Source organism: Pteronotus mesoamericanus, unplaced genomic scaffold, assembly GCF_021234165.1.
Source record: "Pteronotus mesoamericanus isolate MK-2021 breed Mesoamerican mustached bat unplaced genomic scaffold, CSHL_Meso_final contig_169, whole genome shotgun sequence".
Taxonomy (NCBI): Eukaryota; Metazoa; Chordata; class Mammalia; order Chiroptera; family Mormoopidae; genus Pteronotus; species Pteronotus mesoamericanus.
The window spans coordinates 2,154,897-2,426,432 of record NW_026555068.1 but is presented as its reverse complement, the minus strand read 5'-3'; the positions used below and the strand labels follow the sequence as shown (position 1 = coordinate 2,426,432).

Below are 271,536 nucleotides of genomic sequence, written 5' to 3'. Positions count from 1 at the left end.
CCTGACCAGGGACTTTGGAGTCCTCTGTTCAACCGACTGGGCCTCGGCAGACCCAAGCCAATGGGTAAACGTGTATGATTCCATGTGAGTCAGCCTAAGACCAAGAACTGTGGGCCCAGCCTCCTCCTGTAAGAGGCGCCTCACCAGTCTGTACCCAGCACACACACTAACTCTCACATGCAAATGTGCACGCACATGCGCACACACACACAAGTGCATGGGCACACCCAAACGTGTTCATGCACACCACACATGTGCATGCATATGCACACACATGTACATACCGTGCACGTGCACACATCGCACATGGGCACACCGCACACAGGGGTGTGTAGGAGGGCATGGGCCCACAGGTCAGAGGACACAGATGAAACCCTTGAACACCTACTGTGGAGGTGAGACATGTCTGCCACCTCAGTTCTCCTCCCGCCCCAGCGATCACTGTCTGGATGAAAATAGGGAGGCTTAGAGACAGCCTGAAACGAGGAGCTGAGATCCTGCCCCAGAACTGGAGGGGCGTGCGTCCTGCAGCGATACTGACAAATGAGCAGATCCCAGAAAAGGCCGCTGTGCTGAGTGCTCATCGCACCCTAGAGGCTGGGTGCTGCTGCTCGTCCCCCTGGACAAGAAGACATCAAGCAAGTACCCTGCGTCACAGCCCTCAAACAGAAAGGCATCCAGGAAGCTTCCGGAGAAACAGCTGCTTTGTCCCTTGGCCGGGGCAGGAGGAGTTTACCTCTGACCCCAGCTCCCTGGGCCCTCGCTGCAGAGCAACTTTGGGCTAAGTTGTTTCTCTGGTTCCTTTGCACCTGGCACTGTGCCACAGGCCAGGAAGGTGACTGGCCCCAGGTCGCCCTTTTCTGCTTGTCCATTGTCCATTCCTTGCCGTTGGGAGTGGCTGGCCTCATTCTGAGCCATGTGCTGCTTTTACTGGCCATGGCGGAACCTCAAGGGCCAACAAGAGGCCCCATATGTTTGCACAGTGTGGCTAGTGTGGTAGTTATATTTTGCTGGTTTAGCAAATAAACCCCCAAAATCAAATGCATGTTTTACTGTTAATTGGGCCTCAACCTCAAGCCTCGGGGCAGTTCTGTTTGAATGCGTCGTCGGGGGGTGCCTGCGGGGGAAGCTAGTCCAGGTTGACCCTGGGTGGGAAGGACAGCCCAGAGGAGCCCTGGTTTGCAGGCAGGGTGGTCATGGCTCATGCCTCCTGCCCGCAGGCTGAGCTCCTGAGAGGTGGGCAGAAGCCAGGCCTCCCTCGGAGCCAGAAACCCTTGAGCGAGGAGACATGTGGGAAAAGTTCTGAGCCTCTGTTCTGGGCCCTCCCCGGTCGGCAGGGCCCCCTTCTGTCCTCACAGAGCCTCTCACAGAGCAGGTGCGGCTGCCTGTGGAGTGTGCGCACAGCCCTGCTTAGCCTACCTCTCCCTCCTGTGAGAGAGAGGCACCAGCCCCAGGGGTGACAAGGGCTGAGGTGAGCCTGGGAGACAGAGAAAGAGCAGATGACCTTGAGGAATCTGTAAACCACAGAGTGGTGAGAACTGCTCACTGTTGCTGCCACAATTACTTGTCTGCTTCATTGTAGAAGGGAAACCAGAGCCCCCAGCCTGCGAGCTCCTGGTGGCTGTCGGAGCTGCTTCTGCCCTGTCTCGGGCAGGAAAGAGGGGGGTGGCAGGGGCTCGGCCAGTGTAAGGCGGACCCGGCAGTGGGCGAGGGTGGAACGGGACGCCTGCACTGGTCAGGCTGGCCAGCAATGAGATGGCCATTTAAATTTAGGAAGGAGTGAAGCCAAGTTGCCCAGGCTGCCGATAAATCTTTCCCCCGGACTTCCCCTTCCGTGGGGTCCCCCGCACTGACTCAGCTTACAGGGGACACGGATGCAGGTTCAGCCAGTGGCATTCTCTGTCTCAAAAAGGCTTGGCCAGTGACCCCTGGTGGTGGCTCCTGGGAGACCCAGGCCTGACCCGGTTTCCTCCTCGGTCCCTGCTCGGCCCCCACCAACTCAGACATCAGCAGATGAGGGAGGGCAACAGAAGCCTCCCAGGGCAGCCCCCCGCCACTGCCAGCCAGGGCTGCTCTCATGCAGCCAACGCCAGCGACGCCAGGTGTGTGTCCCTTCCCTGGGACCCCAAACACCCTGTGGCAATGTCTCCATCTTATTCTTTCCAATCTAATTCTTCTGTCCCAAAGCCAATATGCATTTTCATTGTAGGTAGTATGGGAAATAACAAAAAGTATTTAATTTGTCAATTCATTCCCTTCAGTTTATCAGAATTTGTATATATTTCTCTGAAATGCTTTCTCTCCAGGTACATATGAAGAGAGCTATATATGGAAATAGATAAATACATCTGTTTTACAAAATTGGTATCATGTTTTTTTTAAATAAGTTTTTTATTATGCCACATGCATATTCCCCAATGTCATCCATGAATGTCTATTAAACTCCTCCCAGTGCCAGGCACTGCTCTAAACATTGGGGACACAGCAGTGATAGAAACAAATGCCTGGCCCTCCAGTGGGGGAGACGATAATGGACACCCAGTGCATCTTTATTTACCTACACAAAGTTCCCTAAAAATTAACTACCTCACTTTGAAAAGTGGCCTTCACTGGCGACACCACCCCCGGGCCCGAGCACTGCGCCTCCTGAATAGCATGCAGCTCACCGGGACGGGAAAATCCTAACAGCGGGCCCAGCCGTTGCAGGGGCTTCGCACAAAGAGTGAGGTGCACCTGCGCCAACAATGGCAAACACTTAGAGCAGTTCGCGTGTTTTCAGCCATGACTTGGACAACAACCTACTAAGATGGGTTCTATTAGCCATACCTACTCTGTAGCCCATAAAGTGCTGGGCGCCTAACGGGTAGGCAGGGTTTCCGAGCATTGAGGGGAAGCCAGGAGGGGCTCTAGGGGACGCCGGTCCCTAGCAGGGCACCCGTACTGGCTGCTGCCTTCAGAGGTCGCTGTCCTCGAGCGCCAACCTACACTTGTTGCTGATGCTAACGCTGTTTATCTCTAATGTTTTCCCAAGCAACGCGATATAATGGAGATGCGTATCCTGCAGCAAGCCCGCCCCTTCCTAGAAACCCCGCCGGACCAGGCCAGGCAGCAGCCCTTGTCCAGCTGCGCCCCCTGGTGGTGGTTGCAGCGCAGCACACACACAACCTCTCAGTCTGGAAATCGCCACCATCTGAAATCTTTAACCAAGAGGAGGCAGCAGGGTGATGATTCATCACTCTTAGAAAATTTTAACTCTCATCTAATTATTCACTAGAGTAGAAGCTAGAATGAAAATTCATTGTTGGCTGTCAGTCGGTGGGCAGGACTAGGGGACTTGGCCCAGCCCCACCAGTTCAGGGTTCAGAATTTACACTTGCAGCCCAGGGGTCATGTACGCAGGAAGCTGGCTCTCCCTGCACCGTGGCCTTGTGACCCATGACCACATGAACTCTGTAGAACAGACAGATCTCCCTGGCCGCTCTATCTAGAGAGTCCTGGGCCTCCCGCAGCAGGATGAAGCTAGCTTGTGTGGGAACTCACCTGCCAATTAGATCATCCCCGTGTGACCCGAGAAATTTCACTCCACAAAACAAAAAGCAAAATTCCCTCAACATGCTGACATCCCAAGACCTGTGTGTGTCTTGGTGTCCCTGATGGCCCCAGACCCCAGGGATGTGGGGGCGTGGAAGGCCTGCCTTGGAAGAGGGCGGGAGCTGAGGCAGGATGGCCTGGCCAGTGCCTGAGAGTGGATTTCCTTCTGGGAATGCTGGGGCTGGGCCGGTGGGCCTCCAATAGCAGCTCTGGTGGAGGGTGTCTGAAACCCGCCAGGCCTGGCGGCAGGAAGGGCACTCAGTATCTTACCTTTCCTCCTCCTGCCCTGTGATTCTGCCCTCCCCAGGTGCAGCCTGCCTGAGAATTCCACCCACGTGGCCCGGGAGAAAGGACAAGGGAGGAAGGGCAACTTGCGGGCAGGGTCAGAGCGGGAGCCCTGTGCTAGGTTGGGGAGGTCTTCCAGGTGCTGACTTCTGTAGTGTGCAAAAGTCACCACCACAGGTTATGTGGACTGGACTCTAGGAACCCTGGTGTGGACTGGCTACACTCACCCGGAATCTCCCTCTACATGGCTTGCGGCAGGTTTTTAGGAAAGTGTGGTGTACATGAAGCAGGACGTTTGCCGCCTGTCAACTGCTATGGGGTCACACAGGACTCGGCTGGGCGCAGGACCCTGCCCGGGCGTGCGGGTGTAAGGGTGAAGTTATTTCCATCCTGATAAGCGAGGCGTGTAAACCAGGGCCTCCTCGGGGAGCACGGCATGGCACCCTGTGCAGGAGCAGGACGTAGACGGAGTCCATTCAGGCAAAGCCTCGAGGCTCAGGCAGGGAACGGATGACCCAATTCTACTGATGAGAAAACTAGGGTGGGCAGAGGCAGAGAACACAGGTACTGAGGGTGCCTGGTCACAGTCCTTATTCTGCCGCCAGGGGCCTGGGAGCCCTGGCCCATATCATAGGAACTCCCACTTAGCTGGTCCAGACATTCCCACTGGCCTCCAGTCCCTCATTTGTCAGTGGGAACCTGATCTGGGCTGGCTCCTTCATGACTTTGTCCCCATGTGCTGTCCATCAAAAACACCTAATACCCGCTTTCTCCATCTTCACTGTTCCCTCCGCCCGAAGCCACACGTAACACATGGACCTCTGGGACATGAGCGGTCATTCCACAGGCTGAGTGCACTGCGTGCGAGTGCAACCCAGAACGCTGTGCGCTGAAGGCCTCGTCGGCCTTCCTGGTTCGTCTGGGCACATGCAAGGCTCACCTCTGCCCCTCCTCACAGGAGCCATTCTGTCCTACGGGATGCTAGCTGCCTCTGTCCCTCACATTCCAACTACAGGAAACCCCCATGTAAGGCAGGTCACCATCGAATTTACTGAGAAGCAACTTCACTGCTGTCCATCTGTCAGGAGACAGGTTTTTGTGTCCAGGAGAGAGCCCTGTGGTCCTTCTGCTGTGGGATGCCAACAGCACCCACCTGTGGGGTGCCTTCCATGATGATCTGTGGGAAGGAGAGAGAGAGGGTGGTTGTGTGTTCTTGAAACGGTGGTGCAAAACAAGGGTTCCAGAAAATAGCAAGGAATATTCCCCACAAACCTTGGTTGAGGGATGGGGAAAGTGAATGATACACCACTTAGGACACTTGGCATAACAAAAAGCTAGTTAATGGTTGTGCTACTGTCCCAGGCAAAAAGTGTATGTGACTTTCAGAATGTACAGTGGCTGTGACACAGTTGGGGGAGGTGGACCCCTCTGGGTGTCTCTGTGTCATGGAGTGCTCTTGCTCTGATGAAAGATGACAGCCAAAAGAATGTAGAAAATATGGGGGAACTGGCAAAAGTAGTACTTTGTAGGAGGGGCCAGATATAAGGTCATGTAGAAAGTTCCAGGTCAGCATCTGAAATAGGGGCAGGCAGCCATGAAGGAGCAGCCATGTGGCTTGGAAGGGTGTATAAGAGCCACCCCGTTGGCCATGAGGTCAGAAATAAGTGGCAGCCATGAGGAAGGAGCCGGAAGCAGAAGGAGAACCATAAAGAAAGCGAGTAAGGAGAGAGCTGATGGAGCCGTGCGGGGTCCTGTCAAACCAAGCACGGATTAGTGGGAGATGCCAGGAATGCTGCACTGTGGCCAGGAATGCTGTAGACTTTTGCTTCTCTGAGGGATGTAGAGAGAAGCCACTTTGCCATACAGAGAAGCCACTCTCTTGGGACGTGTGCCTCCCTGGACTCCACCATGATCCCGTGCAACATGGCACATGTTTCCCTGAACTATTACATGGAGGCTGAGAACATTATACCCCAGATCCTGAAGGAGAGAACTGCTGCAAGAGAATGGCGACTCTAAAACCCACGAGTGTACATTCCAGAGGTGACGGAGGACTATTTGCGCAGCTATATTAAGAACAGACAAGGATATGGGGAACTTCTGGGCATGGCTTTGACTTTTAGCCTCGTGGGGAGCAAGAGAATGCTGGGTCTCATGGGAGAACTGGGCTTGAAGCAGAAGTGCTCCCAACCCTCCAGAGGTTGGAATCCTGTAAATAAAAACCTGTTTCCCTCAACACTAATTGCTGGGCCATGCATCAAGGCACCACATGCATGGGCCCTGGTTTGCTCGGTTACATTCTCGCCTTGATGTCATTGAACACCAAACCAGGGGAGGTATGCGTTAACTTTGCCCATGCAAGCTTGTGAAAGGGATTCCTCAGTTCACACCCCAAGAGTCTGGGGAGGCTGAGAGCAGAATTCTTGCTGAAAAGACCCCCCACCCTGCAAATATCTGTCCTGGGGAATTGCCTAGGAAGGAACAGTCTTGCTCAGGCCAACCACACACAATGCCCAGGGGAGGAGCCACTTGAAACATCCCTAGGCCAGGCCACAAACCCCAGTGGCAAGTCAGAACACACCACGTGTGCCTGTCCATCCGCCAAGAATGCCTGGCTCCTCCGCTCGCTTTGGAGCTGCCTCCCCTGTCGGGGCCTCTGCGGACTGGCCCGGGGAAATCTGCATGATGTCCTGGTGCTGTTTACTTTCCAAGGCAGTGCTGGGAATGCCAATCCCTGAAGTCCCAGGGAAGCAGGGGAGGGAGGATGAGGGCACATGGAGGCTTCTCTGCCTACAAGCAGGATCGTGACATTTCATAATACTCTGTTTTCCTCACCCTATGATCCAATTCTGGGCCGTGGGACGCAGCCCTCCAGCAGCAAGACCTGCCCCTTGGCGCCCAAATTATTCTGTTACAATTGGGGCTCCAGCCTCTGTTTGGCATGGTTTTTCTAAATAAATAATTGGGAAATAAATGTGATTTCCCTGGTTTCTTAGATGCCCACATGTCTGTTTTAGCAGCTGGTTTTGTTTGTAAATTGCAAACCAACATTCAACTCAGAGACATGTGATCGTAATGGGACCACTTAAGCTTTCTGCTGCCAAATTACCCCTCCTGCTCCCCTGGAAATGCCCCAGTCAGAGGGGCCTCAGCCCCGCTCTCACCCCCAGGCAAAGTTTAGTTAGCGAGCAATTAGGGATGGGCTTGGGATGGGGGTGGAAGTGAAGCCACAGACACTGTGGCTGTCACCTGGTTGGGGGGTGGTGTGGCTGAGGGAAACAGATTGCGGTGGGAATGCAGGGTGAGCAGGGCCAACATGTGACTTGGGGAATAATTGGATGGATAACACCCTCACCAGGTCCAAAGCCTGCTGGCACCAGTCACCTCACTTCTAGAGAAGGAGGTGTCCTGTGGGAGAAGGCCAGGGCCTGACTCCATGCTTTGCTCACATCTGTCCTCTACGTGAAGGTCTGGGCTCCAGAGGTCAGAGCGGAACATCTGTTTCCTTCGCTAAGACCTTCTCTTCCCACGCAGCTCCCTGTCATTCGTGTGGGAACCAAGTGGAGGCAGTTCCAACACCACTTCTCAGGGCTTCAACCCCAGCTGGGTGTCCAGCCATTGCACTCTGACACTCACTGCCCAGAGGATCTAGGGCAGGCTCCACAGGCTAGGGCTCAGCACCAGCAAGCGGCCTCCGCTGCTGGGGCCACCTGCAGGGGGGTCCCCAGGGCACCCGCTCTCTGCTGGCCAAGTGCTCTGCAGAGCTCCCGTGCCCTCTCCGGGTGGACCACTCTCCCAGCGCCCCAGACCTAGAAGCTCTGGGAGCCTTATGTCCGAAGATGTTTATCTAGGCTTCATGATGCAGGCACGAGCAAGTCAGCCCTAGGCTGTTGGTGACTGGCTCAACCCCAGCTTCCGGCGGGTCACAGGTTTGTTCTCCTGGCTAGAGGCCTCCGGGGGTCGCCTTTTTCTGCACAGACTCAGGTTTGGTAGAGAGGGGCTCCTTATGAGCAAAAACAGATATTCCTCTCTGGAAAATTCAAGGGTTTCAGGAGCTCAGTGCCAGGAACTGGGACAAGACCCGATGTACTTATGATACCGCAACAGTGTCCCTTGGTTTACTGGAGTCTTTAATTTCTGTCAGCAGTGCTTTGTAGTTTTCAGTGTGCAAGTCCCAAGCTCCTTTTGTCGAATTTGTCCCTAAGTAATTCATATTTTTGATGCCAAAAATATTAACTAGTAGGTTCTTTCTCGCTCCTTTCCGTTGCTGGACCCTCCCTGACAGCAGGCACTGCCCAGCCCCCCACCCAGGTTTTTTGGATTCTTGAAGACAAACTCCACCAGGCGAGCGGGCTGAGTCCTTTCAGCAACTTGCAGTCTGTGCAATCCATCCCTCGTTTCTTTAAAATTGCTGTACGGTGTTCAAGGTACAAACGTGTATTTGAGCGGGTGTTTGAGAACCTCACACCAGCCCTTGGGAATGATAAGAGATGACCCCGCTCCCGCAGCCAGAAGCTGGGAGGACAGCCCGAGCCCTTCCCATGGCTGGTCTGGCCCTCTGGGGCTCCCAGCGTCCCAAGCAAGGTCTTACGGGGGTTCTTGGAAGGGCAGGATGAGCGGCCTGCGCTGATAGTCCAGAATTATGGGGAAGCCAGGAAAGCAAAAATCATCCTCCAGCCCCTGGGTACCCCATTATCCCTCCCCGGGTAGGTGGCATGGTACAGTGCTGACGCCTGAGAGACAGTCTGCTGGGGAAGGAAAGGGACCTGGGACCCCCGAGGTGACCGAGAGGCTGACTGAAGCAGCCATGCCTCTGGGTTTCTCTTGTTTTCATTGCCTGCTTGTCTGCTTGACTGTGCCCAGGGACCTGCTCATGTCAGCTAAACACCATCCTCTACAGGTGGAGGTGGAGGCCTGAGGCTCAGCAAGGGGCCCCAAGGGCTGTGGCTGGCGGTAGAGCAGGGACATCCTCTGGCCCAACATGTGTGTTGGTGCACGGGCCAGGGAAACGCTGGGCCTTTGCAGCAAGTCCTGTTGGACTCCTGGCCCCTGGTTCCTGTACAGCACCCCTGGCTCACCCCTAAGTCAGCTACTTATTGAATCTGTCTAAGCCCTTACCCGTCCTGGATGCCATCCTTGTAGGTGAATATATAGGCGCATCAGACGCTGAACTCCTTGTTTCCCTAGGAGCCATCTGGTGGATACTTGACTGTAGGAAGCAGGAATAAAATTGGTGCCACCAGTCCTCCTTCATCAGAGGAGAGAGGGTGGCAGCTACCTATGGCGCGGCAGCCCCGGTCTTATCTGGCTGAGTTTCTGGGACTGCACCACCGACTGGCCCAGGAGGGAGCCCTACATTTAAGCCCTGGTGGGTAGTGGGTGCTCCAGGCTCACCAGCCGCAGCCCTACCAGCAATCCTGCCTCTGCCAAGAGCTGTGGCATGAAAAATGTCCCTAGTGTTAAGTGACTAGGTTTTATGTATACTTTCCTCCAAGCACAGAGCTCTGACCCTCACTTCCAGTGGCTAATCCAGTCAGTTGTTTACATGGGCACGAACACATGCACATGTGTTTTATTCTTGGGTTAGACTCCAGGGCCATCACCACATATTTTGCTGATCACAAGGTCCCATCTGTGGCCACTAGCAGCGCCTTCAGGCTGTGCCATGTGTCCTTTGACAAGCTCTTAACTTTTCTAATTCATTAAATTTGGAAGCACATCCTGGCTTTCTGGCCCCACAGGATGTTCCAGGCACATCTTGTATTTTCCCTGCCCCAGTGGAGCGGTGAATCCACCACTTCTTCATTCAAGGACTTGGGACCCATTCCAAAGTGAAAGCTCACAGAGGAGATCAAAATCAGAAGAGAAAATGACAAAAGAACACTCCCAATGGAAATCGATAAGGGGCTAAGGCCAAGGGCAAATCCGGGGAGCTGCTGCGAGTCCACCAGGTCAGGGGGCTCCATGCAGCTGCTCATCCACTTTGGGGAGACCCTGAGTGCCTCAGGTCCTTGGGGCAGGGCCCAAGGTGAGGCCTGCAGAGGAGCTGTTAGGCTCTGCAGCTGGAAGGAGGGAGGAGGGAAGAGACCACAGACACCAGAGAGCCCAGCACGTGGACAGTTCTCAAGGCCGCGCGGTGAGGTACAAGCTGGAGAAGATGGATGGACCCTGGCTGCTAGCCCTGCATTTTCTCTCCATGGTAACAGCTCTGTTGGTCCTGGACTGGCAGGAGCTTCCCTCCCCTTTCTTCCGTCCCCTCCCCCCTCTCTTGTTTCTTCAGTGCCTCCGTGGGTTACCACCGCCCCTGCCCCATCTCACTCACTTCACCACCTTTTATAGTCATAACTAGAACCAGGACGCCCTGCCTCATGGAAAGTCTCTTTGCATCTGAGGCTGTGGCTCCCGCTCAGTCCCCTGGGTGGTTTTGGGGGGCACGGGCAGCCGTGGCAGGAGCATCCAGGGGTGTCTGAGTGTGCTCTACCTCCCTCGCTCCCCCCCATCCTCACCACATGCTTCAGATCTGCAACCAGAAGGCACTGACTGATTGGTTATTGCTCACAGTAGCATCTGCATTTCCTTCCCGTTCTTTCCTCCTTGACACCTGGCTTCTTTATGACTGGGGCTAATTCCTTTCACAGTAAACGATGTTAAACATGTACAAGCTCTTCAGGCTGATTCATTTGGTCCTCGTGTAAAACTTCTGGAGTACGTATTTGCATTAGGCCTATTTTGCAGATGACAGTCTGGACCACAGAGAGGTCACCACAGTGGTCCAGGACACACAGCACATAAAAGGTCACCTAAGACTCCAGGCCATGAAATCGGTAAGAGCTTGATCACTATCTCCCTGTTGAGGCAGGACTTGTGTTTGTGTCTATTTCACAGCTCAGGAAACTGAAGCAGCCGGAGGGCTCCATACCGGGGCCTGTGGATGCACTAGCCCAGCACCCCTCAGGCATGTCTCCTGAGCCTGTTCTGAAAGATCACCCCATCCCCACTGTTCTCGGAGGTCACCCCTTATGGGCATCACAGGGCTGGGACTCAGCCCTCCTGGGAGGGCTTCCCAGCTACAAGGGGAGCTGAACTTCCCAAGGGTAGAGGGGTGAGCCAGGTGAAGGGTATTTGGGAGGGGTGCTGCGCACTGTGGGTTTCTGAGCTAAAGCAGGGGAGCACTTTGTGTCTCCTGGTTTATAAAGTTCAAGGAGGGAAGTGGGGAAGACTGACTCACAGTGGTGGTTGGTACAGTGATGACAGTCCTTGCCCCAAGACCTTCATCTCTGAATCCCCAGGACCCGTGGCTATGGCACTTCACTTGTGAAAAGGACTCAGGGCATGGGATTAGGGGAGGGCCGCTGAGATGGGAGATTGTCTTGGATTATCCTGGTGAGCCCACCGTAAACACAGGGGTCTTTGTGAAACGGAGGCAAGAAGGGTAGATGCAGAGCGATTGGAAGGTGCTGCACTGCTGGACTTGAAGATGTGGCCACGAGCCAAGGAACGTGGGACGTGGGAGCCTGTCCGTGCTGGGAAAGGTGAGGCAAAATCCCTCCCCTGGAGCCTTCAGAAGGAACCTGCCCTGCCACGCCCTGACCCCTGTCTGACCTCTGATCTCCAGAATTGTAAGAGGATAAAGTAGTGATGTCTTAAGCTGCTAAATCTGGTCATTTGTTACAGCCGCCAGGGGACACACACACTCACAAGCGTGGTGAAGTCATCTCAGCCACCTGGTGGTTAAGGAGAAGAGATCGTGCCAGTCTAGGAGCAGAGGACCTCCAGTATTGCCTTTGTCATGCGGATTAGGAGACCGCAACCAGAGCTGTGGGGCTGCCCTGTCAGCACGCTTGAGACCACGTGACAGGTAGGTGTCGTGGCCATGGCGCAGACAGGATGCCAGCTGTGGCCTTGAGATGGACACAGGCTCTCCCTGTGCTCCCTGTGCCACTGCTCAAGGGTTAGCAGGAAGTTCTGGCACCCGGGACCAGTGATCCCACGCATGCTCCCGGGGCGGCTCTTTCTGCTTAGAAAACAGGCACGTCCACTCGCCCTGGTCCCTCATTGACTTTATTTATTTGGTTCTTAAATTGCGTCTGTCTGTCTCTCTTTTTTTTAATTCTCACTCGAGGATATGCTTCCTGATTTTAGAGAGAGGGGCAGGGTCAGGGAGAAAGGGGGAGAAACATCGATCAGTTGCCTCATATGAGCCCTGACCAGGGACTGAACTCTCGACGTAGGCATGGACCGAACCCACAACCTAGTCATGTGCCCTGACTGGGAATAGAACCTGTGAACTTTCAGTTCACAGGATGACACTCCATTTAACAGTCATGCTGGCCAGAGCATGTCTATCTCTTCTAATTCTGAGCTTTTGAAAAGACCTTTGAACTTGATGAAAACCTACTGTATGTGAATGGCTCTTCTGTCCAGTGCTTCTCACTTGTTGGACTCCTGCGTTCTTTCATCAGTTCAGTACTTCACAACTCTTCTGGATTTTAAGGCAATAGTCAACTTGTGTTCATTTTAAAAGGCACAAGACTTTCTGACTGTGATCATAAGTTATAACGGTGTTGGTTACTGGCCGACTTTGGCACAGAGCGTGGCAAGGGGGAGGCACCCAGGCTGTTTACTGTCTTCCGAAGCCTTGGGGGGCAGCCCTTATCTGCGCCAGGCATTTTGCCAGGGGCTGGTGAGCTTGAGCAGAGAGGAGGAAGATATGAACATGAACACACTTTCTCAGACTCCAGCTGCTCACAGCCTCACCAGGAACTCTGGAGGGCATGGATACAGTTTACCCCAAAACAGTGGTTGCCAAGGGAATGAGAATGCTAGAGGCCAAATTGCCAACAGCCACCAGGTTGGCTGCTGAGAGATGGATGTCAGGGGACCCAGCCTATGGATTCCTCATTAAAGAAGAGAAAAATCTGATTATCTGAGAGACATGTAAGAGGACAATTTGAAATCCAACAAAAGCAAGGGCTGATGGAATCAGGAGGGCTATTCAGTCCCAAAGGCCAGCCACCCCAAGGCGCTGTTTGTCCTGGCCTCGGCAAGGCCCTATTTCACAGCAGGGGAGACGGCAGCCAAACTTTTATTAGTTAAATAGCACATGGGGGCCAAGTTTGCTAGGAGAAAAAAACAATGGCCCTGAGCCGAAGACAGAGCTGTTTTCCCCTTTTTGTCCAAGCAGCTGAAGGTCCTCAGGGCTGAGGCATTGCGGGAAGACAGACGCCCGGGGCCAACGAGGAGGCGAGACCCCAGGGAGGCCAGAGAACCGGCCCCCTCTCAGTGGCCAGGATCTCCCCGTGTGGCTGAGACTGAGGCATGTTAAGATCACTTGTGCCATCAGCATCATCAGCATCAAAGGAGTCGGCTTGACTGCAAGGGGGAAGAATGCCAGGCTCCTCTGAGTGGGTGGGAAGGAAGAGCTGAGAGCCAGGCTTGCCTCAGTGAGATTCCCAAAGGGCCATGCCGTGTCCTCACTGGTGGCAGGAGTAGCCCTGCCCAGGGTCGTGGTGACCTAGGTCCCATTTTAGGATGTGGGTTTTCTTCCTATTACATTTCCCCCCAGCTGGTTTCTGGAGACCTTCGGGGAGGACACCTAGCAAGTGGCACCACATCACAAATTCCTTAGTTCTGAGTTGCTTCACGTATCTGTCAGGACCGATGAGCCTGACCTGACGTCAAAGCCTGGGACGCTGTGAGGAACGGGGAGGCCCATGACTAGAGTCTCACCGAAGGCTGGGCCCAGGTGGTGTGAAGGAAGGTAGGATGCAGACACAGGCAGCGCAGCCGGAGGCCGGCGGGAAGGACACGCTGGAGCTGGATGTTCAGGGACCGCCCAGGGAGCAGACCATGGAGAGATTAGATTGAAATGTCTCGGGTAGCGACAAGCTACTGAAGGCCTTGAATGACAGATAAGAAGGAGGAACTCCACCCAAGCTGGGAGCTGGGAAGATTTTTGGAGGAGGAGGTTGCTATGAAGAAATCTGAAGGCAGAGCCTGCTGAGCTTCAAGGACTCTGCCTGGACAGCCCTGGGAGGGACATTGGCCTTCCTGGACTCACTGCAGAGAACCAGGGAAAGGCAGGGAGGATCTGACCCTGGGCCATCTAGTCCATGGTGTCGTACGATAGACATGATAGATCAATGATGGGACAAAACAGAGATCCCAGAAATAGACCCACTCAGATATGGCTAATTGATTTTGGATGAAGGCACCAAGTCCGTTCAATGGGAAAGAATAATCTTTCAACAAGGATCATTTGGACATTCACATGCAACAAAACAAAACAAAGAAAAATCCTCAAAACCCTTACTTCATACCACATACAAAAATTAACTTGAAAAAATACACAAATCTAAATTAAACTTCTAGTCCTGACTGGTGTGGCTCAGTGGGTTGGGTATCATCCTGCACACTGAAAGGTCACCAGTACCATTCCCTGTCAGGGCAGATTCCAGGGTTGCAGGCCAGACCCGCCCCCGCCCCCCGTCGCTGGAGGCATGCAAGAGGCAACCAACTGATGTTTCTCTCGCACATACATGTTTCTCTCCCTCTTTCTCCTTCCCTTTCCCCCTCTCTAAAAATAAATGAATAAATTTTTTTAAAATAAATTATTTAAACTTCTAGAAGAAATATAAAATAAAATCCTAGTGACCTTAAGTTTGGGAAAGATTTCTTAAATATGACACAAAATTTCAAACTACGTAAAAAAATCAATACATTAAATTCCGTCAACTTTAAATTTAAGAAAGGCACAAAAAGAAAGTGAAAAGACAAGCTACAGAGAATGGGAGAAAATATTTGCAAAACATACATCCAACAAATGACTTGTATCTAGAGTACATAAAAAAGCCTTACAACTCAATAATAAGAAGACTGACAATTCAGTTTAAAAATAGGCAAAAGATTTGAAAGGACATGTCACCAAAGAAGATATATGGATGGCAAATAAGCACACAAAAAGATGCTGAACTTCATTAGTCATCAGGGAAATACAAATTAAAACCATAAGGAGATACCACTATAAACCCACTAGAATGGCTAAAATTAAAGACTGACCAGCACGGTGTTGGCAAGGATGTGGAGCAAATGGAACTCTTGTAGACTGCTGGCGGGGTTGTAAAGTAATAAAACCACCTCGGAAAATAGTTTGGCAGTTTCTTAAAATATTAAACATATGACAATATGACCCAGACATTCCATTTATAGGTATGTCCACCAAAGACTGATACATGAATGTTCATTAACAGCTTTACTTTTCTCTTTTTTTAGTTGAATTTATTGGAGTGACATTAGTTAATAAAATTATATAGGTTTCAGGTGTACAATTCTATCTCTATATTGAATTGAGTGTTCACCAACCCAAGTTAAATCTCCTTCCATCACCATTTATTCCCCCTTTACTTTCCACCTCCCACCGCCCTTTCCCTCTGGTGATCACCATACTGTTGTCTGTGTCTATGAGGTTTTTTTCTTAATTCCTTCACCGTTTTCATCCAGCCCCGCTACACCCTCCCCTCTGACAGCTGTCAGTCTGCTCTGTATCTCTGAGTCTGTTTCTAATTTGTTAATTTATTTTGTTCATTAGATTCCACATATAAGTGAAATAACAGGGTAGTTGTTTTTTTCTCTGACTTATTTCAATGAGTATAATATTCTCCAGGTCCATCCGTGATGTCACAGAAGATAAGATTTCCTTCTTTTTAAAGGCTGAATAGTATTTCATTATGTAAATGTACCACAACTTTTTATCCACTGATCTTCTGAGGAGCCCTTGGGCTTCTTCTAACTCTTGGCTATTGTAAATAATGCTGCAATGAACATAGGGGTGCACATATATAGAATTAGTTTTTTGAGTTTCTTAGTATATATTCCAAGAAGTGGTATTTTTGGGTCATAGGGCAGTCAGTTCCATTTTTAATTTTTTGAGGTATCTCCATACTGCTTTCCACAGTGGCTGCACCAGTTTGCATTCCCACCTAGTGCACAAGAGTTCCCTTTTCTCCACATCCTTGTCAACACTTGTGTGTTGATGTGTTGATGGTAGCCATTCTGATGGGTGGGAAGTGATGTCTCATTGTGGTTTTAATTTGCATTTCTCTGATGATGAATGATGTTGAGCATCTTTTTCTATGTGTATTGGTCATATGTATGCCCTCTTTGGAGAAGTATCTATTCAGGTCCTTTGCCTATTTTTAATAGGATTGTTTATTTGTTTGTATTCTTGGTGCTGAGTTGTATAAGTTATTTATAAATTTTGGGTATTAACTCCTTTTCAGATACATCATTGGTGAATATGTTCTCCCATTTAGTGAGTTGTCCTTACACTTTGTTGATGTTTTCCTTTGCTGTGCAAAAACTTTTTAGTTTTATGTAATCTTGTGTATTTTTTCTTTTGTTTCCCTTGCCTGATGAGATATATCTGAGAAAATGTTATGAGCAATGTCTGAGATTTTGCTGCCTTGTGTTTTCTTCTACAATTTGTATGGTTTCAGGGCTGACATTTAAGTCTTTAATCCCTCTTGAATGTATTCTTGTGTGTGGTATATGAAAGTGGTCTAGTTTCATTTTTCTGCATATATCTGTCCAATTTTCCCAACACCATGTATTGAATAAATTATCTTTAGCCCATTGTGCATGCTTGCTCTACCTATTGAATATTAATTCACTATAAAAGTATGGGTTTATTTTTGGCCTCTCTATTCTGTTCCATTGACCTATATGTCTGTTGTCATGCCAGTACCATGCTGTTTTGATTACTTCGGCCTTGTAGTATAGTTTGATATCAGGTAACATAACTCTTCCAACTTTTTTCTTTTTAGTAGCTCTACTTTAAATAGTCAAAATCTGGGAGCAACTCAAATGTCCACCAGCAAGTGAGTGGGTAAAACAATGGTGATATATCCACACAATGAAATACTACTTAGTATTAAAAAAGAATGGATTATTGAATAAATCTGAAAATGATTAGACAGTGTGAACAAGGTCAGGCAATAGAAACATATATACTGTATTATTCCATTTATAAAGAATTTCAGAACTGCAAATAAATCTATAGGGACAGGTTATTGTTACCTGGGCAAAAAAGTCAGGGAGGAGAGAGGAGGAAGCTTTGGGGATGATGGACCTGTTGTTCATAATCATCTTGATTATGATAATGACTTTATTGTGTATTGATTTGTCAAAACTTACCGAACTGTACATCTTAAATATATGTATTTTACTGTATGTCAAATATATCTCAATAAGCTGAAAAATGAAAATCTCATAGGTTTAGCACTGCACTGGTGCAATTAAATTTAAGGACAAGGGGTAGACACTAACTATGCTAGTGATTTCAACATTGCTGCTGGGCAGTGATATAGAAATAATAACAGAACAGTCACAACTCCCAGTTTTGGAAGCCCTGCAGTTTACAAGTCTGTCCACATCCACCGTCTGGAGGGTGCCCAACAGCAGAGGGGCCACACCCCTCTGGAGTGGTGTTTCTCTTCATCCCCATTGCCCCTCCCTAAATTAATCCTCATCTGCTCTTGCCTGGACAATTCCAGAGTCTGCAAACTGGAGAAAAGAGGGCCAAATCGTGTCACACCTGCACAGTGGAACTCTATCCAGTAAAGAGAGTAACTACAAAATGAGTCTCACAGATGTAATGTTAAAGGGAAGAAGCCCAGCTCCCAAAAATGCACAGTTGGGTTCCATCCGCATGAAGGCACATGATAAACTTGGCGTCCTGGTCTCCCTTGAATGGGGCAAGAGGGAACCCTAGGGGTGCTAGAATGTCGTGAATCTTTATCAGCCTTTCAGCTGGCCATGTAGTACATCCCAACAGAAATGTTTGGTCAATAAATACACAACAACCATACCAGCAGCCTCACTGCTCTCCCTCTCTAATGCACCCTCATGCGCCCAGAGGGCCTCTTGGCATCCCTACCAGTTCTAAGTCATCCTTCTGGTGTCTTTCAGTGGGAGTCACAGTCCCCGCCTGGCTTTGGAAGCTGGCCATGACCACCCTACTAACTTCCCCCCTATCTACCTCCCCTCAAGGCTTGGTCAGCCCATCGGGGCATCAGCTCCTCCAGGCCACTGGCCAGGCCTCAAGGCCCATCCTGGGCATCACCTCCCTGGGATCATCCCAGCTGGGCCAGGCTACCATCTTTATTGCCTTGGTCTTGGGGCATCTCAGGAGCACTCATCCCAGTCTGGCTGTTTTCATGCTGCCCTGGTGATGAGGAGCAGATGGGAATTTACTGTAGAGAGAGGCATGGATCACAGCATAGGGTTCTACAGAGGCCAAGAACGTTGACTGCAGTGGTTTGTGGTCAGTGGCCCCGGATTCCAACTCCAGGAAAACACAGGATCCCCAGGTCCTCTGGAGCCATAGGGACCCGTCAGAGAAGAGACCATGGAAAGAGGTGTGGGTGGCCTGATAGTCACATCCCAGAGTCCCAGAGAGGTCCATCATGGACATCAGAGAGTGATCAGCTTCAGGAAAGAGATTGTGCAGCCTCCATTGTACATATCATCTGTAGTGAATAAAAGAAAACACTATTTGTCAATAGGTATTGATCAAACAGGGGCTATCATTTCTTTTGTGTGATGGGAAAAAGCTAAGACAGGTGCCCAAGATCACTAGGAGATAAACAAGCCAGGGCTTGCTGTGGCTACACGCTCAGCTCCAAAATGCAGAACTCTTTAGAGAAGGATCAAAAATTGCCTCCCCTTGCAGCCCCACACTGCCTGCTGAACACAGGGCCTTGAAGAATTTCCCTGCCAACAAAGGAGGCGATGGAGGGGAAGAGGGGCTTTGCTCAGTGGACCAAGATGATGGTATGAAGGGTGGCAGGCAGGTGGGGCAGGAGCAGAGGTCGGAATTGCTGCAGCAGAGATGACAGGCCCTGCGTTAGAGCCTACCTGTGTGTAATCCCCCAGATTGCTTTTGTTTGGGTACTATTACTCCCACTTTACAGATGAGGAAACTGAGGTTCAGAGAAGTAAGTAACTAGCCGAGGTTAAGATCCCAGTAAATAAATGGAGTGTCATCCAGGTCAGTGGTCCTCAAAGCGGGGTTTCTGAACCAGCAGTGTCACCTCTAACCACATGTTGGGGATGCAAGTTCTCAGACCCTCTGAAGACCTTCTGAATTGCACCCTCCGGGGATTTCAATGCCCGGTGAAGTGAGGGACCCCTGTCTTAGAGGAAGGGGTCCCACCCGGTGCAGCACACCTGAGGCCCACCTGGCTCTGAGTCTCTTTGTTGAGGATTCAGAGAAAACCCTGAGCTCTGGGCCTCAGTTTATTCCTCCACTTAATTTGCTAGACTGCGCATTTATGAGCCTCTGATTTTGTTCTTTGCGTAAAAGACCCATTAAGCCTGGTGGGCAAACTGATCAATGATGGATCCATAGAGGAGAACGTTGTGGGCTCCAGGCCATGTGGAGTGAAGTTTTTTCAGGTCACTCCAGCTTTCCCGGGGAGCTTTCCTGGGAGAGAGGGGGCAGCCTGATGCGGTAGCGAGGTGGGAGGCACAGCCCAACACGGGGCTGCTGGATGGGAAAGCTGCAGAAATGAATGTGACCGATATCCTGTCATGTAAGTTCACTGGGCTGACGCTGCCATTCCGCACGGCAGGAAGAGCCCATCTCCACTGTGCTATAGGTGGGACAGCCAGGCAGAACCGAACCTGGCTTTCCACTGGAGGGGCACAAATTACGTGCAGACGGCCGAGGGGCAGATGGGTGCTATTAGCTGATGCTGCCCCGTGTTGGGAGCTGTGCTAGCCTCGGGGGCAAGGCAGGAAGCTGCAAGGAAGGACAGGCACAACCATTTCTCTTGAGCTGGCTGCAGGCTGCGAACACACATACTCTTGGAACATCGCCTTCTGCCTTTTGTCTTCTTAACTCGGGTGCTGGAATCTTCAGATCTGTGTGGGATGAAGGGTCCAAGGGCAGAGAGTGGGTGGCAGAGAGCCAGAGGTAGGGAGGGAGGAGAGGAGTCTCCAGGCCTGGAGGCTGCCTCTCTCAGCCTCTTTCCCAGGTCTGTGGTTTGACTTTATCTTGCATCAGGCTGTTGGAGACCATCGATTCTGGCTAGGACGGCCAGTGCTTAGTTGCTCTGACCTTGGCCTAAACCCCAGCTGCCCTACCCAACCACATGGACTTCTCTTTGGTGTCCCTCCCTTTCCCAACCTGGACCGAAGAGTGGGGAGCATGGTGACTGAGAGAACATGGAATTCAGTGTCAGCATTAGAGGTTACTGAGAGAAGTGCATCAAGAGCAAGGTAAGAAACAGACCTCGTGGGAAGCTGGGGCCATTAGGGCTCTTGTAGGGTGCATTTCAGGCAAGATAACACAGGTAAGGAGGCTTATAGACACTTTCCGTGTGCCAGGAACTTGCTAAGCACATGTAATGGTGCCCATTTGTGAGGTGGGTAGGCTTCTTGTTTCCCCTTTATAGATGAGGAAACTGAGGCTGAGAGAGGGTCAGTAGCCTGCGATGGCCTCGCTGCTGTTGCAGGCAGAGAAATCACCCAGTGAGCACAGCCTCCGTGGAGCGGGCTGTGGAGGCTTGTGCCCGCCTCGTGTTTCTGTTTCCTTCTTCACCTCTCGGGACTCTGCTCAAGGCTGACACTTTCTCACCTCTGTCTGTCTGGCCTCACGGGGTCAGTTTCCCAGGAAGCTCTGGCTCCTGTCTGTGCGAAGAGGGGAGAAATGTGCGGAGAAGAACGTGTGGGCCCAGAGCCGCTCCACCATGCCCTGCTCCCCGTCCCACATCCAGGCCCTGCTCACCCCCACCCCTCTCTGCAGATAGATAAATGTCTCCCACAGTTCACTCTATCTGCACAAACTTTCTCCCCTCCTTCAGTACCTTTAACAAGCTCCTAAAAATGAAAATCTTCAGCCTCACAGGTCAAGAATGCGATCACCTTCTCCGATGGTACATTCTCGATCTCAGCTGTGGTCTCGGCTAGGACACCCCCCCGCTTCACATGTCCTGGAATACTGCTGAGTGTGCTTCTGGCTGGGAAGACGTGATAAATAGTCACTGCTTACAAGGATAAACAAAAATTCCATTTCCCTTTTAACTACTCTGGGCTACGCTTAGAATTAATGTTTCAAAACATCTGGAGGAATACGGTGGTTTTTCTTCCAAGAACCTCTGCAGAGTTTTTGTGGGTTACCGCACAGTATCGGTGCACATACTTTTATCAGGAAAATGGGCCTGAGATGAACATGATTCTTGTGGACCGCCCTTCTCAAGGAATCGGGGGTTGTGTGTGCACATTTTCAGGAGACTCTCAGGAGAATTGGGATGTTGAGAGAGTTGGACAAAGTGGTTTGACCATCCAAGGCTGGTCAAGCAACTGCCTGCCGTGAAATAACCACCTAGAACCAGGGCGCCCACGGGGGTTGTTTGGCTGGTGTCAGTGCGTGTGAGCTGCACTTGGCCTCAGGAACTGGAAACTCTGGCAAATACAGACATGACCAAATCTTCTAACTTAGTCATCACTTGCTTATTACTTTTGTTTGGTCTTACTGCAGCAAGAATGACTGCTGGGCATGTGTGCCCAGCCCTGGAGCTCTGCTCCCTGCCGCAGGAAGGATGACCGTCCACAGGAGAGTCGTCTGTGGGAGGTGGAGAAGGGGGTGAAGGTCCTTCTCACAAACAAGCATCCCAAGGCCCTCAAGGGACAGGAGGAGGAGGGGAGGGAAAAGGGAGAGAAGGCCCAATCCTACCCTTTGAAGTTTAAGTCCAGAATTAGGAAATCCAGACTTGGGAAAGGGAAGGACGGTGAAGACAGGGTGGGGTGGAGGATGGATGGTCTGGAGATACCATACACTGGGGCAAGCATAACTCTACAGCCTTCCCTTAGAGGCCTCATAGGTCTGCTCCAGCAGCTGGAGCCAGGGAAGAGCAGCACCAGCAGCAGCGTTCGCCGCACATAATAGTGCCTGTCCCACGAGCCCTTGCTAAGGGGTCTTGTTGGCCAGAGCCCATAGCTCCAGCCTCCATAGCTGACAGCCTGAGGCTGTATCCATGGGCTCCAGCCAAGGAATTAATGTTCTCATTGAATAAGTACCACAGGGGTAATATTTTCCTACATAGGTACATGGGATGGTATTTTGTCAACAGGACTGTGCAAGACTCAGGAAGCCAGTAGTGACTGCGGCTACAAGATCCAAGCGCTGACTTCACCCTGGAGGTCAAAGACACAGAGAAAACATGGTAGACATGGTCTGGTGCACTTCAGATTTCCTACGACAGATCAGAAGGTCATGTCTTCAACAACCCTCAGCCACTAGGGCTGATCCAGTCCCTGAGGACCCTGATAGGGAAGCTAAACAAGAACCAGAATGAATGTAAAATGGTTTGCTCTATAAATAGAAATGATGTCAATAACTTGCCATTGCAAATATAAAGGTTCATTCATAAATAAATAAACTCTTTTCTTTTTTTAACATATTTTATTCAGATAAAATTCACATAATAAACAATTTTGAAGTATACAACTTAGTGGCATTTAGTGCTTTCACCGTATTGTGCAACCACCACTTCTCTCTAGTTTTAAGGGATTTTCAAAACACTCATCCCAGAAAAACACCCAATAATCATTAAGCAATCATTTCTCATTCCCCTCTGCCAGCCCCTGGCAACCTCCAATTTGTATTCTGTCTCTATGAATTTGCATATTCTGAATATTTCATAAGAAGGGAGCATACAATATGTGAACTTCTGTGTCTAACATCTTTCACTGAGCATAATGTTTTTGAAGTTCATACAAGTTGTAGCATGTATCCATACATCATTCTTTTTAACAGATAAGCAGTATTTCATTATATGGTTATAGCACAGTTTGTATATCCATTTATATGTTGATGGACATTTGGGTTGTTTCCACCTTTTAGCTATTATGCATAATGCTGCTATGAATATTCATGTACAAGTTTTTGTGTGGATATATGTTTTTCTTTCTCTTGGATATATACCTAGGATTTGCATTGCTGGCTCATATGATAATTCTATGTAACTTTTTTGAGGAACCACCAAGCTGTTTTCCACAGGAGCCACACCATTTTACATTCTTACCAGCAATGTGTGACTTTTCCCATTTCTCCACATTTCTACTTTTCTCAAAAAAAAAATAGCCATTTTCATGGGTGTGAAGTGATATCTCACTGTAGTTTCAGTTTACATTTCCTTAATGACTAATGATGTTGAACATCTTTTCATGTGCTTTTTGGCCATTTATATATGGCCATTTCCATTTTTTCTTTGGAGATATGTCTGTTCAAGTCCTTTGCTCATTTTAAAAATTGAATTGTCTGTATATGGTTGAGTTATGAGTTCTTCATTCATTTAAAACAAAATTTTAAAATATTTATGAATTCCACTGTATCTATTTTTCTTTGTTGCCTGTGCTTTTAGTGTCAAATCTAAGAATCCATTGACATATCTGGGGTCATGAAAATTTACTCTTGTTTCCTTCTAATGGTTTTATACTTTTTACCTCTTATATTTAAGTCATTGATACATTTTAAGTTAATTTTTTATACGGAGTGAGGTGGGGATTCAAATTCATTCTTTTGCATATGATTATCCAGTTTTCCCTGTACCATTTGTTGAAAAGACTGTTTCATCCATTGAATGGTCATAGTGCCCTCATTATAAATCAGTTTCTTCTAGATGTTTGAGTTTACTTCTGGATTCTCAATTGTATTTTATTGGCCTACATGTCTATCCTTAAGCTAGAACAACATTGTATCTTTATAACATTCGATTACTCTATCTTTGTAATTTTTTTTTTATATTGGGAAATGCAAATTCTCCAACTTTGTTCTTTTTCAATACTGTTCAGATATTCAGGATCACTTAAAATTCCACATGAATTTGAAGATTGGTTTTTCCATTTCTGCAAGAAAGGTCATTGGAATTTTTGTAATTTGTGTGTGTTTGATAGGATTGCACTTTAGGAAGTATTTTATCTTAGCAATATTGTCTTCCAATCCATGAACATGGATATCTTCTTTAATTTCTTTCAATAATGTATTATGGTTTTCAGCATGCAAATCTTTCAACTTTTTGGTTAAATTTATTTCTGGGCATTTTATTCTTATAGATGTTACTGTAAATGGTATTGTTTTATTAATTTTCCTTTTGGATTATCCATTGATGTTTATAGAAAAAACTCATTTTTGCTTGTTGTTCTTGTATTCTGTAACTTGGCTGAATTCGTTTATTGGCTCTAGTAGTTTGTTGTTATTGATTTGGGATTTCCTACATATGGAATCATGTCATCTGAAAATAGAAATAGTTTTACCTCTTCCTTTCCAATTTTGATAACTCTTGTTTATTTTTCTTGCTTAATTGCTCTGACTAGAACTTATAATGTTGAATAGCAGTGATGAGAGTGGACATCCTTATCTTGTTTCTGATCTTAAGAAGAAAGCTTTCAATCTTTCTGAGTATGAACTTGGTGGTGGGTTTTTTGTAAGTACCCTTTATTTTTGTAAATATGCCTTCAGATCTTGAGCGCTTTTATCATGAAAGTTTGTCAGATGCCTTTTTCTACATTGAGATGACTGTGCCCTTTCTTGCTACTAATATTGTGTTCGACATTGATTGGTTTTCTTATGTTGAAACACTCCTGTGTTCCTGGAATAAGTTTCACCTAGTCATGGGGTATAAAACTTTTTATGCACTATTGGACTTGGTTTGCTAGCATTTTGTTGAGGATTTTTTGCCTCTGTATTCATAAGCGATATTAGTCTGTAGTTTCCTTGTGGTATCTTTGTCTGGCTTTGTTTTCAGGGTAATGTTGGCCTCATAGAATGTGTTGGAAAGTGTTCCCTCTTCTATTTTTTGTAAGAATTTAGAAGAGTTGGTGTTAATTCTTTTTTTACATGTTTGGTAGAATTTGTCATGGAGACACCTGGTTCTGGACTTTTCTTCGTTGGATTTTTTTTTTTAACTGATTCAATCTCTTTACTTCACATAGGTCTGCTGAAGATTTCTATTTCTTCTTTAATCAATTTTGGTAATTTGTGTGTTTCTAGGAATTTGTCCATTTCATCCAGATTATCAAATTTGTTGGCATGCTATTGTTAATAATATTCTCTCTAAATCATTTTACCTTTTGTAAAGTTGGTAGTAATGTCTTCACTTTCATTTATGTTTTTAGTTATTTATGTCCTCTCTATTTTTTTTCTTGGTATAACTAATTTCTGGTCTCTTTTTAAAAGGCTTGTTAATTTTGTTCATCTCTTCAAAGAACCAACTTTTGGGTTTATTGATTCTCTTTATTGTTTTGGAATCTCTATTTCATTTTTCTATGCTCTAATCTTTATATTATTTTCTTTCAGGTGTTTTGGGTTTAGCTTGCTGTACTTTTTTTAGTTCCTTATGGTATATGATTAGGTTGCTGATTTGAGATACTTAATTTTTTAAATATAGGTGTTTATAACTAAAAATTTCCCTCTGAATACTGATTTTGCTTATCCTAAAGTTTTTCTACCTTATGTTTGCATTTTTAGTCTTTTCTAAGTATTTTCTAATTTCTTTTTTTGTTCCGTTGGTTGTTTATTTAAATTCTACATATTTGCAAATATTCTTGTTTTCATTCTTTTATTGATCTCGTTTCATTTCATTGTGATAAGAGAAAATAGTGTGTATGATATCAATTTTTAAAAATTTACTGAAAATTATTTTTGGCCTAGCATGTGGTCTACCTTGGAGAACATTTTACTTGCACTAGAGAGGACAATGTATTCTGTTGGTGTTGGTTAGAGTATTCTTTATATGTCTGATCTGGTTGGTTTATAGCATTGCTCAAGTTCTTTATTTCCTTCTTGATCTTTTTTTTAATGCTCTGTCTGTTGTTTAAAGGGAGGGAATAATACTCTTTTTCATCTATCTAACAAATGTTGCTCATCAACCCAATGAATTAATTTATATGTTACATGTAGGGTCAACGCTAAACATCCAGTTATTGATTCATTTATGTAGCAACATTTGTTACTGCCTACAATGAATTACACAGGAAATATACAAATTAATGACCTATTTCACAGGCCAGTAGGGTAGAGAAGGCCTGTCCACCAGTAACCATACAACAGGAATAGGATCCTAAGAGGTATATAAGAGAGGTGCAGATAACTGGTGTTGCAAATTTAAAGAACTTCTGGTTAAAGAAATTTTCTGGGCCTCACTGCAAAGTTGACCTTAAAGTCCAGGCAGAAGGAACAGAAAGAAAGGCCAGAAGCCCAATAAATGACACGTGATGGGAGCTCACCAGCTGTTGTCCAGTGTTGGATCAAACAGCATAGAAAGTGGGGACTGAGGGTCCCAATGGCAAGCTTGTGGGAAGCAGAGAATGGAGAGCTCTGGTGGCTGGGTTGTGCCATCTGTGCTGAGATTGGAGGCCCTGGGAAGTGTTTTGAAGAGAAGAGCCATGGTAAGAGTATGACATATTGAGAGAACATTTGCTTATTTGTAATCACTCAGGAAAGCCAGGATCCTGGAATGAGACCAGTGATAAGGTAGTTGCTGTCTTCTAAGCCTTGTGAATTTGTCAAAGTGGATGGGATTGTCATGGGAGCTCTCTTCACCAGGGCGTAGGAAGAAGAGTGAAAGTAAGGGGACTTCAGGATGGTAGGAGAGAGGCAGGGCAGAGCAGGTGAATCATTTCAAGTGGAACAGGGGGATCATTTATTCAGGAGGGAACAGTTTCAGGCTGAGAAATGCCCCGATGTGGAGGATGAAAAGGTCTGTACCAACTTCTGAGGACAGTTTAAACACTAGTGTTGAGGAGGCCAGCCTGTGAGATGTGAAGTGGAAACCTCTCTGGCTAGCTGCACAGTTGAAGGAATGCGGGTATGAGGACAGAAAACTTGGCCAAAGCCCTTCGCTGCTCCCATTTGCCCTTGGCTAATTAGTCAATGCACAATGCATTAGATCTCTCCTGGAACAAGAGAAAAAGAAAACCCCTGAAGCATTTTAAGATTGACAATGCTGCAGGCTTCCTGGTGACAGCAGCTTCTTTCTCCTGTAGCATAGCCACCCGCTGCCGACTGAAGGCAATGATGGGTACATTAACAGGAGGTAGGACTGCTACACGCAGACAGTGTTCTCTCTCTGCACAGGTAAAACTGGCACTGGTCTTTCCTGATAAATTCTCAACTAATTCTTAGTCCCTTTCTGCCATCTCTTGGATGCACTACCTACTCTCTGCTTCTTTTGCTCCCCAAATCTCCCTGTTTCAGACCTGGGTCAAAGTGGTGGCATCAACAGCCTTGGCAAGCTCTTTAACTGCCTTCCAGTCATGGAAAGGGCAGCAAGCTCACATGTTCCCAAGTCCTGACCCCAGGCATGCCTCACGATTAGAGAGTACCTATGCAGTATGAATGGCAATGTGCTCTGTGACAAATGGAAAGTTCTAACCCCAGAGGTACTTAGAGTCAGGGCAGGGTGGAGCCCCTTCAACAAAGGGTTCAGTGTTCATGGAGGAATTAGGTGAGTTAATCCTGCCAGCATCCACTAAGAAAAATAGCCCTTTCACTGCTGAAGGATTGGACACCATGAAAGAATTCATTTGTTTTCAAAAGATTAATAATTTGCCTTTGGAGAAGCCAGTTACTGATCATCAGAGTAAGTTTGATAACATGTTCTGAACTTAACTGGAGAATGTAGGCTGAAATTACATACTTATTTTGTGAAGAACCTTCAGAAAAATCTCCAAGCCCATTTGAAGATTTTTGCTGCTAGGAGGAAATTTACTGGACCTAACATCTATATACAAAGGCCAAGCAGAAACACGTGACTCAACTCAGACAGGCATGAGAGGCTTCCCTGCAGGGTCTAGGGGCTACAGATTGTGGGTACAAACTTCATGAGTGCAGAGATTTGTGTCTGTTCTCATGGATTTGTCCCCAGGCCCAGAACTGTGCTGGTCCACAGTACATGTGCAATGAATGCTTGTATGAACCAAAGACAGTGGTCTTGGGGTGAAACTCTTATTCAGATCAGCTGTGAGTTAAGGACCTAGTACCTTAACTAGGAATGAGTAAAAGAAAACACAACAACCACTTTTTAAAGCTGTTGCTATGGACTGAATTGTGTCCCTCCCACCAATTTATATATTGAAGCCCTATCCTACAATATGATGGTAACAGGATGTGGGGCCTTTGGGACATAATTAGGTGAGGCCCTGAGGGGGAAGCTCCATGATGGGATTAGTGTCCTTATAAGAAAAAGACACAAGAGCTCTCTCTCTCTTTACCATGTGAGGGCACAGGGAGAAGGTGGCCACCTGTAAGCCAGCAAGAAGGCCCTTAACAGAGAACTAAATATGCCAACACCTTAATCTTGGACTTCCCAGACTCCAGAACTGTGAGAAATAAATTCCTGCTGCCTAAGCTGCCCAGTGTATGGTATTGTATTATGACATCTAGAGCTGACTGAGGCATTTGCTGTCCCGAGAGTCAATATTTGTGGTGTCAATTGCTCTGAGAGGATTGTGGTAATTTCCTTTCACAGCACAAATGGAATCAGATTAAGCCAAATGCATCGAGAGAACCCAGAGTTAGGACCAGGGCTTCAAGACCTCTGGATGAGGGATGCTTGGTTAAGTGATCCATCATACACATTTTGCAGCCAAAATTCACTGGTAGCTTTCCAAAAATGCCAATGAGCAGCAAACAATTGAGAGAGGATCTCCATTTTACGAATTTACAGCATCATAAGAGTAAGCAATTTGTTAAGAAGAGAGGAGAAGAAAAACTGTTCTTTTTGTGAAGCTAAGACTACTTTTCACAGGATTTCCTAGCAGATACTTGCTGATGACAATAATAATGGTGGAATTACTTCCTCAGCCAGAAACTACATCAAGTAAAGAAGAACCTTGGGTTTTTTTAATTGCATTTTTTTCCCATTATGATTCAGCCCCCTTTTACTCCCCACCCACTGTCACAATACCATATTGTTGTCCACGTCCATGAGTCCTTTTTCCTTGATCCCTCTACCCCCTAACCTCACCCCCCACCCTAGCTGTCATCCTTCTCTCTATCTATGAACCTAGCTCTGATTGGCTTGTTAGTTCAGTTTGTTCATTAGATTCCACATATGAGTGAAATCATATGGCACTTGTCTTTCTCTGACTAGCTTGTTTCACTTAGCACACTGTTCTCCAGGTCTATTCATACTGTCACAAAGCGTGAAATTTCTTCTTTTTTACTGCCAAGTAGTATTCCCTTGTGTACATGTCCCACAGTTGTTTTATCCACCCATCTACTGATGGACACTCGGGCTGCTTCCAAATCTTGGCAATTGTAAATAACGCTGCAATGAACGTAAGGGTACTTATATTCTTTCGAATTAGTATTTTGGATTTCTTCAGATATATTCCCAGGAGTGGAATCATTGGGTCAAAAGGCAGATCCGTTTCTAATTTTTGAGGTTTCTCTGTACTGATTTCCACAGTGGCTGCACCAGTCTGCATTTCCACCAACAGTGCAAAAGGGTTCCCTTTCTCCACATCTTCACCAGCAGTTGTTGTTTGTTGATTTATTGATGATAGCCATTCTGACATGTGTGAGATATCTCATTGTGTGGTATCTCATTGTGGTTTTAATTTACATTTCTCTGATGATTGTTGACATTGAAGATCTTTTCATATGTCTATTGACTTTCTGTATGTCCTCTCTGGAGAAGTGTCTATTCAGGGGTTTTGTCCATTTTTTAAATCGGATTGTTTGTTTTTTTGGTGTTAAGTTTTGTTAAGTTCTTTATAAATTTCAGATATCAACCTCTTATCAGATGTATCAATGAATATTTTCTCCCATTCTGTGGGTTGTTTTGTTTATTCTGTTCATGTTTTCCTTTGTTCTGAAAAAATTTTCACTTTGATGTAGTCCCATTTGTTTATTTTTTCTTTTCTTTCCCTTGCCTGGGGAGATATATCTGAAAAAATATTGCTATGAGCGACGTCTGAGATTTTGCTGCTTGTGTTTTCTTCTATGATTTTATGGTTTCAGGACTGACAGTTAAGTCTTTAATCTAGTTTGAATTTATTCTTGTGTGTATAAGAAGGTGGTCTAGTTTCATTTTTCTGCATTTATCTGTCCAATTTTCCCGACGCCATGTATTGAATAAACTCTCTTTAGCCCATTGTATGTCCTTGTTTCCTCTGTCAAATATTAATTGACTATAAAGGTGGGATTTTTTTTCTGGGCTCTCTATTTTGTTCCATTGACCTATGTGTCTGTTTTTATGTCAGTACCGTGCTATTTTGAACACTATGCCTTTATAGTATAATTTTTGATATTTGGAAGTGTGATTCCTCCAACTTTGTTCTTCTTTCTGAGGATGGCTATTGTTATGTGGGGCCTTTTGAGGTTCCATATACATTTTTGAAATATTTGTTCTAGTTCTGTGAAATATGTCATTGGAATCTTGACAGGAATTGTGTTGAATCTATAGATTGTTTTGGGTAGTATGGACATTTTAATGATGTTAATTCATTCTATCCATAAACATGATATATGCTTCCACTTATTTATCTCTTCTTCAATTTCTTTCTTAGTCTCTTATAATTTTCTAAGTACTGGTCTTTTACATCCTTGGTTAGGTTTAGTCCTAGGTATTTTATTCTTTTTGAGGCAATTGTGAATGAGACTGTTTCCTTAATTTCCCTTTCTGTTAGTTTGTTATTGGCATATAAAAATGCAACTGATTTATGGATATTGATTTTGTATCTTGCTACTTTACTGAATTCACTTATCAGTTTTAGCAGTTTCTTGGTGGAATCTTTGGTGTTCTCTAAGTACAGTATTATGTCATCTGCAGATAAAGACTGTTCTTTATTTCTTCATTTCCAATTTGGATGCCTTTTTATTTCTTCTTCTTGTCTGATTGTTGTGGCTAGGACTTCTAGTAAAATGTTGAAGAAGAGAGGTGAAAGAAGGCATCCCTGTCTTGTTCCTGCTCTTAAGGGGAATGCTTATAGTTTTTGCCTGTTAAGTATGATGCTGGCAATGGGTTTGTCATTATGGTGTTTACTATGTTTAGGTATGCGCCCTCTATTCCCATTTTGTTGAGAGGTTTTTATCATAAATGTTGCCAGACTTTATCAAATGCTTTTTCTGCATCTATGATATGATCATGTGATTTTTATCCTTCATTTTGTTTATGTGGCGAATCCCACTTACTGATCTGTGAAAGTTGTACCAACCTTGCATTCCTGAAATAAATCCCACTTGATCATGATGTGTGATCTTTTTGATGTTTTGCTGTAGTCAGTTTGCTAATATTTTGTTAAGGGTTTTAACTCCTATGTTCATCATAATTTTCTTTCTTTGTAGTGTCTTTATCTGGTCTCTGAATTAGAATAATGCTGGCCTTGTAAAATGAGCTTGGGAGCTTTCCCTTCTCTTGAATTTTTTGAAATAGTTTGAGAAGGAGAGGTATTAGTTTTTCTTAAATTGTTTGGTAAAATTTACTTGTGAAGCCATCCAGTCCAGAACGTTTGTTTGTTGGGAGTTTTTTGATTACTGCTTCAATTTCACTAGGTATAATCTGTCTATTCAGATGCTCTGATTCTTACTGATATAATTTTGGAAGATTATATGTTTCTGGGAATTTATCCATTTCATCCAGGTTGTCCCATTTGTTAGTATATAGGTGTTCATAGTATTTTATTACAATCTTTTGTATTCTTTTGGTTTCAGTTGTTATTTCTCCTCTTTAATTTCTGATTTTACTTATTTGGGTCCTCTTTTTTTTTCTTAATGAGTCTCATTAAAAGTTTGTCAATCTTATTTATCTTTTCAAAGAAACAGGAAAATCAAATGGTGGAGGAGTAAATGGAAGTCAGACTGACATCCTCCCAGAACCAATCTGGAATTACAACTAAATTTTGGAGAAATCACTCAGAACAAAAAACTGAACAATAGTGAAAGAGGAGTCTTATAACTTTGGACAGACAAAAGAATCAGCTTTAGCACAACCCAACCAGTAAGAGGTGTGGTAGAGACTCGATAAGGTGGGCGGGGCACCTACTAGCAGAAGCACCAGAAAGATATTTAAAAGGCCAATTGGATCCCCCTGAGAAGAGCGGAGTCTAAACCATAAGCGGGATCTCCAGCCTACAACACCATAGCCCCCAAAATACACAGATAACTGCCAACTGCGAAAAGCAGCAGGGTTGCTCTCTGCCAGAGACAGGTAGCTGGAGACACAAAGAGCCTTTAAAAGGGCCAAAGCATAAATTTTTATATGTAGCCACATACCCTGGTCTCTCACAAAGGTGGGGCAGAGTGAGCTAGAGACACCTGAGGAGAGACTAGGGAAGGAGGTTTTGGGGAGAGAACTGAGAGAGTAGCCAGCAGGATCCTGGTGCTAACTCATCCCCCTCATATAGCAGCAGCCATCTTGTTCAGGCAGACCACTCCCCTGAGTGCAGGCAGTGTGAGAGGACACAATAGCTCCACCCCCAGGAGTGACTCTATCTTGGCCAGTGGTGCTAAAGCCTAACTTCTGAGTACAGAATGGCAGCTACAGATAGTAGATCCTTGGCTAAAGGGGACACAGAGTGGTCTAGAGACTTGAGGAGAGACTGGAGATGGAGGCTTTGGGGAGAGAACTGGGAGAGTAACTGGTGGGATTCCAGTGCTGACTCTTCCCCCACACAGCAGCAGCCACCTGGCTCAGGCAGGCCACTCCCCTGAGAGGCAGCAGTGTGAGAGGACCCAATAATCCTGCCCCTAGGAGGGACTCTGCCCCACCCTGTGGTGTCTAAGCCTGAAAGCTGAGGGCAGAGTGACTAGATTAACAAATGAAGGAGAGAGACACAGAAAGTAGATTCCTGGAAGTCTCAAACAGACTGCCTAAAGTCAGAGAGGGTCAACATCGGACATCATGAGAGGCAGATCCAGAAAGAAAAACTGGTCTCCTACCATAGAAGTTCACACCACAAAGTAAGGAAATCAAGACATATCCATTGCAGAAGCAGAAGCAGAAGAGTCTCACAAATAATGGGAAGACAAAGAAACACCCCCCCAGTCAAAGGGAAAAGAGGAATCCCCAGAAAGAGAACTAAATGAAATAGTGGCAAGTAAACTATCAGATGTTGAGTTCAAAGCAATGGTTCTAAGGAAGCTCAATGAGCTCAGTGAGCTCAGAGAGAATTACAAAAAACTACAGGGAAACTCCGAGAAACTTACTGCAAACTATATCAGCATGAAAAAGGATATAGAAACTATCAATAAGAGACAAGAGGAAATGAAGAAGACAATTTCTGAATTGAAGAACACAGTAGAAGGAATCAAAATCAGGCTTGATGAAGCTGAGGACCAAATCAGAGAGCTGGAAGATAAGGTAGAAAAAAGCTCCCAGAAAGAGCAAGAAAATGAAAAAGAGTAAAAAAGAATGAATAGGCATTTAGGGAAATGCAGGACAACCTGAAACATAATATCCAGATAATAGGGATACCAGAAAGAGAAGAAGAGGAACAAGGGATAGAGAACCTGTTTGAAAAAGTAATGATGAAAACTTCCCTAATTTGAGGAGAGAAAAAGTCACACAAGTCCAGGGAGCACAGAGGGTCCCATTCAAGAGGAACTCAATGAAGCCCACTCTAAGACACATCATCATTAAAATGGCAAATATCAAAGACAAAGAAAGACTCCGAAAGGACGCAAGGAAGAAAGAAGTAGTAACATATAAGGGAGCCCCGATATGGCTAGCAGCTGACTTCTCAACAGAAACGCTACAAGCCGGAAGAGAATGGTAAGATATATTCCAAGTCATGAAAAGTAAAGGCTTGCAACCAAGACTGCTCTACCCAGCAAGGTTCTCAATTAAAATGGAAGGCAAAATAAGGATTTTCCCAGACAAAAGAAGGTTAAAAGAATACATCTCCACCAAAACCAGCACTGAGAGATATGCTAAAGGGAATACTTTAAGATGAAGAAAAAGAGTGTATGAATACCCAGTTCCTTTCACAGTCACCAATACTTGGTATTACCCATGTTTTTAATACTTATTAATCTGATTGTGGCATTGATATGTTATTTTAATTGTTCCTTTATTATTTGTTGAAATTAAACCTGTTTTTGTATATTTCTTGCCTATTTCTATTATTTTTTAAAAAGCTTTAAATGACTTTTTTGTATTCTTTATCCATTTTTTATTAAATGTTTGTAGAATTATTTCCCTAAAAACAAAACAAAACAAAACTTTTAACTCTTTTTTAGAAGTGTTGCAAATATTTTCCTATTCTATTACTTGTCCTTTAACTTTTTTATATGTATATTACTGTACAGTCTTAAATGTTTAATATAGTCATATTGTCAATATTTTACTTTATAGCTTCTGGGTTTGAATATGTTACTTCAGGGTAAGAAAAATATTATTTTTATATTTTCTTCTAAAACTCCTTAGATTTTACATATTGATTTTTAACTCACCTGAATATTTTTTTGTAGAATGTGTGGAATAGGGCTCTATATTTATTTTATTTCAAGGAATAGTGGTCCATGCACCTTATTTGTTGAATAAGTCTTATTTTCCCCATTGACTTGAAATATCCATTTAATTATATATTACATTATTAGACAGATATATACATTTGTTTCTAGAATGCTCATTTTATACCATTGATCTACTTGTTTATTTCTGTGCTGGTGTCATGTTGTTTTAATTGCTGAGACTCTATAATGGATTTAAATTTTTAATATTTTATAATGGATATTGACATTAGAAAATAAATAAAGTCAATCTGCATTTCGAAAGAAAGAAAGAAAGAAAGAAAGAAAGAAAGAAAGAAAGAAAGAAAGAAAGAAAGAACTCCTACCTTTTGAGACAACGTGTATGAAAGTGGAGAATATTATGCTAAGCAAAATAAGCCAGTGACAGACAAATACCAAATGATCTCACTTATAAGTGGAATCTATTCAACAAAATAAACTAATGAACAAAATAAACCACAGGCATGAAAACATGGAGCAGACTGAAAGGGACCAGAGGGGATGGGGAAAGAGGACAATGGTGGAAAGAAGGGGAAGGGACTAGACAAAGAGCATGTATGAATGACCCATGGACATGGACAACAGAGTGGGAATTGACTGTGGGAGTGGGGGGTAGGGTGGGATGGGTGGAGGAGGGCAAAGGAGGAAAACTTGAGACAACTGTGATAGAATAAACATGATTTTTTAAAAAGAAACAGCTCTTGGATTCACTGATCTTTTCTATCATTTTTTGGGGGGAGGGGACTCTATTTTGCTTATTTCTGCTCTGATCTTTATCATTTCCTTCTTTGTCCTCACTTTGGGCATTGTTTGTTCTTTTTCAAGTTCCTTTAAGTGTAAAGTTAGATTGTTTGAGCTTTTTCTTGTTCTTTTGAGATAGGCCTGTAACACTATAAATTTCCCTCTTGATTGCTTTCCCTATGTCCTACAAATTTTAGATTGTTGTGTTCTCATCTTCATTTGTTAAAATATCTTTTGATTTCTTTATTGTTAAATGATAGCCTTGCTGGATGAAGTAGTTTTGGTTGTAGGTTGCTTTACATCATCTTGACTGTTTCACAACACTCTGTTCTAGTCTGAAATATTTCTGTTCAGAAATCAGATGTCAATCTAATTGGTGCTCCCTTGTAGGTAACTATCTGCTTTTCTCTTGCAGCTTTTAGGATCCTCTCCTTGTCTTTACAGCTTGCCATTTTAATTATGATGTGTCTTGGTGTAGGCCTCTTCGGGTCCAAATTGTTTGGGACTCTCTGAGCTTCCTGGACTTGTGTGTTTTTTTCCTTCACCAGATGAAGGACGTTTTCAGTCATTTTTTTCCAAATAAGTTCTTATCCCTTGCAACCTCTCTTCTCCTTCTGGTATTCCCATGATGTGGAAGTTGTTACACTTCAAGTTGTCCCAAAGGTTTTTTAAGCTCTCCTCATTTTTTAAAATTCTTTTTTCTTTTTGCTGCTCTGCTCGGATCTTTTATTTTACTTTGTCTTCCAAATCACTGATTCGATCCTCTGCTTCATCTAACTTACTATTTATTCCTTCCAGTGTATTATTTATTTCAGATATTGCATCCTTTATTTCTGACTGGTTCTTTTTTATGGTTTCTATATATTTTTTCATGCTGTTGAATATCCTTATGATCATTATTTTAAATTCTCTATCTGAAAAATTGCTTGCCTCCATTTTGTTTAGTTCTTCTGGAGAATTCTCTTGTTCTCTCATTTGGGGTCTGTTTCTTTGTCTTCCCACTTTAGCTGCTTCTTTGTATTTGTTTCTATGTATTAGTTAGATCTGTAAAGACTCTGGTTCAGAGCTATGTCAGACACTACCTGTGATAGGCCCTGGGTAACCAGTTTGGAGCTATCAGTGATCCATGGCTTGTAGCTCCTTCTGCTGGGTCTGGATGTGTGTAGAAAGAACTGGGTTATGCGCTAAAGCCAGTTTTTACCAGCACCGGGCCCGGGGGTGGGTTGGCTAAAGCCTCAGAGCTCCCATAGATCTGTCTTAGTTGTTAAACTTAATCACTGATATAACCTCAAGCTGTACTCCTCAGCAGCAGGGCTTAAGCACCACAGGGTGGGGCAGAGTGATTCCTGTGGGTGGGCTATTGATTTTCCTCAGGCTGATGCAACTTGAAGAGGAGTGCTCTGCCTGAGAAAGATGCGTTCTGTAGTATCGGGAATGACTCAGCACAAGGATCCTGGTGGCTGTTCCTTCTGTTGTCTCCCCAGAACCACCAGCCCCCAACTCTCCTCACACATCTCTAGTCCACTCTGCCCTCCCTCTGCTGGAGCCCAATGTAAGTGCTGCAAATGGAATTTTGTGCATTGGCCCTTTAGAGGCTCTCTACATCTCCAGCTGTCTCTCCTTGGTGGATAGAAACCCCACTGCTTTTCACAGCCATATGATTTTTGGGTTCCTTTCCCAGTTCTGGTGCTGTAGGCTGGGGAGCCCAGCTTGGTGTTTAAACACAATACTTTTCAGGGGAAACTACCCCAGCCACTGAAATATCCCTCCAGAACATCAGCTACTGCCTATGGGAGCCCAGCCAACCCTCTTGTGCCTCCTCTGCACTCCCTACCAGTCTCATTGTGGTGATGTGACTTCTTCCATCTGTACGTGGTTATACGGCTTCTCTCTAGCTAGTATTCAGTTGGTTATTCAGGATGATTTTCTCTATAATTTACTTGTAATTCCAGTTTAGTCCTGGGAGGAAGTTAGTGTAGCTTCCACCTACTCCTCCACCATGCTGGGTCTATCCATACCTTGCGTTTTGAATCAGAGAGATTGAATTCAATTTCTAGCTCCTGAAAAATTACTTTCAACTTTGAAGTTGGTTCCAGAAAAATTACAAAAATAGACTAAAGGCATTTTCTGATGTTCAATTTATCAGAATATTTATCTCTCCCACATTTTTCTTAGAAAGTTACTTGAGTATGTTGTTTAGAAAAATGAAAGAGGAAATTAAAAAAGAGGAATATCTAGGATCCATACAATAATATGGAGTCCTTCACCTCCTCCAGGAAGCCCAGCCCACCCTTCCTGGATTCAACTCAGAAAAACTGTGATGGAAAGCCCTAAAATTATGCATCAGGTCTAGGAAGCAAATAGTTGATTGGAGCAGAATGATAGTTGACTCCAAGAAGGGCTTATACTGCAGCAGAGGGGGCAGGGCCGGAGAGAATTAGTGGACTTCCTGACCTAATGGTAAAAGGGAATACAAACTATATTAAGGGAATATAAACAAATATGAAAATATTAAAAAGTTAAAACAATCAGGGTGGACAAAGCAAGGGGACAGTGTTTACAGAAGGAAAAATAATCAGTGCTTTACTGGCCCAGCAGTAAATAATATTTACATAGTCATGAAAATGTAAATACTATTTATAGACTTAACTAAAAATGGTTATATAATTGTTGGAATATGGAAATGGGGGAGATGGAGCTCAAACATCTATCACAGCAGAAAATAACTAGATAATGTCTAAAACTGATAAACCAGGCTATAAAGATAGAAGCATGTGATCTAATGATATAAAAGTAAGGACCAGAAGAAACAGCTGTAAAGTTAAAAGTAATTGGTGTTGCAAAAAGGCAATTAAGACAGGAGAGAGACATGTAATTTTCAATTCCAGGTAACCTCTTTGGTCCTGTTGTATTTTACAGTGTGATTGTGTTACACATATACAATTATTTTAATTAAAATTATAATAAGATAAATTCTAAAAATAGAATAAAATAAAATAAAACCTCTGGGTTCTACCACCAGTAGTTTAGCTTCTTCAGGCACCAGTGTCCTCATCTATATAGGTAAATGCCACTCTCACCTTGCAAGAGCTCCTTGAAGATGAGAGAGATGCTGAAGCCACTATTGAGCACCAGCATTGAAGACTCTTGATTAAGGTGATCTCAGTGCCAAAAAGCAAGTGTGAATGTGTTCTCGTGCCAGGAAAATCCCTTTTAAATACAGTATGCTGTAATATGACTTACTCCTATTCTTTCTGCCCCCATTAGCTTCAAGTAGATAGTAATATGCTCCAGGCTATAGATGTGCATGCTTGTTAATTGTGAAACTCAACCCTCCTGGCAGGGCTCTATCCCTGTATCCTTCTGCTTCATCAGAATTCCCAATTCTCCAGGGAATTCCTCGCATCACTGCCTGCTCCTGAGCTCCAAAATGGCAAAATTACCCAGAGAGACAGCTTAGGAAAAGGTGATGTCTGCTTAAATTTTAAAATGAGGACACGGAAGGTTTCTTCTTTTAGTTTTTCTTCTTTGTAAAACACACACACCCATCATTTTCCAAAAGGAATGTGTATCCCTCTCCTGTCACCTCCTCCAGGGAGCCAGCCAGCCCCTCCTGCAGCAACTTTCAGGGCCATCTTATAGGAAACCTGAGCACATTGAGTCATCTAAAAATCACAAAACAAAATTAAAAACCAGCAGAACACGGAAAATATTTGCAATAAATATAACACTAAAGAGTGATACTTATATTACAGATTTTGCATCTAAGGACATGTTCATGTGAAAATCACTCTAAGGAGTTTGGAACACAAAGAAACACACACCAAACTGGGGTTAACTGAGTGAGGAAGGATGAGATCCTGCAGATGCAGCACATAGGAACAAATAAACACAAACAGAAGATTTTCACTAATAATTGAGGAAATGCAAATTAAAACACATATTGCTCAATTTCCATTCAATGTCTCAAAATGTGAACCCAGGGCCAGGAAGCTGAGGCAAAAATTGTAAGCAGGAGATAACAGAAAAGTGAATAACCTCTGGGGAAGCAACTGATAAAAGGTATAGAAGAATATGAAAAATTCACCCCCTTTGACCCACTAAATCCATAGGGAACTAATTCAATGGATGAATTATAAAGTTATCTATATGCAGGCAAAAGTAAAGTAGGAATAAGGGAGACTTCCAGTCAAGATGACGGCGCCCGTAAACATGGCTTGCCTCTTGGCACAAACTCATCAAAATTACTACTAAAATGTAGAATAAACATTACTCAGAACCATCAGAAATTGAGTTGAGTGGAAGTCTGACAACTATGGAATTAAAGAAACCACATCCATCCAGACTAGTAGGAAGGGTGAAAATACAGAATGGCCTGGTCCCTCACCCACATCTGGTGGATGAAAATTTAGGAGGGACATCTTGGGAGCGAGAAGTCCCAGCCCCACACCTGGTCCCCCAGCCCAGGGTTCCAGTGCCAGGAAGATAAGCCCCCACAACTTCTGGCTACAAAAACCAGCTGGGATTGAGATGGGAAAAACTGCTGAAGCCCCAAGCAGTTCCTCTTAAAGAATCCATACATGGACCACCTACTCAGACTCAACCCTCTGAGCTCCAGCACCAGTGTAGCAGCTCGAAAGGCACCCGTCGGATTCAGGGAGAAATTGAAGTGTCTGGCATCAAGGTGAGCAGAGACCAGTGTCGCTTTGCTAAACCCTCCTCCCTCAGAGCTAGCAAGCTGGTGCCATATTGGAGACTCTATCCCTGGCTAACAGTGTTTGACCTGCCTTGGAGATCCCCTGGGGCTCTGCCCCACCCAATTTATGGGCCCACCCAACCTGCTTTTCCATATGAATGGCTGGTCTTGGCTCCTAAATCCTATCAAACAAGCAACAGCTGGCTTCAGTGAGCCCTCAGCCCGCATGCCTCTTACTAAGTGAACCAGGCGTAGCACTAGCAGCAGCCAGCCTAGATTCACAGCTTGGCTTTGCCTGGGAATCTCCAAGCCCAGCACAAGTAGCAACCATCTCAGGTTGCTTTATAGCTCAGGCAGGGTGGCCCTGTGCAAAACACAGGTGGGGTTGACTTTGGTCTGCATCACCCAGGAAACTGCAGAGTGGAGGGGGTATTCCCTGAAGGAGTGAGGGGTGCTTGTGGAGGGAGTCAAAGGGGGGAAAATCATTACAATTCTAACAGCATAACCAATAAAATATAATTAAAAAATAATCACCTAATAAATAGGAATAAGAGAATTCAGTAAATTGAAATATTTATTTTATGACTTATTATCATTGACAAATGGAATATGTAAATGTGTAAATAAAACAATATCTGAAAAAGTCAGAACACTAGATAGTGTATGACCAATATTGAAATTGTGTTAATATATGTATACATATGATTAAACATAAAAGGAAAAAGGAAGACTCAGATTGTGTAAGGCAGGTAAAAAAAAAAAGTGAGCAATATTTGTGTCTTCAATATTTAAATAAATGAAGTGATCCTGTTTATTGAATTATACAATGTGACAGCTGACATTTCATATGAGCTAGTTAATAGCCCCATTTTTAGAAGAGGAAACTTGTGGCTCAGACCACAAGGGAATAAGCCAGAGTAAAAATTCAAAGTTGTAACTCGGCGCCCGTCCAACTCACCAAGCGCAGAAAAACACAACCATCTTCAGACTTCTCAAATGAGACCAGGTCTCTGCCGCTGAAATTTTATGTCTCTGTTCAGTAAAGCCTCACCCACCCCTAATGAATGTCATGAAATGTCACCTCTGCAGCAAAGACTGACCTTCTAACTGTGCTATCCTCCGGGGTAGAGAGGAGAGAACAAGAAACAGAGCGGTGTGTGTGTGTTTGTGTTGGAGACGGGGGAGCTCTGCTTGTTCGGTGTGGGGAGGCTCCTTCTTAACCCCTGGTGCCTGCTCCCTTGCCCGGGCCCTCTCTGCTGCACCCTGAGAACCAGGAGGTGGACAGGAGACGGGCAGGGCATGGACAGGGGAAGCCACCTCCAGCATCTCTCCCTGCCCCTCCCTCTGTCTCACCAGGCCCTGGTACTTGCATCACCCATGTCTTCCTCGCAGTAGGAATAAACCCAGCCCCTTCCTATGATCTGGTAGTCAGTTCATATTTAAATCCCACACCCACCGAAGAATAAAGACGACAACAAAATTTCAGGTAGATTTTTGACCCAAAGGACCTTCTCTTGCTGAGCTCCATTGGCAGGCCAGCCAACCACCGGGCCCATCACACAGAGTTGGTCAAATAGGGACCTTCGCACTTGTCCCTGAGTGGCAGGCCAGCCAGAGTGGGCCTGAGGAGGGTGCGGGGCTGCTGCTGCTGCTGCTGCAGGAGGGGCTGGCTCGCTTCCTGGAGGAGGTGAGAGGAGAGGGGCACACATTCCCTTTGGAAAATGATGTGTGGTTGTTCTTTAAAAAGAAGAAAAACTGAAAAAGGAAGCCTCCCATGTCTTCCTTTTAAAGTGTAAGCAGACATCGCCTTTTCCGAAGCTGCCTTGCTAGGCAACTTTGCCCTTTCAGAGTTCAGGAACTTGGGGGCAGGCAGCCATGCAGGGAATTCCCTGGAGAATTGAGAATTCTGATGAAGCAGAGGGAGTGCGGGGATTAGGAGCCCGCCAGAGGGTCAACTTTCACAATGAACAAGAACATAAGAACACAAGCCTCCAACTAGCCTCCGCCCCAGAGCCATAACTGTGTACTTGAAGCTAAATGGTGAAGGAGGTGGGGGGGGGGTGCAAAAAAGAAGTAAGGCATATTGCAACATACTGTATTTAAAATGGATTTTCCTGGCGCAAGAACATAGTCATGCTTGCTTTTTGGCAAAGGATTGCCTTAATCAAGGCTCTTGGATGCTGGTGCTCACTAGTGGCTTGAGCCTAGGCAGTAACCCACCAACTTTGGGTTGCCGTCCTCCGTGGGCCCTCTGAGTTACCCCTGCGGCTGGTGGAGGCTCCTGGCCAGGCCCCAGTAGCTCCTGCCAGGAGATCCTGAGGCCTCCACCTATTACTGGATGGAGAATCCATTCACGTTTTGTCCTACAGGAAAACCCTCAGTGGGTCGGCCCTGAGGACTGAGTTTAAAACCAAAGGGGATGGTTGGAGATGCTCTAAGATGAACCAGATGCGTTTTTAAATGCTTAGTCTCAACAGTGATGGAAATATTTGGCTTGATGTTAGAAATTTATTGAGCACTTGCTATATGCCAGAGACTAAGTAAGCACTTTCCACGTGTTCACTGCATTAGGCCCCTTAATAACCCTGCTGAGCCGCCATTGCAATGTTCCAGAAGTCAGTTCACATCACCAGCCCACTCAGATCATGAGAAGATGAGCAAAGAGCCTAACAGCCTCTCCCCAGGGCCCCAACGCCTAAACCACTGCCAAGCTGCCGTGTGGCAGGGCTGGAGCAGGGAGGAGTGTCGGTCACATGGACCATGGCAGTCAGGAGAAATGAGGATGCTGACCAAGGTGGCCTTCTGGCCATTGTCTCTTAGGTTACTCAGCAGGAGGAGGAGAGAAGACGATCAGCCCAGACACAGGAATGCACATAATGCACATGGGGAGCCTCAAGGTACTCACTCCTTAAAGGAGCTCTCAAGGTTTAAGACTTGAGGACACACCACTGCATAAAACCAGTGGCCACCGACAGGAGCCCAGGTACACACTTTGGAGAAAGTGCCTGTCTAGTTGACTGATGATGAGGCCAGATGCCACACCTTAGGCCTACCACAGGCTGAGGTTCCAGCAGGTAACTGCCTGTTAGAATCCACACTTATTCCACCCCCTCTGCTATGAACTGGACATCTGTGCATTTTTGCAAGGGGGATTTCCACAGAGCTTCTATCAAGCTGGACAGTTCTGTTAATCCCACTGTTCTCATGAGCCAGTATTAATACCACTAGTCCTTATTACTGTAGCTACCGAACCCGCTTGCTCTCCCTGAAACAGGGCCTTAGAAGTGGATCAATTTTTCTTCAGAGAGAAGCTTGGGCTGAAATATCTGCATCTACAAGCCACTGTTGGGGTCCCCTGTGACCATTCCCAGGACACTGTCCCCTCTGCCTCCTGCTGTACAATAGGTTTATCATGTAGCTCTGTGCATGTGTGAGTGCACATGTCTTTGTGCTGCAATATCTTTACCTTGCAGGACTATGCTCAATACCAGTAAATAGATTCTACCTTCAAAGTCTGCTTGAAAATGCTATCTTGCAACTGTTTCCCAGTATGGCAGTAAGATGGAGCTTAGCATGTTGTCTGGTTAGGTTCTGTGTGTAATGAAAATGAATGAATGGTGGAAGATGTCCATTATGCCTACAAGTACATCAAATATTTCAGCAGTGCCATTTCATATGCACTCAAAAGTTAGGACTTTTTTGAGTGGAACTGCTGGAGACAGCCCAAGCTACCTTGAACAACAATAAGAAAAGAAATTTATTTGTCATATAAAGTATAACAGTAGATCTTATTTGCTACAGGTATGGCTGGATCAAAGAATTAATTTTGACTGTCTCCTGTTCACTATACTCATCTCTGGCCTCTGCCTTTTCCTGAATTAGTTTCATTCTCAGGAAAGCTTCTCATGTGGTGAGAACACAGCTTAGATCACTCTTAAATCAAGCAATGTTGATTGAAGCAGAGAGCTTCTTTTTCAGTATTCCAGCAGAAGTCCCAGGGTAGGCTCTGATTGGCCCAGCTCACTCACATGCACACCCCTCAACTAATCACTGTGGACAGATGAGTAGGGCTCTCTGATTGGCTGGCTCTGGGTCATGTGTCCACTTCTATGGCAAAAGAGGGAAGGGGGGATCAATTTCACTTGAACTATAAAGAAGGGTTTTACCTGACAAGGGACTTCTGAAACCAGAAAAAAGAGAGAAATAAAAGTAGAGTGCCTGACAAAAAGGCCCAAAACATGAAGCTTTCCAAAGACCATGTCTCCAGAGCCCGGAAGCCCTCTACAACTGCAAGAGGATGGTGTCCTAGGGGCTGTTTGGCACAGTAGCCCAGGGGTCTCTCCAAGGTATAGTCATGGCTCTTGGAATCAGAGAACTGGTATGAGTCCCATCTCTGTTGCTGAGAACTTCACAGCCCAGTCTCCCAGGCACAGCTTCCTTTCTGCCATATTTCCTGCTGCACAGAAGGCAGCTCTGGAGCTGGACACACCCGGACTTGAACCATAGCTTCAGAATCAGTCAGTTTAAGCTAAGTTATGCTCAGTAGCAAACAACCCCAACATCCTATGGGCCTCCAACAACAAACAACTGTTTCTTGCTCATGCTATGTGCATGTGGAGGGTTAGCTAGGGCTCTGCTCCATGTCTTCTCCATTCTGGGACCCAGATGGAAACATCACTTCTGGGAAATGGAAATCTCCTGGCTGAGAAGAAGGGGACATGATGGGGCCACACCATGGTCCACAAAGCATCTGCTCAGACATAACTCACATTTCATTGACTAAAGCAAGTCATGCAGCCAGTGGGGTCAAGAAGAGGCAGCGAGTGCTTTGAACAATCAATCAGCCAGCCTACTGTCTAGTGTGACCTGGTTCAGTAATATTCCCAAGTTGGTTTCCTCAGCTGAAATGGGTTCACCTCGTGGAACCGTTGAGATGTCCATGAGACAGCATTTGCTGAAGGGCCTTCCTGGACACCAGCTGCCACTGGAGGATCTCTCACAGCTTTTCCTCTCACATGGAGAGCATGTCCCAAGTGGCACCTTGTACAGACGTAAGGTCTATTATCATTGTGACCTCGGGACCCTTCTGCTTTCACAGAGCCTGTTTTGTGCTTGAATCCCACACAGTGAGCTCTGTCAGACGGGCCTTCTCGCCAACCTCCAGCCTGGCCTCAGGGTGTCCAGGTCATTAAATCCCCAGTGCCCTTTAAGGTGAGTTCTGCAGATAACATTGGCAGCTGCGGCCATGGGTCAAGGTGTTTCCTCCGTGACAACTTCCCTCCCCCTAACAGCGTTTTGGCCCTGTGACCTCTCAGGTGTGATGCACACGCCCTGCTGTAGATAGTGCTCACCCTCCATCCAGGTGGCGGGATGACACCCACCCAGGCCAGGAGCCCTGGCTTCAGACTGTGTCCTCCTTGTTGCTAGTCTCCACGGTGCCTGCTTTTCTTTCTTTTTCTTTTTCATTCATACACTTTGGGTTGACTTCATTGGCAGCGAAAATAAGGATTTTTTCTCTCTTTCCCTGAAGTTGGAGGAGAATAGCCTTTTTTGGTATTCCCTGTCAAAAATGACAGGTTCTTTCAGCCATTATGTAAATATGAAGTGCTAGTTGAGATGATTTTCGACTACTGGATCCAGAAGGAAGAGGAAAATGAAGACCAAATATGGAAACTCCATTTGTGTAATTCACCAAGCCCAGTTGACCCCAGCTGGTGTAACTGTCCTTAAGTCCTCCATTGGGTAATTGAATCCTGCTGTAAGCCTGGCCTTTGCTTGCTAGAAACTTTTCTGAGTATTACCAAGACTTTTGTAAGCTTTACTGTGAAGTTTCCAGATTTTACAAGCACTCTCTCCGTACGGTAAATAAGATGTTGAAAGAATTGGCATTCTCCAAAGCCTTGTTGTTATTGTAGCAGCTCCAGTGAGTACACATCAGTGAGTTTGGCTTCATGATACTGACGCAGACGTGGAAATGCATGGCGCACCTCCTAGGCGGTGACTGTCCACCGCATATCAACCCACTGATGGGGCCACCATGTTATCCCACCTCCTCTGTATTTATTTCCTAGGAAACAGCTCTCCACTGTTTGGAACCACAACTGCAAAGAGGAAAGTCACAGAAATACAGGAGGATTATCGAACTGGCTTGCCAAGGACACGTTGCTCTCCTCAAATCCTCTGGTAGTTTTCTACAACCAAAGCATGAGCCAAAAAACCTTCCGCCATCCAGACAGTCTGGAAAAGACAAACGTGGTAAGGACTTCACTAATTGTCATTTTAGGCTTAGAAACTGTCACTTGTGATGCTTAGAAGAGGCGTCTTGACTGAAAGCGTGAATCGGACATGCGTGACCTGCTCCGAGTTGGAGACAGTCTGCACTGCGCTTTCAAGGGAGCCGGGCCTCTGACCAAGGAGAAAAACTGCAGCAGCTCTTTAAATGCAACCGCAATAAGGAACTGATTTATAGTCAGCCAAGAAGTAAATGCCCTCGATGCTTCTGTGTAACACAGACCAGATGCTGCTGGCACCACCGAGTGCCAGAACCGCGGGTCTGTCCCCAGTCTCCGCTGGTGGTGCCGCTCCTCGTCCGCTCTGTCCGCCCGACCCTCCGAGCGCTCACCCTGCATTCCTAGGCCACCACAGGAGAGAGCATTCTTTCCAACTGAAGGACTTGTTTGAACCAAGCAAGAGTTCTTCTTCCATTAAACACAATTAGCACTTAAAACCCATGTACAGACATGGAAGAGGGATTAAGAAAATATGCTGTGTTTACTCTGTGGGTCCAAAAACAGACACCATTAACTCTTTGATACGCCAAGAGTGCACATGGTTGGCAGGAAAAAAAGATAAACCGGCCGCATCGCCAGCAAGCGGCAGGGGGATACACTGCTGCCCAGGGCCTCCTTCACGGGTTGCCTTGGCCACCCTGCTGAGGTGGGCGTCCTGTGCAGGTCCCTGCCCCCGAGAGTCCTCCAGGCATTCGCTGACCGGTCAGTGCAGAGCACGGGGCCGCGAATCTGAGCCTGGTTCCCGCGCCAGCCTCGTGCCGGGGCGTCACCGCAGGCGAAGCACCCAACATCTCTGTGCCCAAGGAGGAATCTCCTTATCATGTAAGAGGGTGCCACTGTGTGAGTGTTAGGACCATTACAGGAAGATCCTTTGTCCACAAAAAGGCAGAGGTACAGAGAAGCTGTTACTGTGACTCTATGAAATATTTGTCACCAGAGAGCCTAACAGCAACATGCAATGCTGGGCTGGGTGACCTGTATGCACCCCTGGATGTGGCCCCACTGGAGGAGGTGCTGAGGGTCTGGGTGGCTCCCAGGGCATTACAACTCGTCTGAGGTCTGTGTGAAAAGACACAGCCACCATTGTTAACCAAGGGCCAAAGAAGGGGCATCCGGAACCTTCCTCAAGTTCACATTTCTCAGGTTCTACCTGACTGTCCCCTTGGTGCTGATGGTGAAGGGGGCCTGGCCAGACAGTGGCCTGAACTGAGCCAGGCTGCCCTCCAGTCCTGGCTTCCTGATGTGTAACTATGCTCCCCAGTTCCTGCGACCTGTTCTGGCTGTACACGTCAGTCTTGAGGGGTTCCAGGGTGTATCCAGACAGGTGACACCCAGAAGGCCACGCAGACCAGCCAGGTGGGTGGCTGTCCTGGTAAGATCAGCTCAAGAGAAAAATGGAGGGAACAGAGTAAAGAATCAGTAAACCAAAAGCTGAAACAATAAAGATCACCCAACTTAAACAACAAAGAGACCATTATAGACCCTGAACAGTGGGGTTTATTCCAGGAGTATAAGGCTGGTTTAATATTTGAAAGTCATTCAATGTAATCCACCATATTAATGGACCAAAGGGGAAAGAATACCACAGTCATATCGACTGAGCAGGAAAAGAAAAGACAAAAATGAACACCCATTATACATAAGACATCTTTCAGAAGTAATACATGAATTTGGTAGTGTTGCAGGATTTAAGTGTAATGTTAAAAAGAATCAGTTGATATTTACACATCAATAAAAATATACCTACATATACAAGAATAAGCAAAAATAGGTTTATAGTTCTGAATATTGAAAACGCAGAGTTTATTTTTGTATTACTATTTATTAATTATATTATTTTCCATACAAACAATTGTAAACCTACTTTTGCTCACCCCCGTATATGGTCATTTTCAACAAAGGTGCCAATGTAATTCAGTGAAGAAAGGAATGTCTTTTCCACAGATGGTGCTAATCAACATTGACCCTTAACTCACACCACACACACACACACACACACACACTCTAACTTCAAAATGGACCAGAGTCCTAAACATAAAATAAAAAATTATGGAACTTCTAGGAGAAACATCTTTGCAATTTTGGGAGAGGCAAAGATTTCTCTAGATAGAACACAAAAGGCATGAACCATGTAAGAAAAATTTGATAAAGTAGGCTTTATAAAAATTTAAATCTCTGCTTTTACAACGACACCATTAAGGAAACAAAAAGAAAATAGATCAAAAAAGAAAATTTCTTTGGTTTTTTTTCCTACTTATGTTAACAAGACATTGATATAACTTTGTAGCCTTATCTGATAAAAAATGTTGATAACTAGAAATAAAAGGAAACATCCTAAACATGCTTTTGCTTTTTAACTTGAGGGAAACTCTCTTGGGTATGTTTTCCATAACTGCTTTCATTCTTCTCTCCTGGCTGTACATTGAAAGTCGTAAATCCTCTCCATGAAGACAAGCCGGCCTCTACCTGGAAGTGACCCAGATGTTCTTGTCCAACACATGTCAACATCTCTTCAGATTTAGAAATAAGCAAGAAAAAAAAGTAGGGAAGGAGGAGGTAACTCCTACTCCACTCCGGGGTCAATTGTCCAAATCAAATCCTCCTGCCGGAGAATTCACCCTCAGGCAGAGAGCACCAGCCGGGACCACTTGCACCCATGGAACCCGACAGGGTTCTGGACCCTGAGCGTATCTGGTCCTAGAGACCTCCTGGACTTCTGCCAAGCGCAATTACTATAAGGCATTTAAAACTGAACACCTGATCCATGCACCATTGAAAGGCTCCTGACTTTCCCCCAGTCGTGTTCCTGAACTGTGTCAATTATGGAAGCAGCACAGGCTCTCCAAATATGGGGCAGGAGGTAGCTGTGAGGTTTCTACTTAGAGGAACTCTAACAAGGAGCAGGAACCTGAGGCGGGCTGAGGCACCCGCGATGGTGGGCAGATAGCTTTCCTAGTATCATCGGGGCCATGGCACGAAAACCCTCTGTCTCCACTGTTACTCAACATTCCAGGAGCTGCAGTAAGACCCCAAAAAGAAAGAAATAAGAAATATAACATCGAAAAAAAGAAAAGAAACTATTGCTCTTTACATGTGACATGTCTAAGAATATCTGTGTCTAAGAATACCTGCAACACATTTTTACCAGTTATCTCATTTCACTGTCATGCCATCCAATGAAGTAAGGCTCTCCGTGCACAGTTTACGGAAGAGGAACCTGAGGCCTTCAGAAGGTAATGACTGGTGTTGGGAAAACCAAATATGCACGTGCTAGAGAATGAAATTGGCCCCCCTCCATCTTACACCACTCACAAAAATTAACTTGAAATAAATGAAAGACTTAAATGTAAAATCTGAAACCATAAAACTCCTAGAGGAAAACAGGGAAAAACTTTCCTGACATCAGTCTTGACAATGATTTTTTTGAGATAATACCACAGGCATAAGTAACAAGGGCAAAATAAACAAGTGTGCCTACATCAAACTAAAAAGCTCCTGCACAGCAAAAGAAACAATCAACAACGTGAAAAGGCAACCAACAGAATGGGAGAAAATATTTGCAAACCATCTATTTGATAAGGGATTAACATGAAAATATATGAGGAATTAATACAAATCAATAGCAAAACAGATAATCCAATTAAAACATGGGCAAGGGATCTAAAAAGACATTTTTCCAAAGAAGACATATAAATGGCCAACAGGTACATGAAAAGGTGCTCAATATCACTAATCATCAGGGAAATGCAAATCAAAACCACAAGGGAATGTCAAAACCACCTGTTAGAATAGCTATCATCAAAAAGACAAGAGATTCTGCTTGCTTGTTTGTTTTATAGATTAGGTTCCACTTATAGTTGAGATCAAAACAAACAAGCAAGCAAAATATAACCAGAGACATTGAAATGAAGAACAGACTGACAGTAACCAGAAGGGAGTGGGGAGAGGAGATGATAACGGGGGAAAGAAGGGGAAGGGTCGTCAAGGAACATGGACAAAGGCCCCACGGACAAAGACCAAGGGGGTAAGATCGAGAGTGGGAGGTGGGGGTGGGCGGGACAGGGGAAAGCGGTGGCAGGAAAATGAAAACAACTGTACTTGAACAACAGTAAAAAAAAAAAGAAAGAAAGAAAAAAACCCAAAACACAAAAACAAGAGATACATGTTAGGGTGTGGAGAAAAGGTAACCTAGTGCACTGTTAGTGGGAATGTAAATCAGTACAACCATTATGGAAAACAATATTACAAGTCCTCAAAAAAATTAAAAGTAGAACTACCACATAATCCTGCAATCCCACTTCTGAGTATTTAGCCAAAGGAACTGAAATAAGTATCTTAAAGAGATAATCTGCACTCTCATGCTCATTGCAACATTATTCACAATAGTCAAGACATGGTAACAACTTAAGTGTCCATCAGTGGATGATTATCACATTTATGCACATATATCACATTTTATTTATTTATTTATCCATAATTATGTATCTATAATTATATGTCTGTTATTGTTCAGCCATAAAAAAAGGAAATCCTGCTATTCACAACAACATGGATGAATTTGAAAGATATTATGTTAAGTGAAATAAATCAGACAGAGAAAGACAACTATTGTATGATTTTGCCGTATGTGAAATCTTAAAAAGTCCAACTCATTAAAGCAGAGAGTAGATTGGTTGTTACCAGGGGCTAGGAGAAGGGGAAAATGGGGACATGTTGGTCAAAGGGTATAAACTTCCAGTGATGAGATGAATTAATTCTGGGGATCAAATGTACAGCATGGTGATTATGGCTGACTATATTGTACACTTGAAATGTGCTAAGAGAGTATATCTTAAATATTCTTACCACACACACACACACATATGGTAACTATGTGAGGTAATAAATGTGTTAACTAACCTTAATAAGGTCATCATTTTGCAAAATATACTTGTATCAAGTCACAAAGTTGTTCACCTTAAACTTACACAATGTCATTTGTCAATTATATCTCAATAGAGCCTGGGGAAAAGAGAATATGATGACTTGTCTAAGACCTAGATCTAGCAAACGATGTATCTAGAATGCAAACACAGGTCTGGTTGATTCCAGAATCAGAGCTTTGAGCCACAAAACTTCCTCCAACACTTAAAAGAATGGACTTAAAATTAGTAAAACTAAGAGAGGAAATGACAATAATGGATCATAAAATTAATATACAAACCCAATAGCATTTGCAGATGCTAGCAATAACTAATTGGCAAACAATAACTAATCAGTAAGGATGGAGGAAACATTCAAAATAGTAACTCAATCTGTTAAAGACCTAGGATTGTTTAGGTCAAGAAATGTGTGGAGATTGTGTAAGGGACTATAAGAGACAGTTGACTAAATTGAGAGATGTAAGCATAAAATCAAGAGTAGAAACCAAGGATGGGAAGACTGGTAGATCTGAAAGTATAAAAAATATATTATATGTGAAACATATAAAACCCCACCATGCACATGTTCATAAAGCAGATGAAAACATGAACCTGCAGTAAGGGGCATGTGACTAAATGGGGAAACACACTGTGTTCTTAGGGGTTCTTTCATTTGTTGAAATATTTGGTCAGATAAGTGAAAAAAATTGGTTAAAGAGGGGAATCATAAAATGCTAATATGTTGCAAATGTTCCTTCCTTCTTCCTTTCTCTCTCTCTCTCTCCCCTTTCCTTCCTTCCTTCCTTCCTTCCTTCCTTCCTTCCTTCCTTCCTTCCTTCCTTCCTTCCTTCCTTCCTTCCCTTTCTTTTTTTCTTTCTTTCTTTCTTTCTTTCTTTCTTTCTTTCTTTCTTTCTTTCTTTCTTTCAAGAGAGAGAGAGAAGGGAGAAGGGAGGGAGAAATAAAGGGAGAAAAACATTGATGTGAGAGAGAAACATCAATGGGTTGCCTCTTGCTTCCTACCTCTGGTACACACCCCAACTGGGGACCAAACCTGCAACCTAGGCATGTGCCCTCACCAGGAATCCGATCAGCAGTCTTTCACTTTGTGGGATGACTGAGCCAACTGAGCCACACTGAGGCCAGGGCTCAAACATTTCATTTGAACTGAATGTCCACTGGAGCTTATGTGTAAGGGTATCTGTGCCTTGTCGTTGTGAAAAAGTACAAGTAGGTCCAAAAGTCCCACAGTAGGCTACTAGCCAGATAAATTATAATTTCCAATTATAAAGATTTTAAAAAGATAATTTAGAAGAGTTTTAGTACACTTGAAAAACGTTAGTAATATTACTAAGAAGACAAAGCATGTTACAGAACCATACATATAGCAGGAACAAATTTTTGTGAAAATATAGTAATAGCTATATTGACATATTCCTACACTTTCATATGCATTAAGAGATCAAGAAAACGTGTGAAAACCTTACCAATGCTTGTCTCTGGATAAATTTTATTTCCTTATTTGTGTTTTCTTGTATTTTTCAAATGGTCTGCAATATACATGGATTCTTTTCATAATTAGAAAAAACTAATTGTAAAAAATGTTTGAATTTTGGAGTGCCATCTTGGTAACTATTCAAATATTTATGCTAGTCTTACATTTTTCAGTCTTCATATAAATTATGATGCCATCTTTCCATAAGGTAAATTAAGTCTGTTTTGTAAGGAGAAGTCTTATTGTAGTAAGAATTTACTTGGAAGAGGAATTTACCCTAGATTTTAAGTGGGATTTGTCTATGTGTGTGTGTGTGTATTTTTAGGATTTCCCTAATAAAATAAGTAGCACAACATACCAACTTTGTGATGTTTCAGAATGGTTTTGGAACATATGTCAAGTACCTTTTTGGTGGTGAGGGAGGGTAGAGAGCTGTGCTGTTTTCTCTTTTTTGACTTCCCTTATCCATCTATTTATATTCTTTATTAATCAAGCTGTGTTTTCATGGGGGAAGATGGAAGTAACGATCCATTTCCTTAAGTCCCTAAATGTGGAGATGTTATTCAGAAGGTTTCGGATGGCGCCCGGATGGATGCGTTTTTATTGTAAAGTCGATAATTTATTTCAGTGTGTTGTAGAAAAAGGCACAGCCATACAACAAATCTGTGACTTTACAGATATTGTTTTAGGTGGCACTACATCCATTTGAATTTTTAAAATGAGTTTATTACAGATGTTTAAGTAAATAATAATTGTTCAGGTTATACAGATATGGCGAAACTTTAAAATTATTTTGCAGAGGGCTGAAATTTAGAAATATTGCTATATGAAGTAATACTGGAACTTCATACGTACAGTATGTCATACCTGTGCTTTTAGAAACCTTTCATAGTGCCTTCTACATATGCACCATTTCTGTTTTACCTAAGTCCCCTCTGCTTAGGTATATTCTTATCTTTCTTTTTCTTAGTTGATTTCAATATTATTGCAATATGATCTACTGAAGTTTTGTAAAATTTATTAAATGTATCTTTACATCCTAGATTCAGTTATAATCACCTTCTTCTAATTACTACAATTTTGAAATAAAATTGTGACTCAACAACATAAGAGGGGTTCAAAACAACCCAAATGGGTAGATGGTGGGATTACGTGACCATGAGGGCACGTGACCAGGGCAAACTGGGATAATCCTCAGGCCACACCTGACCAGACCCTCCTGAAATCTGATGCCACCTGCTGGAGGGGCTTTATGTTGGCTTCATATCGATGGCTCTTGTGGTTGGCTTGGACTTCCAGGATATCGGCGACGATTCCAGAAATTCCAAATGAGTTGGTATACATTTCATCCTCTAATTTAGAGAGTTGGACCAGGGGAAACTGGACACCCTTGTCTCTTCCCTCACAGAAGGCGTGGAGAAGCTGTGGTAGAAACCTGGACACTGAAGTTCTGCTGAAGAGAAATAAGGGGTGGGGCAGGTCACCAGGGGAAAATCAAAAGTAATGTCTTAGATATGCCACATTTGAAGCAGCTATTGGAGATGTGTAGCTGAGAGGTGATACACTGAAACTCTGCTTCACATTTTCTCCAGAGCATTCTTGTTTCAAAAGTCTAAGGGATGTATTCCAAAATATTCAGCTACTACCTCTCATTTCTTTAGGAGTGTTTATATGACCCTTTTTAAATGGACTTGGGCAGTGCTTTCAGAGTATTATCAACATCGCATCCTGGCTTGATCTTTTAAACTATCTATTATGTTACAAGTTTAGTGTTTGAATACCACTACCCCAGTTACAGATTTTACATTTTTCATTCTCTTTTTAAAATAGTTAGTGTACATTCAGCTATGCTTGGCCAACAGCTTTTAAAATAAGGGAGCTTTTCTTAATCTAAAAACTTAACAAGTAGGTGCCTGAGATTGGAGATGGGGGTGGAACTTTACTTTTAAAATTGTTTTTGGGCAAGTTTTGCTGCCTGTAATATCAATGCCAAGATCTACTTTCAGTCAGGAAAAGTTTCTGGAATTAATTTTTGAATTATTCATTTCCAAATTGTGGGTAAGAGCCTGAAAGTTATATCTGGGTTGCAACGTGGCTCTGCTTGCTTATTAATTACGTGATCTTCTCAGTTTCTTTATTTGTACACTTTATATGAGAATGCCTATCCTGTTGCATTGCTGTGAGATTAAACAAGACAATGTATGAATCACATACATGATCAATAGGGCTATCATTTTCACAACCATTTTCACTGTTACTACTACCACTTCTGCAATTATCCCTAGTATTTACAAATGAAACATTTGTGATCCGTCTTTTTTTTTTTCCATTCTACCAGTTCCTTTGCATCGTCATCTTTATGGACTTGGGCAGTGCTTTCAGAGTATTATCAACATCGCATCCTGGCTTGATCTTTTAAACTATCTATCATGTTACAAGTTTAGTGTTTGAATACCACTACCCCAGTTACAGATATTTACGTTTTTCATTCTCTTTTAAAAATAGTTAGTGTACATTCAGCTATGCTTGGCCAACAGCTTTGAAAGGGCGTTGCCACATCAGCACAGTGGGTCTTTCCCCCATTCTCTCCCCCTTCCTTCCCCCTCACCCCATGGAGAAGTTATTCGTGCCTGGGCCACGGATGGCTTTTTCTCTAAATTTCCTCATTATTTTTGGAGAGTTCCTTGCTGAACTTTTGTTAGCTGTTGTTTTTTTTTAAATTTTTTATTTTGGGTATTACTCTCACTTTGTTTGAGGAGCCCAAGAAAAGCTATCCTTTGACCATCTTCCTGGAAGTGTATTTTCTTCTTAACTACGACAACAGTGGCAGGTTCCAAAGGGCCCCTGATCATTAAAGCAACCGACAAGTCCTCTGTCTCGGACAGTGTGCATATTTGGAAGAAAGTGAGTCCAAAGCTGCAGCGTCTCTCCTCCTGCCAGAGAAGCAGACAATTGGGGACTATTGTTTGGAAATTTGTGAGGACTTTGCTATAGCATGCAAATTCCTTGGCCACCAAAGGCGACCTCATGAGAAAAGTATGCATTGAAACAATGGAGGTGTTTGGAAATGATTCACATTGTTTCCTGGAATGACATTAATAGACCAAAACTATTACGTTCCCCCTGAAGTTTACAGGCGGCGTGCAGCGGTGCTCCAGCCCTGGCAGCGCTCTGCACTTTGGCGGGTTGAGGTCCTTCTCTGTCTGTTTCCTCATCTGCACAATGGGTGAGATATGCAGTTAAGTCATTCATTACCTGCTCTGAAGACACGAAGGAGACGTCACTGCATGCAGGGCCCTGCCCAGCATGGTGGACTCCAGGTCTCCAGGGTGTCATCTGTTTGCCCAAGGAATTTAGAGCGCGGTGGAGAAGGCAACGCACACAAGGGAGGCACCCGAACCACAGAGGTCCGCTTCCACACGAGTGGAAAATACATGCACAGAGAAGTCCATATCTCACTGGGAGTTTTCCATTATAAAATGCTTGTTATGAGAAATTTGGAAAACAAAAAGAAGAAGAAGAAATCACCCAATGTTTCTTAACCCAGAGAAAACCATGGTGAACATTTTTACTGTACTTTCTTTGAGAATTTTATATTGTAGTTCAAGAAAAGAAAAGTTGTTCTCATATACCATATGTATAATCTCATTTCCTTTGGAACAGAATTATTACACAGAACACTTTACCATTACTCATGGATGCATGAGTAAATGTTAACTTTTGATAAGTGTTAATTTTTGTTGCTTTATCATTATTCATTAGGAGAATTTACCACAGTTCACTTAATAATCTCCCTGTAGGATATTTAGGTTGTTACAAATAATACTATCCTATAATGAATATTTTTGGCTATAAAGATTTTTTTTCCATATTTTGAACTCTTTCCTTTGGATAAATTCCCAGAAGTAGAATATTGGAACACTGGATATGAATGTTTTTAAGACTCTATACATGTTACTTGGCTGACCTTACACCAAGCCAGTGCTGTTAAATAAAATATATTCAAATACTGAAACATTTGTATTTTGTTGGAGAGCTCTGGGAAGGAGTTTGCTAAAAAAAAAAAACAACAACAAAAGAAACCAAACAAACCCCACACACATACACACACACACACAAACCTAGTGCATAACTTTGTGTTAAGAAGAGTCTACAGTGAGGGTTATAATTTTTTCTTGTATTTATGGAGCATGTACTATTTGCATCCAATATTCTGGGTGCTGGGAAAGGTGTAAAGAGGGCGTTTGAATCCTCAGTGAGTGAAAAGTCTCCTTTCGGAAGTTCTGGTGCTGCAAGTGAGAGTGGAGCGGGCATTCCATTCTGGAAGAGCCCCGTGGAGTTCCCGAGGCACCTGCCTGGTCAGACAGAACTCCGTGTGGTGGCGGGGACGTGCAAACTGAAAGTCCCATGGCAGGAGCAGCTCAAAGCAAGTTCACCCCGGGCACAAGGGAACAATAAAGAAAACTCTAAATATCTACTGGAGTTCATACTCCACCCCGGAAAGCGAAGGGCTTGCAGGAGGCATGGCAGTGTTTTGCATCTTTTTCCCCCCGGAAGCTCGGGTCTAAATTTTGGTTATTTATTGCTTTCAGGCTGGACAGATTAATATATATGATTTCCATGGAGCAGGAGAAGGGGAGGGGAGTTGGTGAAGTCTCAGATGACAATAGGAGGGTGTGACAGGGGGTGGGGGAGGCGACCTAGCACACAGAGCTGCTGAGGGGATGAGTCTGCTCCCATCAAAGCTGAGATCCTGTGATCTCCAGGGCGGGCCTCCAGCTGGCGGGAGCCCCCGGTCTGGAAGTGAGGTGTGGCTCTGCCTGTGGTCCCTAATCTTAGAGGCGCGGCTTTCATCTTGCTCCAACCTGTGGGTGGTTATGATAAAGCTTATTTTTGCCTGGTTGGAGCCCGAGTTCTAATTAGTGATGACGTATTCTTATTCAGGGCCCTTTCAAGTTTGAAATAAGAACCCCAGGCCTCCCATGAGCCTACAACCTTTGCTTTGTTGACATTTCAGAGCATCTAAATTCCTGCTTTGTTGTAAGAAAAAACAAAACCCCAGACACAAGAATAGAGTTCTAGACCATGCATGAGAATTCTGAACATTCTGCTGTTTGATTTTGGAGCTTCCCCACTTCGTTCCCACACCAACCTTTCCCCTGAGAGGTCAGCCTTCCTGTTAAGGTGAATCTCACAGAATCTGACCGCTTTATCACTGCCAGCTTCTGGTGGATCTCGTGAACACCAGTGACCCCAAGAAGCTTCAAACGTCAGGTTCCTGCATTTCATTCATTCTTCACATATCATTTATCCCAAACCACCCGATGGGAGTTTTTTGTGCAGGCACCGCTAAGGCTGTAGACACAGTTCCTGGTGGTCTCGAAAGTGGTCATGAAATTGGGGCCTGTCATCCCCAGCGTGGGCCTCCCTGTCCCCAGGGTGTTGGGGACTCATCTACACATGGCCAAACAGCTACAGTGCAGCAGCTCTTTCCAGATGCTCTGTAATGGGAGGAAATGATTCGGGATCCTGATGATGCCTCCTAAGAACCAAAACATTCGGCAGAACAACAAGGAGAGATCTTGCAGATACTACACTGCGCGAAAGCAGACACAAGAATGCAAGCTGCGTGCAGCCGTCTCTGAGAAGTTCAAAACCAGATCAAATTTACCTGTGAGGGAAACACCAGGAATCTGGCTGCCTCGGGCGGGTGGTGGAGAGAAGGGAAGTGAGGATATATTCTATATCTTGTCAGGGTTGAGGGTTAGATAAGACTATCAATTTATCAAATTGTATAATCTGTTACACGTAACTTTCTCCTCCAAAAATCCCCACCTTGGTCAGGACAGACAGCCCAGGAGTGGGGGTCGTGACGGGGCTCGAACGGACTGCCAGACCCAGGCCTTGCCTTGAATTCTCCAGGATTCTTTCCTCTTAGTTGGCTTTTCTTATCCAAAAATGAACTCTACTGAAAGCTCTAAATTGTCAGAATTATTCTTTGGAAACAATTCCCTTTCACACAGCTTTCTTCCTCATCTTCTTCACTTTACCTGGGGCCAGCTTTTAACAATTGAAATAAATGTATAACTGCCCAAATAACTTTCCAAGTGAGTAAATCTATAAATCTTCAATCTTCTTCTTCTTCTTCTTCTTTTTTTTTTGATTGTCTGAAACAAACAACGTCCCAGTGGCTAAGACTCAGCAGCAGCGAGCTGGAGTGAGGCGTTTGTGTTTTGTTGCGACTCGGTTTGTCACTGAGCCGTGGCTGCTGCCATCCTAACAGATGGTCTCAGGCACTGGAGCTGCAGCTGCAGACTCCTCTGCCCTCAGAACTCAGCTCCACTGAACGAGAGGCTCACCTTCCAAAGCATCGCAAAAACCCTCCTGTGCTATCTTTGCTGGTTCTTCACTAATTGGATGGAGATTCAGTTTGCATAACAAATCTGCTGTTCCCAAATTTACCATGTTTGGGGTGCTCCTCCAAACACTGCTTCTCTACGCTGGCCGGCAGCGGGGGAGACATGAGTGGGTGATGTGCAAGGTTTGTCCACCTCTACCTATGCCCCTCCTACCTGGGACATGGTTTTTTGTGGGGAGCCCACCTGGTTTGAGTGGTCTGAACAGGGATCCAGAGGTCTCCAGGCGTCCAGGAGCCTCTGGGACTGAGGCTACCCTCCCCAGGTCTTGGAGCTCCTGTCTGGCTGCCCAAAAGGGCCCGTCTGAGAGTGGAACGGACCCTCAGGATCCACAGAAAGGCAAAGGGCCTTTCTGCCCACCCTGGCACCAGCCCACCCTGCCCCTGGGCTTTGAGCTACACAAGCCAACACATTTTCCTACAAGTCACCTCAGCTTAGGTTTTCTGTCACCTGATGAAGTCATAAAAAATGAACTGCAGCCCTGCGTGGTCACCATCCCACGCTAACCACTGGCCACCGCTGACCTTTCTCCACCCGTACAATTTTGTCACTTTAAGACTTATACAAATGGGATCTTGCGTACGTATGTGCCTCTTGAGATCAGCGTTTTCCCCTCAGCCCAGTGTTCTTAAGATCCAAGGTTGGGGGAGGGGGTGTGTTGATGGCTACTCCTCTTCCATTGTTGCAAATGTCCATGGCTTGCTTGTCCATTTGGGGACTGCAGGTCACTTGAGTTATTTCTAGTCTTTGGCTATTATAAGTAAAGCTTCTACAAGCTTTTGTGTGAACATAAGTTCGTTTTCCTAGAGTAAATCCAAATTGCGATTGCTGAGTGGCATGGTGAGTGTATGTTCAAGTTCAACTTTATAAGAAACTGCCCAACTATCCCCAAGGTGGCCATGCCATCTCAACTGCCACTAAGAGTCAGGGAGAGGTTGTCTCTCAGCATCCACACCGGCATTTGCTGTTGTCATTGTTTTTATTTCAGTCATTCTGATGGGTGTGAAGTGATAACTCATTGTGGTTCTAGCAGGCATTTCCCTCATGGCCAATGATGTAGCGAACTGTCTTTTCAATCTCTTGCTCATTTTCTAATTGGATTTTTGTTTTCTTGCAGCTGCATTTAGAGTATTTGTTATGCTTTGGATGCAAGACTTCTGTTAGGCGTATGATTTGCGGAGATCTTCTCTCTGTAGCATGTTCTTTCATTCTCATAACAGGGTTCTTTGCAGAGAAGAACTTTGCATACTTACCTATTCTGATGACTTCTCTCAGTCACCCATGGTTAAACCTTGGTCTGTGTTGACTCCCCACTCCCTATTTTTCACATTCATTCAGTCTTTCCAGACATTCAGGCTCTTTTGCTGAGTACCCACAATGCCAGGGATAGGCCTTCAGAAGTGTGGCCTGATGAAGTCTATACACAAAAACTAGTCACAACCCAAGGACCAGGCACACAGAAGGAAACTGTGAGTCAGTTGTGGGCGCAGGTTCAGGAGACGGTCCCAGTGAGCGAGTCCCGTGCTGAGGTCAGCATGGTGAAACGGAGCGGGGACAGTCAGGGCTGAGGGGGAAGGAGAGTATTCAGGCCAAGGCAAGCACATGTTTGAAGAACCTGGGCCCCGAGAGTGAGGCACATTGGATAACGGCAAGTCATCCAGCTGCTCGGACACCAGGCACACACAGGAAGATATGGAGAGAGGAGAGACTGGAGGGAAGAGCAGGGAACATACCTGCGAGCCACACCAAGGCTCTGAGCCTTATCATTCTGTATCAGCAAGTCTCATTCATCTTCTCTCCCTTCTCAATTTTCCCTACATTTCCCAGGTCCCCATCACAAGTTGGACAGTTGTTACTTTTGGGATAGCCCCTTTCAATGACCTCTCAGGTGCCCCGCATCCTCGTTTGTCCTAATCCATCCTGCACTGGGATGCGTAGCATCATCCTTCACTCCCCAGCTCATAGACTTCCATGGCTCCCTCTGCTACTTGAAATTAGGTTGAGCCAGATGCTGACCTCTAAGGCACTTATAAGTCCCATAAACTCCAGTGACTGCTTTGCTGCTTTCTCGTCATTTTCGGTCTCCATCATTAATCCCACAGTGTGTTCTACTTAATCCGCATGTGTTCCTACCATTCATTACCATTAACCATACTAACTGTAGACTCCTGAGTTCAAGGGCCCATCCCAGCCTCTGGCATGTCACAGGTGTTCACACGTGTGAACTGCTGGAGGAGCAGCAGTGTGGAGAGGAGCCTGGGTGCCGAGGGATCCTGCCTTGTAACAGCCTGCACTTTCCCATCTAGTTATACATGCTTTTTGCATGGGTCAGGAACCACAGATTGTTCAGCTGCTCATGGACATGGACATGATGTCATGTCTTCCTGCTGATTTCCCTCTGTGGAATGTGATGGGTAATGAGAGGAGCGGGCCCTTCCCTGGAGGGCCTCAGTTGGGAAGAATCACTCGTTTGCCTCCTTCTCACCTCTTAGCAAAGCATAATTTTTCCCACCACAAAAGTGTGGGATAAGGGGAAAAAATGTACCAGCCATCAGTCAACTTCATCTCTCCTTTCTCTGAAACAGAAATCTTCCTATTCTTCCTAACTTTTCCCATCTGAATCTAATTGGTATATCCTAAAGAGCAATAAATTATTCTGAAATTAACAATAGAAACTTGTTAATGTCATGGGAAGCCAACTTTGGTGTGGGCTGAGATGTCTGGGATTGTCTAAGAGAGTTTAGCTGTCTTAGTGCCACACATTCCTATATAAACAATGTCTCTTACAAGGCAACTCTAAACCCAGGTCACAGAGGGACCTACTGAGCTGTCATCCAGAGATGAGGCCTGATGGCTGTCTACACAGCTGACAGCTCCAATTTTCTGGAAACTGAACTCAGGGTGAGGTGGCGGCAGCCATATTTGTCATCCTGAGCCCCCCACATCCTCCCTCTGACCGCACTCTGAATGCATGGGAAGGTTCTCAGGCTCAGAACTTTGGGACTAAAGCAAAGAGCTGCTTCTGGCCGCTGCAGCCCTGAGCACAGACAGACTTCAGACAGCAGAGCCATCCCCTGCATCCAGTGTTTGTGTTCTAAAAAGCCACCTTCCTACAAAAAAATTGTCACACCTATTAAAGTCGATGACATTTAATGGTTTATCTGAACTTTATTTTGAAATGTATATTACAACACTAACACCGAATTCCAATAAACCACCTAAAGAAAGAGTGTAGTTGGAAGTGCCCGAATCTACATCCACCTTGGGAATGTATCCCTGATTCATATAATACCAACTTTTATGCGGTTGCTGTGGTCACAGCACAACGCCTCCCTAAGACATCCAAATCCCAGTTTCCAAAACTGATGAATATGTTACCCTGCACACAAAAGGATGTTTCAGGCGAGATTAAGTTGAGGGTTTTGAGATGGGAAATGATTCTGGTTATCATGACGAGCCAATGTAATCTCAGGGGTCCTTGTAAGAGAAAGAGGGAGGCAGGAAGGGCAGAGTCAGAGCAGAACTGGGAAACCCTGTGCTGCTGGTTTGAAGATGGAAAAGGGGCCTAAACCATAGGGACATGGGCCCCTCTAGGAGCTGGAAAAGGCAGAAAGCAGATTCTCCCTGGAGCCCCCAAAAGGAAGCAGTCCTGTGACACCTTTGTTTCAGACTTCTGGTCTCCAGAATGGTAAGATAATACATTTGTATTGTTTTAAGTCCCTACCCTGAAGCTAATTGTTTTCATTCAATAAATACTGGATTTTCATTCAATAAATAGTTATTTACAAGTAAGTATTCACAAGTAAATATAAGTAAATACAAGTAAGCTCCAGGCCAATACTAGGTATCCAGCTGGGAACCAAAGAGGTGAGGTCCCTGTACACTGGAATATAGGTCATAGTTGCACGTAAATAGTTAGAAATTTCCATGTGTCTCCTTTCTGTGCAAACAAGACATTCCATCATGGGATCCAGGTCCTGGGCTAACCCAAAGTCAAACAGAGGGCAAGTTCAGTCATGGGGGCGGGGTAGGTGGAGACAGAAGACTGGCCAGTGGTCCCACACTGGCAGTGGGTTGTGTGTGGGTGGAGGTGTTGGGGTTCGCAAAGCCAGAAACACACATACCCTTGGGAAGAAATGCTTCCACGTTGCAAGTTTCCTGTCAGAACACTTCAACAACCCTGTGGTCTCCCATGAAGTCCACATTCTAGCAGGGTTTCCAAGACCCCATTGAGGGGTCCCAGCCCACCCTTCAGCTTCCACATCCTCTGCGCAGCCTGATGAGCCCTTTTAGATTCCCGTACACACCCTCGTCCCCACATTTTCATGCCTGGATCCCTCCAGGTGGAATGCACTTTTCTTTGTCAGATGCCACCTTACTTGGAAGGTGACCACATTCCATAAGGGCTTGTGTTTGCCCACAGCATGCCCCTGTCCACAGACCTGCCTCCCACAGCACTGACCAGCCCCCCGGGGAATGGCCTGTCCCTCTTCCCCAGTGCTCCCTCGCTGTGTCCAGCCCAGCACCTGGCCTGGAGAGGAAAAGATTAAAAGAGACAAGATCGTAATGGGGAAAAAACCTGAACCACTTAAAAATATTGTGAAACAACCAGGGAAACCTGAACACTAATATCTGATGATTTTAAGGCATCATTGCCAATTTTTATAGTTGTAAATATGGAATTGTGGCTGTGTGGGATTTTTCAAGTTCTTATCTGCTAGAAATACTTTCTGATATGTTTATAGATAAAATAATAAGACGTCTGGGACTAGCTTAAAATAACCTAGGGAGGAAGTGGGTGTGGTGCAGACTAAACAAGGCCAGCACCCGCTGGCCTCTCCGCTGTAGGGCCCAGTACTTGCTCACAGGGCCCAGTGCACTGGTATCCCTGCTTTTTGTGTCCTTGAAAGTTTGAGTAACAAACATCACAAACATGTGAATTCCAAGTTGTTTTGTGAGCTCATTTCCCCTATATTGTCTCTTACCAGCTGATTGCCTGAGCCAAGAGGTGACACATCTCTGATTCCAGCTCCTAAATTAGGGAGACAACTTTGAACCAGGGTATTTGGTACATATTTTTCATCATGAAGAGGAAAGAGGAGATCACAGAAAAGGTGTTACTTTCAACAACTTGCTGCTGTCTGTCTAAACCTTAGGCCATAGCAGGGCATGTATTTTTTAAGGATCTTCTCCATTTCTATCTGTATAATGTTTGCTTTCATTTTCCTCTTCCATAAAATAAAAGCCATCAGTGCTCTTCAGGCACGCCTTCTGTTTTTTAGAAGAATTTAGGAGCAAACAAATGAAGTGCACAATGCTTCAAAAGACCTTGAGTGCAAAAAGGGCTGACAGAAACAGAAGTCTCAGTCATCTGCTCATCTGCATCCTCTCCATCTTCGTAGTCCAAACCCCAAACCATGCATCCCATCCCCCTACCACCAAGGAGGGAGAGGGTCAGCTGGCACCTACGACCTACAAACGCAAGGGAAAGTAACATTGCCTGTTCTGCTAAATCTGGCACCCACCGTGTTTAGCAACACTCCTGCCTACTTCAACAGAGGAAACAACTTGTTTTGATAAGACAGAGCTACATGCTGGTAAAATCAGATAAATGGGGTTGGACAAAAATGTTTCCTTGGCCAGCATTCCATGTTTCTTGCTTGGCCCAAGAGTCTGGTCTCGTTTTGGAAAGGTTAAGAGAACCCAGGGCAACCTTCTCGCTGTTTGCAGGGCACTGCACAGGACCGCGCTCTGTGACTCAGTGGCCTGCATTCTTCGTAGTCACTATCAGAGGAAACACAGCTGTGGCTGGATGCCGGCCCTTCTCAGGTTGTAAAGGCCAAGCCCACAAGGTCAAACAAGCTGTAAAATCTTTACGACCCTTGTTCTCACTTTACACACCATTGCAGCTCTTCCTCTCTGTCTCCTAAGTGTTGGCAAAGGTCAAGTGTCCCTTTATTCACTCTCGCTCAATTGCATTTTATCCATCTCTCAGAAACAGAAACCTGAAGCGTCAAATAGAGATTTGGGTCTGGATGTGACCCTGATTTCTGCAGCCCCAGGGGACAGGCATGACCTGAAATAAACTCTCCCACAGCAGCTTCCCAGATAGAGCCCTAGATTGTGATGCCAGCACAAGCCTGAGGCTGGCGGGAGGCCCGGGGGACAGGGGAGTGGAGGGCCCCAGGCGCCAGAGGAGGGGCCCACAAAGGAGCCATGGTTGCTGAGACGTGGCGGACATGCACTGGGACCGTTGGCATGGATGGAGGCCACAGTAGAGGCCTGGGAGTGTTTTGGTTGTTCCCATGGCCCAGAGCCTGTGCTAGAGAAGTCCGTGTATCTTGAAAGCAATCGCCAAGTTAAAAAGATTCATGAACTCACACACCACCTTCACCACTGTGTAGGTTGGGGTCAAGGCCAAGCAGCTTCAGCAAAGAGGCCCAAATTCATAACAACGGTCAAGGAACTAGGAAGTCTATTTTTTGCTCACATAGTAGGCCAAAGTTGGGGTAACGACTTGATGAGGTAGCTGGTAGACTTAGGCTCCTCTAGTCTTGCTGCTCTGTAATTTCCTGGCCACATGACTATGTTTGCAGAGCAGCTGAGGTGGGAGGGCGCCCTCTGCGCACTCTTGGCCTGGGTCTGATCCTGCGGCGTGGTGGATGCAGAGCCCTCTGCAGATGGGCCAAGGGTGTGTGGGGGATACACCCGAACCTCAGCTGCTTTGAGAACATAGTCACATGACCAGAGAGCGTTGCCAGCTGAGTACTTCTACCTGAGGAGGGAGGGCTGAAGGCATCGAAAAACAGTTATCATTACCGCACCCACATCTTGTGTGATCAGTCTAAAGCCACACGGAGCCAGGGGGCACTGTGTTTATTTTGATTTTGTTACAAATAAATGAGTAGCAAAGTTTTCTAAAGACTGTTTTATTGACTCTTTACATAGGATTGAGAAAATACCGCTTTTCCTTAGACATATTATTATTATTACCACTAGTACTTTTTATTGCATGGGGTTGAGGGAGTGGCCTAAGCGCTGTCTGACCTCCCCCGGAGCGAGACCGTGGCCAGTGCTGGCCAGGCCATACCAAGGCCCGAGACAAAAGCAAAAATATGCTCCCCTATATGCATGCATTTATATGAGTTTTTCTGCAACAATATTTAAAAAGAGATTGAAAAATTGAAAAGCCAGGATATTAAAACAATATTTTAAGTTTATATATTTTATTTATACCAAAAGAAAATTTAATTAAAATTTAATTTTATTAGACATAATGGAATGGACATAAAGGCATCAATAATATTTTCAGAATGCACTCATGGAAAAAAAGTAACTTTAGATAGGAAGAAGAAATAAAAACATGTGTAAGGGAACACATGGAAATAGGAGAAAGTAAAACAAACACACATCAGTGTGCAAAGTAGCATTATTCACACCAGCCAAAAAGTGGTAACAATTCAACTGTCCATCTATTGATGAACAAATACGATGTGGTTCATCCATACAATGGAATATTATTCAGCCATAAAAGCAATGAAGGCCTGACACATGCTACAACATGGGTGGACCGTGAACACCACACTGAGAGTAAAGAGCAGTCACACAAGACATATAATGTATGACTCTGTTATAAGAAATGTCCAAAAGAGGCAAATCCATAGAGACAGAACACAGTTTGGTGGTTGCCAGGAGCTGGGGGGAGGAGGAATGGGCACAGGGTTTCACTATAGTGAGGGAATGTTCTGGAACCAGATAGAGGTGGTAATGGTAACAGCACAAAATTATGAATTTATTAAATGCCACTCATTCATTCACACTGAAATAGTTTATTGTCTGTAAATGTCACCTTAATATTTTTAAAGATGTCACGTGCATACAAAGAAGGAATCAACTTAATATTGACTGGATTGTAGGCACCAATAGTGATATGGAGCAGTCGGCAGTAGGAAATGTTTCCTAGCAGTGGCAGGGAGATTCCTCTTACCCTGAAAGGTGACAGCACCTCGCTGCCACCCAATGGCTCACAGGAAGGACTGGGGTTATTGTAAGAGAACTGTAGAGACACTGGATCCCACAGAACTGGATCCAAACTGAATTGAACCACTTCTGTCTCAGACATTAGACAAGATACTTAGTTTTTCTGAGCTTCACACTCCTCGCCTATATAATATAACAAAGCAAAATAATTTAATTAAAGTGTTCAATAATGTAGTAGACACCCATGAGGTAGCTGTGCACTGGCAGCTCCCTTAGCCAACACCTTGTGATTCTCAGATGCCCACAGATCTCCTGTTCCCAGCACCAACCACAATGCTTGGAGCTTAGTAAGCCCTCAAAAATTTTATTCTGTAGAATAACTTTTTTTTCCCCCCTGGACCTATACATACAGCAATGCATCAAGACTGGGATCATACATACAAATGACAATGACCACCACACACACTAGACAATGTCTTCAACATGTTTCATAAAAATTAAAGCCATTGAACCAGGAGTTCTATTTGACAACGACATGCAAAGGGGGTATACCGTTAGAGCTTTCTTCTGCATTTCAAACATGATTCGACTGGCATGCAGAGTCCAGAAGTCTGTCTGTGCATGAAATCCAGTTTACTTATAAAATCCCTTTGCAAGGCTATGGTCCTCAACAAACTTACAGTAAACAGGGTTGTCGGCCCCTTGTAGTGAAGCCTTCAGGCTATGGGAGGGGAGGCCAGACTCTACCACAGCCCAGAGAGGAGAAAGCAGGCATTTCTGTCTCCTTGGCTCCAGCCTCGGCATCCTCCCACCAAAATGCAGCAGCTTCCAGGGCTGCCTGCATCACACTTGGCAAATCATGACTATAGCGGGTATAACTTCAACAAGTCGTTTATTTTGTTAAATCCCTGGACATCATTAGCTCATTCTCGGCACCAGAATATACTGCTCTCCTTGCCTTTGGGGCCAATGAAATGTGCTCTCCTAAACTCTGCTCTGTGATCGTATAGGATTTGGCAACTCTGACTGATCGTAACTAATTGGTTGTGTTCCTTTTGCCTCTTGCAATAAAAAGCTAGTAAAAGAAAATCCACTTTTGTGTGATGTATAAATCACGCCTGTCCTAAACCCTAAAAACTTGGAGGGGGAGGAAGGCCCCAGCATCTGGAACAGACCTCCTCGTGTGCCCCTCTTCAGGACGTGCACAGCGTTTCTGCACTGTGCGCGCGCAGATCATCGCAAAGTTCTGAAGGCTGCTTCTCGCTCATCCTGGGAGGGTTAACTGGGTGCTGGTTGTTTAAAGGCTAGTAACGCAATACTGTTTGAAGAAAATTCAATGTACTGGCCAGGTGTTCTCTTTGTGCAATTCCTGGGAGATCTCCTGTGTCATGCAAATAGGCGATTATAACCTCGGATTTTGTCAGTTGCAGGGGAATGAAGAGGGACTAAATAGGAGAGCATCTTTGACAAGGAATGTGCCAGGGATGAGAGGGCAGACATCTTTTCTCAGGAGAACAACACTGGTCTGTGCTATGAAGCTGGTTCTACTTTTAAGCCCCAAGACTCCAGTAGGGAAATAGATCCCAAGGGAGCATGAGCTTTACCTTCTGCCTTTAGATAGGCCACGTAGTGTGATAGCCAGACTTGACAGGTTTGCTCCCATGGGAGCTAGGGGGAAGAGGACCTGCGTTCACACTGCTGCCTCTGCTTGCTCGACTCAGGGACAGCCTCATCACAATGTCTGGGTGCCCTGTGTATGGAATATAAGTACATCCCATCAGCACATCATAAATGACAATGTAACAGAGATGGGTTGATTCGCACTGTAAATTCTAAAAACTTGACCAAATATATTGGTCGTACCTGGAATTTGTTTTATGGATGCCATAGTGCCTATTCTTGGCTCCCAAAAAGATATTTCAACAAGAATTTCCTTCTCCTCCATTAAGCACCAAGTAAGAATTGTCCAACAAACTAACCTTTTGTGAAAATGGGTGGTCCCAAGGGAGGCATCTCCAAGCTTATATTGCCTGAATTCACTAAGTGGTCTCACAACTACGTGCTGATATTTGTAAATCTAGAATTACATTGTAAAGGAATTTGGCCTGTGCACAGTCTTTCTTGTTATATATAGTCACTGATTCAACCACTAGTAAAGATCAGATTAAGCACTAATTGATAACACCCTACATGGTAAAAAGAGTTCTCCAAAATATTTTCTGATACATACAATGACCTCATCACAGATAGAGGGATACCATTTTCTCTGTTAAGGACCATCTCCGAACTTGGAGCACGTGGCTGTGTCTCTCCACTGTCATACGGGGACATCCTTTCCCAAGCTCCACCAGGCTATGTCATCATCTCAGCAAAGTGCCTGGTGTCATGTTGCTATTTACTATGAATGACAGATTTAGACTCTGTAAGTTACATGTTAACTCAGACTATTTCTGGTAAAGAGGCAAATAATTTCTGCCAAGAGAAAAACTCAAAAAAAGACACACACACATATACATATATGCATATACATGTATTTATACTTTATGTAAATATATGTATATATGTATATGTAAATACATGTATATGTGTGTCTATATACACTTTATGTAAATATTAAGTATTTATTTATATTGCCCAGTTTGGTATCTGACCCAGCCTGCTTGCTTTCACATTTCCTCCTTTAATGCCTGTGAACAACCTGTTCTTATGATGCTCTTTGAACAAGCTTGATCAACTTCTTAGTTCCCTCATTAATAAGTCAATAAATCTTTGACACTTATTCATTCTGTATTTGAGTGAGAGTCAGGTTTTGAAATCTAAGACAACTATGTTATACCCATAAGACACAAGAATAAACCTCACCTGAAAGAAGCTCCAGGCAGGAGCATCCAGGAGCTGGGTCCACTAGGTGCTTACACCCAGGGGAGACAGATAGCTTGGGTCTCACCTTTGAAGCATGCAGAGGTCTCTTTCACACGTCCCTGTGAGGTCTCTTTCAGCACTGCCATCCTATCACCCAACGTTATGGGTTGAGAATATCACCCCAAATTCATGTGTAAAAGACCTGGCCCCCCAGTATATTGGAATGTGACTTTATTTAGAAACAGAGTCTTTACAGATGTAACTAGTTAAGACGAGGTTCTAATCCAGTATGACTGGTGTCTTATAATAAGAGAAGAGACAGAGAGAACATTGTAAAGACAGAGAGAGATTGAAGTTACCTGTCTACAAGCCAAGGTCTGCTTGCTGGCAGACTTTGAGCTGGAAGAGGCAGGAAGGGTCTCTCCTGAATCTCCAGGGGAGGGCGGCCCTGTAACGCCTTGATCTTGGTCTGTTATGGTGGCCCCAGGACACTGACACACCCAGTGTGCACAGCCTTCTTGAGGAGGGGGTCTGGCTGGCTGCTCTGGGATGGGCGTGGCAGATCTACGTGGGGCCCGCAGCGTCACCACCAGACTGGCTTGTCCTTGAAGGTTAAAACTGACTCTTCATATGTTAAGATAGCTGTGTCAGTTCCAAAGCCTCAGGAGGCTGCCATAATTATTTTGGATACTCCCCAAACTAACATTTCTAGACCTCTTCAAGCTCCCTGTCAGACCAGCTCTTCTTTTTTCCTTAATGAAAGCAGAGCTCTTCAGTTTATTTGAAACTTGGAGGGCTCGGCAAACTTCAGCACTTATAAGATGTGTGCCACGGTTTACTCAATTTCCTTTTAATAACTTTGTTTACGTGTCCCCAGCATTCCTGGTCCAGGATTCGATTTCTGTCGGCACTGGTGGGTGTGTTCCCCACTGAGCTCACAGCATGACTCTGTTCGTCCCAAGACCTCCTTCCATCCTGGTTTCCTCAGTTTTAAGCCAGTCATGGAGGCAGATCAGAGCAAAATGCCCTCCCGCCATCCTCACCGCTGCATTTGTCTTTCCCCAAAGAAGGACCGATCTGGGACACCTATTAGAGGAAAAGGCGGGGAAGTGACATGTATGAAGAAGGCCCAGTCCTGATTTTGTCAGATCCTGCAACCACACTGCCTTCCCAGACTTGAAGGGTAGAGACAGGTTCTAACTCCCTTTCTACCCATTTACTTAAGTTTTCATAAAAACTTTTCCCCGTCCCTCATCAAAGAGGGGAGGTTTGGAAACTCTTAGGGAGTTTCTAAATCTCTTGTTTTTACACTACCCCTGATTTCTTTGAGGTAGACGTTAAATGACAAAGCAGACATCCTGGGCCAGTCTAGGGGAGCTGGCTCTTCCATGATTCTCCCCATGATTCAGAGTGACCCAGCAGGCACTCTGTCTCCTGGTCTTACTAAACATGGGCCCCACTTTCCCTGAGAGACCCACAAAGGTGACAACACACCCCAACCGCCACCTGCTCTCTTATGCTGCTGGGGTTGGGCTCAGGAGTACCATTCAGTGCTTTCTCCAGAAAAATCTGTGTCACCTCCTACTTTCTTTTGTGAGAATTTACGTGCACCAACTCGGTCTTCAGAGACAGTTTGCCAGGGAAGACGGTTATCGGCATAATTTTCAAAATAAATAAACTAAGTTATGTGACTTTTCAAAGATCCTGGTGGCTGTTACAGGTAAGAGAAGGAAATGGTCAGATGAGTAATAAGATAATTGTCTCCAACAACCAAAGCAATCCTAATGACCTTGTAATTAGGTCTTTTTTTAGTCTTAGCCGCCAGAGCATGCCACATGCAGGCGCGTGCACACAGCTGTCCTCGGGACGTCAGAGAGACAGCCAGGGAAGACGCTTTCATCTGAGCATGTGTGACGCTTGTCCACGTGGAGAGCCCCGGGTCCCACATACTGTTGTGCCTCCTCTCATTTACTTAAACCTTCCTAAGTTTCTATCTAAGTTCCTCTTTATTCAACAGAGCATGCTCCCCTTCAGAGGGGTTAGCTGATATTTGTAAATTATACTTGTTTTAGTAATACATGCTCATTGTAAAAAAATCAACAGGTGCAGAAATATTGTCTAAGAATAAGTAAAAAGGGAACTTCCCCTCCCCTTCCCCAGGTAGTTGCCACCGGCAGCTTATCCCCGCGCTGTCTGCGGCCCCGTGGGTCACGGAGACGGTGCTTTCCACACACAGTGGCCCTCAGACATTCTGCGCTCCTCCCTCCTGCTGGCAGCTTTGACTCAGGACATTCTGAGGCCATGATTAAGCTCCTCTTAGAAACGCGTGCTCACAGTTTATCATCAGAAAGCCCCTTCCCTGGAATACGGCATCTCTTTCAGGTTCTGTGAAAACTGCTGATTATTCTAGAAACCAGGGTTCTGAGGCAGTTCCCTTAAGAGTCGAAGCATCTCCCTGTTCTGGGTCAGCGTCTAGGTGAAACTTCACATCATCCATTGCCCTGCACAAGACTTTGTTTCCAGAACTTCCTGAGGCTGGGCCTCCCAGCAGGGGTTCTGCCTCCTTCCTTCAGGTACCTCAGAGAAACCCGAGCAAGAACTTTCTGGTGGGACCCAAATGATGCAGGAGGCCAATCATCCAATACTTGTCTTTTGCCGGCAGGCAGTGAGGGAAAAAACCTAAGACCCCTGTGGAGCTTTGGGTACTCAGTCCTGGTCAAACTTGGGGCTGGAAGGATGGTCCCATCCAGGCCAAAACAGTCCACATGGCACTTTGGTTCCCCCAAGCCCTCGATGGCTCCCTGGTACCATCCAAAGAAGGTCCAGGGCCTTAGCCGGGAACAAAAATCCTTCCACCTTCCTTCTCTACTTTTTTTCCTGTTCCAGAATATATCAACAGAAGCACATGTGCTGCTTCATGTGGAACAATTTCTGTGTGACATTGTCTAAACAAGGCAGGGTGTTCAGCACCCCGACTCTGTCCTCTAATTGCCAGTGATGCTCCCCAATCGCTGTGACAATGGAAATGACTTCTGCACACTCCCCAGCTGCCGAGGGTCACGGTGGTCCATGAGCACCTCTGCGCATCCACATGAGCGATGCCACTCAGCAGGGACAAGGCAGGGCCTTCCATGCACCCGTTTCTTCAGCTCTTCTTCCCAACTCCCCTCACCAACCCCTCGAGTACCAGAAGAAAACCATAAATGAAACGCTAAAGGGCTTCCAATGAGGGAGAGGCCAGATCCAGACTGAGGTCGGGGAGTCCGAAAAGCAGGGCAAGGAAAAGGCATCGCAGGCTGTGAGCAGAGAGTCCAGCAAAACCCAGCTCAAAGTGAACCCAGCTCTCTGGCTGAATGTACATGCTTCATGGTGCGCGTGTGTGTATTTCCCTGCGTTGGCCCAGTCTGGGAGGATCTGGGTCAGAAACCATGAGTCATCACTTAGACAGTTGAGCCGCCTTAATGGAAGGATGTGAATCTAGACTTTGAGGGCATGTGCCACATCCCTTGGGGAGCAGGGACGCCGGTGGAGCACTGCAAAGCACTGTGGAGTGATGTGACTTCCTTCTGGGAGATCCCCCGAGAAGCCTCCATCCCAGAAGGGGACCAGGCTGGGGTGTTTGGTCCTTGGAACAAGAAGCCCGCATGTGTTGTCCTACACCTAGAATGACCAGCTTTGTGTTTAACAGGGACATGTTTTGTCCTCTTCCCTTACATCTCAAGTGAGAAGGATTGTAGCAAAGACATCCCATGGGTGGAGGGGGAGGGTGCTCTGAGGTTCCTTGTGTGTTTTCCTGCTGCCCATCTGCAAACGCGAGCTTAGAGTCTTAATAAAAGGAAGTGACAGTGGCGCTGAGGGTGGCAGGGACAGTGTGGGGCTTCCTGTCCTTGAGAACAGCGCCTGATTTCCTGAGGTCACAAGACCCACATGTCGAGGTGCTGTGGGCCACCCTGGAGAGTATCCAAGCCACGCCTCTGGAATATACCTACTTTCCGTGAGTATCTGGCTGATTTCTCTCCCGAAAGAGAGAGTGCAGAGGCGGCTCAATTCCAGTCAGCAGCCCCGGCCGGGGCCCTGCTCTTTGCTGAAGGGTCTTTACCGAGATTCCCCCTTCCTCTAATTAAGCCCTGGCCATGAGAGCAGGGATCCTGTTACGCTGGCTTTGCCCCATCTCTGGGGTGGGGCAGAGGCCTCGTTTGGCCACAGAGTTTTGTTGGCATCAAAGACCCTCCAGCTGCTTTGACCAACCAGCAAACCAACAAGTTCAATGTTCATCCCTCCTGAGCCTTCATAGAGCCAGACAGATAAGGAAATTCTTATGCTTCCAGCAGTTATTTCACGGCTACTTTGCTTTGATTTGAAATCCATGTGAAGTATGTTCAGAGTTGCTTAGCTAACAAAATTTATTTGGGATGCTAATTGGATACAAAAAGAACATTTTCTGGTTGGCTTTGTAAAATATATATTTTTGTCACAATAATAAAATTAAAAGTCTGCCTGTAGTTATGTGGTACAATGAGTGGGGGAAATCTGACATCACCTCCTCCGTGGTGGGGACATCAGCTGGTGCCAGATGCCACAGTCCAGCGCCCGATGAAGAAGTTTCCTGTGAGCTGTGACTCCATTAGATAGTTGCAGCAACAATGAGTGGATCAACCCTACAAAATAATGTCAGGGTTTCAGGTCTTTAAAATACATTTCTAAGCTGAGTTACAAGTTTTTCTAACATATACTTTTATCAGCCAGAAGGGAAAAAAAATTCTGAAAAAAGTTATTGTCCTGGAAGCTCTAAAAATGTAAGCTTTTATATCACAGTACATTTATCGATACCTCCAATATAAAAAGTTATTCTTCTAGATAAGGGGCATCTGTTGCCTTTTGTCTGCCCAGCAACTTTTTCTTTTTGAAACTCTGCCCCCGCCACACGGGGCTGCTGATCCCATGGCATATTTCCAGTTAGAGCCATGTATGCATGTCCCACAGATCATGAGGGGGAGGCGGCCCACGTAAGGCCCACCCACTCATCCCTGGAATTCTGGCAGGCGCTCGGTCAGACCATGGGGGTGTCCTCCAGATGCGAGGATATTGCAAGATGACAGCAGCTGTGCCAACCCCGCCACTCCCAAAAGGAAACATAACTCCTGGAGAAATCCCAGGGTGCGAAAGGCAGTGTCCTGCATTGCTGGATCCCTGAGGTCAGCGCAGGCCTGGACTTCTCCGTTACCCAAACCGATGTGTTCCCATTTGCACTGTAAGCACTTTCGCATTGGATTTCTGCACACGGAGCCAAACCGGCCCTAAATAACACATTACTGAAATCTACAAGTTTTACTGTAGTTCTCCCTGGGCAATGGCATCATAGGTCACAAGCTTTGTGCAAACACAGGCGCGTCAGGATGACTGTGGCAACACACGTATGCTGTACAATGCCACCTTGGTCACCCCTGCTCCTGGGGTCCCCCCCAGACCTGTAAGTCATGGAGCTGGCTGGGAGCCCAGGGGACCCCGCCTGGCATTATCATCCGTCCGGCCGCACCCGTCCCATGATTCGCAGCTCCCCCAAGGTCCCTCGGTCAGGGGGATTCATGACGGCAGTTCTCTCGTGCTAGGCCCGAGTGTGGGAATGTTTTTGGATTGCACTAATGCCTGGGTAGTAGTAGCCCCTCTACCACAGACACGCTCAACAGTGGGGCTGTCGTCCTCTTCTTCTCTTCGAAGGCCAGCAGGGGGGTCACCAGTGGAAGCTGTGTGGCGACAGCAGGACTGGGACCCACAAGCAGGGCTTCCATTGGGACAGGCCAAGGAGGTCGCACTCACTGTCTATTTAATTATTATACTATGTCCCCACGATTAGGAAGAATCATGCTATTTTGCAGATAAGGAAATCTGAGGTGGAGAATAAAAGCAACTTGAGAAAGGTCACAGTAAGGAGAAGAGGCGAAGGGTATCTATCCAGTTTAAAGGTCCCTCTTCCCACCATGCACCTCTTCCATGTCCTGCCTTCTCCACTCCGTCCCGCCCTCCCTCCCTTTCTCCCTCCCTCCATCTGCTCTGCAAACTTACCGGGATGAGGACCAGGACTCTGGCGAGGGTGAGGCTCTGTGCTTTGGGCTAAGGCGGGGTTAACCAGGTTATGGTAGGCAGTCTTGCCTGGGAAGGTCCCTCCTGCATTCCTAAAGCCACTTATATTTGCCACTAAACCCCACTGTAAGTAACAGGTTGCAGAGGGAGCCCCAAGGGTGCAGAGCAGGGGAGCAACAATCTTCATCTACTGCAGGCTGAGGTGGTCCTGGGAACCAGGACTTCTGATGCAAAACTGAACAAGACAGTCACTCTCAGGAAAGGCCCTGGAGGACTTCCACAAAAGGATTTTCACTGTAATGAGGCCTGACTGCCTTCTTTCTCTATTGTAAGCAGCATTTTTCAAACTTATTAACACCAACCCATAGTAATAATTACATTTTTTTTTTACATCATGGCCCAGTGCACACTCAGAAAATGGATATAGTGGAATAAAAAACTCGCATCCGATAAACTCTGATATCTTTTACCTATTCTGTACCATTAAAAAAAAATGCTGGTTAACAAAATATTAAATTGATTTCAAGACCTATCAGTGGGTTGCAAAACATGAGAGACACCAACTAATTCTATGAGGCCAGCATTTCTGGGATACCAAACCAAATAAAGATAATACAAGAAATGGAAATACTCTCATAACATGAACATGAAGATTCTTAACAAAATTTTTGCAAATTGAATCCAACAACAATTTATAAAAGAATAATACATTGTGACCAAGTGGGGTTTATCCCAAGGATGCAAGGTTTATTTAACATTTGAAAATCAATCAAGGCAAATCATGTTAATAAATGGAAGAAGGAAAAACATATGATTATCTCGATAGATACGGAAAGAGCATTGGACAAAATTCAATATCTATTCCTAATTTCATTATGTTTTAAAAAGATTTCATTTCTTTATTTTTTAGAGAGAGGAGAAGGGAGGGAGAAAGAGAGGGAAGAACATTGATGTGAGAGAAAAATATTAATCCATTGCCTCTGACACACCCCCAACAGGGCACCTGACCCTCAACCCAGACACGTGTCCTGACTGGGAATTGAAACAACAACATTTCAGTTTGCAGAATGCCGCCCAACCCACTGAGCCACACCTGCCAGGGCTCCACTTCTGAGTTTAAAAACTCACATGAAATTAGAAGGGAATTTACTCATATTGACAAAGAGTACCTATGAAAATCCTATAGCTAACATTATACTTAATGGTGAACTATTTCTCTAGGATCAGGAACAAGACAGGAATAACTGCTATTACCATTTCTAGTCAATATTGTAGTGGAGGTTGCTAAACAGCCACAAAGTTAGAAAAGAAGTAAAAAGCACCCACATTTGAAAAGAGGAAATAAAGTGTCTATATTTACAAACATGATCACTTATGTAAAAAATTCTACTGAATCTACCAAAAAACAATGAAACAAAACTCAGTTACACAAAATTGTGGGATAGAAAATAAACACATGAAAATTAACTGTTTAAATAATCAGAAGTTAAAATTAAAAACATTTACAATAGGATGGGAAAAAAGGTAAAATATAATAGAAACAAATTCAAAGTGGATCATAATCCTAAATGTAAAACTTAAACCTATAAAACTTCTGGAAGAAAATCTTTGTAGCCTTGGGTTAGGCAAATATGATTAAAAAAATAATAAACTGTACTTCAAAATTAAATACTCTGCTCTTTCAAAAAGCAGAGTTTTCATTCTATGGAGATGCAAGTCACAGATTGGAAGTAACTATGTGCAAATCACACATATGATAAAAGACTTGTATCCAGAATATTTAAAGAACTCTTAAAATTCAACAAATAACTCACTAATTAGAAAAGCAAACATTCTAAGTTAAAGGGGAAAAATATAAAATTTAAAGACACTTCATCAAAAAAATAGTTGGATAGCAACAAGCACATTAAACAACATCATTATTTATTAACATCATTAATTGTTAGAAAAGTGCATATTCAGCCGTGGCTGTGTGGCTCAGTCGATTGAGTGCCAGCCTGAGAACCAAAGGGTTACCAGTTTGATTCCCAGTCAGAGCACATGCCTGGGTTGCAGGCAAGGTCCCCAGTAGGAGGCGCATAAGAGGCAACCACACACTGATACTTCTCTCCCTCTCTTTCTCTGTCCCTTCCTCTCTCTCTAAAAATAAATAAATAAAATCTTTAAAAGAAAGAAAGAAAAGTACATATTAAAGCCATTAGATACCACTCTGCACCTACTAGAATGGCTAAAATTGAAGACTAACCATCTCAGGTGTTGGTGGGAATGTAGAACAACTGGAGCTCTTATACACTGCTGGAGGGAATATAAAATGGTAAATCACTTTGCAAAACAGTTTGTTAGTTTCTTAAAAAGTTAAACAAATAGCTACCATATAGTCCAATCATTTTTGCTCCTAGATATATCCCCAAGCGAAATGAAAGTTTAGTGCCTATAATAACCTGTATGCAAATGTTCAGAGCCACTTTATTTGTAATAGCCAACAATTGGGAACAAGCCAAATGTCCGTCAACAGGTGAATGATGAACAAATTTTAACATATCCATACAAGAGAGTACTACTGAGCAATAAAAAGGAATAAACTATCAATACATGCAACAATCTAGATGAATCTGAAAATATATACACTGAGTGAAAGACAGACAAAAAAGAAAGTCTACATACTGTGCAATTCTTTTTATGTAAAATTCAAAAAATGCAAACTATTTTATAGTGACAGAAAGCTGGCCAGTGGTTCTGCCTAGTGATGGGGATGAGGGTCTATGTTGAGGAGGGAGGATTTGCCAAAGGCCACAAGGAATACCTGAGTGAGAGGTATTCCTTTAACTTGATTATGGTGGTGGTTTCACGAGGGTATGCGTTTCTCACAGATATATCAAAACTTACGTGTGCAATGTACTGCATTACCAGTGTCCCCCAATAAAGATGGGGAAAAAATCAAACAGATAAAAACCAAACGTGACTGGTCTGGTGAGCATCCAGCGCAGTGTCTTTTAAGACAGTTGACACTTGAACAACATGGTTTGAATTGTGTAGATGGGTCCACTTATAGACAGATTTTTAAAAATAAATATACAGTCAGTCCTCCATATTCCTGGGTTTCATATGCACAAATTCAACCAACCACAGAGAGAAAACAGCATTTTAGATCCACGGTTGGAAACGTGTGGCTGTAGAGAGCCAATGGTGTGCATTGCTCTATGCTATCTTATATAAGGGACTCAACATGCAAAGATGTTGGTACCTGAGGGGGGTCATGGAACCAACTCCCCTCAAATACCGAGGGACAACTGTAGTTAGGAGTCTGGGGAGTCAAAAGTTCACACAGACTTTGGACTGTGCAGGGGGAGGGTCAGCACCATTTCTCCCATCCCAGCCCCACCCATGTCAGTCAAGAGTCAGCTGTACTCAGCTCATGTTTATTGAGTGAATACCTAAATAAATGGTTTGAAATCCACACCCACAGATGTGATGACAGGAGAATGCAAAACGTTCACTTCCCTACAAATACCTCATTTCCTACTCCACCTTCTACCCCACCTCCACTTTATCCTTAGAAAGAGCTGCCCACTTTCCACCTCCTGACCGCAGGCTGATTGTCCACATAAAGCCTCCATTGTCCTGGGTCTAATCTGTCCCTTGTGGAGGTGAGCTATGTACTTCATCATTGCTATTTCAGGGTATATAATACAGTGCTTGACAACCCTTTCCAATTTTGAAACACATTATCCAATTTGTCTATTTTCCATCTCTGCCTTATAGCAAATTTCCTGCATTGGTAACTAGGTTGAAAATGGTGGGCTAAGCTTGAGTCAGACATACTCCGCTGCTCCCCAGAAAGTGTGCTTTCTGTACTCCGTAGTTACCAGAATCAAAATGAGCAAGTGTATGTGAATGCATTTTATTAAACAAAGTTTCTCTATAATGGGAGGTATTGTGATTATTGGGATACCACCTCAGTAGAAGGGGCGAACGGGGAATATGGGGAAAGGGAGTAAGATCCAGGCGCAGATGTCAGTGGACCTGAAAGGCTCCATCCAGCGGAGCCATACTGATGTCTGGTCACCTGAAGCAGCAAGCCGACACCCATGCAGACCCTCCCAGGGGACATGACAGAGGCCGGAATTCTCACTCTTCCTTGAATCAGACTCTGAGAATTACATTCATTCTATAAACTCTTTCCTCCAAACACACACAAATGGAGAAAATAACTGCAAACAATTTCTAGGAGTTCATACCTTGTCTAAAATCTATCCATGGACCGCTGGTTTAGAACCCCTATGAAATAATAGATAGAAGTGCCGGAACCAATGGTCTTTCTGAGCTCCGCAGTGTCTGCAAGGAACATGCATTACTAGGCTGCATTTGAGTGGCTTGCTGAGAAGGGAGCGCCTTGCAATTCTAGTTCAGACACAGGTGCAGATGACTAATCTATTAAATTGTCAATTCTATTTTAAGGTGATCCTCAGGGACATTCATTTCCCCAAATTTAATATATTAATGCTCATTAACCCCCCTTTATATGGATAACCTCAATGCATTGTACCAGCGATGACATTTCATTCTCCTGCTGCGGAAGGGGAGGAGAAGCAGGTCGGGACTCCAAGTGTTGAACCCACCGGGCAAAATGACCATTTGGGGTGCAGGTGACTTGCTATCCCTTTCTCGCCATTTTGAGGTGTGGGGGAAACCCGGACCAGGACCCTCCAGAGGCTAGTCAGCGTCCAGGGCCCCTCCCCCGGCAGGCCAGGCTCACGACGCCTGCTTCGGTCCTCTTTGAGTGGGCTGCTATGTTTTGGTTTTGTTTGTTTGTGTGTTTTTTTTGCTTATGACTTTGCGAAATATTCCAGAAGGAGAGACAGAAAGTCTTGGTCTCTGTGAACAAGTACAATGTTGCTTTCAGCTAAAATACCCACTGGGAAACCTCAAGGTTTTCAATGTCATCATTATGGAAAACACAGATTACAAAAGGAAATAATTTAATGTCACTCCCTGGCCCCCACTGGGATTCAGTTTGACCTCAGTTTATCTTTTCTTTGGTGCGTCTAAGTCTTGAGAAAATCTGCCCAAGGATGAAGAATCCAAAAAGGATACGGTATATTTGGGGGCGGTGGGGTGGGAAAGAGGATTAAATCTGGTAAATGGTCACATTGCAGTATAGTACCTGGTCACGTTGGAGCTAGGTGTTCGTTCTTTCCTTTTACTCTACTCCACTCGCATGAATACACTCCATCGTCCATTTAATGGAAACTCCTTCTCCAGGACGCGGTAGTCGAAGCAGCCTGCGAGTGAAGTAGCCACGCCCCGATGACCTGTTTCCCCTTCAATCTTTGATCTTTCCAGCGAAAACCAGCTGGGGCGCCAGGCAGCTGGTGGGAGCTAGCGGCCCCGCCCGCCCGGCGCGGCCCCGAGGCCAGTCCTGCCCCCGGCCGCGCGCCCCGCCCCGGCCACCCCCGGCCCCGCCGCCGCCGTCGCCTCCGCCCAGACCGGCTGCAAGCCCGAGGTGCCGCTGCCGCCGCCACCGCCGCCGGGATGTGACCTTCAGAGCCGCTTGCACAGGATGACCGGAGCCACCGCCCCGCGGCGCCCGCGGCTTGCCACGGCCTCCCCGGCACTCTGACCGCACGCGCTCCCGGCTGCCCGCCCGGCTCCCGACCCCGGTCCCCGTCCCCTGTCCCAGGCCCCCGGCCTCGTCATGCCGCCGCCGCCCTGGCCCGCCGCCGCCCTGGGCACCGCACTGCTGCTACTCCTGCTGGCCTCGGAGTCCGCGCCCAGTGAGTACCGCGCGGGGGCCGTGGCGCGGGCTGGATCGAGAGACCTTCCCAAAAGGGACCCTGCCACCCTGGGGCCAGGGGCAACGCCAGTGCCTGCACCCCACCCCTACTCCATGCGCTCCCGCCCCGCCGCCGCATCCCGGAGCCCGCGGCTGGGAGGACGGTGCGTGCGGAGCCCCGGTTGACAGCGTGTCCCCCCTCTCTCCCTTCTCTCTCCCTGCTCCTCCGCGCACCTCCCCGCTTCGTCCTCCCGCTGGTGACCGCACAGCCGTGATGCTGCGGGCGCGCGAGGCGGCGCAGTTCCTGCGGCCCAGGCAGCGCCGCGCATACCAGGTCTTCGAGGAGGCCAAGCAGGGCCACCTGGAGAGGGAATGCATCGAAGAGCTGTGCAGCCGGGAGGAGGCCCGGGAGGTGTTCGAGAACGACGCCGAGACGGTGAGCGCGGGGGCCCGGCGCGCGGGCGCCGTGCAGGGGAGGCGAAGCCGTGGGGATGTGTCCGCCGGGCGCCGCGGGATTCCGTGGCTGGGCGGGACCGCGGTGAGGATTTTTAGATGAGCCAGATCACCTCGAGCGTTGTCCCTGCAGCACCGCACTTCTGGGAAGATCCATCCGTGTGCGCCCTTGTAGGGAGCCCCGGGGTTCCTCCAGGACCTCAGACTTCCTTTCCCAGAGTGTGCGGTGAGCCCTCCCTATGGGGGAACCGTGCTGCAAGTCACACTCAGAACTCCTGAATAGGGAATCATTGCGCTTGGGAGCGGTGAAGGGGCCGGGATATAGGGCGTCTGGACCCCGGCTCACCCTCAGGCCTCCTCCACACCTTTTGAGCCCCAGTTCTTAGGTGACTCCCAGGTGCTCCTGTTGAGTGGAGGCAGAAACAGATCTTTGAGCGGGGTCCTGTTGACACCCTGCAGTTCTTTTCAGCAGACCTCTAAAGGCAGCCACCTTAAAGGAAATATGCGATGCAGTAAATGATGCCTCCACCAGAACGGCATAGAGGCCGTTTTTAAAATGAAAAAGAAATACCATGGTTAGAAAACCCAAACAGCTCCCTACCTCCTCTCTCCCGTGGCTGGATTGGAGTGAGGGGTGGGGCTGCCCACAGCCTCCTGATCCGTCTGAAGGGGGAAAGAGGGTTCACCTGAAAGAGGAATTAAAAGATGTGAGGGCTAGAATTGCTTGCAGCAGTAGGTCCCAAAATGTAATTACAGGAATAATGCTGGAACGTATATGGGGGGACGCCTCAAAGGGGACACGACGTCAGGGCGACCTCGGGGTGGAAGGCAGGAAAGCGCCCCTGTGTGTACTCACACACACTCAGACCAGCCCCTTTCAGCAAGGTGCTCTTTTAGAAGTAGTTGGTGATTTTCGGAGCCTGACGGTGCTGGCTCGGGACATATTTCTATTAATAATGTCCTTGGAGACTGTAGGGCTTTGGGCAGCCACGTGCAGGCCGGGAGCAGCCCAGGTGTGGACTTGGCGTCTGTGCAGGAGCCGTGTGATCTTAAGGGAGAGGAGATGTGTAAGAACATTTGTGGGGGTTGTGATCTGTGGGACCTGGTGAAAGCCCTAGATGTGCGTCTGTTCCAGGGCAAAGGACTTTGGAAAGTAGTAGTGATAGAAATGGGGCGGACTTACATTACATCACTTTATGCTGTGAGGTCAGGGTGGTTTCACAGCTGTTTTTGGTTCTACCAGATTTTTTTCTTTTAAAGAATTCTCTGGAATGACATAAATGTCACATGGAATACATGAATGGCCCTGTGTGACAGATGTAGTCTTCTTTTTTGGACTTATGTTTCTGATCGGTTGACTTGACAATCCCTTTTAGGTTCCCTTTGTGAAAACAAGTTCTAAATTGATTGCTTGCCACGGTGCAGTTCTCTCTGGCACAGTCAGTAGTTGCAGTGGCTGAGCTACGACAGGGTTATTTTCTCCAGTGTTACTGCCCTCAGTGTTGGTAGCAGCGTAATTTCAGTCCTGCCTTGTGCAGCAGTTTTGCAGGTCTTTTCTGGCCAACCTGTTTTCCCTTGTCTTCAGTGATGAATTCTGATAGTCCAATGACTCATGCCTCTGCAGAGGATTTCTGAAGGTCCTAGCAGCAGGGCTGTGTGCCTCCCTGGCCACCGGAGATCACTGTCCGGCTGTGGGATTGTGTGACAGGTACAGTGTTCTCCACCCACATGCCTAACCTGAAACATTTGCTTGTGCAGAAAGTGTGCGATGGGGCTTGTACGTGACAAGAGTTGAGAGCAACTAGGCTGCCACCTACCCAGGCACCCCCTTCCTGCTCTGCCTGCTCCAACCCCTGCTTGCCCAGGACAGAAAAACCCTGACTGGTCTTTCCCTTCCTGTTAGGACACACTAACGTTAACCATTTTGCCCTCTCCCTAGAACGCCGATCCCCTCTCTCATTTTAATTGCTTTTGTGTTGTAAGTTTAAGTTTATTTGCAAGTGTATGGAGTGGAGACCAGAAAAAGTGTTCCGGATCCCATAACTTTAATGCAACCACTGTTTTTTCAGCCTGTGTCTGCACAGGGACTTTGTACTTTCCTGTGAGGTCTTGGGCCTTCTCCCTCCTGAGGCACAGCTGAGTTGCTTTAATGTTGGGGGGTGGGGTGGGGTGGGGCGACTCCTCTTACACTCCAGCCCCATCAGAAGATTGTAAATCCTTTTTCATAACAAAGCCTTCTATAATTTCCTAGAATTCTGTTCTCTTTCCCAAACCCCATCCCCAAATAGTGATTACGTTTTTTCCATTGTTTCTCAGCTTCCCAAATTGGACTGGTGACTTCTGTGTCATCTATCCCAGATAGTTGGATTACAAGCCCTTCCTGTTAACCAGCACCTTTTTCCCTGTGTAGATCTTTGTGTAGACTGTTGTGTAGACCATGTGCTCTATTGTCTGGATTTGGCCCTTGGCTTGTTTTCCTTTCTCTTGGGAGGCAGTGTAGAATGCTAGAAGTAGCCGGGTCAGGCGTCAGGGGTCAGGGTTAGGGATTGTGGGCTGATTCCAAACCAGCTGCTCTGGTAGACCAGTTGTCTACTTTGATGTGTCCAGGTTTTGCATTCCGTCTCCTTATTTTGGGGAGAGCCATGTTCCCTGGCAGTGGTGAGATCCTCCAAATACTCTCTGTTCACTGCTAATGTATGTTAGTAAATACAGCACTTTTGAAAAAGGGAGTCCAATGAAATAAACAATGAGTTCCTTTGCTCCAGAAAGTTTGGGGTTCTCACTAGGAAATATTTATTCCTTGCCTTCAAATATAGCTCGCTTTGCATATTTTGATTGAGGCTGATGGAGTGACCCAGGATGATGAGCACTGGCCTCATTTAGTTCAAGAAGTCCCCAGGACCTGGCCATGTCATTGTCATAGGATACCAGCATCCTGATGTGAAAGGCTGCACCTAAATTGGCGTTTCTTGGGGGTGCTTGCAGGAAATGCCAGTCCTCACAGGCCAGGCCCACCCCTGTGGCTGTGTCTACCTGCCCCACTGTGTTGCCTACTAGGTTAGGATGCTAGAAGCAGCCGGCCTGTCCTCTATGTGTCTGGCCCAGTTGTAGTCACACACCCGCCCAGCTTTGGCCCCGCCTTTGGTGGAGTTCACAACACTGCTCTTTCCTGCTGGCAGAGGGGCAGTGCTCCCTGTCCTGTGCCCATTCCTGGGGCTCTGGGGGCACCCTGGTGGAGGAAGCCCGAGGGATGGGGTGGGGGGGACTTGGGCACCTGAAGCTGTTACCGGACCAGACAGGGGCCTGGCCTGAAGGGAGTCTGCCGAGGGCCAGCTGTGGTGTGTGGCTCCTCGACTTCCTGTAGGAAAGATTGCACAACACCGGTCCAGGTGACCATGGGGATCCATTTATTAAATCTGGGAACAGTGAAACAAGGAAGGGCTTAGCACAGAAGAAGCAATAGGAGAGCCTAGGCTGGGCTGCCTTAGCCCACTGGGAAGTCAGAGAAGAGAGTTTTGGGGACAGGTTCAGGGGATCAACCCAGGACAAGCTACCAGCTGCCCATTGCCTGAGAGTTTAGGAGCCGCGTGCCTGTGGGGAAAGAAGTGGGAGAAGAAGGGAAAGGGAATGGTGAGGGCAGCTCCCTGGAGGGAGAGGGCCCATGCTGGGTCCTTTGTCTTGAGGCTTTTATCTCCCTTGGGAACCTTAGGGGACATCTCAGGGAGGGTTTCAGTAGAATATTCATCAGTTCCCAGTTGTGCCCTTTCAGGGTCCTGGTCCCCACTGCTTGGTGAGTGACAGGGCAGGGGGTCTTTAGTCATTGCAGTTGGTTCTGTCATCACCTGCGCACCTGGTTTTGCTGCTTTTCTGGGCCTGGAGCTGAAACACAACTGCGGCCTAGATGTTATTTCCAGGAAGGGACGGCCAGGGGAGGACAGGTTACCCTGGGGGTGAGCTCCTTGTGTTCCCAGTTTTGCCCCCTGCCAGGGGCCTTCTGCCTTGGTGCCCGTCTGCACCTGGCTGTTAATTGCTTGGCCACTGTGTTCAGCTACCTGTCTCAGTTTCCCTGTTCTGGTTGCCAAGGAATTTTCCTAGCTTCCCACTATCCTGTCTCAGAGCAGCTCTCTGGATGCCAAACCTTCTTCCTGAAATTTGCAGGTTTGTATTTGTTGAACATGTGGTATATGCTGAGTGTGTTCTAGGTCTTCCTTTCTGATCTGAATCTTCCAGACTGAGCTGTTTTCCTCTTTTGGGTGAGGGAGGGTGCCTGACCTTCAACGATCCCCTTTCAGCAGGTAGCTGTTACTGCCATGGCTCTTCCCAGTTCCTGAGGTTATCACACACCTTGCTAGAAAGGAAGGGAGCCTGGGGGTGCCTTCCTGACTTCCAGACATTATACATGCACTTCCCTCCTGGGGACAGATGGTCTCCCACCTACTTTCTTTCTGTCCCCAGGAGAGGTCCCACGCCACCCACTGTTGCCACTGCCAATACCTGTTCCTTCTCCCCAGAGCCCAAGGGGTGATTACATCCCCTTCTTATCTTGTTTCCACTCATGTTGTTATTCTCTGTTCTTGGTATTTCCCTCTCCCTTGCTTTGCCTCGTTCCAGGACCCTAGGACCCTGGGTAGTCCAACCCTTAGCTGTCTCTGCCAGGGCTCTCCTGACTCTCTCTGAAAGGTCACCCAGGCCAGCCCAGCAGGTCACCCTTCTACTTAAATCCTTTAAGGCATGTGGGTTCCAGACGCCTTAAAGACACCATCTCAGCAATCACCCTTGGCTTTCAGAAAGGATTCTGGACAAAAGGCTTGTCCCGGCCGCCCTGCTGCCCAGGTACACGTCACCACCTGGCAGCGGCACTTGGCACCTGCCCCTTCAGCGGACCCATGGCTTGTTGGTCGGGAAAAAATTCCAGGCTGCAGTTCTTTCATCCAACCACCTGCTTTAATTTGAGATACAAACAATAATACTTACATTATTTGCAACTGGCTAGTGGCGCACCCTGAAGACTCCACAACACGCAAGACCACCGGCCTGCTCTCGAGCGCGTCTGTGCTTGCCCTCCCCACCCCGGGTCTCTCTCTGTCTCTCTGTCTTTGGCTCTGTCTCTGTCTGTTCATCTCTTCTTGAACTGCATTTGCACCGCAGGACCCCTGTCTTTCTGAGATCTCACATTCTTTGGGACAGCCTGAGGAGGGGCACCCCCCTGCAGAGGTGAGAAAACCCTTCCCTCAAGTTGCTCCCTTTAGGGGGCCTAAGGGGTCTCATGGGGACAGAAGTGGGGTCCCAGCAGGAGGGTGAGGAGGGAGGAGGAAGGGGACTTGGTCAGTCCCAGTGACTTGCCTCTGCAGTGCAGGTCCCCTGGCAGCGGTGGTGATACCGTGGGTGTGACAGGCAGGACGGCTGTGGCCCACGTGCGCCTTCCTGCCTCCACACCCCGCTCTGCCTCTGCCGCACGCACGCACACTCAGACACACACCCACACAGCACGTATAGACAGACACACTCAGATACGTACACCCATGCACACACACAGGGACACAGGCACAGACAGCATGCCCACGCAGACACACATGCTGACACACACAGTCACACAATGTACGTGCTGCAACTGCAAGCCCATTGAGAGGGGAGCCCAGGTCCCTCGCTCTGTGGAGACCCAGCCCCCTCTCCGTTCCGCGGGTTCTGCTGCTAGGCGAGCATCCTGATCCCAGGGCAAGCGGTTCTGCCCCCCTGACCGCTTCGTGCCAAGGCCTCCCCTCCTGGGACCTACCCCACTTGGGCTTTTGCCACCGGAGGCCTGAGGAAGCCCGTCCCAGGGGCTGGGTCGCTGAATTGTTGTTCGACCGGTTATGGCTTCTCTGGACTTGGATCCTGCGGATGGCTGGTTAGACCAGAGCTAGCACCCACAGGTCCCCAGCACCCAGGCTGCTGCTGCCTGGGGATGGGCCTTGAGCAAGAAACAAACCTTGCCTGGCTCCCCCCAGTCGCCTTCTGTTGCCCCTGTGCTTACCCATGCTTGTTTTAATCCTAGGAGTGTGTAGGGGCTTAGAGCCGGGCTCTCGAGGGTAATAACAGGCCAGGCCCCCTAAATCACACCTCAGCCTTGCCAGGGGGCTCAACACCTGTGGAAAACCAATTAAAGACATTTCAAAAAACACTGAACATCTGCCTTTGTTATTTAGGAGCAAAACACCCTTTTTAAGAAGCTGATGCTTAAGGCCTGTTTTCTGAGGTTCCAAGTAGCTGGGGGTCCGGACGTTCAGCCACTTCCCAGGTTATTAGGCTCCAACACCACGGGCACGTGTCCCGATGCTTCGTCTTCATGCTTCATCTTCCCGTTGTTTTTCAAAGGTCAAAGTTGGGAGCTGTTTCTGTGAGGCACAGAGTAGTGGTGGGTGTGTGATGTTGGAAACACTCTGTCTCTTTAGTGGTTACTATAGTCTAATGATTTAATTGTAAACCTGGTGCAAATGCCTTGTAAATTTTGACCCCGACAGAGTAGTTCATTAAAAGCTTTAAATTAATCTTTAAAGAGGAGTTGGAAGTGGAAGAAGCTGAAAAGGGCATCAGCTCTTTATTTCCCTCTGAGAGAGGCACAGATCTGCTTTGATTGATCCTACGGATTAAAAATGTAACATTCATGAGAGATAGTCACATATTATTGTCATACTTGTTAATATCATACTTGTTTGCGTGGACTTGTTCTTTCCAATTGCAGTGAAATTTGTTTCTAATGTTATCGCTTATGATAATAAAATACATTTTTTCCACATCAGTCCTTAAATCCTGCCTTCTAGACCCAGTTTTTCCAGGACCTCTTCTTGAAATGTTTCGCTCCGTGGAAAGCACGTAGCTGGGCTCAGCCAGCTCCTGGGGGCGGGGGTGCACCGGTCACTGCCGCAGCCGCACACTCAGCTCAGCTTCCCAGGGGCCTCCCTGAGGCCAGGCTGGGGCCATCTGCCCAGGGTGCTGTGTGACTGGCGGCTGCAGGTGCAGCCTCCTTGGAACCTTCTGCTGTGAACATCTCTTTAGCACGGTGCGTCCAGAAACAATGGAAGAATGTGCTCAGGAGGTTCCCGTTGGCAGTTGTCGGGGGCCAACACAGGCATGTGGGTTGGTGCTTCCCTTCTGCCTCGTTGGGCAGCAAACTCCTCAACTTCAAAGGCAAAGCCACCGTTTGTGATGTAGGAATCTGTTGCCTGGGTCTGCACCGCGTGCTTGCTGTAGCCGTAATCATCAGACATGCTTCCCAAGTTACTCCCTGTCCACACGGCACTTATCCTGTGCTGGATGCCCATTAATCACATGCACGCTGTGATTTAGCACATGGATCCAGAGAGGCACCACAATGCACTTGCACTTCCCTTTCATAAACCCGGAACAAACAAGAATTTTGCAATAACGTTTGTGGTGGGTGAGAATCTTAGGCATCATCTTGTTTTAGGCAGGCACGTGAAACTTAGGCCCAAGAATCTATTTAGGGACTTGTCCAAGTTAGCTCATTAGTGGGAGGATTCAGGTGGAAACGCAGGTCCCCAACCTCCAAGTTTAACATGGAAACCTTTAGAAGGTGAGCGTGGGTCCAAAGGAACGCGTCTATACAACCTGCTAGACGGTGACTTCTAGAGAGAAATACCTCTGCTCCCAAGATTGTCTCGGAACCCACACTGTTTTAACTGCTACGTTGTTAATCCTGTACTCTGTCAAGTATGTTATTTTGCTGTTTTACACAATGGGAAAGTACATGATTGTGCTTTTCCTAAAGAAACAAAAAAAGAAGAGTGCAAATTTGCATTTGTGCTGTGAGTGTGTCTTCCTTGGTACCTGCCTGGTTTCCCTCAAACAGTGAGACCCGGGCCATCCGGGGGTGAAGGAGGAGGACGGGTGGTCATGGGGCTCGCTTCCCACCACCGTTAAGCCTGTAGGTGGGTGCCAGCCATGCTTCCCACCATACTCTCCTTCCCTCATTCGTTTCTCATCTCTTCTTCCCTTAGACTGGTTTCTTTCCTCCATCCCCATTTTGGTCAGTGCTGCTCCTCAGCCTCTCAGGCCTTGGGTGAAAGTTCGAAGACCCCCCGCTCTTCGTTCCCCTGCCACCACTGCCTGTCGTCACCAGCGGCCTTGTCCTAAGGTGCTTCCTGTGACGTCTGTCCTAGTTATCGCTTCCATGGCTGCCCACAGCATCCCTGGACAGGCTGACATCCCGTTGCACCTGTACAGCTCCCCAACTGGCCCGTCTGCTCCCGTTCACGCTGCCAGACAGCTGAGCACAGTCTCTCCCCTGAAAGCTCTGGGATCAAGCCCAGACCTCTCAGCCAGGCAGGTCCAGGCAGTGTGCCCTCTCCCAGCACCTGGGATCACGCAGGCCTCTTCCCTGCTCAGAACAGACTGGATTTCCCTCTCTGTGCCTTTCTCCAGCCAATCTCATGGCTGAATGTGTTTTCCCTGTAGGCACCCTACGTGGGGCTCTTGGGGGTGTGGTCTTTGATTCTGGCAGATGGACAGCGTTCAGATCTCAGCCTGGCGGCTGTGCCGCAGCCAGGGCAACTGCTAGAGCTCTCCCAGTTCCAACGGCCACTGTCGCAGGAGACAGGAGCATCTGCCTCGTGTGACGGGGAGGATGACATAAGCAAAGGGAGTGCAATTGTTTCCTCACCGTCGCCGTGACAGATCAGCATCAGCTTACAGTTCTGGAGGTCGGCCGTCTAAAAGGGGTCTCCTGAGGCTACAAACAAGGCGTCCAACCGGCTGCTCCTTCTGGAGGTGCCACAGTCCCTGCTGGCAGCCCTTCCTCCACCTTCACAGCCAGCAAGCTCAGCCATTCTTCCCAAGCTGCCATTTCTGGTTCTCTCTCTGCCTTCCTCTTCCGCATGTAAGGGCAGTACAGATAGAGTTTGAATAAAGACCTGTTGGTTCAGTCATGTCGGTCTCATTTCCGCAGCGAGAATGTGGCAGGCTTAGCACGCAGGGCCTGCCACCAAGCTCAGCCTCCTGAGGGCCTAGTTGCTTCCCGCTCCTTCCTGTCAGCACATCCTCCTCACTCGGTGAGTGACATCGCTGCTTTGAGCCTTGAGAACCAAGGAGTTTGCTGAGCAAAGCTGTTGATGATCAGCCAGCGCTGTGAAAAGTGAGAGAGGCTTTTGCCAGGAGAGCATATGAGTACAGGAAGAGGTCTTTGAAAGTCACTCCACTTAAAACACATCATATTACCCAGGAAGTATAAAGATTAATCCTGAGAAAGAGGACTAAATTATAAAAACAAATTTAGTCCATCTCATACTTTATAAAATTTGGAGTATAAATGCAACTGGGCACTACAATTTTAGAAGAAAGCTTGAAGTTAGAATTTGGGGAGGGGACCAGACACAATTTTTCGAAAGACAATAATGATGTTTAGAATGTCAACATTCTTCTTACAATAAATGGAGGTATTTTTGCAACAACAAAAAAATAGTGTGATGGCGTTGCCACATTCCTACGAGCCTTTCTTAATCCTTAGATAATTGGGTTATCCTCTTTTGAAACAGCCAACCTATGACCCTTGCAGTCTCTTCCTTTTTCATTGGCCTAAATCCTTATTGGTCAATGCCTCTGCAGTGGATGTTTCCCAAAAAATTCATTCTTAGGGAGTCATGAAATCCTGACTCTTGGTAGATTTATAATTTTACTTGGCAGGTGAGTATATTTCTGTTTGCACTAATTTGACAAATTCAGCTAGCCTGAGATTTTTGGCTGCATAAATTTGAAAAATGCAAACCAGAAGGTAGAAGTGTATTTCTTTCTCACGTGAAAGGGGAGAGGCAGGCTGACTAGCGCTGCTCAGTAGCGACCAGGGACTCACATAACCTACCTGCGCTCTGCTGTCCTGGTGCATGGTCTCAAGGCCTCTTCACACACCCGTCAAGGTGCTAGAGCACCAACCACCACATCTGCATTTTAGCAAGGAAGGTGGGGAGGCAAAGCTCCCCGCCCCCAACCCTCTTTACTGGTTTTACATTGTGCTCTATCTTATTGGCTAGAATTTAGTCACATCGTCACTCCTACTTGCAAGGGAGGCCAGGGAGGTAGTGTAGCTAGCTGGGTGCATTGCAGCTCTAAAATAAACCCAAAGTTCTATTACTAAGGATGAAGGGAGAATTGGGAATCTCTGCTGTGGGGAAGAGGTATTTGGGAGCAAATCTCTTTTATGAAGTGAGTTCCCATGAATATTTCCACACCTGGTGATAGACACTATAATTAGCCGTATCAGAGAGTTTTTGTGTAATGTGCCTCTCACTGGGGTCTGTTTGGCACACAATCCCTGACTTTTAACACATTATTCGGTGGAGGCACCAGTCCTCCCTTCCACTCCCCTGATGTCCTTGGCGGGGCCTGTGCAGTCTCACTTGTCAAGCTGCAGCTGGCAGAGAGGGCAGGGCTGCAGCCCTCATCTTTGTGGGCCCAGCTGTGACTGCGGAAGAGCCTGAGGACGCCACCCACGGCCCTTGCGGTTGCTGGGTGCCCGTAGCATGTGGGCAGCATGGAAGCAGAGTGCGGGTGGATGTGCTGTGGTCGGGTACAGACTGCAGCGGACGTGGTCGCTGGGCTTTAGTGAGGGGGCCGAAGTCTCCAAACCTCCAAGAGCCACTGCTGCTCATACTGGAGCTCTGAGCATCCAGAAGAACACGCATCAACTCAGGTTGGTTACAAGTGTTTAAGTTTTGTCCTATTATGAAAAAGACCAGAGAACGTAGCTTCCCCATGGGTGGTAGCTACTGATGAGTCCCCTCCTGGTTCAGGCCCCAGTCCCTGTCACACCACGTATGTTGGGTGCAAGGGATGGCCACAGAGGAGGAGGGGTGCATGGGCTGCGGACTGCATACCACACAGGCTGTGCAAACCTGCAGCCCACCCCTGGGGTCCGTGACAGGGCTGCCCCCAGCTTTTATCCCTGTGTCTCAGGAATAACGGCCAGGATTTTGTTCAGGAGGTGCTCTGACCACAAACGTGCACTTCAGTGGCGGGGGAGGCCCCGCCCTGGGAAGCCACCCTATGAGCAGCGGTGTCTGTTTCCTTCGCTCTTGTGGAGCGCTTCAGCCGGCACCTGCTTTAGAGAATCTTAGAAAATGAATTTGAGAGGAAGAAAAAAAGCGTCTGTATGAACTGTGTTAGGAAAACATGCCCAAATATGAGCAATGCCGGCCCCAGGGGTGAAGAACCCATAGGGGTCCGTGGGCAGGACTGCACTTGTCTTTGAGTGTCTCCGAGTGCCCTTGTGAAAACTGAGCCTGGGGTGGTGAGTTCATCAAATGAAAAACCTCAATAGTGGCCATTCAAGCCCACATGGCTTTGACAGGCTTTTGCCTCAGAAGTCAAGGGGGCTGGCAAGACAGCGTTATGGTCGAAGGATTAGTCAATTCTCTTGACTGTTTCCTGTAGAAAACACCTTATATGCAGGGATAGGCAAAAGTAGGTTTACAGCTGTGAGTATGCAAACGTTTATTCTTGTATTATTATTTATTAATTACTGTATTATTTATATGTGTTATGACTATAAACCTACTTTTGCCCACTCCTGTATGTATCCTGTCAATATGCAAAATTACTGATACCTGAGTCTCAGCCTCCTTTGTCAAAGAGTGTAAAGAGTTTTGGAAACAAAATTTCGGCCACTTATTTAGTAAAGGAAGTAATCAATTCTTAGTTTACCATTTGAAAAATAACCACCATGTGTTATGTTGTAATGCATGGCTCCTGTTACAATATATTGTGTAAATCTAGATGAAAGTCTTAGATGTTCCACGCCATAGAGGCGTATACCCAAATGACATTGATGTGTTTACAAAGCAGTTTCCACGTCAATTAGCACAGTGGAGCCTCATGGCGGTGCTGGCAGTGAGCGTGCCTTGAATTCATTTATGCTTTGGAAGGGCAGGAATTAAGGGCCGCTATGCAAAGGTGTGTGGCAATGCCAAGCTGGAAGCCTTCTTTAATTCCACGGGCTACCCTTTCCCTGCAGGGACACTGTTAGCTCTGAGGAGCTGAAAAAATTAAAATAGGTTTGTACCTGAAGGTATTTAGCAGCCCTAAGTTCTAGAACCTTCCTAGCTACACATGGTCCTTGTACATAAGCTATGTGACGGTGACCATCATCAGTTCCACAAGGTCTGAACCCAGGTGATGTTTCTGTCCTGGTAAAGTACTGACAGACGCAGCTGTATGATTTTCGACAGTTTTTGGATCTGCTTGCAGAGCATCGAGTCTGGTAGAGAGACCACCAAACCCGCCCCAAGCCGCAGAGGAGGCCTGGGCAAAGAGCCCACCGGAGGGCCGGCGGCGGGGGCTCTGGAGCTGCAGGCTGGGCAGTCTGCCTGCGAGGAGGCTTGTCTGGGGTCACTAGGCGCTTCTGAAGTTCGATTCCAGAACCCACCGCCCCGCGGCGGGGGTTCCGGGGGCGGGGCCCTGCTGGTGAGGAGGTTGGGCAGCTCCCTGCTAGTCTTGACCTTTGCCATGTCTGGGGTTGTGTGGGCACAGACCCGGCCAGGCAGACGGGTCCCGGTGGTCAGCGCAGGGTGGAGGCTGGTGAGAAGTTGTCAACAGACAGGAGTTCCCAAGGATTTCACCAACCTTGTTTTCCTTTCTTGCTTTCCCCATATTAGTGAGAGGACCATTTGGGTGACAGAATAATTAGGGAGCAAAGGCAGAAGTGTGTTGTTGTTGTTGTTGTTGTTTAATGGAAAACACTCCTTTGTAGCTTCCAAACAAATTGGGAGGCCCTGCTTTTGACCCAAGTGGACCAAGCCTGTCCTGGGACTCAGCTCCTCGACGGTGCCTGGGACACAGGCTTCCTGTGTTTACAAAATCACAGGGAGCAGGAGCTCAGTAGGGCGGCATCTAAGGAGGAGGCTGGAGTTACGGGTGACGATGCTCGGCTCCATTTACTAAGGGCTGCTTTCCAGCAGGTGGGCCTGGCCAAGCCTCCGGCCAGGCCTGCACCCGAGCCTCCTGGAGTCGGCGCTGTCCCACAGAGGGGCGTGCACTTTGCACTGCGGCTGCTGCACTTGCGCTTGCGGGCAGCCCCTGTTCGTGACGGTGACAGCTTAGTTGTTGAATCTTATGTGCACTGTGTCTAATTGCCAGCAGGAAGGATTGGGCTTTTGGAGTGAACAGCAGAAGGAAAGTTAGGTAAATGTCAGTTAATAGTCAGGATCCAAGTTTCAAAAATATGTTGGCAGTTTGTAAACTTAAGAAACCATAATAATCTTCCATATTTTGAAAGAGATGAGCTAACCCCGTTGATACAGATATTTGTCCCAGGGTGCTTCTCTATGTTAGAATTAAGAATCCAGGCTAATTCAGTGAAAATTGGAGGACCCTATGTTTGCCTGATTCATACCTTCCTTCATCTGTCTCTTCATTCACTCATTCTTCCATCTATCTACCCCTTCATCATCCGTCTGTTCTTCCAGTCTTCTATCCATTCATTCATTCATCCACCCATCCATTTACACATTCATTCATCTCTCTGTCCATCCATCCATCCATCCATCCATCCATCCGTAAATCCATTCATCCACCCATCCATTCACTCGTTTACTCATCTGTCCATCCATTCACTCATTCTTCCATCTGTTCATTTATCCGTCCAGGGACCCATGCATTGATCCATCCGTCACCCATCCCCATGTTTAACAATGGCCCCCGAGGCCCTTCTGGGGGTGGTCAGCTCCACGCTGTGTACTGGCAGATAGATGTGCCCTCCCTCTCTTGGAGCTTCTGCTCACAGTTTAGCGGCCTGAGGTTTTGCCCACTTCTTTCTGTCTTTAGCTATTTAAGCAAATCCCTGAGACGGGGGGAAACAATTGCCAGAAGACAAATGGCTTCATTTCCAGTCCGGGTGGTTCCAGCCTCCTGCTGGCCTGTCCATTCCCTGCTCCTGGCCCTCACACAGCCTTATGACACAGGCCTTGCTTTTCGTGGGGAAGACAAAGGATAAAGTATGCAGGTGACTGATCCCTGCTTCAGAATCTGGCCATCTGAACTGTGGCCTCTGTTTCGTGGGTCCCCGTGGTGGGGGGTGCTGCTCATGAGGGTCAACCCAGCTCCCGGGCCGTCGGCTGAGGCTGACGCCCTGACCCACTTGTGATGCGGGGGAGGCCGGCTGCGCTCTGTTTGGTGCCTTCCTTCACGGCGGTTTTTACAGGCCCTCCCCTTCTGTCAGAACTTAGAAGGACAACTGGAAATGTCTCTTTCTCTTGGCAGAGTGTGTAACATTTTTAAGTGTATTCATCTTAGCTTTGCTTTTATTCAGGGTTAACCATCTCTGTCCTAGATTACCAGGCAAATTAGCACATGCTTTATACCCTTCCCACACCCTAAATAAACCAAGCACTCACATTAGGATGAATTGTCACCAAGTTATGACCCTGTGGTTTCAGTAGCCACATACCCAATAGGTGTGGTTAACTGAGGAGCAATGAGCATGGTTTGTCTATTAATAATGTTTTTTCATAACAGTAGAACTCATTATTAAAACATGCTACACATAACTATGAACTAGTCATGGTTTTGAAAAGTATAATACACTTTTCTGGAGAGTTGTGGTAATGTAAATGTTTATGTATAGTTAGGTTCCTTACTCATGGTCTACACTGCTTTCAATTCTTTCTTCATCTAGTTCTCAGTTTCCTAAACCTGAGTGCACACTTTTGGCATTCAGTCTAAATCTTTTCTTTCAGAACCGACACCTTTCCTTTTGGGACAAAGCCCTGGGGCCTTTGTTCTCCCTCTAAACCCAGAAAGACGTCACTCCCTGTTTGCACTCTGAGAGGGAGGCGGCGAGCCGTCTTCCAGCCTGTGGTCCTTGAGGTTTCACCAGGGCGCACCTGGCTTTCCTGTGTTCAGAGGCTGGCCAGTCTGTGACCGAAAGCGAGAGAAAGAAGTGAGAGAAGTGAAAGCAGGCCTGTCATGGGCCTCTGAACGCTGGCAAAGAGGGACACTCCCCTCTCTGACTTCATTGTCGCTCCGCCTTCCAAACCTGGCCTCTCTCTCACGTTTGCATTGAATGTGATCTTGGCGACTGTTACACAAGCTGAAATGTCAAACTTGCTCTGACCATTACTTTTCCTTTAAAGGGTTTAAGAGTTTTGTTTTTGAAAATCGCATCTGTACTAGGACAGTACTCTCTAAAAACTAACTTGAGTGTATCTTAGCAAAGTGTCCCCAGTGCCACCCCAGCCTAAGAACTCTCATTGCCCTCAAGTGGCACCACCCCCTTAACTTCTTTCACAAGCAACAGAGAAGGGGGCGCTGGCCAAGCATGCGAGAGAAGGTGGCAGATGAAGTTGTGCAGGGACCAGCACAGGAAGCCGGCGAATGTGCGGAAGAACAGCGCCCCATGTGGGTGGCCCTGCAGGCACCTCTGCCTTCGCTCTGTAGATGCAACGCACCAGCTCCCGTCCATCCTCCGTTGGGGTGCAGTGTGCCCCTGGGAGCCCTTTGAAGTTTTGTGACCTCAGTCAAACTCTACCGCCCATGTTGAGCCTCAGTTTCCTTATCTGTGATAATGGCTAATTAAAGAGACCTTCCTCGGAGGTGTTTGTGAAAATCCAACAAAATAATGTAAAAATATGGAATGTCATCAGCATGCAGGCGACCCCCAATATCTAGTGGCTGCCATTGCTCAGTCGGTCACTTGGTTCCACTAAGGGCCACACTGCTCCATGATTGTTCCTAAGGGAGAGATCAGAGCGGACGTTGTGGGCTGCTTTAACCACCCCATGGCCTGTGGTGTGTGTTTGAGGCAAAAGGACCCTGAGGTGCTTTCCAGCAGGTCCCTGTGGCTCACCGAGAAGGGGCAGGTAGTTCCCGTATTTGACAGTCCCCTGTACAGTGCGGATCTCTAAATTTGCATTCGTGGGTAAAAGACTGTTGACTTGTACCCTCCAGAACTCACCCAGCACCACTTTGTTTTACAAATACAGTAAATGCAAATCAGTGCCCACGTGCTGGTAGTCCCACAAAAGTCTTCACATTTCTGCGAGGACCCCTGCATCCACCAGGGTCTAAGAATTGGTTTTGACTTGCAACATTTCTAATCCTTCTGCAAGACACTGTGAGTGGCACCTTATAAGTCACTATAAATGGCATTGCTGTTGCTGGTTACAGAAAGTCCAACCACGCTGACAACTTGGCAAACATTCTGCAGAAGTACTTCCCTCGTGCCACAGTCTTCCAGGAAGGAAGTGGCTTTCTGGGTGGTTCTTGCCCTGCTGGTCCTGGAGAAGAGCCAGCTGTGGAGAAATTCTCTACTGTCCTCAGACACCTGCCTCCCCGAGAGTCCATTTCTATTGACTAGTGAAGAAAGGCGAGGTTTGATTAACCAACTGCTGATTTTATTGTGTAAGAAGTCTTGTATTGTGCCAGTAAACTGTTGCCCTTTTTCTTTTTCTGCAGGAATATTTTTATCCGAGATACTTAGGTAAGTTTAAATCACTGCTTCCTTTAATTGTCATAAAGGCATGGTTGGGGAATACATGTTACAAGTTGGAGAAACAATTGGTCAGAACCTCATTCCCAAGTTATTCCTGGAGGGAAGATTGCTTAATTACATAGTGAGTTTGTAACTATCCAGAGCATGCAAGTCAAAACACTTGTGTCTTTTGTACCATAATGACCTGTGTTAACTTCAATCCAGCGCCATTATTTGCAAACCTCTTTTCTGCTCTGAGTCCAGGATTAGCTTATTATTTGGGAACATGATTAATTTATTAATTGTCAGGCTTTCTGATCTCACTCTGTATTCCTGACATTATTGAGGATGCCAAAGAGCTTTTATTCATGAAGGCTGTATTTATTGAAATTTACCATGCTATTCATTAAAACTGAGAACAATTAAAGACTGTTTTTTATTTAATTTGAATGACAGGAGTGTACAAGCAACCACCCTCTTGGCCATTGAGCGGTGACATCATTGTGTGTAGGGTGGCCTCTGGAAGAGCTCTGCTGTCCCTGGGGAGGGAATGAGAGTGAAAGGGCAAGTGGCTGCAGGGCCTGACCAGGACAAGGGCGCTGACCTCCCCAACAACCCGAAAGAGGCCTGGATTCCCCCGAGAGCGGCTCCTTTAATAAATGCCGATTTAAGGTGTTTTTGGATGCATATCACTTACCATGAGAGAAATGTATTCCTGGGTCTTCCTTTTTAATTTTTTAAGTGCATGTCGGTACATTTTCCCTCGGCCTTATACCCGCTGAGAGGTAGGTACCTTCTCTGGGTCCACATCTGGCAACAAGCACATCGGGCCTGTGACTGGCCCTGAAAAGCCCAGGAACCCATCTGTGTCCGGGCTCGCTCTTGGTCCCTCTAAGTATCTGGGGTTGGATTCCTGAGGCAAAGGGTGATCAGTTCTTCCATGAGCCCACCCTTTAGGGCCATCTGCTGCCTTCTGCTACTGTCCTCTTAGGTATGGAGAAGCTCCAGGGACCTATGGAAGGACCAGATAAAGTGGCCCAACACCTATTCTGCACAACTTCACGTTTCACATCATGCCGGGCTGCATGTGCTCAAAACGCCGAGCCTCATGTCCCTACCCCCATGCTCATGTGGAACAGCCACTGTCAATCTGTGTCCAGAACGGCAGACAGCTTGACTTTCCAGAGCAGATGGACTTTCAAATTAAGGGCAGTGTTTCCAAATGGGCGTCAACTTGAAGTGGAAGTTTAACTCTCTGGGCGCTATTTAGTGATTCTTCTGTGCAAGAGCAGAGGGACCCGCCGGAGAAGCTGCGGACAGCACGCGGGAATGCTGTGGGGACAGGGTCTGCCGTTTCGGTGGAGGCACTTTCCTGCTGCTCAATGTTAAGGTGTTTTGCTGAAGTGTATTAACAAAAGCTGGACTGTGTTATGGCTGGAGGACTGTAGCATCCCTGGACATGTGAACAACCTACTTTTCCAGAGGTGCCTAAGGGACCGTAGTACTGTCTCTAAAGTCTGTTTCATCTTCTATGACTGGAGAATGACGCACCATTGCTTTCTTTCTTGCAGATTGCATCAATAAATATGGATCTCCGTACACGAAACACCCAGATTTTGTTAAATGCGCTCAAAGTAAGTCTGTCTCCTTCCTGTCTTCCTCAAAGCTGTGTGAGTCTGGGTAACTTTAAGCTTTGTTGTGGTTTGGGGGGGGTTCTTTTTCCACTATCTTAAGGGGCTATAACACCTTCCTGAAGTCTGCTCCCCTTGTGATGAACTTGTCTTGTAAGCAAGTATGTTTTGGTTTTGAAATGCATCAGCAAGAAATGCACATGGTGTGAAATTTAAACCTTTCACGAGGGTGTAAAGAGAGAGCACATCCCCGGGCCTGCCTCCTGGTCCACGAGGCAGTTCTCTTTCCCAGAGGCCACCACGGTTACCAGTTCTAAGAATATATAACATGGGCAGCGTCACGTGACCTGGCCCCACTGTTGCCACCAGATACCGTGGATGCCTTCCATGCAGTACATACAGAGCTGCACACGCACGTTCCTATTAACATTGGCAGGGGGTAAGAAGCATCATTTTACCAACGTATGTTAGCAGACTTCTAGGCTATTTCCAGTATTTTAGTATTGCAGACAAAACCAGAGTGATATCCTTGTATGTTTGTCGCCTCTCGCACGTCTAAGTATATCTGCAGAGTAAACCCCTAAGAATGGAATCGCAGGCTCAAGCCTGTGTTCCTTTTTCATTGTGATACAGATCGGACCCTACCCCCCATCAGTGGGTGAGCAGGAGCACCCCACATCTTCCACAGTTTAGTGTATTTTTAAAAACTTTTTGATCTCGTCCAATATAAATGGTGAAAGATGATGTTTTACTTTATTTTATCCAGTCATTTCAGTTTATGTTTTTCTTACTAATGAGTGAAGCTGAGTTTCTTGTGTTTAAGGACTTTATATTCTGTGAACGATTTGTTCATATTCTTTACCTATTTTCCTCAATTTATAGGAGCTCTTGATTAGATTTTGCCATTTGTACTACAAGTAGCAATTTTCCCCCTCAGGTCATAATGCATTTTTTATTATTATTAATGCTATTTTAACGTATCATGCAGTAAACCTGGCATTCCTGAGTTGCGTGAATTTTAACCCACACATGGAACTGTGTGGCCCCTGCTGCTGAGCCTGACTCGGGGCCTTGCTTGGTCGGAGGCGCTTCCAGTGCAGCCGATGAATCGCCCCTGTGATCTTGGCATTTTACTGCACCTGTTCCGTGGGTGAGGAAAACTGAGGTGCCAGGGGCACAGCCAGTCGCCACACAGCAGGACTCTTCCTGCACTTGGTGGCAGGCCTGCCTCTTCCGGGGCAGCCCAGGAGGCTGGCTGGCCGGGGCTCTGTGGGGATGCTCCCTCCGGGCGCCCTCCTGTCCTGTCCACGTGCTGGCCCCATGCTTCACCTGACTTGCTCCCCTCACAGAGCCCAGCCCCAGGCCGGACGAACAGAGGAAATGACCGATTTCACGTAGAAAGGCAGAGTCGTGCTGCTGTGCGGCCCAGGCACCCCTCACCCCTGGGCAGAGAGGCCTGTTAACTCGGAGAAGCCAAAACCCATGGCCATGCACGGAGGGAGGCCTGGAGCCAGCCCTGCCCCTCAGGGTCAAGCTGTGACCTCCGCCTCCCCAGGGGTCATCCACGACCTCCCTGGGGCCTTCGGCAGACATGGGGGCCCTTCAGCTTTGTGTCACTTTGGCTTTTTGTTTTTACTTAGCACTTTTTGTTGTTGTCAATTTGCCAAACCAGTTTCTTATTTTATAATAATGTATTCAAATTCATTAGGTTGTTTTAGTTCCCGGGTTTTAAACTGTCTGTTTTCTGAGATTATAAAAAAAGTTGTCTAAGGTTTTATGTTTAACTGTATGATCACCTGGAATTTCTCCTGATGAAGGATGGATCTGGATGTGTTCATATTTCTCCAGAGAGCAGCCACCTTGTTCCGACTCACTGGGGTCTTGCTCAGAGAGGCCACCACAGTCCTGCGCTATGTTGTTCCTATGTGAGAGATTTTATGGCATTAAAGTGACTTAAGTCGTTTGAATAGCAAAGACTATTCTTAGTTGGATTGAGACTTTTCCTCCTGGGTGGCAGGCAGCCTGGGAGATGAGGAAGGAGGAAGAATCCCAGAGCTGTTTCCTGAGCTGATGTTCAGAGGAGAAATCTCATGCAGCTGCTGCTTCTGCCAGATGTACTAAATGCGGTTTCTAGCAGATTAGGAAGCCGCCTCCCACGCCTGCTCTCTCCACCCCGCCCAGGGCCCACTGTGACCCTGAGCAAGCCCCTGCCCCCTTCTCTCCCCAGGACCAAGCATCCTCCTCAGGCACCTGCCCAGGGCCCCGTGCACCTCAGACCACTCCTGGGCAGGACAAAAGTCCCTGAAGCCTGAGATACTACACAAATACACTGATTGTCCTTGTAGAGGGGCCCTGTAAAGACTTCCAGGGAGCCGCGCTGTCACTTCAGGAGAGATGCGCTCCCTGTCTTGCCGTCCACGAAGATGTGCCTTCCAGGCCTGAGTGCACGTGGAATCAATTCAGGCAACTTCGCGCTGTTTTCCTCCGTTCCTTCCTAAAAAGAGCCTCCTCTGGTGATCGTGGGCAGGGTATGGCTGAGTGCTTTGGTTGCTCATTATTGTTAAAATTAGAGCAGTAGCCTCAAAGAGATCATCTTTTAGTGGCACCAGTGTTCAGCCCAGACCAGCCCTGGCCGGGGACAGACTCTTGCACAGGCGGTCGTCTTCCCTGGCGCACATCCCCTGTCCCGCCGGTGTGCTTCCGCCGGCGGGCCTGCCGTTGGTCGCTTTCTGAAGCATGGGTCTCTCTGCCTTGCCCGGGCGGGTTTGATGAGCCCCAGGCCCGAGTGTCCCTGTGAGGGGGGATCCCTTTGCACTTTCTCTTTGGTCAGAAGAATGGGCCCCACATTAGAGCACGCTGTCCAGGTTATAACTTGCCATTACCTTCAAATTTTGGGAAGGGGGCGTAAAACGCACCCGAGATGGCCGTCCTGTTGGCTGTCAGCAGATGTTTCGCATTCCAGGCCACAGTGACAAACAGGTTCCTTCCTCCCTTCCCTTCAGCACAGCCTTCTCGGGGCCCTTACCTCCTACACAGCGCCTTCCGTGAGAACACCTGACGTCAAGGCACAGCCCAGAAGCCCCCTGCGGGCCTGCGGAGGAGGGGGGACCGGGGGCAGGGAGTTCAGGGGGTGTCCTTGGGTCTTCAAAGGTTTGTTTCAATTCTGAAGAAGTTTTTATTGAATTTATTAGGGTGACAAAGAGAACTATGTAGGTTTCAGGTGTACAATTCGACAATGCATCATCTGTATGTTGTGTGTTCACCCCGAATCATGCCTCTGTCCACACCGTGTATCCCCCCTTTACCCTCTCCAACCTTTCCCCACCCCCGTTGCCCTCTGATAATCATCATACTGTTGTCTGTGTCTATGAGGTTGGATGTTTGGGGTTTTGTCGGTGTGCGTGTGTGTCGGGGGCCGGGGGGGTTGCCCAATCCCTTCACCTTTTCACCCAGCCCTGATCTTTATTATTTCCTTCCTTTGCCGCACAGTTGTTGTTGGCAGGGACCTGTGAATGCCTGCTGCCGGTGAGCAAGTAGGAGCTGGGTCCAGCGATCAGAGGAATTTGGTCGTGGAATTGCAGGCCACCCCCAGCCGCCTCAAACCTATCCGAGGTCAGCCCTGCAGTCCCCACCAGCTGCCCTGGCTGCCTTTCCATGCAGCCGCACTCGCCGAGAAGAGGGCTGTCCCCTGGGGGCAGAAGGCACGGGGAGGCTGAGGCCAAGCCCAGCCCTAGGACTGGAGAGACCTGTTCCCTTGACTTTGTCTTGGCAGGAAGGGGCTCTGAGGGATTTTCTCCTGGGACTGGTGTTGTGTAGAAATTCCTTAGAAAATCCCACCTCAGTAGAAGTTGGTATTGGCCCCTCAGCCCCGGAGACCCTGAAATTTTTTTTAGGGGGACGTTAGGCATATTAGGCAAATTCTAGGCAAAGTTAACAGTCCTTCACACCAAAGGTACATGTGTATACTTCTGGAATAACTTTACATTTTTAACCAACATGTCAAGTGGAGACTCACACCACCTGCCTGACTCCCATCCGGCGGGGGCCCATCTGGGCCTTGGGTCGAGTGTCTTGGGAGGCGTCAGGTGAACCAGCTGCGCCACCCAGGCTCGGGTGCTGACCAGGCCCGGCACAGGTCTCCCACCCCGGTCTCTCTGACCCTCCTTCCCCCAGAGCCCCTTCCTGCCAAGACAAAGTGGGGAAAGCACGTCTGCCCCTTCATCTCTCCAGTCCTGGGGCTGGGCTTGGCCTCACTCTCCCTGCCCCTTCTGCCCCCAGAGGACAGCCCTCCTTACGGCAAGCGTGGCAGGGCAGCCGGAGGAGCACGTGGGTGACGCACCGTTCCATCACCAAATTCCTCTGATTGCTGGACCCAGCTACTACTTGCTCACTGGTAGAAGGTACTTACAGCTCCCTGCCAACAACAACTGTGCAGTGTCTCAAAAGTACTGGGAGATGTTGTGTTCGGTCTACATTCTCAACTGTTTTGTTGGCTGTGATCATGCAAAACAAGCCCGTTCTGAGGTGTGCCATGGAAAGGTCACAAGAAAAACATGACGAGAGACTCATGGGTTCATTTTTTGGATGTGATTATGCAGACTCCCCGAGGACCGGGGTACCCAGACAGCCGAGGGCACGCAGAGCAGAGCGGTGTAGGGAGCCTGTGCCGGTGACAAGGGCTGGCTCGACCTCACGGGGGCTCCAAGTTCGTGGTGGCTGGAAGCACGCGGAGACCACGCGCCTCCTGTGCTGGCAGCAGGGAGACGAGCCTACCGGGAATTCATTGTGAGGACAAGAGCAAGCCCTGTGGTGGAAATGCTGTCCCCGAACTTGGAGTTAGGCTGTAAACATCAGTCATTTTAAGAAAGGAGATAAACTACGTGACACCAGGACAGACTCTGGCCTGGTGCTTTCAGCGTCCGGAGGACCCGTTGGCTTGAGCCTGTTCCCAGTGACCAGGGAGTGGGATGAATGGTGACTTCAGATCTGTATGAGGTGGGGGCAGAGAGGAAATGCTGGAGAACCACTGCGTCCCAGCTCCCCGGGGGTCAGATGAGCATCTATCCACCGGCCATGTTACCTAAGATGGGCTGTTCCCTTCATAAATTTAAAAAGTGGCAATACCTGACTCAGGTGCTGTAGATGGACATATGGCCCTTGGAAACAATACCAATGACATGGTGTGAATGATGGTGGATGCTGTGTGTTAGCGAGAATGTCTGTGTAGCTGGTCTGAGCCCGGCCCAGGTGGCATGCCGCTGGTGTCACCTGTCCCTCTGCTGCCTGATCTGCCACCTGCCTGGGCCTGGAGATTTTTGACAGCCATTTGGCCTGGGTGACCACAGTCTCTAGGGCTGCTTGGGAAATGTACCTAGCTGCCCTGATTCAAAAATAAAACAGAGAGAAGCCTGTTTTGCTGTTGGTTGTCAGTGCAGCTGAAATCCACTCATCACGGATACTGACAAGTTTTCTGAGGGTGGCCTGGGTGCCTTACCCCTCTGACTGGGCATGAGCTGGCCCAAGCCCCCCGTTTGGACCTCAGGCATGGGCCTCGTGCTTTTCAGGTGTTGGATAAGGCTCATTCACCCTGGTCTGGAGGAGAAGGGAAGTGGGCAAACAATAGTCACCACGAGACATTTAATGCCTGTAGGCTCATGAGAGAAAGCTAGTCAACAGAACCTTTGAGGAGCAAAGGCAAAAGCGGCTTTAAATGAAGGAAGAGAGAGGGCTGTTCAGGAGTAGATGATCAGGTGGCGCCTTCTGTGTGAACTGGACAGGATGTGCTGCGGAAGGTCCGCGTGGACGGGGAGGCTGGAGCAGGCTGAGTCAGGACGCAGCTGCACTTGGTGAGAGCCTTTGGGCAGCCTCAACAGGCGGGCAGCGGTGAATGCAGGGCCCACCACCCCCAAGGCGTGCGCGTGTCCCTCCACCGTCAGAGCCCGGCCAGCTCAGCGCCCCTCCGGCCTCCCAGAAAATGTCTCCGCCGTCGTGTGTGCTGTGGACGGGAGTCGTTCTCAGGCTGGTGGAGTCCGGCCTCCTCGCAGTGTCCTGAAAACCCATGCAGTGCTGCAGATGGAGCGGCGACAGCAGAGAAGTGGACGGGAAGGCCTGCCCCCCCTGCCAGGCCCGCCCGGCACGGCCAAGGGCCTTGTGGAAGGATTCTCAGCTCTGGGCGCAGTCACAGCTTTCCCCCAAGCGCTCTGCTGTCCGCCGCTTGCAGCCTGGGAGCATGTGATCGCGCATGGATGGGGTAAGCGCCCCGGAGGCTGCGTGTCGTGGAAGCTCCAGCTGTGTCTGTAAGAAGATCCTTGTCGCGTGGAGAGCCCTTGGAAGACACTGCACTGGGACCGTCCCTTAACCATAGCCCCTAAAACAAGCGGCAATTATGCTGGTGATGGACATGCTGATCCCAGGCAGATATCGCCCCAAGCGAGTGGGTCAGAGCACAGCTGGCCCAGGCACTGTCACCCGGGACACTGTGGGAAGACATGGAGCAGCCGGTGCAGCCTGGGTCTGGGGCGGTCCCCCGGCCTGTGCAGGCAGACTTTGGGGAAAAAGGGGGGGGCAGTGCTCCCACAGAGGCCAAGCTCAGTGGAGAGAATGCTGGCGAAGGTCGATGCGCTCATGATTTGAGGGGGCAGGGGGCCTGGCCTGGGAGGGTGGAGACGTCCGCTGGGGAGGGAGGAATGGTCGTCATCTGCCTCGAAGGCTCCTGGGTCAGCCAGGGCTCTGCTGACCTGCTCTCTGGGAGGTCTGAGCTCATGGGGCTGAGCCAGGCCCACGCCTCTCCTCCCTCATTCCCTGGTGGGCCAAGACCGCCAACTCCCTGGCCCTAGGGGCGGGTGGCCGCTCCCTCCTGGAACCACCTGCGGGCCTGGCCAGCCTGGTCTGTGGCCCTACTCCTACGCAGAGGCGGCCAGCCTGGGTCAGTAGAGAGGACTCCGGTGACCCGAGCCTGCTCAGAGTGCCCCTGCCAAGGGCCCGTGTCCCCAGGGGCCTGAGAAGAGGCTGTGCTGCTGCCGCCTGCCACCACCGGTCCCTCCCAGCTGGCCGGGAGCAGCTCAGCACAGTGCTCTCCTTCCTTTCCTCCCAGATCTGCCTGACCAGTGCTTTCCAAAGCCCTGCAACAAGGAGGGGACCCAGGCCTGCCAAGACCTCATGGGCAACTTCTATTGCCAGTGCAAAGCCGGCTGGGGGGGACGGCTCTGTGACAAAGGTAAGGCCGCTGCAACCACGGGACAAGGGTTAAGGGTGTGAGTGTTGGGGCCTTCCGGCAGGGCCACCCAAGAGGCCCCCAAGCTGGAGAGGCCATGTCCTCTCCCTGCCTCTACTCCCTCTCTGCCCCAGGTGGGGACACAGCCGCCTGGCCTGCTCTGGCTGAGACAGGAGCGGGGGCGTTGGACGGGGGGCAGGCAGCAGGATATGGAGGCGCCCGGATATGGAGGCGCCCGCAGGCTGCCCAGGATTAAGCCCCGCACTGGCCAGCCTCCCGGGCGAGAAGGGAGAAGATGGGCGAGCAGGGCACCCTTGGCCCCTCATGAGAGTTGTCCCAAGAGCGAGGACGATTAAACAGTGCTGGAGGCCCTGCTTTTGCCTCTTGGGATGGGGCACTGTCCAGCTCGAGAAGCCATCCGTCAGCTCCTTGGGAGAACTTGGGGGGAGCAGAGTGACGCCTCTCCAAGAGCAGGCCTGGGACAAAGGACGAGGCCAGTGTAAAGCAGTAAGATTCCATCCCTGACCTCCCTTGAGCCTGCACTTGCACAGGGTCAACGAAGAAGCTGCAGGGAAAATCCCCCAGCACTTGGCTAGCACTCTCAGGTGGGCCCCTTCACTGTGGCCGAGAGCCCGGCCCCTCCTCAGGGCCTCCTGGGGCTCCTTCCTGGGCGGCAGAGCTGAGCTGGGGGCCCTGCCCGCAGGCCACCTGTGCGGGGCTTGGCCAGGCGGAGCGGGGGCCTCGGGGCTGCCCAGCCACGTCCATCCTGGGTGCTTTTCGACTCCTGCCTTCCTCCGCGCTCACTTGGATGGTTACAGAGCTGGCACAGTGGACCATCAGCACCCACTGCACAGGAGTCCGAGGGTGGGGGCAGTAGAGGTAGACATGCAGACGCTGCCACACGCGTCAGGTGGGCTGTGTGTCACCTCTGGGCTCTCCCCAGTCCCTCTGTGTCCTGTGTGTGCCCAGATGTCAATGAGTGCAGCCAGAAGAACGGGGGGTGCAACCAAATATGCTACAACAAGCCAGGCAGCTTCCACTGTGCCTGCTACAGCGGCTATGCGCTTTCCCAGGACAGCAGGACCTGCCAAGGTAAGGTCCTGGATCTGGGACGCGCCCCCCCGCCCCCGCCCCCAGCCCTTCGGCCCCTGCCCTGGGCCTTCCCGGGCCTCTCCTCTCCCCTCCCCTCCCGACCTCCCTCCCCCCTGCTCCTCCCCTCTTTTATTTTTGCAACTGCCAAGTTGCTGAAGTTGGCAGTCACATTGGCTCCTCTGCAAGAGGCTGCTGGCGGCGGCTGCTGCTTTTGCGTCTGGAAGGGAGGGGAGGCGGGAGGACGTTGTCCTGAAGAACGAGCACATGCCCAGGCATGTCAGCAGCCAGAGGGAGCTGCCCCAGCACCACCTCGACACAGGGTGATTCACCGTGTCTGTGGACGAGGCCGGCCCAGCCGAGACGGAGATCGCTGCGCCTGGAACGGGTGCGGCTGCTGGGCCTCCTTCCAGTGCCACGGAGCCTGCAGGTTTTTCTGTGCAAGTCAGAGCTCAGGACATCTCGGGGTGTGGGCGGGCGGCGGGCAGAGGCGAGAGGCTCCAGTCCCAGGGTCTCACCTCCTGGACACGCCCGGCTCCCCTCCCCAGGCCCCTCCCGGCCCAGCTGCCAGCACGCCTCCTGGAAAGACCTGCTCCCTGAGTGAAGCAGGAGGCGGCTCAGCAGCCCATCCCTCTCTGCGTGCAGTCTGGTCTGGGGCTCCCCGAGGCCTGGCAGCCTGTGTGCACCCGAGAAGGACACTGTGAGCTATGGCCCCCTCCTGTCTCTCCAGGCAGCCCATGGCGTTGCCTGGTCAAAGCCGCCATGGATCACCCCAGAGCGGCACCCCATTTTTCAGGGGGCAGCTTCCTCCTCCCTCCGTGCCTTCCGATCCAGGTGTGCTAACATCTGCCTGGCTTTGGCATCCCCGAGAGTCTGGGCATGTTTCTTAGTTCTGCTAGCAGCTCACCCAGGAAACAGGACGGGCAATGTTCAGGGAGAAGCAGCGTCAGGCATCATGGGGCAAACCTCTGAACCAGGGCAAGGGTGACTTTCCCCTTTTGGAAAACAGGTTCCACTTTTGTCCACGCCAGCGACCCCCCTCCCTGATGACCCAGGAGGTATTCTTGCGTCCATACCGCAGTGTTTGCCTGAGTGCACAGAGTAACCCACTTCCCTCCCCACCTGCCCGCCTCGACCTGAGGCCAGCAGCCCTCCGCCAGGGCTGCTGCCAGGTGCCGAGTCCAGACAAGACTCTCATGGCCTGAGGAAAGTCTTGCACCCTGCGGGTTTGCCCTCATCTTTGAGAGCAACTGAGGACACTGCCGTTGTTGGACAGAAGTACTTTACATGGCACCCGGGGGTCTCGCTGTTACTTGAAGGCCCTACCTGCAGAGAAGACCAGGAGCTTGTGGACTCAGGGTTTGCGTCTGGCGCACCTGCAGCCATGGGGGAGTTTGCGGGGCCGCCCACACACGTCGCCAGGTTCCGAGGCGGAGACCTGTGCTGGGCTCTCTGGGTGCCCCAGTAGTGCCGCTCTGCACCGCAGAGGGAAGCCCTGCTCTAACCTAATGGAAAGACCCTAAGTGACTAAGTTACTAGTCTACTTTCAGCCTCCCACCAAGTCTGTGAAACGTGAGGAGGACACAGTGGTCTGCAAGAACCCCTGCGCCCTGTTGCCTTTCCCCCCAGAACAGTGTGCAGGACGGCGGGGTGGGGCTCTGCGCCTGCCTGACTCGGGGGGCTGAAAGGTACCCTCATTACCACAACTGATTAGTAGTGTGATGGGGGAGCCCTGCCCTCGCGCCAGGTTTCAGGGTGTGCCTGCACATACTGGTCCTCACACAGCTCCCTTCCCTGGGCCATCCCTATATCTTTTTTGGGCCTTGTGACACCAGACTGAAGCACAGGACGCTTCAGGGAATGAGGACCATGGAAGAGACTGGATCTTCCATCATGGCCTCCTTGGATGCTGGGAAGGAGGAAGTGGGGGCCCCTGAACCCCTGCTTCAAGCACTTTCCCTAGGAAGCATGAGAAAAGGGCGCTGGGCTGATGAGTTCAGGGCTCAGGTCTCTCCGCTGCCTCTCCTTGGCTGCAGGAAGGGACAGGGCAGCCTCAGGCTGTGTGGCCGTGCAGGTGAGCTGGGCTGGCCTCTCTCCTAAGGGGGATCGCTGAAGAGGACCCCACGGGAGGAGGAGGTTGGCACCCATTTCAGCTGGTGAGCTGCGTGGCCATGGCGCACACAGTGGGGGTGGGGCCTGGGCTGTCTGTGCCCAGTGCCGGCCCCTGCCGCCCGCCTGCTCATGTGCAGCTTTCCTGCGTCACCGCACTCCCTGATTAACAGTTGGACGGTGGCATCTTCAATGGGCACAATGTCACCAGGAGGGTTGAGGAGGAAGGAGTGGAGATGGCTAAGGTCACGGAGGCACCAGGGATGGGGGGCAGGGCAGGGCCTGGGCCGCCGGCCCCACGAGCCATATCGCAGGAGGCTGCGCAGCAGCACCCTGCTCTGGGGGAGGTCACGATGGACACGGCGGGACTTGGGGTTCCAGCTGCTGTTTCCTGGGGAAGAGGTGGCCCAGTGCTGGGTCTGCTGGGACGTGGCAAGGTCAGGCTGCAGCTGGGAGAGAAAGTCCCAGTCCCGGGCCCTGCCCGGGGGCTGCTGCAGCGGCTCTGGGTCTTGTGAGAAAGGCAGCCCCTTGGGTCCTCCCTGCCACCTGAGTCAGAGAGTTGGGGGTGGGCTGTCCAGGTCTGGAAGGGCCTTCAGGGGCTCTTGGGCTTAAGGACCCTTGTCTAGGGCATCCTGGAGTAGCCAGCAGAGGCTAGCTGTGGCCGCTCTGCCTGGCAGCAATGCCTTAGTGGCCCATGGGGCAGGTCACTAGGCACTGTCTTGGTTGCTGACTCAAGAACATCCAGAAGCTGATCATCTTTCCAGATCAGAAGCGTTTGTGGGGGCCGTGAAGGAGGGAGCCCGCAGGGTGGCCCTGAGATTGTAGCACAGGATTATCTGCTGCGGTCAGAGTTTGCCCTAATAAGCCATCCTTTGCGCTGGGCGGCTGCCCCAACACAGTGACAGGGCAGCCCCATGCCCTGCAGCCCCAAGGGTGAGCATGGCGCTCACCCAGGGGGGCAGTCTCCTCGCTGCTGCCGAGGGCTCTGCCCGGTGTCCCTGGTGCAGCTGCTTCCACCCGAACCCACCACCGCACTTGCTGAGGGAAGCCAGGTTCCAAAGGTCCTGGACGTGGGGTTGGCCCGCCTGGCTCCTGAAATGAAATGCCACTTCAGAAGCATCACCGCAGATCAATACTGATAAAGGAAAGCCCAGCGGTTTTACACACTTCCTCTTGGGGAACCCGTGCTGTTTGTGTTGGCTCATTCTTTTATCTGCAAGGAATGCCTTACGGTTTTCATGTTTGAAAGCCTGTGTTTGTTGGTAAATTACCCTTGTAAAGAAATGAGGAATAGCTGCAAAGCTTTGCCATACAGGGCTTTATGTTGCCCTCTGAGGAATCACATGTTATTTGAAGTAACAATCATACTTTCTAGAAGTAACAATTGCACTTTCTAGATATTCCTTCTATTGCTGAAGGAAATGGGTTTTTAACTGCAGGGTTTTTCTACTTATTGGTTGCCAAAATGGCAGAGTGGATGGAAACATCTGGACAGAGCCTTGAGGATGTATCATTACTGGGGTGTTTGATTTCCAATGGACAGAGCCCAGTGTGAGTAGAGAGCTGGGTCCAGGTGCCCAGAGGGAAGCAAGGGGCTCCAGGGATGCTGGGTGGGACTGAAGCTCAAAAGGCCCCGGGGGTTACCTTTTTACCTACCCGTACTGCAATTATTTAAATTAAACAGCAATTCTGTGCACACCTCTGGCCAAGCAGTGCTCTGTCCAATGTCTAAAATAGACCCTCTCAATCGAGACTGTAATCAGAAATTCCCTCCACCCTCAATCCCTGCTCCTGGGCCTAGACCTCTAAGGTCCAGTGGATGGGAGGTCGGGGGCAGGCAGGGGAGGGGAGGAGCAGGGCTTGGAGGGGAAGAGGGAGGGGCAGGGCCAGGGGAGCCTGGCACCGAGGATGCCTCTCAGGGCCTGTCCCCCGCCTGCCAGCCAGGGCAGCGATGAATTTCTGGTTCACTGCTGGCAGGCCTAGGCTGGCGCGTCCGCCCCGTCAGCCGGGAGTACAGCTGTGGTCCTCTGGGCTTTGCAGACATAGATGAATGTGCAGACACGGAGGCCTGCGGGGAGGCGCGCTGCAAGAACCTGCCGGGCTCCTACTCCTGCCTGTGCGACGAGGGCTACGAATTCAGTTCCCAGGACAAGGCCTGCCGAGGTACCCAACCCCTGCCACCGCGGGCACCGCGGGCACACGCATGTGAACATGTACACTCTTATGTACCCATGTGCCTACCCATGCGTGTGTGCGCACCACCCACATGTGCACACACGTGCTTCTTGATGCCCCTGGGCACCTTCTCCAACATGCCACAGACACAGAGATAAGACTCCACAGGAAAGCGCCCCTGTGCTCCTGTGGTCCTGTGACAGGCTTCTCTCCAGCCTCAGTGCAACCTGCTGTATTTGGGGGCAGGCCGATGAGCTCTTGCTTCCCTAGTTAGTCCTGGCCATGTCCTCGGGCAGCACGGAGACATATCCTCTCTGCCCAGCTTCTTGCTTGGGGCCCTGGTGGCTGCCCAAAACTTAAGGGAGATGATAGGGTGGTCCCAGCCCCACCCCCTCCTCCATCTCCCCTCCAGGCCCGTCCCTCAAGCCCCTCGCACACCCCGGGGACTCCTGTCCACGGCACAGACCTGCCCCGACCCTCCAGGCCAAGCGTGGCACAGACGTGCTCTGTTCGCTGACCTGGTAGTGTGTGGTGGGCTTAGCCTGTCCTAACATCCTCCTTCACCTTGTACGGTGCCTGCTCCCCTGAGGAAAGGGCAGGGGAGGCACGGACGGCAGAGGCTGGCCAGGCCTGGGTGCTGAGTGGGACTTTGGAGGCCAGGGTGGGAGTTCTGGGAGTGGGGCTCGGGGGGTGAGGGCCTCCTGAGTCTCATAGTCTAGAATTCATTTTCACAGGGAACACACCATGTATGTGATCAGAGAGAAAGTGTGTGCGGTTGCACAAAGTGAGACTGGGGACATTTCCCTTGTGGTCGGCAGATGTGGACGAGTGTGCGGAGGGACGCTGTGAGCAGGCCTGTGTCAACTCCCCGGGGACCTACGCCTGCCACTGCAACGGACGCGGGGGCCTCAAGCTGTCCGAGGACATGAACACCTGCGAGGTAGCACCCTGCCTGCTGCCAGGACGCTCTGGCCTGGCCCTCAGTTTGGCTGGGCTGCCCAAGCAGGCTCCTTGTTTGGCCCTTTAGCAGCTGGTGGGGAGGTTTGCTGGGAGAAGTGCTTTTGCTGACAGGCCTGGTGTACCTGGGGCGACATGGAGAGACGTGGGATGGGAGGTGGGTCTGTCCCAGGTGTTTGGTTGTATTTAGGAGATTGCTACAGCGACTCCCTGCTCCAGGACAGACCAGGTGGTGTGGATCTGCAGTGGGACTTGTTTGCTCGTAAATGCACGTTTCCCTGCACCCTCACGTTTGCTCAGGTTCTGCGCTGGGTGTGTAGTCAGCCTCCCGACTCTGGCCAGCCCCTGACCGCCCCGATGGGGCTCTCCGCTGTTCTAACAGCATTGTAGAGCAGCTTCCCTTGACAAGAGAAACAAAGGAAATAAAAAAAGCACACCCGAGTCACTTAACTTGGTAAAGAGAAAGCTTCCAGGAGCTTGAGTATTCAAATGCTGCTTAACTGATAATTTTTTAAAATCATAATTATCGTATCATTATCCATGAAGAATTTTTTTTAAGATTTTATTTATTTACTTTTAGAGAGAGTGAACGGGAGGGAGAGAGAGGAGAGAAACACCTATGTGTGAGGGGCATTTCAATGAGTTGCCTCCCTCCCAACTTGGGACCTGGCCCGCAACCCAGGCACGTGCCCCGACTGGGAACCAAACAGGTGACCTTTCCGTTCACAGGCTGGGGCTCAGTCCACTGAGCCACTCCAGCCTGGGCCATGAAGAATGTTTTTTAAAAATGAAATGCATGCCAAGACAAGTAACACAAAACCTAGGAAAATGGACTAACTAATCAACTAAAGTATACAAACAAGTTCTAGCAATCAAAACACTATTTAATGTGTTATCGATTGCCCCTAGGACATCAGGAAAAAATGTTACTGGAGAGCAAGTTTCTAGAAACAACAGTCTCCTTGGCCTCCATATTTTATTTATTTTACAATATTTGTAGTTTGCTTTTTATTATTCTCTATACTTTTCTGTATGTTTGAAATCTTTCGTAACTAAAAAAAATAATAAAAGGAAAAGAACCATAAGCAGAAAGGAGCGATGTAGGGAATTTGGCTGTAAGTGCCCCTGCCCAAGGCTTCTGGGAAGATTGAGACCAGCCTCACCTGCCCGCCCCCTGTGGCGGGCGCGATCCCACGGGACTGCAGGGTTTCAGAGGAGCCCTGTCCTGGGTCCAAGCGCGCCCTGTGCGCCTGCCAGGGGCCCGCACGGGACGGGGCGTGTGGGAGAGGAGAGGGCAGCTCTGGCATCCTGAGGGGCCCTTTGTAATGGGAAGAAGGGCTGCAGCAGGGCTTGCCCCTGCCTGACGCCCTCGCTCCGCTCCGTCAGGACATTTTGCCCTGTGTGCCTTTCAACGTGGCCAAAAGTGTGAAGTCCCTGTACCTGGGCCGCATGTTCAGTGGGACACCAGTGATCAGACTGCGCTTCAAAAGGCTGCAGCCCACGAGGTGAGGAGATGGCTTACACAAGGCACGGCAAACGCAGCGAGGCCCCTGGGAAGTGCCCGCCTGATGGCGTCACTCTGCTGTGTCCGCGGGCCAGCACCCAGACCCGTCCTGGCCGTCCCGGCCATCGGCTCAGCCTTGGCCCCGACGGAGCTGCAGTGCAGTTTCCGTGCCGGGCTCGGGGTCAGTGCCAGCAGGGCAGCTCCCCCAGGAACTCCGCGTGAGGTGCCGGGGACGGGGGCGGGGGCGGGGGAGGGGGGAGGGGCGCGGGCCCTGGCTTTGCAGCGTGACGCTGGCCCGTGTACCGGCTTCTCTTTCCAAGGCCAGTTTGAGCTCTCCCAGGGAAGGCGGCCAGGGGCCACCAACCTGCGTGTGACCAACCAGTTTGTTTCCCGGTGCTGGCCCTCAGGTTGGCGGCCGAGTTTGACTTCAGGACCTTTGACCCTGAAGGCATCCTCTTCTTTGCTGGAGGCCATCGAGGCAACAATTGGATCGTCCTGGGCCTGCGGGCCGGCCGCCTGGAGCTGCAGCTCCACTACCACGGGGTCTCCCGTGTCACCAGCAGCGGGCCTATCATCAACCATGGCATGTGGCAGACGGTAAGTGTGGCCACCGCGGCCCCTCCTGGCCGGTCTGAGGCCTTCTGGGATGCAGGCCCCGGCAGTTACTTGTGCACTCACACACCCAACAGTTAGCGGGGGCTGCACATGGCGGGACAGGCCCTCCGCCCCGGGAAGCTACACTCTGATGGGGCGTCACCTCGTCGTGTCATCAGCATGGCTCCCGCCTCCAGAGCCATGATTCCCAGCAGGGGACACGTGGCTGTGTCCAGAGGCACAGTTTGAGGGGTGTGGAGCCCTCGCAGTGGGTTAAAGCCGGGGGCTGCTAGATGCCCTGCAGGGCACAGGGTGCCCCGCCACAGAGAACTCTTCATTCAGACAGTTAATAGCGCTGAGGAGCCCTGGTTGAGGCCCGGGCACCTGCTCCAGTCTCCATGTGGCCTGTCCAGGCTCCAGGAGCTCACCTGTCAGCGTAAGGCTGGGTCAGATATGACACACTGACACTGCCCTGGGCTCTGGCTTCTGGAACCTGCCCTGTTCCTGCCGAAATCCAGGCGTACCGCCCCCGCCCACCACCCCGGTGCCTCTTTATGGAGACTGGCCTGGCTAGTCCCAGCCGGAGGCAGCGTTCCCACCAGATGTCGGCTTGGGAGCGCACTGCCTTGTCCAGCATCCCAGCACTGGGGGCAAAGCGGCCTGCGAGACAGCAGGCCCCCCCAACAATTCAGAGGCTCCATTCTTGGAAGTGGGCTTTTAAAAGTAAACACTTGAAAGAGAAATGAGAAAAGCATTCTCTTTTCCTTTAGAAGTGAAGATAAATGGAAAGTTTCACCTGGCCTCTGGGAATAAAAACGCTGTAGATGTTTGCTAGTATTTCCACCCTGTCCTGTACTATTGAGTTCCTTCTTTCCTAACCTCTTGAAGTGCACGTTGTCTCCAAAGCAGCAAAGCGACAGATAAAACAGTAAATTTGGAATGAAGCGGCCTCCGGGGTTGAAGCAGGTGTTCCCACCAAGGTTGTGGGGCATGAGGGGTCCTGAGTGGGGTTGGGGACGGCGCCCCGAGGTGAGAAAGCTGGAGGAAGCATGACTAGTCAGTGGGCGTCCCTGCTGTCCCGCCCTGAGATGGGAGCTGCTCACCGAGGGTTTCTGTTCATTCTCCCGCGTCTGCCCGGGCCCCCGCCCCCACAGCGCTCCCCACGCAGACACCACGTTCTTTCCACCAAACTCAGACCCAAGTACCTAGATGCTTCTCCACGTTAGCCAAAGAGGAGTAATTTCTGGAAAATTAGAAAGACACACAATATATAGAGTGATAGATTTAAAAATTTTTCTACATGGAAAGTAGAAAAGAATGGAAAGTTTTAAATGAATTCATGTGTTCATTCAGCATTCAGTGTGTGCCAGGTACTAAGTGTTGGAAGTTTAGAAATAAAATGTGTTTTTCTGCCATCAACTGTGCACAGCTAAGGATAGGAAAGACCAAAATGGGCAGCAGTGACATCAGGGCCGAGCCAGTGGGGCCGTGACATCCGGCCTAAGTCCCCTCCCTGGCTGAGGTTTAGGGAAGGGGCCTAAGACACAAGATGGGAGAAGTAGCTCCGTGGGCTCCCTTGTGGGGAGGGGCGGGGGAGGGGCAGCAGTGCTGGGAGGGAACCTGTCACAGCCTGAGCCCCAGCACCCGCTGCGTGGAGGCTGTGTGGGCACACGGAGGCAGGGAGGAGGTGTAGGTGACGAGTGCAGTCAACCTGAGGTTGTGTGTCACTTGGTCCTAGGTGGTGACAAACGTGGTCACCCTGAGGTTGGGTGGCCCTCAGAAAGTACACTCCCGCCTCTCACAGCACTGGTTTTCCTCAGATATCCATTGAGGAGCTGGAGCAGAATCTGGTCATCAAGGTGAACAAGGAGTCTGTTATGAAGATCGTGGTGGCCGGGGATCTGTTTCAGCAGGACAGAGGCCTGTACCACCTGAACCTCACTGTGGGAGGCATTCCCTTCAAGGAGAAAGACCTCGTCCAGCCTGTAAGTGCCGTCCTGAGTCCCTGGGGTCAGAACCTGGGATCAGTCTGAAGACGAGGTTTAGCTGTGAGCCACCATGTGTTTAGCCTTAACCAGGTTTGGCGAAGGACCCAGAAAGGTAAAGTTTTCCCAGCAGTTAACAAGCAGCGGGTGCAGCGTGTGTCATGAACCTCACCACCTCCCTCTATGAGACACATTTGAGTTTTCACTGAATTGATAATAAAAATGTCTATTTTTGCAGTGGAGATAAAACACAATGAAATTATTCTTTAACAAAAAGAGCAATCAACTTTTTTGGACAATTCCCAAGAACATTTGGGTTGTTAACCCTGCCGGGATTTCCGTAGGGGAAAAAGACCCAGTGGGGAGGTCAGTACTGGTCATTTTCAAAGTCCTGCCCTTTCTCACCCTTCCCCGTGCCACATGCCTTTGCCCCCATCTGTGTTCCTCCCATTTCCCAGCATGCTGATGTCCATGGCCAGAATCTTTGACATTGTGATGACGATATCCATGCCCGATATGAAAATGAGTCATGAGTATGTTGGTGTTCCAAACAGTTGGTGGTATTGGCACTACCTTCCCTCGGGGGGTAGAGAAGGGATGTCCTGCCCATGACCTCCAGGATCAGACTTCTGTTCCAGGGCTCCCCTCCCATAGTTACCATGGACACCCTTACGCCTCCTCATTTCTCAGAGAAAAACTATGGTGCCCAGATTTGCTCAAAACCATACAGAAAGTGGATGGTCGGGCAAGAATCAGTATTTCCAGCCCCCGGACTTACCTCTGTGGGTGCTTTTTGCGTGCTGAGTAAGAATCCCAGGCACACCTGCTGTGTAAGTGTTGCCTGGGCCCATATCCCCTCAGTATGCGGTCAGTGCTCTTCACTCCATTTCATGAGTGGGAACACCCAGTGCAGACAGAGCAGGTGGGGTTCACTACATGAAACGTGGTCTCCTTATCCTGCGTGGAAAGAGGACTCACAGTATGTGCTACACTCAAAGGTGTCCCGCAGGGAGTCATAGGTCAAGCACAGTGTCCTTTGTGAAATAGCCTCCACGAGGAGGATTTGTCCATCTTGCAGATTTCCAAAAGCCCGAGCCCAGAGGGTAGCCCATTCATCTGACGAGGCTGGCACCAGCCACACCAGTCATGTGGACTCTCATCATGGCATCTCCAAGGAAGCCACTGGGATCTCTCTGTCTTTCCAGATAAACCCCCGCCTGGATGGCTGTATGAGGAGCTGGAACTTGGTGAACGGTGAAGATACCACCATCCAAGAAACAGTGAAACTGAACACGAAAATGCAGTGCTTCTCCGTGACAGAGAAAGGGTCCTTCTACCCCGGGAATGGATTTGCTTTCTACAGCCTCAACTATGGTAAGTCTCGGCTCCTCAGTGGGGATGGCTGTGACTGTACTTTAAGCCAGTGTACCCTAAGCAATAGGAAAACCGAGGAACAGCTTCTTACTGAGGATGACAGTGTCAGGGATACGCTGGGCCCACCGTGGGCTGTGGGGCAGAGGCAGTGGGGTGAGTTAGCCAGTGAGCAAGAAATGAGAGATGGAGAGAGGACAGCCACCCTGCTGGCTTTGTGGTGGCTGAGATGGGGAGGTGGGTAGGATAAGAAGGCTGTAAGAGGGCACTTTGCAGAAGGTTCTGAGACAAGACAAGCTTAGGTCTGTCCAGGTGCATGGAGAAGCTCCCAAAGCCGTACTTGACATTGCATTCACCACTGACTCATGAGGAGTGAAAAAGGGCCAGTACCTAAAAACCACAGTGTGGCTGCCTCAAGGACCCCAGTGCACTCAAGTTTTAAATAAGAGTGAGGAAGTGGAGAAGGAGGAGGGCTAGAAGCCGGTGGCCCAGTCCTGGAACACGGCCAGGAAGGCTGACGTTCTCAGAATTGAGGCTCACCAAACCAGTGTTGAAAGCCACAAAGAAGCTTTTCATTTATACCTGGAGGGGAGAAAAACCAAACAAACAAAACCATGCGCACGGAACCTGAAGATGATGTGCAATACCTACACCTAGCGGGAGGAAGGCAGGAGACAGGCAGACCAGAGGGCAGGCAGGTGTGGCGGGCGGGGGGCCCTGAGCACCGTCTGCATGTATGCGGATGGTGAGGGGTTGGACCTGAGGTTGGTTGGGAATCCCTTGTCCATCAGTAGCGTTGTCTGGGAAGTGAGTGTAGCTGCAGAGGGTGGGCCCAGAGGCCCTCCTGGCTTCTGTAAAGCAGGGTCCTTGATTTCTTAAAACAAAACACAACACATCTGTCTCTCTCCTTTTATTATCAAATTAGTGACAATTCACAGTGAAAACAATCCTAACATACTGACACATAAGCATTCATTTAAACGTAAACTTTACATGAAATGAATTAACATTCTAAATTGCACTATTGATTGCCTGATGATATTGGGTTGGCCAAAAGGTCTGTATGGTTTTTTCCATAAAATAAGACATTTTTTATTTTCACCAATAACTTTATTGATTTGGATATATTGAGTATGTTGGCTGTCTCTCACTATTGGCATCTAGTGGGTAGAGGCCAGGGGTGCTGCTAAACATCTTCCAATGCATAAGATAGCCTCACAGCAAAGAATTACTTGGCCAAAATGTCAGTAGTACCAAGAAACTTTGCAAATCACTTTTGACACGTTTGATCAGTCACAGCACCTTATCCATATACTGCACAAATCTTTTTTTATGCTTCAGTTGCATTTTTACCTTTCTCGAAATAATAAAGTATAATACACCAAAAATGTTGCATATCTTCCATCTTCAGTGTTAAAATGGCTGCACAAAAATTCTCCAATTTTGATTTTTTTTAAATGCATGCTGATATGACAGCTATCTTAATACAATCTAACAAAACTGTTCCAAATGAAGTTAAAGACAACTAAGCACTACGAGAGCCATCATATGGAAAAAACTAAACGAACTTTTTGGCCAACCCAGTAGAAACATTGTTCTGAGGACATTGGTATGAATGATTTGGATGGGTGGTGGATGTCCAAGAAATTCTGTAGTTTGAGCCTGGATTCACAAGATTTTCCCTAATCCTCTCCTTAAATTAATCTTTATTTCTTGAGCATACACTAGCTGGAGCCCTTAATCGTCACTGTGCCTGGGTTCATCGACCTGAGTGGCTTTGAGCTTGAGAAGGTTAGGAGAGCCATATATCCTGGCCCAGGAAAGCACATGCGTAGAATTGCACAAGCTCTTTCAGTGGGTTCACAAGCGCCCTGGAGCCTGCCCGTGGAACCCACCATGTCCAGAACCTTCTCTGTCTGTCTGATAGCTCTGACGGGTGCGTCCTGAGTCCCTCTGGCACATGGTCCACACCCTGGCCCAGCAGGCTGTCTGGGAATTCCTCATGCTCCCTTTTCGGTGGCCCAGTCTGCCCAGGATCCCAGCATCACTGCAGTGGCCATCTCTCCTGGGGCCAGTTCTGGCTTTGCCTTGCCTCTCTCCTCATTCCCACCCTGCAAAAGTCCTACTGGGGTGCCCCCAGCTTCTCCCTGTTCCTAAACTCCTTTTATGGTTAAACACCATCACTCAGCCCTCCCCCGCTCATCAGCCCAGGGCAGACAGCACGCTCCCTCCTTCAGACCTCACCTCCACACGTCACCTCCAGCACCCAGTGGGGGTATCCAAGGTCAAGGAGGGCCCATCCAGCTCAGAGGAGATGAGACCTGCTCCTCGCTCTTCAGCAAGGCAGGCCATCCTCTCAGGACCTCCCATCACCATCCCCCCTTGTATCTTTGCTTTAATTGTCATAGCAATCCTGTGTCGTTAAAGGTATTTTGGAGAAGAGAACCATTCACTTCTAATCGTACCTGCTAATATAATACACGCATTAGTCCTTTAATCTTCATCTTTATACATCCAAAGCTAGAACATCATTATAATGTTCAATATCAAATCATGTAATATGAAACATTTCATTCTTTTTTCACTTAATATTATAAATATTTTTCATGGTGTAACAAAGACATCACAGGTATAATCTCCAAGGACTGCAGACGCTCCCATTACTGTACATATCACAGTCTGCTTACCATTTTTGCTGTGTGGTTTTCATCTGTAAGTTCTATGAGAGCAAAGTCCCAATGGTATTTACAACTCTGCATTTTTAATAAATCTTCAACTATACCATTAATGTCTACTTTATAACACAGAAAAGACTCACTGGGAAATTACAGGTTCTGTACTGTTTCACTCTGTAGTAAGTCAAAATCGGTTTGGATGCACTAGCTCTCGAAGTCTGAGAAGCCCGGGGTGGGATGGGGTGTGTGGTAGAGCCCATCCTGTGCCGGAGAAAACTTCCCAAGGAGAGCTGAGGCACCGGAGCCTTCAAAATGCTCTGACAAGCAGCCAGGCGCTAAATCCCACCAGAAGACTTACATGCCAGAGAACACACACTCCTCTCTTCCTTCACAGATAAAGGGAAAACTTGGCAACAGAGGAGAAGTACACACACACACACACACACACACACACACACTCACATAGTTATTTTTCCAATTCTCTGTACATTCAATTCAATGAGCAATTATTAAGAACTGACCATATAGACCCCACTTAGGGATGGGACCCACAGATCATTCGAGGAGCTCACAGTCCAGTGGGGAAGAGGCAGAAACCAGCATCATGATTCACCCTGGACACTAACCCCGTCCTGAGCTCAAATGTGTGTGGACATTGCTTCAGTTTCATTCTGCCTAAACGCCGCTCCTTCATCAGGACTTTGAAGTTCTGGTGATATAGAAACATTTAAAAACCAAGAGGGCAGAGGCTTTCTTCTGGCATCCTCATCAGCAGGTGATTCAAACATGAGGGGTGGTATTTGTCCTCAGAAAACCAGGATGCAGCCCCTTCTACCAAAATATGGTTTAGGGGGCTGTTTATGCAAGATACAGATATGTATTATATACATATTTCATTTAGATACATTATATATGATATATCACTTATATAAGTATATGTATAAATATAAAAATCATTCCACTGAGCCATCAGAGTAGTAAAAAAATTGCAACGCAGCAAAATTGTATGTGGTCTGTTGGAATGACGCTAGTGGCACCTTCTACTTGCATTGCTTTTGAACTCTTGATTCACAGCACTTCCGACCTTATAGAACTGCCTGAAAGCCACAGGTGAGATGCAGTGGGACTGAGGGCTATGAAGCTCCAGCATGTTCTGTGGAAAGATCTGAGTCCTGCAAGAGAGGAAGGGAGGGAGCCCAGGGGAGTGGACTCCCACAGCCCCAAGGCACACCTGCATCTGCAGTCCCAGCAGGTCTGAGTGTCTGGTTTGGTGGTCACTCAAAGAGACATTTGGGACATCCGGGTGCTGGCATGGCCAGGAAGGAAGCAGCCACCCTGTGATGGCCCCTGTGTCTTTTCACTGTAGGTGGAGCTCGAACCAAGGGCCCAAACTGTCCTATCACTTCCCAGCTACAGGCTCTTGGCTCAGACAGCGATGGCTTCTTACCGGCTCAGCATTGAGTTATTGCTTGGCTCCCCACCTGCATCTGTAGTCAGGCTGGCATTTCTGCCTCCCAGCTGTTGCCGGCGCATTCCTCTCACTCCCATCTTTCCCTCGTTTGTATGGCCTCTTTATGCGCCGCCTTCTTCGCAGCACGGACATCCCCGGATGTTGGGACCGAAACAACCTGGGAAATAGAGGTCGTGGCTCGGATCCGCCCTGCCACCGACACAGGGGTGCTGTTCGCACTGGTGGGTGATGACCACACTGTCGCCCTCTCTGTGGCTCTGGTCGACTACCACTCTACCAAGAAACTCAAAAAACAGGTACCACGTGCTACGCTGCCCTGAGGGTGGAGGGGCTGCCCCAGCATCCAGCAAGTGGCCCTTGGGGCTGTCCACCCTCGGGGCCCCTTCCTGGGATCAGGTCATCCATTCCCTGCCTCGGGAAGTTCTGTCTCACGCTCACACATCTCAGCGGAGTCCAACCAGCCATGCTAGGCTTGGGGACATTGTCGACGTAGATCACCTGACGCAATTGGACGTCTATGTTGTTGTGGGCTGGGGTGGGCGGGGGGGCCAGGGCCTTCGAGGCAATTGTGCGGTGGGGTGGCTTTCCTGCCTACACAGTTGGCCAGCTCAGCAGTTTAGAACTATGTGAATTGATGGCTCACATTTAAGTCAGATGATTTCACTCACAAATTCAGATTTCCAGTTTCACTTGAAAAGTGAGATGTGCAAACACAGCCCAGACCCCCTGAGGACATCATGTCCTGGGTGACAGAGGGAGAGCTCTGAGTACAGCTGCTCCCAAACACGGCTTCCCCTGTCCACTTTAACGCAGTTCCCACCTCTCCCTACTGTCTACTGATACTAAGTCAACTACCTCTGGTCTTCAGGCTGACTGCTTTCTTAGAGAACAGCTGAGAGGCACTGGAAATAGGTTTTATTCTCTCACCATTGTCCAAAGTGTGAAAACATGGCTGACCCAGAGTGGGACGTGTTCGCCAAGTCAGCCTGTCCTCGAGGCCATCAAGCTCGTCTGCAGACCAGGGCTAGGCACTGACTGGTTCTGTTTACAGCAAGACTCACTCACCACCCCCCAAGGCATGGGTCCACTTTCACACCAGCCCCCCAGCATTTGGAATAAATAGCTGGGGTGGCCACCCAGGTGCAGAGAGTGAGGGAAGAGAGGGCAGCACTCCCTGTGCTGTACAGTTTTTCTGTTCTGGGTTATCAGAGTGTTTCCGGCCCATAGGTTTCTGTTCCATGTTGCCAGTGTGCTTCTAGCCTGTGTTGTCCGAGACGTGCGTGTTCTGCCCGGCAGGGGCACCCCAGGCTACAGGGCCTGCTGCCTGCCAGGGTGTTTATGTTGGCTGCCCGCCCTTGCTACTCTGCATCGGTGGCTTCCTGTGATTCCCCCTGGCCCGCAGGAGACCCCCACCCCCGAAGAGGGCCTGGGGCATGGGGGAGAGACCAGCAGGCTTCTAGCCCAGGACAGGGCACACAAAGGTGTAAGTTGTGGGGCTGTGCTCCCCCCACCCCTGCATGCTCAGGTGTGCTTCTCCCCTGCAGCTGGTCGTCTTGGCTGTGGAGAACGTCACCCTGGCCTTGATGGAGATCAAGGTCTGTGATGGCCAAGAGCATGTGGTGAGCATCTCCATGAAGAAAGGTGGAGCCACCCTGATGGTGGACGGCACCAAAGGCCAGAGTGAAGTGAGCCCTGCAGAGCTGCAGGAGAGGCTGGCCGTCCTCGAGAGGCACCTGCAGGGCTCTGTGCTCACCTTCATCGGGGGACTGCCAGGTAGGGCTCCCTGTGGGCTGCATGCTTGGGGGTGGGAGCACTGGCCGTTCTGACCATCCCCAACTCGCCTGCCCAAACCGAACCTGGGAGTTTCTATTCTGAGAAGCTCTGGCTCTTGTTTTAGAGCAAGAGAAGAAACAGGGAGGTTTATTGTTTAGCATAGTGATGCCTTCCTGTTCATCAGCACCAGCTTAGCAGCTTGTCAGTCGAGGCTGAGAACATGCTCCCAGGGAACAAGCATTGGTCTGAACCTGCCCCCACTCCACCACTCCGCGTCCTCCAGGAGCACCCAGCTGAGCATGCGACAGACAGTGGCTCTGGCCAAGGCGCAGGGGAAGGCCAGCTGACTGGGGGCCAGGCTGGAATCAGGCGCCCCAGGGTCTTGGGCCTGCCTTCCTCCCTGAGTCCTGGTGCCCGGCTGCCGCAGCAGTGAACAGAGCGACCACCAGCCCCTTCTGAGTCCGGGGGGCGGGCAGTGTGCAGCTGCCTCCTACAGATGGGCAGGACGTGATTCTCATCAGATGGAGGGTGTCCTTGTCCTTGTTGCCTGTCATGAGCTGAGTGATCAGGGTAAAGTGGTAAAAAGGCTGGCGAGGGCCAGGTGCTCATTTGTCATCCAGTCTCCGTTTGCCCCCGTGCTTGGCACAGGTTTTCACTGGCTTTAGGGAGCAGGATTTCTGCCTTGGCTACCAGATGCAAACTCTACTTAGTCTTAATAAACAAAGCTTTGAAGAGGGTGAGAGAGGGCTGGGAAGCCCTGTAGCATGAGTGATTCATTTGGTCCAAGAAGAAGATAATACTTATTTTACTGGTTTGACTATCCGTGTGCTTCCTTGGGGCGGTAAAGAGGGGTTTCTTGCCAAAGGCTGGCTGGCAAGTGTTTAGCGCTTGCCTGCGGGCATGTAGCCAAGTCAGGATGGTGCTGTGCTGCAAGCAACGGAAACAGTGCCCTTGAGGAGAAAGGCCCGGGACTGAGAGGGACCCACGGTGCTGGCGAGCACTGCGGCGGGGGATGCCGGGCGAGGGGGTGGGGGGCAGCCTAAGATGGTGTTTGTTTTTTCTCCCCTGGCCCAGATGTGCCGGTGACCTCAGTGCCAGTCACGGCTTTCTACCGCGGCTGCATGACGCTGGAGGTCAACCAGAAGATGCTGGACCTGGACGAGGCCGCCTACAAACACAGTGACATCACGTCACACTCCTGTCCCCCAGTCAAGCAGGCCACCCCCTAGAGTGACCACTGCTGCCAAACAAGAGGCCACACAGCACTCCTTACACTTTCTTTTCAAAACGAACAAGAAGGGAAGGTGTCAGGCACCCCAGCCCGCCCAGCGTGAGCAGCCCCCAAAACACTGAATTCTCGCAAGCTGCGTTTCTTTTGAGACCTTTCTTTATCTTGTAATATATGTGTAAATAGTTGAGAAGACTAATGTTAATGACCCAGAAACACACCCCGAGCCCCGAAGCGTCCTGCGTGAAGCTGGGCTCCAAGGAGCCAACCCGAGGGTGGAGGCGGGAGGTCCGCGCACGCCAGAGGGGACCCAGGAACATAATTCTCTGTTATTTTTATTACCAAATGCTTCTTTCTGACCTAAAAATATGGGAAAATAAAATATTTACAGAAACCTTTTTAATTCTGTGTCAGCAGTCTCTGCTCTTTGCACCTTTGATGCTCAACTGCTTGGGGTGAAAAGAGAGAAGAACTCATGCCCGGGCTCTGAGGCCGGGGGAGGCCTTGTGCACGAACGCCGCTCCTGTCCGCCCCGCGGCATCTCCCCAGTTACCGGTCCCGTGGAGCTGCCACTCTGTAGGAGAGCTGAGCCCACTTTACTCAAGAATAAAGCCCCTGGACGCGCCTCCTGAGGGGGCAGTGGTGGGTAAATGAAACAGCACAGGGCCGGCACCTGCTTGTTCTCCCTGCACAAGCCCTTCTCCCCTCAGCCTCACAGACCCTCCGAGAGGCTGTGAACAGCTGAAATGACACTTGGTCTGGCCCCAGGTGCTCTGGACTCAGGAGACCGGTCCCACTTTTAGCCGCTGGACCTCGGCTCCTGGTCTACAAGTGAGGGATGGAGCAGACAGTCCTCACCCTCTGACCCCAGGAGAGCGAGGGGCAATGACAACACCAGCTGTATGAAAACACACCCGGGGCGCTGGAAGCCAGCGGGCACGGCAGAGGTCACAGGCCTGCGGTCCTGACGGGGAGGCCAAGAGCCGAGGCGGGAAGTTACAGTGGGACACGTCCATTCTGTGCCTGGCGTGACTGTCGGGGAAGGGCCACGTGCCTCACAGTCTACGGTGCCATTGCGGCTGGCGTTCAAGCAGAGGGTCCCAGAGAAGGTTGCAGCATCTGGTGGGGGCTGTATTTGACAAGTGAATGGTTCCTCTAAGACGGAGATTCTTTTTATTTTTTTATTTTTTATTTATTTATTTTTTTATACCAAACCCCAGTGTGTACGGTCTGAGGCAGTTGGGCAGGTTTGGGTTGTGTTTACTTTCAGATTTTGTTCCTCAGGTGGCAGCAAAGTGTCCCATAGCATCATCATTTCAGCATTATGGGATTAATCTCTAAAAGCCACAGTCACCAAGCACAGAATTGGGCAATTGAGGTTTCATTGTCTTTGCGTCCTCCTGGCTGCCGAACATGTTTGTAAGTCACAACTTGACTCACAGATAAGCAGGTTCGGAAGGCAGGTTAGAAGCCTGAAGAATCCGCCCACAGCTAAACAAAGAGCACATGAAAGCAAAGTGGGTGCGGTGCCGCTGAAGGAGGAGAAAATCCCCTCTAGATCTCTGAAACAGGAATGGCCCCAAAGACTGCATCAGAGGCCCCTGCCTGGCTGGATTGGGAAGGTGGAATGACCCCAAATGCACCCATGTGGGAGGAAGCGATCCTCCCTTTCACCAGGCAGCTAGTACACCCTTGAAGGGCAGGGGTCCCCATGACACTGGGAAGAACTGGCGATCACAGGCACCTCCTGAGGGACCTCCTGAGCTAAGCTCACCTTGAAGATGACCAGACTGAGGCATGGGTGTTGTTGGGGTTCCTGCCGGCTCGAACCCACTTTTCGGCTGCCTGGCCCATCCTCCAACCCCGTGTGCATGTCAGGCACCACCCCCAGCTGGCCCATCATCAGGTGGCCCGGGGCAACTTGCACCGGCTGTGCGGCTGTGTCCTTTCTGTCATTGTTCTTCCTAAACTTCAGGCGGCATCTGGGTGGAAGTTTTGTAGACTCATGACTTCAGAAAACTAGTCTAAGAGGTTCTTCAGGTAATTTTCCACATTGGTGCATGGAAATAAAAGATGCCAGAAAAGCTTTGGTCCCTCATAGAGCATGCCAGGCAGTCCCTGAGTCGCTTCCATCAACTGTCCTCACCAAATGTCCATCACCAGCCAAGGTCCTGTGTGGAAGGATGGTCCTCACCCAGCCTCTCCTCACGGCTCTGTGGGTTTCCCCACTCTCAGTCTGTGAGCGAGGTGAGAGTATGTGACAGCTCACACCATAAGTAGAACCCAAACCCAGGCCTCTTGTGCTGGCTCTGGAATAGGCAGGTGGCCCCGTTGGGCTGAGCTGGGCAGGCCAGGGACCTAGCCTCAGGCTGTCCATGAGATCTCAGTTCCTGGGGACTCTGGTGTTGACTAGAAGGACCCAGGCAGGAAAGCCCTCTGCTCAGTTAGCAGGAGGTCTCACCCCAACCCTGATGGCCCCCCAGAGCCAGCTGAGCACAGCTCTGAGGAGCATAGCTCCACCCCTGGTGCCCACCGTGTAGAGCTGGGCCTCATCCAGCTACAGGAGCCCAGGGCTGCCCCGATCTGTTTATCAACACTGTCACCGCAGCATTCCCCATGGTGCTCTCTGATTTTTGTTCACTGTGGAGGCGGTTCTGGAATGTATTTGAGGAATGCTCCCCTGGCTGGCTAGGAGTCTCCTCCCACCAGCCCCAATTCCCTTGAGAAGGCCAGAACGGCCAAGAACAGGAAGGACACACGCTGAGATCTGGGACTGGATGCTCTGAAAGCCCCCCAGAGATGCATACAAAACAGAGGCCAGCGTCTTAGAGGCTATCCAACTACCTTGGGTTCATCGTCTGTCCAGGGAGAACTAGGCACACATCTGTTTCCTGGTTTGGTTTTCTTAGACTTCCATTGGGTGCCAGAGGTTATTCTGACTATTGCCAAGAAAAAGCTTATAGCAAGTACAGAGCCAAATGCTCCAATATATTCCCCAGCTGTGCCAGCCAGGTTGGTGTCCTTGCCACTATCCAGTCTAGGCAGGGCCAGGCTGCAGAGAAGGCTGTGATAGACAGGGAGATCCATATCTTCTGAGTGTGGGCTATGGAGGGGGGGCTGGGGGGATCCTGAGTGTGCACCATGGAGTTGGAGCTGGGGGGATCCTGAGTGTGCACCGTGGAGTTGGAGCTGGGAGGATTCTGAGTGTGCACCGTGGAGTTGGAGCTGGGAGGATTCTGAGTGTGCACCGTGGAGTTGGAGCTGGGAGGATTCTGAGTGTGCACCGTGGAGTTGGAGCTGGGAGGATTCTGAGTGTGCACCGTGGAGTTGGAGCTGGGAGGATTCTGAGTGTGCACCGTGGAGTTGGAGCTGGGAGGATTCTGAATGTGTGCCCTGAGAATAGAGCAGGGAGGACTCTGAGTGTGAAAATGGAGGAGGAGAGTAGATGATTTGATTGAGTGTGTGGAGACAGAGTGAGAAATGGGTTATGCTATTGACACATTTATTGTCTGAATTTATTTCCGGGTTGTTTTTCCTTTTTTAAGAGAAGAGCAATAATAATTTTGTTTTTGTTCTTTGTTTTTTTTTTTCTAGGATACTATTGATTTAAGAATGCCACTTTGTGTGGAGGGCTCTTTGGTGCATTTGGGTCATTTAGTAGCATCCCTGCCAACTACACACTAGGTATCAATTAGTACATCCCCCGCTCAATAGACACACACACACACACACACACACACACACACACACTCTTATGACCACCAAAAATGTCTTCAGGCATTGTCAGATGTCCCCTGGGTGCAAAATCATCCCTGTTGAAAACCACTGCATTAAAGAAAAGGAAATGTGACCGCAACCTCATGTAACACAGATAGTTAACTCCAGGTACAATATATAGGTAAGCCTAAAAGTAACCTGTAAAGCATTTAGAAGATAATGTATAACTATAGCCTGTGAGCCCAATGTGATCCTCTCTTATTTTTGTTAATAAAGCTTTATTGGTGTTCAGTCACACCAATTAATTTACTATATCCACAGCTTCTTATGTACTAAGATGGCACAGCTGAGTAGTTGCTACACACCTACTAACCTTAAAACCTAAAATACTATCTGGCCCTTTATAGAAAAACTGTAATGACCCCAATGATAAAAGAATATTTTCATGACCTAGGGTAGAGAAATATTTCTTAAATAAAACACAAAATGCTCTAATGGTAAAGGAAAAGATTTTCAAATTTGGCTATGGTAAAAATCAAGAACTTTAAGAAGGGCAAAGTTGGAGGACTGATGCTACCTGACTTCAAGACTTATTATAAAGCTACAGTAATCAATGCAGCCTGGTATTGCCAAAAGAACAAATAGATCAATGGAGCAGAAAAGAAGTTCAGAAGTGGACACACATAAATACAGTCAAATGATCTTTGATGAAGGCGCAAAGGTAATACAATGGAGCAAAAACAGTCTTTTCAACAAATTGTGCTGGCACAACTGGACATCTATCCATGCACAAAAAAACGAGTCTAGACACAGACCTTACACTCTTCACAAAAATGAACTCAAAATGGATCACAGACCTACATGTAAAAAACCCCAAAAAACTCCTAGAAGATAACACAGAAGAAAATTAGATGACCTTGGATGTGGCCATGGCTTTTTAGATACAATATCACAGGCATGATCCATGCAAGAAAGAACTGATGACCTGGACTTGATTAAAGTTAAAACTTTGTGCTCTGCAAAAAGCACTGTCATCAGCAGCCTTCTTGACACCTCCCACCCCACCAGACTCCAGCCCAGGTACCCTGAGCACCTACTGCCATCTGCACTCAGGAATGAGGCAGGGTAAACTCAGCAGAAGACCCACCGCAGGGTGGTGCCCATCATAGCTGCGGATCCAGGTCCTGTGGAGCCTCAAGACTCCGGCAGAGCCAGGTCAAGGTCCGTGGCAGCAGGCAAAGGCTTTGGCAGAGTGCCTCCCCGGCTACGCTGGGGAATGGAGTGGGGGGTGGGGAGCACACTGCAGGCTGGGTGTGGCCAGTGCCACGTTCCTGGGCGGAGAAGCTATCCCTGGGCCTGGGGAACCAGGTGTGAGCGCATGCAGTGTGCAAGGAGTGGGGGAAGTGCCCTGGGGACTGGGAAACAGGTACGGGCACAGGCAGCATGCAGGGGGTGGGGGAGGTGCTCTGGGAGCCACCCCCAGACTGGAAGTTGAATTGTTCACATTCTTTGTGGCTAGGGCAAGGGATAAAGACATTTTTGTGGGCAAGAGCAAAATTGTTGGCCTTGGAGCTTAATATTTTTTATCAGTCTTGGCTCTAGGCTAGGTTAAAAGATTTTGCAGGACAGACAGAAGTGGGTTTGGGCAACGCTGGTGTGAACAGTCTGGGGAAACACTGACGCCACTGCATGTCTCTGACCCTGGGTCATGTGTGGAGGATGAAGGGTTCTCTGGCACCCGGCTGTCCCCTGGGGTTGGTGGCCCGGGTCCAGTTGGCACTGGCTTGCTGCCAGGTCTGCAACTCAGTTTCTCTGCTGTTAGCACCCGGGCAGGCAGCATGGACCCTGATGAAGCTCAAGCCCCGCCCACAGGGGGGTGGCCCTCCGGAACCCCCGCCTCCCGTCCCTGCTGTAGACCCAGCAGGTGCTCTTGATTTATGCAGCCACCTTTCTCCCTGTTCAGATGCTCATGGAATAGGAAACCCCCAAACGGGTTCAGCGTCTTGGATTACAAAGACCTCCAGACTCAGTTGAACAGTTCGGTTCTTAAACTCCAGGCAGAGGAGTGTTGCTCTTTGAGGTACTTGCTGTGTGACCCCACACACGTCAGCCACAGGGGCAGCAGGGCGGCTCTGCCAGCTAAGTGTCATTACTAACAAGCAGTCCGGTGTATCAGACCCCTGGTCAGATGGCCTGTTTCCAAGCTCTGACACCGTGTGAGTCTGACTTCACGTGGCCACATTTCCTACTCTCCATAGTCTCAACTAATAAAAGAAATTTTCCTCTTAACAGCAAAGCTCCTTCTTTTCCCAGAGGGTGGACACCTCCTGTCTCTGCAAAGAGGAAGTGGGGTCCCCATCCCCGTCCTGCGGAGGCCAGGGCTACGCTGGGCCACTATCAGGTTAGGCTCTCCTGGAAAACACTAGGGTGTGTGGGTCTGAATTTGACAAAATAGCGCTCATGCTCACTAAGGACGGCTCACCAGACCAGCGACCAGGCCTTTCGCTCCCTGGTCTGTCATCAGTCACCTTTCCAAGGTCAATCAGCCAGATGCCAGGGCCTGACTCACCCTGTGTTTGCCATATGCCATGTGTGTCGTTTCCTGGTTTGAATGTGTGTGTTTGCCCTCTTTAGAGGAGGTCTCCTGCATGCTGAGAAAATTAAACATGAGATATTTCTATGTGGGCTGAGAGTATTTTGTGTGTCGGACAGCATTGCATTCTCAGCCAGCAGGGGGGAGCAGGAGACCACGTCTTCTTAAAACGCTCCTTTCCCTCCCCTTCCTCCTCTCCCCCTCTCCCTCCCTCATTGCTTTTCCCCAATGGTCCAGGGCTGTCATTTAGAGACTCTGGCCTGTCACTCAGCCAGGATTTTTGATCATTTCCAAGGTTGTGCCCACCTACTGCCTCAGGTGGGTCTGCAGCAAGTGGGTACACATTGGGCCTTTGGTCTATAGCTGCTGATCTGTAACAGGCAGAGCTGCACCCCAGGCTCTGGCTGAAGGGCCTCAGACGCTGCCCACCCTAGTGGGGCAGACATACAGGGTGCCCTGCAGAGCAGACCTGTAGCCCTCAGAACACTCCATGGACGACAGTTGGAAGCCCAGAAGCCTTAAACATAGGAAACACGCAGCCTCAGGGATCAAAACTCTCTCCAGGTGCGATGGCAGATTTGTAAACGACACACACAGACCATGGTCAACGCACAGGCCTTAGAAACAACGTTTTATATTTGAGCCAGAGCATCTTTTCATTCAAGCTAGTAAATGTCAGGAGAACACAGCACTGGAGTGGAGACCCTGCCCCTTCTTGGGGACCCATAAAAATATATAAACATTCAACACATTTCCTTTAAAAATGATTCTCACAATGGATACCCCAGGTCATATGCCCTTTGCAAAATAGTAATAATAGTAATAATAACAACTAACTAATTAGGAGGAAATGAAAATCTGTAGGGAAATAAAACTTGGTTTTATGTAAGTGGTGAAAGCTAGACATTTGAGCTCTGTTTGGTGTCTGATTTACACGCTGGGCAAGGCGACCAAGCAGAGGTGTCCCCAGGCCCGGGTCCCCTGGGGCTCCATCCTCACCACTAGCCCTGGCCTCTCCCTGCCTGGATGTGCCTAGGAAGGGGCGGAGGGCGCAGACTTCAGAATCCTCTCCTGATGTCTCTAGGAGGTTGGCCGCAGAAGCAGGCTTTGAAGAGGCTGCTTTGTTTTTTAACAAATCAGAAAAGAAGTTATTTTGCAATCTACCCCGTCTGTGTCATGGTGCGTAGGGGGGAGGCTTCTCCCCAGGGAGGAAAGGGGCTGGAGCATAGAGAGGTGGGGCGTTGGGCGGGAGCCCGAAGCTGGAGCTGGACTGGGATGGAGGCTGCGTGTCCTCAGACAGAGAGAGGTCAGTGGAGGGCGAGGCTGGGAAGCTGCTGGACGGCTGCAATTGAACAGAAAAGGCTTCCTCAGTCAGCGGAGAAGGCCGGCCACACATGCAGTCCACGCGGAGTATCCCTCAAAGAGCCCACCCAGGCCCAGGCCGGGGCTCCCCCTGCCCAGCCCAGGGTCACCTGCCTAACTACGGCTCTTCTAGTGGGAACACTCCCTGACCACAGTGTGTTCTCAGGGAGGCCAGAGGGAGGGCCCGATGCTGCCCAGCTGCGGCCTCCTTTGCACAAGCCCTGCTCCTGCAGCCGCCTGTGGAAACACCCATCTGTGGAATTCCTCAGGCTCCCCAGCCCTCCTGCCTGCTGTGTGAGTCTTGACTTTCCGGATGTGGATGTAGGGGGGCCTTTACCAGACTGGCACCAGGACACACAGAAGTGCAAACATGTCCAAGAAGAAGGCCTCCCAAGCTCATTTGGGGACTGCTGGGTTTACTTGGTACTTTCAGGAAAAAACCAAGAACTCAGTATTTGTTACCCAGTGGGACTGTTAATTTTATGCGTCATTTTGGCCAGGCCTCGGCGCCCAGATGTTTGGTCAGACACCAGTCTGCATGTTGCTGTGAAGGTACTTGGTAGGTGGGATTAACATTAAAATTAGTAGACTTTGAGTAAAGCAGATCACTCTGGGCAATGTCAGTGAGCCTCGTCAGATCAGCTGAAGGCCTTAAGAGAACAAGACCGAGGTTTCTGGGGAAGAGGGGATTTTCCCAGCAGACTGACCTTGGACTCAGAAACTGCAAGATCCATTCTTTCCTGGGTCTCTTGCCCGGCAGGTTTTAGACACCTTTGCTCTACTCCTATCTCTCTACTTCTCTATGTGCATATCTAATCTGTATCTATGTTTGTGTCTCTGTATTGTGTGCATTCTTTCTGTTGCTTCTGTTTCTCTCAAGAACCCTGACATAGACTCAAGTAAAAGTGATTATGAGGAGAAAAATGTTTTTCCAGGTTTTCTCCACCTGCCAACAAACCTCTTAAATTTTTTTTTAAGTTCTAAGAGTTGAGAATGCCTACCTAAAATCAATATTTAAATAAATAAAGCAAACAATCCCTTCTGTGAAATAACACAGCGTGAGTGTTTGAGGGCTCTGGTCTCCTGGTGGTGCTGTGTAAACTTTGCTCTCTGCCCGCACGGTGCCATGGGCCCCAAAGAGACCGGCCTGCCTGCCTCGCCTCCTCCTGGAGACCTGCCTACGGAGGAGGCCTGGTAGCCCCAGGACCTCAGCATTCTGAAGGAAGGATTTTCTCACAAGCTGTACCTGAAGCCAAGAATGTCACCTTCCTCAAAGTCAACAGTTGCCTGGGCTTTCAGGATCTGACAGCCCAGGGCCTGTGCCCAGCTTTGTTTCTTTCTCTCAAACTCACACCTCTTCTGAGGGACGACAGGAACCAAGCAAACCTCAAGAGAGCATTTTCTCAGATCTGCTGGCAGCTCCCAGATTCTACCATGTAAGTGTCCACTCAATTCTTCATTAGAATTGAGCACATGAGCAAACCGCAGCATAAACCACTCCAGACCACAGAATAAACCACCAAGAACCAGGGGGAAAAAAACAGAAAGAACCATGAAATAAACCACCCCAAATCACAGAGTAAACTGCCAGAAGCCATGGAGTAAACCACCACAAACCACAGAATAAACCACCCTGAACCATGGAGTAAAACGCCAGAAACTATAAACTATCCTGACAGACAGGGCTGCCCCAGGGAAAGGCTCTGCCTGCACAGGAACCCCCACCAGGGGAGGGGACAAAAAAAATCCCTTAATTACAGGGCATGAGCTCAATCTCTGCTTCTGTCCTTGTTCACCAAAACTCATCGACGCCAACCCCTTCCCTGATGTTCCTGACCAGGCAACTGCTAAGGAACAAAGAAGGTGGGTTCTCTTCAAAAATTTTTCTGTTGGCCAACTGCTCAAAACAGTCTCCCGACAGCTGTCTCACTTCCTGCTACTATGTGACTTTGCTGCCGATAACTTCAGCAGGACATTTAAGTGTTCCCCTTCCTTCTCTGTTGGTCAGCAAAAACAGAAGCATCAATTCTGTTGTTTTTCTCCTAAGGAAACACAAGAACCTCATTGATTTGTCCTCTCCTCAAAATTTGATTATTGACGAAGATGTAATTATACTCCTCCATGTGCTGGCAATAATAGCTGATTAGGCCATGGGGAGGGGAGCCCAGGCCTCCCCCGGGAGGGTAAAGAGGGGGTATCTGCTGTTTGTGAAGAGCCAGCGGCCCCCGAAGGACGGAATATGACACTGGAATAAAGTAGATCCATTCACCAGCACCGTGTTCAGGGGATGGAAGACTATCCACCCACATCCTGCACTCCTATAAAGAGAGCGTCTCTGGGGGGCACACGTCATACCCGCAAGAGAGCAGGACGCCTGCGCAGCACCTGGAAGTCAGGCTCCCGGCTTATCAAGAGCCCCGGCTGCTGCGTGCCTACAAGGACCATTTTACCTGGCGCTGGTTTCCTCAATCAACAGATGAAGGTGTTGACTGCATAACAAATGATCAGGGTCTGAGCTCCCCAACGCCTATTTACCCACAGCCGCCCCTCCCGCCAAAGCACAAGAACCCAAGTCTTCATACGTTTGAATATTGTAAACCGCAAAATAGGCAAAAGAAAATGTGCTAAGTCCCTCTGGTTGCCCCACCCCAAAATGGAAGCCTAAATAAGTTGTTCTCATCTTTGTCCCCCTGAAGACACTGGGCAACATATGGTACATTTTTGGTTGTCTCAACAGAGGGGGCACTAGAGGCTAGGGACACTGCTCAACATCTTACAGCGCACAGGGCAGCTCCACCCCCAGAGCCACCTGGCCCCAACGTCAACAGGGCCCTGGCTGAGGGCCCCTGGTCTGGACTCCATAAGGTGACAGATTGTCAGGGTCTATTTCAAGCAGATACTTCCTAGAATATAAAGAAGTATAAAGAAGGAAACGCTGAAACCACAAATGGAAGTGGTAGGAAAAAGCCAAAGCCGCTCTACAAATAAGGTTTCGCCGCCACCAAGTGTTCCTGTTCCCACAACAACCCCAAGGCCAACGGCATTATTTTAGGGTGAGTCTATGAAGTCACCGTTTTTGTGGGTACTGTTCAGTTGGATCTTAGCAAATTCACATGACTCCACTTAAATAACTTTGCTATGTTGACGAGACCCAGGCACATGATGTTATGTCCCTAGTTGCTCTGGCCGGGAAATTGCAGTGAACTTTTGTGGGACCAGGTTGTGGATTAGAAAATGTTAGAGCCCCGAAAGACACCAGTTAGCGGGTCACCAGGGCCACACGGAGCAAAGGATGTCCAAAAGGCCAAACGGGGCTGTGGAACATCTGTCTGAGGGGGATGCGTGTGGCTTTACCCGCCACCTCACCCTTCAGGTCGTCCCCAGCCCCCTTTCCAGTCCACGCACGCTGAGCCACCACATTACCTGCCTCAGGACAGGGAAGCCCTAGGTTTTCCCTCAACCCAAGCCCCTGTCCAAGTCCCGTCTGACCAGCACTGTCCTGCGTGGCCGCTGCCCGTGAGATGAGCACACCTGTTCAGGCAGGCGATGCTCGGCCTACCTGGAGAGGCAGAGGATACGACGAGCAGGTGGAGAGGGCCGCGGGCGCCGGGCAGAAGCCCGAGTAGGCCAGGATCTGCTGGGCAGGGTTGTAGAGGATCTGAGGTGGAGCAGACGGTCCATAGGCCATCTGGGACAGAGGGACCTGCCACAGAGAACGGAGACATGTCAGCCAGTCCCCCCCAGAACCGGGGCAGCTTTAGCCTCGAGCAGCCCTCCAGGGAGCCCCATCCTCAAGTCATGCAAAAAAGTGAGGTCCTGTCAAATCGGACTGGGGGAGATGCCACAAGTTCTCGGATCAATAGCTCTAGAATCAGAACAAAAAACACCAAAAAAGCAGGGCTTATTTGTGTTTTTATTTATTATTTATTTGTCCCCAAGGACCCACCAAAATTTCAGGTTAGGTCCAGGCTCTCCTTAGTGGTTTTTGGAAAAGCAAGAAAACCACTGGCCCCTCCTCTGCAGGTGCATGCAGTGTTACGGGCACCTCTCGGCATGGCCTCGGCCGCAGCGTGGGGACTGACTTCACAGACACTCTCAGGCAGGTCACACGCGGGTCTTGCTTCCCACTTGTGCCACCCCAGGTGACCACAGCCCAGGGGTTTCTGGAGAAATGCAAATATTCCCAAGGCATCCCAAATTCCTCAGAGCTCATGCTTTGTTAGCTCTCTGGGAGGCTCCCATTCTCAGAAGGAGAACAGGACATGGGCCCTGATTCTTAGCTGTCCGCCTGCCCCCCAGAGAAGATGGGCCATAGGACAGACTCCTCCCCAGAAGGAAGCCAGCCACTCTCGTGGGGTGCTCAGAGGGTTCACACACCAGACATGTGCCCCTCCCTAAGAGGACAGAACCTGGGTCCCATCTGACACCCATGGGGTAGGCGCTGCCATGTCGGAGAGGGGCTGGGACAGCAGAGGTAGATTATCTGAAAATTCATCACCACCCCCTGAAGGTCCTGAGGAGTCGGGGTGGGGAGAGAAGGGAAGGCTCGAACTTGGAGCCAGGCCCCAGAACTTCAGGGCGGGGCTAATCAGACAGGAAGGAGGTGGGCTAAGAGGAGATAGCCGGGGAGATGAGAACCCACCCAGGGCTGCCTGTTCCCAGCTCCCCACATGGGGGCTGAGGAGGGGCCTTGGGGTCAGGGCAGGGGCAGCCACTTTGCTAACTCACCTCTCGCCTCCTGCCCTCCCCCGCCCAGGACTGCTCTCTGCACATCCTGTGCTCAGACCTCCCCTCCACCAGCCCCCAGGAAGGCAGGCATCCCCCTAGAAGGAGAATGGATTACGCAATAAGCGTTAATTCTTTTTCCTGCCAGGCCCAGCACCATGAGGTCTTCCAGTGGGAGCTCGGCACAAATGGATTGCGCACCATGGCATTTAATTGATGTAATGAGAACTAGGTAACACTGAGGAGTGAACAGGGCAGCTCAAAAACAGGGAGAGAGAAGGAATGGAAAACTCAGGGCAAAGCTTGCATGCCTGGCCACCTCAATGCCATAGTCATGAACAGGCACTGCTGAGTGCCAACTGTATGCACTAGGCTGACCTAAGAGCTGTCCGGGCCCAGCAGGAGCTGGGCCCCACAGAGGGCTGGGGTGAGGGGGGTTGACGAAGGTCAAGGTGGATGGATGACTTCGTGGGCCAAAGAGGAACCCTCCTGGCCTTGCTCAGCATTTGTGTCATTTGGGGTGCAGAAAGGATAGGGGGCTCTCCCATGAGGGAGCTAAACATTTTGGCATGGGCAGCTTCATTCTAGAGAAGTGACAGCTACTCTATCTGCAGGCGGCACTGGGAGGCCCGGCCCAACTTTGGCCCTGGTTCCCTGCATCTGCCTGGTCTTGCCCTGACCACTCATCTGCCTTTTTGACCCCAGAGTCCCACGTGTAGGTGACCTTGAGGCCAACAGGACTCTCCACCTGCATTTCCCAATGCGCCTGAGGCTCAGTGCAGACCCCTCACCAGACTGGATTTAAATGACTGTGCACGTAAGTGTTGTCATGTGACCAAGGCATCAGCCTCAGGAGACCCTCTGCAGACCCCAGTGACTCCTCACACTGGGCAAAGGAAGTGACTCTGGCACCCAGCTTGGGACAAGCCTTTGGTGACCTACATATGAAGCCCTCATGTGCTGAGAGGGCACACACAGCTTTGGGCTGGTTAATGAAGGGCCTTTGTTCCTTAAAATAATTTTAAATTATAAAATCCATTAAACTTATAAGAGTATCTACTCAGTAGGTATAATATGTTAAGGAATCACTCTTTTGCTTTGGGTTTGAGAAAGAAAATGGTCCAGAGCAGAGTTTAGACACAACGCTGTGGTCTGCTGGGACCGGGGGCCCTTCTGGGCATCGCTGCATTCCTGACAGAACACGCCAGCAGTTTTACTATAAACTCTAGTGAACACAAGAGCCCGTCCTGGGAAAGCAGCGGGCTGACCACCGTCCCAGCAACTTTCACCCAGGCTTGCAGGGTCAGCCAAACTCTAACCAGACACACTAGGTATCCAATTTCCGTCTAACCTTGCTCTTCTAGAAAACCTGCCAAGAGAGAACCCTCTGAACTAGCTGCAGTAGAAAGATCCCCGACCCGAGGGTTTCACAGAAGGCTCCTGCGGGACCCTCTGCAGACACCAGCTACCCTGGGAGGGCTGCAGTACCCAATGGAGACTGCCGAAGGCGTGGCAACCGGCGACTTTTGTCCTTGGAGGAGGGTTGCCTTTTGTGAGTTTAAAGATATTTTGTGCCCCAAGTCAGAGCTTGGAGAGGCCGTCTACACCCTCTGGGGTGGCAGACAGGAGAAGGGCTTGGTTCTGAGGATACCAGGATGTCCCACACTATCTCAGGATTTTTCTAGGGAAACAAATCCTTCAGGAAAGTCGCAGCTCTCAGGAGGGCTCCAGGCTAAGCTCCTAAAATTGGTTAAAGACCAAAGTCTCCAGAACAGCCAAATAGCAAGAGATCACGCAGGAAGAGCTTTAGCTGTGGAAGCAGGTTTGGGTTTGGCCTACCGGGACTGGTCTGCATGCGTGTTTGCACTGGTCTTAGAGTTAAAATTGGGTAATGGGCGGGTGGTTCCTCATCCCTGAACTGTTAGGTGCATGCCTTGGTGTTCGCAACTGGTGACACTGGGGGACTGTCCCTTCGCCTGTGACACCTCTATGGATGAAGGGAGAGTTGTTGCAGTGAGTGCTATTTGTGAAAGACGGGAGAATTTCTAGTATGAAACAAAGGAGATTCCACAGGGACGGTGCCCTGCTCAGCCCCATGCGTGAGCTGTTTTCCTGTGAGAAGAGAACCCTGTTGAGGACACTGCCCCGGGGCGGGGCTCAGCTAGAGCCGCCTTCACAGCGAGGCCCCTGCAGTCACTGCCCCTCCCTGGAGCTCTGACACTTGCGGCCCAAACTGGAAAGCGCCCGTTCTCCATAGTTCCTGCATCAGAATCACCTCGGAGTTTGGGAGAACACAGCCCCCAGCACCCCACCCCCTAGATCTACTAAATCAGAGCTCCAGTGAGTCCATGGGCAGGTGGAATGAGAGGGGGTGGAGACAGACACATCCAAGTGTCAAGTTCAGGTTCTTCTTTGCTGTAGCTGAACCTCCGTGTCCTGAACGGGATGCTGTAGCATTAACCTCAGAGAGCAGAGGCGAGTGCTGGGATAGACTCTGCTTCCAGACACAACTGTGAAGGCCTGCTGTCATTAAAGCGTACGGCAGGTGGTTTTCATGAGCCTCAGTTTCCCCATTTATGACGGGGGAATACGAGGCCACCTTACACGCCTCCAAGAACACGGCCCAAAGCCCTGGTCCGCCTGGAGGGCTGCTGCCGCCCAGCCCCGGGGAGGCCCTACTCACCATGTCCTTGAAGGCCCCCAGGACAGCTGCTGTGACGATGCCCAGGAACAGGCCCAGGACATTCAGCACGGTTGAGGCCCAGAGCAGCCGGTAGAGGTGGAGCACATCCTGACAGCCGCTCACGCCCACGAACTCGTAGTAGGTCGGAGAGTATTCAGTGCTGCACGTGGGGAGAAGACAACAGTGTCACCTCCGCCTGCGAGGAAAGGACCTTGCCTCGTGACTGAGCAGGGCTGGGAGAACACAGTGTGGAGGCCAGGTAAGCTGAATCCTGTCAAGTCGTGCATCTTTGTTCTCGCAGGCCCCGAGGGCCCCAATGATGGTCCCTGAGGCTGAGGCAGTAAGTCTGTCCCCAAGGAATCTGGGGATCCCTCTGGGGAAGGAGCCAGGGCTCTGAGCAGAGAGCGTGGCACCGGCACTGTGCCCACTCCCCAAACACTGGCCCAGCACAGAGCGACAGGGCCCCCACTGAGTCAGCCTTCGGCAGGCAGGGCGTAAGGGCCGGCCGCTGAGTTCCCCGGCCCGGCCACGCTGGTGGAGGGGTTTGTCCTGGCCTCACAGCACAGGCCTGAGATGTCCTGTCCAGGCAGCGGCTCTGGACTGCAGCCTCACGGCTGTGGGCCTCTTCTTGGGAAATGGGGTGCCGTTTAAAACCCTGGACTTTTCAACAGTTCAGGGGAGGAGTCACCCAGAAGCAAACATTAAACTTCCCACTGGCTCTAATGTAAGCCAGTGGGAAGTTTAACATTAATAGCATTCAAACTCTTAACACAAAAGTAAAAGACAATGGGGGAGGGTTCCAGTTCCGGCTTGGAACGTGCACTTGGTTCTAACAATAAGTAAAAAGCCAATTCAGACTGAAAAATCAGTAACTCCTATTGGATCAAAAGAGGGGAGGATGCGGAACAAACTGCTGCGCCCCAGATTGGATAGACAGACAGGTGGATACAGGGAGCCCAGCTTGGGAGCAGAGGCTCAGCAGCGGAAACGCTAACGCTGTGGGAACCCAGGGGCCAGCGTAGAAAACTGACCTGTGATGGACGACCCACTGTGAATATGTTTGAGCGTTAAACCTGCAGGGGGACCCCGTCATGGGGCCGCTACAACCTTATGAGATTCACCTTCAGGAGTTCAGCCAGTTTCCCACAGTAAACAGTGGAGAAAAATGCCCTCAGGCTCCCAGCAGAGGGAGGGGAAGGGAGGATTCTGAAATAACGGGAGTGTTCGGGAGTAGGAGTATTCGGTCTTCTTAAGGAGGCCTGTCCTCAGGGGAAACTGCTAACTGGAGCCTAACTGGCTGGTGTCTTATCAAGGGAAGTACCCAGCTCCGGCCTCGTTTAGCCACCTGTCCCAGCTAAAGGGAGAGAAAAAAACTGAGAAATGCTGGGGAGGTTCTCAGTCCAGAGGCACAGGCTCACTGACAGAGACAGAACCGTGGGGCTCACAGAACGCGTCCCCTCCCCGTACCTCTCAACATCACTGAGCCTCGGTTCTCTCATCTGTGAAATGGGACTAACGCCCATCCCTCACCTACGTGTCTAAGACTAAAGGAGGTGATGTAGGTAGGTGCCGTGTCCAAGGACAGGGGAGATTGAGGAGGGGGGAGGAGGGAGGGATGGGAGGAGGGGCCACCAGAGGCGATGGGGTGCTCTGCCCTGCCCCGCTCCCTGCTGGACTCACCTATGGCAGTTGTAGAGGTCACAGCAATAGCAGGTGTTGCTCCTCACCTTCAGCTGGCACTTGCCATTCAGGGAGTGACAGGTAACCTGGAAGCAGAGAAACCTTATCAGGTCTCAGGGACCTGTCCCCCACGTGTCTGCTCTTCCCACCCCACAGTGGGCAGGGCTGCACTCTGGTCAGTCAGGCAGCTCTCCCTCCTGAGCCCACATTTCCTGCCCTTGCCCTCCCTCCCCCTATTCCAGGTGCTGCGGGGTTGGGGGTGCGGCGGGACCCTGCCCTGCAGGAGGAGCTAGGGGACCAGGCTCCGTCATGCCAGGAGGTCCAGGTGGACGACACTGATGGACAAGGAGAGGGAGAGGGTTCTGGGCACTGTGCTTCCGGGCAGAGATGCCTGCAGGTGGGGATCCCTCCAGGCAGGGGACCTTCTCCAGGGGGGGCCCTTCCTGACGACACAGAGAACAGCGCTCAGTGGCCTGGGCTGAAGGAGCCAGCCTCTGCAGAGCCCCCAGCCCAGGCAGAGGCCTTCCTCCAGGCTGCAAATGTTTGGAGGACATTTGATGTTTTTTTTAAAAAGCAAGATTAGGGCCAAAACACATGCCTTCCTCCTTCCCCCTGTGCTATTTGATATGGGGGCCTGAGCCGTGCTACTCACATTTAGGGGGTGAGCAGGGCAGAGAGCAAACTGACTTCAGAAAAAAACAGTGACATCCGAGGAGGAGGAGCTTTCGAGGGAGGAGCGTGCACTGGGAGAGGGGCAGAGGTTCAAGCAAGCCCTCAGAGCCTCTCTGCAGGAGCGGGGGCCGCCTCTGAGCGGCGCGGACCCAGGCACACCATGCCCTAGAGATCCTCAGAGCCGCCCCGGGGACCCAGTGGGTCAGGAAGCTCAAGCAACCCACAGGACACATGGCCTTCCTTTCAAAGCTCTGTCGTTAATTTCTGGGAATCACCCGCACTGGCAACGGGGCGGGGCACGCTGGAGCTCTTGGGAAAGGTAGTAGCAAGATTAATCTGGACATGGTATGGGAAACAGTCCGGGCAGGGTGGAGACCAGGGGCAGGCCAGGGACCCAGGACGGTAGCCCCAGTGCGCCTCAGACCCAGAATGAGATGCTGGGGCCGGGAAGCGTGACAGGAGAAACTGGAGGACTGGCACGACAGCAGTCATGCGCAGGCACAAGGAGCAAGGACAACGCGTGGCGCCGAGCCCAGCAACCAGCCCGTGGGAAGATCAGAGCCCCAGGACGGGGAGCTGGAGAGCAAAGGCCTGACCCTAACCCAAGGTGTCCCCTGAGGGAGGTGTCACCTTCCTAGGAAGTGTGGAGAGCAACAGCAGAGGACAGTGGCTTAGGGCAAGGTCAGCCACTAGTGGCCTGGAGCCAAGCCTGGTCCACTGTCTTGGAGGGGACATTCTGCGTAACCACATTCATCTGTGTATGCGTCGTCCCTGGCTGCTCTGGCACTGGAGAGACAGAGCTGAGTGGCTGGCACAGAGAATGTCTAGCTTGCAAATCCTAAAATATTACTGACTTTTTACGGAGAAAGTTGCTGGCCCTTGGTTGGAACTGCGTGGGTGGCTTCTTCCCCATTATCTCAGGGGGATTTTAAATACCTAAGCCCATTAAAACCTCCTCCCTAGGACAGGATGCAGCACCAGGATCTGCTCAAGCTCCTGGGCTGATTCCTATGAGCAGTGGGCTTGAGAAGCCCTGATGGAGCGATGGAGATGGGGCTTGTCGTCAGAAGGTGAAAACCCGGGTCAGGAGGGGACCTTGTTTGTCTATGATCCCAGAAGCAGAGTGAAACAGTTGACCTTGAGCTGACTGAGCACATTGCGATGAGGATGGAAGGAAGGAAAGAGCAGCACGAGGGCCTTTGGAGGGTGGGGTGCACGTGGCGGCTTGGAGAGCCGGTGCCCCTCTGAGCAGGACAGGTCCCCAAGGCTCCCTCTGGCCAGGAGAAAGGCCACGAGTGCCAGGATGGGCCTTTGGAGAAGAAACGTGCCTCCTGCCTGGGGGAGGAGCGACAGGGAGCCCCAGGCACACAGCAGAGGCCTGGCCTCAAAGCCACTCTGTGCCTCGCGCCGCAGTGCGCAGAGGCCCCTCCTCCTCCCCATGGTTCGTGGGGCGCCCCAACAGCCACGCAGGACATTAACCGTGGCGTTTGCTCTCCAACATCCTCCTGGCTGCTCCCATCTATTTCTGGCTACTCTGTCCTCCCTCCTCTCTGGCATTCATAAATAGTTTGAGGGGCCGTATTTAGTTAAACCCACAAATCTACGCAGAGCTGGAGTGGAGCAGCCAGACAAAAGGAGCTACGTGCCTGCCTGGGATGGTCTGAGGGAAGATGGCATGTCATGGTGCACTTTGTTACTCTTGGCATTTCACGCAGTTAGAAATAGAAATGAAATCACCCTGCATATGCCCTAGGCCTGGGGACAGTCAGTGAGTTTCTTAGCCAATGTAAGTGAGGTATACTAGCTTTTTATTGCAGTGATTGAGTCAATAAAAAATGCTCATCGGATAAACCACAACAAACTGGACCAGTGAATTCTAGGACTGTTGTGTGTCAAAAAAGACAAGTCAGCAGCTGTGATTCCAAAATAAATACAACACATTGAAACGTTAACGCTAGCTCAACACAAAGTGTGAGCCATAAATGTCTCACGACAGCACAGAGGGGAGACATGACAGGGACGACTGTACGAATTGAAACATTCAGATTATGACTAGGGACGCAGCAAGTGCGGTGGGATACATGGGTGAGCAGAGTGAAGCCAGAAGAAACATCACCAGTGCTCTTGCTTACCTCCGTCTGGTAGACATCATGCAAGTAACCCACCCCACTGGAGTAAAACCGGCATCTTCCCGTGGTGAGGGGTCTTGTTTCCTAGAGTCAGACACAAATGGAGTGGTGCAGTTTCGTGTCTAAATCAGGAGTGGTCAGAGGCAATTTCAGACCTGTCTGCCAGTGTCAGGCCTCCCTAAAGGGGAGATGCCGAAGCCAACTACAGCTTGCCAGACGGAGAACCCAAAGGAGGAAATACCACAACTCATTCCAGAGCAGCCCGGCTCCTGCATCCAGGAGGCAGATGGGTAGAATGCCCAGGAGAGCAAGTAGCCTGTCCCTACAGGCTGGCTGATGCATCTTCTCTCATGGGTCAACACAGGGCAGCTGAAGGGAGGTAGCTGCATCACTGTTTGAGGTGAACTCCTACAACTCTCAACTCCCCCTGGCTCCTATCTCTTTCCCTGAAAGCAAAATATATATTTCCACTAGGAAGGGAGCAAGATGAATTTCAGACTAATTCACTCATCCAGACCATCATCCATCCACCCACCCAACCATCTATCTAGTTAATCATTCAATTATCTATGCATCCATCCCTCTATCCATCTATCCCTCCCCCTCCCTCCCTTCTTCGTTCCCTCCCTCCATCTAACCATCCTCCATGTATCTATCCACCCATCCTTTTATCCCTCCATCTAGCCACTCCTTATCAATCCTTCCAATCATCCCCATCCATTCATAGTCCCCATGTACCCATCCACCCTCCAACCACTCAAGTACACATCCATCTATGGCCCTGTGCAACTATTCATCAAAGAGTCTCTCTTCAACATTCATGGAGCAGCCACAGAGTCAAATTATGAGGGCATAGTTCCTGCTGTCAGGAAGCACAATTACAACGTGCTTATAATCTCTATGGTCGAGAACAGCTAAGTCTACACAGAAGCTGTAAAACACCATAAAACTATACAACCCCTTATAAACTGAGTTAGAATCCCAACAACTATATTTAGTTTTACTACTTATTATGTTAGTCATATTTCTCAAAGCATTCCTACTTCTGACCTAAGAAAAGAATATGAAAAACTACCAATGACACTGGGGAGAGATAAGGACAGTCACGCATTTGTTCATCCAGGCAGCAGCTACGGACATACTGGTTTTATTACTACATGCCAGGCCCATTCTGGACAACACAGCAATGGTGGGGCGTGGGGGAGATGGAGCTGAGTCTCTGTCCTCATAGAGTCTATGTTCCTGAAGGGAGGCAGACACCAGAGCACAGGAAATGTCTGCGGAACATAGAAGACAGTGGGAAGTGAAACAGGCGGCTGAGTGAGGCTGGAGTACTGGGTGCGTCTATGGATCAGGGTCCGTTCCGCCCCATGCAGACCCTCTGCTGGCTGCCCCCTGCCCGATTCCACCCCTCTCTTCACTCCCTGGGTGTCATTCCAATAAGGCTTTTTTATCAGTGGCTCTGGCTTAGTGTCTGTTCCTCAGGGAATCAGGCCGGTACCAGCACAATCCATGTGACTGCATCAACATGCAGGTGACAAGCTTCAGGTTCTGATGACTGGACTCTGTGAGCAGTTGTTCTTCTTCATGCCTGTCATCATGTGGAAATGGCTTTTCAGACAGGACATTGATGCCTTGCTGAAAGAGTCCATATTCACCGGTCACTCAAAAGTCACCCTCATGCCTTTTTGGCCTGAAAGTCCTGCCCAGCTCATGGGCTGACTGCCCAGGACTGAGAGAGCACATTTTACCATTAGCTCTGCCTCAGTCAGCTCAGGCTGTCATAACAAATACCACAGATGGGATGGCTTAAACAACAGACATTTTTCCTCACAGTTCTAGAGGCTGGAAGTCAGGGTGCCAGTGTGTTTGGGTTCTGGTGAGGACCTTTTCCTGGCCTGTAGGCAGCTGCCTTCTTGCTGTGCCCTCACACGGTGAAGAAAGAGCTGTGGTCTCTCATTACAAGGGCACTAATCCCATCATGGGGCCCCACCCTCATGACCTCACCTAACCCTAATCACTTCCCAAAAGCCTGACCTCCAAACACTATCACACAGGGCTTAGGGCTTCCACAGATACCTTCTGTGAGGAAATAAGGGCACAAATATTTAGTCCAGAACAGCTTTAATAAAACATAATCAACTACCAGCTGAGCATCACATTAAATCAGTGATGAAAACTTGGTTTAAAACTTGGACTTTTTAGTGAATTCTTTTCCTAACACAGAAGCTCCAGTGGTTCTGTCCAACCTTTACTATTCAATCAGGATGAAATAATCCTTATTAGTTTACATTAAATAAAACTGCAACCTATTTTAGTCCCAGCTTAATGTTTTTAATGTAAACTTAGTTTTTACACAAACTTAGTTTTCAAATTTATGTTGAAATTGAAAATTGTGTTTTGGGGGGAGAACCGTAACCTTATCTGGGCCTGGAGAAAGCCCAGAGCTGGTGTCCTTGCAGCTGAGCAAAACGGACATCAGGGGTTCAGGAAGGCCGTTTCGCACAGTTGTATTTCTTAACCATCACACATAAATTAATACTAAGACAACACATTAACCATCAGATTGCAAGTCGTTAAAGCTCAGTGAAAACCTCATGTGTCTCCTGCAGGGGTTGGCCAACTGCCTGATTTTATAAATCAGGTGCACACAGCCACCTTCATTTGTCCACATATTGTTGGTGGCTGCTGTTGTGCTTTGACAGCAGAGCTGAGTAGCCATGGCAGAGGCTACGTGGCCGCAACCCTAATGTGTTAACTCTCTGACCCTTTCCAGGGAAGCCAGCTGCCCCTGGCCCCTGCATTCTTGGCACACAGGCAGGACCTCAGTAAGTGGCTGTGAGGTGAGTAAAGGAACTTGGAACTGCCCAGGAGACAAGAGGACGCTTCGTCCCCAATGTTGGTGCTATGCCCTTAGTCACTGAAGATGCCCCAAAATAGCCACTAAAACACTCTGAGGTGACCACAAAGTTGTTCCGCTAGAGAAGAGCCACCCTGAGCTGGAACAGAAGGCCCAGCCAAGGACTATAAACTCCTTTATTTCCCATTTCTCCTGCAGGGAACTGTGAACCCATGTGTCCGCAGTCCGGGAGATCTGACCCAATGCCTGACTGGGTGGGAAGAGATAGGTGGACTAATTTCTGAGAGGTCTCCCGCCAGCGATGACCTTCTGATTCCCGTGGGTCACAGTGCACTTCACGAGGTGTGAACTTGGAACCAGGGAGCCTGGAATTACATCTCGTGGTATTTATACTTGCCTGCCACAGGGAATCGCTTCAAAGAATCCTACCCACCCACGAAACAAGGTAGGGCTGAGGCACAGCATGCGTCCTTGTTTACTCCTGCAGTGCTGGATGGAGGCAAGCCCTCCGCCTGGGAAACCATTGGTTTTGAAGGAAATTTCTCTCAGACATAAGCTGAGGGAGAGATGAGGTCTAGGAAAAGCTGACGCACACAGCAGCAGGGCTGGGACCCCCACCTCCAGCTGCTGGAGCCCCAGTGAGCCCCCCATCAAGAGAAAACGCCTGTCTCAGGAAGGCAAGGCCAGTTTTTCCTTCAAAACCAGGGTTCTTGAAACCACTTGCCTGACTCTCATTTTGAAAATTCTCATAAGAAATTATATCAACCTGTTGTTCTCCATTTCCACTGACAGAGAGGGATGAGTTTGTGTGGCATCCGCAAACACATGGTCAGAGTGGTCACGGGTGCTGTTGTTACTAACCGGCCCCTCGTGGCCACACCAGGGCTTCACATGGGCTGCCTTGTGTACCCTCTCAGGGTCCCTGTGATAAGAGGAAGCCTCCTCAGCAGGGAAACCAGCTGACTCCAGGTCAGGCAGCATCACTCATATGCCCTGTCTGTGGATCTACCGGTCCATCCGCCCACCGTGCACCCAGATACACATCTGTCTCCGAGGCGCTACGCCCACAACAGCGTTCTGAGGACAGACATGTGATTTCCTCCTTAGAAGACCTTGGAATTATCAACCTCCAGCTGGCATGATTTGAGTACCAGGGTGCTTGCTCTTTGAGGATGGTGCCGAGGCATGTCCATCTTCGCATCCCCAGCTTGGGTGAGGCCCTTGATCAATATTTGCTGACTGAGTGACTTTTGAGCAAATGCAAGTATGACAGTCCAACACCAAAGCGACCTGCCGACATCAGTGACTTAGGCACGGGGTGGGAAACCAGGTTAGATCAAAGGGTATGCTTTCTGTTCTAACCAAGCAGAGGGCCAGAACTATGACGGCAAATATTGGCCAGGGACTTGTAGTTCAATTATCTTTCCAAAAATAAAAAATGAGAAGCAATAGTCTGGGACAAAGTATGCACAATTTCCTAAAAAGTGCTATCAATATCAATAGTCGTTCAATAAACAATGAATAACCTAGAAGGACAATCGTGGTGCAAGTCCTGGTCTTGGTTGGGGGTGTTAGGCCTCCACCTCTTCCAGGTGGCCCTCTAGCCTGCAGGTCCGGGCCCTCTCCATGATCCCTGCAGGGACCCAGCTGACTCCACAGGGTCTGGGCTCCCCTGGAAGGTTCTGCTGCATTTTTCTGTCTCACTCACACAACTGGCAGCACAGTGGGCTTGATTACACCAGCACCACCGCAGACATGTGAGTAATGCATTGCCCTAGGGCCTTGCCACGGCTACAAAGTTACTAGGTGATAGGAATTTTTCAGCTCTCTTATGAGACCATCACATATGCAATCAGTCATGGACTGAAACATCATTGAGTGGCATGTGACTAACTTTTGATAGAATCTTCCATCTCAGGCTTCTACACCATTAGATAAACCTAGAAGGGTTTAACAGGCTATGGCGGCAAGCTAGACAATTCTGTCATAATCTTTTAAGAGAAACAGATTTGAATTATAAAATCTGGGATGTCATGAGTCAGTGGATTTCAGGATGTATTTTGTCTTGTTAAATTTAAAGAAAGATCTGAGGAAAGTTACCTGGGAAGCTGAAGAATATGATTCTAACTGATGTGATGATGTGGGTGTGTGTGCGCAGGAAATTAAGAAAAGCGAGACCAGGAAAGACATCCATTGACAAACACAATGAGAAGAGAAACAGTGAAGGCCTCTGTGCTCTGGGAAATTTCTTTTGTATGTAGAGCTCTGAAACCCAAGAAAGCAATTGAGAACAAAATTAAAAAGATGGAACTCACTATGTGCCGAGCGGCAAACACACCGTCGACGATGGCACAGCAGAAGGCGGCCACCACACCGAAGCTGATGAACACAATGGCTGCCACCAACTGGAAGCAGAAGACAACAGGAGGGTTTCCAAGGTTAAACAAAAACCTTTTCTCAAATACACACCAGTTCAAGTCCCACCCTGATGATAGCTGGGCCTTTTGCAGAATTCTCACTTCTTCACCTCTAACTTCTGTCCTCAGTGACTTAGAGCCTAAAACAGACGCTGGGCCTGATTTCACGTGTGCAAGACTCATTCTTGTTGATCTTATTTCACAAAATAAATAAACTGCTTTGTGGCTGGGAGACAGTTTGCAGTTCCCTGCCTCTCTGCATGATCTTCACGAAATCATCAGGGATTTTTTAACCATGACTACAATGGGCATGGAAATGGTTTACGACCTCTTGCTACAAAGACCCTAAATTGTTCTATATGTAAAATGGGGGTTTATGTATGAGGAGGGTAGATTTCTGGAACAGTCAAGAACCCACACTTTTAGATAGGACACGTTTAGGGTCTCTGCGCTTCAGAGTCTGAGCAGAGAAGGCTACCTTGTCCCATACAGGGGATTTGCCAGTTTGATACCCTCCTCCAACAGTCTGACACCATCTCCTTTAATCCCAAACTTCCTATTATTAATCTTTTGTTTTACCAATCTAATGGACAAACAAACAAACAAAAAGAGGCTCATTGTTATTTCCGTTTGCATTTTCCCATTAATAGTGAGGTTGAGGATCTTTTCTTACGGTTGCTGACCATTTCTTTAAATTTTTTCCTGTGAAATAATTTCAAGCTCACCAAAACAAATAGCAAAAATAGTACAAAGAATGCCTGTGTGTCCTCCCTTCAACTCCAGCACTTTCAAAACCACCGCAGCGCCCTTTCTCTTCATAACTCCTCTCTCCACCGGCGAGAGCCCCGCTCTCAGGATCCCGCACGGTATGAAAAGCGAGCTCCTAATCAGAGTACAATATTTGCATGCAGTTCTTTTTTGTCTTCAGCCTCAGAGAATATGGTCGAAACCTGTTTTCCACGTGACTTAGGTTGGTCCTTTCCCTGCAGTTGAGTTACTCATTAATAATGTAGTCAGGCTCACAGGTCACTGTATTCCATATGGTTCTCTCCCTCTCCCTCTTCCATCCTTGGAAATATTGATTATTTATTTGTTTAACAAAATATAAGGAGTTGGTACGGAGCATTGCCTGGTTTGACACCCAAGAACTTTGAGTTCAGTTTTGCTGTGAAACTCGCTCAGGCTACTCAAGAGGGCGGATGCTGAGCCTTGAGGCGCCGCCCGTGCTGCTGTTCCAGGGTGAGAGGCTGCAGGCTGCTTCCCGGCCGGCCTTGGAGCAACCCCTCCCGTCACACCCCCACCCCACTCCAGCCCCCACGGGCGGCTTCCAGATGAAAACAGTTGCCTGATGTTGCAAATCAGAGCTGTTGCTGAGTCCTTTGCCCGGATCTCTGAACCAGTCACCTTTTTGTTCCTTAGTTTCCCCACCTGGAAAAGGAGGTGCTGGGTTATGACTTATCAATACATTGAATAAATGCCTCTGGATACCTGAGCCAGTCTAGGTGCTATGGGTGCAGATATGACAAAATTGACAGATGTCCTTGGCCTTTCCTCACAGCAGATGACATTTTATGATGAATTTACTAAAAGAGAACATGGGGACTCCCTGAGGGGATCTGTACCTGTATAAGCCTTGATCTGTAAAACAAGAAAGAATTTCCTTTTGCACTTTCTACAATGCTGTGGCAGTTTTAACACCAACTGTTGTGCACAACTGCCCTGGGTCCATTGACTCAATAACGATTCAGTAGCTGTTCTGTCTGTTGGACAGAAGCAGAGTGGGGTGTGGTTCCTGCCATGAAGAACCGATGCGCCAGGGCAGTAACTGCTGAAAAAGGTGTAAACCAAGAGCTCTGGGTGTGCACGTAAAGGGAGGACCCGGCTCACCCTGAGGACGAGGGAAGGCCTTGAGCTATCCCTGGAAAAATGAGCCAAATTTCCTCCAGAAGCCATGCCAGCCAGGAGCTGCTAACATTGGAAGTTCACCCATGTTAAGGAAATAAGGCCAAAGGCAAAAATGCTTCCTTTATCTCAATGAGGAAAGGAAAATCCATATGGCTTCTTCCCCTATGAAATCACTGCATATAAATAAAATGATTATGATGTAAAGAGTTATGTAAAAATCATTTGAGGGATTATACCTAACTGAACTCTCTTACATTTGTATTGCTGTTATTAAAAAAATGCATTACAACATATATAAAAGATTCAAAAGGCAGTTTTCAGATTTCCCAGTAGGGGGATGAGGGGGGGAAAAAAAACAACACAAAAAACCTGTATCTAATGTGGCTGCTGTGTCCTCCCAGCCTCCTCCTTTGACCTTTCTGCCATTCCCGGAGGGATGCTTTTTGTCCTCACTTAGCTCACACCCTTCAAAGATGAAATACTAATGCCCACGTTCATGCTCTTCTTTCACACTGGCCTTGAATCCCAAGGCCACGTCGGCTCATTTTAGCATCAGCTGCCAAGGATGCTTCTGTGATTAATTGCAAGGCCCCTCAACCCAGCGTAGCCACACAGGAAAGACACGGCACTCTGTTCCCTCTGTTCTTGATGGGCAGAATCAGCAGCCAGAGAGGGCAAATGAGGAGAGACTCAAAGATGAACAAAATCACTTTGGCGTTCCCCAGTTCCTTTAGCACCGGGGGTACCTGAGAAACTTCAGAAGTGGCGCTGCAAGTGACACACGGACGCCCCGTTAGTTCTCCCACCACAAGTGGGCAACCAGAGCTGTTCAGGACCTGCTGCCCCATGAGCTTGCGTTACGATGAACCAACCCGATGACGCCTCAAAGCATGCCACACTGCACATCCTGGCCAGGCAGCCGGCTCTGGCCCAGCTGTCCCTGGTCACAGCTGGGACAGCCAAGAGACCCTTACACCATACCTGCACCTGATTTCATCCAGAACGTCAAAGAAAACACAAAATTCCCAAGGGATCCTTTAACATTGCAGGACTCCCCTCAACTGTCTAGGTTTACAAACATGTCTGATTTGGTCTTACGTAAACTGTCCCCACCGTTTCAATGTCCTCGTTGACTTCCAGCTGGTTCTGCCTGGTTGCCCTTCCTCCTACTGCCCCTGCAAAAGTAAAATACCTTGCTAGCAAGGCCACTCACATGGTAAATGCCTGCTCATACTTGTGATAAAGTCAGTGCTAGCAAGATCACACACACAATAAATTCAGTGCTGGGATGATCACATGCGCGATATTGCCCAAGAACTTCTCTGCTATATAAACCCCAGGGTCCAGGTGATAATGTTGGGAAAGATGTTGGAAATTCTCTCCTCTAACTCCCCAGGCTGGAAATGGAAAAGTTGCCAGAATCAGCAACAGGAGGCCTGACTCTTAGGAAAGACCCGAGTTGGGTTTCCTGTCACACCTACTTCTCTCTTTTCCAGGTATTACTAACTCTCCTTCAAGGTAGGAATGAGTTTGACAATACAAAGCCAGAAGAATGCACACAGCAGAAACCTGATCGGTTCTCTAAGAATACCAACCAAATCACTTTCCGTAGTATGTGAGGACTGCCAGAACCTATAGATTTTGCAAATAGATACTGTCTATTACTCTAGCAACTCTAAAGGGCACTCTCAATTGAGGTTGCGAATATAGGTGATTGCACTATTTTGGGGTCTCTTGTCTTGGGAGAAGGGCAACCAGATTATACAGTAGAAGAAAGGTCACCCTCAAATCTCTGCTGGGCTCACAGATTTGCATTTCAACAGGGAAAATAGATTAAAAAACCAAATACCAAATAGATAGATAAGGTTGTGGTGATAAGAGAAGACAGGAAGAAAACAGGGTAAGATGAGAGCCTGTCACTGGGAAGGTTGTCACTTGAGGTGGTCAGGACTCTGTGTGTCCCTCATCCCCATGAATCCCCTTCTTCTTCTTTTCTAAACCAGCCCCCTGAGACTTTCTGCTGTGCCTGCTGGTGTGGTCACTGGTAAAACCCAATAAACCCTCAGTCCTCTTGTAACATCTCCCCCGAGCTGTGATTGGGGTCCTTTGGCTCCACTCCAGACTCTGGGCCCTGGGACAGGCCAGACTCTGCCTTGACACGTATGACCACCCAGACCCTTCTCTCCTCTCCTCTCACACCTCAGACTTTTAAATCCATGTCCCTGACTCAGTATCCTGGCGGCTGTCATTCACTAACCTCCAGACCATTCCCTCTTCCCTGGCTCACAGTTGCCCTGGCCAGGGTGACTGCAGCCATGATTCTGGGTGACTCTGAGGTCCAGAGTGACCCTGCCACTGCCCTGGCTCTCAGTCACCGGCCCATGTTCCCCGTCTTCCTCAGCAGGCAGCCCCTCAGTGCTGGCCGCACGCCCTGCGTCATCTTACCTCGTCCTCAGCACTGCCACGCGGGCACCGACCCTCCTCCCACCCTGGCCCTTCATTCTAGTCCCGCCACCCAGTCACCCTCTTCCAACCGTGTGCACATGTCCCAGCTTACAGACCCTGGTCAGTCATTATCCCTGTGAATACCCACAACCCCTTGTTCCTCACTCAAGTTCTTATATTCACCTGCCGAAACCCAAACTGAGTTCAATACAGCTCTCCAACTTCTCCAGACCTGAACAGGTGAACATGGAGACCTGTCCTCACTCAATTAAGGACACAGACAGCCCTACCCGCTCCTCCCACCAGCCCCGCACATCCTTCCGCCCAGTGGCAGGTGACTCTATGTGCTCGGTTCCCTGGGAAAGCAAAAGCCATCAGAAGAGAACTTGTACAAGATCTGACCACACCTTCCAGCCCCGTGCTGGCCCGACACCCTGTGCCCCGTTAGCAGGAGCAAAGGGCTGCGCACCTACCCGGGCCAGCGGCTCCACACCTCTCACGCTGCTCCAACACTGCACCACCTGTCCCGCCCTCTCCCCCGCAGCCTCCTGTCTCGGCCCTCTACTAGACTTTCCTGTCGGCACAGACGTGCCAGAATCCCTCCTTTCTTAAACCACAAAACCATTTTCTTAATGTCCACTCCCCTTGAAGCTCCTCCTCCTCCATCTTTATTCTTCTTTAAACTCCTTCAGAGGGTTGTTGATATTGCTGTGTGCACACTCGCCTTCTCTCTGCCACGACCTTGTCAAGGTTAGCAATCTCCTGCACAGCGTAAATCTGCGGTCAAGCTTCAGACCTCGCCTGACATAATCTATCAGCAGCACTTCACAGGGCTGGTCATGCTCCTATGGAAACGCTTTCTTCACCGTTTCCAGGATAACAATCATATTTACTTAACAAATGGTTATGTGGCTACTGTTCTAAAACTTTACAAATATTAGCTCATTACCATTTCTTTCTCCTGTTTTCCTCTTATCCTCTGTTTATTCTAGCTGATGAGGTGCTACTCCAGCCAAGCAACTCAGGAGTGTCTCAGAGCTCATTTCATACCATCTTCACCCCTGCACTCTCTCCTCCGCCTTCACCCCTGCACTCTCTCCTCCGCCTTCACCCCTGCACTCTCTCCTCCGCCTTCACCCCTGCACTCTCTCCTCCGCCTTCACCCCTGCACTCTCTCCTCCGCCTTCACTCCTGCACTCTCTCCTCCGTCTTCACCCCTGCACTCTCTCCTCCGTCTTCACCCCTGCACTCTGTCTCCTCCCTCTACACGCTGCACTTTTTCTCCTGTATCTGCACTCCATCCTTTGTATGTTCATCTTCGTTTTTACCTTTCCTCTTCTCAGCCACAGTGGACAAAGCTAGAAATCAACAGATGGAAAAATGGAAAATCCACGAATATGTGAAAATTAAACATACACCAATGGGCCAAAGAAGAAATCACAAGGGATATTTAAAAACAGTTTGAGATGAATAAAAATGAAAACAAAAACAGCCAAACTCATGGAATGCAGCAAACACAGCGCTCATTAAAAAAGATCTCAAATTAACAACCTAATGCCTTAAGAACTAGAAAAATAATAGCAAACTAAACCCAAAGCCAGCAAGAGAAAGGAAATAATAAAGGTTAAAGCAGATATAAAAGAAATAGAGAATAGAAAAACAACAAAGAGAATCAATGTAACTGACAGTTGGTTCTTTGAGAAGATCAACAATATTGACAAGTCTTTAGCTAGACTGAGTAAGAAAATGAGAGAAAAAGCAAACGACTAAAATCAGAAATGAAAGTGGAAACATTACTACCAACGTTAATTGAAAGGAGTATAAGAAAATACTATGAACTATTATACACCAACAAATTTGGTGATCTACGTAAGATGAACAAATTACTGAAAAGCACACAAATTACCAAAATTAACTTTAGAAAAAATAGAAAATTTCAACAAACCTATAAGAAGCAGAGATCGAATCCATAACCAAAAACTTTCCAACAAAGAAAACTCTAGAACCAAATGGCTTCACTGGCTTCAGATGGCTTCCTTAAATTTTATCAAATATTTAAAGAAGAATTACATCAATCCTACTCCAACTCTTCCAAAAAATAAAAGATGAGGGAATGCTTCCTGATATTGGATGAGGGGAGTGCTCCCCTGATACCTAAGCCAGACAGAGCTACAAAAAGAAAGGACAGAGAGCAGACACATCCCTTATGCATATAAAAATAAAAGTCCTCAATAAAATACTAGCAAACCGAATCCAACATCACATTAAAAGGATCATACCCCATGTCCAGGAATGCAAGAGTGGTCCAACATGAGAAACTCAATTAATGTAATATACTACATTAATAAAATGAAGGAAAAAGAAACCTAAATTGTCATCTCAATTAATGCAGAAAAAGCATTTAATAAAATCCAAATCCTTTCATGATATAAGCACTCAGCAAACTAGAAGTAGAATAGAATTTCCCTAACACAATGAAGGGTATTTACCAAACCCTCCAGCAAACATCATACTCAATGCTAAAATCCTGAAAGCTTTCCCTTGATATAGGGAAAGACAAGGATGCCTGCTATTTAATATTGTCCTGGAAGTCCCTGCCAGAGCATTTAGGTAGGGGGAAAAAAGGCACCCACATTGGAAAGGAAGAAGTAAAACTATCTCTACTTACACGATTCTATATATGGAAAATACCAAAAATAACAAATAATCCACAAAAAGCTACTACAGATAATAAATGAATTCAGCAAAGTTGCAAGGTACAGGATCAATACATAAAAATGAATGGTGTTTCTATACACCATCAATGAACAACTTGAAAAGGAAATTAAGGAAAAAACTCCATTTATAATATCACCTAAAAAAATAAAATACTGAGAAATAAATTTAATTGAGGAGGTAAAAGGCTTGTACCGAAAACTACAAAATATCACTGAAATTTTAAAAGGCTTAATTAAATAAAAAATAAATCCCATGATCATAGATTGGGCAATTTAATATTGTTAAGATGGAAATATTCCTCAAAGTGGAATATTTCCATCTTAACAATATTTTTGAATCTTTTCTAAAGATTCAGTGCAATCCCTAGCAGAATGTCAATGGCCTTTTTGCAGAAATGGAAAAGCCATATGGAAGTAAAAGGGGCCCTGAACCGACAAAACAATCTCTGAAAAGAAAAGCATCATGAAGATTCACACTTCCTGATTACAGAAATTACTAGAACTCTACAGCAATCAAAACAGTGTGGTGTTGGTACAAAGGTAGACACATAGATCAATGTCTGTTACTGAGGTTGAGAACCCAGAAATAAACCCAAACACCTATGTCCAATTGGTTTTCAACAAGAGTGCCAAGACCATTGAATGAGGGGAAAGAACAGTCTCTTGAGCAAATGGTGCTGGCACATCTGGATACCCACATGCAAAAGAATGACACTGAACCCTTACCTTATACCATGTAGAAAAATTAACTAAAATTGATCGATGAGCTAAAATGATTAAAAGAAAACAAAGATAAATCTTCATGATCTCGGTTTAGTGATGAATCCTTAGATTTCACAACAAAAGCATGAGCAATAAAAGGAAAATAGACAAAATGGACTGTATCAAAGTTTAAAACTTTAAGGCAGAGACTGTGTCCTTTGTGGTAACCGTAAGCTCTTGATAACTATTTGTTGAAATGAGATGCATCTTCTCAGACACACAGGTGATATAACTCATTGCCTGAAATTGGACTTTCCAATTCATAGATGAGAGATATTTGTAGGGAATCTTGCTGGCTGTCCATCCTGCATCCACCCCTCCTTTCTTTCCAGCTAACTAACGTGGATTTTCGTTTAGGCCCCATTAGTCATATCCCTCTGGGGAGATGACCCCACCCAGCTTCTAAGTGAGCCTGTTATTGGTGAGGTCATCCCATGACAGGGATTGGTTTAGAAATGAGAGCGGACCTGGCCAATGAGATAAGAGGGAAAGCCTGTTATGGACTCTGGAAAGGTGGTCTCCTTCTTAAGAGACAATCAACAGAAGGCACCGTCTGCTTCCTTCGTCTGGATGCTACTACATGAGGCGGGTGACAACCCAGAGGAGGACAGAGCAGAAAAAGAGAAGGAAGTGGGGCCTCAGGACACACTGAACCATTGTGTCAGCTGACCATGAAGCCACCCACTCTGGCCATCGTGAAGAGATACAAATCCTTGCAGTCTCTACCAGTTAAGGCTGGAGTTTATGTTCTTTGCAGCCAAAAGCACTGCAACCACTTTCACCTAAATTTCACATCTTGCAAAGATTTATTCAATCATTTAAAAAAAGTGTGTGGGAGCCTGCTAGTTGGTGAGAAAACTGGATTCACATCTCAGGGAATATGTCATTATAAACAGGTGAGTGCTAGGAAGCCTACTTCTTGTAACTGTATGAATCCAGGAGGTTAGGGGAGCTTTCCTGAGGCCATGACATTTTTGCTGAGATTGGGAGGAGGAACCGGAGTAACTAAAACAGAAGAAGGAGAGGTGGGGTATAGGGCTTTCCAGAGAGACAGAGACAGGGACAGAGACAGAGAGGGAGAGAGATCAGCTGGCAGGTACTTACTTGGCAAGGAGTAGCACTCATTAAAAGTTTTTTCCTTTCCTCGGCACCCAGAGAAGAGGAGGAGGACAGCTTGTTAACGCTCCCCTGACCTCTCCAGGCCCTCCCAGGAGGTAGCGGTGGTGACCTGCACCTCTGGGTGGAAACTGGATAGGAATAAAGCAAAGGCTCTGCTCTATGTAAGGTGAAAGGGAGCTGGAAGTGGCTCCTTTCTTGTCTCCCTCGCCCTCCCTGTCTTCAGAGCAGACCGCACAGGTCGGAAATAGAACCTGTCTTGTATTAAGAGGGCGGATTTTCATCACCCAAGAGAAGGCCAAACACTTCTACATGTTCCTTAGGATAATTTGTCATGAAAATTTGTTCTTATCAAAATTTACTAAGTATTATTCTTATAGGACACAGAAATGACATCTCTGGGATGATCAGTCGCCTGCAGCAGGACCTTGCTTATGATCACAGAAATAAAAAGGGGACAGGAAATGGGGCAAAGAAGGATTTGAAGTAATGATGAGAGTCAAGGTCAAAGAGGAGGAGATGATACATAGGAAAGACAGCAGTAGGGTCATGGGTTATCCAGTGAAACCCTCATGGAATTGGGGAGGGACCCCGCCGCCATATTTGGAAGAAGAATGCCAGCGGCACATTACCCACACAATGAAAGGGCTTGAGAGAATAGTTCAGACACAAAGTTAACTCCACATCGACCTTCCGACAGGGCCATGGTGCCATTAGTTCTCCTGGTCTCATTTCAGCCTTTATCCACCAGGAGCTCCACCTTCTCCGAGCCTTGGAATGGACGCTTCTTGGCCCTTTTCAACAACTGCCTAGTCTCTGACCTCCCTCACCCCGCTTCCATGGTGCCCTCTGGTGTTCTGTGCACAAGCCTGAGCTCCAGGAGGTCAGAACCTCCCCACCTGGTGCCTAACATGACACCTCGCATGTGGAATAAGCTTGGGAAATGTTGAAGAAAGAAATGGATGGGTGACAATCTGTGCACGAGAAATGCTTGAGAAGTAACAAGTGCCCTTTAAGCAATATTGATGTTTGTTTTTCTGATGGCTACATTTCACTTTATTTTGCACATGATGAAAATAACCAATTGACTAAACAGTTCCAGAACTGTTAGTGTTCATTAATCAGAAGGAAACAAAGTCAGAAGGCAAACTTTTCCATTTCTCCCAGCAAGTACAACAGAAACTCCTAACAATGCAACACAGGCTGGTTTTGACACACAGAGAACCTCAGCAAGAAGGGTGAGTATTGAATATCCACATGAGTCAGACCAGGAGCCATGCTCCTGGGAGCTGGACTGTAGCTGGCAGTCATTCATGCTGCCCACATATACATCTGCCCTGTGACGTTCACCGCCCCTTGTCAGGCTGAAATCCAAGCAGCTCTTCCCTCCGTTTCCAGGCTCATCACTTCCTCTTATTCCAAGGTGGATAATCTATACACAGAAACCCAGACAGCTCAAATATACTCGCCCAGCTGTGTTTCACGTAGCATCTCCACAAGCCAGGTTCCAGTTTAAATTCCATACAGGAAGTTCCCATTGCCGTCAAAGAACCCTCGCCCCTACTGCACTCCTTTGCTGCTGAAGCTCTGGCCACCTCGTCCTCCTGCCTCCAACTCTTCCAGCTCACCCGCACCTGGCAACCCATGACTCTCCGTTCCTCTGGTGCCTCACAGTCGGTGGTGGAAAACTTCTGCAGCTCCCCCTGATGACTGTGGGCTGCAGCGACAGACACAAAGCTCTCCTTCCACAGGCTGTGGATTCCTTTATTCCTTCCTTTCTGGCTCCTTGGTGTGTTTGTGCTGTATTTGGTTCTGTCACCTTCAAAGCTGTGCTGTGACCCTGGCCTTGGGAAGAGGCTTCACCTCCTGACACAGAGTGCCCTGCAGAAAAGCAGCTCCCAGGTATCCCCAGAGCCTGGAAGCTGGAGGAGTGAGTGGCCAAGCCCAGGCTTCTTAAGGACTTTTTGATCCTGCCTCAGTTTCTGCTCCAGTGTGGGTACGGACTTGCTTTTTAAAGCCCCTCTGGTCACATCGTGCTAACATCAAAGCCAATCTGGGAACTGACCAAGACTCTGCAAATTGCTTGTGTATATACCAGACCTCCTCAGAGTCCTGGGCGGGGCACCTGGCGCCTCCATTTGCCTCCTTATTTTCTGGAACCTGATGGCTTTTTTCCTGTCATTTCTAGGCACCGGAGAAGAGAATCACAGGAGAAGCCGTGCCTGGAAGCAAGGTGGGTGGTGGAAGGGTCTCGGACTAAATCACGGAGCACCCAGCTCTCTTCTCTTTGTTCATTGTCCCAGAAATCTAACATCTAGAAAAAGGGCCCTTGAGCATGGGTGCTCAATGGGTGATGAAATATGTTGCTGGTGAAGGGACCCGTAGTCCCAAAGGAGAAGAACACTTGCCCCTGCATCTCTGATAAGGGTAAGGAACAATCCTTACCTGAAGGAACATTCGCAGGTGCAGGTGTGAATGTGGGGCTGGATGCCCTACGCCAAGGGGGCGCGGCCTGGACCGCGGGGGCAGGAGGCCCTGCCTCAGGCTGAGGGCCCCGGAAGGAGCCGGTACCTCTCCACCTCCTGAAGCTCGCGCTCCTCCGGTTCCCAGCCGACTGAGCCCGGGCCTGCCACCCTGTGGGTCGCGAAGCCTCAGCAAGTTACAGCAGCCGGACACGCCCGCCAAGCAAGAGAGACAGAGTACCTGCTATGTTGACAGAACCACCTTCCTTGATGGTTATTGATGATTATTTGGTGGGGGGAAGGTTAAAATAGCTTTGGGGTAGAACCAATAATTTCATTTTCCCTCAACAGATGTCCATGTGCATACCTGTGTCTTCTAACAGACATGAGGCTCTAGTTGCAAGTTATTCTCAGTGGAGTGGCAGCAAACACAGACCCAGCTTTTCACCAGCAAGTTCCCAGGGCCCTTTCCAAACAGGGAGGTATTTGGATCCATCCAGAAAATTGATTAGTTTTTCCAAACAGGCCTCTCAGGGACATGGCTTACATAGCAATAAAAATAAAAGCTCTGGGTGTTTGTTTCAGACCAAGCACTTTTGTGAGCATGTAGCTGCAAAAACGGAGATCCAGAGTGTCTAGTCCTCCATACATTTTCCCCATGTGTATATGATAGACTGAATCACTGTATCATGAGATGTTTGCTCTCACACCCGCCCACCCACCAATGCAGCTTTGGAGCTGGACGGCAGGACAACATCTCTTCAGAACTGGTAGGCAACAGGGAAACCAATGAAAGAACAGGCTGCCCCCGAGCAGCTGGCCAGAGAGCCACATCCCGGCACACACTCCGCCTGCGGTGTGGGAGCTCCAGGTTAGTGCAGTGAAACATGTTCTGACTTGCACAGCCAGCGTTGCATGCTTGGAAAGACTGGCCCACGGCCCCTGTGGCCAGATGCTTCAAACAAGAAGAAACAGAAGGACCAGGGTGCAGGTGCAAAGGCGGTGTGGTGGAATGGAGGCCAGTCCTCAGAGTTCAGAGAGCCCATTCGACTCACGCACCAGCGAGTCGCAGAGCAGGGATCCAACCGCGCCTCCCCTGGTGGTCCCTGGTGGAACTACAAGAAGGCAGGGGCCACCCAAAGGAATAGTTCATATGTAATCAGAGTCCTGAGCCAGCCTCTTAAGTAGCAAGTACACATTCTCGAAAGCCTCAGCACTCAGGTGCTTGCATACTGGAGCTTGACCTGTTTTCTTATAACCAGACCTTGTGTCTGTCATACACCGCAGGTGGCCAGGGGGCAGGGAAGGTGGGCAATTCTAGTGGCCTCTCTCTTCACCCCGTCATCCCAACCCCCTATTCTTCTCCCAACATTAACCAAACTTCTGGAAGGTGTAGGTGGCAGCATCTTCAGGGGAAGGTGTCCCTCAGGATCCTTTGCCCTTCAGCTGGCCCCCTACAGATCGAAAGCTGAAGGCGTTAGGCAGTGGAGTGGAGAGAAAGGCAACCAGGAGCCCTCGCTCACACAACACCCAAAGGAATAGGAAAAAATGGTATCTCTAGACCTGACAGACAAAAACTGAGACCCTAACTCTTTGCAGGAAGTGTTTTTAATCTATAAGTTACTTATTAGTCCTTATTGCTTCTTCTAGTTCAGTGGCATTTAAACTATATTTGGAGAAGAATCCTCTGTGTGTGTGCACACATGTGTACACACACACATATGGTGGGGGAAATCAGCAGCTAACAAATTTTTGGCCTTTAACTTCTCCATCCCTGGCCTTTGGGACCATGTTAGGGCTATTGTGAAATCAATGATTCATATGTCTGTTTCAGTGACTTAGAAAGTAATCTCACTCATCAATGGAAAAACATCAAAAGCTGACTCAATTTGGCGCATTCTTTAGATATCCCTGGAGACTAACATAATAATGGGCAGAGATAATGGGGAAGCCACTCCTAATGATTAGATTGAACAGAGTGAAATGATACCATGTAATGATATCATTATAGGCGAAATGATACCATGTCTGGAATTAGTTTCAAAATAATATGAGAAGGAAAGAAGTGGGTGGGAGATGAAACAAGACTGGCCCTGAGTCAACAGCTGATGAAGTTGAGAGGTGGGTACAGAAGGGTTCATTATACTAGTCTATCTACTTTGGGATGTGTTTAAGTTTTTCTGTAGTAAATAATTAAAATAAAAAGAAATCAAGAAAAACAAAAGCATTCTTTATATTTAGAAGCATTTGAAATACACGCACATTCTCTCTTCAGCTGACGTTTTCTCAGCCTGCTATTATCTTCTTTTGAAACAACTTAAATGCTCTGACTAACCTATGTGCTTAAATACAGTATTCAACAATGGCTACCGTTCTCTGGACACCTGGCACCGGCCGGTATGTGCTAGATATTCTCACATGCATTAACTCACACGCTCCCAGCAACCCTGGAAATGAGGAAACTGAGGTTCAAATCTGTCAAGTAAGTTTCCCAAGATCACACCACTATAAATGATGGACACAGGTTTCGGCTTTTATAAACATTAAATTTAATGTTAGATAGTGAAATATATGTTTATCATACAAAGTTAGCCTTGGAAGAATGCTCTCCCTGAAAAGGCAGAACTGAGACTGTGCAGGCATGGCAAGCAATGCCAGTCGGAAGCCTCTGGTCTGAGGGGCCGGGGCGGCCCTAACTTGCCTGGTACACAGGGAGGCCACGCGGGGAGCTGGAGGCCACACTGTTTTGGCAGCTGCTGTCAATTCTGGATTTTCATCCTTCCATTCTAAGCCTACATTTCTTTTACTAAAGCCATAGAAATGGACTTCCAGAGTCCACATTGGAAAAAAAGAAGCAAGAAGCAAAACTATCTTTATTTGCAGGTGACCTAATCTTATAGATGGAAAATTCTAAGGAATCTGAGAGAGAGAGAGAGAGAGAGAGAGAGAAAGAGAGAGAGAGAACTAATCAATGAATTCAATAGGATTGCAAGATACGAAACTAAATAGAAAAACCAATTGCACTTTTATATACTTGCAATAAAAAACCCAAAAAAGTAAGTTAAGAAAACAATTCCATACTACTTAGCCATTTAAAAAAGGGATGAAATACTGCCATTTGAAAGTAACAAAGTACTTTCTTACCATTTGCCTCCGATTCTCCACTAGGTTGATGCCAATAATTCCTAAGAAAGATCCGAAGCCCAGCTGAGAGCAAAGGAAAAACAAGGAGAAAGCACCTGGTTAGCATGCCTCGATGCTGACTTTTAACAGCAAACAATGCACAGGAAACTGCTGCCCTGAAAACATTTTATCAAAGGGCCAAGGCCGGCTCCCACCTCTCAAGCTCCCACCACTAAGTGGCAGATGGGTCCATGCATGTTTGGGTGGGCTTCTCAGGCTCAAGAGAAGCCAGTGACTAGAATAGAAACTGCTAAGACATGATCCATCTCATCTTCTATGTTCAAACATTTTAACTCTTGGGTCAGTTTAACTCTCAGATGAAGAGAGAGCACTGTGTGCCCCCTTTGCCCTTACATAGGACAACCTCTTCTTAGCAGCCCAGACAACTCACGGCGCATCTTCTGCATGTGGTCGTCAGGTGAGAAGCCCACCTGATGTTTCCCCGGGGCTGGTCTCAAGTCCTATTGTCTGAAAAGGACTCCTCGGGTAAGATTTAGGAAACTAGAACCATGGTGTTTCAGAAGAAGAGTTACCAGGCACCATGGACACACTGACACCACCCAGAGGTGAGCTTCTGACTCCTGTGAGCAGGCAGACAAGTAACCTTGGGGAAGAAAAGGAGCGGGGGGAGGGAGGGTGCCTAGGAGCTCCTAAGAATCAGTCCTCTTGTTCCTGGACAAAGCCTGAGCTCTGGGACCCAGGACGGGGGAGGAAGGGAGGTTGGGATGTTGGAGAAACACACATGAAACACACACATGGCTACCCTCCTCTCAAAAGGGAGGATCTGAGGACTGGGGACCAGGATCCCTCCACCTGAGCATGTCCAAGAGACAAAGGTGCGCCTCATCCCCCCTGCCCACCCGGTGGAAGAATTTCTCCATCCCCCTCAGCTTAAAGAACTTGGAGTTTCAGCGCTGCCCCCAGGGGACCCGGCTCAGAGCAGATGGTGACAAGCCTCTCACAAACAATGTGGGGCTGCTGCCCTGGGACAATGCGTTATAGCCACACTCACGCAGCAGGCGAGCCCTGAGCTTCTGAGTGTGACCTTTGGGGCCAGGCTGGGGACAGCTAACCAGCTGACCAGCACAGGTGTGGAGTCTCTAAGGCCATGCTGTCAAATTTAATGCACTAAAAATTGGACATATTTATGTCTACAGATCTCTTTATCTGTAATTATATCTATGGAGATGGCCATGTATGAGCAGATGTCGTCTTTATCAATAATTTAAGAATGCTCAATGAGTAAGGAGAGAGGAACGTTTTCTTCATGTGCAACTTCAAAATATCAGTCTCATTCCACAGTTCAGAAATATCAAAATTCCATTCTGACATAAATGTATTAAAATATATTAAGTTTCACTAAGTTCCATTTTTTAGGATTAAAAAAATCCTCTTTCCAAAATATTGAGGCATTTTCACCACCCAGCCCCAGTTTCTTGCTGAGATCCTCTCTTTGCTCTAAGTCTCGGAGTTCGACCAAGGATCTCCACGGAAGCGACTTTCATCCACATTTCTTTAGAGTGAGTTTCATCTGTCATCTCCATTAGTTTTTGTTCAGATCTGTCCAGACTGAACCTAACTTCAATCTTGACATTGCCCAGGAATCAGGTCCTTTACAGAGCACGACTCGGACAACATCCAGGCTGTTATTATAGGTGTTATTATTGGGCCTACGATAAGCTTAAAGAACAAGCAAAAAAAGAAAAAAGGAAAAAAAAACAACCCTACTACTCAAGACGGATCTTGAAACTGCACGTAATTTGAAAGGATGCATCCTCCCGGCCATTAGCCCCTGTATTCTGGGCTCCTCTTTTTGTCCAGGAAACAGGGCAGAGAAGCAAGTTCTCCATGACATCGGCTTCATGGGACCTTCACTGATAAAACTTCTGCTGCAGACACTACTTATATATGTTTACTCATAACTTATATACAGGTAATGTCACTTTATAAAGCATACATTAAAAAATACAAATAAAAGATAATATAAAGATGAATTAAATGATATTGATAAATATTTTTAAATACTAAGAGTGCCAATACCCTTTCATCCTTGCTAAAAATTTTATCAATATTATTACTAATCTTGATAATAATTTTAATGAGAGTAATGTATTTAATGATCTTAATTTTTAAAAAAATCTTGGTTTAGCACTTTATGACACAGCATCTCAAGGTTCTGGTGCATTTTAAGCACGACATAGTGATGAAAGGCAATTTCACAGACACTTCCTGTGCACAAGTTGAACACTTGGGACAAGTTTTATTGCCAACAACAATGGATATGAATTCATAGTCACAAAATCTTCCAGCTAATTCTGAATTTAGGTGACCGCTTCTTGCCAGATCTGATTAGCTGTCATTTTCCTGTTTTTCCCATATGATTACACTATTAATGTAGTCATCGCTCAAGACTCCTTGGCAGGTGTCCTTTAAAGCTACATGTCCACTTTCTGAGGATTAGTTTGGTCAGCTTGGTCTCTCGGGACTAAAATCCAGGTGTCACAGGGCTGGCTCCCTTTAGAGGCTCTGGGGGAGACTCTGTGCCAGGTCTTCCCTGTGCCTAGGGTTGTCGCATTCCTTGGCTCATGGCCCTTTGTCCATCATCAACATCTTCTGTCACGTGAATCTGAGGGGGGCTCTCCTGCACCCTCCACCACTTTTAAGGACTCTGTGCTAAGATTGGGCCACCCAGATAAGGCAGGATCATTGTCTACACCCTCAACCCCCGTTGTTGTGTGGCCCTCTACATCCCCAGGTCCCAGGGAGCAGGACACCAATGCCTTTGGACTCATTATTCTGCCGACCACAACCACCAAAACTAGTTCCCATGACCTAACCCTTCCGCTCCGTGGAGCTGGAACAAAGTGTGTCACCACTACATGGAAATCTGTGGCACCTGGTGCACCCCCCTTCAACACCAGGACCCCGTCACTCACAATGATCCCTGGGTAGTAGCCCCCCACGGTCACATTCTCCGTCCTGGTGGTGGCAGCGAGGCCGATGGTCAGGATGAAGACAGATACCACCAGCAGAGACCCCACAAACCAAAGGGAAGTCTTCTTTCTTCTCGTAAACCCTTCTGGGGGAGGATAAACGAGGAAGCTGTTAGTAAGGGGCAGGGCTCAGAGTGGGGTCCTAGCAAATACGAGTGCACTTGGTGTCCGCGTGGCTCTTCTCTCTGCGCCCTGTGGGCTCTGGAAGACCTCTGTCCCGGAGCCAGGGACTCGTGCCCACTGCTCTCTCCCCTGCCAGCGCCCACCTCAGGCGGGCGAAGCTTAGACAACTTGATCCCAGTGACTCCAAAACAAAATAGGGGATGAAGGAAAAACATGATCTTTCTTTTTGTGCCAAAGTCGTCTACATCAACCATATGTGTGTGTGCATGTACATGTGTGTTTAATGGGGGACACAGCTTCATATCTGATTGCAACCGCTCGCTCAGATGGCCACCTGAATCGCAAGCATGCAGACACATTCACGCTCCAAAAGATTTGCCTCCGAAGATTTATACTTCTGCTGTCTATCAGCAAAGCTTAATGTCAAGTCAAGGTTGCAAACCCAAGAATAGGATTGTTACATACTCAGAAATAAATTGCACAAAACTATAAATCAATATGCAAACTTAGAAGAACTTGGCTCAACTGAGCACGCTGACCTAGCCAGGGTGTATGTCTCGGGGAAGACACTTCATTGAGGGGCCTGGAGCGAGTCCCATGCGAGAACTCCCTCCCCTTTCACCAGCACCCCTTTCAGACTCAACGCTGCCCACTCCCTCCAGATCACTGGGAAGGTGCTTCTCCCAAGAATCCTATCCTAAACCACCTATTACCTTCACCCTGAAGGGGATGAGATCAATTCAGTCACTGGGATAATAAACGGCCCGCTCCCCATCACCTGAAGGTCTGGGCCCGGGTGCTGCCCGAAGCTCCCAGGACCTCGGCATAGCAGGGTGCAGTCGGGGGGAGCTCCCCGCTGGCCCTGTCCGTAATGTTACCTGCAAGGCTCTGCTCTGCAAGCCCTGGCCCAGCCTCTCCAGACTCAGATGTGGATATTTGGGATTTAAATCCCAGCCATCAGGATCCATAGTTCCTTCTGTTACTCGCTCCCCTCTGTGGCTTTCTAAAAACACAGGTTTATCTCCTGCATCCAAAGGGACAGACTCTTGTATCTGACGCCGGCTCTGCCCTGAGAGAGCCAGGCTGTTGCAGGGTCTTGAGCAGAGAAGGGAGGAACGTACTCTGGTTTCTTTTTTCTAATTCCTGCAGTATTGTGGTTGTTGTGTTGAGAGTAAACTACAGAAAAACAGGGATGGACTGTATAAAACCTTCTCTGAAGGCTCACGCCTATGAGGATGGTCCAGCCAAGCAGCCCAGCCACACCGTAAAGGGCAGAGCCTTCCCTGGCGGGGTGGAGGGGAGGGCTGGCCCGCTGATAATGGTGCACGGGATACACCAATGGGAACACAGGGTAAGGCAAGTCTTCTAGGCCCTGTCACGGCCCTCATTTCAAAAGGCTACACACTTCAACAACAAAGTTGCTGTGCTTGTGGCCCCCTGGGGCCAGCCACATGTCACATCTCTCAGTGAAGCCTCTCAGACATGCCCTGGCAGTGCACTCCCAGGTCCAGCACAGCGGTTTCTGCCGGGTTCTTGCTGAATGAGCACCGAGGGACAAGCAATGCGTGGACCCAAGAGTGAACGCCAAAGCGGATGCATGAGTGGCCCCATGAGTGGACGCGTGAGTAGACAGCACAGGAGCCTGGAAATGATGCTGGCTGCCCATGACCACGCCACCAGCCCCGTCACTCAGACACAGGTTCTGCAGCATCTCCCAATGTTTCTAAACTCAGCACATATTCTGGAGTGACTGCCATTCCATACCTTCTGTCTAGTCACACTCGCCACCCCCATACCCACCATTTCTCCCCGGGTGCTCTGCCCTGAGGGCACTGGCCAACCGCTAACCCGTGTGATGTGGCCTGATGCCCAGGGCACTGTTGCACTCTTATCAAGAGGACAGGCCCTGCCTGCTGTGTGAGCAAAAGCAAGTCACTTCCTGTACCTGTGGCGGTTTTGTAGATGGGTCTCAGGGAGGTGCCTTGATTGATTGCTTGTGTCTGCCCTGAGCATGGGCGGAAGGAGCTGCGGCAGGCTGGCCAGCCCCGGCAGGCATTCCGAAGGCCCCCCCAGCGCCACATTCTTGGACTTTTTGCGACACCTGTCTTTTCCTAGTCTCACACTTCCTGTCTCCTTTCTCACACCTACTTTTTCAGTGACCTCAGGAATTCCTCTTTCCCACACCTCTAATTGTAATTGTGAACTAAAAACCAAGCCTAATTGGGGCTGGAAAATATAACCAAGGTAACGGCGACATTTTTACAAGGAAAGGAAAGACTGTTAGTTTTATATTAAAAATGTATAGCTTTTATGCTGCTCATAAAAGCAATACGTATTATAGAACAGTTACAAAGTACTGGAAACTACAAAATAAAAAATAAAATTCACAGTAACCTCGCCACCCAAAATTAGCAAGTGGGCATATAGGCTTATGGTCTTTCTTAAAATGGGACCAAAACGTTTTAAAAATCTGTTTTTTTCATCTAATCAACTGCAAGAATTTGTCCAACTTTTGAAATACTTTTCCAAATGTAATTCTTATTTATAATTGGATGTGTCAGTTAACCTATCCCTATTGTATATTTGGGTTGTTTCTATTTTTTTTCTAAATTAAAACACAGTGTGGGGGGATTTTGAGATCAGTAATGGTAGATATATGTCATTATACATTTGTCCAAACCCACAGAATGTGTAACACCAAGAGTGGACCCTGATGTGCGCTGTGGCCTCTGGCGGATAATGACGTGTCGATGGGGTTCATTGTTTGTAACAAGTGTCCCACTCTGGTGGGGGTGCTGATAATCGGGGAGGCTGTGCACATGGGGGCGCAGGGGTGTGTATGGGAATGCTATGCATCTTTCTCTCACTTTGCTGTGAACCTAAAACTACTCCAAAAAATAGTCTTAAAAAAACACAATATGAAAAACATGTTTGTATATAAATCCTCCTATCACTTCTCATCACTTTTTTCAGGATAAATTCTACAAGGGAAATTTCAAGGAAAGAAAGCAAAATATTTTAAAGGACAAAGTAAAAATTCTGAAGTAGAATTTAACCTTACAAAACAGAAGATAAGCCTACAGTCCTTGTACAAGCTTTGGAAAGAGTTCTCTGAAGTTCCACAGAATTACGTACAAATAAGAGAAGTAAATATAACTTTCTCTGATTGTTAAATTGCTGTTTTCATTGTTGTTTTCTAGTAATTTTTATTACCAATATAGAAGAATTGTTAAGGATGAAGCATTTGTAAGAGTGTCTCATAGGACAATATAGCCCCAAGTGCAAGCCGACTCTTTGTTTTTCGGGACAAAGCATTAGCATGCACTCTGGGAGCTCCCTATGGGGGACTTCTCCCTTGTTTAATATTTACAACATCTTATTTACAAAGAAGTGTGCACGCAGACAGCAATGACTTTTTTTCCTTGCCTTTGTTTAAAGCCTGAAGCCAAGGGTATATGTTCAAGGTAGTTTGCCTGGGAGTCGGATATAAATCAGTAGTTCCAGGAACGATGGCCAAAGATGCGGGGTGTCTGTGGGGAAACAGAGGACTAAAATGGCAAAGCCACTTTGAGAACAGGTGAGTGAGACAGAGAAAAATGAAAGAAAGATGCCTCCCCACGGGTGAAATTATGCTCTGATTAATTAATTTTAGGAAGAGTGAAAAAAAAAAGGACACAAAAGTCAAAAACATATCTTCTACATTTTGGAAGTTAATGTAATTGTTCTTGTGGAAGTTCTTCAGATAATCATATTAATGATAACAATACGGTCTAGTATCTGGGTGGCAACATTAGCTTTTCTCCCAGCAGTCCAACTCTCTTCGTCTCATTCTGTCAGGATCAGAGGATTAATCTCTCCCACTTTCTCTATTACCCTTCCCTGCTTCCAAATATCTGCAAATAGAGCCAAATGCCAATTGCTTTTAATTAGTGCAATTTCCTCTTCAGCTATTCTTCCTTGACTATTTTCCCCCTTCATTTCCCATTTTAATGTTTTGATTGTTAACATGTGATTTAAAAGCAATAGGACTCCTAAACTAAAGTTTATGGCATTAAGTATTTGAAAAAATTATCGAATGTCCTCCTCCTCAAAAGACTTTGTTTTGCTATTTTTCTTAATTAAGTGCATTGCACATTTATTATGCCCCAAATAATTAACTAGATGCCTCAGCATCTGCTTCAAACCACAGTTGTAACCTTCTGTGGGCCTCATTTCTGGGTTCCCTTTGGTATCTGCCTGCAGAATACCCTCGACTACATCCTGGTTCTGCAAGCTTGTGGCTCCATTTTGATTCATCCCCACAAGGACTCTGGCCAGATAAACAAGGATCTGGTCAGATCTACTAGGCTAGCAGCATCTGGTCAGCCCTCGTCAAATTTGTTAGTGACGTTCTGATATGCTAACCACAGAGTAAAAAGTTGAACACATCTTTGAGCTCATGATAATCTTCATATGAACTATTTTCAATACAACTTTACCACTTCACCGCTGTTTCCCAAGTCTGACTTTTTTTTCCCCTCTGAAACTGCTACAAGATAAAGAGCAGAAGGTGTAAGGCATCCCTTTTTGTCAGTATTTCTACCATAAGTTCCAAGGTTAATAGAAGGTCAAGAAAGATGGCCAGCATAATTCATATGGCACGCTGGGAAGGAATGATCCTAAACAATCTTATCCTAATGACACATATTGTCATACTTTGATTCCAGGTACAAAAGATAACAAAAGGAAAAAAGTTGACCTTATTTTTTACAAATATTGGATATTGCAAATAATAATAATAATAATAAATTAACAAGAAAAGTAAGAACGAGTAAAATGTCCTTCTAATTACCATAAGACATGCATTTTTAGAGCAGGCTGGAGAGAAAGGGGATTTTGAATTAAAGGAAGACAACTAGAATTACCTGAATTGTTCCCTAGATTTTCCTATCCCATTAGGACAAATATTATCATGTATATTTTTACAATTAAAGTGCTCTTAACACAGCACCTACTAGCTAAACATCTACCATTAGGTGTATAACCGTGGTGGCAGCTTACAGGGACTGCACCCTAACTGTTCTGGACCTGCTCAGGCCAGCTGTGCGGCCGTAGGCAGCCATTCACCCTCTCTGAGCCCAGCAGAAAGAGGACTCCGTGAGAGCAGGGGCTATGTCTGTCTTCTTCCTCACCGGGTCCTGGAGATAGCTTACGTCCTTATGTAGAATGGATGAATAAACCTCGGCTTCCTGGTTTGTGAAGATAATAATAACCATCTGCTTTACCAACCTCTTGAGACGGTTATAAGGACCAGTGGGAGATTATACCATATTTTGCCATGTATCATGCACATTGTTTTTGCCCCAACTTTTGAGGGAAAAATAAGGATGTGCATTATACATGGGGTAGTGCTAATTCTGTATCTATATAAATGCTTTTTATTCTTTTATTTATGCCTATGCGTTAAAAGTGTAACTCCAGAAAGCAATAATGATATCCATATGCAAAATAATACCCTGGAATACGATCATTGGTTTTGTTTCTAAATATAAATAAATAAAAAATGGAATTAAAAAATTTAAATGAAAGATTTTTTTTTTCTTAAAATTTTGGGCCAAAAACATGGATGCGTATTATACACAGGAACACATTAAGCACGGCAAAATCCAGTATATGAAAGTTCTATAAGTGTTTTTATGAATGTAATGAATATATTAATTAAGGTGTTAATAAACATATTAACCATGGTGGTGTGAATGTTAAGTTGGTATAGCAGTTATTCTTAACCAGTGTTTCTCCAACAGGGAGCTGAGGGGAACAGTTCTGACATGCGAAGTGGAACGGGTCAACAGCTACATCTCACCTGTCTTGCTCACTGCGTTTCCAAACTCCAGTCTATCCCCCGCGGCATCCTATATAGAATATCTCAGAATATCACATTGTCACTTCCCACGAGCCTCTCCAGTTCTCTAGCCCCTACCTGTCCCTACCCGCAGCCTTGGCTGGAGTTGCTAAACCACAGCTCCTGTGACAACTAGTCATGTCTAGAAGAAGTGCAAGGGAGGTGGGAGGTGGTGGCAGATTCTGTCTCTGCCGTTCAGCACTTTCTCCGCTTAAGCCAGGAAGGGAAGGGGGATCTCACAAAAGCTGCGGTACTCAAAGTCATGGCCTCCTGGCTAGCAGGGCCCGGGCCTTCCAGAAAGAACGAGCCCTTTTAATCATGTGAGGGCACCCAGGTAAGGTGGCAGTCCCTGGGAAAGTGGACCAAGGCATAATGATGTGCCCCTCAGCCATCAATCTCCCTTTTTTTCTGATTTTAATATATCATGTGCCCGAGGTGGTGAACACAAATGTAAGGTAGAAAATACCCATAATCGCACCAAGCTGCCCTAACGTTTAGTGTTTTTACATAAAAGATCAACTTCTAGTGTTTTTTTAAATTTATAATTCTTCCTCACAAGAAAAAACAAAGTCAAATGCTATTTTTAAACCATCAAGTCGTTCTAGTATAATACAATAACAACTAGTTAATAACAGAAAGTTGTTATTATTAAACATTAATGAGCAATTCATTTCCTGGAGGAGGAAAATGCATGTAAGTTTTGCGAACCTTGGATAGTGAAAAATATAGTAAGTTTTGCCATAGAGCATTTAGCTTTAGAAGGTGCAAGGGTATAGAATTGTCTCTTTGAGGAAGAAGCCAGAGTCCCTGATTATTACTTAAAAATCAAACAATATTACTAATCTGATTTTTAAAAAGAGGCTTTCCAAAGAGCGCAAACAGGATTATGAGACTGAAAACCTGAAGTTTTCAGTGGGATCATTTCTGAAGCAAGGGGCAGCGTCCCAGCATCACCTGATCCTTCACTCGAGCTTCAGGGCATCCCTTATTGTGGAACCTTGTTTTTCTTATCTTTTCAACACCTTCTCTGCCCTCTCCCCTTCAGGAAGACACACTCAGCATTATTCCCGTCTGGGCCACCTCCCAGTTGAGAGCCTAGGCCAGCTCCCCAATTTGTGAACATGCAACAGGTTTCCTGTTTTCCTGCCTGTTGCCTGGCTTCCAGGCTGCCTGGGTCTTGATTCCAGAAATCAAAGAATTAGAGATTCTGAGAATTTGCCGGGGGAGAAGTCTGTGGAAGGGCGCGCTGGAAGGGAAGCAACACACACACACACACACACACACACACACACACACACACACACACACACACACACACACAGGCTGAAAGCACCTTTGTCACTTTCAAGCAAGAAGCAGCTAACGGGCTTGTTGAAAGAACTTCTAGAATTTTTAGAGACTGAAACAGGGCGGAGACGGACAGCAGGGCAGTTTGGGTCGCCCATTCATACCTACCCCAATGAAAGACAGCGAGCAAGAGACACGGGAGATGCACAAAGTCAGAGAGACAGAAAAAAAGAGGAGAAAAGGGGAGCGAGAGTATGAGTGAGGCAGGGCCCGCGCCAGCGCACGGGTCCCGGGATAAAGCTCCAGGGAGGCGGGAAGGGCTGGACCCGCGCTCCGGGGCATGGGGACCGCGGGGAGCCTGCGAGGTGCTCCGGCCGCCCTCACCTATCGTGTCCAGCAGCGCCAAGGGCCCCGGCACCGGCAGCGCGGGCGGCTGCATCCCGTGGCGGCTCCGGTGGGGCTGCTCCCGGCGCCGGCGCGAGGTCGGCTCTCCGGGGCGGCGGCAACGGCGACAGCCGGGCTGCGCGGTGGCCGAAGGACCTGCGGCTCCCGAGCGCCGCCCCTTCTCTCCTCCACCCCCACCCCTTCTCTCCGCGCCTGGCCGCCGCCTCCCCACCTGCTCGCCCTTCGCTCCCTCCGTCCACCCCTCCTCAGCCCCCTTGCTCCTCCTGGCCCCTCCTCTCCGGCCCCCCCTCCCCTCCCATCGCCCCCACTCTTCCGCTCCTTCCCCTGGTCTGCGGCACCCCCTGCTCCTACCTCCGCCCCCTCCGCAGCCCTCCCGCGCCTCCAGTTTTCTGGGAAATCGGACCGTCCAGCTGGACAGCAGGAGAGGGAGACAGGCCCGGGGTGGAGACCCCTCTGGATGTCTGCTCTGTGTGCTCACCACCGGCCGGTGTAGAAGTAAATTCAGAGGTTGTCATGGAGATGCCCACCTGTCTTAGCTGAAAAATAATTCATAACATTTTCAGATGAAGAAACTGAAGCTCACAGAGGTAAAATAAGTAGCCCAAAGCCACACAGGCTAGTAAGTGGCCCGACGGGGAGCCAACCAAGGCCGGCTGGCCGAGCTCACGCCCACCACCCAGCACAACAGCACGTTCCGGAAGCTGGATGGGCTTGATCTGTAGTTCTGAAAGTTTGCTGAAAGTACTCCTATATTTTTAAAATGTGTGTGCGTGTTGCCAGAAATGATAGCCTTTCCAACTAATAAGTTTGTCACAGAAAATTTGAGATGCACACTTGAAATGGACAAGATTTTTAAAATGCTTTCTGAGCTACCTGAGCAAAGAAGCTTGAAAAACAGTTCTAAAGGGTCATGGCGGGTGTAAGAACAGTGGGACCTCTCTGAACTTGTTAATTCATTCTGAAACTCGTGGCAAGTGCTGAAACCAACGAGTACCAAGCAAGCGACAAGTGATTAAGCATTTGTTTTTTCTCGTCGAAATGCGACGAGTACAGGGTCTGACGAGCCCTGAAGCAGACGCGTACCAAGGAATGGCTGTCTCAGGAGTCAAGTGGGTCCGCCTCGCATACATCGCAATAGCCTTCGGGAATCTCAGAATCCTTCCCCTTTCCCAGAAGGGAAAACAGGGTCCCGGAGGTTAATTGGTGTGACCAAGTGCAGATCCAGAATTCCTGCAAAGCCTGCGTGTCTAACTGTAGGGAGGGACACTGGTTAGAATTTATCCCTTGGAAACCCTCCCTGCCACAGGACCCTAAACAATGCCACCACCAAGTGTGTGAGGTGCGTTGCTGCCAATTATGCCATTTGGCAACTGGTATACCATGCCAACTCAGACTGACACGGGAGGCCTGTAGCAAACTGAACTCAGCAGGGAGCAATAGTCTGGGATCAGGTTATTTTTAAAATGTAATGTAATTTAGCTCTTACAAAGGCAATTATGAGAAGATGAGGAAATGTGTCTTATACCAGTCTGAGGATAATCAGAGGGACTGAACAAATTATTATTGATATTGAGACGATAGCATTAAAATAGTTATGATAAATACATACTGCCCTCCCTAACACTAAATTCTTCCTGCTTAGATTAAATGTTTAAAACATCCTAGAGCCTCCTACCTTGACTTCTCTTATGGGAACACAGGTCCCAACAGGCCCCAGGAACAACTGAGTCTCCTCAGAGGCTGTCACCCAGAGGTGCTGATCAAGCAGGACTTGTGAGATGACAGTGGGACTACCCTATGCCTACCCTTGAGCACCTATTTACATGCCTTGCACTGTGGTTGCCACTGTTCACATGCTGCCTTATTTAAGCCATACAATATTATACCTATTCCACAGATGACGAAACTGAGGCACGGAGAATTTAAATAATTTTTCCAAAGTCAAGTAGTTAGTCGATAGCAGAAATGAGATATAAAACAGGTCAGTACAATTTTAAAGCGTAATTTCATCTTCCAAATGGAAAAGCATACCTGACTATAGATATTTATTTGAAACTTGTATTAATGCAGTCAACAAATACTTATTTCATTTCTTCTATGTGTAAGATGCTAAAAGAGCTGCAAAGATAAATCATACAGACATGCCGTTTAAGAACTTTACAGTTACAAGTCAGAAATAGGGGGAACTATAACACTATGGGTTGGCCAAAAAGTTTGTTTGGTTATTTCAGTAAGATGGTGCTCTAGTAGCGCTCAGTTGTCTTTAACTTCATTCGAAACAATTTTGTTAGGTTGTATTGTGACAGCTGTCATATCATTGTGATTTAAAAAAACTTATCAAAATTGGTGAATTTTTGTGTAGCCATTTTAATATTGAAGATGGAAGAGAGTAAGCAACATTTTCAGCATATTATGCGTTATTATTTCAAGAAAGGTAAAAATGCAACTGAAACACAAAAAAAGATTTGTTCAGTGTATGGAGAAGGTGTTATGACTGATTGAACATGCCACATGTGGTTTGCGAAGTTTCATGCTAGAAATTTCTCACTGGACAATGCTCCATGGTCAGGTAGGCCAGTTGAAGTTAATAGCAATCAAATCAAGATATTAATTGGCAACAATCAACATTATTTCACACAGTAGAGATCTAACATACTCAAAATATCCAAATCAATAAAGTTATTGGTGAAAATGAAACGTGTCTTTTACAGCAGGGAGCAATAGTCTGGGATCAGGTTATCTTTAAAATGTAACACAATTTAGCTCCTATACTGGCCAACCCAATACTATAAAGCAGATGGTGATAACAGCATGGATGAGTGTAATTACCTAATAAGAAAATTATCAGGATCCCCATGGGCGTGGCCCTGCACATACAAAGATCAAGGTCTGAGGACCAGCACAGTGATTCTCCGATTTACCTCCCCCTGGAACCCCCGGTGCTCAGGACACTTCAGTCAGAGGCTCTGTAGGTGGGAGAACATTTGAGGTTCCGATGTGGGTCCGTGAGCAGCCAGGATTGGGAACCACTGCTTTCAGGACAGATAGGATACTAAGGGAGAGAAGTGGAGGATAAGCAGTTCCAGGAAGGGGTTGTGTTTGTGTCAGGCCTAGGAGATGGAGGTGGGTGGGTGGAGTTTCAGAGGCTCGGGAGCAAAGCTAAGTCAGAGGCCTGGAAAATCACTATTAAGTCTCACCATTCTGGGCCCTGGTGACACCTCCCGTCGGTCTCCCTGCATATTGCTCATGCCTGGTGGCAGACTTTTCCCAGCATCAGAGCCAGCCTGACCCCCTACTGTCCCTGGAGACCCATCCAGCATGGAAGAACTGACCTGAGAGGCTGGCCCCCTCGCCAAAATTTCAAACAGAGACTAATCTTGCCCTGTCTTGGGTCAGCCCATTGTCTTTGTGGGCTCCACACGATCATGTCAGCGCACACACACATGCACACACACCAGGTTGGCCCCAAGCTTCAGTCTAGTGTTATGGTCTTAGTGTCAAGCAGGAGTAAGGTGGGACAGAGGCACATCCGGCCATTAGTCCTTACCAATTGCCCCTTTGTCTGCCACTGAGCCCAGGAGGCTGTGGCCAGCGTGCCTCCGCATCCTTCCTGCCAGGTGAGAGGGTGGGCTCTGGGTGACCGTGGGCCCACTGCCCAGTCCTACTGCAGAAAGGCTGGCTGGGGAAGCAGGGCATAGACTCTCCACTCTGGATGCTGCCTGGCCTGTCCCCTCAGTTACCTGGGTTTAGGCTTCGAAGAAGCCAAAGATGGAAAGACTTGTAGGGATTTTTGCCTGTCCCCCAGGCCTCCCTCCCTGAAGACATGAACGTCACAGGCTCCAGCCTGAAGAAGAGAGAGGAAGTACAAGAGAATTTAGAATTTAATATCTTAAATTATAATCAGGATGATTTAAAAATACAGGATCAGGCTGCCCAAGAAGGGGATGCACACAGACCCCCTCTTGTTGCCCCGGTCCTTGCAGAGGCCAGAACTGGCCGGGCAGCTGACAGGGAGCCGGGCCAGGGCCTTCGCAGGGACTATATGATCTTCTTTGCCTCTTTCAGATAAAAGCACATGTGTCGGGGAGGGGAGGCATGCAGGGATGGCTGCTGCACCTATTCAGTTCCATTATGAAAATAAATTCACCAAGGACGAGGACTTCTGCCCTTTTGTTCCCTGCTTAAAACCATGCCTAGCTCATGGCAGGCACTCAGGAATAACACACTGAAGGAAGGCTGAATTAACATTAATTCCCAACACCACTTTGCACCTGCTCCCTGCTGCATCAGGGCACATGCGGGCACATCGCCCCTCTCCTACCTGCAGCCTCACCTTCCCTGCCCTGCCAGCTGGAGAACTTGTTGGAAGACCTGTCACTTCAGTCTGACTGACAGGAAAACCAGTTTATATGAGCTGATAGGGGTCAACAGGTTCTTACAACAAGGACATGGGCTCTACCGATTCTGAAAAGAAAGGAATTAAAAGAGCCACAAAGGCTGCCTTTGTCAGCAATAGACAGAGTTTGGTTCAGTTTGTTCCGGAACCACGGGCCACTTGGTCCTTGAGCAGGTGAAAATCATCACAGGAATGTGTGTATACACAGCCTGGCTCTTGGCTGTCGAGGGCTGGTGGAGTGCAGACAGCAAAACACGACTCCTTCCTGTAACCAAATAACCCTGAGATGACGCTCAGAGAATGAATAATGTAGACAGGCAACCAGGGAAATGACAGGTGGCCCCTCCCTGTCTGTCCACGCAGAGGAGGTGGGTGAGGCAGCAGAGCGAGACAGGAGATGTTCTCAGAGGCATGAATTTTTTAAATTAAAACACTCTCAGGGTTTTGCTAGAAGGCCTTGTAACCATGATCTCCCAGATCCGGATCGCTCTAATGAGCCCAAGCAGAAAGCTTCAACTGTCCCAGACGTCTCACCTTTCAAGGTTCTTTTGCTCCCATACCTCCCATGATTACCTCTCGGAGCAAGAGTGCCTTACTGGCCTTGGATTTGCAACCACAGGTTTGTCCAATGTCTCCTGGTTTAGCCAAACAACCTGCAAAGTGCTCAGCAGCCTGGTGGTTGCCCTGTTGAGAGGAGAGGACCATGCCCCTTGCAGACCTGCCCCGCTTGCCTTTGGCGCATATTAAATATTGACATGCCTGGGAAAGGTAGCAGCCTCCAAGCTTACCTAGAACCACAGGGACAGGACAAGGAACCAGGACAGTGAGCACTGACCCAGGCCTGGGCGAGTTGAAAGCCAGACTATAGAGCTCCACACGCATTTCCATTAAACCCCACATAATGCATTAGCCTTTAATAACCTTTATCCCTCAGCCTATTTATCTTACAAGTAAGAAAGTTGAACTTGGAAGAACATTCTTCTACTGTAACTAGGGAACTGAGGTTTGATTTTTATAAAATCAAATCAAGCCTTTGTATCTTTATTCAAAATTGGCTATTACCTGAGTGTCTATCTTATTCATTTTTTAATTTGATATTTTTAAATTGAGGTTCATCTTTCAAAATTGTTCTTCTATCAGCTGGTGTAAGGCTTGTTTTGTTTTCAGTTGAGGTCCACTGGTGTGTCTGAACCCCCACGGGAGGGCATGGACCCTGTTATAAAGTAAAAGGAGGCGTGTTCAACCTCTCTCGGGCTCATCCCGACGGAGCTCATGTGAGGTAATTACATACTTAGCAAATCTACAAAGACTGTAGACAAGAAGAAAATCAGCTGGCTGTGAGAATATAATAAATAACCCAATCAAGTTTTGAGCGTGTAGCCCATGTTTGGGTGATAAGACCGACCCCGCATGTCCAGTGAGCAGTCTCTCCAGTCACCCTGGTGGGACCCTTGGGAGCACAAGGCTGGGCTCCATGTGAGGTTTCCCCACAGTCTCCCTGGGGACAGACCAAGAAGAGGACAGTGCAGATCTGGGAGGAAAACTGAACGCGTCTCCTACGTGTCTTACCCACGCCTCCCAGACAGCCGTGGACTAGCCCCTCCCACTCAAACCCTGCCCCCACTCACATTGCCCTATTTCTTTCCTGAGATTTTCTATTTTTATTTGCTTCAGCTTTTTTGTAATTTCTCACTGAAGCATTTTTATCATGGCCTCTTTAAAATCCTGATCAGAGGATCCCAACATCTGCGTTATTCTGGCCTTGGCACTGTGGACTCTGTCCTCTCTTTCCAGTGGGGGCTTTCCTGGCTCCTGGCAGGACGACTGACTGTCCTTCATATCCTGGACGTCTGGGGTATTATGTTATAGACCCTGGTTCTTGTTGGAGTTGTCTGTGTTAGCAGCGCTCCTCAGACACAGTGCCTCATGGATAATCTGGGGTGGGGAAGAACAGAAAAGAGAGTTAATCTAATTTACAACAAATGTCAAGTCATTCAAAGTTTTAGAGGAAATATCTGCTCCCCAGTTGGGTAAGCGGTTACTGAGCACCTGGCACAGATGTGGACACAGCAGGATGTGAGAGAAGCCCAGGGCGGGTCTCTCACCTAGAAGAGCTTAAGGTCCGACTGAGGAGGCCAGAGATCAACAGGAAACAGTGAGACGTAGAACGTCTGTGTTTCTCCATAGCATCTCATACAATGCTTGGCACCCGAAGACTTCCAGTTATTGCACATTAACTTCAACCTCTCCTGTTTTTTTGTTAGCTACCGTGTTGATCATATATCACCCCATATTGTACTAGAGTCACCCCAATAAACTTTCTGGGCCTACTGCATGGTTGGGGTGCCCTCTTTTTAGGGTGGCTCTGTCTTTCACAGGCCATGAATCCATTCAAATATGCAGAATCTCAAACAAGTACATGACTCGGGTTTGGAAAAAAGGGAATTTATCTGTATAAACAGGGGGGACTGACTAGCTACTGTGAATAGCAGAATAACGCAACACAAGACTTGCCGTGACAAGGAACAAAGTAGAAGTATGCACATCCAGATGCACTGAAATTCCAAGTCTGATGATGAGCAGGGCCTTTGGGAGCAATTTTTAAAATCTGGTAGCCACAAAGAGATGAGGATGAAGGCAAAGTGTGTGTGTGTGCGCACGTGCGTGTGTGTGTATACACACAGGCATGTGTATGTACATGTGTGTGCATGCAATGTATGTGTGCATGTGCGTATGTGCATTTGTATCGATGTGTGTATGCATGTGCATGTGAGTGTATGTGATTGCAAGGGAAAGAATGCAATGAGTATTCATATGACAACCTAGAGAGTTCATCCCTATTTTTTAACTTTCACTGTTACCCTTTTCCATTTGAATAGAGATTGTTTTTTTGGTTTTGCAAACAAAAGTCTCCCTGAAACCATTTTCACTGAAGTATCTCCAAGGCCTTCACCATTCTGACCATCCTCCCAGGGATTAGGTTGCTAAGGAAACACCATGGTGACATTCTTACCACAATTGTTTGTCTAAACACCCCTCAACACACACACACACACACACACACACACACATGCACATGCGTGCACACGCACACACAGAGGACAATAAAAGTGAGACATTTCTCATCAGGCTTTCAGCCAGGGCACGTAGACCTCTGAGACCAGATGCCCCGGTGCCGAGGACCTACCACCCTGGAGGGATTTTGCACCTGGCTTCTGAGGACCCGTGGCCGGCTCACAGCGTGGAGCATAAACAGGATCAGAGATGAAGGCTTTTCTGCAGAGGACCCCACCTCAGGTCTTCTGGGGTCCCGAGATGTGTCTCGTGGGTGAACACAAAGCCCAGACAGGTCAGCAGCACCGGGGCAGGGGTGCTGCTGTGTCAGGGTCAGCAGGCAGCCCCTTAGCCCAAACAGGACAGCTGGCCCCCTGGGCGCCGGTGAGTGTGGGAGAGAGCTCGAGCGAGGACTGTCATACGTTGCTGGACAAGCAAGCCCCTCAGAGTGTGCCTGGCCAGGGGGACTCTACCTGGGAGATGCCCTCACTGAAGTTCCCCAAGACACACAATGAAGAGTGGCCGCAAGCACCTGCCTGGCAGCTCAGCGGCCCCGTCCATCTTCCTCCCTCCCTCCCCCAGAAGCCAGGAGCTGAGGTTGCCCGGCGAGGGCAGGTAAGCTCAGCGGGCAGAGTGGGACTGTCCCCCCAAGCCCAGCAGGGAAAGAAGTGACTGAGCCCCGATTATCACATGGATGGATGGGGCATTTAAGTTAGTGCCTTGCGATTGCTGTTGCTTCACGGGGCTGCAGGCGGACACATGGTCACCTCTGGGCAGGGGAGTGGCAGGGTGGGGCACGGGGCTGGTGGGCTGCCAGCAGCGTCCCGGTTCTTACACCGCCGGGGGCACCCCCGGTGTCACAGTGTGGCCATTGACTGAGCATCCATGATTCGTTTTCTCTATGTGAAATTTTATGTTTTAAAAGTTTTTTTAAAATAAAGTGTCTATAGGACTTTGAATTGCCTATGTGTGAATTTGCAGGGGTAGGGACTAGGAAAAGACCAGGCCTGAACAGGCTCCAGGAGAGAGCTGAAGTCACAAATACGTTGCGTTTTTGGTTATATTCCAACGAACCTAAGAATTCAGTGGAATAACTACTTCTTTATAGGTTAAGTCATGGGCATGACAGATTTAGCCAAAAAACAATGAATAATGTTTTAGTGTTTGTCTTACACAATACTTGAGATGTACACTAAAAATATCATTTGTTGCTTATCTGAAGTTCAAATGTAACCTTTTATCCTGTGTTTTATCTGGCCATCTAACCACAAGATAAAGGCAGGAAGGTCCTTGCTGGTGAATCTGGGGACACAAAAGAGGGGCCTCCACCCTCAGGCACCATGGGCCCTGGACAGGCACAGGGCGATGGTGGCCAGAGGGGGCAAGGGCCAGGCCTCCATCCACGTGGCTGGGGCTGCTTAAATGGCCCTTCAGGGCCATGGGACATAGTGGAGAATAAATGGCTATAGAAAAATTTAAAAAAACAAAACAGGTCTTTCTTGCACCAGAATACAGTGAAGTGAAATTTATAGCCATTACCAAATCCATGCGTATCATTCTAGAAAACAAAATCAGACATAGGGGAGGATACAGCAATTTGTCCTGCCAATAGTTCAGAGTCCCCCAGCCCCCGGGTTCCTCATCTTGGGCCTGGCCAGGGACATGTACCTGGTGGTAGTTTCAAATCACAGACCAGGAAGCACTAGATGCCTCTTTAAGGCCCTTCCAGAGCATCCTGTGCCTTTACAATACCACACTCACAGTCAGGAGAGAAGGATCATTCAGGTAGGGTTTATTTCACCAGTCCAAGGTAAAGGTAAAATCTTCATGTGCATAAGGTAACTACAGAACACACTGGAAATGTCTCCACAGAACTAGAGAGTCTACACCTAACAATCACCTGTGCCACACACAACGCTTAGGGGACAGGTTCTCTTTCCTGCATAGGCTCTAAAGCAAAGAGGAGGCAATTGGGTCCTCATTTTTGGCCAGCAACCCTCCGAAGCCATTGATTGTCAAGATCCACTCTTCTCCTGAGGACTCAGGGAGAGCTGACGACCCATCCCCAGGGCCTGGCAGCGACCAGGTGGCAGGAGGAAGAGGAACTGCGTATGAAGGGGGACCAGGCAAAGGCCCAGTCCAGGCCTCTCTCATGGTACCTGGGAGACCAAGGACCATGGTTTGCCAACCCCTGGACCAACCAAGAAAAGGCCTCCGCCTAGGACAGAGTCTTGGAAGGTGCAGTTAAGGTGCCAGGAACCCCAAACTGAGCATCCTCCCATCTGAGCAGACATCTGCTCCAGCCGCCCAACACCAACTTGCATGTCCACACAAGAGCCTGGACAGTTAGGCATTGTTGGTGGTACTCTGTCCAGGAATCATTGTTGTGTATTTTTTTTAGTGAAATGGGCCAAGAGACGTGGACTATTTACAAGCTGGAACCCCTCACCCCTGGGGCTGGGAAGCCTGCTGGCCCTGGGCCTCCTTGCTCCTGACGATGCTGTGAGCAGCTCGGCCACAGCAGCAGCCTGGCCCGGGGAGGTGCCTGTCACCACTGGTGGGTCCCCTGACTCAAGAAGGCCTATTCATCCCTGCCGGCTGCAGAGGGAGGCCCCTCTTCCTCCACATCTAGGAAACCAGACACATTCCTGACTTGGAGGAGGGAGCGGCCTCCTCCACAGTACTCCCCTTCATGTCGTCGGGCATCTGCCCGTCGGCACACCACACGTTCAGCTCCCCAAAGGTGCCCGTCTCAAGCATCTCCTCCTGCCAGGGAATGGAGCAGTTGCCCGTGGCAAATTCCTGGAAGAATTCCGTATCTGTTTTATCAAAGACCACACCTTTGACCGTGGAAAAGGCCCCTACGTCCTGGATGTTCTTTGCATAGACAGTTCTGGAGTCTGGGATGAAGGGGGGTATCAGCATCCCTGTCGGAGGACAGAAAACACAGATGTGAATGACACACAATGGAGGGAGACAGCCACCTGCCAAAGAACGCTCCCCACCTGGCCTTGCTGCCGCCCTTCCTGGAGGGCTGTCTGGGTGGCTAACAAAGAAGTCAGCACACCTGAGAGGGTCCTGGGCATCTCCCACAGAGCCCCGACATGAAGGACCATGCGTTCTTGTCCCACATCGTCTCCTCGCCTCATACTGGTTTGTCCACCCTCACTGCAGACCCTAGACATACCCTGAGGCCAGCCTCCCCCACTCTCTCCAGGGAATCGCCATCAGCCAGTCAGACACCTGAAACCCAACACGCGCAGAGCTGAACTCCTCATCTTCTTTCTAAAGCAGATTTTCTCTCTAACTTGCTCAGGGGCCATGCCTCTCCAGTTGCCAGATACAGAGCTTAGGTCACCCAGGATCCCCACCTAGACTAACCCTGCCTCCCTCTCGCCTCTCGCCCCTCACCCCCAACCCTCCTCTCAGCTCTTGGTCCTTGGCCGGCCAGGCCACTGCGGTGACCTCGGGACTAACTTCCTGGCTCCAGCTTCTCCCGGCTCTGATCTCTCAGAGCTGTCCCACCCTCACCCCACCCCGGGCTGGTCTTGACAGCTCTCCTGGTGGATGGAGCCCATCTCCAGATCACCCCGGAGCTGCCTCTGCTCTGACCTTTCCCTACGAAAGTAACTTCTCTTTCTGAGGCATCTACTGCTCACTGCTCTGTCACCCTGGGGCTCCTGCCATCTGGTCACATGTTTACATATCCTGGCTGTAAGTTCTGAGCATGTGGCTGTGTCCGACTCTCCTCTTTCACAGATACATGTACACAAGCGCACACACACGCAAGTTTGCACATGACACTGGATGACAAATGCTGATTGAATGAATGAATTTCTCCCAAGCAGACAGCTTGATCAGTCCAGCCTTGACGTGGACCGTGGGCTCCAAGAAAGAACAGGGTGTGGCAATGCAAAACAGCAGATTTGGATCGAAGTAAGCCAGCATATTCCCTACCTATCATGTCCGACCTTCTCTGACTTCTGGCAGATTTCCCAAAATGCCTAATCCATTAGCATCCGGGCCTGGTGTGCGTGGGGAATGAACAGAGTACTAGAGGGTGGTGGCTTTACCAGGGGGTAAGAGGGTAGCTACTAGAAGAGTATCGGCCAGGCGTTGCTGCTCTGCTGACCCTGAGCTAAGCCTCGACAATGCCAACAGGATGGATCAGGCAAGCAAGAGTCACCTAACAGACCCACACCCCGCGGGCCCCAGATCCAAAGGCCTGCCGACCGTACCAGCCTCAAGCTGCCTCCAATTAATGTCTTTAAAGAGGGGGTTGACGCGGAGCCCAGCACAAGTCCCATCTCTAAACCCCAGGCGCTTCTCCGGGTCCTTCTCCAGCAGTGCCTCACAGAAGTCCTTGCTGGCCTGGCTGAACTTGTCTGTGTACTTGACCGCCTCTGAGAGGATCCTCTGCTTGAGCTCCTTGTTCTCCACCTGCACAGTGGGATGCACACCATGTTAAACCCTTGCCAAACTTGCCAATGTCACCAGAGCTGGCACCTCAGCCTCCAGATGGGACAGCCCCTGTTGTTACCCAGGCTGGGCCAGCGCTCCCCCCAGAAAGAAGCCAGCCCTTCATTCCCACCAAAGCGGAGGCGATGGCAACCCGAGCGTGCTCCCCTTCCCAGCATAGTAGCAATTAAATGGCTTAATGGCTCAAGTGAGAGGAGTGGAACGCTAAAGGCACTGGCCAAAGCTGGGGTGCAGGATAGCTCAGAGAACTCTGGTTGACACCATGACACTTTACATATAACCATTCCTTAGCTACTGGAGAAAAAAAAGGATACCAAGAAATAAAAAGTCAACTTTAGAGACCAGAGCTGGTAGAGCGGTCGTCTAACTGGATAGAAACCTGAGGGTGCATCTATTTCACCTTGTTTTGAATCAGCTTTACAGAATGTAACTGACACACCACAACGTCCATCTTCAGTGACTCGAGTGAAGGGCTTTGATCGGTCTCCAGAGCCCCTCCCCACCATCACCCCCAAATCCCCTGGGCCTCCTGCAGTCCGCCTCCACCTGCACCTCAAGCAAATACTGACCCTTTTCCTTTCACAGTAGATTACACATGCCTTTCCTAAAATTTCCTAAAGTCAAATCATCCAGAGTTACCCATCAGTGTCTGGCTTCTTTCATTTAACGTAGCAAGTTTGACGCCTGTTCATGTTGTGGGTATATTTACATTCCTCTCTTCCTGTCATTATGGAGTCGGGTTCCCCGGTACTGATGGACTGTGTTTGGTTCACTCTGGGCATCTCACAAAAGCTTATGCACATCTCTGGAGACTGGGGTTCTGGTTGGGGCTGTGGGGTCAGCGAGAGCTGTGAGGTAGGAGCTGGGACCTCCTATCGTGACCCTCACCATTTTGTCTCATTTTGCTCTTCTGAGCTGTTGGAAGTCAGAAGAGAGAATTGGTTACTAGAGTTCAAGGGGGAGTTGCAGAGACACAGAGTGACTCGGCGTGTTAGCCATGTAAGGACTCTGCCCTTAGAAAACTGAAGACTTAGCTTGTTCCCACCACTGTTGTAGGGGGATGGGATTGGGGCCCGAGGTGGACACGCTAGGCAGAAGGAAGTGGTGGGCGTGACATCCATACAGACTGAGGTGGGGAGGTGAGGTGCGCGTCTAAAAACTGCAGTTCACAGCCGGCCCCTGGCAGCGCCTCCTTTCTCACCCGGCCTCCTCATTCTCAGTCTATGGAGACGCTTGGGGCAGACAGCGCAGGAAAGGAACGGGGAGCGTGGGACGTCAGGGGTCAGGGTGCAGTGTGGGATGTCCACTTTCCTCCAGGACATTCAAAAACCGCCTGTGTCTGAAGTGGCGCCTGTGGCATGTTGGCATTGTGGGAGAGGGTCCTCAGTATTCATCTGCTGTGAAGACCGCGAAGGCTGTCAGCGGCACCAGGGCGGCTCAGTGAGGCAGGGGGAGGGCTGCTGAGTGCCGCTCAGAGCGGGGCGTTTGAGAAGGCTCAGGCCTCTCTCATGCTGAAATACTCCTCAGTGTGGGGAGCCAAATGAGATGAAGTCACTGTGTCCCCTCTCTTCTGCCCATGAAGGACCACTAGAAGCCTAGGGCTCAAGATTTAAGCTGCAGCAACACCTGCTCCTATGATACCCCTCCCAACGAGGAGAGTCAACCCAGGACAGCTGCAGGGTCACCGACTAGGCCACCTCCTCCTACCTTCTCTCCCCGGGCTCGGAAGGGTCCTCTGGCCGCAATCATCTCGTACAGCGTGACCCCCAGCGCAAAGTAATCCACAGAAAAGTCGTACTCCTCACCCCGCAAGAGCTCAGGGGCCATGAAACCTGCCAGGCAAGAGCACAGCGAGGACTCAGAGGCGCAGCTGCATGGCGGTGAGCACAGAACTGATGCTTCCATGTGCATTTGGTCCAGGGTTCTCGCACTATGACATTTGGGGCAGAAAATCCTCTGTGATGGGGCTGTAGCATCCCTGGCTTCCACCCACTAGTTAGTAGCCCCCACCCCCAGCTGTAACAACTGAAAGTGTTTCCAGACATCGCCAAAGGTCTCCTAGGAGCAAATTGCCCCTGGTGGAGAACCACCTCTCTATACATATGGCGTGAAGCCTCATGTCCCCTTAGGTACACAATGACAGACAGAACGGTGCCTCCTGATTGCCTCTCAGGTAAGTGTGTGACCTGTGTGGTCATGAGGGTTGCAGAGACAGGCACTACAAGATGCTTCCTGAAAAGGCACAAAAGAACAGATTTCAGCCAAGACATTCCAAAGAGGGAGGGTGGAGAAGTGTTGTCCCAGGAACCACGCTTGAGGCTGAAGCTGAGGGGTGCTCGCCAAGGCTGGGCTTTCGGCACTCAAGGAGGCCTTGTTCCCAACTGATGTGAATTCATATATCAGCACCCTCTAGTAGCACTTATTCTAGCTGATCCCCATTCTGTGCTTACTGTGTGGCAAGCGAAAGTGCAAATCGATCTCATTTAATCTTCCTAAGTAGTGCCATTACTTTTCCTTGTTATTAGGAAACTAACTTGTTCATGATAACAGATAATAGCTAACAGAGAATGATTCAACACAGGCATCTGAGCTTTGAACCACTATGTTATCATTTAGTAATTAGGTGGACCCACTATTAGTCCACCTAATGGTCCTTCTATAGCTTAGTTTTCATTTGTATCAAAATTATTCAGGCTCATAAAGAATTAGCTAGTTCTATAGGAACTGTTTTTAAAAATAATAATGCCCTGACCCCTCCTCCTCCACCTCATCTCCATCTCGGAATCCTTTTAGCTGGTTATTTTGGAGTTAATATCCATACCTCTAAATAACATGCTTATATTGCTGGTTTTGCAGTTCCAACGGGCCTCTTCAGTTGACTCCTCTTTCGGGAAGTTGAGGGTTTGTTCCACCTTCCTCCACTACCATGCACACACTTCCCCTCTTCCCTCTCTGATACGTCATCTGGCTGGTCAACACTCAGCTCACACTATTCCCCACTGAACCAAAAACTAAACCCCAGGTATACTTCCTTTTGGACATGTTCTTACAGGTTTTCCCATATTACCTTATCTTTTCTTTCATTTGCTTCATTCTCTATGTTCTTACTATCAGTTTGATCCTAAATTCTCTGACTATTCTCTAATATCTCTCATGTTCTGATATATTAAATAGTTTATCAATTTCACCCTCATCAGGCAGTCTCCTGTAACCTTCTTACCTGCTCTAATATGCACTCTCGTGTGCAACCAGCAGCCTAGAATCTCCCTGTCGTTCTGACCTTTTGTCTCTCTTTGGGTCCTCCTTCCTGGATATTCCAGTTTTTGGTTGAGTCCCTAATTTTGACCAAGTAGCTTCCTGAGGAAGGGTGCTAAAGTAAGTTTTTGAGAACTTTTGTATGTGAAAATGCTCTTATTTTGCCTTAATACTTAACTGATAGTTTGGCTGGGTATAAAATTCTAGTGGGAAATAATTTTCTCTCTTATTTTAAAGATATTTTTCCATTGTCTTCTCACTTACAATATTACCCATGTGGGGTAATTGCAACCCTTTTATGGGTGAGGCAGTGTGAGCAACTTCTCCAAGGTCACAGAAATAGATGGCCTTGGAGCCTGGAGTCCACTTGTGCAGCCCACTGTTGGTTTCTTGTACCTAAATACCATGCTCTCTGACTCTTATATGTTCCTAATCACATGATTTATGCCCCTGTCTTGGATAGAGAGTGTCATGTTCAGCAAAGCAAATAAGAACTTGTCAGATGTCTGTGTCTTGCTGGTTCCAACTTCCAGGAGCAGGTCGGATGGCCACCATGACCTCATCTGTTCCCATGCCAGGTCTCTGCCATATATGTAAGGCATTGGGGCTGTGTGTTGAGCCCCACATGTTGAAGGTCAGCAAGATTTAGGCCTCCATTCCCTGACTGCCCCTGTATAGAGGCCAGAGCGGCATGCGGGAAGGGTACACAGGCCAGTTTCTGGGGCCACTCCCTAGGACCAGGGGCAGGTGCTATAAGCTGGGCACCGGCTTCTGTGCTTGGATGACTTTAGACATTCTGAGGCAAGCAAAGCTAATCCTGTCCATTTATTTCTGATTCTTCCTCATCCTTCAATATACCTGTGCTCATGGCAAGTTTCCAAGAGGGAGATGTGCTTGACAACACTGGCCAAGGTGATGTGACTGCAAATCATTTCTCCCCCCAAGAGGATACAGGAGTCAAATTCCAAAGAACATCCTGGCCTTTATATACCTTTGTCAGTTCTGCTTTTCAGGGAATTACATTATTGTCCAGACTGCTCAGACTCCTTGAAAAAGATATGTTCAACTAACCACAACCTCTAGATTAAAATGGGACCCAAGAGACAGGCCACTCGGACTACAGGGATACAATCCTATCCTGTGACAAATAACTCAGTAGCACCTCTAGTCTGTCCCACCCAACCCAGTACCAAATGATGCATCTTTTTTGTATCCTTAGGGTCTTACGTGGCACCTGGGGCAAAGCAAGAGCCAACAACAAATATTTGTTGTTTGAGTGAATGAATGAGTGAATGAATACTACTTCAGTTTAGTTACTAATTCTTCCACATATTGACTCATTTCCCCCTCCCTGCTGGAAACTCACTGGGGACAAAGAGCAAGCCTTATATCTCTTGTGCGTGTCCCCCTGGGCTGGCACAGCCCTAGCCAAGGTGAGTCTCTTGTTTATGTCCAATTGCAGAGGCTCATAGGCTCTGGCTCTAGGTGGGGCCTAGGGCCGGAATGGTGCAGGGGGGCTGAAGAAGAAGTATCCAGAGGCAGCCCCCTTTGGCTCTGCTGGATGCCCAGCCTTCTAAGTTACTCTGACTCCAGCATCTGCTGCAGCTGTGTGAGGGTCACGCACTGCACTAGAGCCCAGAAGCTCAAGGCCACACCTCCATGCGCCCATCAAGAAAACCCCCCACCTGGAAAGCTTTGTCCCTCTGTTCCAAGTAAAGCTGCAGGTCAGCTCAGTGGCCACAACAAGCCTATGGGGCCCTCTGGTGGCTGACAGGGCTCTCGCACTCAGTGCAAACAAGGTCAAATGATACCCTTGAGGTCAAACTATTTCAAATCCTGGCTTTGGAGTTTTCTGGGGCTTTCTCGTAATGGTCTGAATCACCCTGAAATACGTGGGTGATGTTTGCACTCCCATACTCATGCCAGGAGTGGAACTTCATAGATTTTGCCTGAGGATCTGGAAAACTCAAGATTGGACCCTTCCCTAAGTAAAGCCACAGATGAGGACAGACACTGTGGTGACAGGTACAAATCTCTGAAAAGCCCAAAGCCCAAGGTTTGAGGATTCTGTGACACAGAACAAGAAATCATGGAAAGCCTTCATGACAGAAGGTGCAGCATGTTAAAACCAATAGTGACTTTTCAGGTGGGGAGGGGTCATACTGCTGCAGGGGCAGGCTCCGGATGCAGCTGTGCAAGCCCACTAGCCGTCCTTCCGGTTTTAATATTTGCTCTAGGGATGAGGAAGCTGCTTCCCGACAAACCCCCAGCCCTCACCAGGCCACCCACCCCTAGAACCCCCCAGAACCCCCGAGGCCTCACTCCTCCCCCTAAGAAAGGCTACTCCCATTCTTGCTCTCAGGCCCTTACCTGGGGTCCCTGCGTAGCCCTTGGTCTTGGTCTGCCCTTCTTTCAGCTCCACAGCCAGCCCGAGGTCAGAAATTCGGATATTGCCTGAAAAGCAAACATGGGCTGAGGTCATGTGCGGCTCCTCAGAGCAATGGCATCTGGGGTTTCTGGAGCCCACAGGAGCCAAGAGCCAGCCTTTGCACACATGCATACATGTGTGTATGCACAGATCACATGAACATGTGCACACACAAGCACACAAATGCTCGCGCATGCACACACTCGTGCATGCATGTGCTGGCATGCACACATGTGCATTCACACACTCACATGCACACTGCGGGGGGGGTGTTGAGGCCTCAGCACCAGGTGCCTCTGCTCCCCAGAGAGACTACAAAAGGATTGAAGAGCCCCATCAGCACATGCCACCTGCAGCCTGAATTGGGAGCATAATCCACCCAAGTTCAGTTTTCTCCTCTGCTTTCTCTTCCCCAAGCTCTGCAGCAACAGCCTTTGATAAGCCCATTCATTTGTGTGACTTGGTGACAGAAAGGGAGGAAAATCTAAAGGGACATAGAGGAAGTCTAAATCTCCATTTAGTTTCTGCTAAGAATCCCAATTTGACTTCATATAGAAGGCAGAAAGAAGAGAGTGACAGAGCAAGAATTTGGCCATAAAATATTAACTGTTTACCAATAGTTCCAGACACTATAGACATCCTGGATTAACTCCCCATAACTCTAGATGCTGCATTATGCACTAAATTTCATCAAAGTCCAGCCAAAAACCTGCATTTGGAGATAATGCCATTCTGTTGCAAAATGGCTAAGGGAACAATAAACAAACTTAAGTGTCCCGGTGCCACTTAAAGCTTTGACAAGCATTTGTCAAAACCAGCCCATGCCCCTACAGATGACCCATGGGGCCACAAAGACCAGCTGGGCAAGGAGGAGCTGGAGGGGAGGCCGGGGGACAGGGAAGGCCACCTCACCTTCGTCGTCCAGGAGCACGTTCTCAGGCTTGAGGTCCCGGTAGACGATGCGCCTCTGGTGCAGGTGCTCCAGGCCGCTGATGATCTGGGCCGTGTAGAAGACGGCACGTGGCTCCTGGAAGCCAGGGTTCTCCTCATCCACATTGTAGATGTGGTACCTGAAGGCAGACTATGCGGAGGCCTATGCTGTTCTGGCACAACTACAAGAGTGTGACCACAGTTTGGATGGAAGGTGGGGGAACAGGGAGGGCCTCAGAGTCCTGTGTTGTGTCAGTAAAGTGTCTAGTCATTTGGGGACTTCAGTGTTTAGCCTGAAGAGCCTACAGCCATGTCGAGACCCACTGGGCTCCAGAGATCCCACTCCCAAGCTGAGCTATACGAGCCTGCCCGGCCCCAGCTCCCATGCAGAAGAGGAGAGGAACCCCGCCTACCTTAAGTCGCCTCCATTCATGATGGTCATCACCAGACAGAGGTCAGTTTTGGTTTCAAATGCATAGGCCAGAGAGACTATAAACCTGCTGTGTACTTTTGTTAGAATCTTCTTCTCTACCATAGCACCCTGAAAAGCAAGGTGTCAAAAAAGGACCCAGGTTTAGGCAGGGACATGATATTGCCACAAAAAACCAAATTCTGCAAACCAGAAAACATTCCGAAAAACTAGAAATGGAGTTGCAAATACAATTTAAAAATGGTTTGCACCCTGATCCATGTGGCTCAGGTGGTTGGGCATCATCCCACAAAGCGAAGGCCACCGGTTAGATTCCTGGTCAGGGCACACGCCTGGGTTGTGGGTTTGGTCCCCTGGTAGAGGCACCTACCAGAGGCAGCTGACTGATGTTTCTCTCTCCTCTTTCTCCCTCCCTTCCCTTCTCTCTAAAAATAAATAAATAAAATCTTTTTTAAAAAAGTGGTTTGCACAAAGCAATTGCAAGTAACTTAAACAGAAACAAACATACACATTAGTCATGTACAGAGGACTTCGGGTTTCCTGGAGCCTCCAGCAAGGGGGCTGCAGCCAGCCAGCCTTCACAATGTCAGCTGAGGATCCCAGTGTGGCCCCTGGCTGCCTGTTCGGTGCTGGCTTTCCTCCCCGTCCTTCCTTCATCTAACCAATCCTCCAGCCAAAATCTGGCCAGGCTTCTAAACAGAGGATAGCGGAGATCTCAAGCCACCCTGCATCTCTGTTCATTTTCTATCTTTGTTTTAAAACCTCGTGATATCCATTTAACATGTTTTTAACAATGTGGTTGGAAAAGAAAAGTCTTCTGAAGGAGGAATCCTTCATGTTGGAAGAGGCCTCTTTCTAGCCCCACTGCATGAAAAGATTTTGCGTTGATTTTACTTCGTATTAAGTTCAAGGAGGGTCCTGAACTCGGGAGAGAAGGGACTGTCGCGCTCTAATTGTTGGATTAAAATTACCGGCAGACAGCCTTATAGGGAGGAATAACTGCTTCCCCTCAAAGTCCCACAGGGGGAGCACCATCCAGGAAACCTGGGAGGGGTGCTCGGTGGTAGACGATGTTGCCTGGAAAAGCTGTGTTCGCCCGCAACACAATCTGTACTGTGCACGGGAAAGGGACAAAGAAGCTTGCAGGACACAACGTGCAGCAGAGAGATGGGATTCTAAGACACTAAGCAGCTTTCGCTCATCTTGCCTAAATGAGGCGTGACTCCAGTTAAAGAGCAGACCCCACTCTGAGCGACCTTGTCTGGGCCTTCCTGGAAAATGGTTGCGCTCGGAGAACAGCCCACACCCAGCATCACGCACAGGCTCGGCCTCACATAAAAGACTGGTACCAGCCCTGGCTAGATTCCCTCTGCACTCTGCGTCACAGCAAAAGCCAGGGCGTGGGAAAGTTCCAGAAATTCAGAGTAAAGAGTCAGAGAACAATCTTCCGACAGCCTCTCCCAACACTGCTACTGGGTTTTGTGGTGTTGGTGAAAACCAGGGATGACAGAATGTGGAGTGTCACCCACACCAACAAATACAAAGGCCACTTTCCAAGGGGGGATGTCAGCACATCTGTTTGTGTGCAAAGAGCATCTGGAAAACTGCACCACAGGCTGGGAGGACCGCAGAGGCCACACACAGGAAAAGGAGGTTAGTCCTTTTCCTCTCCACCCGGGGCCAGGCACATGGCTGCTGTGCACAGATGGGACTAACTCAGTCAAGGGGACTCTGATGGACTAGGAATCAGCCGGCGGCTGCAACGCAGGAGGGACTCTGTGTCCAAATGGTAAGGTCAGCTAGCCAGCCGGGGGTGCCATGGCGGCCGGAAGGAGAGCCTGAGGGCCGTCCCAGCCCGCTGAGCCCACCCACCCACCTGCCAGATCTAAGCACGTGCCCTCCGTGGGGCACAGCCGTGCTGCCCACCTGGTACCCCTTCCTCTTCTTCAGCCTCTTCTTGTTCAGTTTTTTGCATGCGTACATCTTGCCAGTCGCCTTCATCTGGCAGGCCGACACCTCCCCAAAGCCACCTTTCCCCAGCACCCTGAAGTCCAGGAACCAGTCCTCCCCCGTGGGCTGGGCCTCCAACCACTTCCACTGCAAGAACCTCTGGAAGTGCAGGCTGCCCAGGTACTCCTGGAACGGGGCCTGGCTCAGGTAGGCCAGGGCGGCCTGCAGGAGAGGCCGGAAGAGGCCGTCCCCGCTCGCCACGGGCCCCTCCCGGACTTTCACCACAGTCCCTTCGCCCAGGAAGCTGCAGAAAAGCTTGGCCTGGGGGTCTAGGTACTCAGCCAGGATGGCCCGGGCCTTCTGTGGCCGGAGGTCATCATCGGTCATGTCGTAATCCTCAATGTCCTTCCAGAGTCCCAGGGCCGGCACGTGCCTCTCGTTGGCTTTCAGGAACTGCTGGAAAAGCCGCTTGCCGATGGGCTGCTCCAAGCACACGCTTTGGAACTCCAGGTCCAGGCTGCCCCGGAGGGCCTCGCACTTGGAGAGCGGGGGCAGCTTGAGCTTGGCCCGGTACTTCTTGTCCCGGGAGGTCGGGGCGCTGCTCCCATCGAAGCTGCCCCGGGCAGCGATGAAGGCAGAGTTGGCCACCACCGTCTCCAAGGACCCGAAATCCATCCCAGCGCCCCACTCCCACTGCTCAGGCACCAAGGGCCATGGCCTAGCCCTTGATGCTGGTGTCCAGAGCGGGCCTGACCCGCTGCCCTTGGCCTGTGCCCGTTCCTGGCTCTAGGGATGGGAGGTGTCCAGGCCGGTATAAGGATAACTGGGGGCCACGCCAGGAGCCCCCCACCGGGAGCTCAGCTGACACAGCTCAGGCTAAATCCCAGCCCGGGGTTAGGGAGGGACACACTAGGATGGGGCGTGGCAAACAGGTGCCAGAAAAAGACAATCCCCTAAGCCGCTCCCAGAAGGATTAGATGGCCAGCCTGTGGGACTCCTCTGAAACCATCTCTGTCTTGACAAACCCCCGGATCCCGCACGAGCCCCTCGCCAAAGCCGCAAGGATTCAGAACCTTTCAGAGCTGCCTTGTCCAGCCCCCTGGCCCCGGCAGCTGGGCAGGCCACCCAGCTGTTTCCTTGAAGGAACAAAGGCCAAACTGGAGGGAGAGGGCAGCCCCAGGAGAAACGTTAATTTATAGTGATGCCTGGTTTCTTTCCCCAGCATATTTCACTTTTATCTTAAAGAAAAATAGCCAATGGGAAGAAAACTTGCTGCAATAGGAACTTAGAGAGAGAGAGATGCGGTGAGCGGCTTCCTGGGTGTCTGCTGATGAGACCTGGCGCTCTGAGAGCCCAGGCAGTAGGTGAGGGCTGACGTTGTACGGACCTGACACTGAAAGCAGCTGTGCCCCCGGGTTGGCTGGCTCTGAGGACCTCGGACAACCCCGGCACTTGCTGAGAGGTCAGCTCTGCATCAGCTCCCTCCCTCACCTGGGGTTTGCCTGCAAATTCAAAACGCCAAGCAAAGCATTCAGGTGAGATTAAGACAGGGAAGCAGGAGACCCCCAAGCTACACCCAGGGCTGAGGCCCCACACAGGAGTGAAAGGGGGATAAAGAGGCCAGGGACACACCTGGGGCGCACTTGGGACACACCTGGGGCACACTTAGGACACATCCGAGGGAGACCTAGGGCAAACCCAGGACTCACGGGGGGCACATCTGGGGCATACCTGGTGCACCCTGTGGCACAACTGGGACACACCTGGGGCACTCCTGGACACGTCTCAGGTGCACCTAAGGATGCCAGGACCAACAGAATTGTCAGCTTCATGATATCACAGCCTTGTCTGCTTATTCTAGCACACAGTAGGTGCTCAGCAAATCTTTGGGAAAGGAGGCTGAGGAAGTGAGTAGGAGGTCGGTTATAGTTTAAAAAGGGGAGGAAATGAAGGGTTCCAGAAGCGAAGAATGCCTGAGCCAGGAGAGGCCAGGGACCTCCCAGCCCATCCGTCTGTTCTGCGGTGGGAGAAGAGGGCCTAGGAGAGCGGTGAGATTCTGCCAGTGGGCGCGGGCCGCGGCGGGGCCCGCTGTAGCAACCGGGAAGCTGGAAATGAGAACTTGCTGGCTGTGCAGCCGCTGCCCCTCCCTCACCTCCCAACAAAGTGGGCTGGTGGGTCCGGTCCAGCCACTTAATAGCAGGTAACCTTGGGCCGATCGCTTTGACCTCGTCCTGTCTCCCCGACCAGGTTTCAAATGGGACAGTGATGCCCGCGGTGTGTTGTAGGATGGAGCGCCCCCGCTAGCCTTTCCCATGTGTCGCGGTCCGTGGTTCCCCACGGTGCCAGGCAGACGGATTGCCTGGATATCTTGCTGAAATAAAGATTCTGCTTCAGTGGCCTGGGGCCCGACTCTTAGAAGCTCCGAGACCATCAGGACCCTCCGTGAGCAGCTGGGTCTGAGGAAGACAGCTCCCACTGAGTTAACAGCGAGCCACACTCGGGGAAGGAGAAGCGTTCAGTTTAAACAAAGCTACATAGGTTTCCTGTCACAGGGCTTATTTAGAGATTTTAGAGTGAACTTACTCTCTAAGAGAAGTAAAGTATGCAGTGTTTCCCAAACTCATATGGCTATTTCCATGTAAAAATAACCACGTTAAAAGTTTATTTAAGTTCAACTTTTTATTTGGATATAATTGTAAATTCACATGGAGTTACAAGAAATGATCGGGAGAGAGCCCATGGACGCTTCACTCAGTACCTCCTAATGGCATCATCTTCCCAAACTACAGCACAGGCTCCCCGCTGGGATGCTGACCCTGACCCAGGCCACACACACAGAACCTTCCATTAACACAGGGGTCCCACTTATAGACACACCCCACACCATCGGCACCCCGGTCACCACTAATCTGTTCTCCACTTTTATAATTTTGTCACTTTGATATTCTATAAGTGGAATCAAATAGTACATAACCTTTTGGGATTGGCTCTTTACACTCAGCATAACACTCCAGAGATCCATCCAGGTCATGTGTTGCAGTAGTTTTAATGCTGAGTAGTATTCCATGGCGTGTGGATGAATCACTTTTGGTTTAACCATTCATTTGTTGAAGGACATCTGGATTGTTTCCAGTCTAGGGCCATCATAAATAAAGCAGCTAACAGTCATGTACAGATTCTTGTGTAAATGTAAATTTTCATTTCTCTGAGATTAATGCCCAAGAGTGTAACTGCTGACTTGTAACTCACTGCATGTTTCGTTTTTTAAAAACTGGCAAACTGTTTTCCAGAATGGCTGTGCCATAGTACATCTTCACCAACAAGAAGGCGAGTGATCCAGTTTCTCAGCACCCTCCCCAGCATTTGGTGGTCACTGTTTTTTAGCTGTTCTGATAGATGTGTAGTGGTATCCTTCTGTGGTTTTAACTTGCATTTCCCTAATGGCTAGTGATACTGAACATTTTTCCATGTGTTTATTTGCCATCTGAAATGTCTCTTCGTGGCTTTCAACCATGTTCTAATTAGATTGTTTGCTTTTTTGCCGTTGACTTTTGAATGTTGTTTATCTCTCTTAGATACTAATCCTTTGTTGGAGTTGCAGTTTTCAAATACTTCCAGCTGTTGCTTGTCTTTTCATCCACTCTGCATGAGCTTTCATAAAACAAAAGCTTTTTTATTTTGTTGAAGTCCAATTTATCAATTTTTCCTTTTAAGAATTCTGCTTTTGGTGTCAAGTCTAAGAACTTCGCTTGGCCCTAGATCTTGAAGATTTTCCATGGTTTTTCAAAAAGTTTTATACTTTTACATTTAAATCCATGATCTATTTTAAGTTAATTTTTTTTTTTTTTTTTTTTTTTTTTTTACAACATGTGAGACTTAGGTCAAGGGTTTTTTGTTTTTGTTTTTTTTTGCCAGTAGATGTTCAATTGTTCCAACAAGGCTATCTTTGCTTCATTAAATTGCTTTTGTACCTTTATCAAAAATCAGCTGGGCGTAAGAGTGTGGGCCTGTTTCTGGGCTTTCTATTCTGTTCCATTGGTCTCTGTATCTGTCCCTCCACCAGTACTACACTGTCTTGATTGCTGTAGCTATTTCTGTCTATATTTGTGAGGAACATTGGTCTATAGTTTTCTTTTTCTGTATTGTCTTATCTGATTTTGGTATAAGGGTAATACTGGTCTTATAAAATCAGTTAGGAAATGTTTTTTCTTGTCTATTTTCTAGAAGATATAGTGTGTAATTTGTAATTCTTTGTTAAATGTTTGGTAGAATTCTCAAGTGAAACCATATGGGACTGGAGGCTTCTTTGTTGGGAGATTTTTTATTATGAAATAAATTTCCTAAATAGTTATAGAGCTACTCAAAGTATCTATTTCAAATTGGATGAGTTGTGTTTTTTGAGGAAACGGTCCATTTCATCTAACTTGTCAAGCTTATACAGAGTTGTGCATCATATTCTTTTATTATCTTTTTGATGTCTGCAGGGTCTGTACTGATCACTCGTTTCATTTCTGATGTTGGTTATTTGTGTCTTTTCTCTTGCAATAGGTTTGCCAATTTTACTGGTCTTTTCAAAGAACCAGTTCTTTCTTGTTTTACTTTTTTCTCTTTTGTTTTTAATGTCATTGGTTTCTGCTCTTATCTTTTATTTCTTCCTTCTATTTGCTTCTTCCCCTTCTTTTTCTAGGTTTTTGAAGTGAAAACTTAGATTATTGATTTGAGACTTTTCCTTTTTTCTAATACATTAACTTAGTGCTATAAATTTTCCTGTTAACACCGCTTTAGCTGTGTCCCACACTTTTTGATATATTATTGTCTTCATTTGGTTTGATGTATTTTTTTAAATTTCCCTTGAGATTTTCTTTTTGACTCATACATTATTTAGGAAGCATATTGTTTAATTTTCACATGTTCGGAAAATTTCCTGTTATCTTTCTGATATTAATTTCTAGTGTGATTCCCCTGTGGTTTAGAACACATTCTGTATGACTTCAACTTTTTTCAGATTTGTTGAGCCTTATTTTATGGCTCAGGATATGGTCTATCTTAATAAATATTCCACGAACACTTAAAAAGAAAGTGAATTCTGCTGTGGTTGAGTGGAATATTCAGCCAATGTTAGACATTTTGTTGGTTGATTACGTTGTTGAGTCCTGTATCTGTGCTGATTTTCTATTGCGTTATTCGATCAATTGTTGAGAGGGGAATATTGAAGTCTCTAGCTAAAATTGTGGATTTGTCTCTTTTGCCTTTCAGTTCTGCCAGTTTGCTTTACATATTTTTTTAGCTCTCTTGTTTGGTGCATATACATATAAGATTGCTCTATCTTCTTGGTGGATTGAACGTTTATTATTATACAATGTCTATCTCTAGAAATTTTCTCTGCTCTCTCTCCATTATATGATATTAATATAGCCACTCTTACTTTATATGGTTAGTATTTGAATTATATATCCTTTTCCATCTTTTCCCATTCAACTTGCCTATTTGAGGTGAGATTTTTATAGATAGTATGTAACTGAGTTATTTTTAATCCACTCTGTCTTTTAATTGGTATGCTTAAACCATTTACATCTAATGTAGTTATTGCTAAGTTAAGGCTTAAATCTGCCATTTTTATGTATCTTTCTTCTGTTCGTCTGTTTTTTTCATTTGTTTTCTTTTCCCTCTTTTTCTATGGGTTGCTGGAACATTTTTTAGAATTCAATTTTGATTTATCCATAGTATGTTTTTAGTACATCTCTTTATATAGGTTTTTATTGATTATCATAGGCATTGCCATATATATACATAACCTTTCACAAATAATTGTTGTTGCTTTGTCTGTTTGAGTGAAGAACTCGCCTTCTTTTATCCTCTTCTGTTTATATTTGTCTTAATTATTTCACCTACATACATTTAAAATAGTATTAGGCAATATTATAATTTTTGCTTCAATCATCAAACATAATTAGGAAACTCAAGAAGAAAAGGAGAGCCTAGGTTGCTGGGGGAGGCAAATATAAGAGGACTAAATGGTAATGGGAAAAAATATAATAAAGATTATATATTTAAAAAAGGGAAAAAGAAAAGAAAAAGAAATGAAAGCCTAGACCTGACTGGTGTGGCTCATTTGGTTGAGCATCATCCAGCAAAGAGAAAGGTTGTTGGTTCATTTCCCAGCCAGGGCACAGGACTGAGTTGTGGGCCTGGTCCCTGGTTGGGGGTGTGCAAGAAGCAACCAATAGATGTTTCTCTCACACATCAATGTTTCTCTCCCTCTCTTTCTCCCTCCCTTCCTGTGTCTCTAAAAATAAATAAATAAAATCTTTTAAAAAAGAGAAAGAAAAAGAAGGGAAAGCCTATAGTAATTGCTCAGATTTTGCTTACTGTTATTTTTTCTTTTCTGATATTCCAATATTCCTTTTAACATTGTCTTCCTGTTTCGAGAGTTCCCTTTAGCCATCCTTTGGGTAAGTCTGCTGGAAAATTATCTTCTTTTTTAGTTTGAGAATGTCTCGATTCCCCTTCATTCTTGAAGGATATTTCTGCCAGATTTGTGATTCAACGTTGACAGTATTTTTCTTTCAGCATTCTAAAAATACTGCACAACCTCCTTCTGGCCTCTGGCTCCTGATGAGAAATCAGCTGTCATTCAAATGGTTTTTCTTTGCTGCTTAGATTTTGTGGTGTCTTCAATTTTGATAAGTTTAATTAGGATGCATCTTGGTGTTGATTTTGGACGGCATGATTATCTTGTTTGGGGTTCACTCTGCTTATTCTTTGAGTAGGTTTCAGCCTTGGCCTCTCACGTCTCTCCTTCCAGGACTGTGATGACACAGATTTTAGATTTTTATTACACTACCTGGGATTCCTGAGGCTCTGTGAATTTTTTCCCAAGTTTACCTTCTCTCTACTGTTCAGATCAGGTCGTTTCTCTTGGTTTTTTTCTTCCACATCAGTGGTTCTTTTCTCTGCCCCCTCCCTTCTTGCGGTTTAACCCATTCTTTGAGCTTTTTATTTTGGTTATTGTATTTTTTAATCTAAGATCTCCATTTGGTTCTTTATATTTTGTATTTCTTCCCTTAAGTGTTCTATTTCTTTGTTGAGGATTTCCCTTTCTTTCTTTTTTTTCATTTTTTTCATATGTTCACAATCACTCCCTGGAGCAATTTTATCATGGTTGCTTTAAAATCTGTCAGGTCATTCCAACATTTCTGTCACCTTGATGTTGGCATTCATCGATTTTCCTGTTTTAATTCATTTTGAAATCTTCCTGGCTCTTGGTATAATGAATGATTACCAACTGAAATGTAACATTTTCCTCTTATTTAATCTTTCAGTTTTAGCTGGCTCTTCCTGACTCCAGCCCAGCAGTGGGAGGGAGCTGGGCTCCACCTCGTTACTGCCAGGTGGGGGCGGAAGTCTTGGCTTCCCACCTGGGAACCTGGGGGTATGCTCCCCACTTTGTTCGGAGCCCACTCTTTACAAGGCATCTGTCCTACGTGTTCAGAGCATGACATGAGGAAGCTGTCCTCTACCAGTGTCCCTCTCCCTATAGGCACATGTCCAGAAAAGGTCATTTTGATAATGTGTGTGCAGTTCAGCACATGCTTTCATGCTTTTGAGAAATCAGAGACTAATTGGGAAGATTTAGTTTAAAGACTTCCAAGAAAGAGTTCATATTTTGCTTACTTCAAGAGCATCTGTATATTTCACAGACAAGGGCAGCACTTTGTGGTCAACAGTTGCTGCCCTGATCTTAAAGCCCCAGCACGCAGGGTCCCAGGCCCCCAGGCAGGGGCAATTAAAACTGTAACCTAACACCACACTCTGTTTCTACTGCCCTAATGTTCCAAAGTTGTGAATGGGAACAGTGTTAAGGAAAATACATAGGATTGGTCCATTAAAAAATTAGGAGTCCTAGCTAAAACAGTGCAATTCCACCTGAATTTTAGGGTGCTCATTCTGCCGATAAATTCTTAATCATCATCAAGAAAATAGGCAGAATAATGGCCAGAGAAGTTTTGTTATTCTTATTTGGCTACATGGGTCCCTTAAAGGGAAAATCTAGATGTGACAATAAATAAAATTCCAGATTTTTGTGTACAATACCCATTACTTTAATTCAATTTTGATGAAAATATTTGTAAAAAGGCCTCTGTGGCACATTACACTTGCCTGGCATTGCCCTTCGATGGCAGCGATGGTGCCCCAGTGGGCAGACGTCATGGCCCCAGCTCTGTCTCTAATCAACAGTCTCTGAGCCTGTAGCTCTGGTCACACATCAAGGTTAATTTGAGGGTGGGGGGTGGAGGCTCGTCGTTCTCTAGAAGCTCAGGTCACCTGGCCTCTTGGCACACTCACTAACTCGGGGGTGAGACAAGTGCCAGGAGTTTTCAAGGTGCCCCAGGTGACTCTGATGGTCCTCCAGGCCAAGTGTCCCCAGCTGGACACTGCTGCAATTCTGCAGCCACAAGCATGGCCCACTAGGAACTCTCAGGCCCACTGGGTCCCCCTAAGTCGGATTCTGCATTTCAACTAGATGCCTGGGGCGTGGTGTGCGTTCAATTTTGAAAATTACTCTAGACTGTATGGCTGTGAATTCCCCCATAAATGCAAAAAAGTCCTAAAGAGCCCAGTCCCTCCCAGTAACAGATCTCAGGGCACATCATCCTCACGCTGACACGGAGCATCAGGAGCGACGGGAGGTGAAGGGACCTGGGAACCCCCGAACCCTCTCCTCTGGAACGGAACTTCTAGCCCCTTTCACACTCTGGCCCTGTTTTTGCGATGTCAGATGTAGTCTCTCCAGTGAGTTACAAATACAAGGAATGACAGTATCTGGAGCCCCTTGTAGAGCCCCAGCAGTTGCAATACCACGACAGTGGTCGCCTGCTCCCCATCACCTCAGACCAGGAAGTGTCTGAGCAGCAGGTGAGCAGGCCTGTCTTTGGGCTGACCTTACATCTTGCCTCCTGGAGGAAGTGACAGAATGGGGCAGAGCTGAACAAGTGGCTGTTCATGCAAGGAAGTGTTTCTCCCTAGTCGTTACCCTAACAAAGTTACAGGCCAAGGGCATCCTGAAAGGAGGGGGTGGTAAAAAGAGGTGACCTGGCCCTGATTTGCCCAGGAGAGGAGGTTGAGGGCACCTGATAGGAGGAGAACCCGCAGAGCTCACGGAGCCGCTGCCACTGGTGTTTGGGCAGCCGAGGTCTGATAACACGGCTGTGGTGCTTTTCCTGGACTCTCCCTACGGTGCCTTTGACCTCTGAAGGAGACTATAAAACCCAAAGGAGGATCTCCTCCTCTCAGTCTGGGTGTGGGGAGCGCCCCTGTTCTGCAGGAGGGAGGCCTCCAGAAGCAGGGACGATGGCAGCGTTGCAGGAGAAAAAGTCGTGCAGCCAGCGGATGGAGGAGTTCCAGCGCTACTGCTGGAACCCGGACACGGGGCAGTTGTTGGGCCGGACCCTGTCCCGGTGGGGTAGGTCCCTGGCAAGGAAGGGAAAGGAGGGGCAGCTCTGAGAGGAGAGGCAGAAGGCCACCCACCAGCAGGCTCCCAGGACCCAGGCCCTGTCCAGGCTTCAGGCCAGGGCTCGCCTCCCTCACCAGGTGACCCCAAAGGCCCTTCAGCTCTCATACCCGCTGGCACCAGGCACCCGCAAGGTGGGAACGTCTGAGGATTGGCCCCAAAGTTTCAAGCTTCGATTTGAGAATAGGATTTTATCACTATGTTCCTAAAATGTATGTTTTAAAAAGACTTTAAGTCAAGGGGTATGGGGTTTCTTTGGAGTGATGAGAATATTCTGGAACTAGATAGAGGTAATAATGATTGCACAACGTTGTGTGTGAATGTACTAAACACCACTGAGTTTTCCACTTTAAGATGGTTGCAATGGTGGGTTTTCCCTTGTGTGTCGTACCACGATGAGGAAGTGTCAGCTGCGTCTGACCGGCCTCTCCCCGCAGTGTGGATCAGCCTCTACTATGTGGGCTTCTACGTGGTGATGACTGGACTCTTCGCCCTGTGCATCTACTCACTGATGTGTACGCTCGACCCATATACGCCAGACTACCAAGACCAGCTGAAGTCACCAGGTAACGGGGGAGACACTTGAGCCTAGACACCAGGACCCCAGGTGGGCAATACTCAGTCTCTGAGCTGCTCAGAGGGCAAACCCTCCGGGCACAAAGTCCCGAGAGACCTACACGGGCCTCTCTGTCACTTCCACCATTGGCCACAGGGCTCTGAGGGTACACCCGGGCATGGATGGTCCCTCACCTTCTGATAGGGAAGATGACCCCTGACTATAAAGTCCAACTTTGGTGTTAGTTGTAATTATTAAAAGTTTTTTTGTGATGGAGTCTTTTTATCACTGGCTTTCTATGCATATATATACACAGAGGGCATTTCTGGGAGGTTATGCAAAAAACTGTTCCCAGCGAGGTTATGAATGAAGGGTCTGGGGCTGGGAAAGAGCTTCTGTTTTCCCCTTGATGTCCGTCAGCACTGAGGCGACACTTTTGTAACAGCAAATTCAATTCAGACACCAAGGTTCCTCTAGTGCAGGTCGTCTAGTGTCCTGTGGGAGTGGGGCGGCTTGGACCGTGGGCTGAGCCTCGGCTCTCCACTCCTGAGTCAGCACACGAGCCATTCGTGACAAGGCTCGGGGGCCTGACACAGTGAGGCGTCACCTCCGCAGTCCGGGCGGAGGTGATTGGAGCCAAAACTCCACATCCAGCCCATTAACCAAAGGTGACTACAAAAAAACCCCCAAAAAACCCATCGGAGGGAGGGAAGGAAGAGAAAAAAAAGAATTGAAGGAAGAAAAGGCATTTTCCAGCACACAGTTATGCAGGATGTTTAACACCCACACATCCTTAATACTTTCGAAGGAGGATAATAACCCCAGAAACATCCAACAGCAGCACAAAGAAAAAGAAAATGCAAACGTTTTTAAGAGAAGCTGCCTCAGACTTTCTCCAGTGGGTAAGCTTAGCGGGTCCAGCCATTCCGCTGGGATCTTCGGTGAATCCATTTACAGGTACCACCACCAAAGTGCTTTATTTATTGGGCGTTAATTTCTAGAATCAACCAACAGATGAAACATGGAGCATCTCTATCATTTCAGAACACAATGTAATATATTACAGACTTGAGAACATAACCATAATATAATTTGTCCAAACTGCAAGGACGGATGGCAGGGCGAGGTGCGTTCCCTTGTCACAGGGAGGAGGCAGGGGAACAGGTGAGAGTCTCCACCTGAAGCTGATGAACAAGTCATGTGGGAACCTGAGAGCACGCTGAGAGTGAAGAGTTGAGAGGAGGGCGTGGAGAGCTTTCTTCTTCTTTCTCTTTTCCATTTAGACCTTTCTGAAGGTTTTTATTGTACAGCTGTTACTTTCACAACATCCGTAAAACAACAAAAACCCTACCTCATTTACTTAAAAAGTCACCTGCATCCATCAGGGAACAGGCTAAATAAGTCATAGAACATTCACACCACAAAACACGATCTGGTATTCGTGGAAAGAAAGAGGTGAGTTGATACGAAATGCCAGGGGAAGGTGATTACAACTGGTGCTGGAAAATCAAAAGAGGTAAGTGGAGTATGGCAGGCACGCTCCCACCTATGTGAAGAAACGCGCGATACACACAGCAGGTCTCCGCCTTTGTATTCACAGAAACAAGGAAGTCTCCTGCAGATGGATGCACACCGGACTGGAGACGGGGGAAACAGGGCTGTTGCTGCACCCTCCTGCTCTCGCACTTTTTTTTTTTTTTTTTTTTTTTTTACAATTAACCTGTTAGCATGCATTTGTACTTAACCAAAACCAGGGATGATTTTTCAAATATGCATTCAAATACAGCTGCACTTAGAAACGCAGTGGATCCTGGATGAGTTGTCCCCTGCAATGAGCGTGGCCACCTGTGTGGCACTGATTCAGGCCCCATGTGCAAGAAGGGCCCACCTGGCCCTCAGCTGAGTGCCGCACCCTGATCCCAGAGGCCTCGTTCTGACTGCACAGCCCCCAGGCTGGAGGGCAGGGTCCTCACTGAGCTGCCGGCGCAAAGGACGCCTGGCTGCAGCCTCCTCGTATGGTGGCCCTTGAAGACCTGGGCCCAGCCGGTACCCCAGCATCGCACACCCGGCCTCCACCAGCTCAGGACAGCTCTGCATACAACTCACCAACCCCACAGCGAACAGCTTGCACATGATGAACACTTGCAGAAAACTAGTAAGTGTCATGCTCTCCTTCCAGGGGTGACCTTGAGGCCAGATGTTTACGGGGAGAAAGGTCTGGACATTTCCTACAATGTCTCTGATAACAGGACCTGGACGGACCTAGTGCACACCCTCCACGACTTCCTGGCAGGTAAGGTTTAAAACGCTTCCACAGCCTTTATTTTCCCTAAGAAGAGTCCCCTGAGGGGCACGGGCTTCGTGGCCCTCCACCAGCTCTTGGGCGGCTGCAGCTGGAGGAAGGGCCCACAGGAGCGTCTGTGCCGGCAGGCTACTCGCCGGCGGCCCAGCAGGACAACATCAACTGCACCTCCGGGAAGGTATTCATCCAGGAAAGCTTCAGCGCCCCCAACCACACCAAGTTCTCCTGCAAGTTCACAGCAGACATGCTGCAAAACTGCTCGGGCCTGGTGGATCCCAACTTCGGCTTTGAGGAAGGAAAGCCGTGTTTTATTATTAAAATGAACAGGGTGAGTATGAAAGCGCTGGAGTTCAGAGATCCAGTATGAGGCTCCTTAGGAGATTCGTGTGGGGTGGAGGGTCAGGGCGTTCAGACCCCCTCTGACCACACAAACCCTCCTGTCCAGGGTTCCAGAGGTAGCAGGTCAGACTTGCACCGGCTGCTCCTTCCTCACTCTGCACCCATTGCATTGGCTCATAAAGCTGATTACTTCTCTCAAACACAAATGAAAACTGTGCATTCTGACACAGCATCTACGTGACCCTCTGCAGCATCTGGACATTGAGCGGCAGAGCACAGGGCTATTCAGAGTGGCTAGGGCAGCCATGTGTGCATAGTACCTAGAAAGAGGCTGTGTACGCGTGCAGGGAGGACACCTGGGCAGAGGTTTCCAACGTGAGCCAGGGATTCACTGACGGGCCCGGGCCAGGCCCTGAGGGAGGCAGGCTGTGAGGACAGAGCCAATGCAAGCACACCAGAGGCGGGCACAGTCCTTCTAGACGGGGGGCGTGCAGAGGAGACCTGAGGGATGGGATCTGGATGGGTGAGGGAGTGAGGGGGCACAGCTCCATGCTGGCAGCAGGTGAGGCTGGGGGCGGGGTTTCTAAGAAGCCTAGGGGGACTACCCATTTGTGTGCTGTGTATGGGCCCCAGGTCCCAGCTGGGGTCTCATCAGAGCTGTCTGACTCATGCAGCACAGGAGGGCTGTGCGCACTGGGGCAAGTACAGGGAGGGGGAAGGCAGGTGCTATACTGGGCCCTGGGCACGAGTGGGCACACACAAGGGCCAGGACCTCAGGAGGTTGAGAAGGGCATGGGCTGGGAGAAGCACAGGTGGGCTGAGGGAGACTGCGTGGGGAGCTGCTGCCCAGGAGGCAGACGCTGTGCCCTAGTTCAGTGCCCTACGGAGGGCGTGGAAGTGGCAGCCATACTTCAGGCCCTCCCATCCGGGTCTGCCACCTGCCTGCGGCCAAGACCACAGCCCTGCGGTAGGGCTTCTGGCTTTGAAGGAGTTGGTAATACCCACTGGGTGTTGTTAGAATAAGAACCACTCCCCCACCCCCTTCTCAGTGCCCTGCGGAAACCCCAGTTCAGGCAGGTCCCCACGCTCACAGCCGAGCACGAGGGGCCACGTGGACACCTTTCCCTTGCAGATCGTCAGGTTTCTCCCCAGCAACCAAACGGCCCCCAGGGTGGACTGCACCTTCCTGGTGAGTGTGACTGTCTGCGCCCATCTTGTCATTGCTAGGAAACCGTGGGAATAAACCACATACACAAATTGCATGAACTGTCGCTTAACATGGGATAAAAACCGAGTAGGAAAAATACGTTAATGTTTTGCTTCAAAAAGCACCTGGGACAGTATATTAGTAACACACTTCAAAATATTTGCTGGCAATTTGGAGAAACCAAGATACCTCTGCTATTGTTTTGTCCTTTTTATTTGATTATTTACAAAAACACACCAGATTACCAACAGCTATAGTTGTTTAATACTGTGTGTATACGGGCTGCTAACAGTTGGTGTTTATTCCAGTTTTTCTCAAAACCAGTTTTTAAGTACAACATGAAAAAACTAAATTTGTCTTCACTGAGCATTTTCCGAAGCTTATTTTCGCCACTGCGCCTCCAACCAAAGGCTCCCTGTCACCAGCAGCGGGCGCCCCCCTCAGGGGTTCCGCAGAAACGCCACACTCGGAACTTGTAATCTCTCCATGGGGCATGCGGTCATCTTGTTTTGTTTTTCCCTTTTTCGTTATTTCAATCTGTGTAGCTGACTTGAGGTTTTAAGAGACACCAAAGTAGCCTTCACCTGCTCTTTGGGAAGCTCAAACTATCCATCAGGCAATTCACCGACTCCGAAAGTAGATCCTGATCCCAGAAAGCCACCCAAACATTGAGCCAGCTCTGGCAAACCAGCCTGTACAGCCTTATCAGCTTTCATGCCCACGTGCAGCTAAGCAAGATTTCTTGGCTCTATTTGCCTTCATTATCCTACAAGGACTTAAAATGGTAAAAATATGAGTTGATAAGTCACCAAGGTTTTTACAACCAACAAATTATAACCCTAACGGACCTCAATACGGATTATAAAGATTAGATCTAGTTTATGCTAATTACATAATAAAGTGTCTATGTATCGCCTACATAGTACACACATGCATATGCACGCATGTACATCTCATACATGTAGAGACACACAGGTACACATGCATGCATACACAAATGCCTGAAGAAACGTGGACAGAGGTGCACACATATGGCACATGCACACACATACAAACAGGCGCTCCGAGACGTGCAGGCACACACAGCAACAACACACCCAGATGCTGCCTTACTCAGGCAGTGCCCTCTCCTCCCCCAGGACCAGCACCACAAGGACATCCAGCCTCTGCAGGTGGAATACTACCCGCCCAATGGCACCTTCAGTCTCCACTACTTCCCCTACTATGGGAAGAAAGCACAGGTGGGTGTTTCACTTTTCCCCTGACAACAGCCACTGAATCATCTTGAATTTAGCAGTGATTATTAGCAAAAGGAAAGCCTTTTACCTATAAAAATGAAACAAGGCATTACTTAACCCATCCTGACCATTTTAGCGCTCACGCTGTTTCCCAAACCCACATTTTCCTAACTACCTGAAAATACATTGTTCTCACACAAAATATATTAAATCTAATTTTTTGTCTTCAACAGCCTCCCAAATCCTGTTAGACAACTGTATGTCCATTTGAAAGCATTTCCTCTAAATCTCTTGCTTTTTTGTTTTCTTTTTAATTTTCACCAAATACAATTTGATGTTGACTTTGTATTGCCTGCCCCCTCCAGACCAATTCTTGTTTCTCAGCGGGTAGACACTGAACCCCAGTGAATTCCAGGGCACGTGGCAGAGCCTGCCTGAGCCGTTACACAGATCACTGCAGGTCTTACTCGGAGAGCACGAGGTTTCTGACACATCTCCTCTTCACGCCCTTCTGTTTCAGCCCCACTACAGCAACCCTTTAGTGGCCGCAAAGCTTCTCAACGTCCCCAGGAACACGGAAGTTGACATCGTGTGCAAGATCCTGGCAGAACATGTGACCTTTGACAACCCCCACGATCCCTTTGAAGGGAAAGTGGAATTCAAGCTTAACATTCAGAAGTGAAGGACCAAGGAGGCTGGCCTTAACCTGCACGGTAACTTGCAGACCTCCACACTCCAAAGGAGCTGCCCGCCGACTCTGCACTGCGCCAGCTCTCAAACGTTCTGAAACGCCAACACAAAGTCAGTTCGGTGACTCCAGACAGGTACCCATGTGTCAAGCACTTAGTGTTAGAATCAACTGTCTTACTAAGTCTTTATTGTTTTTAGATTGAATGTGTAGCTATGATAAAAATATTGAGTTGACATGGTAACCCTAAGGCAGAAGCTATCCAACTAACAAGACCCTAAAATGATTCATCTCTTTCTACACGGACATCACTTTTCTTACTATAACTTATTTTCTATACGTCAATGAACGACTACTCATGTTAATATAAATACTATTAATGCACTGATGTGGCAAATGACTTATGATAATGTACACTTTGAATGTTTGCTTTAAAGAATGCAATTCCTACTGTAAAAATACATTAAAGCCACTCTTCTACATAAAACAGTCATGCCTTTCCTGAAATGGGGGGTGGGGGAATCAACTGGAAAAAAAAAAAAAAAGCAAATGCCTCTTTCTTTAAAAATCTTTTTAAAGTTTCCATCGCAAGTCAAGGAAATTACAAAACCATGTAGGAGAGGGGCTATCAGCTGAGAGCAGGAGCAGTTCCAGGAGGTAAGCAGGTAAGACACAAGGGTGCCACCAATGTGACAGCATCTATAAACTAGAGGTGATCACACACAGTAGTTAATCTTCCTTTCACCAAGCACAAGTCCCTCCTCCAACACCCAGGAAGCCATGCGAAGTCTGCAACTCTAGGTCTTTTGAAAAAAAAAAAAGAAAATGAGAACATTCTGTGTGAACCAACCTGCTCTTACCAAGTGTCACCCACTTTTCACCCAAACCGTAGCTCCAGGTCTGAGTGCCCTCCTCCCACCTGAATACCATACGCAAGGTTGTCACCCGTAGAGCAACCCAGAAAGTTCCACACAGCTGCTGGATAGGAAATCTGTCCACCTGAAACCCAATCACAAACACTGTTTGAGGAGAGAATCAAAACCCTGTAGAGCCTTGGCCAGGTGGTATAGTGGGTTGGGCATTGTCCCACAAAGCGAAAAGTTGCCCGTATGATACCTGGTCAGGGCACATGCCTGGGTTGTGGGTTTAGTCCCTGGTTGGGGCACATGCAAGCAAGAGGCCTGACTGATATTTCTCTCTCTTTCTCCCACCCGTCCCCTCTCTCTAAAAATAAATAAATTCTTAAAAAAAAAAAAAAAAAAAAAAAAAAGGTTGCACATTCCATCCCTGGTCTGGGCACAAGCCTAGGTTGTGGGTTCAATCCCCAGCTGGGGTTCAGAAGGGAGGCAATGGATTGATGTTTCTCTCACTTCTCTCTCTCCCTCCCTTCCTCTCTAAAGACATCCTAGGGTGAGCATTTAAAAAAATACAACAACAACAACAAAGAAAAATCCTGTAAATACTGTAAGGTATTTAAATACAATTGAAACCTGTATTTATTAAGCATCTCTACTACATAAGACACTAGCAAGTGTTTCACTGCTGATACTAACAGTAAAAACTTTTGGAGGCACCTCAGAAATGTCATGTCACATGTCAGAGGTCAAGTCACCTCAGCTATGTCATGACAACTTAATGTTGGAGGTCAGAGGTCAGGTCTCCTTTCTTACCTTATGATCTCCTTTTTCGGAAAGTCAAATCCATAAAACTGGTCTCAACTTTTGAGGATTCAGGACAAAGTCAAGAAACAAACTCTCTCCCCACCACTGGCCACAGGAAAGAAGACATTGCTTTGGTCTCTGTCCACTGTGATATCCTTCTTTGGCCCCCGAAGTCCCTTGGGAAGCTGCAGGACAAGCAGAGGACCCACACTGGGGTCCCAACCCACTACTCCTGGGCCTGGCTGCCTCTCCTCACTCCAGCGAAAAGCAAGGCTAACAGGGTAAAATAATTTCTAGACAGTAATCCTAAATTAGAGAAACACAGAGCTTGTTTGAAATGCCCATGCGCGTTTTATTAATAAAAACTAACAGTGCCAAGTTAAACAAGTCAAACAATTAAAGTCTCTTTATATTCCATAAAATATTACAGAAAAGTTTATTTGTGTTTCAATAAAAAGACTATTGTTTTAGAACAGGCAGCTAACAGCAACTGTGCAGTTAATGGTTCTTTGTGAATAAATTTTAAAAGAAGCTACTGCCTGTCCTGAAATTCCTTTTTCTTTTTATAAAAAAAGAACTATTAAAAATGATTGACAAATTTTGAGTTAAAAAACTGTTAAAACATTCTCTATATTTAATTTCAACTTTATAATAGATTACAGGAAGATGCTTACGAAACAAATACAACATTTGTTTCAGTACATGTCTTTAAATGATAGACTTATAAGTATGTAAACAACTATATAATAAAAAGTTTCCAAACACTGCCTGTAAGAAATCAGGCAAATTTTACCATAAGCAATAAACCATTCCAAGACTTCCAGACACTTTTCAAAGCTGCACCAGCATGGCAGTAAACTTACCAAACAAACACAAACACAAAAAAAGAACTTTGCAATATGTTTGCTGCAACATGAACCAAAAAAAATAAAGAAAAAATATAAACTTAATGGAACCACGCAGTCAATATAACTTAAGGGAAAATAAGTCATAAGATTTATGGCGCTTAATGTTGAAAAGCAGAGCTCTGCCATTTGCTCGGTTCTGCAGACGCCACAGAATTTAACAAAACGAAACCCGTCCTGGAGCCTCACACTCCGCCAGCAGGTGGCGCCATTCACAACACGCTGTAAATGAACGGCATCTGGGGTGGCCTCAACAGGATGATGGTATTTTTTCATTGATGCAGATGGAGTACAGCTTCTTCAGCAAAGTCAGCAAGAAGTGTTACGGGGCAAAAAGGAACTCTGAATTTAAAAAAAACCCAAAAAACAAAAAACAAACAAAAAAAACCCAGAAATAAAAACACACAATCTTAAAAAGTAAATAAAAGCCCTGCATCGGCACACTGGAATCAACACACACTGCAGCCCGTCTTCAAAGACCCTACAGAGAACAACCCTCGCTTGCTTATCAGAGGTGCAGGTCAAATTCAATAGCTTACCAATATCCTCTTGGAAAGAGGCCAAAAGGAAACAGAAAAGCCCACATGAAAAAAAGTTTCTCTTCCCTAAACATGTTTTCCTGAAGCTGAACTTGAGGGGGAGTGGGGCCTGCGAGCGAAAACATCAGTCTTCCTCGTCATTATCGTACTCCTCGTCCTCATCGTCATCCTCCCCGACGTAGGACACGGGGGTCTCCACCCTGGACCCGCTGTACTGTGACCCGCTGGAGCTTGTGGCCAGCATCCCGTCTGCACCGTTGGTCAAGTCACTGCAAGGACAGGAAGGGACACGAGGGGGTCAGTGACGCATCCCTACGGCCCGCGCCAAAGACAGCCAGCGTTTCAGGGAGGAGTGGGCAGTTTCTATGACAGAAACACACACAGAACGTTTCACGCATCTGCAGTACAGAGTTCCGACACTGTTATTAGTTTCACCCTTTTCATATCCTCTTCCAGCTTTGTCCTCTTGAGCATAACCAGTAAAATGAGGGGAGAGTTGGCAAGACCATGATATTTAGTCTTTCCTCCCACTGACTATTACATCGGAGACAAGTCCCCGAGTGCACAAACTGAAAAGCCATTGCTTCCTTCTTTCTCATCCTTTTATTTATTAATCCCTTGATCTTGAGAAATGAGTCAGAAAATGATTGGGAAAAAGGGGCCCCAGGATGATATGGGACCCTCCAAAGCAAGGCTCCCTGTCAGCAGTGTGTGGGAGGGTACTCAGCAAGTTCTGTGCGCACGTGTGTGTGTACATGTGTGCACATGTGTGTGTCTAGGCTTTGTGTGTTACTGGGTTGAATGTGTACCTGTGCAATGTTACAGGCATGCGTTTTGTGCACGTACAGGCACATGTGCGTGTGTGCATGCATGTGTAAATAATGTCCCTAAGCCCCACCCTCAGCTCCCCTAGTGTCTGCAGAGAGCCCAGGAAGCTGAACTGTGAGGGGTGATTCTCAGGCAGATGCTCTCCCTGCAATCTATACTTCCAGGAAGGCTCCAAGGACCCACAGCCTTCTACAGTTTTGTGCAATGGCAGTCGCTGAAAAGTCAGTGAGGACAACCCTGGGCGGGGCCCAAGGGCCCAAAGGGGTAGGGGCGGAGCTGCAGGGCTGGGCTGCACAGCACCACGCACTGCTCCTCGGGCGGGCGTCTGCATTACGCTCCTGGGAATCTCAACCAGGAACATGTGAAAATCTTTGCTGTCACAATTGAGGGGGGTAGGTGGGTTCAGCCACCACCCAGCAACCCAACAACCCAGCACAAAGCGATTCAGACACAAAGGATTAATTGTTATCCTGGGGCACCAGCAGATGATGGCCCACACCGAGCACATGGAGGAGAGAGACAAGTGCACATTTCCACTGTGAGCGATTACTTGCTTGGGTTATAGTCAAAAGTAATTTCAATTTCTTAGTATTTGAGTTGAACAGCAAGAAAAGGTAGTCTCAGAAACATCAATATTGAAGGGATGCCAAACTGGAATTTAAAATTTGATAGCACCCAGATTCTAGACTCCGAGAAGGCCTCCTGTTAACACACGGAGGCTTGGAGTCAACCCCAAGAGAGGTCTCACACAGGAAATCCATTTACAGATAACAGACGTGAAAGGGTCAGAAGTGCACTGGAGATGTGGCCATTGAACACTTAAAAAAGAGGGAGTTTAGGGGGCACAAAATGATTAAGTAACAAGGGTTTCTTGACTTGGACAATATGGATCAAGACCCTAGAAAGTTTACAGCAGCACAGAAACCTACCCCAGGCCAGAGCAGCAATAAATTCCAACATTAAGAAATATTTTTATGAACATAAAACCACATGCATATTATTTTAATGCCTTTACTGGTATTTACTAACACTGTAAAATAAAAACTATTAAACATTGTACTCTGACAAAGTAATTCCATATCTGGAAAATCCAGCCTAATAAAACAAGTCAGGAAGGGTGAAAAACTTAACCATGAAGCTGCTCATTGCCGCTGTTCCTGTAACTGGGAACCAGCCAAATGTCCGACAGCAGAGGGCAGCCCCGTCGACCGAGGTGCCGCCATGAAATACCACACCACGCCACCGTCAATGGTGGCCTTCCTTCTGAAATGGCAGTGACTTTGCCTCCCTCGTTATAAAATCTGACATGAGTCTTGGAAAACTCAATCAGATGAAATTAAGAAAATACCCAAGTTCTACCTCTTGGAATAACCGAAGTTTGGTATTTTACACACTGACCTCTACATACACACACAGCAGAAGTTAGAATTAAAAGCTGAGCTGATCTCTGTCAAAACCCAACCGTGTGCCAGCACCCTATGGGGACGTCACTGCTTCACAAAGCCGTGGGTCCTCCCCCAGGGCTGGCCCCGGGACTTGGCACCCTCACCGCCCTCTCAGGGCCACACTGCGGCCTCGTCTGTGTCGCACAGAAACGCAAAGGGCCGTGTCTGACGGCCGCAGAGCACTGCATGGAAGGTGTGTGCACACTGCAGTTTATTCGATCATCCCATTTTGTTGGACCCCCAAGCTCCTAATTCATTATGTATTTTAAGAAATTAAACATTTATTAATACTTAGGATTAATAAAGTTCTATGTACAATGTATAATGTAATAGAAAAGTTAGTAAAACCATTGTTTTGTCAGTACTTACTGCTGACATTATCTTCTATTTATCTTTAAAAAACTAAGAGAAATACGTAGGGACAACATAAGTCTCTGCAGGGTGGTTAGTCAAAGGTTAAATACACATTGATTTAAATAATAAAGCTTCAATAAAAGAAAAAACACATACAATGGCAGGAAAAGTGAAAAAAGCAGGCAAAAAAATTATATATGTGCATTGTGATCACAAGTGTGTTATCAGGAACAGAAAAAAAAAATGACTGAGAAATACTGTCACTTAGGCTGCCGGCAGTGGGTTCAGGCGGTTTCTGCCTCCATTTTTCACGGCATGTGACTATTTAAAAACTAAAGGCCATGTGTTACTTTCAATTTTTAGGGTGAAGAAACCAGTAAGAAAGCTTCTTTCTACACAGGGGAGTCTGGTTGTGTGAAGTGTCCTCAGGTTGGGGAGAGAGGCTGAAGCTGCTTCCAGGGAGGGGTCCTGCTGTCTGAACAGCAGAGGAACTGAGGCTATTTCTATGAACACTGCGGGGGTGCTTCCTGTTGCCACGTGACAAGGTGGCCCCCCTGCCCACCCACCTCAGCCCAGAACTGCAGTCACCTGGCAGAAAGCCTTGTGCCGTTAGAGGTCGAAACCGATGACGTGACGAATACACTGCTGAGTGATCCCTGAGCCATTTCTGAAAAGAGAAGATAAAGCAAAGGTCACGAAGCAGGCAGAGAGGCACTCGCGCTGAAACAAGCAGGCCCGGGGCCCGGACACCTCCGATCCGCCGAGCGTTTTCTGCGCCAGGCCCTGCCAGAAAGCAGCCCTGCTCATCCAGTGCCCGGCCATGGGGCCGGGCCACTGAGGAAGGCACGGGAGACCCTAATTTACATGTAGTCACCAATGACAGCAAAGGTGCCACTGAAACTTCATGTCGTCGCAAAGCAGAAAGCGGGAACTGAGAGGGAGGAAGACCAGCAGCCACTCCGTCTGGGACACAGCGGTCTGCGCCCAGGGCAGTGTGGAAGGCAGAGGACTCCAGTGACGCATCAGCCTGGGTGTCCTGGCAGGCCAGCCCCTGGGGTCGGGGCGGGGGAGGGGGGGCGGGATGATCTGCGGTCAGGTGCCCGCTGGTTCTGGACACTCGGCGCCCGGGGTCCAATCCAATGCTTTGGCTCTTGGGGAGTAAATCCACACCACAAAGTGGGACAATGACGGCAGCTTTTTCTCTTCGCAAAGCCCCTTTCCATCTGTGGCCAGGATCGTTCTCAGCAAAGAAGTCCCCAGAATGAAAGTCAGAGAACCCGAGCAAGAGCTCACCAAGCAAATGCTTCCTCGCTCTGGCCCTGAGTAACTGGCTCAGAACATCAATATTCTTGGCTACTCTGCTGCAGGGACCAATCAACTACCTCAGAAGAAACGCCCACACCTATTAGACACCTCGAAGAATTTTTATCTCTTCCTTTTGGGGACCCTACCTGGAAGCTGGAATCATGACCTAACACCTTTATCATATAAACTGCATGGACAAAGCCATAAAATGCCACTTACAAACTCCACTGACCACATGTCCCAGGGGGCAAGGGCCCCCGCCAGATGGCCATCCGGCCAACAGCACCCACACCTGCGGTCCCCAAAACCATCTCACTCCCCACTTGTCCTTGCTCTTGGTGCTGCACGTTTGAGCCAGCCTTGGCAGAGGAAGGTCAGATGCCCAGGGACATCTGCAGATGCAGTGTTACTCGGGACGACTCACCTGTCACATAGGGTTCCAGTGCTTTCGGCACCAAACTTCTTGCCATTTTCAGGTCTTCAGCAGAGCAGCTCCCCGATTCCAGCCCATAGGCCATCCCCATGCGCTTCAGCACTTCTATGTCATCATGGATTTCAAACGTGTTGTCAAAATTGAACAGGTACTCGAATCTGGAGGAGAAAGTCCCTGTTAGAAAAGTGCCATCTTCAAGACAGGGACAGCTGCACGTGGTTCGGGAGTCCAGCCCCTCCCTCGGGTGCCCTCCCATCAGGGGTCTTCCCAGATTCATCGCCTCAGACACCATGGCCCCGGAGACTCGGGCAGCATCGCCGACCAGCGCCTGCGCTCGGCGGACACACCCCGGCACGCAGGCCGCGCCCCTCAGGCGGCCAAACGCTGTCCCCTAGCTGCGCTGTGTCTGAACAGTGTCCTAATAACAATCCTAAGAGTGTGATGTATTTTCCTTTTGAAAGAGAGATGCATAACGAGGGGAAGGAGAGGCAAATTTCTGAATTAATTATGCCAAAAGACCACATTGAATAATTATAGATACTTGTATAAATAAATTAACCAGCCGTAGCAGCTCTGACTATGGCATTCTTCACTTCTGACCTAAGACTCCCAGCTGAGACCACGGGGCACTGGACAACCTACTACCTACTTGTCGTTAGAAATGCTGCAGTCGATGACGGTCTTCTTGCTGGTGTTCACGATGATGAAAGGCAGGTGGATGACAGAGTTGGGCGGGGGTGGCCGGCTGGCCTGCTGCTCTGCCTGGCGGTTTCTCTGCACCAGATTCTTGAAGGCAATTTGCTAAAAAAGATGAGCCATCAACACACCACTCATATCAGTTGCCACAAAACCTAACACCTTCTCCCCAGGCATCTTCAACAACGTTCCCTGAACCCCACAAGACAGCAAGAGGGTGTGGGCTCTCTTTTGGAGAGCAGGGCAAACAGCTGAGGGGCTGAAGTCCCCAGTGAGCCACCCAGCAAAGAACACGCATCCTGAAAAACCAAGTGCCCAGAGAAATGAGACTGCAGAGATGCAGGCACTCACCCCGTAGACAGAAACACCCCCGCAGAGGAGGATGAAGAGAAATGCATCGATTCTGGAGGTCACGCCCTCGCCCTCCTACCCCTCCCCGGGGAGGGGTCCGCGAGTGCCCATGCCTGTCCCATCCACAGGCCATGGCCTTAGAAGGCAGACGTTCAGCGGTGGGCCTGTAGCTTCCCGGGAAAGCAGAAACGCTCCGTGGACCTGCTGGTAAGGGCGTCTCCTCTGGGGACATGGGTCCTCAGGGCTACAGCCAGAAAGCCAGGGCCTCGGGCCCTGAAAGGACATTTTCCTTCAAGGTAATTTTCTTGCTGTTAATGTAAAGGCAGAAAGCTTCCCTCCTCACCAGCCAGCCTTCTGCCAAGCTGCGCAGTGCTGGGACCCAGGAGCTCAGGGCTTAGTGGGAGAGAGGCAGTGACCTGGGCTTTTTAAGGTAGTTATGATGCACTATGAATGCAGAAAAAGGGAACAACTTATTCTAAAGGGGCAACTGAGCAGAAGAACTTGGAAGTCGGGAGGGGCCACAGCCTGAAGCAATCTCCCCTCCCAGCAGGAGCTGTGACCGTTTACTGCCCACCTTGGCTCTGTGACCACATCATCCCCTGCCAAAGCACCCCCTCAGCGGGTCCCCCAGGGAGAGGGGCACTGGAGTAACTGAGGCGAGGGTAAGAGCCCCACGCACAGCGTGTCTGGCCTGGGTGAGACACACCCCACGTGCAGTGGTCCCCAGGCTCCGCTGGATGCTGGGGCAGGAGTCCCAAGACCCACAGCGACCCCTCCTGGCCTTTTCCCATTTTCTGAGATCTCCTAACCTCCATAGCTAGGCCTGTCCTCAGACCCCCGTGCTTCCTCCCAAGGGTCCTGCTTGCCGCCACAGCTTCTAATGCCCCCGACTCTCTGGTTTTTGGACACAGGCCCCCAGGGCTCCCCAACAGCCTCCTGCCTGACCACAGGGCCCACAGCCTTGCTACCCATGGGGTCCACAAACATCTCAATAAATTGCTGCTGAGACACCCTTCCCTTTACTGACGAACCACCACTTCTGCTGGCAGCTGGTCACATGCCCCAGGCGGCGGCCCCAGCGCAGTGCTGCCCGTGTCCAGGGACAAGTCGCTCCCCCGCCACCAAGATCCTTAGATATGTTTGCGTATTTGCTTCTAACCTAGAACATGCACCCCCAGGTCCCTACAGCAGTGAGGTTGATGCTCATGGATATCTCTGCAGGCCCAGGGGATGGCAACACAGCTCACCGCCCCCATGTGTCTGAGAGGACAGGGACTGGGTGCACTGACACACGTCCTCTGACCACGTGTGCTGACCTCTGGCCAGTCACTGCCAAGACCCGCCTCAGGCTCCCTCTGCACTTCACCCCCCGAGCCCGGGGTCTGGTGCTCAGAGCACACTTTGTACTTGCCCCAGAGAATTTTTACAGGCTCCTTCCTAAGGGGACATCCCTCCTGCCATTGAGACACTGTGACTCGTGATGCACACACTCACATGGTCACGCTCACACACGCATGCTCATACATGTGCTCTCACACCCTCGCTTTCTGGCCACAAGGCCCAGGTCCATGGGAGTTCATGTCAACAACTTGTACAGAGAATGAGCCCAGTGAATAGTTATGACATTCAAATTCAAAAAATCTCAAAGTAGAGATTTTATTTACCACGTACGAACAGAATGAACTGCAAGGTAACTGCTGTTGAGGAAGAACTAAATTAGTAGACGATACTAAAACTACCTTGCCTCCAAATAAGTAATTCTTTACCTGTAGAATAAGTTCTTGAAGTTGAGACTGTTTCTGTTTTATTCTTTCAAGTCTTCTTTGTCTCTCTACCTTCAAAAATGAACCATCAATACAAGAAGCCATCACAATTGGTTTAATATAGAAAAGTTTAAAACCCGTATCAACACAATGTCACCTAAGTAGGCTCTTGCAGAAAATGTCTTCCCTGGATCTAACGGTAGGGAAACAGACCAATCTAGAACACAGCACATGCGGCAAGACACAGGCAAGTTTTTCTTCAATCCCCAATCTACATACACTTCTGTCTTTGCTCATTTTCTGCATATGGTTATATATTTTAAAAATCCCACAAGACAGGAATCAGAATTTGCCTACACTGGAGTTCACTGCCCTTGCCTGGCCCCACCGCCTCCGCACCCACGGTGAGGGTCTGCAGAGCCCGCACCGACTGGACCGTCCACCACCGTCAGGTGGGGAAGGACGGGCCTGATGAGAAGCTTTGCAATACAGGACAAACCTGTCCACCTGGTCCAGTCCGGGCACAGGTACCTTAACAGGTACCAACGTCGTCAACAGAAATGGCTGCTCTGGGGCGAATCTACATGGACACACGAACATAAAAGATTAGTGGTGTACCTCTAAATTCTGACATTCCTGAGCTGAGTTGGTGGGCAAACCGATCCATTTGATTTCCTTCTTCTCCTTGGAGATGATGTTCATGGCCATCAGCACATTTAAGGCATCATAGACTCGCCGTCTTATGTTCTTCTGGTCATAAGCCTGAGGAAGATGAAGTGAGGGTTTTCCAAACAAGCCAGGACAGCTCTTAGATCAATGTGAAACGTCAGACCCTGAACACACTCAAGAAATATACCATCAGCTGCCTCGTGTGGTGCAAACCCATTGCAGCAGCTGCTGGCGTCACTCCTAACACATCTCCACTGAACCAGCCAGTGCTAATCAGGCAGCCAAGCCAGGCCAGGGGGTACTTCTGCATGAGGAGGTCGCCCAATGGGCAGAGCCAGAGCACATGCACAAAAATATTTAGGGATGATGGGGCATCATGTGCACAAATGGGTCAGGAAAAATTCCTCTGTCCTGTTCTCAGAACTTCTCTATTTAAGCTGTTGCAAATAAAAACAGAGCGGGCGGTGCAGGGCTGGCACGTTCTGCTACTCCTGGCCTCTCCCACGCCCCGTGCCACATATACTCACGGATTCGTTTGGTAAGATGTGATTATCGGCAGCACTGAACTCTGCAACCAGCTCGTCGGCCACCTCGTTATAGGATGTGGTTCCCTTCCTCTGCACCTTCTCACAGACCTTCATGGAGAAGTGCCTCAGGCCCTTACCGTTCTTCTCTCCTTTCCTGTTGCGTTTCCTTCAAAAATACAAAGGGGAAGTAACAGCTTTAGCATTCCAAGAGCCAGCCTTGAATTAAAGACACACATTTACCTACAAGGGCTAACAAACTACACAAGGGTCCCGAGTCCCGTGGGTGCTGGAGCTCATGCAAACAGGCTACGGGGAACCTGGCTCCTTCTCTGAAGAGTACACTCAGCACCATCAGTGGGTGTTCAATGTTTCCTTTCTCTCCTTCAAGGCCAGACCTCACATGTGTACCTTCTACTCTCAGGAAAAAATAGGGCATACACCCAAAGGGACAGGACCCAGTACATATTTGATGGGCATCGATACACTAAACACTGCTTCTTAAAAAGATGTTGACCGACATCAGGAATTATGAGAGTTTTACAGCAAACCTAAGGACTTTCTAGGGCAAATTTGAGTGGCTGACAGAGAAGGTGAGGCCGAGACCTTGACGGCCACACAGCAGCAAGTGCCAAATGCTGAAGACCACAGTGCGCTCCAGATCAGGAGTGAACCCAAACGCCTGAACTTTTAAAGTCACCACATCCAGGAAAGGGTTGCTCTGAGTTTCTAACTGGATGAATTTTGGGAACTGATGATTTTTGCTTGAGAACCAATATAGACATGATTCCATAGCTTTGTTTTTGTTAGTTTTTAAAGAAAGTCGCACAGCTGACCTTCAAGTAAAATCATTTTCAAGTCGGTTTGCTTTAGTGGAAGAAAGGATCGAAGTAACTGCGGTGGGGGCCATCCAATGGGACCACCACCATGAAATGGCAAAGCTGCATTTAGCTGCAGCGGGCGAAGCTGCTGTGAGATCCATCCCACTTATACGTTATTTCCTAAAAGCCACTTTCCAGTGCAGACAATGGACAAAGTTACCACTGTGCTGAAAAGCCAGCTCCCTCCTCTTCTTCCGCCAAGAGCTGACCACACCTTATAAGTGTAGCATATCCATCATCCCGACTACAGGGGGCAGCTCTCCCGCCCTTTACAGTATGACCATCACCGCCCAAAACTACAGGGGGGCAGCTCTCCTGCCCTTGGAGTGTAGCCCTCACTCCGAAACTACAGGGAGGGCGCCTCTCCCACCGCCTGACCTCCTTTACGAGGAACAGCATGACGTAACTCCACATCTCTTATGGGCACGCAGTGGACATTTTCCATCACCTAGCAGGACGATCAGCCCCGGTGACCACAGAGAGCTAGGGGGTTACAAGTCTAGGCAATGTGCTCACCCGGCAGACCAAGGTGAGGGGTCTGAAGGCTGGTTCTGTGAGACAAAGTGAGTGTTAGGGGTGTGTGGGCTTCCTACCACGATAGTGTTTGGCGCTGCAGGTCTCTGAGGCGTACCAATTACCTACAGTCAAAAAAGACAATTCAGAACACAATCAGAAATCTCCCACATATGATGCTGCCATTTTATCATTTCTCATTATCTACAGCCACTGTTGAATTTTATTAACCACAAATATCAGAACCATGACAATGTGAGTAACCCAACAGCTGACCCTTTGAACTATGAACGATAGGGCCGCACCTATTCTGAACGTGTCTTTATTTCCCTTCATCAACCTCAGGCATCTTCTCCAGTTAAACAAAAGCAGCAGGAAATGTCAGACAATGCACACAAGCCCAACAGAACAGCGCACACTTCTGGGGGCACGTGAGCCTCGATGAGGTAATAGTGGTGGGGCAAATAAATCACCTGTCCCAGGTACAGGATTCTCTGGGGGACTCAGCACATTTCTCTTTTTCCTCTTGCCCTCTTTACTTCCCTTTTAATGATATAGAGAAGGATAAAAATCTATCCTTCAGTGGCACTAAAATGAGGCCAATAAACAAACAGAAAACAGCTCTCAGAACAAAAGGAACACAGGGCGAGACTCCAGTGCCCCCATCAGCTTGACCGCGAGCGGGAAGCCCATCACGATGGTGGCTTTGTGGGGGAAACCCAGGTACCCCAAACAGCACAGGGCAGGGGGAAGAGAGGAGATCAGCACAGAGAGCGAAGGCCAGGGGCTTCACTGCCCGCAGCACAGCCCGGGCCCGGCAGAGCTCTTGGGTGGCAGGGCCAACACGCCCCTCGTCGGCTGCCTGAGCGCTTAACCCATCTCTTCACCAGAGGAAGGGAAACCTTACTTTGTCTCTCGACAGCAAGCACTTAGAACTTTGGTCCCATCAATTAATATTCAAATATTAATATGGGGGACACAAAGACTTTGCCTTGTACAGACAAATAAAATTCCAACTTCTCCAACAAACATTTTATGATCCATTTATATGTGGAATCTAAAAGAACAAATACATAAACAAAACAAGCAAACAAACGCCCCAAGCTCAGAGGTATAGAGTGGGCAAAATGGGGGAAGGGGGTCACAAGGTACGAACTCCCAGCTATAAAGTTAGTAAGTCGGGGGGTAGGACGTACAGCGCAGCGACTGCGGTTCCTAATGATGTGCTGCACATCTGAAAGCTGCTAACACAGGGAACTTTAAAAGTTCTTGTCACAAGAAAAAGTCTTCTAAACATGTACAGTGATGGGTGTTAACGAGGCTTATTCTAATGATCACTTCACCGTTGTATACAGGTATCACATCATTATGTTGCACACCTGAGCTTACATAATGTGGTATGTCAATTGTAGATCTATTAAAAATAAGATAAAATTTCAGTTTTTCAAAGATCTTGCCATGTGACTCTACTTATACTGATTAAACTGACCCAGGAAATTCTTCAGAAACACTATTTCTCAGTTACTACACAGCCAAGTGCCTCAGAGACCTAAGGTCACTGAACGTGTTAACATCGGGCACCCAAACACTAGGGCAGCCCCACCCGAGGGCAGAGGGCAACCTGCGGCCTCAGGGACTGGCTGTGGCCACCGCCTGGCTATTTTAAGCTGGACATTCCCTCTGGTCCCTTCTTAGTGGGATAAGTGTGTCACCTGCCATGGCCATGGGACAGCTGACCCGGCACTTTGAAAATTATCCCTAAGCCCAGGTCACCTGTCAAAGTTAATGATCCACAAACCATGGAAAGAAAATAGCTCAACTGAATTTTATTCTTTTAATTCACATTTCCAGGGATAAGAACTTCATCACAGTGTTTTTCAAACTGTAGATCACTGTGTTCCGAACGCCATGAAATCAAATCAGCGAATTTTCTGGAAAATGAAACAGGGCAGGAAAGAGGACTGATCTCCCAGAGGGGAGGAATGCCTCGTAAAACTCTCGTTTCTGTTAAATACTTGCGTGCACCTCCCACTTACAGGGCACGGCGTCCCAGTGGAAAATGTGCGCCTGCTCAAGCTCGTGGTCCAGTTTGGGAAACACAGGGACCTGTCACTCGCGGCACTTGCCGGTGGCACATTTTCCTGGACCCGACTGGTTACGTCCCCGTGAGAGCAGATTTAGTGTGCCAGCACACCCCACGTGGGTGGGCACCGTGGGACTCACCGCCCCTGCACGCTGCAGCTCTGCTCGGAAGGCAGCCACCTAACTTCGGGGTCAGTGCCCCAGCGGACACTCGGCCTGGGCCCTGAGACAAATGCCCGCTCCCTAAGCTGTGCCTCTTCCTTAGTCCATTTGTTCTGCAATAAGAGGGCCAGGCACACAGCAAGTGCTCAATAACTGCTCTCTGTAAAAGCAGCCTTAAGATGCCAGGGCAGGTGAGCAAAGAGGGCTGCTTGTCCCCACTGGCCACCACCCACGCCCTTGTGGAGGAGTGGAGGCCACCAAGAGCTCAACGGCTTCAGGTTTCATCTCTTTGCTTTTTTATTTTCACTATTTACATGGAAATTTTGCCCTGTGAGAAATGCCTCCATCTGAGCTGTGAGCTGAATACCCAGACCACTGATCAAGTGACACGGGAAGACCTAACAAGGCCCAGGTTAGATTTTCACTCACATGAAGATGAAGCTTCACCTCACATGTCAGAATCAGCCAGTCCTCTAATTTCTAATCCTTTTGTATATAAAGTTTTAAGAGACATAAGCTTTAATTCACAGTACTGGGATTTTGCAAAGAATGAATTACCATTACTAACTCCACCTAAAAGAGCTTGATTCAAATCAATGATTTGACTTTCAGACTGACAGAGTTAAGGTGCACCAACAGAAAAATCTCCCCATAATCTCCTCCCATCTATTTACACTTGAAATAAAAACAGAACTGTTCCTATAATCAGTGAAGTATTCCCAAGCCAAATTCTGCTATAATACACAGTAACTATAAAATATGAAATATAAATTAAAACGTAAAATGGAATATGTAGCTTGTATCAGAAAGATATTCACTGAAAAACTATGATGTGACAAATGTAGTCTGTATACGATTGCTCTGGAAAAAACCACAGCTGTTCTGCTAAGCAAACGTGGCCACATTTTACTGAAAAGGGCTACGCGGTAAGGAGCAATCATACACCTGCCGAGTGTGGTCACCTGGAAACAGGGCCTGGGGTGTGAACAAGCTTGGATCGGTGGTAACGCCTTTCTCTTCTCATGGGGACACAGGGCCCAGGAGTAGGAGTGACTTCAGCCTAACCAGAGTCACGAGGGGAAGAGATTTGCTAACCATGGGGGGTGGGAGGGGCCCCATGGTCTGGGAGTGCAGACCCACCTCTGCCCCGCTCCTGGCAGAACTGCTGAAGGCCAAGGACACACCTGCCGTGCAGCACCCTGGCAGCCTGCAGAACCCTAGCCCCATATGACCTGCACACGAACACCACCCCCCTTTCCCCCGGCAGGTAACATCGCCCTAAGCAGCGTCAAAGCCAAGGTGCAGCGAGCCCCCACACAACTCCGCACTGCTCCACCAGAGCCCTCCACGTCAGACCTAAGAAGCCTGTCAGGGCAGACTGAGGACCAGCAGGAAACACACAGCGACACGGGAAGCTGCCTGGCCTGGCGGAGTCCCACAGCCGGGGGCAGAACACAGAAGCGCCGGGAGACCACCTGCATGCACGCTAACCACAATGCTCCTGAAATCTCTGAGGAAGGCGACTGTCCCAACCCCGCAAGCACTCAACAGGACACTGCGAAAGCAAACCTCACACTCCAAACTGCAAGCTGGAACCTAAGGGTCACTGTCCCGAACCCACAAGCCCACCCTACCCGGGGCCCCTTACCACTTGTTGTGCAATGTTGACATTGGACTGTCCGAATGTTTTTGGCAAGAGCTGCTTCCCAAGCGTGTTTACAGTGGAGGGGTGAACAGCTACTAAGGACACAACACCTGCAACACAAGGAAACAAGAGGTTAGTTCTTTGCCGAATTAAGGCTAATCGTGAGTTTCAGGACAATGATGCTTCTATTTAGGTCTTACTTTCCCCACTGTTACTCTATTAGATCTAAGGGTCTATAATACACGCCTCTACTAAGTTTAATTCTTGACTGAAGAATTAAAGACTCCTTGCTCGCCCACACGATTAGCCCCGTGCTGGGGCCGGGGGCTCAGGTGCCGCCAGGCATTAGCACCAGCCTGCCCCAAACCCCTGTCTGTCCATCTACAGAATGTTCTGATGGGACTACAGGCCTTAGAAATGACTCTTAAAAGGCTGTCCAGTGGTACCTCAGTACTCGTCATTAATTCATTCTGGAACATGTGACATGTGCTAAAGCTAGTGAGTACTGAACGAATTTTTCAAGCAACAAGTGATGAAGCATGTGCTCTTCCAGGGTAGTGTTGTAACTCATGCAAGTTCTAGCAAGTGCCACGAGTCCCCAGCAAGTGCCAAGTGCTGAAATATTTTTTTTCTCAGCAAAATACAATGAGTGCAGGGTTTGACGAGTTCTGAAGCCGACAGGTACTGAGGGACGACTGTAATTCTATGACAATTACAGACTAGAATGTCCTCTGTGAGAACTATGTTGACTCCGGGGCCATCACCACATGAGAAAAGGAGAAACCCCCATTCTGGCCATGTCTCCCTAAAACCCTCCCGGTTCCTCTGAAGCAGACGGGCCAACAGCAGGGTGCGGCGGTCCTCCGCTTCCACCTGGGCCAGCGTGGTGACGGCCTCCAAATAACCAGGAAGGTGCCATCTTCAATTTAGCCTGGTCTAAGGTTTCATTTTTGAACCCTTTCAATCCACGAATTTTAAAGAACAGAATTCTTCAAAATTCAACAACCAATGAATGAATTTTGCTGCCACATACAAACACAATAACTTCTCCTTAATAACCTAAGGTGACCAAGACAGATATTCATCCTTCAAGTAGCTAAATATGAGTATTTAACTAACAGTAACAGATATTTAAATTATTTTCTGTAAAAAAGTTTATCTGCTTTGAAGTCTCTGTTTTCCTCTAAAAAATAGAAGTCTACAGGGTGAAGCAAAAGTGGGTTTACAGTTGTAACTAGGCAAAACACAATTTATTCTTGTATTATTATTTATTATTGTATTATTTTCCATACAAACAACTGTAAACCTACTTTCGTGCCACCCTGTGTCTCTTCACAAAAGCAAATATTTTGAAAATTGTTTTAGGTATGTTAAAGATATCTCAAAAGATAAAAATAAAGTTATTCTACTTTACAGTGAGACTTCAAATACAATTTTTTCAGATTCAAATATATATTAGTAAATAGTAAGTTTCCAGGGATACTGAATTGACTCATTAAAAAAGGTAACTTTTTTTTTTAGTTTGCAAGTGATTCTCTAATTTTCAATGAATTGGAAGAAAGAAAACAGACTTTCTTTGAGCTCAGAGCTTACGGAGCCTCTGTCAAGAGGCCAGGCAGTTCTTATAACAATTTTAAAGCTTGTTTTGCACATCAAACCTGGGGAAGTCAACACGTCCCCAGACAGGACCAGGTGGCCATTTCCTATGGCCAGACCCGCAGGTCCAGCCACAGCACCTGCCCACGACACGGGACAGCACAAACCGCCAGAAGCGCAGCTGCTATCTCTCCCTAAAACAATGCGCTCAGAGCCCCGGCCTGGGGCTCCCACGTCACACCCAGCTGGGGAAGTGAGGAGCGCCTGGGGACGTCGGGGTGCCGGCAGAGCCCCGAGGCGGGTGGGCGGCCGGGCCGGGCCGGGCGCTTCCATCTGCTCGCTGTCGCCATCTGTTGCTCCCACCACGGCTTCTCCCTTGAGTCTTTATTGAGTAAGTAACTTCGAATGTAAAGAATTGTTTTTGCAAACAGCCTTACTCCTAGAATTACGCCTAGAATTAACTATTATTACCATTTTATTGTATTTGCTAAAGAGACTTGAGCAGTAGAGCTAACCTTACAGGCCCAGACCAGCCCCGCCTGCAACTCGTGCTGCTTGACAGAAGCATTCGGTCCGTTCTTCATACTTCCCAGGCATGAATCCAAGCACAACGTAAATACTGTCTGGGTGGATCTTTAAAATTTAGAAAATGATGTATACTGAACAAATTCTGCAACTTTGTTTATGTTGGTTTTAAGACTTATCCATAGAGAAATCTACTTGGTTTTCTTCAATGCTGTAATGCTATTCCATTATAATATTAAATAGATGTTGTACTAAAATACTCTCAATATGTTACTACTAAAATGCTGCAGTTACATTGGGGGGCCTCCCACTGCTGAGTATGGATTCCTCCCAGGCACTTTCCCTCATGCAGATGCACCAAAGGCAACCTAGGCCCCAGGTGACCGTCTGGTTTATGGGATTCAGCACAATACCTCCACGTGGCTGTTCTGCACGCACCACAAATACGTACACGCAAACACACACACCACATGCACACACCCCCAAGCTGTTGATTCAGTAAGACTTGTCACTCTTTGTCTTAAGAATGAAATGTTATTTCATTTTTTGTTTAATCTAGCCTTAGGAATTAAACTGCTTAACACATTTTTCTGATAAAGACTGCCATATGCAATTTATTTTTTGCAATGAGGGGACTAACATTTCAGTTATGAGATGGGTTAAATTATAACCCAGCCTGGGAATCTAGTCACTAGAAATAATAGTGTTTCAACTGTAAAATGTACTACACAGCCTTTTTTAAAGGAACTCTATAACAAGATATTGTCAAATATAACATTATAAAATGGAGAATTCTTCCTTGGCAAGAAAATGTGTTAAGAATATACATGGTCTGAACTGCTATAAGCATTAAAAAATAGAATTTAAAAATAATATATAAGGATATTTTTATAATTAGTAATCACTTTATTTATATATATATAGGTTTAAGATACGTTAAATTATGAAACCATAAGTTTTAGTGTTTTAAGATACCTTAAATTATGAAAACATAAGGTTTAGTGTTTTCTTGAAAATCATCTTAACCACACAATTTAAAGTTTTCAGAACCTAATGTTTTAAGAGTTATTATTTTGTCCACAGTGCTACAGATATTTTTCTTATTAATACGGCCAAAAGGGCCACTAATGGGCCACCTTGCCTGCTGCACCTTCCCGGTTCTGGCATGAGTGAGAGCAGGTGCTGCCCACAAGGGGCATCGGTGGGCACTGAACAGCCAGAACAGCGTTCTTCCCAGTTCTCCAGCACCGAGAAGGAGCTTCCTTCCTGGGCCATCACAGCACCCACACCCGACCCACCCACATTCGCTGCTCGCCAGCCAGCACGTAAGCCTGGGAGAAGTGGACTCTGCGGAAGCTCCTCGGGGGCCCAGGCTGAGCTGCCCACGGCCCGAGGGCTGCCCTCCGGCAGTACGAGCTGGGTCAGCCCGGGCGACTTCCACGCCGCTTCCCCACCGCACAGCAGACCTTCCGCTCCTTGGTCAGCATTTAACTGAAGAACAGTCACCACCTCGTGGCCAGGGGCAAGGTTCCCAGGGCAGGATGTCACGACCATACTGTAAACATTCTTTGCGTTAAAACAGAGGACAGGAGGAGAAAACAAGCTAATGCCTCTGCTCCACGTTCCCCGGGAGGACAGCCATCGGAGGGGGCTAACCAAACGCTCTGCCACTTCCCCCTACAACTGGGCTCCCCTCCTAACCACTGCAGAGAGGCCAGTTTGAAATTACCCACCGTGCGTGTATGTGTGTGTACAAATGTGTGCATTTGGGAGGTTATAGTTACCACATCTCAAGAATTACAAAGTAATACTCAGTCTTCAGCCACATCTCACTGCTAAATTTTCAACGTCCTACCTTAGAACCCTAATGCTGAAAGACAATATTAAAGCAGAGGGAAAATGACGTGCGCCACAGGAGAACGTCCTCCTAGCAGGTAGACACAGACATGGTGCAGGAAGCGATGATCCGGGTTAAAACAAGAGCACGTGGATCCGGGCCTGGCCTCCCAGGAGCTGACAACAGTGACCTACACACACCTAGCACACAGGGCCCTGGAGCGCCTTGGAGCAATCCAGGAGGAAGACAGGTTTACGTGTCAGTAATCCATCAACAGGTTCGCGCTCTCCATCAAAAAGGTGCCAGGTAGTAAAAGGGGGCATTAGAAACTGACAGGAATGGCCCGGCTATAAAAAACTGAAGTTCCACAACAGCATGGAGAGGATTATCACATGTCTCAAAGCAGTACCTGCAGGGATACCAGGTGTAGAAAACTGGTCCCCAAAGAGTACACGTACATTTAAATAGGTACAGTCGGGGGTTTTCAGTGAGCATATATTATTTGTGTGATAAGTAAGGACTTTCCATCAGAGAAGACAGGAAGCACGATGAAGTGCAGACAGAGACACAGAGCCAAGAAAGGGCACAGCTGAGCTGCGCTCCAAGGCCAGGTCCACGCAGACGACGCGCAGGGGGCGGGCAATTACGAAAAGCGTTGTGTGGGCGCCTGGGTGATGGGGGAAGGCTACCTAAGCCCCATCACCGTTTGGCTAGAAGACAAGACCCCAGTAAGAACCGTGAGAAACAAAGGGGAGAAGATCAGCCAGGCCAGGAACTCATCCAGGTGGAGGTGTGGCACTGGGGGGCGGGGCGGGGGGGTTTGTGAGAATGGCCTTCATGGACGGGCACAGCACCCGGGCAGACTCCCTCCAGCAGTGTGAGGCCACAGGAAACAAGGGAGTTAGAGGAAAGATCGATTAGGACACATGAAGTTGAAAACACTGATGACACCACATGCTGGTGAGGACATGGAGCAACTGGAGGCAAAACGATGCAGCCATGCACATTTGGCCTAGTTTCCACTCCTAAGCGGCTGCTCAAAGGACCAAAACAAGTGTGCGTGCAAAGGCTCACACAGTGTTACGGCCATGAGCAAACAACCAGAAGCAACCCAGATGGCTGTCACAATGAAACTGCACAGAATCTACTGTCTAAAACTCTGTACTCGGGCTCTTGTCTTTGGGGCCTGCAAATGTAAAGACTGCGTGTTCAGTGCATTTTTCTGGGGGACGGGGGTCGGGGGGGAATAGAGCTTTTTGAGTCTCGAAGGATCTGATGGTCAACTTTATGTGTCAGTTTGCCAGAGAACTTACTAGTCCCCAGTTACCCAATCAAACACCAGCCCAGGGGCTGCTCTGGAAGCTCTTTGTGGACATGGTGAGCATCGACAACCGTAGACATTAAGTAAAGGAGAACCAGCAGAACCAGCTGAAGGCCACAGAGCAAAACCTGAGGTTTCCCTGAGAAGGAATTCTGCCTCAAGACTGCAGCCCCAGCCCCTCCGGGTTTCCAGCTCCTCCCTGTTTCCAGCCCCTGCAAATTTCAGACCTGCCAGCCAGTCCCACATCACACAGGCTGACTCCTTGAAGCAAACCTCTTCCATGTACGTTACATGCTTTCCGCCAGCTCTGCCTCTCTGCAGAGCTCTGGCTGATACAGGGGTCTGGAAACACAGCAGCAAGAAAAGGAGTGATGTAAGTGGCCAGGAGCAGGGTGGTGCAGGGAGGCAGCGACTGGGAGCCGAGCTAGGACAAGAGCCCCAGTGGTGCAAGAGCAGGAGTGCAGCAGGACCCAGCTGCAAGAAGCGCGTCGAAGCCAGACTCCAGGAGGCGCAGACAAGGGGGAAGCTGGATGTTGGGTCGGCCTCATTACAGGATGTTGCAGGTTCTCAGCTCAGAGCAGCAAGGTTCCCAAGCAGTGGCAATACTCAGGCAGTGGCCTGCTGCTCCTGAACTCCCAGTGAGTGGGCCTGCAAGCCACGGTGAACGAGCCCCACAGGCACAGGGCACAGGGCGGAAAGCAAGGCCAGTCCTGCCGCTGATGGCCAGCCTCCATCCTGGCCTGGACCACAGTCTCGTCCTCAGGCCCAGCCCATCCTCACTACCCGAACCCCCACAGTGAGAACCAGCTGCTGCTCCTTCAGTCACTGCAGAGACTCACTCTCCAGGACAAGCTGCTGACCACTCCCCTGGGCTCCCCGCTGAGCTGTGCAGGAGGTTCTGGGCCTTACTCTCTGTGCCCCCAAGCCTCTGCCAACTGCCCCTAAGGAAGTGCACACAGTGACCACTGAATCAAATGACACTCCAGCATGTTGCTCATGGGGCTCCTCAATCTAATGAAATACTAATAAATAACCCAAAGTGAACAGCTCGAGTAGAGCACCACTTAAAACTATCCTAAAACTCACGAATGAGAAGCACAAGGGAGCTGCTGCTGAAAACCTGTCTGCCAGTGCACAGGAGCAGGGGCCAGACGGGCTGGTCCTGTTCTCTCTGTACCCGAGCCCCCACCGGCCAGGAGAACGTGAACGGACCAATGGCTCCACTCGTTACACACTGATTCTCTGAAAGGAGCAGAAAAACGTGGTGGCACTCGCCTTGTGGGCATGGGGAGAGCTGAATGGGTTGTGGAGATGTCGCTACATGCCTTCTCACAACCAAAACATGGCTGTGAGGCGGCAGGGACAGGGCCCACAAGAAGAAAAGGAGCCCAGCATGCCAAGGAGGCCACACCAGTCCCAGCAGAACTGCTGAAGCAGAAGGGGAAGCCCGTAGAGCCACAGAGGGGCGGCTCTGGAGTCCACCACGCACAAGGCAACCGGAACAAGCCTGGCAGGAGGACGAGCGAGGTCTGGGCACGCGGTCCGGGGGCCCCCAACATCAGAGCTCTCGGGAGCAGCACAGCACAGGCGAGTGGGAGGAAGAAGGCTAGAAAAATGAGCTGAAGACACTCCAAGTAAGATGAGGGACTGCAGGGAAACCAGACCACACCCAAGAGGGACACAAAGTATTTTAAATGGCGCAGGGAGCTAACATCAAAATATTCTAGTAGAGTCAAAAAACTATTATTTTCTGATCCTTCCCATTCAACTCCTTGGCTCGCAATCTCAGCAGGAAAGGAAAGGGAGACAGCCAGTGTGTAGTCGTAAGTGAGCTTGCTTGAAGAGAAATTCAAGATAAACACCAGAATGAAAGACTTTCATCATTTCCAGGAAAGCAAAGTTTGTGGGTTTTATTCATTATTATTTCTGCTTCATCACTTTAATAGAAAATGCCATGCCCTGGACAGGGGTCTCAGTTGTTTGGAGCATTGTCCCACACACCAAAAGGCTGCAGGTTCAATCCCCAATCAGGGTGCCTATGGGAGGCAACTGATTGATGTTTCTCTCTCACATCGATGTTTCTCTCTCCCTCTTTCTCTCTTCCTCTCTCTAAAAATCAATAAACATATCCTTGAGTGTGGATTAAAAAAAGAAAAGAAAATGTCATGCCTCCAATTACTGAAAATTTTAAATGTCCGATTATTTGCACTGAATTATTCACTCAAGCAATCGGTGAATGCCAAAAATTAGCATTCACCACATATCGAGATTTAAAAAGTGTGTAAACACTGAATCCCTCAGTGGGCTCTCCGTCCTTGGACAGAGGGAAAAGAAGGCATCCAAAAAAAAAAGCAGGGCAGCAGACTGCCATCCCAGAACCAGCGAAACCAGGAGAGCAGGCGCGGGTTGAGGCCTGGAGGGGGTGGGTGCAGGCCGAGGGCACGAGCGGCCAGCACGTGGCTGTGCGCGCACAGCTCTGCAGAGTGAAGAACGCCTCCGCGGGCATCTGCATGTAAGTCCCACTGCACAGAGGGGACGGGGTCTGAGGCCACCAGTCCATGACGCCAGACTCACAGTCACACGGGGCTTGGCTTCATGAGGGAGGGAGGGAGGGGAAGGAGATGGCTGGTTCCTGTCCAGCGCCTGTGGTGACAGGTGAGCAGACGGAGGGCCTGGGACACAGCAGGAAGCCAAGTGAGGGCCCCCACGCCAGCTGCAAACTCCCCCAAGATTATCGTAGGCATCAGGAGATCACTTGTTGGGGCCTCACTGAGAGTAAAAAGCTAATTTTATGTATGAAGATCATTAGAAAAACCAGATACAAGTAATCCTTAAACAGAGCCTAAACACTAACACTGCACAAGGCCTCTTGGCCCCCAGCCGGGCTGACACAGGTAAAGTGGATGTGACAGCTGGAACCATGCACATGGACTTCACCCATCCCTGCAAGCAAAGGCACCTTGGGACAAGCCAGGCTCTCCTGCAGGTCTTCCCTAGGCAATATTATAGCAAGCTGCACCAAAATGGGCTTGCTCAAACTTGATATCAAAGCTCCACACCAACGCAGCTTTACAATCAACTAAGCATCACACGTCAACACTTTAAAGGGACGTATCTTTTTGATCCAGCAATTCCACCTCTATGACTTTACCAGAGGAAGGAGTCGGCATGCTCAAGTACACATTCTCAGATGTTCATCACGTGCCACTTTTAGGAGGGAAACTGCAAACTGAGGGACCCCTGGGAAGACGTGGCTTTAACGGATCCTTCCCGAATTCCAGCAATGCAGAAAAATGCTGACCCCCAAACACAGACGTAGAGACCCTCATTCGCACACTGCGGCGTGCACCGCACCGTCAGCTCTTAGACTGCGGTCTGTTTCCACCTGCGTCGGGGTGGCCGGCCGGAGCAAAGGCGTGGAGCGCGCTGGCCCCCAGCCCCCGGCCATGAGGTGGACGGGGCTGCAGTGCGATACACGGGCATGCTGCACATGGACCTGTGTTTCCTCCTTTATGCTTTTCTACATTTTCTCAAGTCTTACAAATAATGGGAGACTTATAAATCAAAATAAACTGAGCCACTGATGTATATGTTGGTGTGTCTGAGTTCTGAATGCTATTTCTCCCCAGTCCATGCAGAGGGCTCCCTGGCAGGAAAGCTCTTAAAGAAGGGTTTCCACAGTTCACAAGAGGCTTTCATCATCAGAGAAATTCATAAATACACCAAATTTAACACATTTATCGCAGTTTCAAACTAGGCGCCCTTACCTTTTCCAGGACTAAGGTTCTGGTCTATGAAGACCTTTAGTTCCCCGTTGGCTTCAATTAGACCGGCCTGCGGAAAACAACAACAGCCACAATAAATACATCAGCTAACAGAGCAAGAAAACCACAGCTGTTAACACGCCGTCCCTGTCAGAGGGTGGTATGAAATAACATGTTAAAAAGACAAAACCATCACTGCTGTGCAAACTACTAGAGAAAGCCATGGAGGGAAACGCCCAGGTCCTCTGCACGGGCGGCCTCAGCCCAAGAATTCTTTGGTCAGCATAAAAAAGGTCATTGAAAGATTTTAGCTTTTAAAGCTTAGCCCTTGGGATATTAAGGAAACACTGTTTTACTTATTAAATTGGCACGTTTTTAAGTGGTATTGTCTGAGGTGGGTAAAGGCACACGGCAGATGGACATGCAAATTCACTGGACTGTCTTGAAAGGGAACCGGTGATTTGGCCTGAGAACAGAGCAAGGATCTTCGGATGGGTCAGAGTCCCAAGACAAAACAAAACAAAAGTGCTTCTTTTCATTAACAGGGTAGTCACTGAATGTATCTTTGAAGCAAACCTTAACAGCTGTATGCAGCTTTGGGTCAAATTTCTTGATGTAGTGTGACTGACAGCAAACTGTCAAAGACAAATGTCATGATCAATATAATTTATCTAGGTTGCCTGATCTTAGATAAACAACATTTTACAAGCCCTTTCCAGAAAGAGCGAGAACCTTGGGAACATAAGAACTACAGTCATGTGCTCAGCCAGGTAGCAGGTTCGTTTTCGACAACTGAGCAGTTAATGATCTCAGAGCAGCAGATACCACAGGTCACCTAGCGTCCACATATGACTAATCTAAACCAGTTTGTTTTTTATTTTAAGATTTTATTTATTTTTAGAGCGAGGGTAGGGAGGAAGAAAGAGAGGCAGAGACACATCGATGTGCGAGAGAGACACCGACTGGCTGCCTCTCACACCGCCGGGCGAGGACCTGGCCCGCAACCGGGGCCTGCGCCCTGACCAGACGCCGAACCCGTCACCTTTCGGTTCGCAGTCCAGTGGTCGCTCCACTAAGCCACACCAGCCAGGGCTAAACCAGTTTTGATACTGGTTCATCCTACTCTTAAATGCCCAGAGACACAGCACAGCAGATTTTCCCAAAGGAAAACTGACTCCAAGCCTCCCCGCTGCCCTCCCAGCCACAAATGCATTTCTCCTAATTCTGCTCTCTGTAAAGGTGACAAATCATTTGGGGGCTTGAAGGCCAACCCAGGCAAGACACACACTCTGCCTGCTCCAGGCTGTGTGTGGACACAGAGGGCACCCTCGGGCATTTTTGTCTCCACCCCATCTGAAGGTGCACAGAGCCCCCGGGACCACTCCAGTCTCAGGCAGCGGCCGGGGCAGGGGAGACCGCACGGCAGCAGCGTCACTGGGCAAAGCCTCTCCTCAGTCCTCCAAGAGCACTCCACTAGAACCACTTAGGACAACGTGGGATTCAGGAGAAAAGCTGGACTGTTTCAAACACGAACTCATTCAGGTCCACATGGAAAGGCTATCAGCGTCATCGTCCACAAAAAGTCTTGCTAGTAGTTTGATGCATGTGTGGCCAACTATAAGATACCCCACTAAGCTCTGACACCTGGCCTGTCACCTGTTGAGAGGACTGCCCACTCCCCACATCTTCTCTGCTTCACTCCCAGGCCCCCCTCCCACCGGGTCTCCCGCCTGGTGAGTTTGAGATCGCAGCCTCCATCGCTGCTACCTGCAGACAGGGGACAGCTGCACCTGCCCCACCTCCCTCACAGCCTCTACAAGAATTACCACATGACATGCAAATCTTTAAACATCCACACGCGTGACCAGTCCTCCTGGTCTGCCCAGGTCCCAGGAAGTTCTGAGCGCTCCTGGGCGTTGGAATGCCAGTGCTCCAAGCAGGAAGGTCCCGGGCCAGCAGCCAGGTTCCTGTGAGTAGCTTAGTGACGCCTCCAAAGGTGTGTCCACCGACAAGTGCCGGTGTAAACAAGATTTATGAGTGGCACAAACCAGGCCACCTCAACCTGTGCCCCACGTCCTATGGCAAACCCGTCTTGGCATCCGAGCCCCTAGTCTCCTCAGGACGGAGCCAGTGCACCCAACAGCACTCCGACCTGCTCGGCTTCTCCTCTCAGAACCTGCCATGCAACACCTCACGCCATCGGGAACACAGTGACCAGCATGGGGACGTACTGAAATGAACCCCGTCACAGCCCTCCTTGGGATTTTCCCACATGAAGTCACTCTGACAGGTTTATGCTACAAAATTTAAATCACACAGCCACAAATACTGAATTAAAAAAAATATTACAGAGTGTTGTTGTATCATGGGTGTCTTCCTTACATCTTGTAGCCCTGAGGCACAGCCTGCCGATACTTACTTGATAACAATCAAAACACAGGTTGTTTTCTAATTTTTAAAAGGCATTTAGTGAGATTGCAATTAATTCTACTTATTTTCTGGACTTATTTTCTACAAAATCTTTATACTTAAGATGCAAACCAGGCTTCCTGTAAGGAAGCATCAAACTTCTAAATATATTAACATAAACCAATAGCAAAGGCACTCATTTGCCATAATTATCCTTAATTTTCCTCTCTCCCCGTCTCTTTGCATCTCTCCACGTCTCTGTCTCTCCCTCTCCCTGGCTCACTGGCTCAGATAACGTGAATTGCCCCACGGAGGTGCCATGTACCTAGGAGCAGACAGCGACCTCCAGCCAACAACCTTCAGGGGGCGGAATCCTAGCTCGGACACAGTCTCTGCCCCACGACCTCGGGTACAGCCCCTCTGAAGTTGAGCTGGAGGACCAGGGCAGCTGCAGCCAGACTCCTGACCCACAGAAATCACAGGGTAACAATGCTATAGCTCCAGGTCACTACACTTTGAGTAACCGTTACAGAACTGACATAGGAGAGCAGTCAAGATGCCAGAAACCATGCCGCTCGCTCTCAAAGTTGGTTCGCGCACCAAGCCTGTTTTCTACACAAGCCACTTGCTGGGGGTTTGTCTTTGCCACGGAAAGAGCACCATAGTGATATTACAAAACAATGAGAAATGGAGCACAATGCAAAAAAAATGTGAATTAGAGCTAAGGTTCATTACATAAAATATAAATTCCAAGTGGGTAAAAGAATAAAGTGGAAAAAGTAAAGCTAGGAATGCTGTATCTGGCAATAGCCAAACAGGAGCTTCAGATCACGGCTCCTGCTGAAAACAATACAAAATAAACTAATACAAATGTCTATATTTAAATCTGCACGATAAGATCAGAGCACTTCTGAGACAGGGACGGGAGGCACAGGGAACCGAAAATCAATGCCTTTGAGCCAGCAACACGATGCAGAAGGTGCCATCGGGAGAGCCCACGTGACACGCCTATCTATCCCGGTTCTGCTCGCCATAAAGGCAAGCTGCTGGAAACAACCCGAACGCCCACCAGTAAGGGCAGATACAGGAGGGCACGGCCAGACGAGAGGCCACGTCGGATCCTGATGCAGACACAGCTTATAAACTTTGAGAAGAATGGGGAAATTCAAACACTAGCTGTCTGACAATACTAATAAATTACTGCTTGTTGTTTTGGGCATGTGTAAAGAGTTCTTATCTTTGAGAGATACATACTGGAATAGTTAATGAAGTGGCATCCTGTTTGTAATATGCTCCAAAGTCCCCGGCTGGGGGAGAGGCATGGACACGCACGATGGCCATGGGCTGAGACGGGGACCAGAACGCAGGGTCGCTGCCATGCTCTCTCTGCTCCTGTGTGTGTTTGAAATGTCCCATGAAAGTTTTTAAAAAATGATCTGTGTTCATATTTACAAACGTGAAAAAGTCTAGGACAAACTGTGAAGTAAAATAACAGGGAGCAGGATATATGTGTTCATTTAGGGAAAGTTGTATAACACGCATGTACATTGAATCTAGGGAAGTTAGCCCCCAAAATACTCACAAAAAGGCAACAACAGACAATCACCCTGGACTATGATTTTCTGATGCCATTTGAATTTTTAAATAAGCCCTAAATAACAGGCCCTCAAATAACGACATTTCATTCAGTGCTGTTTTGTTACAACACTGGTGAGACGCCATAGGAACTTAACTTGTGTGGACATCAATCGGCCTATGGAAAAACTGGTTTCATTATACGTCATTCCACTTAAAGTTGCCGAACCTATCGACGATGTTATGTGAGGACTTAGAGTATTTTTATAATAAAGCGTGGGACTATTACTATTTTCTAACAAAGGATACAGTCACAAGGATAACAAAATCTAAGGATTTTGAGGGAGAAATGAGGATGGAGGTGGAAAGCCATCAACTGGAGCTCAGGACCCCATGGGAAACACACCAAGACAGCAGCAAAGCCTATGGGAGAGACGCCCAGAGAGGACCAGAAGGTCCAGAGAGCCATAAAGAAACCAAGATGACAACAAGAGCCAATGGAGCAGAGGACCACAACCACAGAGTAGACAGAGGGGGATGGAAGGTCACAGCTGGCCCCTCCTGTGGCTCAGGCAAGGCAGAATCCACTGCAGAGCATAAAAGCAACAGCGTGGAGACGAAACAACCAGGCAAAGGCCAATCTTCCCCCACAAGAAATCCACGTCCTCAGGAGAAAATCTCCAGTCCATCAGGGAAGGGAAGTGGAAGAGGTAGCAGTTAAATTTACACATTCCAGCAGACTCAGAGGAAAGGAAGAGGAACAGGTGTGGCAGACTGGGGAGTCGGGAGGCGGGGTAAGGAAGGGATTTGCTTCTGGTGCCAACAGGCGGATGAGACTGCCAGCATTTCTGAAATTCAGGTGAGACCCTGAGTTCTCTGCATGAGGTTAAGATATTGGCAATTAACGTACAAGTTAGTCGTTCCTCTTCCCCATGATGAGCAAAATAGGGACTCAAATGAATAGCCTAGGTTAACTTCAGGTTTTTTTCTTCAGTTGGATTTGGAGATCTCATCCCCTTCGGCTCTGAAATGCTAAGATTCCTCACTTCCTCTGCAGTAGCGCCTCCTTTGGCCCCCTGCCTCTGCCATCAGGGCCCCCACCTCTTCAGAGCGAAGTATAAATTACCATTTCCATGCATGTCCTGCCCAAGCTGGACCTGAAGGTCAGTCGAATGCTGAATCACTTACACTATCAACCTCCGCCCCACTCCAGAACGCACAGCGCAGGCACTGCCTCCTGCTCATGCCGAAACATGAGGTTCCCTGCTTCTCGCTGGATTCAGTATCTCACTCCACAGTTGCAAGCCTTCCTAGAAAGAAGCAGGCTGAGCCATAGCATCTGCCCTTCTAATCCATAATCTGTCCTTCAGTCATCATCTTCGGTCTCACTTTTCTGCCACAAAAATACTCAATTTATTCCGGAACAAGCACAAATGCAAAACTGCCTGGAAGAGAAACACAGCATGGTTCCAAAACCATTTTTAACTATTTGCATATGTCCTACTTTCTGGCATTTTTGTGGCAGATCTGCACTGGGTTAAGTCTGCACAGCTTGTACCAATGCATTCTCTCATCTGCTGCATGGTGGAGACTGTTCTCCAGGACCTTAAGGGACACGTAACAGCAGGCTAGGATCTGACTTATCTGGAAGTTTCTCCTCAGTGGAACATTATTTCTTGTTCTTCATGCAGAAGCTGAACCAATGAGACAGCTGCACTGAGTGCTGCTCTTTAAACAAAGCCCATGCTGTGTTGAACTGCCCCACGTCCACCCTCAGCCACAGCCCCTGAAGGCAGAGCGCGGGTGTCAGAAGTGCTGTCCACCCAAGCCTTTTTCAGTGGGCCCTGCTCCGGGGCGGGCCCCTGCTGCACGTGACCCACAGGGCTACTCGGAATGCTGGCCAGGGCAAGCTGGGGGTGGGATGGGCAGAGGCCTGGCTACAAAGAGCCTGTAGCAGAAGCAGGCAACGGGGCCAAAACAAGCCATGTGGTCCCAAGTACTCAACGGTGAGGCAGTGTCCTCTGTGGCCTGCGGCTCCCCGACCCCCATCTCTGGGGGGCTGCCAGCTTCACTCCTGAGCTCAGGCCCTAACAAGGAGCCAATCCCCTTGACCATGTTAGGAATGGGGTCTACCCCCACAGCTCTAATCAGACCAACTACTCACAGCTGAGAAGCATATTTCAGAGGCTCAGGCCTATGGTGAACTCCAAATTTCTTCAAAGCCTTATGTTTTGTCACTCTTCAGCACCCATCCAAGAGTTGCCAGAGCCCGGCCGAGAGTGTGATGCATTTGGTCCTTTAATCTTTGCTTCCCTGAGAGACAAGTACGCTTGTTACCTCATTTTATAGATGAGTCGCCAAGCCCTGGCAAAGATTCTGCCTGAGGTCACACCACCGGGAGGTGGCAGGGCTGGGACTCAGAACCAGGCGGTACAGGTCCACTCAGAATCACTGCCTTCGTCCTGCAGTAGAGTTTCCAGAACACCCACAGCACTGTGGCTCCGCACACACTCGGACACACCCCACTGCCCCACGGAGGGTGGAGGCGTCCAGGCCTGTGGTTTCTCCTGAGAGTAACGCAACCGGAGGAGGAGACCTTTTCTACTCATCTAGTATATTTTTTATTAGCTGACTTTAAAAATAACAATACACTAACCTGACTTCTCTACTGGAAGAGTTGTTGCAGTATAATTTTTTACCTTTTACAAAGAATATAACTGTCTTTTGAACAAAAACCAAGTCGGCCAAAGCCAGGAGCTTGAACAAGGACCACGGCTCCTCCGCTGCCCTCAGGAGAGGCTCCTGAAGCCCACTGGGCCCGGGGCTGAAGGCCGCAGGTGGTGTAGGTGGCAGGAGACAGGCAGCCGTGACAAGAACATCACACCCTGCCACCATCGGCCCTTTCCCTTCCCAGGGGAAGTGCTCAAAGATACAGATTAGCGCTGGAGGGTGTGGCTCAGTGGATTGAGCACCAGCCTGTGGACTGAAAGGTTACTGGCTTGATTCCTAGTCAGGGCACAAGCCTGGGTTGTGGGCCACGTGCCCAGTCACAGTGCACGTGAGAGGCCACCACACATTGGTATTTCTCTTGCACCTCAATGTTTCCCTCCCTTTCTTTCTCCCTCCTTTCCCCCTCTCTAAATATAAATGAATAAATATATAAATAAATAAATAAAAATACAGATTAGGCAGGGTTTCTAGGACCATGGTCCACACTTGTCAATACCTCACTCCAACAGAGGCCTAGGAGATGGGGCTGTCAAAGCCGCCGTCACTGCATGAGGGGTCAGGGCCTGTAGTCATCCCATGTAGTCCCACAGGAGCCACTTTACAGTTCGTTAAGAAAAGAAGGGGTTATATCTGTGGGAGAAAGGCGTCTCTGGTCATCTCCACTTCCGGCCTGGAAGTGGTCTGCAACACCCAAATCTACAGATAGGATTTCAAAGCTCTCCAGAGTTACAAAACGCCATGAGATTGTTTAATTTTCTCACTTCCCTTCTACTCAAGCTGCGTGTGTGTGTGTGTGTGTGTGTGTGTGTGTGTGTGTTGGGGGAGGGGCACATCAAGGAGGATGAAACACCCAAGGATTCCACAGCCATCTCACTCAAATGCTACTTATTTGGATGATATAAGGCATATCTTTTATGTTGCACATCATTTCAAACAAGGTACCTAAGTTTAAAAAATGACAGATTTTCTAAAGAACTGCTAAAGTTATAACTTCCTCCAAGAGTAACTTTTTTATCTGGATTAATCTGAAAGTATACCAGATCAAAGATTAAATGTAGCATTATAACTGATCCCCAAACTCAGCCATGAAACAAAGTCAGAAGTTGAACTCTCACATAAATATCTCCCTCTTCATCTCTCTTCCCTGCAAAATAAGATTTAGGTTCCATCAATACAGATGGCATAACATATTTTCACTCAAACCCTGATTTTCTGAAAAGCAAATGAAACAGAAAAATAAGACCCATACTAGGTACTCCATCCAAATCGTTAATACTTTTAAACAAGGGAAGATATTATGCAACAGCTAAAAAGACCTGATGGGCTATACTTACGCCATGTTGTAATAATTTACCCAAAAAGCAACAAGAATACAGACTACTTTTGTGAACTTGGGCCTCAAACAGTCTTGATGATCACACTAAATAAAGATGAACAAATAAAATATATACTAACCACTCAAGTGAAGGAAAAACATTTAAACTATTGTACTTAAATACTACCTGTATTTAATATTAAAATCCAAGGTGTGTTCTCTATAGGTTTATATTGATTTTGTATTTATAACTCTTGCTGTATGACAAAAGCAAACTAATGTTAACATTTTGCTATGAAATGATGAACAAAAGTTTAATATCCTTAATTTATAAAGAGTGGATGGAAAATCAACAACACAGGTGGATGTTCCACCATTCACAGTGTTTTAAAAGTAAAGTATTCAACTTCTAAATCAAAAAATGCAAACTAGCTCTGGCTGGTGTGGCTCAGCTGGCTGGGCATTGTCCTGTGAACCAAAAGGTCGCAGTTCGATTCCCAGTCAGGGCACATCCTGGGGTCGCGAGTCTGATCTCTGGAAGGGTTGCGCAGGAGAGGCAATCAACTGATGATTCTCTCTCACATCGATGTTCCTCTCCCTCCCTTCCCCTCTCTCTAAAAAAGAAAAAAAAAAAGGAAACTAAAACATAATGCCATTTAAAATTTCACCTATCAAATGGAGCAAGTTTGTGGGTTTTTAAATGGCTAACATCAAACTCAGTGTTGAAAAAGGAATGTACAATCAGATGGAAATAAGTAAAAACGGGCACAATCATTTTGGAAAGTAATCTAATAATCTCTCAAAGATATAGTGCATACATATGCTGTATCACACAGGTGCTCACACACCCACATACACCCAGGCACACTCATGTATATCCAGGCACGGCCACACACATACAGGCACGTTCACGTACATCCACACAGAATTACACTTTCAAGAATTTATCCTGTGATATCATCATGGATTTGTGCAAATTCAAGAAGATTTAACTAAAAACCACTGGCATCTCCCATGCTGGGGACTGGGGACTCAAGGCACATCCAGCATGGAATAGGCGTTTGTCAAATTAATATTCTCCACTCTCTTTTAAGATGCTGATGGCCTGCAGGGCTCTCTCAATAACCTGCACATCTGTGCTCCAGAAAGTTCAGCAGCATGCTACCCAACACCCAGCTGTGTCATCTCTAAAAATCCATTGATGCCAGTTGCATTTGTAATTAAAAGCCTGGAAAAAAATTGCAAACAATTTAGAAGTTTGCATCAGTGTCTTTAAATGTCTTTTATGTTCTCTATCCATTCTACAGAAATCAAAAACGGGTATTATGGGTATGGTTTATGCAAGAGACTCAAATAAGTGGACTCATTCACCAAGAAAGGGCTTTTGCACTATAGCCACAGGATTGGGGACTGAAAATACATTTGTTTGAATTTAAAATGATGTATTAAGGCATGCATTATCTTTATTATATCCCATTTTAACTCACTTTTCAATAACTGACCATCTACAATTTCCTAAGATGTCAAACAAACATACAGCTGCTAAAAACAATGTAGTTAAAAAAAATGATTGATTAGGAAAGTACTGACAAATTAGAGAGAAAAGGAAGATTAAAAATGGAACGTACAGTACATTTACATCTTTGTAAAACACACCTTTATTATATATGACTAAATAAAAATCCAACAGTAATATACTGCAAAATCCCAACAATTCATTTCAGATACTGGCTGATGATTTTTTTTCTTCTTTTTACTTTCCTGGAACTCTCTAGCTTCTGTACAATCAACATTACTTTTATAAACAGACGAAATATTACTTGAACTTTTTCAGTAATTCAAACTTTTTACTCGTGGAATTTCTGCTAAGTGGATAATCCAGTGATTGTGGCAAAAAAGCTTATTGGGTTGAGAGGACTGTCATTTAGTCAAGACAAAACTCAGGGTTTCTGTTGAGAACAGACTGCAGTCACACAGAACCACCTGGGAACGGCTAATCCCTCTGCAGGAGGAACCAGGAAGGAGGCCAGCACACCTGTCACCTTGTCACCTGGGCAGGGGAGGCACGGGGCAGAGCCGAGCTGGGGGGCTGTGGAAACGTCGGGCTCTGGGAGCTGTCTGGTTTTCTGGCTTACGGGCATGATTACCTTCTTGGTTATTGCCTAGCAGAGATGTTCGCTGTCTCCTTTCTCAGCCCCTCAGTGACGGGATGTTATACAAGGGGATGCCGGGGTGCACAGCTCAAGCATGTGCGTTAAGAGGTGCTGCATTTTAGAACCTGGGGACGTACAGTGGTTCCATTCCGTCAAACAGGCATTCCCTTTCAAACCGGATCATGTGAAAACAGGATTTTGATGAACGGGGTCCTAAATTCAAATAACAGATTCGGACAGGAAGTAGTAAACATGACTCTTCATTCTGGAGCCTCCCGATGAGCTGTAGGATCTGAATAGCACCTGTGAGCTGTGCGACACCTGACAGCCGCAGTCGGCCTAAAACGCAAGTCCTTACGCAGTCGGGTCTACAGAAGTCGCAGCCAGTCAGCAAATACCTACTGATGGCCAACTCCTTCCCAGGCCCGATGACATGCAGACACAGCGTCTGTACTATTTATGGCCAATAACCCAATAACGATAATCATTTGAATTAGAAGGTGCCGGGAGGTGAGTCCCGCCTCTAGGTCAGCCAATGCCGATACCCCAGATCCCAGATAACATACATCCCAGAGGTCTCACGCCCTCAGCAAAGACCCACAGGGTCATGATATGTGCAGGCCACAGGCCACCTCAAACCCATCCTCACTCGCTCTTCCCTAGAATATGGTTTCTCCTAAAACAGTATGAAACTTGCAGGCAAGAGTAACCAGGTATTAATCGCAAATGAGAATTTTCTGGTTGTTCCACATTGAAAAGTAATATAATTTATTAAATACGAAGAGAGAAGAGCTCTTTGAAAAGTTGATTATATGAGGAAAACGTCACCTAGAAGTCACACTGCAGGTCAAGCAGCATCAACAACACAGGCTAATTTCCTGTTTCACAAACCAACTCAGAAGATCATTTTCTTACACACTAAAAGCACACAGCTAAAGAGTTGATAATGAGAGGAAAAGATCCATTTTCTTTTGAATTTTATACGAAGTGTTTGTATAACACTTCTTTTCAAGCAAGATGTTTCACGGCAACACTATTAATTAAGCTATAACTTTCTGCGTTTTAATGCCATCTCAGAAAAAAATCGATTTTGAAACAGGAAAAGCCTGCTGCATAAACAAGCACACCCTCATGGATTTCTCCTCTATTTAAACCTGAGTGATACGGGCTAAATTTACTACCCTCTTCGTCTCATATGTGAGTTTCTCCTCAAGGGCAGGCACAAAAAAGGGCTGGACTAAATGTATAAATTAGTGTGTGTTCCCAGAACTCACTTCATCAAAGACTGGAGGAAACAGCAGGTTATTGCTATACCAGGTTATTTCTTCAGCCTGAATTTCATCATTGAGGTCTAGGTCTGAAAAACGATACTCAGGAGGTGTATTTTTAGATAAGCTCATTAGTCTCCGATTGGTATTAAACCAGGCCTCATTATAGCATCCTTCAAAAGCTCAGATAGGATGCATTTTCCTTTGGTCTCCAGCTCTCAGTAATACATTTTAGGAATTTTCCCAGAACACAAGTGGTTCACAGAGTAGCTTTCAAAACTGAGGCCCACGAACTCCAAAAGAGAACTTACAGGGCCACCCTCCCGGCCAGGAGCTTTCCCAGCCCTGTCCCCACCCCAAGATCACATTGGGATTTGAGGCATCTTTCTCCCCCAGGACATCCTCTGGCCAAGTGCATGGGGGCCAGTGGCCCCGGGGGCCGGGGCCGGTCTGACTGGCCACACCAGGCTGTCCCTCTGCGCTTATACCAGAAGTGTAGAGGGGCGGGGCCCAGGAACACCCCCCACCGTCGGAGCCAGCCACCGAACACCTCTGGCAAGAGGACCCTGGTAATTTTAAAAATTAACTATAGCTCCCTGTTCTTTACAAACCTTCACAATACTGTACCAGGACAAGAATGCGACCTTCCCAGTGTGGGTGGGGGTGACACTATGCTCCCCCACCTCCTTCCCTGGGCCATGAGGAACTTCTGAGACTGGAAGCTGGAGACACAGGCTCTGCCTGTGACCTTGAGAAAGTACTCGAACCTCTCGGGGCTGCACTCCCCGACTCGCTGCTCCATCCCAATTCCAGGTCTAAAAGAACTACAGCCACCACGCAGGCCCTGTATCTCATACCTACAGTTTTCCAAATGCTAACAGCACCAAACTGCTCGTGGAGAGCTACAGACACGCGGAGGATGGAGGGAAGGGGGCAGCCAGCCAGGGACGCAGGTGCACACGCAGGAACACCGTCGTGTCAGGTGCCTTCCACTTCCTGCTTCACATGATTATGATCTTTAATAAGAATATCTAATGATCATAATGTTTACATTTCCTTGAGAGTTTACTTTTACCTTAGAATCCCTCCTCAGTGCTGAAAATGTGATTGCATTCTCAACAAGGCAAACCTTCCCAAACATGACCCGTGTTCACGGGACCTGTGGTTGGCACAAAATAAAATTCACAGACACCTAGTTTTATAAGTCAATAAACAACACACTACAGTTTTCACCAAGGAGAGCGACGAGACCCCATGATGGAGGGAACAGACCCACAGCTGCAGGCGCGCAGATCCACGCAGTTCCAGGGCAGTGGCTGGAATGCACGCTGCCATGCCCTTTGACCTCCCTAGATTCTCTCTACAGCAACTGTGGAAAAACATTCCAAGATGCACATCTAAGGACGGTCCCTGAACTTCAGGTGTGAGAGCAAAGGGGCAGCCTGCATGCGGCCAGGGAATCCACATACATCCACACACACTCAGCCACACACGTGCAAGGCCCGCCAGATCCCACGCGGGCAATGAGATGGAACACCCTGCGGAAGTTTAATGGCCGAATCGGAAGTTCTCTTCCAGGCGGCACCGACCCCCACCAGGATGTTGGCAAATACAAGGAGGGGTGGCCTTGCAGGCATTCTTGGGCCTGGGGAAGGATCACTGTCACCATGTAGGCCAGTCCCTCAGCAAGGAAATTCTTGCCTCCAATACCAACAGCAGCCATTAATCATCTTACATTAAATTTCTGGAACTAACCCCCAAAATTCTTGCAAGTGGTCGCTTTTGAGAGTGACCATGCTTGGGGCCTTTATAACTTCCTCTGAGCTTCTGTGCCGCTGCATCTTTCCTTCTCTGCTTCCTCCTCCTCCACGCCATGCACTAATAGTGAAATTGAACTTCTTCCATTTGCATTCTTCACATCAAACATTTACAGACTTAATTCAAATAAATAAATGTTGAAGGCAAGAGTGAAGGCTCCAATGGCCTACAGCCCACTCCCAGCGCCGCTTCCCAGGCCAGGCCAGCTGGCTTCACGGGGACAGGCGGGAGCGTGCACCTCGAGTCTGCGAGCAGCCTGGGCTTCCTCCCTCTCTCCACACCTGCCCAGGTGTCGTCTCCCTTCTGTCTGACCAGAGTAAAACCAGACAAGGCAGGAGGACAGTCAGGGATGCGCCCTGAGGACGCCTCAGGCAGTCCACTCATTCCTGCCATTCTAAACACACATTCCAGCACAACTCCAGCTGAGGAGGCACACTTTTGAAATGAAATGTTAACTACTAATCATCAAGGAATCAGGCTTATTTTCATATATTGCTAGAAAAATGTGAGGAGTTTTTTAAACAAAGGAATCAGTGCTTTGTCTAGCTATCTTTTTAAAAAATATACAAATATTTGTGTTCTAGAAACAGAAGACATGAGGTTTACAGTTGGCGCCAGAGCACACACACGGGAGTCCCAGTCCCATGCTCTTCCTCGCTCCCCATGCTCCCCCCTTGGCTCTCATCCTGTGACTTCGATGAAAATGGCACTGCTTCCTAGAGGGGTCCCCAGCCCCCGGCCCCACTACTCACCAGCCGTATCCCATGAACGGCAAGCCTCGCGAGCAGCTCACTGTTGGGCACAGGCACTCAACAAAGAGCAACACTGGATGCACAGACAAAGGAGTGCGGGTTACCATTATTTCAGGCGTTTCCACCTGTATCCCACACCCCAAGAACGGAGGCAGATGAAATGTACACAGAACCAGCAGGCCCGGCTATTATAGAGCTCTGATCTGCGATGCTTCTACAGCAGGACAGGTGAAAAGCTCCAAGTCTTTCCAGAAAACTAGATGACGCGGACCTCTTACACCAAAGACACCGTCGGTCCAGTGGGTTAGCCTACGACAGTCATCTGCACCCAGCGGCCCTCGTGTAGTCCAGCTCAGCTGTCAGAACAGTCATCGCTGCCCCCTGACTTGCTGCCCCACCCCAGCACCCACCCAGCCCAGCCCAGCCCACCTCCCCTCTCCCTCAACGGTGGCTCCTGTCCTTTAAAACCCACCCACACCCAATGCCCCTTCGCTCCCAGTCAATGGGCTCGTCCTGTCGAGCCATTTCCCTGGCTACACCCCTGAAGCCTGCTGGTCGCCCTCGACGTCCACCAGACATAGGAAGCTGCCACACCATTCTCCCTCATCCTCCTCACCAAAATCTGCCAGACTGATACCTCACTAGTCCCCTAAGTTTGTCCTCCACTGTGACCCCCAAGGCCTAGCTCCAGTCCCCTCCAATCTTCCTGGGTCCCCACAGCCTCCCATGAAGTCCCCAGAACTCTGCACAGTTGGAATCCCAGGCCATCCCCTTCAACCCGAGTGCCCTGACTTCCACCTGTGCTTACGGGCTTTGATCTGACACCTAAGAAAAACTGAAGTGTCCCTGCTTAAATTAACTTCCCCCTCCAATACTGGCTGCCAAGGTCATCTTTCCGAACTCAAATGTCATTCCCCTACTTAAAAAAAATAAGGTAACTAGAGAAAAGGCCCAAGTAAAGTAAATGCCTTCACTTGGCCCCAATCTCTACGGTCCGCCAGCCCTGGGGACGCCTGGTTCCAGTCACTCCTGACATCACCCAGCTCTCGGGACAGACAAGGCCACTTCACCCCCGCTTCCCCTCATGCGGTTTCTCAGCCTGAACTACCTACGCCATTCCCACCACAGCGCCCGTGAACAAACACCAGCTCCGGGGGAGCCACCCCACCACCCAGCTGCTCGGCAGCCCTCCGCTGCCTGCTCTGTGCAGGGGCTGCTTCTCCAGAAGTGAACGTGGGCCAGGTTGTTCGTGTGTCCGTCTCTCTGCAACCAGACGGCAGGAGCCGCAGCTATCTCTTCACATCCCCCAGAAGCCAACAAGCAGTCAGAGCGAGGCTCCCAAACAAGGAGTCTCCCCCTTCCTCTAACCAGTTAATCAGAAAAAAGGGCACGTTAGCTCGGGTCCCTGAAACCCACAACCTAGAACTGCACTCTAACAGCGGCATTGGGGGCCAGCAGTACCCTCTGGAAGATGCAATACCTAATTAATCTGTTACTAAGCACATACTAACCTGTCTTGCCTCTTTGGGAAATACAATGACAAACGCAATTAGAGATGTTAAAAATCAACCTAAAGTGATATACGGATTATGACCTTAACTTAAAACACACCACACAGGATGCAAATGTGTGTTGATACACACTACCAAGTCAAACCCAGCACTAGAGGACAGGAGCCCCATGTGAGTGTGTGCCAACCGTCGGGAAGAGCATGGGGCCCTCTCAGTCAGACTTTTTAGAGATTATTAAAACCTTTGAGATGATGAAAATGCCTAATGATTAAAATGCATAATGTCTATTATTTGGTTCCCTAGATATGGACGCATTGTTATTTCCTCTAGTTACGTTTCATGTAAACGTCATTTATCTGAGCTGTATCTCCAACTGTGTACAGTAAGTAAGTAAACAAACAGCCTCTTCTCATTAATGTTTAAAGAAAAATGCATTCTCAGAAACTCTAAAGGATAGAACTGGGGTTTCAGTTCTATGTAATGACTTTAACTGACATTACAAAGTGCAATGAGAACTACATAACCAACAAAATAGACTATTTTAGACCTAAAGCCTATTTCGTGGAAAAGTTAAAAAAAAATTATGCACTATATTCTATCGTTTCATGACAAATACAAAGCAAGCTAAAGTAGGATATTTTACAACATTTCGTTAATCACCAAGTTTCATTTTTCTGAGGAAAAAAGTGGCCAAAACAAGTGCTTAGCACTTGGTCGATCAAAGCTGAATTAACTTCCTCCACTCTCCACCACACAGGCGCTCAGAGTCATTCTGCACACGACCAGTCGCCCCTGGTCGCAGCGCTCCATCTCACTGAGCTCAGGTGGCCTTCAACAAAGATATTCTAATTGTAAATTAATACAGTCTGGAGAGATGAAGAAAAAGTCAGTGATATGATTTAAGCTTCATGCAACACCTATCACTGGTGTTCAAGACTGCAAAACCCGGGTGTATAAGCCAATCACACACATCTCTCTAAGAGCTATTAGATTTCTTTCATTTTTTTCACCTTTATATTGTGCTCTTTGCTTTAAAAGTCTGGTAGTAAACAGTACTATAGGTAGTGTTGTCATTCTGAAATAACGTGGGAAAACTGCAAAGAATGCAGTACTAGGAAAACATCTGTCTGTAAAACCAAGCAAATATACTTACATCTTTTGCCATGTTACCAGATCCGTGAAATCAATGCTATAAATGTTCACCCTCCAGAGAAGAAAAATGATTTTTCTGGTAAGAGGGAAGGAAAAACAAGAAATAAGTAAGAATGAAAAAAGAAGTTAATAAAATATCAACATTTCCCCCAGTACCATCACCATCCTGACTGCCGCTCCAGGTAGCAGGCACCTTCCTTTCTAAACCCACACTCCATCCTCAAAGCGCAGCTGGCAAAAAAAAACCCACACCAGGGATTTTACAAGTCATGTCAAAGAATGGAAATGCATCCAACGCTAGGATGCCCAGTCCTCTCCCTGCAGACCCCAATCCTCCTCGACGCCCACACAAAGACCCGGCACCCGGTCGGGCCTGGCACCCAGCCTGCGCCCGCGCACCCAGAGCGCAGCTGGAGACCCCTGGCCACCGCCTAGGCGAAGCCCTGCTGTCCCTGCGCAAAAGCGCACCCCAAAGAGTGCCCGGCTCCCGCTGGCTCGCTCCGCTCGCCCACTCTGCCAGCCGGTAACTCTGACAGGTGGGCTTCCGGGGTCCGGCCTCCAGCCTGTCACTAGGCCGCGGCCGCCTCGCCGCGAACGCCTCCCGCGCGCCGGAACCGGCAGTCAAGCAGGCCAAGTCGGGATCAGCACCGCCCCCAAGCACCCCGGACCCCCGGACCCCTTGCGCTCGGGCCAACGCCGATCGCCGCCGGGTGGAGACGACGGCGCTGCCGTTCCGCCGTAAGGCCACCTGCAGGCCCCTCCAGGGACCCGGGACCCCCGACCCCAAGGCCGGGTCACCTGGGAACCTCCGACGGCGGCGCCCAGGACCGGGGGCAGGAGGCCAAAGAGCCAGGAGAGGAGCGCACACGCGGCAGGTAAGGGGGACAGTGGACCGCTGAGTGCCCCGCGTGTCCGCGCCCCACCCGGGACCCCGGCCCTCGCCGGCCCCCTGCCCGCCGCACCTGGCTGGCAGTCGGCGCGCGGACACGCGGGGACGGACACGAGGGCGCGGACACGGACACGCGGGCTCGGACGCGAGGGCGCGGACACGCGGGCGGTCCCGGCGCGCACTCCGGCCCGGGGTCCTGCCCTGCAAGCGCCGGGCGCGGGGCTCACCCTGCCGAGCGGGCGTCGGGCGGCGTGACGTGCGCGGCGCGGTGACGTGGGCGGCGACCCGGCTCCCGCAGCGCGCCTGCGCGCGTTTTCGCGCCTTCGGCTCTGTCCTCCTCCTCCCGCCGAGATGCCCGCGCTTGGCTCCGAGGGGGGGGATGGGCTGCGCGTGCGCGCGCGTCCAGCCGGGTTGGAGACCCAGGGACTGGCGTCGGCGTGCAGAGTTGCGCGCGCGCGCGGAGGAGAGAAGCCAGTGGGGATATGCACATGCGCGCACACGGGGTACATGGGCAGGCGGCGTGCGCACATGTGCGCACATGTGCGCACATGGAGGAGAGGGGCCCATAGTGTGTGTGCATTTGTGGGCACGGAGACAGGTGTGTATGTACATTTATGCGCACACAGGAAATGGCTCGGATGTGTGTGCACACTTAGGACAGGAGTCAGCATTGTGTGTGCACAAGTCCTTGCAAAAGGAGAGGAACCTGGTGTGTGCACCTGTCAGTATGCACACACAGGTGAACGTGGGAGCCCCCTGTAGGCATGTTCACATGGGTGTATTTGCAGGAGTGTGTGCATACAGGCAGATGAAGGGCTGATTTTGTGGGCACAGGTGTTTATGTGTACACACGGAGCAGGAGGGCTGGTGTGTGCACCTGCAGGTGTGCACACATGAAAGAGCAAAGGAAGCTGGGTGTGTGAACACGTGGAGGAGAGGAGGTTAGATGTGTGCACGGAGGAGTGTATTTGTACTCGAGGAGAAAGATAGGCTGGGATGGGCACATGGGCATATTTGATTGGGTTCCTGTGTATGTGTACAAGGAGAGGAGGGCTCATGTGAGTGTGCAGATGCACAGAGGCAACTGGGTGTGTGGACATGCAGCATGGAGGGCCCCATCCACCTGGTGCTTTTCTCTCCCTGCCTGGCCCTCAACCTCCACACCCATGCACAGGTTCTGCGGAGATTCCACATGTCCTCTGTGCAGAAGGTTGTTCTGGAGGGAAACCAGGCAGTCAGTTTGCTCCTTATGTGTGCAACTGGTGGGCTGTGAGCCCAGCGACTTGTGCCCCCTGCAACCCACCACCACCAGGGATGGGCATTGACCCTCAGGGAGGCTGGAGATCCAGCTGAGAGCTGGCTGGCCTGGGAGTCCAAAGTTCAAGACTGCACCAGGTGTGTGTGCAGTGAGCTCAGGTATAATTAAAGCCTCTGAGGACTTAAGCACAGAGCAAAGGCCTCTCTGCACTATATGGGCTGCATGTTGCTGCATTACAGCTCACCAAGCATGGTTTCACAATTTAACCATTTTTATGCTGATCACACCCACTCCTGCTTCTTTGCTAGTGCAGCACTTAAACTCTGGACCCCTAAATTAGCATTGGTTTCTTCTTGAAGACAGCAAAAATCTTCACATTCTGCTGATTAGTACACAATGGACACGGAGAAACATGGAGGGTAGGGTGATAGGGTTGAATAAAGGCTTACAGAGAGAGAGTCCTATACATCTTGCAGGGTGAACACCGTATTTATCTGCTGGTGAAATGTATACAGCTCTTCTCCCATTAACAGGTCCCTATGATAGCTGAACCTGTGGTCCTCCATTTTGTTCCTCAAGTGGTCATATGCTCCTAGTTCCATTTTTCTTTCAAAGGAATTCTTTGTTTTTTACTGTATTTGAATATTCACCCCCAGATAGCAGCCAGAAGCCCCCCTTCCAGCCCTTGGGCCCAAATGTGCAGGGCGGCAAGTTGGGGGCTCAGAGTTAGGAAGAAATGGCAGATCAGACAGGAACCAAAACCACCACTCAGGCATGTACCCCGATCAGGAATTGAACCAGATGACTTTTGGCTTTGCATGGCGACGCCCACCCAACTGAGCCACACCGGTCAGGGCTCTCGAAAATATTTATTTGATTGAAGATCCACACACTTTTAGGCACTGCCTTGCCTTGAAATTTCTAGATTGGATTGCAGAAATGCAAAGTTCTTGGTGACTAATAGTCCCAAAACTCCCTGTATTCATCTAGTCCTTCCATCTCCAATCTATATCTGGGGACAGGTTGTTCAGGAAGTGTGACTTAGTGATGCTTTCATCTGGGTGTTGATTGATCCGCTTCCCAGTAGTTGGCGTTCAGCCCCGTATTATTGTCCAGCATATCACGTGTTTTAAGAAGGATGTGGCATTGGGTCCTTCCCAGGAAAGGTCCTTGCCTCCCATGAGCTCCCTCTTTGTCTGCTCTGTCTAGTCTCAGATCTGATCCAATTCCCTACCCCCCAACCCTATTAAACTGTCCTTTAAAAAGAGAGAAAACATTTTCTAATCTCTTGAAAATGTTTGTTCTAAATCTATTTGTTAACTATCCAATTTGCCTTTGGTTCCCTCATTAACATTGGTCTCTTCTCTAGGCGTTTCGCATTTTCCACCTTCTTGGGTCACTATGGCTATGATGACCTTCAGGGGGCAGGGGGACAACGGCTCATGCAACTTATAGGAGGGGAGAAATGTTCCTGGATGTGGACAAGTGATATTTTATCCTTTGGTAAAATATAAATAGAGGCATTTTTAGAAAACTTTGTGTATATCATAAAATATAAGCAAATCTATACTTGCTTATCCTCAAGATAAATCCCCTGGTCCTGTCCTCCAAAAAGATCACTGCTTCTGCCCTGGCTGATGCGGCTCAGTTGGTTGGCGCATCCTCCTGTAGCTGAGAGACTGCAGGTTTGATTCCTAGTCGGGGCACATATCTGGGTTTTAGGTCGGCTCCCCGGTCTGGGTGCAACGGATCCATGTTTCTCCCTCTCCCTTCTCTCTCTCTAAAGGTAATGAAAAAAATGTTTTCAGGTGAAGATTAAAAAATATATATCACTGCTTTTATGCCCCATCTACAAGCAAATTCTGTAGCCCCTACCCACCACCTAGACACAGGAAGACATTATTTCTCTCTTAGTCTTCCTTACATCATGAGTCCTTTTGAAAATTTCTGGTCAAATCCAAAGTCCTCCTCTTTGATGAATGGTCAGTCCTTGACCCCCTTGCATTATTATGTATTATATTAATATTAAGAGCATAATATTATGCTCTTAATATTATATACTAAAGACTTATACAATCTTTTGGAGGCTAAAGTCACAGTCCTTCGAACAGCAACCCTTGGATCTGACAAATTCTATATCACAGCATCCAATTTACTCAAAATTTCTTTTACAAGCCTTGTTTACGACTTAGACACTTCTTGTTTGCTTTTCATCTGAAATGTCCTCTAGCCTTTGAAAGGAAAGAAACCCCTTTCATTCCTTTGCCATTTAACTCCACAATTCTGCTAGTGTTCTTTCTGTGGATTTCACATCGTTCTGGATAAAACGATACCAAAATTATTTTCTATGGAATCCTACAACATAAGGTTGAAAGATCTGTTTTCCTTATATCATTTCCTTCCTCAACTGAAGCCATTAATCATCAGCCAGGAGTGACAAGCAGTACCAAGGACCTACAGCGCAAGTGTAAGAAACTTGACTTTATGTACGACTGATTGCCTTTGGTCACTATCAGCTACCTGTCCCCTTATTCTACAGATTCAGAGAAGGATCTTAGAGCTCACCTGAAGCTTTGATGAAGGAAAGTCAAATGACCTTGGGTAAATAATCTCAGCCTCTCTGATGCTCAAATTCCTTTAGCCTTTTTTTTTTTTTTTTTTTTTTTTGAGAGAGAGAAGTAGATAAAAAACAATTATTTGATAAGAAGATAAACGACAATTTCCAAAGTTTTATCTTTCCTGCATTCCTTACCCAGGAAACATTTTTGAGCTCCAAATGCATACCAGATAGTAAGGACACAAGACTGTTGTTACTGGGAAAGGGAATTGTGGAAGCACAGAAACAGGAACAGTTGTTTCCCCTGCAGGCAGAGAAACCTATTTCTCACAGTCCTGGAGACTGGAAGTTCAAGAACAGGGTCAGGTTCCAGTCAGGGCCCTCCTCCAGACTTGCAGATGGCCACCTTCCCATTTTATCCTCACGTGGCAGGGTGAGCAAGCTAGTTCTCTGGCCTCTTTTTTAAGATTTATTGATTGATTTTTATTTATTAATTGATTTTTGAGAGAGAGGAAGGGAGAGAGAGAGAGAAACATCGATTTCTTGTTCCACTTATTTATGCATTGGTTAATTCTTGTATGTGCCCTGACCGGGGTTCAGACCCGCAACCTTAGCTATTGGGACAATGCTCCAACCAACTGAACTCCTAGCCAGGGCTCTCTAGTCTCTTTTACAGGCACTAATCCCATTCACAGGGCTCCACTCTTATGGCCTGATTACCTCCAAATACCACCTGTAGGAGAGGGACAATAAGCTTCACTCTAAGTTCTTGGCTGGGGTCCCTGTAACAAAAGATCAATTAACCAGAGAAAAGCAGAAGTTTAACATGTGTACCTCAAGTATACATGGGAGACATCCAGGGGAAAATGAGCAATTCTCAGAGGTGGCTTAGAATCAGGCTTAAGTATCACCTTAAGCTAATAAGGAAAGAAAATGTGGGGGAGGCCAATTATGGGGAGGTGACCACGAAAAGTAGGTGAACAAAAGCAAGGTTTGGTATGCAGATTTGAGCACCTGCCTTCCCACCAATGAACGCTTCTTGGTTTAGTCATCCATCTCTTCCTGGAACAGAGAGGGAAGACACACTGACAAATGGACATTTTCTTTATAAATGTAAATTTCCTTTACTAAAGGGTAACTTCAGCTCTGTTTTCAGAGCCTCTGCTACCTCTCAAAATAATTGTGTGCCGAAGAGGCACGATCTGGCGTGGCACATGCTGCCACCCTTCATACCACACTGCAGATTAGATTTCACTACATGAATTTTGAGGGGTCCCAAACATTCAGATCATAACAGTCCCATTGGCCTAGCCAGGGATGCTAGAATGTAGCCATTATTCTAGGCCCTATGGCTACCTAATCATTTGAAGGTCTATTAAAAAAAGGGATGGAGAGCTGAGGCTGGGGGACAATTAGCAGTTTGTTTCAAATGATAGAGAGATTTGTGTTTCAGAGAAATAAGCCCCGTGGAGGTAGAGAAGAGATTGGAGAAAAGACATGATCTGAGACGGGACATCACTTAGAAGGTAAGGAGTCGGGAGCTCTGGTGCAAGTTACAGGGATTGACCCTGGCCTGCACAAACTGGGAAGGGGCCACGAGGTCAGAGCTGGTTGCGGTCTGGGCCTAAAAAAATACCAGCGAGCGCTGAGGGAGCCAGGCTGCGCCAGCGCAAGCTGGCTGGGGCAGCAGCGCTAAAGCGCAGGCGGAGGCTGGAAAGGCTCTAAATGGAGCCTGGCTGCAGTCACTGTTCCAGAGTCACAGGGGTGCCTGTGAGGCTCAGAATGGGCGGGTTTCCTCCTGTCCTCTAGCTTCTGGTGGTGGCACCTTTGGTCTTCCAAGGTGGAAGGTGGCACCTGCCTCCTACCAATATTTAGTGAGGACAGGTTTACTAAGTATGGGGAGTTGCTTCAGATACCAACAGCCTCCAGAATGAGGGTCTGTAAGGTACTGTGGTAGGGGGGAGCAGCGGTCAAACCCAAGAGCCCAGATCCACAGGAGTTGGAAGCAGGGTCCTGAGCTAGGGCGAGGAAGAGGCAGCCGGGTGTGGGCTGAGCAGCTGGGGCAGAGAGCGCAGACAGGGCAGGGGTAGTTTGGGGAAAGCATTTCTGACCGTTGGGTTCAAGGTTGGAATACAAAAGTGAGACATCAACAGACTGTTCAAAGTGCAAGACTGATGCCCAGATAAGCTCGGGGTTAAAGATGCACCTGGGGCATTGGCAGCACACACATGCCAGGATGCTTTGGGCGTGGGAGTCACAGGAGAGAGCACAGAGAGAAAAGAGGTGAAGACTGAACACAACTCCACAGCTCAGCGCTAACTCGCTCTAAGAGGAAGACAAAGAATGCGTTCCCAAGGAAGAACATTGTAATATTATTCTGGTCGCCCCCCCATCCCCTCCATTGCCTGTGCAGCTCTGCTCCTACCTGCACCCTCTCCCTGACCTCCAGGAACTGCATCCCTCTCCCATCCTGTCCACTTGGATTCAGCCAATCAAAGTCGCCAGAAGGAGAGAGAGGCAGGGGAGAGAGAGACTGGGGTATACCACCCTCTCCCTACCTGGCCACAGTCGGGCAATGGCTGCATCCCTCTCTATCCATAGCTCCTGTCAACACCCGCCCCCTTCCACAACACTAACTCTCCTTAGGTCTCTGAGCTGTGCTTCGCGCCTCTGCCCGCAGGCTCGGGCCAAGCAGAGCCTTCCTGGAGGTACTCCTCACCCTCCGACTGGAGTCATTAACTGCAGCCGCACCTTTACACAAGTGCCCCCACCCATCTCTATCCACAAAGCCTTTGACCATCATCTGTTCCTGCCAGAACCATGGCTGATTCAAACTCTAAACATAAAAAGTGGTCACTAATGACATGGATCAATTGATTTACAGAAACCAAGAAAGGATATGTTTCAAGTAAGAGGGAGTGATCGATAGTGTCAAATGTGTTTTAAGGATCAAGGTGAATGAAAATGGAAGAGGCAGGTCATTCAATTTGGCAATGAGATCGTTGCTGATGTTGAGAAGAGCAGTTTCAGGAGCACAGAGGGGCAAAGAGCTGAAGCGCCTACTGAAGGAGGCCCAGGGGGACGAGGCCCGAAGGCTGAGGCAGCCCGCAGGTCTGGCAGGAAACGGGCGCCGTCCCGGCACTTCAGGTAAAAGCATTGTGCGGGTGAGGGTTAGGGGGAGGTGAAGAACCTGGTGTTTTGTAAGCTGAGAATAAGTCACTGAGGATAAGAGAAAGCGATGAGAGAAGAAACAGAAAGGAGGCATGACCGATGGGACTAGGACAGGGGGGACAGGAAGAGTCGGAATGGAAGAGGCCTCAACTGAGAAGGCCCGAAAAAGAGACATGTATTCTGACATCGGTGGGAATGGTAGAGGCAAGACTAATTAAGTTTTCTTTCATATGACTTACGAATTTCTCTGAAACTACCATACGTACCATCGTACACAAACTTCTCATTCCTTCTTTCCTCTCTACACTCTCTAAACCCTCCAATACCACAGGCGCTTTATTTTTCTCCGAATCTAAGTTTGCCATTCTATGACTGGAATACAGATTCCTTTGGGGGAAACCATTTAAAATCTTGGTTTCCTGGACACCCTCACATGCCATTGGTGGCAGTATTAATTAGCACAACTATTCCGTAAGGAAATGGGGCAATGTAATTAATCCTTAAAATTTCATTTCATATAACTGATCATGAGCTCATGACTCTTCTGCCAAACCAGCTGCTCCGCCCGGGGAAATCCTCCAGCTCAGGAAATGAACTATGTTCACCTTGTTATTTCTATTAGAAATTAGATAAAAGTCAAATACGTCACTTGTCCACACTAACTAAATCCGATCAAATAACTTGAATTATTCCACTTTTTGCCATCTCCTCTGCCATCACCGTGGCCAACCTGCCACACTCTTCATTCAGGGCTCTGAGAATAATTCCTCTCCTCCCTTCCTCCAATCTTGTCCCACTCTCGAATCTCCCATACTCAGCAGCCACCATGATGTTTTAAAAAATGGAAATTAGATCATACTATCTCCTGCTTAAAATTCTTCAATCGACTGACCTGCTTCTGGGTTGATGAGAAACTGGGGGCAGTGAAATAGACTCCAAGACATGTTCTGTAGCGCATTGCTATTCCACAAAGTGCAGGCAATGTTTCCAGGGACCTAATTCTAGAGAATGTTCCACATGCGCTTGAGAAAAATGGGTATCCTATTGATAGGGGTGCAGTCTTCTGTATGTATTAGTTAGGTTCAATTTCTCTATTATGTGCAAGGCACATATTTTTATTAACCATCTGCCTAGTGTTTTATCCTTTCAAGTGGGATATTGAAATCTCTTATATTATTTTCGAGCTGCTTATTTCTTCCTTCAATTCTGTCAATGTTTGCTTCATTTATTAAGAAGCTCTGATGTTTGATTTGGTGTATACAGTTGACCCTTGAACAATGTGGGGGTTAGAAGTGCTGACCACACATACAGTCAAAAACCCGCATATAATTTAAGTCAACCTACAGTATATGAGGATTCCCAAAAACGGAGTCGGGACTTGAACAATATGGGTTTGAACTATGCAGGTCAACTGAACTGCACAGTCAAGCAAAAAAATCCATGAATAAGTGGACCTGTTCAGTTCAAAGCCATGTTGTTCAAGAATCAGCTCTACCTATTTATAATTATTCTATCTTCTTGGTGAATTCACCTTTTTATTATTGCTACAAAAGACAAGGACATTATATGATAATAATATAATATTTTCCCCTTGTAACAGTTTTTTTTTAAAGTCTCTTTTGTCTGATATTAGTATAGCCACCTTCCTTTCTTTTGGTTACTAATTGCATGTAAAATCTTTTTACATTCTTTTACTTTTACCTTGTGTGTGTTCTCAAATCAAGAGTGAGTCTTTTGTAGATAGTGTACAGTTGGATCCTCCTTTTTATCCATTCTGCCAATCTATGTCTTTTGTTACAGAGTTTAATCCATTTACATACTTATACATTATTTGCTCAATAACATTTGTCTTTCAAATCATGTAGGAAATAAAAAGTGGAGTTACAAATCAAAAACACCATCATTGTGTTTACATGGACACATCACTATTACCCAAAACCCATAGTTTGCTTTAAGGTTCCCTCTTGGTGTTGCGCATTCTATGGTTTTGACAAATGTGTAATGGCATAGACCCACCATCATACAGAACAACTTTACTGCCCTAAAAGTCTTCTGCACTCCACATCTTCATCTCTCCTTCCCACTGACTTGTAGTATCTGCGGATCTTATGGTCTTCGCAGTTTTGCCTTTTCTGGAATGTTATACACTTGGAATCATACAGTATGTAGTTTTTTCAGATTGACTTCTTTTACATGGTAATATAAATTTAAGGTTCTCTCACATTTTTCATGGCTCAGTAGCTCATCTCCTTTTAGCACTGAGAGACATTGAATTGTCTAGAAGTACAACAGTTTATTCATCCATTCACCTACTAAAGGACATCTAAGTTGCTTCCAAGTTTTGACAATTACAGAAAAAACTACTATAAACATCCATGTGCAGGTTTCTGTGTGGACATGTTTTCAACTCATTTTTGTAAATATCAGGGAGCATGATCACTGGGTCGTATGGTAAGAGTATGCTTAGTTTTATTAGCTACTACCAGTCTCCCAAAGCTGCTGTACCATTTTCATTCCCACCAACATTGGATGACAGTTCCTCCTGTTGGTCCACATCTTCACCAGCACTTGGTATTGTCAGAATTTTGGATTTACACCATTCTAATAGGAGTGTAGCGGTGTCATTATTGCTTTCATTTCTGTTCCCTAATGGCATATGATGTGGAGCATCTCTTCATATGCTTATTTGTTATCTGTATATCTTCTTTGGTGAGGTATCTGTCTAGTTCTTTTGCCCATTTTTTTAACTGGGTTGTCTATTCTCTTGTTAAGCTTTAAGAAATCTTTGCATATTTTAGATAATAATCCTTTTTTGGAAATGCCTTTTACAAATATTTTCTCCCAGTCTTTGCCTTGTCTTCTGATTCTCTCAACAATGTTTTTCACAGAGCAGTTTTTAATTTAACAAAGTCCAGATTACCAGTTATTTCTTCCATGGGTTGTGCCTTTGGTATTGTATGTAAACACAAGGTCATCTAGGTTTTACTCTGTTATCTCCTAGGAGTTTCATAGTTTTGCATTTTATTTTTAGGTCTATGATCATGTGAGTTAATTTTTGTGAAAAGTGTAAGGGCTACATCTAGATTCATCTTTTTGCATGTGGATATCCAGTTGTTCCAACACCATTGTTGAAAACACTGTCTTTTCTCTATTGTGTTGCCTTTGCTCCTTTGTCATAGGTAAGTTCCATTGGTAAGTTCTCTATTCTTTTCCATTGGTCTATTTGCCTATTTTCCTTCCAGTACCATATGGTCTTGATTGCTGCAGCTTTATAGCAGGTCTTGAAGTTGAATAGCATCAGTCCTCTGACTCTGTTCTTTTTCTTTAGTGTTGTACTGGCTATTCTATATCTTTTGTCTCTCCATATAAACTTTAAATCAGTTTGTTAATATCTACACAATATTTTGCTGATATTTTGATTGGGATTGCATTGAATCTATAGATAAAGTTTGGAAGAACTGACATCTTGACATGATGCATGAGGCTTCCTATTCATGAACATGGACTACCTCTTCATTTATTTAGTTTTTCTTTAGTCTCTTTCATCAGAGTTTTAAAGTTTTCCTCATGTAAATCTTGTACATATTTTGTTGGGTTTCCATTTAATTATTTCACGTTATGGGGTACTAACGTAAATGGTATTATGTTTTTAATTTCAAATTCTAGTTGTTAATGCTGGTAACAGCATTACCATAGAGGTACGTGATTGAGTGAAAAAAATTTTTTTACCCTCACTCAAGAACCCTTTTTTTTCACTGCTTATAGAGAAAGAGAAGAATGGAGAGAGGAAAGGAGAGAGAGAAATATCGATTGGTTGCCTCCCGTAGGCACCCGGATCAGGGATTGAACCCGCGACCTGGGTATGTGCCCTAATCCAGAATTGAATCTACAAGTCTTCGGTTACAGGGTGATGCTCCAACCACCAACTGAGCCACACTGGCCAGGGTAATTGACGTCTGTATATTAACCTTGTTACAGTATCCTGAAACCTTGCGATAATCATTGGTTATGGGGCGGGGGGGGTTGTTTTGTTTTGTTTTTGCATTTCTTTTGGATTTTCTACATGGACAATCATTCCATCTACAAACAATGGTAGTTTTACTTCCTTCTTATCAATTTTGTACCTTTTATTCCTTTTTTTGTCTCATTGCATCAGCTATGACTTCCAGTATAATGTTTAAAAGGAGGGGTGAGAGAGGACATTCCTACCTTGTTCCTGATTTAACAGGAAGGCTTGAGTTTCTTACTATTCTTATGTTAGCTGTACGTTTTTGTAGTTGTTCTTTATTAAATTGAGGAAATTCCCTTCCATTGCTAGTCTGCTGAGTTTTTAAAAATCACAAATGAGTGTTCGATTTTATAAAATGCTTTTTCTGTGTCTATTGATATGGTAATGTGATTTTTCTTCTTCAGCCTGTTGTAGCTTTTAGTATAATTTCTTCCTCTAATGTTTGGTAGAATTCACCAGTGAACCCATATGAGCCTTGTACTTTCTGTTTTGCGAGGTTATTTATTATTGATTCAATTTGTTTACTACATGTAGGCCGATTCAGACTGTCTGTGCGTTTTGGCGGATTGAGTCTGTGCCGCTCCCAGCCAGTGACGCTGATGCTCTCAGTTAGGAATGCCTGAGGCACTTCTCTAAGCCTGCCCATATTCCTCATAATAAGCCCCCACAAACATTTCTCCCCCTGGGACCAATGTTGTGGCTGGACTGGCCCTGGAGGTCTTATGGTCACAGGATGCAGTTCAGCAAAAACCAACCAGGAATTTTAAGAAATAAGAATTATTATTCACCATTCCTGGAATGTGCATGGAATACCCACAGGCCACACAGCAAGGTCACAGGTAAAGAGAGAGAGTGTGGACCTGGGGCTCTGCCTTTACTAGGTTCCAAAGGTGGGGTATCAGCCCGGGGGTCAGAGGTGACAGCCATGTTGTTGAGCAGAGCCACAGGGGTACACTGTGTGAGCTGTGAGCGATGACATTTCAGAAGCATTTTGACATCTGTGCTGCCAGCCAGGGGCTGAACAGGAGAGTGATATGCAAAGAGTTCCAGGGAGCAGGATGTCCAAAGGCCAAGGCACCCGAGCAGCCGCCCGTCCCGCAGAACCCGTTCCCTCTGCCTCGCCCCTCCATCAGCCTCACCCGCACGCTCCTGAAATACGTGCCGCTGCTTGTTTTCTTGAAGAGCCATCTGCGTGTGCCCAGCGGGGTCTCAGCCTCACCTGGGGCGGCACCCCCACTGAGCTCACACCTGGCTCCTGGCACGGAGGCCTCCTGCCCTCATCCCTGGAGGCGGGCCTCAGTCTGTGCCTCAAAAGGTGCAGGAAACGTTGTGTTCAAAGCACATTCAGTTGCTGTCTCCATGACTGTACCCTGAAGAATCCTCACCCACAGGGGACGTGTCCCGCGCACTGCTGCCTCCCTCCTTGACCAGGCTTTGCCTGCACCGTCCAGCACACCGGGCAGTCGCGTTCCGGGAAGACCTGGCTCCAGGGCCCCCGGGCCCTCTGCTTTGTTCACTTCTCTTATCTGTCTCCCTGACGCAGGTGAGCCACACCCCTGCAGGGCCCTGATTCTTCTCAGGCTGGGGTATTGTCGGGAACGCCCTTCCCGCCCACGTCTCCACTGACCTCTAACCAGCTACAAGTCCAGCCCGTATGCCTCTCCCAAGGGGCCTTGCAGACCACAGTGAGCATTTAACTTCTCCTGCCTGCTCCCTGGCTCGCCCAGCCTGCCCTGTTTTGACTTCTGAGTCTCTTCTGCCCCATTCATTTGTCTGTCTGCTACACCAGATCATGGATTCCTAGAGGCAGTGACCATCTCCTTCACTTCTACACACACCTCGCCTCTGCTCTGCGTATAACTGATGATGCATCAATGTTTGTGTCTGTTGCTTAAACAAACTGAGGCAAGTTTCTTTCCTAACCAACCTCCCATGAAAGATTTGCTACGATAGCTGATACTCGCATCTTAATCTTCTACTGTGTAATTACATAGCTATCTGGTATTTGACATTCTCCTTTTTGATTCCTTTAGGCCTGAATAAAATTCCATGACACATGCATTGCGATGCTTTAAGCTGTGTGAACTGGGGGAGCTGGTTCACTGCAAGCCTGCTCTCTGCACCCTCGGCAAAGCTTTCGGACACCAAGGAAAAGGGTGGCCCTGCCTGTCAGAAATTTAGGAGGCGGGATTCACAGACCCATGAGACAAGGAACACTGCACGTGGGTGCCCACAGGTGGAAGCACATGTGACACATGGGGGGGACTTGTGGCGGGAACAGCTGGGGTATGGGGTGGTTGTGGAAGTTTCAGGTTAGAGCTCCAGATGTGACACCTGACCACCCGGATGAAGTGCACGGGGGGGACGCCTGACACAAGGCACTCACGGCCAGCCTGTACTGCTCTGGCTTTTGTTGGTGTTCAGGTGGTCAACACATCCGTCTCCCAATGTGTCGTTAGAATTCCCGGGACTGGAAGCTCAATTCTTCAAGCAAGTCCATCTCATGGAAATGGGCTCAAACCTTTAGACACCAATTTTTAAGTTCAAGATGATGATGTCATTACTGGGCTGGTCAGCAAGCACGTTTCTCCTCTGGCAGACGTATCTATAATAGGACTCACCCTGCCCGTTCCAGCCACGCACTAACAACACATAAGCACAGGGGAGGTGCTGACAGGGGGCAGGCCTGTGAGGGTTGGGGGGACGGTGCTGGCCCCTGGAAGGCGGATGGTCTGCAGCATTCACGTGCAGGGGTCTGAAGGGACGGAGACGAGCACTGTGAGCCTTCTGCGGGTCTGGACCAGGAGGGGAGAGTGAGGACGGGGTGAGAGAGGGCTTTGGGAGTTCAGCGTCGGGCCGTCTGGAGCAAGTTTACAGATGCATAAGGCACAGAGAGGTGCAGGAGACACAGGTGAGTAAAAGGCAAAGAAGCCAAGTCCTGGGGCTGGAGGAAGGTGGGCCTAGGTGGGTGGATAAGGGGGGCAGCCCCAGGGAGCCATTGAGGAGGAAGGGTAGGACGTGGTGGGGAGGCAGGTGAGGAGGGTGGGCACAGTGGGGCGAAAGTGGAGCTATCCATGACGTCCAGGTGTCCTGACGGCCCAGGACTCCCCGAGGAGCAGCCTCCATAGGCAGTGGTCTTCTAAAGGCATTTCCTCTTGTCATTGATTGTGTATCTTTATTTACTTGATTTTCACAGAATGGTATGAACTCCATGTTTTGTTGAAAACTTGATGTCAGCGCATAGAATAGGTTTTATTCAGTTTGACAACATGTAATGAGCTTCTGGCTCTTTTGTGCGTGCTGGAGATATAACACAAAGTAAAATGGATCCCGGAGGCTGTCATTGTGTCATGTTACAGATGGGACGAGGAGGCCTCAGCATCATCAGATGAGCAGGCCAAGCCCAGGGTGCCCAGCACACTGCTGTGTGTAGACAACCAATGGTTTGAATGGAATGGCACCAGACCATCTGTATAATTTAGAAGTGAATAAAACCAGTGTTATTTTCTAAAAATAAGTACACGCTTATATTATTTTTCCATTGACTTCAGACTAAATGTAATTTGCTTCATTTTAAAGTGTCTTATTTTATATTACTACAATCCATAATTTATATCTGCAGCACATAATTATACCTAACATGTCTGTCCAAGTATTTTGATCAAATTTGTAAGCTCTTAAAGCCACTATGTATAGGAAAACACTGGTTTAAAGTACCCCTTAGGGAAATCTTTATAAGGATCTGATCTTCATCTGTGTGGTTTTCTAAAATGGGGCATGTGATCACAAAAATACACTTTTAAAATTAAAAGTTAAAACTTAGGCTTTCCAAATAGCACTGCATTAATTTGGTCTCTTGGAAAATAGTATAGTAATATACAAATCATCTTAACAAAAACATTTGATAAAGATTAGTAAAACAAAAATCTTATTTAAAATATTTTTTTACCCTGGCCAGATGCTTAGCTAGTTGGAGCATCGTCC

At 48.2% G+C, this 271,536-nt stretch overlaps 5 protein-coding genes across 6 annotated transcripts; 2 read left to right on the top strand and 3 right to left on the bottom strand.

The window, feature by feature from the left end:
• Window positions 1-81,337: 81,337 nt before the first annotated feature.
• GAS6 (growth arrest specific 6) lies at window positions 81,338-126,687 on the top strand. The gene is made up of 15 exons (XM_054565896.1): window positions 81,338-81,626; window positions 81,895-82,061; window positions 98,516-98,540; window positions 100,103-100,165; window positions 107,256-107,378; window positions 108,345-108,467; window positions 112,614-112,736; window positions 113,567-113,688; window positions 115,092-115,210; window positions 115,617-115,806; window positions 117,624-117,788; window positions 118,994-119,162; window positions 123,429-123,601; window positions 124,850-125,078; window positions 126,153-126,687. Exons 1-15 carry the CDS (start codon window positions 81,548-81,550, stop codon window positions 126,305-126,307), a joined length of 2,025 nt encoding a protein of 674 aa, XP_054421871.1. The 5' UTR covers window positions 81,338-81,547; the 3' UTR covers window positions 126,308-126,687.
• On the bottom strand, window positions 122,267-176,508 carry TMEM255B (transmembrane protein 255B). 2 transcript variants are annotated; one of them, XM_054565898.1, is made up of 9 exons: window positions 176,403-176,508; window positions 168,671-168,813; window positions 165,696-165,758; window positions 151,043-151,132; window positions 145,871-145,951; window positions 143,067-143,152; window positions 141,387-141,546; window positions 137,538-137,681; window positions 122,267-123,462 (listed from the first exon to the last, which is right to left on the bottom strand). In XM_054565898.1, exons 1-9 carry the CDS (start codon window positions 176,455-176,457, stop codon window positions 123,373-123,375), a joined length of 912 nt encoding a protein of 303 aa, XP_054421873.1. In that variant the 5' UTR covers window positions 176,458-176,508; the 3' UTR covers window positions 122,267-123,372. The 2 variants fall into 2 exon arrangements, with proteins under 2 accessions (XP_054421873.1, XP_054421872.1); XM_054565897.1 differs by lacking the exon at window positions 122,267-123,462 and adding an exon at window positions 133,482-133,958.
• A 9,993-nt stretch (window positions 176,509-186,501) lies between these two features.
• On the bottom strand, window positions 186,502-198,020 carry GRK1 (G protein-coupled receptor kinase 1). The gene is made up of 7 exons (XM_054565780.1): window positions 197,322-198,020; window positions 195,379-195,506; window positions 194,948-195,105; window positions 193,978-194,061; window positions 190,060-190,184; window positions 188,112-188,313; window positions 186,502-186,800 (listed from the first exon to the last, which is right to left on the bottom strand). Exons 1-7 carry the CDS (start codon window positions 198,018-198,020, stop codon window positions 186,502-186,504), a joined length of 1,695 nt encoding a protein of 564 aa, XP_054421755.1.
• An 8,676-nt stretch (window positions 198,021-206,696) lies between these two features.
• ATP4B (ATPase H+/K+ transporting subunit beta) lies at window positions 206,697-213,180 on the top strand. The gene is made up of 7 exons (XM_054565779.1): window positions 206,697-206,808; window positions 207,294-207,422; window positions 209,592-209,705; window positions 209,843-210,042; window positions 211,186-211,242; window positions 212,400-212,501; window positions 213,019-213,180. Exons 1-7 carry the CDS (start codon window positions 206,697-206,699, stop codon window positions 213,178-213,180), a joined length of 876 nt encoding a protein of 291 aa, XP_054421754.1.
• A 1,995-nt stretch (window positions 213,181-215,175) lies between these two features.
• Window positions 215,176-256,813, bottom strand: TFDP1 (transcription factor Dp-1). Its single transcript, XM_054565895.1, has 12 exons — window positions 256,631-256,813; window positions 255,670-255,744; window positions 238,989-239,055; window positions 229,946-230,052; window positions 226,057-226,178; window positions 224,663-224,828; window positions 224,085-224,228; window positions 223,470-223,538; window positions 221,306-221,457; window positions 220,648-220,814; window positions 219,507-219,585; window positions 215,176-216,560 (listed from the first exon to the last, which is right to left on the bottom strand). Exons 2-12 carry the CDS (start codon window positions 255,679-255,681, stop codon window positions 216,416-216,418), a joined length of 1,230 nt encoding a protein of 409 aa, XP_054421870.1. The 5' UTR covers window positions 255,682-255,744; window positions 256,631-256,813; the 3' UTR covers window positions 215,176-216,415.
• Between the last annotated feature and the right edge of the window lie 14,723 nt (window positions 256,814-271,536).

Bases quoted from the DNA above. Each gene is read 5' to 3' on its own strand.
- GAS6 (XM_054565896.1), top strand. From the start codon at position 81,548: ATGCCGCCGCCGCCCTGGCCCGCCGCCGCCCTGGGCACCGCACTGCTG. The intron at 100,166-107,255 runs GTAAGTCTGTCT...CTTTCCTCCCAG, and splicing joins TTTTGTTAAATGCGCTCAAA to ATCTGCCTGACCAGTGCTTT. The intron at 113,689-115,091 runs GTAGCACCCTGC...CCGCTCCGTCAG, and splicing joins AGGACATGAACACCTGCGAG to GACATTTTGCCCTGTGTGCC.
- TMEM255B (XM_054565897.1), bottom strand. From the start codon at position 176,457: ATGCAGCCGCCCGCGCTGCCGGTGCCGGGGCCCTTGGCGCTGCTGGAC. The intron at 145,952-151,042 runs GTGAGTTCCATC...GTCTGACTCTAG, and splicing joins TGTTTGCCGCTCGGCACATA to GAAACAAGACCCCTCACCAC. The intron at 133,959-137,537 runs GTAGGCCGAGCA...GTTCAATTGCAG, and splicing joins CGTATCCTCTGCCTCTCCAG to CCGTCCAGCAGCTTCCCAGC.
- GRK1 (XM_054565780.1), bottom strand. From the start codon at position 198,020: ATGGATTTCGGGTCCTTGGAGACGGTGGTGGCCAACTCTGCCTTCATC. The intron at 195,106-195,378 runs GTAGGCGGGGTT...GTCTGCCTTCAG, and splicing joins ATGAATGGAGGCGACTTAAG to GTACCACATCTACAATGTGG. The intron at 194,062-194,947 runs GTGAGGTGGCCT...TTTGCTTTTCAG, and splicing joins CGTGCTCCTGGACGACGAAG to GCAATATCCGAATTTCTGAC.
- ATP4B (XM_054565779.1), top strand. From the start codon at position 206,697: ATGGCAGCGTTGCAGGAGAAAAAGTCGTGCAGCCAGCGGATGGAGGAG. The intron at 209,706-209,842 runs GTAAGGTTTAAA...CTGTGCCGGCAG, and splicing joins CCTCCACGACTTCCTGGCAG to GCTACTCGCCGGCGGCCCAG. The intron at 211,243-212,399 runs GTGAGTGTGACT...CTCCTCCCCCAG, and splicing joins GGGTGGACTGCACCTTCCTG to GACCAGCACCACAAGGACAT.
- TFDP1 (XM_054565895.1), bottom strand. The intron at 221,458-223,469 runs GTAAAGAATTAC...CATCTTTTTTAG, and splicing joins TTCAAGAACTTATTCTACAG to CAAATTGCCTTCAAGAATCT. The intron at 219,586-220,647 runs GTGAGTCGTCCC...TTCTCTTTTCAG, and splicing joins ACTGGAACCCTATGTGACAG to AAATGGCTCAGGGATCACTC.